This window comes from Equus caballus, chromosome 9 (assembly GCF_041296265.1).
Source record: "Equus caballus isolate H_3958 breed thoroughbred chromosome 9, TB-T2T, whole genome shotgun sequence".
NCBI lineage: Eukaryota > Metazoa > Chordata > Mammalia > Perissodactyla > Equidae > Equus > Equus caballus.
Genome location: NC_091692.1, coordinates 90,199,482 through 90,487,839, shown reverse-complemented (window position 1 = coordinate 90,487,839; position 288,358 = coordinate 90,199,482). Strand labels below are relative to the sequence as shown.

Below are 288,358 nucleotides of genomic sequence, written 5' to 3'. Positions count from 1 at the left end.
TCAAGGAACACGTCTATTTAAAATACTTATAGATACTGCTAAGTTAATCTCCAGAGAGTCTGCCAGTTTACATTTTCTTTAACAGTGTGAGAGAGCACCTGTTTCCTCACATCTTTGCCAGGGCGTTATCCATCTTGTTCATTTTTGCTGATCTAATGGTTGCAAAGTAGTATCTCTTTTTTAATTGCATTTCCTTGTCTAAAGGAGAAGTTGTCTTTTTATATCTTTATTGGCTTTTTTCTTTCATTTTTATTTTTTTTGATTGCATATTCAAATTCTTTGCCCGTATTTCTTTTGTTAATTTGTTCTTATTGCTTTCTAGGAACTCTATATACTTTGGACATTTTTTCTTTCTATGTTATATGTGTTGCAAATATTTCCTTCTCAGATTTTTTTTAGTCTTTTTTTTTTTTAGGGTTAGCCCTGAGCTGACATCTGCCACCAATCCTCCTCGTTTTTGCTGAGGAAGACTGGCCCTGAGCTAACATCTGTGCCTATCTTCCTTTACTTTATATGTGGGACACCTGCCATGGCATGACCTGACAAGCAGTGCGTAGGTCCACACCTGGGATCCAGACCAGCGAACTCCGGGCCACCAAAGTGGAACGTGCAAACTTAACCGCTGTGCCACCGGGCCAGCCCCTGTCATGTGTTTTTTAACTATTTAAAACTGTTATGTAATCTTCTGTGGCTTCTGGGTCTTGTTGTCTTTCTTAGGAAGGCCCCTTCCACAAACCTCAATATTATACATTATGCTAAATATATTATCTTTTCATCTTTTAAAACTGTATTTCATCAAAACTAAGAAATGCCATTGATTATATGACACCAGGATTTGATATACTGAGAAAGAAGAAAAACAAATCTTGAGAAACGGATAGAGTGCTTTCTTTCTCATCATTTCAAATTTATTTTATAGCTACTTAAAGATCTCTTTTAGACATTTATTCAGACCAGTTTTTTTAAATTGTAAAACTTATATAAAAAGGAAAATCTGTTCTATCAATTCTTCATCTTTGTATTAACAATCCTTAATCTTTGGGTGGTGGACACCCTGAATTTGTTCCTCTGAATTTGTCACTCATTTAAACACATCTTTATTACTCTCCAAGTATTCATAAATACCGCAGTGTATATGAAACACCTGTTATGGCACAGATACTTATCTAGGTACTTTCATATATGTTCTCATCTAACCCTAGCAGCAACTCTACAGTTGAGGAAACTGGGACTCAGAAAAGTTTCAAGTTGCTTGTAATCACAGAGCAGTTAAAGTGATGGAGATCCCTCACTTCAGAGGTAGTATCAATCTAGAGTGGAACATCTTTAATTTTTTACAAGCGTGTGATTAAGCGTGTGATGCCGATTTTCATACCTTTTCAGAACCAGTGTATGCTGTGCTGCCAAATAAAAGTTCACTTTTGTCCGTATCTTATTGATAAGTTTGCAGATATTTTTTACCCTCTGTCAATTGTCATATTGTTATAGTTCTAGAATCAGTAGGATTTATAATTGGATCTTCACTTTAAAGTGGGAAATAAATGCAGTGATACCAAGAAAATTCCCTAACTGTTCTTTCCATTTATATGTTAAGCCTAAACCAGAACAAGAGATTATAGTTGCACACTACCTAGAGCAAAGTTCTCGACGTTAGAATCCTCGTCCGTCTTAATAGTTGTCCACCTTCAACCTGTAGAGGAAAGTGTGTTTTCAAAACTGCGTGAACGATAAGAATGATAGAGTTTTTATGACGACCCTAAGGAAGTCATTCAGACTTTTTTATTTTCTCACACGCATTCAGACTTTTAGCTTCAAACTGAATATTGTACTGTTTGCTTATGTATTAAAAAATGATTGAACATATCTCGAGCAACTCGGACAAGACAGAGAAGACTCCACAGGGTTGACATTAGAGAAAGCTATTCAGAGTAGGAAACTTAATGTGGCCGTGCCATATGGGGATGTTGTAACCCTAAGAGTTAGAGGAGTACTCTGGGTAGACCAGAGCACAAGTCTTTTCTAAAGTTGTGTTGGCTGTCCTGGGGTTTGAATTCATGCCTTGTATTTCTTTCTATGTGTGACAAGTTCAGTATGTAAGAAGCAGTGTTCATAAGAGTTGGCAAACCTGTTTTACTTGTTTCTCAAGCTTTTCAGATCATTGCTTATAAACCAGATATTTATAGTAAATATCTTGTTTGAAATGTAGACTAACCCTATTAAATAGTGTGTCCTTGTGCCATGCTCATTTAATGAGTTCACCCTCTGGTGCGTTGGCATGTGATTTGAAGTAGCTCTCAGTGCCAGTGGAGTGTTTGAAGGAGTTAAAGGGAAAAGCAGGAAGAGAATAACATTTTTGGGGAAAAGTGATCATACAACAGATAGGCCCTTGGGAGAATAAAGGATGTAGTCTATTATGTGACCTTTGGCTAATTCCTGAAGCATGCTGACCTCATATTCCTTGTATGTAAATGACAACATTATAGCCTTAAAAGTCTCTTTACCTCCGCGAGTCCATCCAGCGATCTCTTCTTGTGTGTTTGTGTGTGTCAGTCGAGCACAATATTTAGCAAAGTGTGTTCTAGGTTAACCCACCTGGACTTGTCTGTAAAATGGGGTTTCCCGTCTCCTAAATTGTAATGAGAATTTAATTAGGTAACACAGATAAATTACTTAGCACACTGCCTGGCACATACCAAGCACTCCGGAAATATCCCCATTCTTCAAAGCTCAGCTCAGATGTCAGGTCAGTAGTGTCTGGATCCTGGACCTTCTGGGTAAAACTGGCCTTTTCTTTGTGCCATGAATATGCTTTGTACTCACTTCTAATTTAGCACTGTCACTTGTGCTAAATTTATCACTAACTTATCTACACGTCTGCTTCCCCTCTTACATTTTGAGCCGCTTGGGGACAGAGACAGGTTTATTCATTTTCTTAAATTCAGTGTTAGGCGTGTTAAATTTTTGTTGAATAAACTTGTATTCTTGTTTTTAAATAGGATCCCCTCCCCCCCCATGGAAGATAATCCTAGAGCAAACGTGACAAGTAGGAATGTTCTCAAACCACTTTTTTTTTTTTGACAGCTGTGCAATTGCCATTGTACTCCTAAGGATTAGATCATTTTTTACTTTACTTCTTCACAGTGTTTTTCTTTTAATAAGAAAATTAAGAAAGTGACTGCCAGTTGGAGAAAATGGTCCTATAAATATAAATGAAAGTGCACTGATGAGAAAGTTTGTAAAGCCATCATAATGGCGCTATAAAAATGTTGATCTTGGAACCAAAGCCCTGGGTTCGTGTCATAGCACTGCTACTTTCTGGCCATATGACAATGATCGAACTGTTTTGTCCCTCCGACTCTACAAAGTGGGCATGACATCCATTTCATGTTACATGTTGCAACAGTAAGGAAAAATAGGCTGTTTGGGGAAGGGTTGGAGAGTGCTGTGAGGGTGCTCTGGATAGACCAGAGCACAAGTCTTCCCTAAAGTTGTGACAATGATTGATGTGAGAGATTCCTAAAGTACTAGCACGGTGCCTGCTTAACAGAAGACACTCAACTCATCTTTAATGGAATTAGTATCAGGTGATAATATACCCTTTAAAATTGAGAAAAGCCAACTTATTTTACCATACACACACTTGTTTACTGTTAGAAATATTGTTGTTTAAATTAGTTGTACCCTTGCTTAGGTGTTGAAAACAGAACTAAAATGTTAAATGATGACCACCTGATTTTACTTCCATCATGCTAATGTTGTAGGGAAGAGTAAACAGAGATCAAATGGCAAAGGCATACTCAAGAATTAAGTTGTGTAATTAAAGGTTTACTATTTTCTTAACACAAGAAGGCAGGTCTCTACTTCATCCTACTTTCCTGTAGTCAATCACTGATAGGGGCTGGCCCTGTGGCCGAGTGGTTAAGTTCACGCGCCCTGCTTTGGTGGCCCGGGGTTTGCCAGTTCAGATCCTGGGCATGGACCTAGCACCCCTAATCAAGCCATGCTGTGGTGGCATCCCACATAGAAGAACTACAAGGACTTAAAACTAGAATACACAAGTATGTACTGGGGCTTTGGGGAGAAGAAAAATCACTGATAACTGGAGATACGGACTGAAAACATTGGAGCCATCTAGGTCTTCATTGATTGCATTCTTTTATGAAAGGTGGAAGTGTAGAGAGAATTAGTCTCAATATAGTCATACGCCATCTAACAACGTTTCAGTCAATGACAAACTGTGTATAGGATGGTGGTCCCATAAGATTAGTACCATAATAGCCTAGGTGCATAGTAGCTTATACCATCTAGGTTTGTGTAAGTGCACTCTATGACATTTACCCAACAACAAAATCTCCTAATGACATATTTCTCAGAACATATCCCTGTCATTAAGCAACATATGACTGTACTGCTAATACAAATAAAATTGGTTAATTATAGATGCCTTTCCATCTAGTGGTTGTGGTATATAAACCTTCATTACCTATGGTTTTGTCCAAATCATCTCCTGGTTACCATGTTTTAAAGCAACCTCTCATAATCCGCCATTTGTAATTTCTTCTCTCCCTGTTCTTACTGGCTTTCTACTTTTATACCTTTTTACAAAATAAACATTTTCTTCCAACTCTCAGTTTGTGTTTTCTTCATTTGATCTGTTTTTCAGAGTGTGTCAGTTAGTGATTGAACCTGACTACAGTATAACAGAAAACTCCAAAACAGTAGCTTAAACAAGATGGTGGGGTTTTCCCACCCCCCTCTCACTTAGAGTTTGTTTCCAGAAATCTTGGTGGCGTGGTAGACTGAACTAACATAAATCCTCCTACCACCACTATCCCATCACTCCAAATTCATAGAGATGTCAGATAAGACATAATAGATACACACAGCTGACTGCAAAAGAAAATCCCAGCTACCAGAAATGAAGAGAAAACAAAGCCAGAGCAGTAAACTCCAGAGCTGAAAGCTGCTCTGTCCAGGGGTTGGTAATCTTGGCTGTGAGTCTCACCTGTGAACACTGGGACTGTACCAGTAAGGGATCTGACCTGACAAAATGCAGGGAAGCTGGGACTGAGACCTCTGCACGAAGCCAAGACCCTAGAAGGTGCTGCGCCTCAGGAAGGGGGAAGCAGAGCTCTACACAGCAGCCTGGGGAACTACAAAGCACCTTCTGACCCTAAGACAGCATGGAGGGAGAGGAAGAGTTCCATGAGAAAGAGGAAGTGTATGCTCCAGTCTTGCTCTCACCATGACCATGCTTCGCTTAAAAATTATTGTGAGTACCTCTTTAATGTGCCAAGCACAGTAAGGTCCTGATGGTAAAGCAATGAATGAAACACAGAAGTTTCTGACCTCTTGGGCCTCTATTCTAATGCCATTGGGAAAAAATTTACTAATGTGTATATCAGACACGGAGACAATTTTCAAAATGACGGAATAAAATAAATCAGGTTGTCTTGTTGGGTTGTACGAGTTTTTTGTATGTTTTGGATATTAACTGCTTATTGGATATATGACTTGCAAATATCTTCTTCTAATAAGCAGGTTGTCTTTTTATTGATAGTTTCTTTTGCTGTGCAGAAGCTTTTTAGTTTGATATAGTCCTATTTATTTTTTCTTTTGTTTCTCTTGCCTGAGGAGACCTATCCAAAAAGACGTTCCTGAGACCAATGTCAAAGAGCATGCTGCCCATGTTTTCTTCTAGGAGTTCTATGGTTTATGTCTTACATTCCAATCTTTAATCCATTTTGAGTTAATTTTTGTGTATGGTGTAGCACAGCGGTCCATTTTCATTCTTTTGCATGTGGTTGTCCAGTTTCCCCAACACCATTGATTGAAGAGACTGTCCTTTTTCCGTTGTATATTCATGGCTCTTTGGCATAAATTAATTGACCATATTGTGTGAATTTATGGGCTCTCTGTCTCGAAAAAATTCTTTTTCAATAGAAAAGACAACTTCATATCAGGAAAGAAATAAGCTATGAATAAACATATAGTTAAGACTTTCTTAAATGACAAAGCTATTATGAATTTATTGGATAAATTTGAAACTTTAGATAAATATTTTTAAATGTAGTTCATTGCGTGTGTGCATATATAATATCACTAAATAAATCTAAATCTATTTTTAAAAATCTGCTCCATGGAATCCACCAGATCTCGATGGTTTATAGTACGGTCTGTTAAACCTCTAAGAAAAAAGTAATCTTTATAAATACTGTTCTGGAGAATAGGAAAAAGGGAAAGCTCAATTTTGATTCTGAAGTCAAATGGGATATGTGAGAGAGAGAAGTGTAGGCCAATCTCTCTTATGAACATGGCTGAAATAGCCTAAATATTAGCATTTCAAATTCACCAATTAAAAAATGCACATTCACTATGACAAAGAAAATTTTATTGCCAGAATGGGAGGATGGTTTAACATTGGAAAACCTTTTCCTGTAATAGGCCACACTGAAAAGTTGAAGGGAAAAGTGACCAGATTATATAAAGGATTAATTAAGGGGAAAACAAAAGAGGACCAAAGGGTTAACTAACAAACATGTTTTAGGTCTCAAAAATGGAAATGCAAATGAATAACAGATACTGTTTCATACCCTGTCACATAAGACCAAGGGTTGGCAAAGAGCTTGACAAAACAGCTTACACTTTTTTTCATCACTTTAGTAAAGTTGAAATTACACATTGCTTATAACAGTTCCCCATCTAAGTCTTTTTACAGAGCTAAAGTTCTGCATCATACTTAGGTTTGGAAATTGTTGAACACTTGAAACTTGTCATAGACATTTGTAACAGGAAGATAGAAGAATGAATTGTTTTTTTCAAACACTGGAAAATCAAATTGAAGTTTTAATTGTAAAACAAAGTCTTAGCTATAGATGGAAAAACAGTCCAATATTTTATTTTAAATTCAGCTCCATTGGAAGATATTAACAGTAAGTACAGTTTGTGAACTACCACTGTCTCCTACGTTGGTCATGTTTTGACTTTCCACAATTATCTAAGGCTTATTTTATAACCATGACGTTCATTCATACGAAGGTTACAGTTCAGATTAGGAGAAAATATGTGTAATAAAACAATTTGACAAAATTTTTTTTCTGTTTATATGTAATAGCAGAAAAAACAGAGCAATTTGTTACTTATGATAAAATGCACGTGATACTCAAGTTTAATATTTCTTGAGACCTTTAATGGTATCTAACACGGATTTTATATATAGTACACCACATCACAAATGCAGTTTCCTTATTAAGAAAGGCTGAGATTTTGTAGTCTTGCATCTAAATAAATAATTTTTAAGTCCTAGTGATTAGCATTATAGATTGATTTCCTTTTAAAGAGAGTCACATTTTGCATGTTTCCAATTTCATATTTTTATTTCTAAAGGAAGTTACCTATGTCATCATTCCCACAATATATTGTGTATGTATACAATAAGATATGCACAGAGATGTTTCTCACATCAATGTTTGAGGTAATAGGAAAAAAAAGTCACATGATCCTAGCATTAGAGTCTCCAGTCAAATACAGGCATGGCCCGTGGACTAAGAATGCTTTTGACATGTGTACAGTGAAGAATTGACTTAGCAGGACTGGCTTATGCAAATCCTGCACATTCCAAAGATAAGTCTGGCCCTTGACCAGCTCCTGGGAGATAACCTCTAAGCTCTTGGAATATCCTGCTTCATGTGAGTGCCTTTGTTTACTTGGGGCCTTGAGCCATACCAGATAGCTTATGCTAACCACAATTCGTGGTGGGGGCCTTGCACCATGTGGTATCAGTTTGATCTCTGGAGGAGCTGGAAACCGAGTAGGGTCAGCCATGCGGGTGCTCTATGCCTGTGAGACCAACTCCCAATAAAAACCCTGGATGTGAAGTCTCAGGTGAGTTTCCCTGGTTGATAGTATTCCGTACGTGTTGTCCAGCATCACTTACTTAGGACAGTTGGAGGCTTGTGCCTGGTCTTGTGGACTCTTCCCGACCTACCTTTTACTTTTGCTGAGTTTAAACTCTCTTTTTGCTGTAATAAATTGTAACAGTCAGCATAATCACTTTTCTGAGTTCTATGAGTCTTGAACTAGAGGGTCGTCTTGGGGACCTCAACACAACATAATTATGGGATTATCCTTTTTTTTAAAAAAAGGAATATACAATAAAGACCGTATGTGTCCTGCAAAGCCTGAAATATTTGCTGTGTGGCCCTTCACAGAAAACTTTTGCCAACTCATGCATAAATGTACCAAATAGATAACCTATGTTATCATACATTGAAATCATAACAGTTAAAATGGATGAATACTAATATAAATAAATTTCCAACTGTTCTAAGGGAAAAAAGAAACAGAAGGATAGTACAGTATGATACTATTTATGTAACTTAAGCTGTTGTTATGAGTAAATGTAAAACATAAAAAATCCCATAGGGAGAATATCCACAAACTTCAGGATAGTGGTGAACTCTGGGGAAAACATGGAATGGCAAGTAAGACTTATTTGTCATGTTTTCGTTCTTAAAAAGAGATTCAGCGGAAAAACATCATATCTCATACAACAAATGAAAGGGAGGTTTTACTAATATTTTTCATGTATTTCCTTAAATCAACTTACCTTGAAATTATAGAATGATTGTGCCGAAGACCTCAGCTGCGTCAAACAAATTCCTCATGTTCTAAATTAAGAAACAGGCCTTAGTAGGTGAATAGCCCAAGGTCCCGCATGTCGTTTAGAGAGGCCGTTCCATAGGAAGCCTTAGTGCTGCCAGGTGCAGTTATTTTGAACTGTGGAAACGGGAAAGCTGATTCTTTAAACATAAAGACACAAGTGCTATGCTATACAATCCGGAGACATACAAGTTCCCACTCACTTTTGTGGCTCTGTAGATGGAACGCTGAGAGATTAGGTGAGGAAGAGAGAAACTTTCTGACTCTTCGCACAGCTAGCGGTTTTGCAAATAGTAAAGCACTGCCTTCTCAGGGCTTCGCTTCCTTTATGCTGGAGGCCACTAAATCCACTGCAGGCTTATGATGAAGGCAAGACACTTAATTTGTATTTTCTTTAAAAAAAAAAATGCTCTTTGTAGCAATCATAGAGATCACACCAAGTTTAGTGTCCACTGATATATAGAAGATTTTAAGAGTATTTAATTTTAAATACTATTAGGATCCTAAGTAACCAGATAAGAAAGTGGTCTTTAAAATGCTTTGTAAACTGTAAATGAACGTAAAAGTGCTGCTAGTAATATTAACCACACAGAACTCAGGTTTCTAGTAAATACAGTTCAATGACACCTTCCCTACCCCCATGCTGGGAGTTACTGAAAGAAGTAAATGAGACAATAAATGTCCAAAAAAGCTGTTCATAAATGTTAAAATACTATGTAAATGAAGCTTATAAAAAGTATTACTATCACCCTGGCTGTGATGACACACACTTGGGCTAATTATAATCGTGAAGGGAAAGAACACATACTCTCTCGTTTCCTGAGACCAGAGGTGAGCTGTGTCAGCTATAAATAAGAAAAAATAACTAACAGTCATTCAGCTGTTTCTTTGTAGCCCATACCAGGTTACATGAGAGATGAGAGAAAACTAAGACCTCGTTCCTGCCCTTTTTTTCAGTTCAACATTTATTGAGCACCTACTATGTGTTAGGTGGAGGGAAGCTAAGCACTTAATAGATTAATTGTCCTCACATTTGCCTGACAAGGTGTTATCCTCATTCGGAGAAGTTAAATAATAGGTCTGGAACTAGCATTTGAACCCACTATTTCTGGCTTCAGAACATATTCTTCACAAAACAACCAACAATACAAGGAAGCTGGAATCTGAGCGTTAAGTAGTCTGGTGAAGAGCAACACTGTTACAGGAGATAAGTGAAAGAAGACACCAGTGTGGGCTGCAGCAGTTAGGGAGGCTTTTTGAAATGGGACTTGAAGGGGCTGGTGAAGGATAGCTAGGATCTGGTAGGTGGGGAAGAAGGAATGCTGTTAGCAAGGGGGAGTGGTATCTATGGTTACCATTTACTGGCTGCCCTACCTCGTTGAGCCAAACTCTGCGTCTTGGAAATGAGAACTCTCGCTCTGGCTGTGCTGCCTCTGGCAGTCATTTGGTCCGAGGACAAGAAATAGGGGTGTGTGTATGGGGTAGTTACTGAGACAGCATGGAGAGCTGAAGAAGAAACCTGGGAATGGTGGAAGGTTCTCATTTCCAGAGCTCAAGAATAAGGCCCAACCCCAAGGTCAAGATAAAGCCTATGACGTAATCCATAATACTGTACACACACCACATCAGAGAACTCAATGTTTTGTGGATGGCACTCGATATTAAAATCCTTGAAGTAGGTATTCAGGTGGGGGGACAGGAGTTGGAGTTTTGAAACACGAGTCAAATTCAGTAGACCTGGGTGCTGTACGTTTCTCCTTAACACAGTTCACTGCTTAAATGTATTTATGTGGCTGCATTGAACCTCAGTCACAGCATTGGTCCTACCTTTTGGGTAGGGGGTATAAAACGATATAAAAATACTTTGAAAAGTAGATCAGTATAGATGACGAGTTTCATGGTCAGACAGCACTGACATTACTACTGCAAAGATTGTTATAGGGAGTTTATTTTAACATGTTCTAATATGGTTTTAAAAGTTTTTCCCCCCAACTTTAAAAGGCTTATAAAATAGGTATTTATATATTTTTCATTTGTTTTGGCAATGATTTTTAAATTGAACTAAATCATGTCCTTGTAGCCACACTTTCCAAATAAAAGGTAACTGGAGCCAAAGCAAGCCTCACCTGGACATAAGGCACTGTGAGTGTTGTAAGTGTTCAACTTTCATGTTTTTAATGACAAGATTAATAAAAGCATGGATGGTCAATTCTCCCCACTTGCTCATTTCCTGCTGGTTTCCACAGTCAGGAGGGTTTGTGAGCTACCAAATAAGTACATTTCTGCACCTTCAGTATGTTCCACACTGGGTTTACCTGTACAGTAATGTTTTGCAATATTTTAACCCATATTCCACCAGCCAGTATGATCAGATTTCGTTTCTTGTTCGTATTGTTAAAACAGTACACGGGTTTTCCATGATCTGAATGCATTCCTATTGAGACTCACTGTCTTGTGGAGAATGAGGCAGTCTTCACCACTCAACCTTTTGAACATTGATTTGAGGATAAGGATCAAACTTCTCGACTTAGCACAGACACTTATCTAGGCCAGCAGTTTTCAAATATTTTTATAGTGGAATCTGTTCTCTAAGAAGAAATCTTTCTGGGTCGGCCCGGTGGCATAGTGGTTAAGTTCACACCTTTCGCTTCGGTGGCTGGGGGTTCCCTGGTTCGGATCCTGGGTGCGGACCTATGCACCACTTATCAAGCCATGCTGTGGCAGGCGTCCCACATATAAAATAAAGGAGGATGAGCACAGATGTTAACACAGGGCCAGTCTTCCTCAGCAAAAAGAGGAGAACTGGCAGCGGATGTTAGCTCAGGGCTAATCTTCCTCAAAAAAGAAAATCTTTCACCAAAGCCCAATACGTAAGGCACATATGAGCCCACCTGCTAAGCTGCTTCTGCAGTTACCCTCCTAGCATGTGAGGGGCACGATTTGAAGGCCACTAATGTAAGCCCACCTTCTTTACTCTCATCTTTGGCCACTAGCCTCAGCGAACTCTCCAATCTAGCCATTCCTAACCAGAGCATCCTGTTTTGCATTCTCGTGCCTTTGTGTATGCTGTTCTTCTATTGGGAATGTTCCCGCATTGTCCTGACCCTTTATTTTAGTGGTACTTAATTGTCCTTGGTGTGATCTTTTCCCAAAAATCTTCCCTGATACCCTTGCCTGGGCTTCTAGACCATTAATTTTATTCCTCTATCGTAGACATTACTACACTACAATAGTTAATTTATCTGTCCAACTCTTCCAGACTGCACTTGTGTTCTTTCTGAGGGCAGAAACACATCCTTATTTAATATTCTGTTTTCAGTGTTAGGCAACAGTTAGTAATCAATAATATTTAGCAAATGGTTGAACAAACAGAAGAAGGAATTTACCAAGAGACCAAGTGAACAAAGTGTCCCAATACCTCGAATCAAGAGGGACAGTAGAAGGAACTGACAAGAGAATTCCCTGCGTCGAGCTGGCTGGTTTGGAATTTGCCTGTAGGTTAGGAGTGGACCTGACGCTGCTTCCCAGAATACAGTCATGCCTGAGTTAGCCCTCGGGAACAGGCCAGCGGCAGTCATATGCCTTCTCCCCATGTCTGCTGCCATGTATTTATAGCTAATGCTGGTGGTTTTCTACTTGTTAAACAGCAAAAGAAAAGTGGTTGCATGAAAGCCAAACAAAAGACTAATGGAAACAGTTTTAATAATTAATTTTTAAAAGGCTTACGAATGACAGCTCAGCTGGGAAGCTATAGAAACGTTCAAGCTGAAATTTCAGCTAAAGGATGCTGCTCTTTGGATTGTTGTTCTGGGGTGAAATGGGGGTGATTAGAACGCTGGCAGGAAGAAGGCCAATACGACTTTGTTTGGCTTACTTTTTTTTCTTTCTTTTAAGCAGCAAACCATATGCTTGAAAGGAAGAGTATTTTACATTTGAGTGCTACAAGATGGTGAGAGTCAATGAAACGGGGAGTGGAATGAATTGGAAGCTGTGTTGCTTAATATGTATTATTTTTGTAAACACAATTTTCAAAATCACTCTTAGTTAATATTTAAGCTCCCCTTTCCATATAGCATAATTGGCACATTACTTCTGCTAGATAATTATCACAGAGCAAATAGTTCTATGGAGGTTTTCTACTTAACCTTTTCCTTTCCATATTATAATTCCACTGATGGGTTTCAATGAACTCTCAATAAAAGGTTAACAAAATTAAATTCATAAATGCAGCAATTCCCCTATATGAAAGAAAGAATGGAACTTGCATTTACTGAGCGTCTACCATATACAAAACACCGTTAGATATCTCAGGAAATCTTCACAATTATAGTCGTCCCTCAATATCCACTGGGGATTGGTTCCAGGACCCCTGAAGATACCAAAATCCGGGGGTGCTCAAGTCCGTTATGTAAATTGGACTAGTATTTGCGTATAACCTATGCACATCCCTCTGTATACTTTAAATCACCTCTAGATTACTTATAATACCTAATGCTATGTAAATGCTATGTAAACAGTTGTTATACTGTATTGCTTTGGGAATAATAACAAGGAAAAATGTCTGTGTACATGTTCAGTGCAGGAGCAGCCATCGTAAGCTTTTTTATCCACGGTTGGTTGACTCATTGTTGCTGAACCCATGGATAAGGAGAGCCAACAGTACTCTAAAAGGCTATCCCCATTTTATAGTTAAAGAAACAGTTTTGGAAAGGTTAGGCAATTTTCCCACCCACACAGCATGTGGCACAGATAGGGGTTGGACCAGGTCATCTGACTTAAATCTCTATTTTTTCCACTGTTTTACTGTGTTCCAATGACTATGCAGTAAGGAACCTTGTTATCAGAGGTAAGTATATTAGAGGAAGCAAAGAGAAGTGTGCTGAGATTTTAATTCCCTCCCCAGCTCTTTCATTCTTTCTCCATTTAGATGAGCAAACCTGAATCCCAGCTCCCCCCTTTACTGATCTATTCAGTGCCCAGACTGATGTTATAAAAAGATGAAAATTTACATTTGAATAGTAATTTAAGAATTCACAACATCTCATTTCATCCTCATTTTACAACAGAGAAAATGAAAATCCAAATAGATTTGTGACTTACCCAAAGTCACATAGCTAATTAATAGCAGAGGAATTTTAACTAAATCCGGAATTCCTGATTCTAGATACTTTTTCCAATACATCCTCAAGTGAGAACATGTGTGATTTTTCTCTAAGAATGAGGAGGATTTCACTCTCCAGATCTCCATTTGCTTCTTCTCTTATCTTAAGGAAAGCTTATCCTTCCAAGACATAAAATTTATTAGGTGTTCACTCACAACCCTCTCCTTTGCTGCTGTAATTGTCTAGATGTGCAGATACTGCTCTCCATGGAGAACCGTCAAAACATTCCACAAACGGGCGTAAAGGAACACGTGCAAGTGGTTAAGTCATTCTTTATTCCAAATGATATGAGGGTGGTCCTCAGCACAGCAGAGAGAGGAGGCTTAGAATCCCACCCACTAAAGGAGAGCTTCCAGCCCACTTTTCTTCCTGTGACTTCTTACATAACTACTACCAAAGGCCATCAGCTAAACAGGCCCAGCTCTTCCAGAAGACGTCAGAACAGAAGGGGGAACTGTAGTGGTTGTGTCGTCTCATCTTCTCATTTTACACTAAGAAAACTTGAGCTGGAGGAGGAGGGCTGACCTTGAAATGATTACCCAAAGTGAACAAGTGAAATGATAGAACAGGAAGAACGCTGCGTTTGGATCACAGAAACTGGCAATAGAGCAGTCTGCTGCTTTAAGCCTCGCTTGCCCTATCTATAAAATGAGTATTATGAGGCCACACAGTGTTGTTGAGCATGTTGAGTCAGATGATATGTGAACAGAGGAACTTGTGTTTTTGTGTGAGAAGACTTAGGGGGAACAATTTGAAAAAGAGCTGGAAACAGCATTTCTATAAGATCAAGAAGTATCTAACCATAGCAAAGACGAGGAGTAGTGTTAACAAAGTCTGTGAGGGATTGGTTTAAAGATCCTCAACACTGCCATTTTGATTGGAAAATAGTTTTTAACCGTAATGCTTTATTCAAGTGATAGCTTTTGCTGTTTTATTATGATGGTGAAGATGACGAAACAAGGGGAGTGTAAAATCCAGCATCTCCTTTCCCCCAGCCCGTTGATCCTTTCACTTCCCTTTGTTGCCCTCAATATTGAACACGCATACGTAGACGTATACTTATACCTTTATTAGTATAGAGAATAGTTCTTTATTCTATCAAATAATTTTAACCATTATAGTCTCTGGGAGATAAAAATAATAGAGGAATTTTTCTCCTTCTGGTAATGGAAGACTCAGTAATTTGGACCAGTCTTCTCACAGAAGACAACCAAAACATCTGGACCAAAATAATTTTTTTAATCAAAAAAGAATAAGATAGGAATTGCCAACTTGAGATCTGGGGAAGGCTTCAAACTTAGAATAATAAGCCCAGCATTCACAGCCACTTTTGTTTTGAGAGTATTTGCCAAGCTAAAGAGAAAGCTAAGATTCACAGCTGCATATCCATGGCATTCTGGGGCTGCAGTTAAAAAGGCAATGTTCAGGGCTTACCAAGGTGGGTAACTTCTTGTAAACTCCCACTTCAGTCTGCAACCCAAAAGATTAATATCTATGAACAGGAGGGAACCAGAAATAAACCAGTCATCCATCTATTTAACCAGGCTGTGTGTCGGATGCATGGCCGAGACACAAAATCTTGAAATGTGTAAGCACTCTCAGGTCTCTAGCAAAAGCAAACAAAAATCCTCTTATGCTTCAAATTATTTCTACAAATAAATTTGCAATTACAATATACTGTACACAATCAGAGATAACCAGGCCTTAAGGTGACGAGATAGCGTGAGTGAGAAACAACAAAAACAGACCCACAGGGACTACATATATTAGTATTAACAACACTGAAAAACAAATGAACTATGTTCTAAATAGAATTCATTGGATGGTTTAACAGCAGGTTAGATACAGTTAAAGAGAGTTAGTGAATGAGAAGGTAGATTGGATGAAATTGTGCAGAATGGAGAGTGGAAAGATAAAAAGATGGGATGCAGGGAATAAACAGAAGAGACAGTTAAAAGTCTTAAAGAATACAGTGAGAAGATCTACTCTCTGTCTAGTTGGAGTGCCAGAGGGAGAGGAGAGAATAGGGAGGAGTCAATTTTGTGTGGGGTGATACCTGAGAATTTTCCAGAAATGGTGAAAGGAATTAGTCCACAGACTCAGGAGACCATACTAAGGTCAAGCAAGATAAAAAGAAATCCACAGGATAGTGCAGAAAACGAAAGACAGAAAATATTAAAGGCAGACCAAAAAAGGAAGGGCTTTTAAAAAGTGAGAAAAAGCCTCAATAGCAATATGAGAAGCCAAAAGACGATGATGAAATGGGCTAAGAGAAATAATGCCAAACGAATTCAACATTTAACAAAGAGATCCTTCAAGAATAAAGGAGAAATGAAGACATTTTCAGGCGATAAAAGAGTTTATCGTCAATAAACCTGCACAAAGAAAATTCTAATGATAATCTTCAAGTTGATCAAAGGTTAGTGATGCAGGAATGAATGAAGAGCAAAGACAGTGATAAATATGGAGTTAAAAATATTTAGAGAGAGCTAAAATACACTGCAACGCTAGTATATAAATGAGGAAGCAGGTAAATGAGGTTTAAGTGTTCTTAGGTCCTTAACGTTGTCTGAGAAGAGAGTAAAGGTATCAATTCACATTAGACTCTGATAAGTCAACAATGCATGTTTTACTTTGTGTGACCACTAAAAGGATAAAAATGTATTGCCAACTAACAATGAGTCTAAAATAGAATGATTAAAAGAGACAAAATCTAGAGGGTGGTGAGACGTAGGCAAGATGAATAGGAAACGTTTAATAAGAGTGGATTTAAATCTAAATATATCATTCATATCAAATGTAAAAGCTCCAGTAAAATACAAGGATTGTGAGACTGAATTTTTTAAAAATCCAATTCTATGTTATTTGTAAGAGACACATCTAAAACAGATGCATACAAATAGATTGAAAGTAAAATAATGGAATTATACCATGGTATTATGACAGAAAATAGAATTTAAGATAAAAATCATTACTAAGAATAAAGTCATTTTATAATGATACAAAGTCAAAATCAGCAAAATATACTAATTGTAGATGTGTATCTAAATAATGTGACTTCAAAACGCATGAAGCAAAAATTGATACATCTACAATGAGAAATTGTAATGAGAGATTTTAACACATTAAAATCCCATGGGCAACCCTTACCCACTAGGCGATGAGAGCCAGTAGAAAAATATTCTCTACATCCACCCTCAAGTGGCCAATTCTACATGACTCAGAGAAGCCCCAGCAAAAGAATGCCCCAATTCCTCTTGGCAGTGATCAGCTCAATAAAGCACCCTTGAATTGGATTGTCACTCTTCTCAGTCCCCATTCTTTTCCTTTGGGATCATATCCTAAAATAAATTGTTACATGCAAGTACTTCCCTCAACCCTGCTACTTTGGGAACCCAGGCTAAGACACTTGATACCACAAGCAGCCCTACAAACAGACTTTCTAGGTGGATTCTGGTATTGAACCCATCAGATCGTGATACGGATCCTATTAATGCTGGTAAGCAGGATGATGTTAACCCCTGGCATGCAGTAGCCTCACAATGCCTGAGATTTTCACCAGTGTAAATTGGAATGATGAAGGTAGAAGATCAAGCATTGGTTTATGCACTAGTGGTAACACACAAAAAGATAGGTGGTCAATGTTAATTATAAGGAATCTAGAACTGGCAGACTTTGGTTACTGGCCTTTAGAAGTCTTGGAAAAGAAAATGGCAGGCTCGGTTAGCCAGCTATCAACCTCAAGGAATGCTGTGAAAGTCAGAAGGTTTCCAGGGCCTCGTAGAGATCCCCTCTCCTTCCCACAGCTGCAGGAAGACTGCAGAATTTCAGTCCCAGGGTTTAACTGAGTGCAGCAGTTACCAAGGAGAACAAATACAGCCTAACAGCATCTGCTATCAGAGTCAGGACCTAGATAAGGAAACAGGACATTGAGACATGGAATAGGGCTATTTGAATGGACAAGCCTGAGAACCTTGAACCCCAGATTCCTCTGAACACCAGAAGAAGCAATGCCCTCCCCTTTCCTAGGGGAGAGCAGTCTCCCGTGTCTGCAGGTGCTGCAAAAACACCACCAGCAGCAGCACCCTCACAAGGTGATGTTTGTCCTAAGATGTGCCTCTACCTCCCTTATTTCCTCAGACCAATGGGGTCAGGTCAAGCACAGCCTATGCTGGGCAATCCAACTCTTTCTCTAGGAAGAAATGTTATATACACCCCAAAAATTGTAAAGTGTGGTTAATATGCACTCGCATGGAACCAGGAGACCTCATGTTTGAGTGGATCCTAACAAACAGCTGAGGAAATATGACCTCTGTGTGTTTCAGCCTGTTCATGTGTCAGATTTGACTAGTAGTGCCTGTCCAGCCTACTTCATATGGTTATTAGAGTAAATGAAGAAATTGATATTTACAATGAACTCTCTACTAGGCCCTGTATTGGACACTTCACATAAATTATTTCATTAGGATAAAATTGGGTAAGTGTAAACACCCTTTTAAAAATTATAATCTTGTTTAGAACACTTTTAAATGTTTTAATAGCAAGCCCTGGGAGAAATCTAAGATTTGTGAAATGTTGTTGAATAATAGTTAAAAGGAAAGAAGAAGAAAAGAAAGAAGGAAAGGAACCTGACATTTCAAAATTACAAGCATATTAGAATATGGCTTTGAGTAAATTGTTCTTTTGGGGGAGAGGGTGGACCACCTGAATAGCGTTTTAAGGAAAGTATCTCTTCATTGATCTTGGGGAGACAGGGCAGGAACAATTCTGATGCAGACGCTGTGGACAAGGAGTTCAGTGTTCAGCTGAGCAAGGGGAACTCCCATGCGGATCCCTTGTGGTGTAGTGGCCAAGGCCGTAGCCTCTACAGCCGGGCTGCCTGGATTCGAATCCCAGCTCTGGTGCTTAACTCACTGGGGGATGGTGGACAAGTGACTTAAGCTCTGGGCTTTTGGTTCCTTCATCCGCAAAATGGTGGCATCTACCTCCTAGGGTTGTTGGAGGATTAAATGGTTTGACTCATACAATGCATGGTGGCAAGTACTATAAAAGTGGTTGCACCGCACTGGAATGTCTGCTTGCGCTGGTGGAATCACGTATGTGGTACACAGTGTTTAGAATAGAGCAGACATTTAAGATATATCTCAATTGAATAAATGAGCTGGTATCTGGGGGGATGCATGGAACATGATTGTGAGCTGAAAATGGTTGAGCTTAATAGTAGATGCAGGGAGATGTGTTGTACTATTTTCTCTACTTTTGTGTACATTTGAAATTTTCCTAATTAAAAATGCTTTTAAAAAAATGTTGGTCTAGGAAATCCAGTATTTTCATATCTATATGTTCTCACTTCAGTTCGCCTTTGTACCTGACCATTTAGTGGTCTGGGAGGTTGAGGACTGATGTAATGATATAAAGTAATGTCCACCTCATAGTACATTTTAGAGAGCATTTGATTTTTAAAATATTTTAACTAAGTCATGTTAGAAATAATTTTGCCCAACTCTCTGGTCTCAAACTGGGCTGACTGCTGGTTCTTTTCTCGAAGTCCTTTCTTACCTTTTTCTTGGGCCTAGAGCACCCCAAACAGAGACTAAATTTCCCAGTCTCCCTTGCAGCCAGGTGTGGCCATGTAATCAATAGAACGTAAGCAGAAAGGACATCTGCAGCTTCCCACATATGAATGTGGACATTCCTGCAACCCATCTCCAACCATGCAAAGAAAGCAGCACCCTAGGGAATGTCAGAACAGCAAGACGGAAGGACCTGGGCCCTGAATGACCTCATGCAGCGGAGGCACCAAGCACACTAGATGGGCCAAGCTATTACTGGAAAGAAGTGAATTTCCATTTCTTTGAAGCTACCGTATTTTGGTGCTTCTTTCTTACAACAGCCTAGTCCTTTCTCTAACCAATACACTAGATGAAGAGTTTGAGTCCCAGACAGAAGAAATTACTTCTTGCTCGAGGTCACACAATAAGCAAGCGACAGAGTCAGAACTTGAACCAGTTTCCTCTGGTACGCATTGCATTGTATTTCTTCCCTTGCTTAATGGATAATTAGTGTCATCTCTGCCAGAATAGTCCCATTCAAGCTACATGCTTCCACACTCGTTTCTTTGGTACAGGGCCCAAGTTACCATTTCTTTGGCCGGAGACCCAACACTGACCTGAGGTTCAGTTTAAAAGTGAAATTAGTTATCCCACGCTGTGGTCTGAATGTTTGTGACCCCCCAAATTTGCATGTTGAAATCCTAACCCCCAAGGTGATAGTGCTAGGAAGTGGGGCCTTTGGGAGGTGGGTAGGTCGTGTGGGCAGAGCCCTCATGAATGGGATGAGCGCCCTTGTAGAAGAGGCCCGGAGACCTTGCCCCCTCCGCCATGTGAGGACACAGCGAGAAGTCAGCAGTCTGCAACCTGGAAGAGAGCCTTCACCAGAATGTGACCATGCTGGCACCTTGATCTTGGATCTCCCAGTCTCCAAAACTCTGAGAAATAAACTTGTGGTGTCTATAAGCAGTCTGGGTGCCCTAAAGCACCCCGCCTGTGGTACTCTCACAGCAGCCGGAACGGACTGAGGCCTTCCCATAGTCCCATGCATGCCTTTACTGTGGGCCTCCTGCAGAGCTGCGGGTGTGAAGTGTGTTTCTCATGCTGGACTATTAGCTTCTGAAGGTCAGGGACATTTTATTCCTCCTTTTTTTCCCGTTGTTCTGTCCATAGTAGGGGCTTTATAAATGCTCACTGGTGTCGAACTGAATGACTGACTGACTGAGGAAATAGATACTTGACAACGAGAAGAAAGTGTGGCTAAATTTCAAGTCACTCTCCAAGGAAAATTTAGGAAGTAACTTCTATGTGAATGCACACAGAGGTTTGTCACACAGGCAGAGACAGGGTCAAGACCTCCAGTGTGCAGATAGCGTTGTTTATTAACAAATGTTGTAAAGTTAAACAGTAGCTCAAATATCTTAGTTGTAGTGTTTAATGATTAGTTTATGTGGCCTCACAACAGCAACCTGAAAGTGGAGCTCGGTTATCTTTCCCACATACTGTCAGTAACAGCCTCTGTGTGTCAGCACCGAGCCCTCCCATGAGGAGTTAATGAAGCACAATCATAAGCAGGTGTTTCTAAAAACTGTGCTTTTCTTGATTTCACAGTGTACCCAGGTGCTGGCAGCCAATAGGCTATTTTTAAAAACAAAACGTATAAGTGCACTTGTGTTGGTAAGGTAAGGAGCATCTTATAGTCTAACTGATATAACTCACTTCTAATTGCCATCAAAGTACGAGGACTAGGACAGACGTGGCTCTGAATCCAATTTCTACTACTTGAAATTTGCTTGATTTTGGCAAGTTTCATGACCTGCCTGACCTTTATTTGTAAAGGAGAGTTAATGCTTCTCCAGTGAACTGGTAAATGTTTAATAGTTGGCTCTCGGGGCAAAAAAACCCTGGTTTATACTATTTGCTGATTTCCATGGTGTAATTATTCCCACCATGGCCTATTTTAAGCTGCCAACATGGTGTCCCTGAACTCAGGGTGGGGAAGAAATGTGCAGAAGTAGTACACCATTATACTGTATTTGCACCGTACAGTAGAGGTAATGACCTCCAGGAACTAAATAATAGTAAACATAGTGAAATCATTAGGACGTGATGAGTTTTAAGTATTCATTACTTTTTTAAAATATATGCAATATGTATAATATAACAATTTATATAATTTGACTTGAATAGTGGCTGAGTGTAGAAACGATCTCACCAAATTCCTGAAAATTTTACAATTAGCCCTCGTGAGCTGTACGTACCAGTTTCCAGCACACAGCTGCCCATCTCCAGCTCTTGGATTTCATAAACAACAGTGCCATGGATAGATTTCTCCATGATATGTACCCACATCATACGATGTATGACTGGAATGTGCCCAGGTGTACTGCCAGATTGCTCTCCAGAATGGCCATACCAACTGACCTTCCCGCCAGCAGTGCCTGAGGGTTCCCATGTCCCCCTGACAAGGTGCATCGCTGAGGGAGAAGTAAAATGGGGGTGGACACCGCAGTTTGCAGCGTTTGAAGCAACAGCTAGGCATCTATCCTGGAACATGGGGCCGATCTTATAAGCATGGTGCTTAGTAATAAAAAGTAAAAGCAGAATGAGATTTGTAGCACAATGCTATTCATTTAAATTCATACAAAACAATAGACTCTTTTTTTCAAGAACATACAAATTAAAAAAAAGCATATGAGATATATTTACATGGTTGCCCATGGAGGGCAGGAGGTCCTTGTGTCAACTGTGTTTATTGAACATTAAATGGGATAGTCTACAAGCATCTGACATGGTGCTTGCCACTTGGTCTTGTCGCTCATCCCTGGCCAGCAAAAGCTATGCTGACTTTATGAGCCACATTCAAGGTTGTATTCTCATTACCTTTAACAGTCTGTGCAAGATTGCACGTTTAAATAATTTATTTTCCAGAAAAAATACATGGATCCTGTGTTTACTATATTTCCATATTTAAGCAATATTTTCAATATAGTAGCTACATATGGCAGTCATCAAAGCTACAAACCATCATGGCCAAGTGGTCTGTCTGTTGGCGGTATACGTTATAACAATCACAGAGCAACAAGCAATTTCAACTCCGTCTTATGTGTATTAACCCACTTAACCTTCACAAAAAAGATTCGAAGCGTCGAGAAGCCAAATGTCTTGCCCAAGATGAGAGAACTAGCAAGGACAAGGGCAGCAGCTGCCTAACAAATGGAGGAGTTGCCTGTAACTCTGCCAGGGAAAAGAAAGGTCGACGTGGACTTTGCTGGGTAACTGTCAGACCATTGGGCCACACAGCTACATCGTGATTACTCTCTCCTGCATTCTTTGTTCCCAGGCAGGAACAAAGATTACCACAATGATTAACTTCCAAATGTGAATTGGTTTATATTTAAGTAAAGATGAAGCTGGTGAGAACCTTAGAGGTTTAGAAAATCCCTTGCCTTTATTTACACGATTAGAATAACAAGGCTTAGAAAACTCAAGTTTTCTAATTTGTCCAAGATCACACAAAAATTTTCCACATAGCCAGGACAGGAAGCCCAACATCCTAACTCTCAGACCAGGTGTAATTTAATAGAATCAAACGGGAGATCCTAGAAATTTACAGGGCCATTATCTGGCTATAAAGGTTAGACAAGCTGCTGGACATTCCCAGGCACTGTTTCCTCAATCAAAAAAGCATGATACCTCCTCTGGCTCATGCGATTCATGTGGCTGTTGCAAAGATTATTCATTCACATATTTATGTATTCATTCAACAAATAGTTACAGAGGCAACTTCTATGCTCCAGGCGCAGTTCTAGGCACAAGGATATAACAAGGAGTACAGCAAAATCCCCGCCCTGTGGAGTCTACATTCTAGTAAACTTATATTCAAGCAGCTAGATCAATCAGCATGTCGCTAAATCAATCAACGAGTGCTTTAAAAAGCAAATAAGGCAGAGTAAGGATATAGAGTGATGGAGGAGAATGTGTTTTAGCTAGGGAGATCAAATATAAGATTTGAGCAGAGACCTAAATGAAATGAGGGAGCAAGCCGTCCAAAACCCAGAGGAGGAAGAACATTCTAAGGAGCGAGACGAGCAAGAGAAAAGCTCGAAGGTAGTAATAAACTTGGCCTGTGCCCAGCCTCCCATGCAGCCAAGGGCGACCATGTAACCCAGTCCTGGCCGATGGGGTGTAGGAACACGTTCTCTACCGTGTCCAGGGAGAAGTCGCCTCCTAGCAAAAGGAGGGCCCCCTTTTCTGCTCAATCTCTTTCTTTTCTTCCTGTCTTGGACATGGTTATGTGAGGACACAATGGCCAGAGCTCTGAAAAGTCATTTTGCAAACATGAGGCAACAAGCCTAGGGACGAAAAGCAAGTCCTCTACTCTCCTCCAAACAGAAGCGAAGATTGGAGCCAGGGGAGTGAGATGCTTAGAGCTCACTCGGGAACCAAGCACAGCGAGGTTAAGTAACTTGCCCAACATCACATAGCTAGTATGTAGAGTGGGCATTTGAACCCATGTATTTTATTCCCAAACGGCTACTTTTATTTTTTTCATTGCATCCTTTCCCTTACCTATAGTCCTCCCCTCTTCCTGCACACTTCCTAGGCAATCATACCCAGGGCAGTGCTTTCAACCATCACTTCTAGAAGGGAAGTCAAAGTCTACTTTTCTAGCCCCAGGCTCTCTAGCAAGAGCCAATCCCGCCCCCTCCAGTTTCTGACTGGATGGTCCCATTGACTGTCTTACTAGTACTTCAAGTTCTTTGTGCCCAAATCTGAGCTCTGCTCCAACTCCTTGTTCTTCCTTGATTTAGTTCACTTTAGGTCATGGAACCTCAGTTCTCCTACTCTGCACGTGGTGTGGACAGATCATAGGTTTTGAGATCATAGACTTGGGTTGGAATTGATCAGTGTCCAGTTGCAGAATCGTTGGCAGAGCCGAAGAAATAGAGTTGGGTTGAGCTTCCAGGAAGAATAACCAAAGCCACACAGCTGACCTGACCGGCCAAGAGAGCGGCTAGAACCTCAGGACCACTGCCCCGTCGAGAGGAACCAGCATAATCAGGATCAGCCACTGTCACTGCAGCTCCAGCCCCCGACATATCTGCTACAATTCACCGCACAAAATAGAAGCCCCACTCCTCTCATCCTGAGCCTGTTTTCTCTTTCCATCGAATCAGCGGTATTCTGCAACCGCCACCAATTCCATCGTCTTTCTACTTACCATTTTCCTCATACTTCTCTAGTGCCAGAAATATACCAGAAGGATGACCCTGTCACCAGTCTCCCATCCCAGTTCACTGCCAGTGCAGGTTTTCACAGTTGCACCACCACAACACGCCAAAGTTGTCAATACTCCCCCCACCACCGGGGAGGGGGTCCTCAGTGGAAGCCGGCCATCGAGTTGTCCATTTCTAAAATCCTATCGTAGAGTCTGCTTGCTAGAACCTCTTCCAGTACCAACTGCCCTAGACAGATCCCTGCAAACGGACTCTGAGACGGAGAGTTGCATGCAGAAAGTTTGTCAGGAGTGTTTTCAGGAGATCCACCTGTAGGGCGTAAGGCAGGCAGGAATGGGCAGAGGGAGAAGCTGACCTGTGATGTGGCTGTAACTGAGGCCTCAGCCAACCCAGAAGCTCCATCTACGTGGCACCTCTATCTGCCATAGGTGCTTTAAGCGTCAGTTGGCTTATATGGCCCAAGTGGAAGAGGAGCTTGCACAGCAGCTGGCCCCTTACTCTGGCCCTCTCAAACCTGGCAGCTCTTCAGGATCCTACAGAGAGCTCTGGAGCTGTCATGGCCTTTCACTTGTTCCAAATTGAAGCGGGGAGGCCTATCCTGAGCCATGGGCTGCCCACTTTGATGGAGTGTAACCTTGAGTGGGGCTGTCCCTGCTACTGATGGCAATTCCCAGTGAGGAACACGGCTGTGAAAATCTGCAGCCAACGTGCCCAGGATCTGGGAGGTGGTGTGTAGGCCATGAAGAGGGGCTCTGGGTGGAGCGCCACAGGATCCACACACGTGAACATTTTACCTTAAATAAAGGAAACAGCACTGTGTTGGAGAGTGAAAGGACAGCGGGTTTGGCACTGGGATCCGTGTTCATGTCCCAGTTCCTGTGCTTACTCACCGTGTGGTTGTGTTCAAGTTATTTCATCTTTCTGAACTTCTGATTCCATTTGAGAAATGGGTGTGATCGTAAGAACACCTTACCCTGCCACTGCGCACAGCTACGTTAAATGAGAATCTGGACATGAGAGCCCTTGATAAACTATTGCACAAATGTGAGGGGTATTATTAATGTGATGTGACTTTAAAGAAGTGCACAACAGGCCCGATGAGTTCTAGAAACAGCTCATTGAAGTTTCTGCTGGAGTTTTAGGTGGCTGAGTTTTGCAAGGATGGGGAGAGATCTCTTGGTCCCTGTGCTTCCAGCCGAAGAGGACCTGTAGGCATAGGCCCTAAAGGAAGGAGGAAACTTGGTGAAGAAGGGAAAGAAGGAAAAGAAAGAAGAGATGAAATCCCAATGAAGGAAAAAGAGAATCGAGTGAAGCCAACATTTGTTAAACAGCTACCCAGTGCCTGGTGCTACGCTTGGCACTTACATCTATGTTCTCTCTCTATCAGAGAGGTTGTTCTGTTAAGAGACTAGTTGCAAGTGAAAGAAAATCCATGTCAAACTATCTTAAGCAAAGCAGAACTTAAACTAGCTTAAACAAAACAAATAAACACAAACCTAAACAAAAGGAGTATTGGCTCAACAACCAAAAGGAAGGGCTAGCTGCAGGGACAATTTGATTCTGGGGCTTAAATGGTGTCTCCAAGACCCAATTTCTGTTTTCCGTCTCACAGCTCTTCCCACACTGCACTGGCTTTGCTTTCAGTGCCTGTGTATTGATGAAGATGGCAGCATCCTTTCCCTCCAGCTTCATTCAGATCCAATGGGGAAGAGGACCTGCTCCACTTCATCCTCCATTCCTGCCCAAACTTAACCCCCAGCACCTCACCTTTTGTCACACATCCTCCCTGACGCAGTGCCCAGTGTCTGGGAGAATATGATGTGTTCATGGACCCAAGGCCTATGCAGAGCACGTGGACTGAGAGTTGGGAAACAGATGGCTCTCCAGGGGGGTGCAGTTACGAAGAAGGGTGAAGCGAGCAGATGCTGAGGAGCAAGACCACAGATGACCACCTCAGAGTGCAGGGGCCTTCACTCCATTGTAAAGGTGAGAAAACTGGCATCGGGCGAGATTAAGTGACTTACTCAAGGGCACACGCTCTCCTCTTAATAGTTGTTTGAAGGAATGCATGACTGAGAAATAGCTAGAAAGTGAGAGTTCTGGAGTTGAAACTCAGTCCGTATGACTGTGAAGCCCGTGTTTCTATTGCAGTGCTATGCACCAACTGTGTGACCTTGGCTGATTCACCTAACCCCTTTTAACCTTTGTCCTTCCTCCGGCTCTGACGGTCTGCAACTCTGCCTTGAGGAAACATATTACCAGCTGAACTGTAATGGCAAAATCCAGTAATGTAACTATTGCCAAGTATCTGGTTCTCTTTCTCTCCAGTATTTATTTCCAGTGAGAAGAAGCTCAGTGCTGCTCAGCCATCATCATTCTGTTTAGGTTCCCTTTGGCTTATTTATACACAAAGGCCCTATTTCTCATCCTGCACATGCGAGATAATGGCTGCTTTGGCCTGGAGCGTGTAGTTCATTTAACAGTTCAAATCCTCTTCCTCCTTTTCCCTGCTTCCCCAGTTACCATTGTTCTGCGCTTCATTAGAAGACAAATACTTCTTTCCACTGTATTGACCCCAAATATTTCATCAATTCACTTGTGTCACTGAAAGAAAAGTGTTTATTCAGTCTGGCGACAAACAAAGGCGACTTTGTGAGGCTGTGACTGCAGACAAGGGAGCCACATTACCTTTTGCAGGGCTGGTTATTTTTGATTTGTAAGATGACAGTGTCTTTTGTGAACATGGTACATCGGTGGCACATAATTGCACCAACCTAACCAAATAGTCTGTTATCATTTTTATCTGTATTTCCTTCTAGTTTTGTCCTCTTTTGTCACTGTATTTATAGAGTTGTAGTATTGTGTAGTTATAATTTTCTATTTTGTTGATTTTACTTCAAGGATTTTCCCATGCTGCTGACCTCGACTTCACGGTTTTAATTGCCGCTTTATATTCAGCAAGCATTTGTTGGTTCATTCAGCAAACATTTATTTAATAACTCCTGACGTATTCCCCTGTGGGTTTCCCTCAGTTTTTATTATTGTAAATAATGTAATAAATGCCTTTGTGCACATCCTTCTCTTGACCTTTTGGATTATTTTGTTAGGATAAATTCCCCAAAGCAGGATCATTAGGATGAGCATTTTTATAGCTCTGAAAGCTAACAGCCAACCATGTGTGAAGGTATCACTGAATCTGTTTTCTCATGATCCTAGTCATTCATAAATGAGATAAAAATCCTACTTTTTTGTAAATCCAGGACCTTCCATGATCCGGCTTTTGCCTGTCCTTCTTCCTCATTTGTCAACACTCCCCGACTTTCCATTTCCCCCTCTTCCACCCAAACAAAATGTAGATTGTTTTTGATGTGCAGGATTCTTGTTTTGAACGTGAAATTCCTGTCACCATAGGTGCTGTACTGGAGCAGAGTGCTGGACAAATGGCCAAGTGGTCACTATAAGCCATTATCTTCTTTGCTCGGTGGTATGGACTAAACTGTATCCCTCCGAAATTCACATGTTGCAACCCTGACCCCCAGTGTGATGGTATTTGGAGACGGGCCTTTGGGAGGTGATTAGCTTTAGATGAGGTCATGAGGGTGGGCTCTTCATGATGGGATTAGTGTCCTTATAAGAAGAGAGCTGAGAGCTCTGTCTGTCTCTCTCTGATGTGAGGACACAGCAGGAAGATGGCTATCAGCAAGCCAGGAAGAGGGCCCTCATGGGAAGCTAAGTGATGGCACCTTGATCTTGGCCTTGATCACAGCCTCCAGAACTGTGAGAAGTGTCTGTTGCTTAAGCCCCCAGTCTATGGTATTTTGTTATAGCAGCCCAAGCAGACTGACACATGCAGGATCCAGCAATCTTAACATTTTTAATGTTAATAGATAATTCAATAGATATCTAAATAGATCATTTAGAATTGATTATATTTCCACATCTTATTTTATTGACTTGTCCTGGCAGCCCTGTAAATATGCCTATTTTATAAAAAATAAAAGTCAACAGGGACATTTGGGGAACTGTCAGTGGTTCAAGGAGACTTCAGGGTGAAGGGTGCTCTGTGAGGGAAGTCCCGGGATGAGAGGACCCCAGGGGTGGAAAGGGGCCAGAGCATGCGTGGACTTCCCTGGCATGTTCAGGAGTTTGTCATTCGGCCAACAGAGGGTGGTATTTGGGAGGTTTCAGCAGGGGACAGATTAACACGTTAGTATGAGCTCTCACGGCAGTTGGGGATGGGGGAGGTGGCCAGGCTAGTAGGATCCCAGTGAGGAGACTTGCGCGAAGTGAGGGGTGACGAAGCCTGCAAGAGCGTGAAGCTCTAAGAACGAAGGATGACAACGTTAGGGAGAACTTAGAGATAATTTAGCCTAACTCCTTCATTTTATAGATGAAGAAACTGAGGACCAGAGAGAAAACCTTGTCCAGGGCTCTCCAGCTAGTTCAACAACGTATTCAGCAAATATTTATTGAGTCCATCAGGAGCCAGGCACTGTGCTAGGCGCTAGTGTGCAATAGACGCATTCTCAGTTCCTCCATTGAGGGAGACGGATATTTACAAACTAAATCTTTACAGCCGTGGAAATGCTACAGAGTTGATGCATAGAGGACCAAGGCTCTCGAGTGGTGAGGGGTGGTCCTGACCCACAGACAAGTGCTCCCTGCATCCACCTGGGCTGCCTCAGGTGCCTCCCTTCACAGGTATGTCGGTGATCACCTGGGTTTGCAAATTTGTCTCTCAGAGTGGAAACTCCCAAGGGGCAAGCCAGCCATCTGCAAGTCTTGTGAGCACAGTCTGACAATTAGCGTTTGGGGATAATATTAGCAATAATAATGTTCTCATTTAGATAGCTGAATAGTATACCAATAAATACTCATTTCTCTTACCAAAATATTTTACCACCATAGCTAGTGTAATTAATTACAATATTTTTGAAGGTATAAAGGTGAATTACTTTATCCCAGTATACTTTCCTGGTGAAAATAAAGGCCAGAGTATGTATGTCATGACCAGTTGTCCTTCTTTTCAGCTGGATTTTTTCCTTCATCTTTTAGTTGAGGGAATTTATTACTCCACACATCCCCCATTTTTCTGTCTCTAGTCAAGCGTTCTATCGCGGAAAAGAGGGAGAAGGAAAGAAGAATTTATTGTGATCCTGCAAAGATTGGGCAAAACACTTGCATTTGTGTTATTTAATTTTTATAAAAACCTTATGGGTGTGTGTTTTGGTTCCAGAAAAGAAGGCGACAGTCACCCAGGTATTACAAGGTGGAGCTGAGGTTTGAATTTGAGAGCCTAATTCTGGATACTCAGCATGTACCAAGTGCCAGCGGTTTACCTGGTATTGTGTGATGTAGCATGTCACCTCGGAAGAGACAAAGCCAACATCAAAGGACAATCGAAAGCATTTTAAATCAAAGGGGCAGAGACTCCTAAGAGAGATCATCCCTCTGACCTCCTTTCTCCATTTCTCTCTCATTTTTTGACACAGTATGGCAGGTGCCACCAAAGATCTCTTTCTGTCTTGTCCCTCCAAACTCTCCGCTCAAACCCATCCCATGGGCTCTGGTCTTTCTGCCCTGCTCACTCCACCTTTTGCTTCTGTTCATTTCTCTTCCGGTAGCAAATGTCAGCCCCTTCCAAAGTAAGCTGGTCTAGTTTTCTGGACCTCGTCAGTTCTGCTGCTCTCCCAGTCCAGCACAAAAACCGGGACCCAGGAGGCCACAAGAGAATTCTCCTTAGAGTGAGCAGAGGCTAAGATGCAGCCATTTGTTTTCACTTCTAGTCTCTATTATCTCATGTATTTCCCCAAGAACCTCTTGAGTTAAGGAGTGCTAGTCCAATTTATAGCTATGGGAATGGAATGCCTGGAGAATGCAAGAAACTTGCCTGGGTTACAGCCTGCTGGTGGCAGGGCTAATGTTCTTTCCGTTGTACCACAGTGCCCCTCTGGGAGTCAGATTTGCACAGCCCTCGGAATCCTCCATCTTGGTGAACTTTCTGTTATTATTTCCCACTGTGTTTTGTAACCCAAGGAAACCTCTGTTAACATTGGCTACTATAAGACAGTAGTGTCCCTTCACTGCCCTCTACCAGGCCCAACTATCTAAATCAATCCTGCATACATTTCATACACCACAGACTCTGGCGCAGGAAAAGAGAGAAGGCGAGCCGCATGAGTTCTGTGGTTTGGGGGCTAAGAGAGGTAGAGAGGCAGAAAAGAACTATTGCAACTTTGCATTGAGGACCCAGAATAATCCATAAACTCGACATCCCATTATAAGAGAATTGTGTGGACTTCAGACGGCAGAAGGTTGGTGGGAAAGGGGCAGTGGGAAATAGCAAATAAGCCGAGCACGTGAATCTGGACTCAGGAGAGGAGCCTCGACTGGACAGGTGCTGATGGGAGAGGTGAACTCGAAGTTCCGTCTGTAAGAGCCCTTCCAGGGATCAGGGCAGACATGGGACTACAGCAGATCGTGAGGTGCAGGAAGGCCGAGGAAGGATGGAGGAGTGTGGCTGTCAACTACCCTTGCAAAACAATTGTCCATAGAGGAAAGGAGAGAGGGAGAGGACAGTCCCTGGAGGAAGTAGGACGAGGCTTTCTAAGGACGTCAGGTTTGGCTTTGTAGCAACAATGGCTGACACTGCAGTAGGCATTCAATACCTTCTTAAAATTACTTAATTGAAGAAACTGGGAAAGTAGAGGTGGGATGAGGTTATGTAGATGCCAGAGAAGAAGGGATGTAAGGCAAAGTTTTATTATTGGACACGTTTGTAAAACTAACCAACTCCAAGTTTGTGGGTGTATCCATGTGGGTCACTGTCTACTCTAGTGCCAGGCTTTGAATGAATGCAGCTTCCTCTGGAAGGAGCTGGGGCAGGCTCATGGGACCAAACTCAACCCACTTCTCAGGGGTTTTTTCCAGATCTGAGTTCAAAACCAAGCTCAGGCCTCTTGTAAGGATTTTAGGTTTTCCTGGTCTAATTTGATAAAACATACCAACACGTAATCTGCAGCAAACCTTTTACTAAGTGGTAAAACATTAAAAGACCCCTTTGAGAGGAGGAGGAAATCTGTGTGTCTAGGCAGCATTGAACTCGAGGTCCCAGCCAGGGCGATAACGGAAAATAAGGCACATGGATTGGAAGGAAAAAAAAACTGTTGTTTTTCTCAGATGCTATTAGGTGTACATAAAAAATCCTAAAGAATCTATAGCTAAACTATTACTGATAACAAAAAAATACATAAAAATTATTATACTTCTCTATTCTAGCAAAAAACAATTACAAATAGAATTTAAAGAGATGTCAATCACAGTATAATTTTAAAAGCATCAATTACTTAGGGATAAATCTATGAAAGATGTATAAGTCTTCTAAAAGTAAAAATTTTAAACCTTCTGAGAGATATTAAAGAATATCTACAGGACAGCTCTACTATGTTCATGAATTAGAAAAATCAACATTTTAAAAATGTCAGTTCCACCCAAACTGACCTATGGGTTCTGTGCAATCCCAACCAAAATCTTCATGTTTATTTTGTAGAATTCGACAAGCTGCTTTTTGAAGAAAAAGAAAAACGTAGGAGGATTTTTTTTAATCAGATATCAAGACATTACAGTATTTTAGTTATCAAGATGGTATGGTATGGTATTCATACAAACATTCAAAAAACAGAGCAGTAAAACAGAATAGAGACCTTAGAAACAGACCTCACGCGTATGGGCTTGATCTATGACAGAGGTGGCATAGATAAAGAGCGGTATTTTCAGTTAACAGTGTCGGGACAAGAAGACATCAATTTTGGAAAAACTTGAGATTGTACCCCTTCCTCACACTGTATGTAAAATCAGTTCCAGGTGGATTAAAAACCAAATATTAAAGGCCAAATACTAAGCTTGTAGAAGATACTATAGGTAAATATATTAGTAACTTTGATATAGATATCTTAAATAGGTGGAAAAAAACACTAAACATAAAAGAAAAGTGATAAATTGGGTTATACTAAAAATTAAAAGTTCTATTCATCAAAAGATACTGTAAAAAGAATTAAAATACAAGCTACAGTGTGGAAGAACATATTTATAATATACATAATATTTTTAAAAGCGAGGGGAGGGTGTAAAGGATCTTAAAAATAAATGAGAAAAGGCAGATAACCTGACAGGGAAAAAATGGGCAAAAATGTGAACATGTACCTCCCAGGAAAAGATATCTAAATAGCGAATAAACATGAAAAATGCTCAACCTCATTGTTAATCGGGGCAATACATGTTAAAAGCACAATGAGATACATCTGTGTCATTGGAAAAAATTAAAAAGACTAACAAAACTAAGTGTTGGCTATGACATGAAGGTTCAGAAACTCACACTCCTGATGACAAGAATGTGACTCGGTACACTTGCTTTGGAAAACCAGGTTGCATTATCCAGGAAAGTTGAATATTCTGTGTGCCTTAGAGATAGCATAGTTATATGCACTAAGATAAATGTAAAAGAATGTTCATAGCAACGTTTTTTATAATTACCAAAAACCAGAAGAAAACTAAAAGTCTGCTACACAGCATATTCACACAGTGCACTGCCACACAGCAAGAAAATGACTATTTTAGATATATGCAACAACGTGATAAATCTTGCAATGCTGAGCAAAAAAGGCAAGTCACAAAGAATAATACAATACAGTTTAGAAACAGATAAAACTAGTATATATGGTTTACGGATGCATCTATGGGCAATAAAACTACAAAGAAAGTAAAAAAAATTACTACTATACCAGGAAAGTGGTTGGTCTGCAGAACAGGGAGGCTGTGGTACTGGTGACGAACGTTGTGGGGACTTCTGGGATGCTGTTGATGGGCTGTGTCTTGGCCCAGGGAGTGATTGCGTGGGTTTTCATTTTACAAGCATTTGTTCAACCCTACACATATATTTTATGCTCTTGTCTACATAATGTATTTTAAATTTAAAAATGCTTTTAAAAGAATTACCCAAAACCCCAGATATTTCTAAGATGCAATGAATATTTGATATTATAATGAAATGGACAGATCTAACTATCCAAACATACTGTGCACATTTATTACCAGAAATAAGCTTTGATTCTTGTAATTCCCATTTCATTAATTCTGGACTTCATGGAGACCAAAGCCCAGAGGGCTTTCAACAAGCACCAGAGATGCTTCAGATTAATTTACATCTCCTTTGGGCTACTCAGACCTTAATATAAGGGTGATGCACTCATTATAATATAAAAGGAATTAGAAACACAAAATTCCAGGGTCTCAGAAAAAGTGAGGAAAAGATTATCTCAAAATAAGAACAAAGACAAACAAGTGGCCTAGATTCCATCACTGGGGACCTGAAGGTCCTGATTTACCTGAATTTCTTCACAGTTACAGGTTCCAAGAATGTATTTCACAAGCTTAGTATATTTAGCTATCTTTTGGAGGTATGTGAGTTATAAATAGGAGCATATCGAAACATTGTGAGGACCTTGCTGATTTGGTGTTTTGGAGAAGTGTTGAATTTTTTAGAAAACCTATTAGGAAAAACATTCATATGAGCCAATTATTTACATAAATGAGATTTCAGAAAGGATGCTTAAGCAAGGTTTTCAAACACTCTAAAGATGTTTAGGAAGGGGGAAAATGTATATTTCAAGGACAAATCATAATACCATCAATCCCCAAAGCACACTAGGCTATGAATTTTAGCAGATAGTTTGTGACCATTAGTAATGACTAAGAATCCGTGTAATTTTTCTGGGGAAAGATTATTTCTCTTTAACGTCATTTCCATTTTTAAGAGAATTACTAGGTTCATGGATAAAGAGAATGTCACAGACATACCATATCTCAATTTTCATAAGGCATGGGTGCTAGTTCAATTAAGAAGTTGTTTTTTAAAAACTGTCAGGTTACTGAAACTGTCATGCCAACTTCAAAGAACTCAGTTCTTCTGGCTGTCCATTCTAACACTAGATTAATATCTGGATGAAGAGGAAGAAAACGTACTTATCAACTGTACAGATGACCCAGAACTCAGAGAAGAGCTAATACTTTGAATTGCAGGTTCGCACATAAAAGAGTTTAAACATGTTCAAAAAGAGGACTGAAATAAGATGAAAAACAGCAGATTAAAAAAAGTTCAGCAACACCAATTCAGGATTGAGAGGCTCTGGCTTGACATCAGTACAGTTGAAGAAGACCCAAAGTTTTAGCCAAGCACAATCTAAATCGGAGCCAACAATGTGATTGACCATTTAAAAAGCTAATGTGACTTTAGGGTTTGTTAATACAAGCATAGTGTCCATATCAAGTGGGTGATGGTCTCACAGTGTTCTGTGCTCGTTAGAACAGAAACGCTCTTCAATTTGGGGTATCTTATTTTGAAAGGGAAATGATAAACCAAGGAATGACCAGAGAGCAAGTGGGATCATGAACGATCTGGAAATCAAGCCATGTGAGAAGACCTGGGAAGATTTCATCTTAGAGGGAACAGGAGAGCTGTCTCTAAATATCTGAATGGCTGTCAGAGGAGGAGGTTCTTGTCATCGATTGGTTGGTTGGTTGCTTTTCCAACGTGCTGTGAAGGGTAGGATTCAGATGAAATTCACAGAATGGTAGGTTTCAAATTAAGAAAGAATTGCTGGGGCTGGCCCTGTGGCCGAGTGGTTAAGTTCGCGCGCTCCGCTGCAGGCGGCCCAGTGTTTCGTTAGTTCGGATCCTGGGCGCGGACATGGCACTGCTCATCAGACCACGCTGAGGCAGCGTCCCACATGCCACAACTAGAAGAACCCACAACGAAGAATACACATTATGTACCGGGGGGGCTTTGGGGAGAAAAAGGAAAAAATAAAATCTTTAAAAGAAAAAATAAGAAAAAAAAAGAAAGAATTGCTACAATCTGGGCTAATGCAAGACAGAGGGGGTTTTCTTGCAAAGTATTAAGCAGAAGAGTCCCACAGAGAAGGAGGCGCACATGCAAAGGGCTGAGGTGAGAAAGAGGGTAATACCTCATGAACATAACCTGCGAGGGCTTCAAAGTCTGACAGGCTTGCTATCAATCCTACCTCTCTGCATGTAATAACTCTGTGTGTCTTTGAGCAAGTTACCTAACCTCTCTGAGCTTTGGTTTCCTCATTTATAAAATGAGGATAATAATGGTAATACGCTCATCTCACCAGACTTTTCTGATAATTAAAGAAACCGATGTTATTATTGCTAACCCTTGAGGAAATCCCTTCAGTGGCATCTTAGCTCTCCAACCTGAAAGGCAGAAAGAGAGGGGTACCTTGGCTTTTTATCCCCTGATAAAACTTCCTTTGCTTAGAAATCACTTTTGCCTTTGTGGAGTATTTCTATAAAAGTTGGGGAGTACATGGCACTTTGATTAACCAAATTAGACAAAAGAAAGTTGTCATTTCATGTCATCATCAGCCCCCATTTTCCCCATTTCTGTCACAGAGAAAGTAATAGGTTCGAAGCCATCTCTCACACTTACATCTCCCCTCTGCTTGCTGGAATATTTCCCCAGCTGTAGACTCAGGGCAGAACCTTTCTATATCCATCTCCATCGCCAAGCCAGCCAAGCAGATTGCACAGTCCCGCCCAGCAGAGGGCAAGAGCAATGCAGGTGACACCTGGATACAACTGGTCTTGCACGTCATAAGGAATTACAATAGGGAGATGCCGTACGCAGAATTCCAATATGGCCACTGAGACTCTTGGCCCCTGGTGTACACCCTTGCACAGTTTCCTTCCCTTGAGTGTGGGAGGGACCGTGATTGTGGTGGATTTCATTCCACCAGTATTTAAGTAAAAGTATGAAGGGATTTTGCAGATATAATGAAGGTCCCAAATCAGTTGACTTTGAGTTAATCAAAAGGGAGATTATCTTGGGTGGCCCTGAGCAAATCAGGTGAGCCCTTAAAAAGGATAGGGCTCTTCTTGACGGAAGAGGTGAACTGCAACAGATTCTCCTGCTGGCTTTGAAGAAGTAAGCTGCCACATGCCTACAGAACATGCCTATAGAGGGAGCAACGTGATAAGGAACTGCAGGCCTCTAGCAGCTGAGAGTGGCCCCTGGCCAACAGCCAGTAAGGAAATGGGAAGCTCAGTTGTACAATCACAGGGAAATGAATTCTACCAGCAACCAGTGATCTTACCATAAGACCCTGAGCCTCAGGAAGAAACCCAGCCTGGCCGACACCTTGATTTTAGCCTTGATTTATTCTCCCCTGACCAGAGAACCCAGTTAACCCATGCCCAGACTTCTGACCCACGGAGAGCGTGAAATAATGAATTTACGTTGCTTTAAGTCACTAAGTTAGTGCTGATGTGTTATGCAGCGAAACTAACAGAGGAGCGAGAAACCCTTTGGGCCCACCCCTGTCGCTGTCTCTTGATAGTCTGCATTTTCTATCATATTGCAGTGAAAAAAAAAACAACAATGTCCCCACTTTGCCCAGAGAGGAAAGGCAGTCTAAATTTCGGCAGGCCCTGGGTGGAGATAGACCTCCCCAGACGCCTGGCAAGTAGAAAGAGGTGGATAGGTGGGCTCCATGATTGTCACCGTCATGTGGAGGTAGAGGAGAAGCAGGCTCTGAGGTCTAGACCTAAACTGCTTGCCTCCTAGTCTAGACCTAGAAGCTTCTGCATCCAGAGCTGAGAAGAGAGGTCCAGACTGGGTATGGCGTTAGGAGCATCAGCATATAGGTGGTCATCGAATCCACGGTGAATGTTCCATCACCCAGGAAGAATGTATAGGGAGAACAGAAGATGTAGGAAAGAATCCTGGGAAACACCTACGTTTAGGAAACAGCCTGAAAAGAGCAGACTGGCCAAGCGGACTGAGGTGGAGTGGTCCAGGGGCAGGAAGGAAATGGGGAAACTGTGGGGTCATGAGAGCCAAGGAACAGAGGAGAGGATAAGGGAGCATCCGTTAGGACTAAACACGGCAGACAAGGCAAGCGCAGCACAGCCTCTGAGAAGGGCTTGCTCCGTTTAGGGACGGGAAGGTTGTTGGGGACCTTGGCCAGAGCAGTTTCAGAGAATTGGTACGGGAGCCAGAGTGAGGTGATGTGAGCCTGAATGCAATACAATGGAAGGATGGAGCATCATTCTTTCAGGAACGTTGGTTGTCTGCGAGGGGTGGGAAACAGACTGGAGACAGAGGAGGACAGGGGGGGCTTGCATTTTTTGTGGGAAGAGAACTGAATTTGAATTCTGATAGAAAGGAGTCGCTAAAGGTGGAGAGGCTCTGGGTTCAAAATATAAACCATACCATATTTTTCATTTATCCTCTTAAAAGCTTTCTTGAGCACCTACTATGCGTAAGGCCCCGGGCTATGCTGGTTATTGTAGAGGAGGAGGGGAAGGAGAAAGGTTTGTACATCAAGTAATGACTTCCCAGCCTATTCTTAGAAATATATTCAAAGCTGTGCTAACTAGTTGGCTCTGGTAGATAAAATACCATGGCCCCTTTCATCTGATGCTGTTTGGTACTCAGTCTTCTAGACGTTGTTCCACTAATTGGCTTCCTGGAGCTTATGGGTTGGCCGTGCCAAGGGTGATTAATAAGCTGTGCCCATGTGGCTCCCCGGCCCTCCTGAGGGGCAGCACATGACCTCAAGACCTTGGGAAGCTGGAGGCCAGAGGAGGTCCTTCCAAAGGCCAGAGCATCCTGTGGCTCCGGAGGCCTGAGGCTAAATTCCATGCGAGGGGCCTTGTGCTCTACCCTACCCTGGGAAAGACCTGGGACAAAGCACAGCTTGTTTAGCTTGTGGACACAACAAACAGAAAAATCATGCTTAGGAGGGGACTAAGCATTCTAAACTTGTGCTTCTCAAACTGTCTGTAACAAAGCTTTGTTTGTTCTGTTTAATTCCTCATCTGTTGTAGACTAATGCTCACTCTCACTCTGTGTCATTAGACTGGTAACAAATTGTTTGTAGACCTGCACTCGTTCAAGGACCACGCTTTTGTCCATCCACTTCCCCTTTGAATCATGATACTAATTCAGACTCCTTACACGTGCCCAGCCGTTAGGGTTGCACAGGTGTGTTCACCTTCAGGGTACCCCAAACTCAGTTCAGATGCCTCTTCTTCCCAGATACTATCTTGCTGCTCTTTCTTGATGGGACTGGGTGCCCCCAACACAGGCCCCCAGACAAGGGTTTGAGTGCTGGGAGTTTCCTGGGAGGCAATCCCAGAAAGTACTGTTCAGGGAAAGGGGAAGTGACATAAGACAGGGAAGGAATCAAAAAAGGGAGAATGCCTAAGCAAGTCATCATGTGGGCCGCTGGCCCTGGTCCCGTTGGGGGAATTCTGGGAGACAGCGAGGATACAACCCAGAGTCAGCCCACCCAGGGCACCAGCAGGCTCCGTGTGGACGCACCACTATCATTCACAGGTTGAGAGCAGCTCAGGAAGATGTTCATTCCTCCTCACATCCTGCCTGCAGGGCGGAGTGGGCGCTGGTGGGCAGAGAAAGCCCCCAGGCAAGGAAGTGCAGGCATCTCTTGTTGGAACAGCTGGACAGGGGTGTGGGTGAGCCATAGGGGCAGGGAGTGGGCAGCCTCCGCCACACCTGTCTGCCTCCATCTGCAGTCCCATCACACCTGTGTTTGCCTTTGCTCCCTGCCCATCACATGTTTTGTGTTGTCTATTTCATAGACTGTGAGCTCTCTTAGGGCGGAGGCCGCACCCTTGATCTCTGTACCTCATTGTAGGGTGTAGTCTTTGGTACCCAGAAGATGAAGAATGCGTGACTCTGACCCGAACAACGCCCCAGGGTGCGATTGTGCTTAGCCTCATTTTACAGAGCAAGAAACCAAGGCTCAGAGAGGGGTTGCTCTTGGTTATGTAGCGAACTGGTGGCAGACTCTGGTCTCCCAATTCCAAACCCTAATTCTACTCATCTGAGTGCAGCTGCCTACAATTTTCTTCTCCATTCCTTACCCCACTCCTTACCCCTGATTCAAGAGCATTCACAGGTACATGCAGGTGCTCCCACGTATACACGTCTGTCACACCAATGACTCCCAATCTGTAGATGCTTAGTAGTTTTTTTACTGGTGGCAAGGTAAGATGATGAAAAGTTGAGAGTATTCTAACAGATACTTGTAAGTTGCAAACCCAGCCAGGGTCTATGGAGTGGTCCATTCTGAGCTGGTTCAGAACGGCCCCAGGTGGGTTTCATGATATAGAACAGGAGACTGGCTTCAGCTATATTGCCCTCAAGCTCATGGTAAACTCTGTCAGCCAGAGTCATACCCACCCTGTGTCTCCTGAAGGTGTTGCTGATTCTGATTCTGATTCTGATTCTGGGCGACTGTCAGCAGCCTCAGCTATGTTTGCCCCCTCGACAGGTTTTGTGGAAGGACTTCTGAAGCTTGCTCCTGAGTGCAGGCTGCGTGCCTCATCATACCCCTTCTCCATCATTCTCTGTTCTCCTGCCACACTGGGTTTCTGTGAATTCCTCAACCATGCCTTGCTCTCCCCATCCCAGGGCCTTTGCCCATGCTATTCTCTCTGCTTGGAATGCAGACCCTCTGCTTCTGTCTCCTCCTCCTCATTCATCAGCTCTGGTGTCTCTTCCTGAGGGAAGCCTTAACTCTCTGCACCCCCACCCCCCCACCCCCCCCCCCACAAACCTGAATGAGTTCTCTTACCCATTTATCAATGTATGCCACTTTCTTCATGGCAATTATTCCAGTTTGAGCATGGACACTATTTATTGGAGTGGTTTTTGGTCAAGACAACTTCCCGTTTAGATTCGAAATTCCCTGAGAAGGAGCAGGGTCTGGTTTTGCTCAGCACTTCATCTCTAGCACACAGTTGGCGCTTAAATACTTGGAATGCATGAGTGGATTAATGATCAAATAAAAAAACTAGTCCTCACAAGCTCTTCCCAAGATAACCAGTATTAATCTTATTTTATAGATAAGGAGACAGAAACTCAGAGGATGTGGGCTTGCCCAAGGCCAAACAGCTTTTGAGGAGGACGGCATCAGCATTCTGATTTAGAGCGGCCCAATTTCAACACCCATGCTCGGTGACATTGGGCAAGAAGGCCGGGTGAAGTCATTTAAGAGAAATTTGAGTTCTACATGTTTGTTTTCTTTGTTGATGCTCACAAATGATTTAGTTCTCTGTATTGATAAGAAACTGAGCTAAAAGCAACATTACGTTAGAAGAATGGAGATCGTGACAAGATGATTCCCAACCGTGGTGTGTCATGTAAATGAAGAAGTGGGCCACCACGTGTCTGCACTCGCTCCTAAGAGACCTGAATAGGCTCAACACGGTGTGGAGCCATCTCCTTCCACAAAAATGGTTTTTGGTCCCTATCTTTGTCCAAGTGGAACCTACGTTCTTTGCTTGAATGATTGGTGAGCTATAAAGTAAGCAGAATTGAGAACCCACTGATCTTGCAGACAATTGCCAGGCTAGGAGGCCAGAGTCAGAGTTTCCAGCTGTAGCAGCATCAGACCCCTTCTGATATCCACCACCCATCAGTCTAGGCGCATCAGCAGCCCAATCTGGGTCCCACTCTGACTTGACATTGAAATCAACAGCCTCCGCTCTTCACGATCCCACTAGGTGTCCCCCACCTCAACCCCGACCCAGCTGGGCAGTCCCGACTTACAAATGCAATACGAACCTAAAAATTGTGTCCCCCAAATCAAACGTTAGAAAGAGGGCCATATTCCTTCATTACTCACTACAGTCGGCCCCGAATCAGCATGTTCAGCATCCCAGGATTCAACCAACACAGATAGAAAGGCCTAGGATGGCTGCCTCTGTACTGAACACGTAGACTTTTTCTTGTCACTGTTCCCTAAATAATACAGTATAACAACTATTTATGTAGCATTTACATTGTATCAGGTATGATAAGTAATCTAGAGAGGATTTCAAGTATACAGGAGGACGTGCATATGTTATATGCAAACTTGCCATTTTAGGGAGAAAAGGGACTTGATGGGTGGATTTTGGTATCTGTGGGGTCCTGGAACGAATCCCCACTAGATACTAAGTATGTGGACACAACCCTTGACCCGACCCCCCCAGCTTTGTGTATCTCTTCAACTTTGTCTCCCCTGATGACCCAACACACAGCCCTGGCTTACACCTGAAGAGCATCCCTATTTGGCTTCACAAGCACTACTTTTGACCAGCTTGTTATTAGTGCCAGGACTTCCATGGCCCCGTGCCACTTATTTTCATAAAATAATAATTATGGAAAGTACAGTAGAACTATGTTTTTAAATTAAATAAAGAAGTTTGGAGTCAGCCCGTTGGTACAGCCATTAAGTGTGCACGTTCTGCTTCTTGGTGGCCCAGGGTTCGCCGGTTTGGATCCCGGGTGTGGATATGGCACTGCTTGACACGCCATGCTGTGGCAGGCGTCCTACATATAAAGTAGAGGAAGATGGGCACGGATGTTAGCTCAGGGCCAGTCTTCCGCAGCAAAAAGCAAAGGATTGGCAGCAGTTAACTCAGGGCTAATCTTCCTCAAAAAAGAAAAAAATAGGAAGAAAGAAGTTGTTCTAATAGCAAAACCTTTTCTTCAAATGAAATCTTATGGGAAACTCAGTAGAGACGCCATGAGGGCAGAACTGCCTGTGGTGGAGGGTTTCAGGGAGCTCCCTCTTCTGCAAACCCAGCTCTGGGGAGCAGTGGAAATGCCACCACTCTCAAATAGTCACCTAATTCTACGTGCAGCAAGGTTTGTTTAATGAAGATGACGACTCTTAAAACTGAGCTGTCAGATGGCAGGTGGGGCCACTGTGTCATACCCTGAAATGTTCAGTTGTAGTCCCAAACTTCTGAAATGTGAGTGTGTCTACTTTAGCACATGAAAAGCAGTTGTGAGGGTCAACGTACAACTCCTGGAGAAAGGCCCCATCAGTGGTGGAAAGAATATATGGCAGGCCCACCAACGGTCGGCTGCTGGAGTGTGGTAATTTTAAATTCCTCTCACCCCACATCCCTTCTCCTCTCCCTACCTACGGTGTTCCCATTTTAATAACGGGGGTCTGTGGCCAGGTTCTCCACCGTCACCACCCTCACCCTGTTAATGAACTTCAGTTCTAACGTCTGGGGGCAGCAGAGCCCTGGGCCCTGCTCCTCAGCCTGCTTCTGGGGCTGCCCGAGACCCCGGTTTCCTTCCAGGACAGGTGCCTGGGCCTTGACGGTGCCTCCTCGCCTCCCTGGAGCCAACGTCCTGCCTTCTGAAATGGTTATAAAGCGCATATGTTGGTGACGGACTAACAGTTGGCGTTTAATAATGTTCAACATTTAGTTGTTGTTATTTTTACTTTTTAAAAATCCTGACTAATTCTATTTTGCATAACCCTGGAACCAGTGAAAAACGTGTTTAACCTCTTGGGATCATGGGGCCAGCTTTACTTTACTGGTAGCGGCATAATAATGTCACAGTGAGGAATAAGCTCATCGTGTCCCTTTAGTCTCTATTAGAGGCCTTATAAGTGATTTATTGATTTTATTTTATACCAAACAAACCCATGGCCCAGGTGTGGTGCTGGTCTCCACGCTGGTCCTCGCTGTTTGTGCTCTTGGGAACAAGCGTTCCCGACTCTCGGGAGGTTTTGTCTGGGGGTCACTCCAGGGTAGAGGGTCTCAGAACCTTTTAAGGCTCTGGGGAGAGCTTGGGAAACTTGCCCTGGGAAAAATGCCCATACTAAAGAAGTTTGTAACTAGTTTCGGGATGTTCGTATACCCCCCCAAAGCCGTGAACCCGGATGAAAACTCCTGCTCTGAAATCTTTCCGGCACCCACACGGGAAGGTGATGACGGCGCACACATTGGACAGCCCTCCCTAATAAATCATGGAGGAGGAACAGGTGATAAGCAGACATTCGTATCCACGTGACCTCACTTCTACCAGCAGAAAACAAACGGCAGGTGTGGTTCTCACGCCCCGGATAGTGAGCTGCTGACTAACTTGAGAAGGACAGATCAGAGCAGAGGCAGGACTGGGCGATGCTGATCTGATAAGAGGATTAGGTTTCGGCTTCCCTCCCACGGTCCCTAATGCCCTCAGATGAAGCAGCTGCCGGAGCTCGCTCTTTCTCAGTTGGAAACTGTCTCTCTGTCTAGGCAGCAGTTACGTGCCAGCACCCCAGGGCCACTCGCCTTTCCCGAACAAGCGATGTCTTTCACACCTTTGCTCATGCTGTGCCCTCTCGGGATGCCCTGCCCTCTAGTCAAGTACCCACTTGCTCTTCAAAACTTGGCTCAGGTTTCAACCCTGAACTGTCGCCCTCATTCCAGGGGTGGATTTAAGCCGCTCCCTCCTGTGCTCTCCTGGCCCCACGTCCACCCCCTCTTCCTGCACTTACCACACTGTGCCATTATTTGCTCACTCTATCGTCAGTCATCTTCTCCACCAAGAGGATGAGCTTCCTGAGGACACAGACTGGCTCCCTGTGGGTCTGGCACATAACGATTACTTTGTTTATGGGTGTCTGACAGAGGCAACTTCAGAGGGACCAGGGAGACAACGCACCACCTCTGCCTCTGATCAGTCACCTGTAGCCTGTCACTGCCCTTTTGAGCCTCAGTTTCTCTATCTGTTAATGGAAGGCACTGGGCCAGCCCAGTGGTTCGCACATATATTTACCCACAGACTACTTTATTGGAGTGCATCTTATACGATATATCCAATAGGTCCATCAGATAAAGGAGAAGCAGCAGTGGGGGGCCGAGGACCCCACACAGCCCATTTCTTCCCCAGCCCCAACACTCCTGGAGACAGCAAGGGCCCTGAGGAACCCAGTCTAAAAACCACTGCGCTGAATAGCTGGTCTTACCCTAGGGGTCCCAAACTTCAATGATTCCAAAGGCCACATGGGGCAACATAAAAGAGTGACATTGGCTCATATGGCAGTGGCAGAATTGGGGTGTTCTAACAGAGGGAGCCCCAGAGGAGACTTTGTGCTTCTTCCACAGGAGCAATGATTACAAGACTCTGGCTGAGCTGGGAAGGCAGGCTCCATGCTCCCAGATCAGATTTTTCCAACGAAGCCAGAGATCCAGATTCTTTTCCATGAACTCAGCTAATCTTTTTTAGAAAAATTAATAGACTTTATTATTATTTTTGCTGAGGAAGATTGTCGCTGAGCTAACATCTGTGCCAATCTCCCTCTATTTTGTGTGTAGGAAGCCACCACAGCATGGCTTGATAAGCGTTGCATAGGTCCATGCCCAGCATCCAAACCCATGAACCCTGGGCTGCTGAAGCAGAGTGTGCTGAACTTAACCACTATGCCACCAGGCTGGCCCCTAGACTTTATTTTTTAGAGCAGTTTCAGGTTACAGAAACGTTAAATGGAAAGTACAGGGAGTTCCCATATACTCCTTCTTCCGGCCCCACAGTTTCCCCTGTTATTAACATCATGCATTACCGTGCCACATTTGTTACAATCAATGAACCCATACTGATACATTGTTGCTAACTAAAGTCCATAGTGGACTCTCACTCTTTGCGTTGTGCATGGGTGGGTTTTGACAAAGGTATGATGCTGTGTATGTATCATGACAGTATCATGCAGAGTTGTGTCGCTGCCCTGAAACTCCTCTGGTCTCTGCCTGTTCATCCCTCTCCACTTCCCCAGCAACCCCTGGCACCCTGATCTTTCTACTGTCTCTTTTCTTTTCCAGAATGTCCTATAGTTGGAACCACACAGTACGTAGCCTTTTCAGACTGGCTTCTTTCACTTAGCAACATTTAAGGTTTCTTCATGTAACTCCCAATTTTTAACCACTGAGAATAAATTGAAATTGTCGCAAAAGACTGAAAGGTAAACCATCCCCTACACCCTTCTCTTAGTTGGAAGAGGAATTATCTTTCTCTCACTTTTTACAAACAGTATTGGAGGCAGGGGGCGAGGGCATCTCAGAAGTAGAGTCCAAGTGAGGGGCAAATGGCTCTTGAAGGGCATGGCTTGTGGTTTCGAGCTTGCTCAGCTGTGACAAGCCCCTTCCCTTCGGTGTACTGCCCTCAGCCAACATCTCACCTTCTTCTCGCTCTGTACCCCACCCCCCCAACCCCGCTCCCGCCCCTGCTTGCTTCAGAGAGAGAAAGCACAGAGAAAATGCCTCGGGAGGCCAGGTCTGTGTCCTCCCAGCTGTGCCCACGGCCGGCGCTTGCCCAGGAGCGGGCAGCAGACCCGCCCCTAATGCGACTGAGCAGCCCCAGCTGCTGCCTGCTGACAGATTTCTTAGCCTGGAGCTTACAGTTTATTTTCATACTCGTGCAATGCTCATGTAAGAAGTACCATGTTCACACTTAAAGTATGTGGAACAGCTTAAGAACGTGGGATCAGGATCAGACAGGCCCGGGTTCAGGTAACATGTCTGCTGCTGCTGACTAGCTACATGATCCTGGTTAAATCCATACCCTCTGTAGGCCCCAGGTTTCTCATCTGCAAAAATAAGCCCAATCATTCCTTCTCTGAGAGCTATGGTGACGGTTCAATATTGTATGTGCCGTGAGCACAATCAATTCCTTTTCCTTACCGGGAGCTGCTGACCTGGGTTTCAGTCCTGGTTTTATTGTTATCTAACTCTGAGACCAAGGACTAGCCATAAATCAGAGACTCCCAAGCCAACAGCTGCCCTGCTCCTGTTTGTTTTTAAACTTTTTATTGAAAATCTTTTTTTTTCAAATTGGAAATGTTGTTATATACACTCAGGAAGTACACGTATTATAACTGCTCACCTTGACAAATTTTCGAAAACTGAACACACTGTGGACTCAGGGCCCATATGAGCAATGACATCCTAGAAGCTTCCTCATTGCCCCTTCCAGTCACTCACCCAGCAAAGATGCTACTACCATGCTCATTTCCAGCACCCTCGATACCGGATTGCAGCTCTGCTTGTGTTGGTACCTTATGTAAATGGAACCGTGCAGGACATACTCTTGGGTCTGGCTTCTTTTTCCTGACATTATGTTTGTGAGATTGGTCCATATCGTTGGATATGGCTGTAGATGGTCCATCCTCATCACTATATTGTAGGCGTTGGCATGCTAGGGCTGGCAAGCCAAATTCAACCTTTCATCATCTGTTTTTATACATAAAGTTTTTAAAAAAGACACAGCCATGCCCATTCATTTCTATATTTGTCTACGGCCGCATTGCACGACAGTGACAAAAGTTGAGATGGAGACCATATGGTCCACAAAGCTGAAAATACTATCTGGTCCTTTACAGAAGAAGTTTTCTGACTCCTTCTGCATAGTATTCTATTGTACATTGTGTATATACTAAAATTTACTTATTCATTCTGCTGTTCGTGAGCACTCGTGGAGTTTCCAATTTAGGGCTATTATGAATAATCTGCTATGAACGTCTCAAGTATTTATCTGGTGAAACATGCATGTATGTTTCTGTCGGGTCTATTCCTCCATGTGAATTTGTTAGATCGTAGGGTAGGTGTCAGTTTAACCGTATTAAAAACTGCCAACAGTTTTCCCAAGTGGTTGTACCGTTGCCTCCCCCATAAGCTGTGTCTGAGAGTTCCAGTTGCTCCACATCCTCTCCACACTGGTATTTTCTGTCTTTATCGTTGTAGCATTTTCCTCATCCCCATTCTGATGCTTCTCTTCTCTCTGCAAGTTATTTCTCAGTTCCTGCTTGGGCACGTCTGTCATAGAGCCCTCACTGTGTGCCCTATTGCGTCTAGAGGCAACTGTTTCATCTTTGGATACTTTCTTTCTGTTTCACATAGCCCCCCTTCAGACATTTGCAAATTAACCCTCACGTCCCCACTTAACGCTCTCTTCTCCAGGAAAAGAAAAACAAACCTTCCCAGCTTCTTTAAAGTGACTTGGCAAACATAGATCGGCATGCCCTCGTCATCCTGGTTGCCTGATGGATGTATTGAGCTTCTCTGGGCTGCAGTTTTCGCGTCTGTAAAACAAAGGGGTTTGATGAAAAGATCTTTAAAGTTGTTTTATCTCCAACATTCTGTGTTGAAGGTTCCCTTGGGAACTCGTGCAGGGATGCTCACGTACATCTCTAAACAGGGGGCCCCCCTCCCCTAAATGTTCCTGCCAACGCTATCTCCTCACAGTAGAGAATGGAGGCATTTATTCATTCAGTTTCTCCTTCTTCCAACAAATAGCTCCTGAGTGCCAGGGATGTCGCAGGTGCTGCAGAAGGAGTTCAGGACGGTCAGACTGACCTAGGCCTCTCCTGCTACCCACACAGCTCTGGCAGGAAGCAGAAAGTGGATTGTGTGCCTGGGGGACCCTCTAGCATGTGTGGGAGGTTGTGACTGTGCCAAATGCATTTTGAAAAGGCAAGAGTCACGGGAAATGTCCACACCGATGCACATGCCCCAAGGCTGGAGGGTGACGAGGGGAAGGGATGTGCTGGCGCTTGCCTATGCCCCCACCCCACCCAAGGGGAGTGTGGCTGGGGGCTGCTCTCTCTGGAGATGGGTGCGGGGGGAGCACAGGTTTCACCCTCAACATTCTCAGTACTTTCTTCGTTTGCAGCAAATAATTCCGGGGCCAAACTTCTCTTCCTGCTTTCTTCCTTCCATAAGTGCCAGTAGTGTGTAAGGACCAAAGGACAGGTCAGCAAATCTCGATGGCGGGCCCCTCTGAGATTTGAATTTTACAGAGAGCTGCCTAATTAACTGCCCCAAACACTGTCAAAATGCGAAGGCAGGGTGGAGAAAATGAAGATACTGATTAGGTTTGTGAGGTGTCAGATTCCACAGAGTCTAAGAGGACCACTCCTTTGAATATGTTAGAAGAAAACCTAGCTCTGTGTATTAATTCATCTGAGCTTCACAACAAGCCCATGCACTAGAGAGATCATCCTTGTTTTATGATGGGGAAACTGAGGCACAGAAAGTTTTAGAACTTGCCCGGGGCACCAGCTTGTAAGGTGGAGCCATGATTACAAACTCAGGTAGTGTAGCTTCCAAGGTTGCTGTTACTCACGATGCTGCTACAAGCGTGATAATAGGGCTTCATCTTTGCAAGGACACCTTCACCTGCAGGTCAGAACCGGAGGCCTGGCCGCTTGGCTAACTCTGGTATTGGGGCTAGGTGAAATCCTGGGGGGAGCTGCCTAATCTTGCCCTCCCCCAATTTTACCCAGGGGCCCAGGAATGAGTGCCTCGGGGTCACAGAGCTCACTAACGTCAATTATAGTGTCAATAATAGTGATGTAAGAAATCATTCCACCAGGGCGAGGAAGTTCCCTGAGAAGCAGCAGGATGCTGTCCCCAGAAGAAGGCAGGCCGGGAGAACAGACATTCACCCTGGAGTGAGTGTAACTTGCCCAAGGTCACACAGCCAACAAATGGCAGAATCAAACTTGAACTCAAACCCATCTCATATCGAAGCCCAAGGTACAAAGGATGTCACTTATTTACACCAAACCTGGAGTGAGAGAATCTTCTCTCTTTTCTATTCAGCCAAGCGTGTAGTTGGTCAGTTGTTTAGAAGGCAAATTTTTTGGGCACACTTTCCAAGTGTTTTTCTGTGAGTTCATGGTGGTATGAGTGGTAGATTGCATTAATGGTCCCAATTCTTCACCATACCTCTAGCCACACCCCTTGTCTTGTGACTTCATCTTCTCTCTCTGAAAAGCAGAGTATATTACTCTGTGTGTTGATTCTGAGTTTGGCTATGTAACTTGCTTTGGCCAATCGGATGGCAGGAGAGCCTTGAAAAAGCCCTTGACATTTCTACTTGCCCTTTTTTGCCTCTGCCACCACCATGAGAAGGACATACCTAGGCTAACTTGCCATCCCAGGAGGAAGATGGAAGCCACTTGAAGCAGAGCTGCCCCAGCTAAGGTGTCCCAGCCAAGCTCAGCCTGGAGCAGAGTCCCCATCCAGCCTGCACATGCACGAGCTGAGCCCAACATCCGGTCAGCCTGCCCCAGCAGCCTCCAGGCGTGGGGCTGTAACAATCAATGGCTGTGGTTTCAAGTCACCAGGTGGTGGGCATGCGGCAAAGGCTGATCGGATCAGTTGTTCTTTGGCACCGCTTTTTCAGAGTGCTAGAAACACGTCTAGTTCAATAAATTAATGCTACTGTCCTGACTATTTCATTTAGTAAAAATAAGTTGTCCACCCACCAGTTTGTGAGCTGATCCACACAGATCCTTCACTCAAACTGTTTAATGTACCTTGCATTTTCATGCAAACAAGCTTTGAAAGATGACCTACTCTTCTTTTCCTTTTTCTGATTTTTCACATGCCCTACATTCTGGTTCAGTCCATGTCCTGATTTTGCTGTGATAGAAAGATTGCAAGAGGTCAGCTCATCTCCTTCATTTGTTTGTAACTGTCTATAAATTATAGGTCATTACTGTGGCAAAAAGGGAACCCTCATACACTGCTGGTGGGAATGCAAATGGGTGCAGCCATTATGGAAAATAGTAGGGAGATTTCTCAAAAAATTGAAAATCAGCAATTCAAAGAGACTTATGCACCCTATGTTCATTGCATGTGTTATTCACCATAGCCAAGATGTGGAAAAACCCAAGTGCCCACTGACTGACGAATGGATAAAGATGTGATAGATATAGATATATATAGATATATAGATAGATAGATAGATATAGATAGATAGATATATAGAGATATATAGAGATAGATATATCGATAGATATATCTATAGATATAGGTATATACACAATGGAATACTACTCAGCCTTAAAAAAGACAAAATAGTCCCATTTGCAACAACACGGCTGGAACCTGAGGATATCACATTAAGTGAGATAAGCCAGACAGAGAAAGACAAACACAGCATGATTTCACTCATATGTGGAAGATAAACAAGTATGTGGACAAAGAGAACAGATTAGTGGTTATCAGAGGGGAAGGGGGTTGGGAGGTGGGCACAAGGTGTAAAGGGGCACATATATATGGTGACTGACAACTAATAATGTACAACTGAAATTCCACAATGTTATAAACTATTATGACCTCAATAAAAAAAATTATAGGTCATCATTCTTTATAAATATATTAGTTGAGATGGAACTATTAAATGGAATAGATATGTTTTCTTTTCTGATCATACAATTGTCCTAAGAAGAATGTTTAAGGAATGCTTTTTAACCTTTTAAATATGACAATTAGTGTATAAAAATTCATGGGTTGCCAAAGTTTCAAAATTAAAAATAAAAGTCATATATTTTATTTTACCTTCCATTAAAAAAAAAATCCCAAACAAGTAACTGGAAAAAATGGAATTAATGTTTAAAAATCACAAATGTCATAAAAGAGAAGTATGTGATATTGTGTGCAGTTTACTTGAAAATATTTCAGCATAAACACTATGATATGTGTGTGTGTGCAGGCAGATTTTAATATAGACTAAAATTTTAACATTTGAAAGCCTTGCTCAGGCATGCAAACTTCAGCGGTTCTGCTGTAAGCTTTGTCGACCTTTAATTAGACCATTGGCTCTTTTCTCACCCGTGAGAAGAGTGGTTCCAGAGCTCGGTTTGGGCAGGTGTCCCGAGCAGGCACACCTGCCTGCCTGGCACAGATAGGGTGTAGGAGCCCAGCAGGCTCAGCGCCCTCACCTTTCCAGAGAGCTGCCCTGGACTAGAGTCTGCTGTCCCTTGGAGCAGGGGACTTGGCTTCCAGTCCACCGAGAATGTTTGCTAAACCCTGCCCCTTGATCATCGGTGCACCGGCTTCACTCACCTTTTCATGATTTGTCAGAGTCTAAGGGGCATAGGGTGGGACCTCACAGACTTTTAGAAAGAGCTTGCCTGCCTGCTTCTGTGTCTGCTTGCTGCGAAGTCTTGGCACCGTGCTTGTAAATGCTTTGCACAATTCTGTTTGTGACTTGCTTTCATTGCACATGCCGCCTGGCAGCGATCGCCATGGGAGCCTTACACATGCTCACCTTCCTGCCTATGATCGTGGCAGCCTGCCCACACCCACCAAAGAGAACCAGGCAGTTGTGAAAGGCCAAACTGGCTTGGGCTTGGCCTTTGGAAAAATAGTTTATAATTAAAAGACATTTTATTACTTTCTTTTTTTTAATTAAGGTAACATCAGCTTGTAATACCATATAAATTTCAGGTGTATCTCGTTATATTTCGACTTCTGTCTCGACGACAGCATGTTCACCACTGAAAGTCTAGTTTCCGTCCGTCACCATACACATATGCCCAATCTGCCCCCACTCCCCCCTTCCCCTCTGGCAACCACCAATCTGTTCTCTGTGTCTATGTGTTTGGTTGTTTGTTTATCTTCCACATACAAGTGAAATCTTACAGTATTTGTCTTTCTCTATCTTATTTCACTTAGCATAATACCCTCAAGGTCCATCCATGTTGCAAATGGCAAGATTTCATGTTTTTTATGGCTGAGTAGTATTCCACTGTGTATATACACCACATCTTCTTTGTCCATTCATCCCTTGATGGGCACTTAGGTTGCTTCCAAGTCTTGGTTATTGTGAATAATCCTGCAATGAACATAAGGGTGCATATTATCTTTTCAAATTAATGTTTTCACATTCTTTGGATAAATACCCAGAAGTGGAATAGCTGGATCATCTGGTAGTTCTACTTTCAATTTTTTGAGAAATCTCCATACTGTTTTCCATAGTGGCTGCACCAGTTTACATTGCTACCAGCAGTGTACAAGGGTTCCCTTTTCTTTTTTTTTTTTTCTTTTCTTTTTACTGAGGAAGACTCAGCCTGAGCTAACATCTGTGCTAATCTTCCTCTATTTTGTATGTGGGTTGCTGCCACAGCATGGTCACTGATGAGTGGTGTAGGTCCAAGCCCAGGAACCAAACCCGGGCTGCTGAAGCCAAGTGCACCGAACTTAACCACTGGCCCAAGGGTTCGCTTTGCTCCACATCCTCTCCAATGCTTATCGCTTGTCTTTTTAACTGTGGCCATTCTGACAGGTGTGAGGTGATATCTCATTGTGGTTTTGATTGGCATTTCCCTAATAATTAGCGATGTTGAGCATCTTTTCACGTGCTTGTTGGCTATCTGTACACCTTCCTTGGAAAACATGTCTGCCAGATCTTCTGCCCATTTTTTAACCGAGTTGTTTGTTTTCTTGTTGTTGAGTTGTAAAAACCATCTTAATACTGGAATCTCAAAAAAACTTTAGTAGAATTGCACCACTAATAGTATACACACATGAGATGTATTTCAGGCGCTCCCCTGTTCATCACTCATGGCTGGACCTGGTACAGCAGGCCTGCTCAATACGAAGAGAAAGGAGTGCCCAAAAAGTGTCCTGGCCCATAGTCAGAGCTAAAAAAGCAAAATGTATGTTTGATAATGATCCTTATCATGAAGTCAATCAGGGGTCAGCAAACTACGGCCCAGGAGCCAAATCCCACCAGCTGCCTATTTCTGTAGATAGAGTTTCACTGGAACACGGCCACACCCGTTCACTGATGTGCAGCTGTGGCTGCACTCACAGAACGTATGGGGTGCTGGGGGCAGTCACCCTATGGCCTAAAAAGCCAAAAACAGTCACTATCTGTCCATTTACAGAAACACTGCCAACCCCTGACACAGACAGATAGCTCCAGTTTCTTGGCATGTTACTTCTCAAAAAATCCCCTTCATTTTGAAGTTATGGAACTGGCTTGGTTTACGTTTTTATAAGTTCTAAAATGAGTGGTGCTTTTAAAAGCATTTTTGTTGGCAGTATCTTTTGATTTGGTTTTATACTTCAGGGTCTGTAGAGAATCCAAAGGAAGGACACTTCAGTGAAAGGAGGGAGGAAGGGTCTTCTGATGATCAGAGGGAGAGGAAGGGAGGAGACAGGGAACAGGGTAGCAAGAGGGCCCTTTCCTCGGCCTCAGAAAGAACCTACCCCACTGCCTTTCTTTCTGCTCCTCAAACACTCCAGCTTTCTTCTGACCTCAGGACCTTTGCACTGAATAACTTTCCATTTCTCTGCCTGAATAACTTTTCCCTCAGATAACCACCAGGTTTCAGCTCAAATGTCACCTCCTTGGAGCGACCTTTCGTGACAACTCACTCCAAACAGTCATCCCCTCCCCCAACACACACACACATACACACACACACACTCACTCTAGAAAACATGACCCCTTGTTTTATTTTCTTTGTATCATCCTTAATTGAAATTATCTCGTGCTTGTGGAGTGTGAGCCACTCCAAACACCAGGAGAGGACTCGTCTGTGTCATTCGTCATTGTCCTCCTAGCATCTAGACAGTGTCTGGCATACCCTGGGTCTCAAAGCGAAAGCATGCAGAGTGAATTAATGGACAATTAACATCCACATGGTAAGTACTGAGTCCTAGGTCTCTGCTGCTCTCCCCACCCTGCCCAGCCCCACAGTGGAGACCTGAAGGCAGAATTTTTTTTTTTAAAAGATTGGCACCTGAGCTAACAACTTGCCAATTTTTTTTTTTTTTTTTGCTTTTTCTCCCCAAATCCCCCAGTAGATAGTTGTATAATTTTAGTTGTGGGTCCTTCTAGTTGTGGCATGTGGGACGCCACCTCAATATGGCCTGACAAGTGGTGCCATGTCCGCGCCCAAGATGCGAACCGGTGAAACCCTGGGCCACCAAAGCGGAGCACGCGAACCCAACCACTTGGTCACGGGGCCGGCCCCTGAAGGCAGAACTTTCATGTTTAGACAGAGAATCAGGACAAAGACCAAGGTGACAGCCATTCATAACTTAATTAGCATGTCTTTATCTCCTCTTTAAACTTACATGGAATGCCCACTCTTTGCCAGGCACTTGCACTCGTGCCCTCAGGGAGCTTACAGTTCTGCGGGAGAATGCCATAAACAAGCAACAACAACGTGTGGGGCAGTCCAGCGAGCCCAGGAACACTCTGCCTCCACCTGCCTGGTCGGGGAGCCTCCTCTGAGAAGGAGACTTCCAACCCGAGACGCGTGCGGAGGGTGAGAAGAAATGAGCCAGGCAAAGGGGAGCGGAGGGCAGACAGGTGACTGTTTCCCAAGCAGGGGAGCATGGCGGTCCTCCCAAGAACTGGCAGGAATGCAATTGCAACAGGGTTTGAGGTGGAGAGAGCTCCGGGGCGAGATGAGCAAGGGCCAGTCCTCCAAGATCTCTGTGCCAACTGCTTGGACTGCATTCGGTCAGCAAAGAGAGAATGGGGCGAATTTAACGAGGAGCGTGGGGTGAGGTCCCTCGGACCCCCCTGGCAATCTGACTCTGCTCTGACCCCCTCCACGTGGGGCGCTCTCAGCAGAGGAGGGAAGGTGGCTCCAACCCTTGGTGTAGACAGCTCTCCTTTGCGGGTTTCCAGCCTGTGTTGGGTAACCCGACTAGAAGGATGGTAACTCATACAATCATACACAGATCGGGACTAGGAGGTTCCTGGGACACTCGACTTTCCGTGGTAAAACCAGGAAGGTTCCAGACCAATGGAACCAGTTGGCCAACCTACCAGCAGGGTGCCATTCAACACCCCCACACTGGTGTATGGTCCTAGCGGTTCTTAAAAGAGTGAAGTATTTCCATACTTAGTGGTTTAGTAAATAGTGGCTCCCTGAGCCTCTGCCGTGTCCCCACAGCCCTGCCAGGCCAGCCCACTGGCCCAAGATCCCCCAGGACCTCCTCCCTTGGATCCTGGAACCAACGGGCTGACCCTTGGCACAGCAGGGGCATTTTTTCTGATTGGCCATGCCCATGCCATACCTACTGGCAAACAGCACCGTGGGGTACCCTCACTTTGCTGTCCTTCCTTCTGCTACGCCTTGACCGGGCTCGGAGCTCAATGCATCTCCCCTGCCTCTCAAGATGCCCACCCACGGATGTGTAGAGCAGCTGCCATCTCCTTCTAGGGGTGGGAAGGAGGGTGGCAGCCAAAGATGGTGAACTAGAGCACAGTCCAGAGGTTTCTTCACTTGTCCTTCTTCTGGAGCACCTCCCAAGATGGCAGCCTGAGCCCATTTATGGAAACCGGCATAAGATTCTACACCAGCAACACCCAGCAAACGCTCCCCCCACTCCTAAGGATGGAAGTGAGCATAGTCAGGTTATAAATGAGTTTGTGAGCAGCCCTATGGGTTTCATCTACTTGGACGGCTTGATGCAGCGTGATAGAAAAGCTAATCAGCCACCTCTTAAACCTGACTTTGTTCTTTAACAATTGGCAATATTCGAGATTCCCATGGCCACTCTCTTTCAAGGGTACCAGTGTTCTCTCAGCTGTGACAGCATTTCTCTCTGAGCCAGTTACTGCAGGAACTTTCCATGAGGAGTTTGGGTTGTCTGTCCTCTACTACAGGTTGAAATATGCGTTTGTTGAGCTGCTCCTTGTGCGTGAGGTTAGGGAGATGACCAATCCCAAAGGCCCCATGCCTCATGGCCCTCCCAGTACAGTGAAGGGGCAGCCAAGGCGGGTCTTCAGGTTGGGTTCAGCCAAGGGGACACTCTGACAGGAGATCAGGAGGGCAGGAGGAGAGCGAGGTGTGGGCATTTACTCCTGTCTCCTTCTCTGAGTTATAGAGGGTTGGTGGTGTGTCTTTACCAGCGGCCACAGCCCTCAGGAGGTGGACTTTCCCACACAGGTGCTCTTTCCTGGTCTGGGTTCCAACACGCACTCCCTCTCCTGCGCCTGCAGGCTGGGGGACAGGGGGCCTGAAGTGCTGCGCTCTTTTTTTACTTCCTTAAACCCTGCCCACACGTTAAACTCTCGTTAAATTGCCCACTTTGAGGGTGCTGTCTAGTTCCTGCTGCGACCCTGACTGCTAAGGAGCTGCGCTCTAGAGCACCGTGATAAGAGGGAGGTGCAGGTCTCTGTGGGGCTTTGAGGAGCGTCTATAACATGCCTGCGGAGGGCCGGCCCATTGGCTCAATCAGAATCCCGCTTACCCTGGGATCTAGTGAGCAGCGCTCACGCCTGGTTTCTTAAGGGATGTGTGTTAGTTTTCTAGAGCCGCCATCACAAAGTACCACTGACTAGGGGGTTTAAACACAAAAAGTAATTTCTTCACAGCTCTGGGGGCTCCAAGGCCAAGATCAAGGGTGGCACAGTTGGTTTCATCCTGAGGTCTCGCTCCTGGACTCGTAGCTGGCCATCTTCTCCCCGCTGTCCTTTCCATGGGCTGCATTCTGTGTGGGTCCGCGTCCCAATCTCTTCTTGTTTTAAGGACACCAGTCATACTCGATCAGCGCCCACCCATATGACATCATTTTACCTTAGTTGCCTCTTTCAAGGCCTAGCTTCAAATACAGTCACATTCTGAGGTCCTGGGGGTTAGGGCTGCAACGTGAGAATTTTGGGGATGACACAGTTCAGCCCATGAAAGGTCGTAAGCCCCTCAAGGATAGGGACAGGGTCTTTTTGCAGCCCCGTATCCCCAGGTACCTGGTTCCTGCTCTGTCACTCAATGCTTAAAGTGCATTCTTACACATGTCCCTTCCCCCTCAGCTTCCTCATCTGCAAGGTGAGAGGTCGTCTCTCAGCATGTCAGTCATCTTGGGGCGCATGAGGTGACATCGCGGCTCCTCCCCTGTTTGCCTTTGGGCCAGCTGTGCTCCATCTCAGGATGCAAGCAGCTGTTTCAACAATGCGAGCTGCTGGTCACAAGGGGGCTGGCCAGGTGAGAGCTTGTGCATGAGTCATCTTTAGTCTGTGGTTGGGGCTATGGAGGGACAACCCAAAACAGCCACCTGAATGACAGTGGCCAAGGGCAGTCACCTTTGAATGTAACAGGGTGTCCCCTGGTTTCTTATATTCTTGCCTCCACTCATGACCAAACGTCCTGTGCCCAGTGTGCTATTTCTGGCCCCTGTGCCTTTGTTCCTTCTGCCTGAAGCCTTCTCCCTGTGGAGCCCCAGCGGCCCCTGAGTTTGGCCTTGTGGCGGGCTTTGCTGACTCTGCAGGCTGGGTCGTGTCCCCCTCGCTTTTCTCTCTTGTGCATGGTGCATTTATTCCCTCTATTGGCTACGAAATCCTGGAGGACAGATCCTGTGACCACATTTGTCATCTTTAGAGAACAACTTTGGTAATTGGTGCGCGCTCCATAAATGCTTTAGGAATGAATGAATGACCTGACTCCTTTTTCATAATGCATTCCTCCCTAGTGCTATTCAGCCAACGTGCTGACAATTCTTTCACTTCCTTACACTAAATTGTCAATGCCCTACCAACTTATTCAGCCCCGTGGGCTCACATCATCTTCTGAGGCACAGGGTGCACTGGTGCTGGCCTGCAGGAGCGCCCTGTTCAACAGGGAAGACAGGCGTGCTAACAGGTGTGGCACACCATGTAAGAATCATGAAAAAGGGCTGTGGGAGTCACTAACTCTGCCTGGGAAGTAAGGAGGGCTTCACAGAGCAGGGGATATTTGGCTAGGGTGTTGAAGGATGCAAAGAAGTCCAATAGGTGGAGAAATGTAGGAAAAATATTCTGGACACAAAGGCTCACAGTCGTAAAGAGACCTGGCATAGTTACGAAATGGTGAGCTATTAGGTGAGGCGCAGCATGTCTGGTTTGACACGAAGCAGTTACTTGTACTATAAACAACCAAGTGGACTAGAACATTCACCCCCGCCAGTCAAAGTCCTCTTTTTCCACCAGCCTGTGAGCTCTCTGGTTTGGGCTGAAAAGGTATGCACAAGAATTTTATTAAAATGAGAAATCTCCTCCTTCCTCTCACTCCAGCATTGGCGGTGGAGGCAAGGCAGAAGGCCGGCTGGCCCGGCGGCTGGCCCCTGAACCAGAGTCCCCATTAGAAGGAGACCAGCTGACTATCTGCATTGGGGCCAGGATGCTCAACAGTCGGCTCACTGCAGGCTTGGCAGAAACCGTGGGGACACGGGCGACAGCCTGGGCTTGAGCAAAGGCCAACAGGGCGAGTGGACTCTGACATCGCAGAGCAAAGCTCTGGGTGGGCGGCTCAGAGCACAGCCCTCACTGACCAGGCTTCTCTCCCACCGCCCTTGCACACCATGCTTCCCACTGAACACGGTGCCCAGGGGCCCGTCTCCCCGCCAACTACCTGTCTGTACCCGCCACGGGGCTCAGACGAACACTGGCTTCCCCTTGCCATGCACTCCTGTTACCCAACCAGGTTCGTTTTTGCCCGCTGCCCAGAAAGCCAAACCCCGAGAGGACGAGATTGCAGCAGAGAGAGGGTTTACTCACAAGGCAGCCACGTGAGGAAGCGAGAGCATGAGCCTCAAATTTGCTTCCCCAAAAATAGGGGCTCAGGGATATTTATGGGATGGGGGCAAGGTGGTCTGAAACGTGGAGAGAGGTGACCGGAGGTGAGGAGAGGTGAGGTAATGATGATCGGCACAAGCGCAGTCAGACTTCATGCCTCTTCATAGGACCCATGTTCACAAAATGGTGGCATTAGCGTGATCTGAGGGTGGAGTTTTTGGCCTCTTGGTGTCAACAGGTCGCCTACCAGACTTCTCCATGGGCCCCAGTTGATGGGTTGGTGGTCTCAACTGGCCTGAAGTGGACAAGGAATTCTAATTCCTGCAAAACAGCTCACATACCCATTACCATGGTGACCCAGGCACCAGGGAGATGTTATCTACAGGAGCCTAGTGGGAGTCAGACAGCATATTGCCTAAGCAGCCAGTTAACAATGGGCGGGTTAAACAGCTAAAAGCTATAATCAGTAATTGCAAAATGGAAAAAAACTTTATTTCCTAGCTACTTAATCAGCAATGGCTAACTCTCTGCCAGTTCCACTCATCCCCGGGACAGCTCTTTAGAACTGGAAGTGGATGATGGAGGGGCCATGCAGAAAGGCCTGGGCTAATTGTCATGTGGCCCTGTTCCCAGTCCTCAGCCTACTATGGTTTATGTGACATTGGGAATGTCATTTAACTCCTTTTTGTGATGTTCTCTCATCTTTAGAATGAGGCTTCTTATTGACGCCCTCCCTACCCCACACGACGCTGGTGCAGGCTACAAGCATGAAAGGGGTTGGAAAACTCTAGAAGGCTGGGTCCACATTCTGTTGTTTGCTGTACTTGGTTTCATTTCCACTCGTTTTGGCAGCAGCAAGATTCGCTTGCACAGCAGCTACCCCTGGTGAGCGTATTTTCTGGGCCTCATATGGTGGACGTGGTCTCAGAGTTGCTCAGTGAACTAAGCTGGACAGAATGTTTGACTCTGGGGTTCTTTGGGGAAGTGCCCGCTGGCTGCCACCCCCAGGGCTTCCTGCGGGAGGTGACTCCTCCCGCGGGCAGGCCCTTCCTGGGTTGTCCTTGGTGCCCTTTGCTCCTACTGCTTCCTTCTTTCCCAGCAGCCTCCTGGCCTGTCTTTGACCCAAATTCTAATTACCCTTAAGGCCTCAGCCAACTTTCTTCTTTCTTCCTCCATAAGCCTCTGGTTGAAAGACACCTTGGAGTCCATCCAGAGGTCTGTTTATCTAATTCCTTCTGGGGAAGCAAGCTAAAGACTACCTCCCGCAAATTGACACAGGGGCTCTCAAAATCCTCCTGCAGCCAAAGTTCTAGCTTCTCACCTGGCCAGGTTGGGTGACGTATCTTGTCCATTATCTATCGCTGGCAATAAACCACCCCACACCTAGTGCTTCAAATCAACAACATTTTCTACATAATTTCCCACAGTTCTGTGGGTTGACAAGGCTCAGCTGGGTCATTCTTCTGTGCCACAGGGAGGAGCCAGTGTCACTCATGCGTCCTCATTGGTTGGGGAGTGGCTGGGACTTGAATGGCCAGGAGGGTTGCTCATCCTCTGAGTTCTCTCGCCATGTAGCCTCCTTGTGGGGTGTTCTAGCTTGAGCTTCCTTACAGCAACTGATAAATGAAAACTTAAAACCTTACGAATCAAATTTCCTTAAACATTTACACACTTAGTCAAGTTATCCCGTTTCAACATAACTATGAGTCTAATATGACTTCTTCTGAATGCTTCAAATACCTTAAATACACAAAAGTTACTGCACCTTTGCCTAAGCCTACTTGTAAAAAGCATAACTATTGATTTGACTAATTTCTTTGTTATCTCTATAAAACTTATTTTTGTACTTTTCCAGGATTGCAATACCAGACTCAAAAGAGAAAAATCATCTTCTTCCCAGGTGCACTGAGATCTTGGCCTCTGGGTCACTGATGGATGGATTCTTGGTTGGGACACAGAATCCTGCTAGGTGACTCAAAATGGCTGTAGGCATTTGCTGGTAGGGGTGCCCTTTCTTAGACCAGGTTTCACGGCAATGTCAACAGAACTTATAAGCTAGTTCTTGCAATGTTTACCTCCACGCACATGAAATCCTGGGTACACAATGTTCTGCTTCAGTTTTCAATTAACTTCATGATGCATCATTAGCATTTCATTATAATTAGCAGGGCCATATAGCAATTTAATCTGTCAGTCATTCTCCTGGGACATTTGGCTAATCCATTAACTGGCAGGACCAATTACCAAACCCTCTTTCTATCTGGTTACTTGTGACACCACTGGTCTTGACCTGCCCTTCCCGGTTTTGGTACAGTACCTACTCTTTCTGGAAATCTTTGACTTATAGTAAACTTATCTGCTCATCTCAGTTTATACAGATATACCATTTCATAAACAAACATAAAGAAGTCAAGAAAGAAACAGAACCCCACATATGCCAAACTTACCTACTCACTCAAATAACCTATTTTTACCCTTTCTTTGAATTACAACTCGCTTTGTAACTACACATAGTATTAACTTTCCTTTTTCTTTTTTTAACCATTAAGGACTCATGGTTTTTAGATTCAGCTTGTTCTTGTACATCAACAACCGTAGATTGAGTTCTTCTTTGTGATATCCAAGTTGTCACAACCTGACCACACAGGGGCCCCCTTCTCTTTTCAGCTGACTCCTTTGTCCTTTCAGCAAGGGCCCAGCATTTTTTGTAGCATCCTGGTTTCCTGGCCATAGCAAGATGTTTCAGGCCATTCTGATTTTCCCCTGCTCCCAAACAGGGACTCAGCTTCTTTGAAGGAGCCCTGGCTACTGCTAATGAAAAATACCACTGAGATCAATATTTGGGTGCTGAGGGTACGAGCAGACTGTGACGAGACGGCATGCTATGGCTTCTGGAAAGACAGAACTAGAAAAGATGTTGCTTCCTAAGGTCATAATTACGTTCATAGTGAGACGTTCTAATATTACTACATCCTTTTCTTTTATACAATTTTAAATGGATTTTTCTCTGACCACGTACCTATTTGGATTTTTAACACTTCACTCAGACTGTGATTATCCCTATTGTTGATTTTATCATTGCTGTGTGCCTTAAGGCCCATTATTCTGAGGTCACCTGTGTGTATCCTTTATCAAAATCTGCTTTCAAGAAAGCATCTTACAAAATTATGTACATAAATTATTTCATTTTCATGTAAATGCATACTTGTCATATAGCTATTAGATATAATTATGAAATTGACACAAATATGTCCAATTAGGTAAAAGAATTATATAACTAAATGCCATTTCACATCGAGACATTTATTGACACAAATTCATTCACGTGCCCGCCACGAGAGGCTGAGTGCCACCAGGAGGCCAGCTGGGAAGCTGATCTCTTTTATGAGCTATCATTGAAGCAGGATGCCATTAATTATATAACTTTGAACAATTTATATTTAATTCCACTAATGTTTCTTCATTAATTGAAGGCATTTTGAAATATTACCGGCAAATGGAAAGAATAAAAAGGTTTATTCATTGAAAATGTGCAAATCACTCAAGAAAGCGATGAAGGAGCCAGGGGTGGACTCACCTCTCCCTTTGCAAATCTGATCCCATAGAAAGGGACTATCTCTTCATCATTTCCCTGCCTGTGACCAGGCCAGTTTTCAGGAATGATAGGCACTCGGTGACTCTTCTTTGAATAGAAAAGGAAGAAAATGCCATGGGAATAATGGAGAAAATCATAGCTGTCCAAATAATTAACCCAGGACCATCACTCCTAGTCCACAATTTCTTTTTTAAATTTGATCTTGTTAATATTCTGAGGTAATGGGCTTTTGCGACAAATTTTAAATGGCTTCATTTCCAGAATTCATTTTGGCCATAACATCCAGGAGCAATCCACCTGCTAATCAATAACTAACATTTAAATGCTGCTGCAAGAAAGGCAACCCAGCACAAAACCGATACTGTCAGCAACCCGGCGCAGCTCGAACTTCCTGATGGAAATCGACTCGCAGCCAAATAGTGATTATTGTAAACACTCAGAGTTCTAAATGGAAAAGTTCATCAATGCATCTTGTTGAGCAGTTCATTTCCAAATGACGCTGCCATGAGCTCCACCTAGCCATCTATCTGGTGATGTAGGTTGTGGGGGGTGTGTAGCAATCACCCTATGATTGCCTCGGAATTGGCTTTCTTGCGGGTGTGGTGGGTAGTTTGGGCACATCCTGGATGGTGCTGTGGTAAGGTGGGAAGAACACTGGGCATGGCGAGAACAGTTCCACACCTGGCTCTTCACTGGTTTGCTGTGTGATCTTAGAAAGCCACACCACCTCTCTGAACATTCATTCTCTCATCTAGAAAAGAATGAGAATTATCTCTGTCCCATTTAAATGAGAATGAAATGAAGGGGGCGGGGGAGGAGATATCTCTGAACATACATTTAACAGACTGGGCAAATTTGGGGTCTTATAATGACTCCTTATCTCCCAAGAACAGGATTAAGGAGCAGGGTAGAAAGGCTCCCAAGAAATCAGTTGGGTCATCAGAAACCTCAGTCAGTGTCCACAGCAGTTTCATTAATGGAAAAACAAGTGACAATGGAAACGAATGTGTTCATTCAGTCATACTACTGTGCAGTAGGAGCTGGGAAAACAAGGAGGAAAAGACCTGTATGTACACACCTGCTCTGTGCTCAAGAAGCTCACGGTCTAGCTCGTGGGGAGAGAGCTGTGCAAACAGGTAAAAGCAATGGTGTGGGGAAGAGGGCAAGGCAGTAGGAGCAGAGCTGTGGGAACACACAGGCACGAGCATCAGGGCTGTCCGAAGGAGAATTTCTCAACAGAGCAGCGACAGAAGGGAGGTTATTGCAGGAAAAGACTTGCAACAGGCAAAGGTTAGCATGTCAGGGGATCCACAAAAATAAATCACTTGTTTCCCAAACTTCTCAACTGACGTTTGCTTTTGCATTTTTCAGCCTTCTCTCTGCACCATGTGCACCATTTTAAGCTAATTTTTAAAAATGTAAATAAGTTTTATTTTAAAACTTTATCATAAATAAAAACATTATCATTTGTTATAAACGGAGGATAACCTTAAAAACACAAGCAACACAAACCCATTAATTTCTTCAATAAAGAGCTGTCAGGCTCAGTTCTAGTTTCTGGGGTTCACGAAGTGACCAAGACAGAGAGAAGCGATCGAGATAAATTAATGCCCGATAGTAACTGATACCAGGTAGAAAACAGAAAGTGACTTCGGAGGGTTACTTTAAATTGGGGGGGGGGGGGCGGTCGGAAGGGCTCCCCTGGAGATGTCATTTGAGCAGAGTCGAAGGAACCGGCACAGCTAACCACCTTAACACCAAAAACGGAAACCAGGTCATTACATCTCCACCAGACACTGTTGCCTGCAGAAGGCTGTGGGGGAGCCAGAAGCAGGAAAGGAGCAAGTGTTAGAGGCGTGCTCACACCCAGCTGCGACTTTCTGCAAAACAAGGAGGACAGAGAGAAGGCCGCCGCTTTCTCGAGTGGTTCCAGGCTGTTTAATTCTCTGTACGACTAAATCAAGTCGGGTACCCGCAGCGGAAAGCATCCCACCTCTGCAAACAGGGCAACCTGAGAAGGTGGCAGGCTGTAACCACACCGATTGACAAATTGGTAAACTGAGTCCAAGAAAAGTTAAATCGCTGTCCCAGATCAGAACTGGGACACGAACCCTGAACTCTTTTTACGTCCAGCCCGGTGGCTCCGCATCACGTGGGTCCCAGGATGGGCCGACAGGTGCACGCTGGCTCCTGCAGGACACGGCAGACTCCCAATCCTGCGATCCGCATTCCAGGCCTCCCGTTAGCCCCTTCCCAGGAGCGGCTCAAAACGCGGAGCGGCGGAATCTGCGGAGCAGGATCCAAAGCACGGCCGCCGGCCCAGAGCATGCGCAGTAGCCCGGCCCAGCCGGGCCGCGCTCGGCGCTGGGGGAGGGTCATCCGAGGCTGACGTCCGCTACGCCGGCGTCAGCGCCCCGTGAAGAGGAGGGCGAAGACTCCATCCGCCATGTTGGATGCCGCAGATTCGCCATAACCTCGCCGGCTCTTTTCTTAAAAAAATAAAAATAAAAAGCGAAGCATCAGCGGGGCGCCCCGCCTTCTCGGTCGGCGCGGGAGGGGGCCCGGAAGAGCCCGAGGCTTTTTTTTCCTCCGCGGTGGGGGCGTTGCCATGGAGACGCAGGCGGCAGGTGAGCCGGGCTGGGGGTTGGGGTGGGGATGAGGTGGGGGTGGGGCGGCGCGCGGCGCGCGGGAAGCCGTTTCGAGCTTGGAGTTGGGAAGCAGCGCGCGGGCCGCCGGGCGGCGGAGGGATCCGCGGCGAGGGGCGGAGAGCGGACGTAGCGGCGTCCTTCGACGGCACGTTCAGTCGTTGGCGGTATCCCGCCGCCTTTGGTTTTTATTAAAAAAAAAAAAAGTAGCGAGGGTGCTCGCGGAAAAGCGAGCCGGGGAGGCGGTGCGCGTGCGCAGGGCCGTTTCCAGGGTAACCGTCAGGGCTGGGGCGCGCGCCGCGGACGGAGCGCAGGCGTCCTGGCGGGCGGCAGGTTCGAATCCCGGCGCTGCCAACTCTTTGGCCGCGGGCACCGTGGCTGGGTCCCCTTCTTGCCTGGCCTCGGTTTCCTCCTCCGTGAAACGGGCAGCTCCTTTAGAGCCACGTGCTTGGCCAGGATGTTTTGAAGGGACAGGGTTTGACTGAGCTGCCCAAGGAAAGTTGCCGTGTGTCCTCTAGAGGGAGCCACGAACGCGAGGGATCGGCGTTGTTGCTGCGGGTAACCGTGTAACACGCTGTGATCAATTATGCATTAAGTTCCTCTCAACGGCCGCCCAGCTCTGCGGGGCCATGTTCCCGGCCCTTTAAAGTTAAGCTCAAATGCCACCTCCTCCATGCAGCCGTCCCTGGCTTCGCGGCCCAAGCAGCCCTTCCGTTCGCTGGATGCAATAGCGTGATGGGCCCTCCACGGAACACCTGGTCCAAGACTCTTAACCTTGAGCCTGGCGTCCTTCGTCTGTGGTCAACAATAGCTTGCACGCCCGGGCACTGACCTCCCGCTTTTCGCTGTTCTCCCAACAACTCGAATTCGTGTGTCATTTGCTGATGAGGAACAAAAGTTCAGAGAGGTCAACCTCATACAGTTATAAAACGGCGGAGCTGATGCTTTACAAATCGGCTTCCTCCCACTGGGGATGACGTCCAAGCTCTTGCGTGCCTGCCTGGCTTGTCCTTTCATCCCCGAGGTCAGCGCTGGGCCCCCTGTAGGTGCTTAGGATGTGTTTCCTGAGTGGAAGAATGAGTGAGCTAGCTGGTCACCTCCTGCCCCTTCCAGTCTGGTGTCTTTGCAGAGCCCAGTGACCTTTTGGAAATACAAACTTAGGTCGCAGGGGCTCGCCCTGCACAACTGCGGCTTCCAGCCTGGTATCCTGAGCCTGCAGCTCCTGTTGGCGCCGCGTTAGTGAGTGGCTCCAGGAGAAGACACCTGGAGCTTGTTGGCTGGCTGGCTGGCTGGCGCCACGCCCCGACCCCCAGGGGCACCTGTTTGGCTTTGCATGGTGCCCCACGTGCCAGGCAGGGACAAAGGGCAGTTCACGCCTTGGTCCTGCCCTCATCCCACTGTCATGTCAGATTTGGGTGTGTGTGTGTGTGTGTGTGTGTAGTGGAGTGAGGGAGCCGACCTCAAGCCAGAGGGGTGGGTCCGGAGCCCTGAGTGACGTCTCATGCTTTCTTCAAACGATGACTTCTCCTGGATTTGGTGCCCGCGTGTCCCAGGTCATTCTGCTGGTGATAGAGTGAACGGCCTGCCTCTCCTCTTCTGGAGTTGACCCAACAGCTTTTAAAAAGAAACCTGGGCATTTGTTGTAGTTTCCTTCGATTTCCAGCTGTAATAAATGAGAAAAGATCATACTTTTAAATGTATTACTGTTAACTTGTGGGCAGCTATTTCTGGAGAGTTTTCTGTTTTGTTTGGCTCTTAGGTTAATTTAGAAGAGGCAGTGGAGTAACTAACAAGCTGGAGCTGCATGAGCTCTGTAGGGTGTAGCTTGTAGGTGGTACCCTAGCTGGATGGTCATTGCTGTAAACTGGAGATTGATTACTGCGTTGCTCCCTTCACAGCCGCCTGATAAAATGGTTCCTGTTTCTTTTCTCCCCTTACCTTATAATTTACATGACAACTTTTCAAAGATAGCTGTCCTGAAGTAGAATTAAGTTTCTGCCTGGGGCGAGGGCAGTCAAGAGTTAGATATATTGAAAAGACTCTCCTTAATTGCATTGCCTTTTGTAGGTAGTTTCATGCATGCAGCCTCTCAAAACCTCCCCCTCAAGATGGGCTGATTTAATTATGGAGAAGGATTTAGCCTGGAGTTCAGTTTTCTGTCTGTTCTCAGCTGTTTATCCTGTTAAACTTTCACTGTCATTGAAACTTCTCAAGGGCAGGTGTCAACTGTAAGAGCTGGAACAATTGGGAGAGTGGAAAGAAGTGTGCTCTGCCTGCAGCGATCTGCTCCTTCCCGGGTTCCTGACCTGAAGGAAGGCATGTGACTCTTGGAACCGCATCTGCAAAAGGAGACACAATCCTGCCCCTCCTCAGAGTGGAGTGCCCTCTGGGTGCTGGTGGCCCTGTTCCTTCTCCCTTCCCTCCCTGGGCCCGGTCTTTCTATTGTGTAGCTCGTTACTTTTTGAAAACATTTGTGGATGGAAAGGTGGGATAGACTGATTAATTTTTTAAAAGAAAAGAAGTGATCGGGGAGTGAAGCAAATAAATGTAGTAAACATGTATTACAGGCTTGAAGCGGCTTCCCTTTTGTTTTTGCAAGGAACGTATGAAATATATAGATAATTGCGTTTGCTTGTAAAAGGATTACGCTTGGCATATTAATATAAAAACGGATTTTAAATTGGGGACAGACTTTTCATTGTTCTTTTAAATCGTGTAACAAACGCAGCTGCAAACCATTGCACTCTGGAATCTGGCACCTTTGTGCCCCCAAATGAGTCTGGGCTGGGGCAGGATGGGCTGGGAAGGGACCTGGCTTCAGAGGCAGCCTCTGGCCTTGCTGGGGACCCAGGGGGATGAGGGGACCAGCCCAGCCATCGCACCTGGAGCCAAGGAACGGCAGGGTTTGGGAGCAATGTTCTGGAAAATGAGGGTCTTGGGTGTGCTGGCCTCCTGCAGTGGCGGGTAACTGCCACACCATGGCTCCTTGTGGGGCCCTCACTGGCTTCCTTCTTGGTGTCCAGTATTCTCTTCATCTCTCTGCCAGTGGGCCTCTTCCCCAGGGGCCACTGTCACTTCTCTGCCCCTTAGGACTTTTTGTTCCTTCTCCTCTTTTCTCTCTCTCTTTTCTTTTTTTTATTTTTTACTACCAAGCAGATTCCCCAGTTCACCCAAGTGTTTGTACCAAACTTTGTGCCGGGAGCTGGAGATGCAAAGTCGACTGTGACACTCTTTCCTCTTGAGGATCTCGTGCAGTCCTAGCCCTGGAAAACCACCTCCTCGAGGGAGAAGGGGCCACGAGCAGGGATGGGAGTGAGCCCCGAGAATGGAGGGCTGCAGAGCCGGTGCACTTAGCCCAGTCCAGGGATTTGGGAGGGCTTCCTGAAGGAGGTGCCTGAGCTGGACCTTGCAGGGTGAGCAGAGGCACCCCACAGAGGGGACGGTGGTGCAGAGGCACAGGTGTGACACACCCACAGGTGTGACGAGATGAGCACTGAGGCCGGGGCAGGGGTGGGGGTGTGGAGGTCTGTGGCGAAGGGTCTCTTGAGCAGTGGGAAGCTTGAGTCTTTATTATGAACACTGAGGACCGAAGGATAAGGAGGCCAGCCAGTTTGCATTTCAGCAGCCGCCTAAAGACGCTTCTTTTTGAGGTGTAATTTGCGTACAGTGAAAGGCACAGACCTTAAGTGGACAGTTTGACCACCCATGTGACCCACACCCCTAACAGTGTATAGGACTTTCTTTTATCACCCCGAAAGTTCTCTCATTCCCCTTCGCACCCAGTCCCTGCCCCTCACTCCCAGCGGCCACTAGTCTGAGTTCTGTCATCATCCATTGGTTTTGCCTTTTGTAGAACATCATATAATTCTTTCATGCCTGGCTTTTTCCGCTCAGCATCAAGTTTTTGAGATTCAGTATTTTGTTTCTTTTTATGCTAAATAGTATTCCATTGTATGGATGTGCAGGTTTGTTTATGTGATAAAAACCTGGGCTCATTTCCAGTTTTTGGTTATTGTGAATAAAGCTGCAAGGAACATTCTTGAACAAGGCTTTTTGTAGACATATATTTTCATTTCTTTTGGGTAAATAAATACCAAGTCGTGGATTTGCTGGGTTGTAGGGTAAAGGTATATTTAACTTTTCAAGAAACTTCCAAATAGCTTTCAGGAGGAGTTGTACCATTTTACACTCCTGCCAGCAGTGGAAGGGAATCCTCCTTGCTGGTGCCACATCCTCCCGACCTTTGGTGTCGTCAGTCTTTTGCCTTTTATCTATTCTAGAGGGTGTGCAGTGGCATCTCATTTAATTTGCATTTCCCTGATGACCAGTGATGTTGAGCACTTTTTCTTGTGCTTATTGGCCGATGGTTTAGCCAAGAGAAATGAAACACGTCCATGTGAAGACATGTATGCAATGAGATGTATGCATGCATGCATGCATGCATGTATTCATAGCAGCTTTCTTTGTAATAGGCCAAAACTGGAACCAAGCCAAGTGCTCCTCACCTGGTGACTAGCTGAAGGAATTGTGGTATATCCAAAAATGGGACACTACTCAGCGACAAAAATGAATGAACCAGTGCGGTAGCAACATGGATTAATCTCAAAAACATGTTAAGTGCAAGAAGCCAGGCACAAAAGACTGTTTACTGCGAGGAAGTGGAGGGATCGGAGCCTTGTACACTGTTGATCGGCGTGTGAAATGGTTGCAGCCACTGAGGAAAAGAGTACGGCACTTCCTCAAAAAGTTAAAAATAGAATTACCATATGATCCAGCAATTCTACTTCTTGGTATATTCCCACGAGAACTGAAAGCAAGGACTCAAGGAGATATTTGTATACTCATGTTCATAGCAGCATTGTTTACTATACCGTAAAGATCCTGACATATGCTACAACATGGAGGAACCTTGAAGACATTATGCTAAGTGAAATAGTCACAAAAAGACGAACACTATGATTCCACTTGTGTGAGGTACCTAGAATAGTCAGATTCGTAGAGACAGACTGGAGAATGGTGGTTGCCAAGGGCTGGGAGGAGCGGCGAGTGGGGAGTTAATGTTTGATGGGAATAGAGTTTCAATTTGGGAAGGTGAAAGTTCCGGAGGTGGATGGTGGTGATGGTGGCACAACAGTGTGAGTGCATTTAATGCCACTGAACTGTCCTCTTCAAAACGGTTAGGATGGTAACGTTTATGTTAGGTGTATTTTACTACAATAAAAAAAAAGACTACATGCTACATGATTCCAGCGATAAGAAATTTTAGAAAAGGCAGAATTCCAGGGACAGAAAGCAATCCGTGGGTACCAGGAGCTGGCCAGGAGCGAGAGCTTGACTGCAGAGTTGAGGGGGAGCTTGGAAGGTGGAAGTTCTGTGTTGTAGGAAGGTGGAAATGTTCTGTGTTTTCACTGTGGTGATGGTTATACGGCCGTGTACACGTGTTTAAACTCATTAGGTTGTACAAGGGCCCCGGGCAGTGCTGGAATATGTACAGGTTGCAGTGGGGGCACAAGCGTCGTGGTCAGTGCTGCCTGGGGTTGGGCCAGGGGCTCAGCCAAGCCTGGAGGGTGGTGGAGCCGTGACCAGGCTGGTGGGAGGGCAGCGGCCACAGCAGGGGTACGGGCAGGAGGCATGAAGGAGCCGGCACCATGAACAGACGCTGCCCGCCCAACGGGCTGGCGGGCTTCTGCGGGTGGGAGGGAGGGACGGCCCAGTTCTGCGGTGACCCCCACACCCTCCTGCCTCATTTGTCCGGGTCAGGCCCGAGCTGCAGAACCCCGACAGCCTCTCTGCCCGAATGCGGGGTCTCTACCCCGATGTATGCCCACCAGCCGGGCCTGCTGCCCTCCACCTGGGCCGCCTCTACCTTGCCCCGGTTGGGTGTTTGTGGTGCCCCCGGGAATGTAGGTTCTGGGAAATAGCACTTGCCGGGCAGTCTCAGGGACCTCGCTTTGAATTTTGGCCCCCTGGGTGACAGTTCTTATGACTTCTCTGAGCCTCCGTTTCCGTTTCTGTAAGATAGGAGCTAACCCTGTCTCATGTCGGGATTTCATTCTCTGGAGCATGGGTCAGGAGTGACCATTGGAGTGCCTGGCACGGAGGGGCCGGTGCTCAGGGAGGGGTTTTGAGGCGGTCTCCAGGGTTCACCCCAGCAAGCCCAGGCTTAACTCAGGGGCCTGAGACTTGGCCCGGGCAGCCTGCGGCTTTCAGAGTCTGTCGTGGAAATCACTGCCCGAGAGTGCATGGGTGTGCCGCTGTCCTTGGCCCAGGTGCTCCCTCGCCCCCCGGGTGCCGCCCCCCAGGTGCCACCTTCCCTGGGCCTGCTGTGCCCACCCCGAGGCATACCCTGCCCATTGCTGCAGGACCTTCGGGCACTCCTGTTCTTACAATGACAGTTTCCATCCATCCCACGCCTGCTGTGTCCCAGTGCTGTGTGGGGGCCTTACAGCATTGTTCTCTGAGTGTGACCCAGTTCTCTGACTTTGGGTCTTACTGCTTGTCTTAGGGATTTGGGTGCATCCCATACTTGGGGGCTTCACCCTTTGCCTGCCTGAGTTTGCCTTTGCCCTTGTTGGGGTTCGACCCGCGCTCCGGGCGCAGATCTGGCTCTGTTCCTTGGTTGCCTGTGAGGTGTGTGCGGGCTGGGGTGGGAGCCCTGATTCAGATCCCCGGACTTTGGGGGAAGGTCGTGGGAACGTAGGTGCAGGAGTGTGCAGAGCCCTTGGAGGGCTTCAGGTCTGCTTTTCTCATGTCTGTCTCTCCCTCTCCTCTTCATCCTTCTGCCCTTCTCAATTTTTAGAAGAAAACAAAGTCAACAGGAAAAGCACCTGTAATTTCCCTTCTGAATTTTCTTGAGTCTTTGCTCTCTGGTTGGGGGCCATGTGAGAAATGCCCATGTGAGGGGCATAGACCCGGAATAGAGTTTTGGTGGCAGGAACTGAGCAGAAGGGGGGAAAGACATCAGGTGAATGGAACCACTGATGGGATTTGGTGACTACTTCCTGGCTGGTGTCCCAGGGGCAGGGTCAGAAGTGAAAGGAGGGCACTGTGCCCTTGACCCCTGGTGGCCCCCAGGAGGCTGGTCTTGTTGGGTGGGAAAAGAGTCCTGGTTTGGAGTTCAGAGGTTTGGCGTGATGGCTCGTTGACCTTTGGAGGTTCTGGCCAGAGTTCTTGGATATAAGGGACACAGATCAGGGCATCCTTCATTCTTAACTCGCTTTATTTTAAATAAGAATTCCTTAGAGCCTCCTGCAGTGTGGAGCCCTTCACCCTGTGCTCTCTCTGGCCCTCCAGCTGTCTCTCTTGAGGTTGCTCTCTCCGTCTCTTCCACTTTCTCCCTGCCTTTTCTTCTGCTGCTGTTTGTCAGGTTGTTTTCTCTCTATGTTCCTGACCAGCTCTGGTGACTGACTTATCTCCCTGGTCCCCGAATTGTGCTCCATGTGTGCGGTCTGAGCAGGTAAGAGGGGTGATGCGACATAAGGGTTCTGTGGCTAAATTCTGGGCGTGGTAAATATTGTTGGTGAGTTTCTTGCCTGAGGATGTCTGAGAATCTCTAATATGCCCTCTCCCTCCTTTCACTCTCTTGCTCCCTAGTCCTCTCCCTCTCACCTCCCTCTCTCTCTCTCACCCATTTGAGATTAAGTTGCACACGTAATGCCCCTTTACCCACTCCTAAATATTTTCAGTGGTTTTCTAAAAACAGGGACTTTCTCCCACATTACATAACTACATAACCACATTACACTTATCAAAATCAGAAAATAACAGGGGCTGGCCCCGTGGCCGAGTGGTTAAGTTCTCGTGCTCCGCTGCAGGCGGCCCAGTGTTTCATTGGTTCGAATCCTGGGCGCGGACATGGCACTGCTCCTCAAATCACGCTGAGACAGGGTCCCACATGCCACAGCTAGAAGGACCCACAACGAAGAATATACAACTATGTACCGGGGGGCTTTGGGGAGAAAAAGGAAAAATAAAATCTTTAAAAAAAAAAAAAAGAGAAAATAACATTGATGAATGCTATTATTCAGATTTCATCAATTGAAATTCACACTTTCACCAACTGTCCCTGTAATTTTATATAAAGCGAAAGGAAATCCTGGGTCAGGCACTGTGTTCTGTTGTCATGTCTGTTCACGCTTTAGTCTGGAGTGGTTCCTCCGTCTTTGGGTTCCATGCCATTGATGACTTTGAAGAGCGTGGGCCAGTTGTTTTGTAGAATGTCCCCTCTCTGGGCTTCGTGTGGTGTTTCCTCACGACTAGATTCAGAGTCTGCAGTTTGGGCAGGGATACCCAGCAGTGGCGCTGAATTCTTCACCCTCGTGGCAGGAGGCTCACACTCTTGACTTGTCGGCTGGCAGGTGATGCAACGACAGTTGAGGAGGGCAGGTTCTTTCACGGTAAGTTGCCCATTTCCTCCTTTGTGGTTAACTATCTCGTGATGAAATGTTTGGGACTGTAGGTACTTATTCTGCTGCTCTCGCTCCTCAGACTCTCCTCACTGGCGAGCCTTAGCATCTGTTGATGATTCTTGCCCGAATCAGTTATCATTGTCCTGGTTGCTGCATGATGAGTTTCTAATTCCATCATTTCTTCTGCATTTATAATTGTCTTTCTATGTGAACAAGAACATCCCCTTTTCCTTTATCTGTTTGTGCATGTTACCATGAACTCTTCAATTCTTGTTTTTGTCAGTGGTTGTAATCCTGTATTGTTATTTAATTTGATGCTCAAGTTGCCCCATTTTTGGCCAGTTGAAGCCCCTTTGACACGCTCCCTCTTTGAGCACTTCCTTACTTTCTGTACAACAGGATGTTCCGTTTCCAGCTGTGGAATCAGTTATTTCTACAAGGAGACCTGGTTTGTCTAAGTGGAGAATGGTATTTAGAAACTGAGATCTGGGAGCGAGGTGAGCTTGCTGTCACTAGAGTGTCATTGCTTCTCAATAAACACAGCTGGGAAATAGATGCATGTGTGTGTATACACCATACAGACGTGTGCAGAAGTTCATGCATGCCCACACACAAGTGTATCTCTGTTTTTATCTTAAAAACTTTTGAGTTCATGTGGATCTTTCCAATTCTGGTCCAACAGCACAGAGCTTCTTCTGCCCTTCCCCCTTCCCGTATTTATAACTCCCTTCTCCAACGGGGAGAAACGCCTCCCAGTATCCACAGTAAGTTACTTGTTTGCTCAATCCTAGAATATCCTAAAAATAGTTTCGGAATTGCTAACCCATGTCTCTGTGAAAAAGAAGCCTAGTAACCAGAGTTCAGGATTTGATTAGATGTTCTTTTCTCTGTAGCCTGAGGTATATGGTGCAAACACCAACTTCCAGAGTCCCTCTCTTCCCATTTCAGTGCAGTATGGGTCCTCATGTAAAATGTGGTTCCGTTCACTTGTTTGTTTGTATTTCATTTTAGGGTTTTCCCCTGATACTTATTTATTTATTTTACATTCTTTAAGTATGTGATTTTTTTTCTTTCATTTTTTTTCCCCCCAGGGAAGGAGTTGCCTGAGCTAACACCTGTTGTCAATCTTCCTCTTTGTTTTCTCCCCAAAGCCCCAGTGCCTGGTTATATATCCTAGTTTGTAAGTCCTTCTAGTTCTTCTCTGTGAGCCGCCGCCACGGCATGGCAACTGACAGACCGGTGGTGTGGTTCTGCAACCAGGGAACGAACCTGGGCCAGCGAAGTGGTGAGAGCACCGAACTTTACCCACTAGGCCGTCAGGGCTGGCTCAAGTCTGTGAACTTTTGAGTTGAGTGTATTCCTTGTATTTCAGTGAAAGGACTGAATTTTGCTGCTTTTTTGTGGGGGTGTAGACACAGGGAGCGGCAGAGATGGCTGGAGGGTGTAAGTTTCCAGGAAGGAGCAGAAGCCCTGAAATTGAGGTGGGACTTCCCCGCTGTTGGGGCAGGTGCCCTGCCGGCGTCTGGACTCTCTAGCCTTCACTGAGCACCTGTCTTCCAGGCCCTTTGTCTGGGTCTGTTTCTCTTCCTTGTAACCACCATTCCGGATGCTGCATTCATTCCCATTTTATAGACAGGGGGCACTGGGCCAGGGAAGTTAAGAGCTTCGCCTCTGCTGGGGGTTGGCTGGTGGCCCACTCTGAGCCATCTGTCTTCCCCTGCACGCTGTCTTGTTTGTTTTGCTAGGAAGAGTGAGTTAAGAGTAACTCAGCTGGCGTATTTCTCAGGGCTTCTTAGGTGAACGCTCTGGAAATGTTCTGGTCCTCATGACAGAGGAAATGCAGCGTTTCTCTGTTTATAGGTAAATATCTTTATTAACCTTTCACATTGATGTTTTTAAGCTCTTAACTGTATTTTGAACTAAATGAGATTGATGTTTTTGGAGTTTACAATCTCTTAGGGGAGACAGAGGTTAAACAAACACACCATTAAATGCATAATTATGAAAATGTAGTAATTGCTACTAAGGCAAACACAGGGTGGGGAGTAAGAGAAAGTAATGGGACCAGTTTATATTGAAAGGGATTTAAGAAAAGTCTGAGACAGCGAGGTTGGAGCTGAGACTTGAAGAATGAGGTTCCTGAATTTAAAAAAAGTTGACAACCAGGAAGCAGGCACTTGCTGGTCCTCTCTACTTTGCAGAGTCTCCTGCCGGCTGCTCAGGACCAGCTCCCGCGGCCAGAGTTCTCTTTGCGCTTTATCGCCCCCTGGGGGACATGCCTGTGAAAGGACCTGCTGCAAGTCGCTTGGAGACGCCCTTGCCTGTGGAGGTGGGGTCTGTAAGGGAGCAGGGGCTGGCCTGGCTACGGCTACAGTGCAGGCACTGCTCAAGCATGTTGACCTGTCAGGCATGGCCGAGGGAAGGGGATGCTGGGCCTGCAGGGGAGAAGACGGAGGGGCCACCAGATAGCCTCTCAGATGCAGCGGGGCTTGCCAGGGTCCCCCTGCAGCTGCACTACCTGGACCTGGGTTGGGGAGAAGAGCTGGTTGCTGACCTTCTGAAGTTCCCAGCCCTGACGTAAGTGGTAGCCACCCGCACACGCACACGGCGAGGGTGGGTGTCCTTAGGGCTATCTGCCCCGCCTAGGTACTGGCTGGGACGCTGGCCTGAGGCACCTTTCTGTCCCTTCCAAGGCCAGAGTCTACAAAATTAGGCTACAAATAAAAGCTCAGTCACTTTAAATTATTCTCATGAATAAAAGGAGATTAATTGTTTATGTTCCCCAAGGGTTGGTCTTTGTCCTCCTCATTTCCGAATGTGCCTAGCATCCTATGTGACATATAACAGGCATTCATTAAATGTTGAATTATGAGACTAATGATCATAAATTAAAAATTATTTTTTTCCCCTAATAAAAACTGAATAGCCCAGGTATTTGGAGAATACACCTAATGCTTATTTCATTTCCTAGTTACCAGGAAGAATGGACCAGATGATTCTGGTAGGCTGGGGGATGGGTGGCCAGTAGGGTTTGGAGAATTCTTTCCCTAGCAGCTCTTCTTGCTTACATTTGAAGATCTCTTCTGGAATTTGAAAGGACCCTAGACACGTCTGAATATTAAAGGGCCATACTTTCTCCTAGAATTAATTTTCAAGTTCAGAACACTTTATAACTGAGATCAATCTCAGACCTTCACAATCAATAAAGTGGATGTTTAAAATTTGAAGTCGAATTTGCCTGTTTCCCGCATGTGCCTCCAGTTCCTGCCGGGCTGTTATTTTATTTCGTCTCCTTTGATTATGACCTCGGGAGTCTGGAGCAGACAGCCAGCCTCTAACCTGTGATGGTAATAAATGAAAATGTCCCTCTGTCTTCTGCCACTCCCGTAACAGTGTGGACAGGGACTCTGGTTGGCAAGGGCTAGGTTTCCTAATTCCTTGTCTCTTTTTTTTTTTTTTTGAGGAGGACTAGCCCTGAGCTAATATGTACCACCAATCCTCCTCTTTTTGCTGAGGAAGACTGGCCCTGAGCTAACATCCGTGCCCATCTTCCTCTACTTTGTATGTGGGACAGCTGCCACAGCATGGCCTGACACGTGGTATGTAGGTCCCCACCCAGGATCCGAACCCGCGAACTCTGGGCCGCCAAAGCGGAACGTGGGAACTTAACCACTGTGCCACTGGGCTGGCCCCTCCATTTTATTAACTCAGTGGGTCCCAAAGGTTTTGGGGTGACGGAGACTCTCTCCTGTCCCTCCTGGGGGTCAGGGAGTGGAACCTGCATACCACATTTCTCTGATCGGCAGTGGCAAAGTTGCTTGGTGTCCTAGAAATAATGGGAATACTGGATTTGTGTCTAGTCCAAACTGTGATGTGCTATAGTTGGAAAATACACTCTGGATTCTGAAGACTTAGTATAAAAGAAAGAAAAGAATGTGAAATTTCTCATTGACCCTTTGAAAGTGGATTACAAGTGATAGTATTTTGGAAATACTGGGTTAAATAAAACGTTGTTAAAGTAAATTTTACTTGTTTCTTTTTATTTTAATGTAAATGCTAGAAAATTTGAAATCACACCAGTGGTCCTATCTCTGTAGGTCAGCCCGGGCCTGTACGGGGCGCGGGCCTCTTGAGCCATGGGTTACTGGAGCAGCTGTCCTCCCATAGCTCCCGCAGGTGTTGCTTGGTAGGGACCTGCCTGCACCCGCAGAGACAGTGCCTAGCACGTTACAGGGACGGTGTGTGTGCTGAGCGAGTCTGCCGGCCTGATGGGCTGTGTTGACAAGCCTGTTTTACCCAGGAGACTGTCCAGCTCGAGCCTTGGAAACACCGCTCGGTTGTGTTTCTCTCCCTCGGGGCTCCTGGCACTCCACTTTACCCCAGTAAGAGCGGGTCTCATTTGTGTTGAATTGAAATATTGCCCAGGAAGGAGGAGGGGTGAGTAAGAATCAGACTTTCTAAGGACTTGGTTTTCGTCTGGTTTGAACTCTGCCCCATGTGGTGGAATGTGAATAGACCGCAGGAACTGGGGAGGAGGGCAGGCGGCATCTTCACCTCCTGTGTGCCGGGCTCGTGCTTAGAGCCTTCCTAGAGAAAACGGACTTAATTGCTAAAATAAGCCAGAAGCAGAGTGAGGAGACACGGGCTGGAGTGGGCTAATCAGTAATCGATACCCAGGTCCGACCAGTAAACGTGGCTGTGGTGACCCCAGTGTCTCTCAATTTCCAAGGCTGCGTTGGGCCCCTGGCTTCTCTTTGTGCTCTCCTTCTCCTGGTGGATCGCGGATGCCAGGAAGTAGATCCTGTGGGTAGAACTGGAGCCCCTGAGGCAGAGGGAGGAGGCTGGGCCCTGGCATCGAAGTGGGGCTGTGGGACCCTGAGCCAGTGATCCTGCAGGGCTGAATGCACTTTCCTCTTGTGTGAACTGAGGCCCCCACTCTGCTGCTGGCGCTCCCCGCCGCCCCTCCAGGCACCGACTATCTCAGACTCCTGAAACGTGAGCCCTCACCCTGGGAATTCTCCCCTTGTTTCCCACCTTCCTTCTCCCCTTCCTCGGGGTTCTCTCTCTCCTTTCAGCACCTGGGATTACAAGCCCTGATTTCTACTCGCTGTCATTACTGATGCTGGATTGTTTATATGTGCCCCTTTCACAGCTGAATTGCCCACGTGCTTTCTTTCCCTTGGGGAAATGTGTGTGTACGTTCACGTGTGTGTGTGTTTGCATTTGTGCATATACCGTGTGCATGTGTGTGCACGTGCATGTTTGCATTTGGGCGTGTATGTGCGCATGTACGTGTGTGCATGTGGGGCCCACACTGGCAGGCATCTTTACCGATGACACCAGTAGTCAGAGGACAGCAGGACCCACCAGGACCATAGTAGGGAGGTTTAGCTAGCCAGCTGGATTTTTCCGGATTGACAAAGTTCACAGTTGTAGAATTCTGCACTTGTGCCGTTTCTCGCCATCCACAGAGCCCTTTTCCCAGCACTTCCCCCACACGATGACCTCCCTCCATCTTCCTTACGAGGTAGCTGTGATCGCCTCTATTTTTGAGCTGATTCCTGCAGGATCGGGAAGGGAAAGGTTGCTCCCGCTGCGCTGATGTGGCTTTTAACCTAGTTTTTACCCTGGGTCAGGTGCTGAGAGCTGGTTTGAGGCAGCTGTTTTCCTTCAGAAGTAAGAAGAAAGGTGCGTCAGCCACACAAAGGAACCAAAATAAAGTTAAGCAACAAAAACTCAAAACTGGAAACTCAGAGGCCCGGTGGTGGTGGCTGCGGGCATTGCTGTTCCTTGCAAATACACTATAAAGTGGGAGGGGATTTTGCACATTTTATTTTTCTATTTATTTTATTTTATCTTATTTTTTTTGGTGAGGAAGATTGGCCCTGAACTAACATCTGTTGCCAATCTTCCTCACCAAAAAGAGGTGACATCCCTGAGCTAATATCCCTGCCAGTCTTCCTCTATTTTGGATGTGGGATGCCGCCTCAGCATGGCTTGATGAGTGGTGTGTAGGTCTGCGCCTGGGATCTGAACCTGTGAACCCTGGGCTGCCAAAGCAGAGTGCGTGAACTTAACCATGACACCAGTGGGCCAGCCCCCACATTTTATTTTTAACTTGGAAATGATCCCTGAGACCTGGCCACTATTTAGAGGCATGGTGTGGGAGTTCTGGGGCCACCTCGGTAATTTGCACATGGGGAGCTGTGATGTCAGAGGTCTGCACAGGGGGCTCCCCACATTCTCATCTGCTTTGGGGGATAGTGCTGCTACTTAAAGAACTGGGTCGCTGGGGGGCTCCTGTTTATATAAAATTACTTGTGGTGCTTTCCTAAGGAAAGGGCCCTGCCTCGGCCGTGCTTCTGTTAAACGTGAATGTACTCCATAGCCCAGGGCTCTCACTTTGAGGGTGCTTAAAAATAACTTTAAAAAAATTATGCCAACTTTCAACATGGAAAAAATGTGTATGCATAAAATTATAATGCAACTGTTGTCCCAGCCTTAATTATAGCTGATACGGAGCATTTCTCATTTTATTTTGTTAATCCAGTTTCAGCAAGGGAACACCCATGGGGTTTCTCCCTTGCATTTAATAAAAACATTAACTTTGTGAGCTATAGAAGTTGGCGTGCTCATCAGCATTTTATGAGGTGCATGATAATAATACTGCAAATTAGGGTGTGCATTTATCAGAACTTGAGCGCGCCGAACCTCAGAGCTGGGAGGGCAAAGTGGAGAATATTTATGGGTGGGGGTTGGGAGCCGGGAGGGCAGGTGCATGATGGGCCTCTCCGGGCTGCAGGGGAGGTGGGCGCTGGGTGGCGCTGTCCCTGCACCCTTGTCCAGGTGGCTCAGTCTCCTTACGCATTCGCCTCTGGATGAGGCTTGAAGACCAGGTTCCACTTTAAAACATTCCAAGGCCACTTCTGATTTGGGCCTAGAGAGGTTCAGAGACTTAGGCAGAATCTGTCACAGTGGAGGTGGAGAGCCACTTAGGGTCTGGGGGACCTGGGCCCTGACTCAGGCGGGTGCCCTTCCTACTGCTTCATGAGGGACGGGGCCTTGGAGGTGTGGATCACCTAGCTGGCATGTCACGTTCACAGTGTCCTGCGGTCCTCCCACAGCCGTGTGCACACTAGGAAGCAGGGGCTCAAGAGGCCCAGTACACGAGCCGGGTTGCAGGGCTGCTGGGCACCTGGGTTCATGTCCAGGTCTGGGCTTCAAGGCTGCCCCTCTCTCTGGCCACACTATCTCGTTTTAAATATGAGATTCACTTGTGAGTCAGAATCTACTTTTTACCTATATCCGTTCGTTTAAAATTTGCTGTTTAAGTTTTTTTAGATCGATATATAACATACATGCAGAAAAGTGTTTATAGAAGAGATGAACGGCTCGGTGAATGTTCACAAAGTGAACTCACCGCGTAACCAAGCAGAACTCCGCCACACCCCGAAGCCCCCGGCCCCAGCCCCCCATCCAGGGGTGACCCCGTCCTGATGCAGACAGGGCAGCGAAGCTGTGCCTTTCTTGTACTTTGCGTGGATGGAAGCACACCCTGGCCTCTGAGCCAGGCTTCTTCAGCTCAGCATCTTTTCCATCGCACACACAGAAATGTGCATGTAAATGGGACAGTACATAAGATTTGAAGATAACTTTTCTGCAGATGGAGAATCGGCCGGGTTGTTACTGATTGTGATGAGGACAGACTCTGGTTGGAGTTGGGTCTGGTCCGTGTGCTGGGTTGGTCAGGACTGGGCTGCCATGACAAACCCAGCTCCTGCTTGGAAGCAGCAATGTCATGCAGTGACCCCTCATTTAGGACGGGTGCTAGGTCTGGGCAGTGGGGGCTGGGGCTGTGTTCCTGCTGCGTGCTCACTGGCTGTGTGACTCTGCAGTCCCCTCCCTGGGCCCGGTTTACTCATCTTAAAATGGGGATAGCAGCCCCTCCCTCACTGGATTAATTTGAAAGTTTATTAGGTCGTGAGCCAAGCTTGGCGTCGGGCAGAGAGTTGGGAATCAGTGAATGTTGGCCATCTTTCCACTGTGGTCCACTCAGCCTTGGTGATGGCTCCGTCCGTGAATGGAGGGTGTAGTGCAGGGATCAGCCACCAGAGGGTGCTGCTAGCACATGTATGGTGCCCACTGTGGGTGAGTGAAGGCCCTGGGTTTGCTGTGTGTTGGTCACAACTGATATTTTTGTTTTTTGCTAAAAAAGCTGTCTGCCCATATGTGGCGGTCCGCTGTTGTCTTGCTCTGGACCTATTGCCAAGCCACGCAGTGGTCATGCTTGTTCAGGCGTGGTCCTGTGAGTCGGGAGCACCCACCTCTGGGGCCCTCATTTCCAGCTTCCTGCGCCCTGGGATGAATTGCTGCAGTAAATGATGACAGACACACAGGGAACAAAGTCCCCTTTTGGTATAGCTACCCTCCTTTGTTGTAATGAGTGACCCTCTAACTGTGACACTGGCTGTGGGGTGGGGTTCACGGCTTGTGTTCCTCACAGAGACCGCTGTCGTCTTACAGGACGTAAGTGTCTCCCGGCACCGTGCTGGCCTCCAGGTGGGCGGGCAGGTGTGGTGGTCGGCTTGGAAGGGCTTGGTTAAGTTTTGACTTTATCTAGCTGTGGGCTCCTTGGCCACTCACAACTTCTCTGAGCCCCAGCTTTGTCCTCTGTAAGACGATGGTGATGGTGATGCTGGCTGCTTCTCAGGACGGGGGAGGGTCAGGTGCGACAGGAAGGTCTGTGAGGACAAAGGACGCAGTGTAAATATTCGTCTGCAGCTGGGGGTGGGGTGGGGGAGGTTGCGGTGCCACTCCAGGCCATGAAGTCTTGATGCCTCTCCTTCCCGTGGCTGGCACCTGGGAACTCTCCTAGAGCATCCAGCTCCGCGGGCTCCTGTGCCTTTCCCTGCCTGGCCTCCCTAATCCTGGACCGTCTGCGCACCTGGGCCGCACCCTGTGGCTCTGGAATCTGGCTCTTGAAGGCTTGGCTGTCCACACACCCTGGGTATCTTGTTGCAGCGCATGTAACTTTCCGTCAAGAATGCCTTTTCCACATTGATTCTAAATCTAAATCTATCTTATAGTTAAAGCAAAATGGTTAAAGCAATTTTCTCTTTTCTTTCTCTCTCTCTCTCTCTCCCTCCCTCCCTCTGTCATCTGAATACTATGCACTTTTATTTACCAACCTAACATGTCATGAGAGGCTGACAGGGAGAGCATAAGACATAAGGTCCTCACCCCTCCAGTCATCAAATATCTAATAAGCCTGAAAGAGACATACAGGAAGTCATCAGCTGTGAGAAGCCGTTTGACCCCCGTGCAGAGTGTGCGCCTCCGAGAACTGTCGTGGCCGTGGCCCCGCTCGGCCCTCAGTCAGTGTTTGGCTCAGAGCACTGCAGACTGCCCAAGGCCCAGGCTGGCTGGGGGTCAGCATCTTCCTCCCCCAAAGAGGGAGGCCTTATTTCGTCGCTTACTATCCTTATATTTCTAATATCAACTTGTGTTTTTTTTAACTTTAATTTTTCCTTGGATCATACCTATTGTGGAAGACCTGAAAAATGCAGAGTCTGTAGAATGCAGAGTAACTGGCGTTCATAATCCGCCTCCCCAGAGCCGGGCACGGAGTGGGTGTCGGGCGCCAGATGGTGGGAAAGTAGATCCTCATGCTGTCTCTGTCTCTGTCTCTCTCTGTTTCTCTGTCTCTCTCACTGTCTCTGTCTCTCTGTGTGTCTCTGTCTCTTTCTCACTGTCTCTGTCTCTTTCTGTCTCTCTCTGTTTCTCTCTCTCTCACTGTCTCTGTCTCTCTCTCTGTCTCTCTCACTGTCTCTCTCTTTCTGTCTTTCTCTGTGTCTCTGTCTCTCTCACTGTCTCTGTCTCTCACTGTCTCTCTGTGTCTCTGTCTCTCTCATTATCACTGTCTCCGTCTCTTCAGACCGGTCCGGTTTCCCTGCCTTTTCCCCTGTGAGTTCACTGCGGTCCCCACGTCACCTGGGTGGAAACCCTTTCCTCAGAAGTAGCCAATCGGCCCTCAGGACAGATCTCACCCACAGACTGGACTTGTCGGTCTGCACTGTGTTTTCTTTTCAGGAAAATCTCATTTAGTTGCCACATTTAAGAACCCAAAGATTCCACATGTGGTTGCAGCTTTTGGCCCCATCAGTGGACCTGGGGGCAGCTGCCTCTCCCCAGGGGCTGGCTTTCTGAGGGCCTCCCTGGCCCCACTGCTCCCGGGTGGGCCTCCTGCTGGGGAGGCTCCCTCGCCACTCCTGGGCCAGCTTCCCCCGTGGGCTCTCCGAAGACAAGAGCCGCTGCCAATCTCCTTGGCTGCTGCCTGCCTCCTGGAGGCACCCCACTGAGCCGCCCTGCCTCGAGTTTGTCCTCCTCTCTGCACCTAAGGCCCTTCAGGGGTCTGGGCGCTCCTCTGTTTCTGCCTCCCTGGCTGGGCTGCTTCTGCTCCCCGCCTGCAGCGAGCGCCGTTCTCCCATCCTCCTCGAGCCGTCTGCCAGCTCCTGGACCAGTTCAGCTTTTTCTCCCCTGAGAAGCCCTGCCTGAGGCCTTAGGCAGAGGAGTTTCTGCCTTCTCTGCATGCTCTCCTGTGGCGTGTGGTTAGTGTGTTCTTGTATAGACACACATGCCCACGCACTCATGCACGACGTGCTTCCTGCCTGATTTTTAAGCCCCTTTATAGCTGACCAAGTAACTTTGGAACCATACAGGCGTGAATTTGATCCTCTTAGGCAAGGTAGAGCTTTCTCATCTCTAACAGGATAATATCTTCATGGCTGACTTACTAGCAGGGCCACTGTGTATGGCTATGCAGGTTGCACACTGCACAGGGGCACCACATCTAAGGGGATTCATTTCACATCATAGATTTGTATACTCATTATGACTGTTTTCTGTGAATGGTACTGAAGTTTTTTATTCCAACAAAATCAGTATATTATGACCACTTTCTGACAGGGGGAGCTAGCGTCTTAAGGAAGGGGTCTATTTTTCCATTTCTCACAGCAGTGCCTTCTGGGCCAGCAGCAGCCGTGGTGTCAGGAGTGAAGGTGAAGGCATGTGGAGGGGCCTGGCACTCAGGAAACATTTGTCTCCTTCCCTCTTTTGAGAGCAGGGTTGTTGTCATGGAGGTGAGCCCAGAAGCAGGGCTCCTAGCCCGAGTGTGTGTTGGGGGTGCCCAGTGGGGAAATGGGGACTTCTGAGCAAAGAGCAGAGGTTGGGAGCCAGGCTTCCCCATGTCCACGTCCAGCCTTCTGGCACTCAGACGCTGCTGCACCTCCATCGGAATCTGGGCGTGTTACTGAACTTCCTTGATTCAGAGACTCACATTCTTTCTGGATGAGGAAGATTGGCTCTGAGCCAACATCTGTGCCATCTTCCTCTACTTTGTATGTGGGGCACTGCCACAGCATGGCTTGGTGAGTTTTCTGTAGGTCTGCATGGGGGATCCGAACCTGAGAACCTTGGGCCGCCGGAGTGCAGTGCACGATTAAGCACTGTGCTACCGGGGCTGGCCCCTTGAGAGTCAGATTTTCACATCTCTAAAATTGAAAGGTGTCTTAGAATCATGTGATGAGAAACCAGTGTGTCTTAGATTATTTGGCAGTGCTTTTATTTTTTTTAGTGGTGTGTGAAATATCAGTGCCTCTTAAAATAGATGTTGTCTTAGATTTGAGGAATTGTGATGGGCAAATCTATTTCACAGGGTCGTTGTGGAGATTACATACGCCTGGCAGGGCCTTGCGTGGTGCTGGCTCGTGGAGGGTTTAGTTGATTTAAGCTTCCTCTCTTCTCCTTCTTCCTCTTTGAATCCTTTTGTTTCGGCTGCAGCAAGTTCTCAGTGCATGTGGTGACGGGGATACATACGGTGTATCCACAGCTGGTTAAAAGTTCTGTAAAATGGAAGGAAAATATTTTGTCTTGGTCCAAGCCTCTTTTCCTCAAGATAAAGGAAAAAGGTTTCTTAAATTGAACTAAACTGCACACTCTGAGACTTTATTCATTACGTTGGATGTGACCACAGTCTGGCTTTATGTTGTTAAAATATTTCCTCTCCTATTGGGAAGCTGCCAGCTCTTATGAATTTAATATCCTGAGGGCTAGTGAAAAACAAGAAAACAAAAACACAAGTCTGGAGGAATTTGCCACCCTCCTCTTCTCATATGATAGATAATTTCGTAGGCTCTTAGCTCTGGCTGTGAACTCTCTCTCGAGTTAATCAATCCAAGAGCAAGGTAGTTACAGAGCCGAGAGGATGATTTATACAAATCAAGAGGGGAAAGAAGAGATTTTTTTAAACTGCAGCTTTTAAATAGAGTAATTCAATAGGCTAGCATTGCAGCCTCTTGTTTTCTAGTGGTTATGGATAAATGGTGAAGCGTATTTGTAGTCATCTGTCCACCTAACATTAATTGAGTGCCTACTGTGTCCGTAGCAGCACCGTTGTGAAGGGAAGACGGCGTTGGGCTGGGTGGAGCTCTGGCTGCAGGTAATGTGTGCAAGTGGGGTGCAGGGTGCTTGACAAAGATGTGGGTACACAGCCAGCCCCTCAGAGCCCGCGTCACCCCGCCATCCATGGAGGTGGGTACATGGGCTGGACTGAACCCTGGCTGTCTGCCCTGAGCCGCCTCACGCCACCTCTCTGAGCCTTACATACCTCGTAGTTTGGGATCAGATGGGGTCACAGATATGCCGAGCAGTATACACGCTTCTTCTCAAATTTAGGGCCGTTCCGGAGGATCCAATCTGGCAGTCAGAGGTATATGTTGTTTGCAAGAGGTTTTTTTTTTTTTTTGAGGAAGACTGGCCCTGGGCTAACACCCATGCCTGTCTTCCTCTATTTTATATGTGGGATGCTGCCACAGCATAGCTTGATAAGGGGTGCATACGTCCATGCCCAGGATTCAAACCGGCAAACCCCTTGGGCCCCCAAAGCGGAGTATGGGAATTTAACTGCTTTGCTACCGTGTGAGCCCCCAGAGTATTTTGTTTTAACTTCGTGTTTTGAAATAATTAAAGATTCACAGGAAGTTTCAAAGCCAGTACAGAGAAGTCTCATGTACCTTTACTTGGTTTACTCCAATGGTTACATCTTTTTTTGATCAATATACATAACATAAAATTCAGCATTTTAACCATTTTCGGGTGTACCGTTTAGCGGTGTTAAGGACATTCACCTTATTGCACAACCGTCACCACCATACATCTCCTGAACTTTTTCATCACCCCGACCCTGTGGTGACATCTTCCATAACTCTTGTGCAGTATCAAAACCAAGACATTGACGTTGGCGCAATGTGTGTATGTAGTTTTCATCCGTTTTTGTCCCACGCGTAGGTTTGTGTCGTCATCCCCGCAGTCAAGATGCAGAACTGTTTGTTGACATCTTACCAGTTTGTGTGAAGTACAGAAGCCTCACATCCCTTTACCCTCCCCCATTTATAATAGAATTATTGTAACTATTTCTTCTACATACACTGAGGACCACATCAGACAGAGCTATATGTGTTGCTTAACAGTCATACGTCATTTACAAAACTAAATGGAGAAAGAAAATCTGAAATATTTGCTCATATTTTTACACTTCCCTTTGCTGTTTCCTTTTTGATGCCCTAAGATTTGTTGTCTTATCATTTCCCTTCTGTCTAGAGAACTTCCTTTAGCTACTGTTTTAGGTTGTGTCTGCTGGCGACAACTTCTCTGTTTTCCTTCATCTGGGAGTGCCTTGGTTTCCCCTTCTTTCCTGAAGGGTGTTTTTGCAGGATGAGGGTTGACAGTTCTTTCCTTTCTGCACTTGAAAATGTTGTCTCCCCCTTCCTCCTGGCCTCCATTGTGTCTGGTGAGAGATCGGCTGTCACTCGAATCGTTTTTCCATACAGGAAATTGTTTTTCTTGCTACTTTCAGGTTTTCTCTTTTCCCTCAGTTTTCAGAAGTTTGATGATGTGTCTCAGCATGGATGTCTTTGAGTTTATACTATTTGAGTTTCTTGAACATGTGGCTTTTCGTCTTTTGCCAAATTTGGGAAAATTTTCAGCCATTATTTCCTTGAATACTTTTTAATGCCCACTGTCTTTCTTCTCTGTTGGCATTCTGATGACACAAGTGTTGGAATTTTTGTTATAGTCCCACAGCCCCTGAAGCTCTGCTCATTTTTTTCAGCCCGTTTTCCCTCTTATTCAGTTTGTGTGCTTTTTATTATTCTGTCTTCAAGTTCACTGATCCTTTCTTCTACTGTCCTTTCCATTCTGTTTTGAGCCCATCTATTGAATTTTTATTTTTTGTTATTGTATTTTTCTGTTCTAAAATTTCCACTTTTTTTCTTTCTGTCTTCTATTCCTTTGCTGAGACATTCTGTTTTTTCATTTATTACAAACATGTTTGTACTTGCTCATTAAAGCATTCTTGTGATGGCTGCTTTAGAATCTTCGTCAGATAATTCTAATATCTGTGTCCTGTCATGTTAGTGTGTGTTGATTGTCTTTTCCTGATTCTTGGAAAATCATGAGGGATGATTTTTGATTGAATCCTGGACATTTTCGATATCATGTTATGAGGTTCTGGATCTTATTTAAATCTTCTGTGTTAGCAGACCCCCTCTGACGCTGCTCTGGTGGGAGAAAGGGGGTACTGCCTTGTTATAGCCAGTGGGGCTCCCCACTCGGTCTCTGCTGACACCAGCCCTGTCTAGGAGGGGAAGAGGTGCCTCAGTACTGCTCCCCTGGTGCCTCCAGTGACGTGGAGGTGAGGATGTGAAGAAAGGCCTCCCCTGATACCAGCCCATCAGAGTGGGAGGTGGGGGTTCCTTAACTGCCGAGTGGGGTGGAAGTCCTGGCTTCCCACTTGGCCTCTGCTGGCAGAGATGGGAAAGGGCCACAGTGCTGTCTATGGGATTTGGCTGTTGTAGGGCAAATAACTGTCTAAAAGATTTCCATCTTGGGAGGCTGCCCTCTCCCTGTTCTGTTGGCCAGAGAGAGCAGACTCTTGTTGGAGCTGTTTCTGCCTGCGCCTGTTGGTGTTTCTTCCTGTGGGTTCTAGGAGGCAAAGAGAAAACCCCAGGCACTTACCATCTTGTTCCTCAGGTCCCAAGGGTCTTAGCTGTTCTGCCACCTTCTCTCCAACCTTCACAGTCTTCTGTTTGTTTGATCTGTAATGTCCAGGTTTTTCAGTTGTGCTTAGTGGGAGGAATAGGGATAAGTACAGTTATTCCATCTTTCTGGAACTTTTTGCCACTCTTACAAAAAATTTTTTTCAACTTCTCTTTTAGAGAAGCTTTATGTTTTCAACAAAATTGAGAGGAAGTTAGAGAGATTTCCCATATACTCCTTGCCCCCCACATGCACAGCCCCCTCCATTATCAACATCCCCATCAGAGTGGTGCATTTGTTGCAATTGATGAACCTACATTGGCACATCATCGTCATCCAAAGTCCTTGGTTTACCTTAGCATTCACTCTTGGTGTACTTTCTGTGGGTTTGGGCAAATGTGTAATGACATGTGTCCACCATTGTGGTATTATACAGGGTATTTTCACTGCCCTAAACACCCTCTGTGCTCTGTCTGTTCCTCCGTCCATCCTCCCTAACCCCTGGCAACCACTGATCTTTTTGCTCTCTCCATAGTTTTGCCTTTTCCAGAATGTGATATAGTTGGAATCATACAGTAGAGAGCCTTTTCAGATTGGCGTCTTTCACTTAGTAATATGTATTTAAAGTTCTTCCGTGTCTTTTCATGGTTTGATAACTCATTTCTTTTTAGTGCTGAATAATATTCCATTGTCTGGATGTACCAGAGTTTATTTATCCCTTCACTTCCTGAAGGATGTCTTGGTTGCTTCCAAATTTTGGCAGTTATGAATAAAGCTGCTATAAACATCCGTGTGCAGGTTTTTGTGTGGACACAAGTTTTTAACTCCTTTAGGTAAATACCAAAGGTATGTGACTGCTGGATTGTGTGGTAAGAGTACGTCTAGTTTTGTAAGAAACCACCAGGCTGTCTTCGAAAGTGGCTGTACCGTTTTGCCTTCTTACCAGCAATGTCTGAGAGCTGCCGCAACATTTCAACAATGTGCGTGTACACTGGGGTGCCTCAGGCCGTGAGTGAACTCTGTGCAGCTGCCCCATCCCTGCCATTCCCTTTGCCTGGCCTCTGACAGCTTCTGCCATCTCTGCCAGTCGCCTTCCCACCTGTGGAGCTGCCTTCCTGCTGCTCTGTTCTTCTTTCTGGCCTGCCCTTAACGTTCAGTTTTCACTTTAGTAGCTTTCCTGTGGATAAAGCATGTTTCAGGGGGTGGGTGGGAGTCGTGGCTCTGGGTGGGTCCCCACAGCTCTGCCTTCCTCATCCTGGCCCTGATCCTGTGTGGACGTAGCCTCTCATCCAGGAAAGCCTCGCTCTCTCAGTGCTTCGTTGGAGGAAGTGGGGGCTGTGGAAAGCAGATTCCTGTGGCATTACCTTTCCCCAGGACCCCTCTAACATGGGTCCATCCGAACTCCGTGCATCTGTACTTACTCCTGGATCCTTAAACCCAGACTGGGATGCACCGCGGGGGCTTTTCTCCGAGGCACCCCGCTCCGGCCCTTTATACTGAGAGAAGGAGTCAGTGACGTGCCGGTATGTGTGCAGCCAGTCAGAGGCTGCAATCCAGGACTGCTGACACCCAGGCCTGGGCAGTTTTTGTGAGACCTCCCAGGTGTCCATGCCATTTCTAATGTTTTTATTAGAAAATGTATTTTAAGTTTTCACTTGGAGCTCCCGAGACCCTCCATGTCAGTGACACCAGGTACCTCCTCTCCCTCCTCCAAGCGGAGCCCAGTGCGGGGAGCAGGACCCTGGGATGGGTGGAGGGTTTGGGGGGGCGCCTGGACACCGGGGATCCAGAGGAGAGTGGGGGGTGTGCCTGAGGTTTCTCTGTCTCTCTCTCCCTGTGATACGCAGCAAAAGATCTGGAAGGACACACACCACGCTGCGCTCCGTGATGCTCTCGTTCTCAGAGAGGATGATAAGGGGCTGTCTCTATTTTAAAGGCTTCTGTCTTATTTGATGACTTTACAGTGAGCATGTATTCATACTGTAACTTCTGTAATCAATAATAATAAGATAATAAGATCTGGTGTAAGGGCTGGGGGACCCGGAATGCCTGAATTCTGTCTTGCTCTGGTCTTCCCACCCTTGCACCTCCACAGCAGATGGACTTACAAAGGGAAGGACGCTGGGCCGGAGTGTCCGTGAGCTGGCCAGTGTGACTTCGGTTCAAGGACGAACTGACGCTCTTTGTCCTTTTGCTCTAGGGCCTGAGATTTGGGAGGGGTCCCTGAGGAGCGGGCCAGCTCCGGATGACAGGTGGGCTGTCTGTGGCCAAAGGATGGGACAGGAGCCCCAGCCACCCCACAGCTGTGACCTGTGGCTCCCAGTGACCCTCCCTAGACTCCAAGGGGTCCAACCAAACTCCTGGGACCTATGAACCCACTGCAGTTCATGACCTTCTTCTGAGCGGAATGGGGTCAGAGGCCGTCATTTGTCCCTGGGTCTCCAGGCAGGGTGATGGTGAGCAGGTGGGAGGTCAGAGGTCACAGGACCTGGCCATTCCTGGTCAGGAGTGTTTGAAAATCAGACTTCAGAAATGAGGACTTATTTATACAGTTATTTTAAGATTTTCCTTTTTAATAGTACACAGTAGCTGGTTAAAAACTGGCCGATAATTCGTAGAAATTGAATGCTCAAACCCCAAACTTGTGTGATTTTCCTTGTGTTGAAGACATCATTTTCCCTTTGAGTTCTTTTGTTAAGGATGAGTGCACAGTAATTGGACCTAAAAATGCATCCAAATTATAGCATCTTCATCAGAAATAGCTGACAACATAATTATGATTGTATTTCAGGGTGTAAGATACATTTTTTTCATATTCGTCCACTATAAAAAACGAAAATAGCTGCTTTGTGGTTATTTTGGCAGAGTAACAGTTCTTAGTATTGGGGGCTGCAGCCTGATCCGACGCTTTCTCTGCGTGTGTTGGCATTTGCTGTTTATACGCTGCTTTATGAATGTCCTAAAGAGTGCACAGTTTCCTGCCAAGTTGGAGGCCTGGGGGCATTCACAGATTATGTTCAAGAGGAAACCTCACGCCTCTGCCCCGGCTTCTGGAAAGCAGGCTGCTCTCCCATACAAGATTGCGTTGTTGGTAGCAAAAGTGAGCCCACCCCCTGGCATGGCTCAGGGGCCTCCTGTGGTCCTGTGGCTGTTGTGTGGCTGCGTTCCTTACCAGTGCCGACCCTGGAAGTGACACGTGGCGCTGTGGAGACCCTGGACCTGGGTTTGGTAAAGCCGGGTTCTGCCTTGACCCTGCGCTTCCTTGGCTGTGTGGCTGAGGGGAGGTCAGCCTCTCTGAACCTCAGTCCTGCCCTGGTAGGATTCGGGTGATGAGCCCTGGCTGGCCGGAGGTGGGGACTGCATGGGATATCGTGGAGGGTGGCCTGGAGCCCACATGTGGTGCACTCTGGAGTCTGAGTGCCCTTCCCAGGACCGCCCGCCAGCTCCTGGCTGCCTTTCCAGATCTGTTCAAGTTCCTCCTCCCGGAAGCCTTGCAAGCACCGGAGCTGGAGCTTTCTGCCTGCCCCTCGCACAGTGCCGCTCTGCAGCACACGTTTCGACTCCCACGTCTGTTCAATGCCCGTCACGTGCCAGGCTGGGGGGCAGCCTTGAACCAGACGCCGTCCACGCCTGAGCAGCACGGAGCTCGTCATTCAGAGCTGTGTCCCACTGCTCTGTTTTTCTGTTCCCTTGCTTTGTAGAAGGCCTACCAATCTTTCTGATCATTAAAAGTTATATAGGCTTATTGTAGGAAATACATAAGTGGTAAAAAAGAGTTTAACAGTCAGAATTTTAGTGTCTGTGCTTTCCACCTGGCTGGCTGTTCTCTATCCATCTGCTCATAAATAATGCCTGTCCATTAGTAACAAAATTATGTATATACTGACGAGTGGTGTATCCCACTTTTTGGAACTTAATGTTCACCATGGGCATTTTCCCTTGTCAGTCAGGATTCTTTGAAGGTACAATTTTCAGTGGCTGCGTCCGGTTTCTCTGTGGGGATGTGTTGTGACCTGCCCACTGCAGAGCTCGTCTCTGGAACTTGCTGCATAAATGGCTCCGTGTGGAGTATCTTTGCACAATCCCGTTTGCATTTTGGGTGATTCTGAAGGTGAGGTCTCGAGCAGTAGAACCACTGGGTGGAAGTTACGAGCCAGCGTCTTGGAGGCTCTTGGCCCCTTTGCTGGCGGTGGTCAGTGTGTGTTCATGGGAGCGCCAGGTCCTGCCACCCGCGTGCACGTCCACATTGCAGGACTTTGTAGGAGAAGTGCTCTCGGGCCCAGGGCTGTGCTGAGAGCCAGGCTCTCTGGAACGTGGTAGCAGGTCTCTGCGCGAGTCAGCGGAGGGGGGCTGCCCCCAGGCCCGGAGAAGTGGAGGCCCAGGACATGCTTCTCCGTCTCCTCGGTGACTTTTGACCTCCTCCTACAGTGTGTGTTGCCTTGCTGACTAGGCCTCTGATGGTTTTTGTGATTTCAGTACAGATGCTGAAATCACAGCCTGCATCGCATGGCTGAGCCCTCAGTGATGTGACTGTCGTCCTGGGTCATGTGTGCTTGTCTCCGCCTGCACCCCAGGAACTCTGGGTCCAGCTCCCCCCTGACTAACAGCTGGACGCCGAGTGACACTCGGGAAACACGTGCTGACTGATAGCAGAAGGCCGAGGCCCGGTTCCCGCCCATCCTTCAGGTTGTGTGGAAGAGCTGGGTACTAGTTTACTTAGAGCAGCCTCCAACACTTTGTCACACTGAGATGCAAAAGTAGGTTTGTTTATTTAGCCTCCAGACTGTGCTTGGTGTGCCTATGAACTAGGAGACCCCTCTCAGGATCTCCTGTGGCTCCCAGAAGGCCTGCTCTGTTAAATGTCACAGGATTCCCTTCCTCCTGAAAGCATACCAGGATCAAGAATGCTTGCAGGTCTGTTGGGAACTAGTTCCAGTAAAACCCTGAGATGCGGTTGTTCTGGGACATGTTTGTCTCCTGATGAAGCGGTGGCCTCCTGTGTGGCAGAGCCTTGTGCCTGATTCCCGTCTTGTCCCCAGCACCTGTGGTGAGGCCCACCCCTTGGCTGCCACTCAGTAGGTGTGGAAATGAGCAGGTATGAAATGGGTAAGTGATTTGGGGTCACGCTCTTCTCTGTGGTGATTTTCATCTCAGACGTCGTTGGCTGTAGTGGGAAGTATTTTAGCTTTGACTTGGAGAAGCTCAGCTCGTGGTCCGTAGCCAAATAGCTCATGTCAGAAGCAGATGGCAGTGAGTCTGGTCTCTGCTTCCTGCAACTATGACCTGGGCAAGTTGCCTGCCCTCTCTCTGTCTCAGTTTCCTCACCTGTGGGATGGCGGTTACAAACCCCCTTTTGCTTAAATCATAGGTTTGTTGTAGGAGCAGCAGGAAGCACGTTGAGAAACAACATGGCTTCATATAAGGAAAAGAAGTATTACTGTAATCTCTTCTTGTTTGGGGAGCATTTTGGGTTCCTTAGGAATAAAACATTTCTTGGAAAAAAATAAAGTATTGATTGATGGTATTCATGAGAGATTTCCATTGACGAAGCAATGTTCTGCTTTGTTAAATTTCTATTTCGTGTGTTGTTTGGTAGAAAAGAATTCTCTTAGGTCATTACTTCGCCTGCTTGTTCGTGGAGAAACCCTTTCTCTGAATCCAGAAAGGGACTTGTTTCTGTGACTCCAGTGCCTTGCGGGGTTCTGTCCTCACTGTCGCCAAGTCCTGTTGGCTTACTGCCTTTTTTTAATCTCCTCTTTCTGGTAGGGGAGTTTTGCTGTAAAGAGAAGGAGAAAAATGGGGTAGGGGAGAGTGGAGGTCAAGAGAAATTTTTGTCTTGAAATAATAGAATATAGAATACATTCTATTATTTATATATATTTATATTTATTTTATTATGTTATATAATATATAATAATATAAACATAATATTCTATTCTATTTACATTTATAAATATATATTTTTATATATATATTATATAATAGAATATAGGAGAAATAATAGAATGTGGAGAGCAATGGAGAGGGAAGAGCCGATGATCTGGAGAAAGAAGCACAAGTTACTTGACGTCGTTGGGGGGTGGGGTTGCCCTTGGTCCAGTGGCCTTCCAGGGTGAGGGCTGCAGGAGCAGGCGCTAAGGGTGCGTTGTCTTTAGAGAATTGAAAAGCAATAACAGTGATTAAATGTTGGTCTGTTTTTTTATTATCTCCATGAGCTGCCAATTCTAGACAATATCAGTGGTAAAAATACTGCACCGGGGTGGACCGCTTCTGCTGAAGCCCCCCTCCCACCGTCCGTGTCACCGCTCTGCCCACCTTCCTGCCGACCGGAGCGAGGCTGGCGGGTGGGCGAGGGTGCAGGCGGGTCGGCGGGTGTGATGGAGGAAGCCGGTGCAGGCCGTCTTCTGGCTGCTTCAAATGAAAGAGGAAGCAAGGTCAGCAGCTGAGAGTGAGCATGGGGGTGCGGAGAGAGGAAGAGGTCTGAAATATTTGTTCCCCGTCCCTGCGAGAGAGTCGGTGGCCTCAAGACCTTGTGTGATTGCTAGGCAGCGTTGCGTGCCTGTGAGGCTGTGATGGTGAGTGTTGGGGACCAGGCAGCGTGGCTGCAGGTCTTCAGCTGTCCAGCTGGTGGGTGATGAGGGTGCATGGTCGGCGGAGAGCTGGAGTGAGTCGGTGCCTGCTGGGTTCCCACTGCAGCATGGGCGTCACCTGCGTCTCCTATTTCATTCCAGCTTCTCCAAGGCCACTCAGCTTCACAGCACTTAGGGACTGGGGTTGGCAGTTTAACCTGGGTTTGTCTGGCTTCAAAGCCATTGTCCTTTCCGTCATACCAGGGTTTCTTCCAGTGTAAATTAAAACAAAACAAAAACAAAAAAACTAGCTTTTAATCATTATTGGTTCCTAAATTTAATGTTCCTATATGTGCCTATAGTTATTTTATCAGACTCCAAAATGAGGGTTTTTGCTTCCATTCTGTCTTCCTGCCTCATGTAATGGGATGAACGTAATGGACTACTGGTAAATATTTGGGAACAGTGATAATGCTTTAAGTGGAAATTAAGTGGCTAAACAAGCAGCAGATTCCCATCCTTCCTGTTCTTAGTTCCTGTGCCAGCCAGTGAAAGGTGTTTTGGCTTTTGAGAAATGCTGTTTTGATCAATGTTCCCTTGCGCCTAATTGGAGGGCGTCCAGCTGGAATACCTAATTGCTGCCAGCGCAGTTCGTCCTTTGAAGGTTGGATTTAACTTTTCAAATTGCGTATTTGCTTTTCGCTTTGCCGTGTTGATGTTGGAATCTGGGCTGTTGTGTTGATCTCGGTAACCGGGAGGTCCATATTAGAGGCTGTTCGGGAGGACTGAGGTTTTAAAATAGTGAAGAAAGAATTTTCTGGCAACTAGGGCCACTCGAAGATAGAAGGGAGCTGCCTGGCCATGGAAGTGTCCACGAAAGGGACACAGTCTGTTGGAGGCTGGTGATTGCTCAGAAGGGCAGCCTTCAATGGGTCTGGCCCTGTGGTGTAGCGATTAAATTCAGCATGCTCCACTTTGGCAGCCCGGGTGCTGAACCTACACCATTTGCCAGCCATGCTGTGGCAGCAACCCACATATAAAGTGGAGGAAGATTGGCACAGATGTTGGCTCAGGGCTAACCTTCCTCAGCAAAAAAAAAAAAAAAAGAAGGCAGCCTTCAATATTTTTCTTTGGCAGTTGCAAGTAATCATTGTTTTGTGAACATGACATAACATTTTGCCTTTTTTTTTTTTTTTTTACAGAAAACACAGCCATCTTCATGTGTAAATGTTGCAACCTTTTCTCACCAAATCAGTCAGAACTCCTCTCCCATGTTTCTGAGAAGCACACAGAAGAAGGGGTTAATGTTGATGAGATCATCATCCCCCTTAGGCCTCTAAGTACTCCTGAACCCACCAACCCAAGCAAAACCGGAGATGGTAAGTGGACTGGAGTGCTGGATGAGGGGTGCCATGCCCACAGATGTGCCTGTTGGTGATGCTGCTGCTGCTGATTTGCTCTCAAATACTTTGATGCTTGGCTTCTATTTGGTGGGCATAGAAACCTAGAAAATCCAAATTTCCAACCCAGAAGTCACGATAGTTGTCCAATTGTAGGTCTGCTCACATAAGATCGTTCTTTGAATTTCTTGTACCTGGTCCCTGAAGGTGCTTCTTCAGTGCTTGGTTAGTAGATGGATGGATGGATCGATGGATGGCTGAAAGAAAGGAGGTGCAGCATCCACCAGTGTGAAAAGCCTGAGCTCGTTGTCAGACACGTGTGGGTTTAGCCCAGCTCTAGCACCTGCTGGCTGCATTTCCTGAATCAAATGATGTTAATTCTGGAAGCCTCACTTTGCTTACCTGCGAAATGAAGGCTAATAAGCCTGTTGCAAGGGGGGCTGTGAGGGTTAAGTCAAAGAATACATATACCTGCACACCTAGGGTGACCCCTGGCACAGAGAAGACAGTAAAGGGAAGCTGTTGTTATATCATACATGATTAATAAATAAGTATATATAATCTTAGAAACGGCATTTCTGAACTGATCACATAAGCCAGGAACAAGGACTCAAATTGCAAAGCTTTGATTTGCACCAAATCCTTCAGGTTCACAGTCAGTGTGTGAAGTAAGATACATCTTGTCTCCGCATCCAGGCGTCTCCCACTGAACAGTATCAGATGCAGCAGGTGGATGGATTAGAGAAGCTGGCCGAGCACTGTAATTAGGTCCCCACAGACGAAGAAAATACATAGTGCAGCAGGAACAGCTGCAGACAAGAGTTAGAAAAAGCCCCCACAAAACTATTTTTATATGATGAGGAACAATGGCCAGTCTCCTGGGCGGAAGCACAATCTATGGCAGTCAGTGTCCTGTCGCAGGATTCATTAGCCACACTAATAATCCAATTGTTCTTTCCTGGGAATATTCAGACTGGCATTTCTAAACAGGCTGGCTTATTGATCATCTGTCTGACACCGTTAACAAGGAGAGACTCCAGACAAAAAATGTTTTGGTTAATGAGTCCCTCTGGCCATTCCCAGGGTGCTCAGAGAAATGTGGAGGATTAAGTCGTTGAGAAGTTAGGAGAATCTGCTAGCTGCTGCCAGTGGTATAAGGTGAAAGCTGAGAAAACCCAGCACCTGGAACTAGTAATGCAAATGAGGAGGAGCAAGAAGTATTTGTATCACCGTCAGCATGGACTGCTGTTGGCGCTGTGTCTGTGGTGTTCCCGCCCCAGCCCAGGCCTTGTGCACAGATCTGTCCTCTCCCCACTCAGAGGAAGGCGGAGGTACATGAGAAGGTGCTCAGCATCACTAATCATCATGGAAATGCAAATCAAAACCACAGTGAGCTGTCACCTCACACCTGTTAGAATGTGTCAGTCACAGAGACAAGAGATAACAAGTGTTGGTGAGGATGTGGAGAAAAGGGAACCCTTGTGTGCTGTTGTGGGAATGTAAATAGGTACAGCCACAATGGAAAACAGTACGGAGGTTCCCCCCAAGATTAAAAATAGAACTATAATGTGATCTAGCAATCCCGCTTCTGGGCATGTGTCTGAAGGAAATGAGATCATTATCTCGAAGAGATATCTGCACTTCCATGTTAATTGCAGCATTATTCACAACAGACAAGATAAGTGTTCATTGACAGATGAATGGATACAGAAAATATGGTATACACACACACATGCACAATGGAACATAATTCAGGCATAAAAAAGAAGGAATTCTTGCCATTTGTGACATGGATGAACCTTGGAGACATTATGCTAAGTGAGATAAGCCAGACACAGAAAGACAAATACTGTTTGATCTTACTTATATGTGGAATCTAAAATAGCCAAATTCGTAGAACCAGAGAGTAAAACGGTGGTTGCCGGGGAGTGGGGTTCTAATGTACAGCGTGGTGATTATGGTTAATAATACAGTATTTTATACTTGAAATTTGCTACGAGTACGTCTGAAGTGTTCTTACCACTCACAAAAAGTGGTTATTATGTAAGGTAATGGATGTGTTAATTAACTTGATTGGGGTAAGCATTTCACATTGTACGTGTATATTAAATCATTGTATACTTTGTAAAACCATGTTGTACAATCTAAATATGTACAAATTTTATTTGTCAATCATGCCTCAATAAAGCTGGAAAAAAAAGAATCTGCCTAGTGCCAGGGGCCTCGAAGTTCAGCCATCTGTCCGTGTGCTGCCCAGTCCCGGGAGTGAGTAGGGCTCATCCTCCATGACCCGATTGGATGAGCATTGGTGACATCCACATTCCCCACGTCAACCTCCCTGCTGGACGGTTAAGATACCCGGGCTTGCCAAAGAGTGTAGCTTGACAGACAGATGGAACCAGAGCTATGTCAAAAAGTTTGCGTACCTGCTTCTGCATTGAACGTCTATAAACTCAGAAAAATGGCTAATCTCTTCTGTAAAATTCATATGGAGATGGAAGTCAAATGATTTAAACCTGTAAAGAACTTTGAGAAGGGCTATTAGAAAGCTTTTGATTCTATTTTTATTCAGCTTTGCTTATTAAGATTATTTTCCTACTAAAATGAAATGTAAATAAGATAAAATAATTTGGAGTTTCCAATTCATTTATAAATGATAAATGAGTGAATGATAAAGCAGATAAAATTTCACATGGAATTGTGTGTGTCCTTGTTTTATAAGGTACACATGTTCTGACTTCTACTCTTTCCTCCTCACTGACGTTAGTGAGGGACATCACTATCCGCTCAGGAAGTCATCCTGAACTGCTCTGTCTTCCTAGAGGTCCACTCTCCTTTTCCTCCCCCACGAAGAACCAGCCCACCCTGCCTGTCTCCTCCCTCTTTTCCCCAGTCTAGTAGCTCTGCCCAGGAAGCCCCTTGTAGGCGTTTTTGCCTGGCTCCCCCTCGCATGCTCCTAAGGCTCCTTCGGCTTGGGGTCGCTTCTAGGAACTCATCCCTCAGCCAGGTGGTTAGAGGCCCTTCTCTGGGCTCCTACAACCCCAGGAACATGTTTCAGTTCTGTCCTTCCTGGTTGCGCTTTGGTCTCTGTCCCTTTCACTTGCTTCTCAGGGAATACCCGAGGAACGGGTTTGGGCTATGTCAGCTCATGTGTCCCAGGTCCTGGCACAGGGCCCAGCACGTGGTATGTCCCTTCGTGTGTGTCGACTGAACCAATCACCTTTTGTTGTTGTTTGTTTTCTTGCTGCTGGCCTTGCTACCGCTCTGTCTTCCAGAGGATGTGTTCCATCCCACCTGTCACTCCTCATTCAGGAAGCTTCAGGGGTCCTCCTCATCCAAACCAGAGCTCCCAGAACTCACTTGACCTGGGAACCGTTCTGACCAGCATAAGCCCTCTTACTTTCCCTGCCGTGGCTTTGGCATCACGAATTCACAGGTGGGGCCTGTTCTTCCTCCTCTCGTCCTGCAGGCCCCATTAATAGCCCAGGGGCTTCAGGCTTGCTGAGCAGGTTCTCTAGACCCCAGACCTTTCTTTCTCCTTCTTGCTGTTGCAGGTGAACTCATAGTTACAAAGCTCTCCTTTGCTCGTTCGTCTTTTGGTACTTCTCCTGGGCCAGGCACTGTGTGGGCAAACCCATCAAAGCAATTACTTTATTCCTTTGTACTTTCTCTTTTTTTTTCAATTATGAAAGTAATAACAGCTTGCTATAAAAAAGTTAAAACAATATTAAATGAGGAAGGCACATCTCCATAACTGTTTACCCAAGTTCCTCATTGGATGATCTTTACACCCTTGTAAAAAATCAGTTAACCATAGGGGCTGGCCCCGTGGCCGAGGGGTTAGGTTTGCGCTCTCTGCTGCAGGCGGCCCAGTGTTTTGTTGGTTCGAATCCTGGGCGCGGACATGGCACTGCTCATCAAACCAAGCTGAGGCAGCATCCCACATGCCACAACTAGAAGGACCCACAAAGAAGAATATACGACTATGTACCGGGGGGCTTTGGGGAGAAAAAGGAAAAAAATAAAATTTTTTTAAAAAAAATCAGTTAACCATAAATGTATAGGTAAAATTCTGGATTCTCAATTCTGTTCCATTAATCCATGTATATAATTAATCTATATATGACTGAGTGTCCTCAGTCATACCAGTAGAATACCGTATAGGTGACTGTAGCTTTGTAGTAAGTTTTGAAATCAGGAAATGTGACTCCTCTAACTTTGTTCTTCTTTTTCGAGATTGCTTTGGCTATTCAGGGTCTCTTGCAATTCTTTATGAGTTTTAGGATCAGCTTGTCTGTTTCTTCAAAAAAGTCTGTTGGACTTTTGATAAAGGCTGTGTTGAATCTATAGATCAGTTTGGGGACTATTGCCATCTTAATATTAGTAAGCCTTCCAATCCATGAACATGGGATGTCCTTCCATTTGTTTATGTCTTTAATTTCATTCAGCACTGTTTTATAGTTTTCAGTGTACAAGTCTTATACTTCCTTGGTTATTTTTATTCCTCAGTATTTTATTCTTTTGGATTCTACTGTAAATGGAAATAATTTTCTCAATTTCGTTTTCAGATTGTTCATTGCTAGTTTATAAGTACAACTGCTATTCATATATTGATCGTGTATCCTGCAACCTTGCTGAACTTGCTTATTAGATCTAATGTTTTTAGTGGATTCTTTAGGAGTCTGTCTCTATAAGATCTTGTCATCTGTAAATAGAGATAGTTTTACTTCTTCCTTTCCAATCCACTTCTTATTTAATTTTCTTACCTGATTGCCCTGGCTAGAAGCTCTGGCACAATGATGAATAGAAGTGATAAGAGTGGACATTCTGGTCTTGTTCCTGATCTTAGGGAGAAAGCATCCAGTCTTACACTGTTAAGTATGATGTTAGCTGTGGTGTTTTTTTGTAGATGCTCTTTTATCAGGTTAAGGAAGCTCCCTTCTCTTCTTAGTTTATTGGGTGTATTTATCATAAAAAGGTGTTGGATTTTGTCATATTTTTTGTGTGTCTGTTGAGATGACCATGTGTTTTTTTCTCCCCTTGATTCTATTAATATGATATATTACATGGATGGGTTTTCATATGTTGGGTCACCCTTCCATTCCTGGAATAAATCCTACTTGGTTGTTTTGTATAATCCTTTTAAAGTGGCGCTGGATTTGGCTTGCTAGTATTTTGATGAAGATATTTGTATTTATATTCAGAGATATTGGTCTAGGGTCTTTTCTCTGATGTTTTTGTCTGGTTTTGGAAGCAGGGTAATAATAGTGGCCTCGTAGAATAAGGCGGGAAGTGTCCCCTCCTCTTCTGTTTTTTGGAAGATTTTTAAAGTGTTGGTGTTTATTCTTAAATGTTTGATAGAATTTACCAGTGAAGCCATTTAGTCCTGGGCTTTTTATTTTTGGTGGGAAGTGTTTTGATTACGTATTCAGTCTATTTGCTTGTTATAGATGTATTCACATTTCTCTATTTCTTCTTGAATTAGTTTCAGTAGTTTGTTTCTTTCTAGGACATTTTCCGTTTCATCAGAGTTATCTAATTTGTTGGCATACCATTCCATTCCCTTAGAATCTTTTGATTTTTGTAAGGTCAATGGTAATGGCCCCTCTTTTATTCTTGATTTTAGCAGTTGAGTCTTCTCTCTGTTTTTCTTGGTGAGTTTAGCTAAAAGTTTGTCTGTTTTGTTGAGTTCTCTTATGTTTTTCTGTATTTCATCTCTTTCCACTCTGATCTTTATACTATCTGTCCTTCTACTTGCTTTGCGCTTACTTTGCTTCTGTTTTTCAAGTTTCTTAAGTGGGAAGGGCTGGCTGTTGATTTGAGATCTTTCTTTTTTACTTAACATAGGTGTTTATAGCTGTAAATTACCCTCTAAGCACTGCTTTCACTGCACCCCGTAAATTTTGGTATGTTATGCATTTGTTTTGTTCATCTCAGTGTATTTTTAAATTTTCCTTATGACTTTTTCCTTGACTTATTAGTTATTTAGGAGTGCCATTTAATTTCTATACATTTGTGAATTTTCCAAATTTCTTTTTGTTCCTTCTAATTTTGATCCACATACTTTGTATGATTTCCATCCTTTTAAGTTCACTGAGTGCTGATTTGTGGCGTAACATGTTGTCCGTCTTGGAGAATACTCCACGTGCACTTTGAAGAATTGGTGCTCTGCTGTTCTTGGGTGGTGTGTTCTGTATATGTGTCTTAGGGCTTCTTGGTTTATAGCGTTATTCAGGTCTTCTATTTCCTTGCCAATACTCAGGTTTTATAAGTGAGGAATATGTGGCTCAGAGACCAGAGGAGTTCAGACAACATACTCAAGGCTACCTAATTAGTAAGCGGAAAAGTGGAATTTGGGCCCAGCTGGTCTGATGGTATTTGCATGTTTTTGTGATACTCTGAGTATAATCAGACTCTTACCGTGGAGCTACTTTATAAATTATTTTCCTTTATTAACTAATTTACTTTTGACTTAAGCTCTTCTTGAATACATTTTCTCTTTTTTATTTGTTGTATATACTGGAAGATTACTTACCTGTGTCGTTTAATTTTAAAAAGTGTTTCTTAAGACTTTAATTAAACTCACACTCTTAATATGAGAAAATTTCTTCAAAAATCTTTCATTAAGAACACTTAAGTCCCTTTTTTCTTTGTGCAAGCCCATAAAATTAGAGACTTGTAGAGGCTTAGTTTCTCTCTAATGATTTCCATTCAGGTTTAGCCTTCACAATTCCTTTTAAGTTGAGAGATACTTGAAATGGTTTAATTAAACCTTTAACTGAGTAGTAATTGATTTATTGTTTTGGTCTCCCTTTATAACATGAAGGTTCCTAAATCCTCTCGTTTATTTTATAGCCTTTTAATCTTTTTTGCTCACTTAGGAAGTGGTCTATAGAAGAACCTTTCATTTTTCTTCCTTCTTCCTAATCAACTCTTGGGCTGTGGTCCAAGAAAAAATTGCCAAATGGGCCCAGCTCATTCTCCCTCTCGTTTGTGTGTGTGAGTGTATGTATGAGAATGTGTGTGTGAGAGAGATTGTGTATGTGGGTGAGTGTGTGTGTGTGTGGTGGGGGAGTGTGTGTGTGTGTTCATGCTGCGCATTTGTTCATCCTGCTGGAGGTGGGGAGGTTGGCCTTGCTTGAGGAGGAATTTCCCTGGGGCTCCTGAGAGCCTTCTTTCGGCCTGTCATCTTCTTCCGCCTTTCAGACCTTCATTAGGAGCTCTTCTTTTCTTTTCATCTTTTCTCTCTTCCCCTCCCCTTCCCTCCTTCCATTTCTTTATTCAATAACTGTGCACCTGCTGTATGCCTGGGTGCTGTGCTGGGTGCTGAGAGTACAGGGCAGAGCCAGGCACTGTCCTGTTGCTTCTGCCCCCTGACTGCTGGGTGGCAGTCAGGCAAAGAGGCTATTTCAGTGCAGCAGGGAAGTGCTTCTCCAGGACTCAGTATGGGCTGCTAAAGATGGGGGACGCATCGTCTGGTTTGAGAGTCAAAGGAGGCTGCCCAGGGGAGGTTGGCATCCAAGTTTCAATATCTGTGTTGTCTCTTATGGGCCCTTATCATGAATAAAGTCATTTGGAGTGTATGTAAGTGTGTTGTGCTCACTGTTCTGGTAACCAGTGAAACCTCAGCCCCCTAATTGACTCTGGTAGGCAGCGTGTGGGTAGTGGAAAGAGCAGCCATCTTGGACTCAATATATTGACTCAGGTTTCAATCCTGGAGCTTTTATGTGATTGCCAGGGCTGCGGGTGGCACGTAGGGGGCTTTTGTGTAGATTATGAAAAGGTACCCCCATTCTGGGCTGATGAGTTAGGACCAGGCTTTCTGGGTGAATGTGCATGAAAGGCACTCAGAGCTGATGCCACCAGCACCAGAGAGCTCAGCGTGGCTCATGGGGCATGGTCCAGTGATTGGTGACCACCGCCATCTGTGGTCCCTCCTACGGGGCTCAGCCTGCACCACAGCTGCAGACGCCCTCCTGGTGGCTTAGGCAAGCAGCTTTTGTCATCTGTCAAAGGGAGATAAGTGGCTTTTTTTTTTTAAACAGATTCTGAGACAAGTGCATGTTAATACATAATGCCTTAGTACACGGTAAGCGCGCGAGGCAGTTAGTGGCCATCACAATTCCCGTCTGTCGTTCAGTTCAGGAGTCAGATCACGCTGAGGCTTGTAGTTGGGTGACACTAGCATCGTTTTCCTGCAGAACTTAGAGTAGCAGTTGAAATGTGTCATTTCTGTGCTCTGATAACTGACCTGACAGATGTGGCGTTCACTGACCCTGAGGCAAACAGATCTGGGTTCAGGTCCTGGCTCTGCCACTTATCAGTTCCGTGTCTTGGGGCAAATTGATTAATCTTCTTAAGGCTCAGTGTCCTCCTCTGTAGGATGGGAATATACTACTGCTTCCCTCCCTGAGATGTCCGTGCTCAGTGTTTATTAGTTGTTGCTGTTATTTATGTGGCGTTTCCACATTATTGCTGATAAAGCCGCAGGGAGGAGGCTGGGTGCCTGGCACTACAGGACTGGCTGTAGTCTGTCCTGCAAAGGGCATGCTGTGTTCCCGGAAACCTAAGAGGCTCCCGCTCCCTCATTTCTGGTAAATAATTCATTGCTTCCCCATTGCTTCCTGCGCTGGATGGATATAAATGTCAGGGAGATTGACAGGGCCCAACAATGTTAGTGTTTCCGGATGCTCCTAAATTCTCAAGTTGGTGTGACTAGAGATTGAGCTGCAGTCGAGCGCTGGAAGCCTGGTTCCATCTCTGGTCTTGAGCATAATGAAATTTGTGTGTCCCTGATTCCATACTGGCTTTCTTGCTGTGTGAAATATTTCCTAATGAAGATATCAGGGAAGAAGTGCAGTAATGAACAAGAATGTGTGTATGTTAAGGAATCGCATGATCTAACAGTGGATTGGCTGGGAAGCTAATAGTTCTGCAGAGAGGTGGTCCAAGTCAGAGTATTAGTGACTATGGCCATCGTAGTCAGCAGTTGCCTTTTATCCATCAACTCCACAGTACGGTGCTCAGCATTTGAATGGATTGCTTTTATTAATAGTGACTCTATAAAATAGAGTCAGTTTTGTGTTTATTTTTCATGTTAGGAACTGTGGCTCGGGGGAATTTGAACTCAGATTGGCCTAACTCCTAGCCGGTATTCTCTGCACTGCTCATGTTGACTCCATTAACGTTGTCGAGCGCCTGACCTGAGGGCTGCGTGACTCGGCAGAAAGATCTGGGCTGGGAAGAAGGAAACCTGGACCCTAGCTCAGCAAGCTCTGGGAAATGTGCAAGTCCCCAGACCTCTGGGACTTTCATTTCTTTTGCTCTTGAGGAAATTACGTTTGCTACATCCATCTCTTAAGGTTTTTACGAAGATAAAATGAGGTGATAGCTGGAAACGTGCTTCACAGCCTCCAGTGAAGTACAAATGAAGGGCTTATGCTATTAGATTTTTGATAATGTTGAGCTATTTTTTCCATAATGCTCATGTTATCTTTTGACTGAATTTAAAAACCCTTTGGCTGATTCTTTCTGTCCCTTGCTAGTTTTCGGCCCTGAATCTGCAAAGGCTGGTTCTCTGGCTGTGAGGAAATTGTCCCCAGACTGCGGTCTTGGGATGGAGTTGAGATGCCCTGTGGCTCACCCTGTTCTTCCTGTGGGAAAGCTTAGGACACAGGGAATGACGTGTTTTCCAAATGCTTCTTTTCCTATTTAAAAAAAAAAACGAGTAAAGAAGACTATTTAGGTGATATAAACAAACGCTAACACGTCATGAAGTGGACAGTCTCCATTCGGAGAACTGCGGAATGGGGCAGAAGGCAAGGAGCTTTTATAAGATAAAGAATAAGGAACACGGAAGGAAGTGAATTGGTGGACTGGTAGACTACATTTCTGGTCAAACAGCATTTACAGGGATGCAAGTCACCTGAGTGTCAGTTTGCTGACATGGCATGCCAGGCAGGAGCGGCTCCATCTTGGGCCTAGAAATTTATTTCAACACTATCAGTAAGCAACTGATCAACATGTGTTTATTTATTAAGTATCTACTACATATCAGCTCTGCTCGAGACCCTGTGGGACCCGGGGATTAAAAGGCAGCTGAAACCTCAGTGTGCTTACTGTACGGTGGGGAAAAAGAGAAACACACAGTCAGGAAATGGGTCTGCGAGCCTGCACGCCACGTGTGTGCCTCACACTGTGAATGCCAGACAAGCTGAGCAGGCGGCTGAGCTTCTCAACAGCTGGGATGGCCTCACAGAGGAGGTACCGACATTTGAACTGGGCCTGAAGTGTTAGGATTCGAGTTGGGGTTTGGGGTCTGACTGGGGATGCAGGAGGTAGTCACAGGCAGGAGGAGGAGTACAGATAAGAAAATGGAGACAGGGAGGATCTGTGCGTGTTTAGGGAAGTCTAGAACATCATACACAGCAGTTGAGAAAGTGGGGGTGGGCTCTGTGTGTGAGAATAAACGTGTGTATGTGTGTGTTCGTGTGCACTCAGGGTTGAACCACATGATCAAGGCCTAGAAAGCCAGGTCTGAGAGTTGTGGGACAAAGTCATCCAGAATAATGGAAGGTTCTAGAGGTAGGGAATGTCCCGTGAGACAAGAGATGGAGGCAGAGAAGCACTGGAGCAGAAGACTGGAATCTGGAGACTGTGTGGGGGATCTAGGTGACAAAGGTGCCACGAGAATGGAGAGGGAATTCACTGGGCAGACGTCTTTGGAACAAACACCATCGAGTTCAGCGACAGGCTGAATAGAGGAATTTAGGGAGGAGCAAGAGGAATTGGAGGTAGCTCCGCTAAAATGTTTGGATTTAGAGGGTGCAAGGTTTTCCCTGCCCAGTTCCAAGATTCTTTGCTTTTCTATAAAATGTGGGTAGTTGACAGCAGCAACTCGTTTTCAGTGCTTAAATTATTCCAAGTTCATTTATGAATATTTCATTTTTAGCTAACTAATTGGTCTTGAGGATCTGAATTATGGATGGAGCAGGATGTAAGATTAGTTTTGTCACCGTTGTGTTAGAGGCTTTCCAGAGCTTTCAGGGCCCATTTTCTGTTTCTTCCTCGATGGTTAGGTTGCACACTGCTTGTCAGTTTAATTCACCAAGATTTATTGGGTGCCCGCTGTGCAGGATACCAGGTCAGGTGCTGGGGGTGGATAAAAGATAATCAGGGCAAGGACTGTGCTCCAGGGATCCCCAGTCTCTGGGAAGAGAGACACCCAGATAACTCCCGTGTCTGGCTGACTGTGCTGTGCTCTTACTGTGCAGCAAGTGCTGTATCTCCTGCACCGTGGACACTGTGGGTGCTGTCGTATGCTCTGTGCAGAAAGTGCTGGGTTCCCTGATGCAATGAGTTTGCTTCAGCAACTTAAGTGCCCAGTTCTCCACAACACTGCTATGCCTGCCCAAGGTTGCTGACACCAGCCACAAATTTGGGGGTTTCCAGGGCCACCCCCACTTCTGACCATCTAGCTACAACTTTGGGGGTCCCATGGACTCCATCAGGTTTGATCATTTGCTGGAGTGACTCACAGAACTCAGGAAAGTGCTGTACTCATGATTACAATCCTGTTATACGAAAAGGGTACAAACGAAGGGAGAGATGCCTGGGTGAGGTCTGGGACTGGGAAGGTTCCGGACTTGGAGCTCTCGGTCCTCCCGCTAACCCTGAGGAGGCGTGGGCAGTGTTGCCTCCTTCCAGCTGTGTCCTATGATGGGACTCCAGCATTTCCAACCAGGGACGCTCACCCCAGCCTTTGGTGTCCAGAGTTCTAATGGGGGCTCGATGACATCCTGCCCACGTGGCTGGCCTTCCGTCTCCACACCTGCTGGAGGATCGGGCTAACACCTCCAGTCTCCATTCCCTCGGGAGGTCAGAACTGATGTGACGTGTTCCAGAGCCCCCGTCATAAATCCCACTGTTAGACTGTGCAGCGGCCAGAGTCCCCACACAAACAGATGCTCCCATAATTCAGGGGACCTAGAGGTCACCCCCAGGCTCCGAGGGCAGAGGTCAGGCCTCTCCCTGGGTAAAGTTCCTTCTCCTCATGGAGCATTTCGGAGGAGCAGCTTGTCCTCTCGGCCAGGGTGCCACAGGCTTCCATAAACTGTTATGCAACACACAGCTCAGCTGGCGTGACATGCGGTGGGCGTTTTATAGCCTCTCCACTAATTCTGTTTCTCTGACTATTAATTGCTGCTTCAGGAGGTTGTACAAGTACATGCTGTTGTAAAGAATAATAAGGAGAGAAGTTTTAATGACTTTGAGGTAAACCATTTGTCCTTACTCTGTATGTTCCATTCCTTACCTCCCCCTCCAGCCTCCCATACACATCGGCTGGGCCTTGTGTCAGCACAGCTTTTGTTCTCTTTGGTGACATCCAGTGCAGGAAAAGGGCTTGAAGGGCCTCGTGCCTCTTGTTCGTTTTAGCTGACGTCTCTCCGTTTGCCTTCCTGTTGTTAAGTACTTTTTCCTCTCCTGTCCCCCCACCGTCCCCACCAAACCCGGGGAGGTGGAGGAAAGGCAGTGGCTGTGTTGGCCGCCCTGGCTGAGGAAGGCTCCGGTTTGGATCTCTCAGTCAAGGGTGACCCACCCTTGGCACTGGAGCTCAGCAGAAGCTCTGCTCCCACGAGGGCCCCTCTTTCCCAGCTCCTCCCCCATTTTGGTGCCCCATCTCCCTGAGTTCTTGGGGGCCCCTGTGCCGAAACAGACTCCTTTGTCCAGGACCCACGTTGTCATGCTGCTCTTTCCCTATAGACCTCTGCTCCAGAACCGTCTTGCCTCCTCTGCCCCTGTGGCCTGCTTGACCGACTGGGGAGCACAAGTGACCTACCCAGAGCTTCGTCACAGTGGTCGCAGTGGGCGTTGTGGCTGATGCTTTCCTGTGCAGGGCTGTAGCCTTAGAGAGCAGGGAGGGACCTTAAGACATCATAAGTCTGCAGATGACCGTTCCCCCCAGATGGGGCTGGACCCAGGACCCCTCCTCTACCCTATCTGATGTTCAGATTCCGAGGACTGCCGAAATGCCATCCCTCAGCCAGACGAGCCACTGGTGTTGGGGATGGTGGCCAGGCTGTGCCGGCTCCCTCCCTGGCCTCTCTTGGGGTTCCTCTCAAGTCACGTCACCTGAGGCCATGCCACTCCACCTTCACACGACAGCGCCATGCTCCTGACCCCGCTCACCCCTTTTAATTCCCACCTTCATTCTGGAGATGAGTGCCTTAAAAATGAAGGCTAATTAAGCAGAAACTTGCTCGCAAGGCTCTGATCGTGACATTTAAAATCACGAGGTCGCTAGGAAACTTGAAAAATATTGTTATCGTCTTCAGTCCTATAATTTGCGGCTTTAGATTGTAATTATTTTTCTCTTTTTCATCAGAACAATTTGCCTCTAATAATTATGATGCCTTGAAATAATCTGAATAGTTGTGTAACTCATTAAGAGCATGAAAAGCTAAGCAGCCTTTGAGCAGCCTTTGTAAAGACGTCCGTAAGCGGTTCCTGCGAACTGGATTTAAGCAGAGATGCTGGTTAACGAGAAGCATGATTTGCGAACTGGAGGCCAACGGTCACAACTTAAAATTCTCTCCACTTTACAAAAGAAGAATCTGCAAAGGTTCTGATAAAATGATACTTTAAAATCAGATATTACAAAATCGATTGTACGTTAGCATATAGACGCAGAGATATTAGCACTCAAGATATTGTTTGCAGCTGTTAATTTCTGGAACTGCTTCAAGCTTTTTGTTTTTAATAAAACACGAAACCAAACATATTCCCACACTTGGGAGTTGCCCCACATTGTCACCTCGTGTGACCACACCGTGTCTTCCTGTTTCCTTGACAGAGTTTTCCGTCATGAAGAGGAAGAGAGGCAGGCCTAAGGGGTCCACGAAGAAGTCCAGCGCCGAAGAGGAGCTGGCGGAAAGCCTCGTCAGCCCGGGCGAGGACAGCCCGCTGGCCCCCGAGGAGGGGAGCAGCCCGGCTCCCAGCAGCCTGGAGTGCAGCAAGTGCTGCCGGAAGTTCTCCAACATGCGGCAGCTGAGGAAGCACATCTGCATCATCGTGCTGAATCTGGGCGAGGAGGACGGGGAAGCAGGTAAAGGCTGCCGAGGGCCCAGCGTGTGCGTTTCCCATACGGAGACGCAGCTGCTCCTCTCGGTTTCTAGTGGTTCCGTTCTTTCTTGGAAATACACATATTTATACAGGTCTCACCCATCTGGAAAGGTGTATGTTTTTGTAATGATTTCTGACTATTTCTGTAAGTAAGCTTTGAGTCGAATGTGTCCTCTGGTAGTTGATGGCCGTGGAGTGCAAGTTGCCGGGTACTTTAGTAGATGCTCTGGGGGTTGGTTCCAGAGAGGAGAAAACACAGTCTCTGCCTTTGGGGAGCTTACATTCTGGGTGGGATGATGAGATTTTAAAACGTGAAATGTTAAAGGATAGTAAACGGTCAGCAGGAGACAGCGTTCTGCTGGAAGTCAGGAGTGAGCCCGGTGTCACCCTTTAGGTGGCATTTGGTTTATTGATTTGTTTATTTTTTCCTGAGGAAGGTTCACTCTGAGGTAACATCTATGTCCAATCTTCCCCTCCTTTTTTTCCCCTGAGGAAGATTCGCTCTGAGCTAACGTCTGTGCAAGTCTTCCTCTACTTTTCATGTGGCTCACTGCCACAGCATGGCTGATGAGTGGTGTAGGTCCATGCCTGGGATCCAAACCCATGAACCTGGGCTGCTGAAGCAGAGCATGCTGGACTTAACTACTATGCCATAGGGCCAACCCCGGTATTTGTTTTAAGGGAAACAGGATGTCTTAATGTGGATGGGTGGGGCTGTGTGAGCAGAAGTGTGGACCTTAGGATGCTCATGGCACCTGTGAGGGACCTTGATGAGCTAGCAGTGGCTGAGGACTAGATTGTGGCAGGTTTTCTTGAAGAAAATAAAGAATATTGAGTGTTCCCTCCACATAAGTTCTTGGCTGAGCTTCGCCTCTGAAGCAGCTTCTGAAAGAGATAGAAGGGCTGTGACTGTGAGCCAGGATGAAGTCGCTGTGGTTAGTGTATCTCATAGATGACCTCCTAGGAGGACTCAAACAGCCAAACTGTACTGGAGAGGTGAGGACCTCTCCTGTGGGTTCTGTTCTTGCACCACTTTTTTTTTTTTTTTTTTTTGTGCTGAGGAAGATTCACCCTGAACTAACATCTGTGCCAGTCTTCCTCTGTTATGCATGTGGGTTGCCGCCACAGCATGGCCACCAACAAGTGGTATAGGTCCACGTCCGGGAACTGAACCTGAGCTGCTGAAGCGGAACGTGCTGAACTTAACCATTTGGCCATGGGGCTGGCCCCTCTTGCACCATTTTTGAAATCTTCAAACTATACCTAAGAATTTAAGAAGCTTTGTACCGTGCTAAGCATGTTATGTGGGAGACAGTTCTGGTTAAGGACATAGGCTCTGGAGTATGGCTGCCTGGGTTTGAATCCCACCAGCTCCAGCACTTACTGACTTCTTTCTCCCTCAGTTTCCTCATCTGTAAAGTGGGAATAAGAAAGAGTACTATCTCATATGGTTGCTTTGAGGATTAAATGAGGCAGGACTTGACAAGTGCCTAGAATAGTACCTACCGTATCAAAAGCGCCCAGTAAATGTTAGCTGTTCCTGTTATTCATAGCGATATGGAAACAGGACTGTTGCCATCCTTCCTTTTTCATGGATAAGGGCATGCAGACACTGAGAAATTAAGCAGTTTGTCCAGGGTCCTTTAATGAGCAAGGGAACCTGGCCTTTGAACCCCGGTTCTGAAGTCCTTTCTATATCATCTCCCAGCAGTGAAACAAGATCCTTGGGGCGCAAAATCCCAGCACAGATTGGGTGAATTATTGAGTAATCTGTCACCCAGTATTTACCAGGCATCTAGGTTGGTGGCCAAGGCTCAGTGTCAACATCTGTGCAAATTGAAGAGAGTATAAACTGCAGTTCTTGCCCTGGAAGAACTCCTCGCCAGGTGACTGTGTGAACCCTTACTAGACTGCACGGGCTAGTGCAGAGAGTGGGCGAGGGTTCACACAAGCCAAGTCAGCGGGAGGGCAGCCGTCTCCATCCCGAGCGGGAGCAATCGTGGTGAGAGTCAGGGAGGCAGGGGGGATGTGACTTCAGAGGAGCCGACATCTGATTTCAGAGCCTAATGGCCTTTTGGCAAATAAAGTTCATTTTGGAAATGAAATGGTTGGGGGAGGAAGAATTAGAACATACGTCCCCTGCAGCCCTAAGTTCCAGTGGGTTTGTTAACCACGGGACCCGGAATGGAGTCGTTTTCCCTCACTCTCTTGCTTCTTCTCTCTCTCTCACACACAAACACACACATGCACACACCCCGTTACTCTCGTTTTCTTGCACAGATAGTTGAGGGTGGTTGCGTTTTGATCAGAGAGCCCGGCTCCAGCCATCAGGGCGGCTGTTTGTCCCTCCCTGAGTCCTGAGCATCTGAGTCTCTGATCACGCAGCGCTGTCTTCGTGAGTATCTGTGTGGTTTTTGTGCCTTCACAGGATTCCTGCCAGGCTCCTTCTGAGAGACTCCTGGGCTTTCTGCACGATTTTGGTTAGACGTTAGGGATTTGGCTGTTTTGCAAAACGTTCCTGCTGCTTCTTCCTCCAGACCTCAGGCCTGGATCTCACGTGGCAGCCGCCTGAGAAGTTCAGTCATGCTGGTGGAGGTTCCCCAGTCTGCACTGCCCGCAGGGTTTTCTTCCTGAAACACAGTTCTTCAGTGTCTCCCCCTGGTAGGGAAGTGCCAGCGCCTCACCTGGGTATCCAGGCCCCTACCCAAAGGATCTTTCCGTGGAGCTCTGTGGCATCATTTTTCCATGCTGAATAATATTCCGTTGTTCGTATCAACCATGGTACAACTGATGAAATTTAGGTTATTTCCAATTTTTGCTGTTATAAATATTGCTTTAATAAATATTCCTGTGTGTGTACATATGTGGGTACATATGTGTATGTGTTATGTGTGTGTATATATGTGTGTGTATGTGGGTATACATATATATATATATGTGTGTGTGTAGACTTGTATTATTTTTATAAGATAAATTTCTGAAGTGAAACTCTTGGGTCAGAAGTATCTTACATATTGCAAAATTCTCCCCAGGAAGCTAACACTACTTTCGGTTCCAGAAGTGTCTGAGAGTGCCTATTGGATATTATCATTTTTGTTTGTTTTCTTTTCTTTCTTTCTTTTCTTTTGAGGAAGATTGGGCCTGAGCTAACATCTGTGCCCATCTTCCCCTACTTTATACATGGGATGCCTGCCACAGCATGGCTTGATAAGCAGTGCATAGGTCCACACCCAGGATCCAAACCAGCGAACCCTGGGCTGCCGAAGCAGAGAGCACGAACTGAACCGCTGCACCACCAGGCTGGCCCCAGTTTATTTTCTTTTTTAATACCTGTAATGATATAGAAAATACTAAGAAAAAAGTAAAAATAATCCAGAATTTCACTGCCAGGGTATAATGACTATTATACTGTAGAAAAGAGAGAAGAGAGATCCTGCTTCCTTCTGTGTGCACACACAAACGGTTTTCAGAAATGGGGTCCTCTGCAATGTTCCATGATCTTTGTTCACTCACAAATGTAGCAGATACATTTCTCATGTCCATCTTTTTTATTTAACAAGCTGTTTTGTAACACTTTCTATGTTGCAGATACTCTTCTCAGCATTTTGCAACTATTAGCTCATTTAATTTTTGTAGCAGCCTTAAGAAGTAGGCACTGTGATTAGTCCCATTTTGCAGAAGAGGAAACTAAGGCACGGAGAGGCTGAGGAGTTTGCTTAGATCACACAGCCTGTAGGTGGTGGAGCTGGACTCTGAACCAACCACTGTCTGGCTGTAGAGTCTGTGATTTTGACTGCTGTGCTATGCTTCCTGACCAAGAAGAATCAGTAAATGTAGACTTTTGTCATTTTTAAAGGCCACACGACATTTCATTCTATGTATGGGCCATAAATTTTCCTTCATTGGTTTCCTGTTGATTGAAGTCGAGGATTGTTTTTAATGATTCTCCCTGATTTAAAAAAACCCAAACAGGTAAACGGTATTGAGTGTGCATTTTAGTTTTATTATTATTATATTTGCGCTTATGCCATTATGACCTTAGGTAAGTACCTAGTAGTGTCATTGCTGGGTTAATAGGTGTATTTTATATTTTGAGACATGCTCGTGTTGTCAGACTACCCCGTCGTTGCTATCTGTCAATTATTTTTCTGATACTGGCTGTGTCCTCATATCTCCCTTTATCCTGGGATGTGTCAGGTTGCCAAGCTCTTACATGAATGGTGTTCTTTAATTATTTTAATTTGCATCTCCTTGCTCACTAGGGGTTCGTCTTGTTACAGATTTCTAGGGATTTTTCTGTGTGTGGTTTGGAGTGTTCTTCATTCATCCCCTTTACTCCTTGTGCTGTCAGATTGCCACATATGCTGAAAATATTTTCCACAGTTGATCATTTGTCTTTTAATTTAATTTGTAGATTTGCTTTTTTTTTTCTTTTGTATTTTACTAGAGTTTTAAATATCTGTATTGCCACTGCTGTCAAATGTTCCTTTTAAGTTTCCTTCCCTTTTTATCTTAGCTTAGCACACTTACCTCTACCCCAAAATAATAAAAAACATGCTTCTATGTATTTTTCTATTATTTATATGGTTTCATTTTTTACCTATATCTTTGATCCATCTGGAAATTGTATCTTTGTGAAAGTTGTAAAGTAAGACAGTTCTATACATTTGATCAATAAATGTGGGCAAAGGAGTTATCTTAGTACTTGCAATTTGGTAGATAAAATATTTCAAATCATAATGTCCACAGAGAAAATAGTAAGGGTCTGGTTCAAAGTCTAAGAAACCCTTTAAAAAGTAAAACTTCGTATTTTGAAAATAGTTATGGATTCACAGGAAGTTGCAAAGATCATGTAGGGAGGTCTCGTGCCCTTTGCCCCTTTTCCCCCAATGGATGCATCTTACGTAACAGTAGCAGGATATGGAAATCAGGATGTCGACAGTGAGAGGGCATGTGTGGGCATGTGTGTGTAGTGCTGTCCTTTATCTCACGTGTAGATTTGTGCAGCCGCCACCACAGTCCGGAGACTGAAATGTTCCATCGCCACAGAGATCTCCCCGCTGCTCCCGCTTCCTAGTCACCCCCAACCCACCCCCGGCAACCACGGGTCTGTTCTCCCATTCTGTAATTTTGTCATTTCCAGAATGTTGTATCAACAATCACACAGTATGTGATCTTTTAAGATTGACTTGGAGAACCCCATTTTTAGCCCCAAGTTCATAATTTTATAGTTGAGGAAGTCGAGATCCAGAAATGATGATTATCCAGGGTCACACAACTTGTCTGAGGTGGGGTCGGGGTACCATTCCATGTCTCCCTACCCCTGCCCTGTGGCCCAGCCCGCTCTACCACGTTTGTGTCTTAAAACCGGTCTGATTTCTATTTTGTGGAAGTCAATTTTGTTCATTTCAGTGTCCCCCGTCAGCTTTTTCTCTAATCTATAAGAAATGAAAGTGCCACCCCGTGTGGTCCCAATGTTTGTTTTCTCCTCTGTAATTAATTAGGCTCTTCTGCAGTGGCAGACAGGCACAGTCATTTCTAATAAGATTATCAGCTTCCGCCAGTAATGAGCTGTATAGAAAAGGGCCTCGTGTTCCATTGATTTGAATGACTTAAATGGACTTTAATTTAACAAATACCAAATGGAAAGGTAGAAGCTTTGGGTGTTTTTTCCTTCCTGGCTACTGTAGGAGCCTCTAAAATATGCAGAAATGACCTTCTACCCAGCTGCCTTGTGGCTGACGTCCGTGTGGTTGCTCCACGTTCCCTGGTTTGCCAAGCACAGTATTACAGTTTGGAAAATTCCAGCATAATTGTTGTAATACACGCTCTGTGAAGAGCAGTTTAGTGACATTTCAAGTAATTGACCTTGACTTTTTAGCTTGTTAAAGCAATTAGAAGAAAACAAAATAAGCTTTTTCCCCATACCAAACCATGGCAAGTTAAAATAACACTTTTGATATGTGTTCAACATTTATTTATTGTATTCTGAATAGTAAAAGAATAGTAAAAGAAACCAGGGAAAGAGATTTTTTTTTTTAATGCCATTCTGCGGAACAGCTGGTGTTTTTGAAAGACATTTTGCAGCCTACAAAAATCAGTATGTCAACTTTAAAAAAGTGACTTATGAACCTTTCAAAGCTTGTTATTTCTGGGGTCATTTTATATAAGGGGAGTGGCAAAAATTTGATCTCATTCTTGTTAAATCCTTCCTAAGGAAGACACGGCATTTCTTTTAAGATCTTACTTAAGATGCACCTATAATCTTCATGAAGATTTTTTTCAACAACAGTTAAGTGCCATCTCGCAGATTCGTGTTAGCAAAACAGCTGACTTGATAGCTGCCGTGATTGAAAACTGTTTTGAGTGAGTCGTGCTTGAAAATTTCCAGGTGGAAGGGTAGAGCCGGGTTGGTCTCTGGATATAACTCTTTTCTCTGTGGCAAGATGGATAATGGTAACATCTGTTTCTTTCTGCTGCCTTGTCAACCCTCCTTTTCCCTCTGCACTAGTCCAGTGAGTGGAAACCTGGCGGTCAACTCATGCAGTGGTCTCCGAGGACTCAGTCTTCCTCGTGCTCAGAAACGTGGGGATTCGTCCTGACACAGTGAATACTCCGTTTCTATGACCTCACTCTTGCCCCGCCTCTCTCCTACCCGTCCCGCTCCTGCCCCGCCTGCTCTGTGAGCTCCTCCTCTTCTGCTTGTCACCTACCTGTTGCTGATTCTCTCAGTCAGTGTAGCCAGGTTACACCCTGATAGCAAGCCACCCCAATCGCAGTGCCTAACGTTTCCAAGCTTCCCTTCTTGTTCCTACCGCACGTCCACTGCAGGTGCTCAGGCAGCTCTGCTCACTCAGGAGCCCACGGGAGAGCAGCCGCTGTCCTGGATATAGCTGGTCACCGTGCAAGGGGGGAGAGAGCCCTGGATGTTTCACCTTGGCCCAGAATGACATCTTTCATTTCTGCCCTTGCCGTTTGTTGGCCAGAACTGATGTCATGGCCCCATCCTACTTTACGGGGCCAAGAAGTGCGACCCTGCTGTGTGCCCAGGGTTGGGGAGACCTGGAGATGTTTGGTGACTCACCGGTGACTACTGGTGGATCCGTTTCCATGGATTCCCCCACCAGCTGTGTTCTGGTGGTCTGTGGATACCCTCCTTGCCCGACCCTCTCTGGAGCCCGAGACCTGCATTTCAGTCGGGGTGCCCCATGAGCAGTTTAAGCGCCATGCCACACTCAGTACTGAACTCACTGTCTAGCTCCTTATAAACCGTATTCCCATGTTCCATTTTGGGAGCTGGCCCCACCATCCAGATGGCTCAGTCAGAGACTTGTCCCTCACTTGTCACATTTGGTCACTTACTGCAGTCACTGACTTCTGCTAAATATCTCTCCGATGCTTGTCTCCATCCCTGCTGTCATTCTTCTGGGTCAGGCCCCATCATCTCTTACGTGCCCTCTTGTAACACCTCCAGTCTGCTCTTACACTCCAGTCCACACTCTATCCACACCAGTGATTTGCAGACATATCCCAATAAATATTCATTTATTTACTAACGAGTTGCATTTTCTAAATTTAATAAGCATCTATAGAGTTCTTACCATGGGCCTGCCACTATTCTGAGTGTCTTGCAAATATTAATTCATTTCTTCTCCATAAAAACCCTTGTAGGTAGTTACTGTTTTTATTCCCACTTCACAGAGGAGGACACCGAGGCAGGCATCCTCTCCAGTGTCTCACAGCAGCAGGTGCTGGACCTGGGATGGGACGCAGGCATTCTGACTCAGATACATATACTGCTATATTAATATGTTATAGACGTTATAAAACATACATAAAATACAAGTTTCAGAAGGATAAGGTAAGAAAGGAAAGAGGAATTCTGTTTTCTTCTCGAATTTCGGTGGATTGTGTTAGGCATCCCCTGGCTGTGTGCCCTCTGTTTTGGAAACCTCTGCCGTCCCTGCCATTAGGACCATCTTTCTGAAGTGCAAACTGGTCCCGTCCCGCCCCTGAAGACGGCCACCATGACACCCACCGCTGTGCAGAGACAGTCCCTGCTAGGTCGTTTATGTGTGACCTGGCTGCTGCCCCCCAGCCCTGTACCCTGATTTCTTACCCCCTCCCACATTGCCCACCTACGACTCTGTAATGAACTTCCGGAGACCCCAATACCCAGTGCTCTCTTGGTCTCTTGTACGTTGTTCTTTTGTTTGGAACGCCCTCTGAATCACTCCACCCACCTGCAGCCCCTGAGCCCAGCTGTGGGCCCCTCAGTCTCTCTTCCTTTGCACACGTGCTGTGGGATGCCTGAACCCTCTCCTGTGCCAGCAGACTCCTGCCCATCTTCACATGCCGGCCTCATTCCCGTATCTCAGGCTCGGCTCAGTGTGCCCTTCTGTGTTCTCAGCCTCCACCCACTGCAGCCCGGGCTCTCTCACTGCGCCGTGCGTCTCCTTGTGTGGGAATGGTCAGTTTGTGTGTTTGTCTCCCCCCAAGCTGATAGCTCAGCAGGTAGGACCCCAGACTTTCACCAGGGCCTGGCACCCTGCAGATGGCATAGAATCGTTTATCTCTCCCTTTTCTGTGCCAAAATCCAGGGCCAAATTCTAATCCCTGGTGGATTTGGAGCAAGGTAAACGTGCCAGGTCACTTACTTTGTGTGGGATATCATCTCACTGCTCCATCTCTGCTGTCTGGAGCAGTGCCTGGCACGCGGACCTGCTCAGGGAGTGTCTGCTGAGGGACCCATGGACCCTCAGAGAGCGGAAGCTAGGGCTGCACAGCGTCTCGTGGACAGGAACCCTGAAGTCAGTGAGTTTATAACTTCCATTTACATTTCTGTGTGGAGCGGGTCAGGTGACATGGATGAGGCCCCACGTCTGTGTTGCTGACTGTCCGTCTGGCCATCTGTACTGGCTTCCGTTCATTTTTTGACTCAGTAGTTGCTTTGCTTCTCTTCTTCTCCCCTGTCCTCACATTTGGAGTTTCGGCCATCATTTTGTTCACCTGTATTTGAGCATTACTTGTGAAAGGTACCTACTCAGTCATCTGAACTAGAAACCTGAGTTGTCTTTAATTCCTCCTTTTGCCTCACTTCCAAACCTCACAGTGACCTGGTCCTGCTGAAGTCCTCCCAGTCTCCTCCCCGACCTTCCCCACTGCCCCAGGCCTGGCCTTCTCACCTCTCACGGAACTGTCTGCAGCAGCCTTTGGACTGGTCGCTGCTGTTCTAGACTTGCTCCTAAGCCCTCGCTTAACAGAGCAGTGTCAAATGCAAAGATGACCTGTCACTTTCCTGCTGATGGTCCTCCCATGGCCTCCCCTCCCTGGGGTGGAGGGAATCTCACCTTGTCCCGAATCTTTCCCGTTCTTCAAGGCCAGCACTGCACTGTAGGCAGCCCTGGGAAACGTCTGCTGAGTGACAACACCTGCGTGTGACCTTATTATTCCAATGGCTTCTGATACTTTCAGTGAACTTCAGATAAGTGATAATCTGAATATCAGAGTTGTTTAGGGAGTTGATATCAGAGTTGTTTAGGGAGGGAAGAAAGCGCCTTGAGCCCATGGTGAGTTCCAGCGGGCCCCAGAGATGGGCACTGGATGAGCAAGCTCTCGGTGTGAGCCAGGCTGCTAAGTTTTACACGTGTGTGTGCACATGCTTCCAAAATCTCCAGAGGTGAGCCGGTCCAGAACTTGCCATAGGTCTATAGAATCCCAGACAGGGTCAGTGGGACTGTAATGTTCAGTGGCCCCGGGTGGGCTCCACAGTGATGAGGATGCGCCCACCTGTGCCAGCTGCTGTCAGGGCACTGAGCGTCCGTTCTGACCCTCCTGCTGGACACCAGGGTAGGGCTGCCATCTCGTCCCTTAGAGGGAAAAGCAGAGGCTCTGCTAGGTGAAGGAAGTTGCCCAAGGGGAGCTAGTGATTGCATGAATCTAGGTCCCTTAGACTTCTGAGCTCAAGCTCATGTCACGTGGATCCAGCCCTCTTCTGGATGCTCGTCCTCCGAATCTCCACCCTAGCCCAGCCGAGCGTCACCTGAAGGAAAACCTCCAGTTCTCTTGGTGGTTGTCTTCCAACGTGGGACGTGTGATATAAGTCAGAAACGGAGCTGGCCCTGTGTGCCTTGCTCTCCCCACTGCTGGCTTGCTGTGACTCTGAGGTAACCAGGGGCACTCCATGCCTTTTTCCCTGCTGGGAGAGGGCGGGAGGGGAGAGGAGGAACTAACAGAATCCCACCCCGGCAGGCCTTTCGCCAGGGCTTTTGGAGCAAGACGTCCTTGTTCAGCACCCTGGAGGCCAGCGTGGGCCATGCTGTGGAAGCCTGCTCTGCAGGTGCGGGAGGCAGAGGGAGCAGCCCCAGTGCATTTTCCATCTGGAGTTACTGGGCTGCCTGCTGGGTCCTGTGTGAGGGGCCGGATGGGGTCTGATGGAGCCGTGACGCAGTGGGCCGTTCCCCAAGACAAGTAGCTGCTGTGCGTTACGACCCCTGTTTTGAGAGGAGTGCCCTCTCTCACCGTGACAACGTGTGATTGCTGAGCGCTGGAATGGACGGCCCATGGCCCATGGTCTGGCAGCCTTTAAAGCCAGACTTACTGCCGTGCCTGGCGTTCCCAGGTAGCCCAGGGGCTGGCTAAAACAGAGAGCTGAGTGAGGTCCCTGCAGTGGGCAGACTCTCTTCCCCTTTTCCTCCTGCTTACTGGGTTTGTGCTGTTGTTGGGCCCCAAGCCAGACTTTGGGGATCAAAGTGGAGTAAGATGAGTCTCTTCTCCTGAGCAGCTGAGTGTCTGGGGAGGAGGACAGAGAGGTGAATAAATAAAAGGTGTTGAAGGGGTGAACTCAGTGCAGAGGAGGCAGGGCAGGACCACACGTCCCAGGGGTACATCCTGGAGGGCTTCCTGAAGAGGGGGCTGTGAACGCCATCTCTGAGGATGACTTGGCATTGTGGAGGCAGGGAGAACACTGGGTAGGCGTTTCCCTCATAATGGTTCACGCGAAAGCCTGCAGGTGCCAGGACGCGGGTGCATTTGAGGAATGCTGGGTAGTTCACTGCAGTTAGTGTGTGGCGAGAATGAGAGTCCTGTCTGTCATGTGCTTATGAAAATCATAGCTGTCTCTCTGTGGGGACACAGTGCTGGAAGCAGATGCTCTCCTGGTCTTTCCTCAAAGCAGGAGAGACAGGAAGATGTGAGAAAGCCTGAGGGAAGAGGGAATCAAGAGTGAGGCATATTCAGCAGGTTAGATAGAATTATCGCAGGCTAATAAGTTTCTTAAACTGCTGTATTAGCAGTGTGGAATGAATTGGTGGCAAAGTCCCAGAACATAATCCCTTATCAGTCTGCTGTTCTGACAACCGTTCTGGGCCTTTTATTCATGCGGCTGATAACACTTGACTCTCTGGGGTGTTCTGAGATTTAATTAGTTCTTGGGCAATTTGGAATAGGTACTTTAGAATATTAGTGCAGTGTTAATTATAGATGAACGCGTATGAACTAATTTCTACAAATGTGTGATTGCATGTACGGTTAACTCTTCCTCTGCTCGTTGCGAGTCAACCTGCCTTGTTCGAATGTTATTACGTGAAGGGGCTCTGTGAAGTCCTGTGGGGAATTCAAGGGTAAAAACACAGACAGATCCCACTGGCTAGGAGTGTGGGGTTGGGGCATGGAGCAACGTCCCTCCCGAAGGAGCTCCTCTAGGAGAGGAGGGGACGGTGAGCAAGGAGCCGGAAGATTTTGAGGTAAAAGGAACCTTCTTGAGAGATTTTGTATCAGACAGCCTTTATTTTTCTTAACAAGGTCAGAGAAGCTCCTCAGTGTTAAGGGTGTGTGTGTGAGTGTGCACGCACATGCATGTGTGTGCACGTGTGGTTAGGGGCTGAGAAAAATGGGGATATTTTTGAACCCCTGCTGCAGGGCATTCATTAGCCAGGCATGTGGTGGTTGCTGGCTCGTGATCTCGAGCAGACAGAGGTGCACGCAGTAAAGTCACTCAGAGCTCAGTGGGCTGGGCAGAATGTGACGCTGACACTTCAGGGTATGCGTGATGAGCACCTGTAGAGCTTACACAGGATGTTAAGGGAGCTCAGAGAAGGTGCTTCGGAAGCAGCCTGGCAGAGCAGGGCGGCTGTCAGGGAGGTTTGAAGGCCATGAGGGCTTGTATTCTGAAGAGTGGGGGTGGGAGTGGAGGTGAGGACAGGGAGAAGAGGGGAAGAGATGCAGAATGCCGGCACTGGCAGAGGGAATAGCATGTGTTAAGTCCCAGAGGAGCCCCCTGGCCACACGTGGTCAGTGTGGAGATGGTGTCAGAGGCTGGCGCGGTGGTCCAGTTGAGGGTCTACGGAATCTGAATTCAGCAGTGGCAGTGGGGGTGGAAGGATGGAGCTGTTCTAGAGCTGCTGAGGAAGTATGATTCCCAGGACCTGGGCAGAGGTTGGAGTGGGCAGGAAGCTAGAAGGAGCAAGCGGGGGGCGGCCTAGGCTTTGGCTTGGGTGCTAGACTGGAGGATGGCCCCTGCTAATCTTAAGATCCCAAGGGAGAAGCAGGTTCTAGGGGAAAGAGAATGAGTTAGTTCTGGTCACATGTTGAGTTTGGTGGGCTGTGGTTGTCCAAGGGGATGTTATCCACCTGGGCATGGAGCTGGCAGGAGGACTGGGCTCGAGCCCTCGGTAGATGAGGGCATGAGTGGATGGTCTTCAGGGGACTGGATGGAAGAGGAAGAACAAAACAGCAAGGGCGGCCTCCTGAGCACCCTGCTGCTGAGCATGCAGAGGGCTGGGGAAGCAGGAAGGCTGCCTGTCCGGGGGAGGAGGATGGGGTCAGCAACGGTAAGTGATGCGGAGAATTAAGTGAGACTAAGCTGGGATAAAGAGTCCATTGGTCTTGAGAATGTGCTTTGTGCTGACCTGAGCAGGAGCCATGTCAGTGGGAGATGCTTGAAATGGGAGGAAACCCAGTGAGATTGGGGATGGGAAGAGGAGTCATCTAGAGAAGCCTGGAAGGATGGCTGCATGGCGCTGGCAGCGTGCAGATGGCACACTCAAATTGGCAGCTTCAGAGTTTACTAAAGGGATTATTTGTAAAGGTGTGGGCAAGTTTAGGTCCTGGAGGAATGGGAGTGGCAGGTGTTATCACCCTAGGTATAGAGGCAGGAGGGGAGAGTGGTCACCTGCACTCCAAGGGAGAGCACTGTGGTTAGGAGAGGATGAAGTCAACCTGAGGTGACTGGGCAAGGAGGGAGCCCAACCCAGAGAATGAACACCCGCCCCTACTCTGCTCCTTCCCATCTCCTGTTGGTGCCTCCAGTGGCCAGACCCAGTGGAAACCCAGGGGCCAGTGGAGCTCGTATGTGACCCTGGGAGCCTCTGGGAGCTGGTCGGACAGGGATGGAAGGTGGACATGGAGGGGCAGACGGACCTTCCTAGAACACTGGGGACACTGGATTTTTACTCATTACCCTTAAAATGGGACATGTGCTTGGTCTCTGCCTCTTAAGCAACGCTGCCCCCAGTTTTGCAGTCAGAGCACCTCCCCGAGTGTGAGGGCTCCCAGCACTGCTGGAGGAGTGGGGGAACCATACTGCAGGGCCTGTGCACCCACCCGTGACTATCTGCTTCCACATTGCACAGGTCTTTTTTTTTTTTTTTTTGCATTCCACATTGCACGGTCTCTAGGCTTTTTTAAATGCTATCTTTTCAAAGGAAATAAAATATAAAGCATTATGTTAATGTGCTGGGGTTCAAGAGCAATATTGCACAGATATCAAGAAATTAAAAGTTATAGTTCCCAGAACGGCAGTGACTCGGCAAAACAGGCATGCACTCAGCTGCCTCGCTCCTTTATCAGCACAAACCAAAAGGAACTGTCAGGAAGTGGTGGTTCCAGCCCCAGACCTGAGCTGCACATGCAGATGCATCTTTAGGCGTGAAGTCATCAGCCCCACGTTCAGCAAACTCGTCCCAGGGCGACTGTGTGCGCTTCACCGTGTGAGGGGACTCTGCGATGCCCTCAGTTGAACCTCACAGTGGCTCGTTCTGTGGATGCGGACCATACATTTATTTAGAGTTCCCAGTTGATCCAGCGGGAAGGCAGAGGCTGGGTTTTAGCTCACACGCCCTCCCCGCTACCAAGGCCATTCAAGGTAGTTAAAGTGGTATCTGACACAGCCCCTCGGGCATCCTCGTCCAGTAGTCCTCCAGCTGTTTCCAGGACTCTTCAGAGGCGCCTACAGCCGAAGATGGAGGGGTAGGGAGGTCAGTGAGGGGGGCGGAGAGGAAGAGGCTGGCACGGACCCACCCACTTTAACCAGAGAAGTCACGCCCTTTATTGATGGTTTATATTGAAATTGCTTAAAGACTTCATTTGAAAAAGGTCCTGCTGCTAAAAAAAGTTTGAAAACTGCCATCCCAATGCAGTGACGATCAGATCAGATTCAGACCACCGGAGACGCAGCGTGATGTGCAATTTGATGGACAAGGGCCATTCAGCTGAGGGCCTTGTATTCTGGAAGAGTACATTTGTAAGAGCCTTGGAGAAAAAAATGAAAAGATTGGTAAAAAAGGCACACTGTGCATATGATAGTAGAGTCACAGGTGCTAGTTAATGCTCACGAACGTGCTTTGCAAACCGTACTGTACCGCTCAGAGGATAAGGTAGTGTTATTACGGTGGTATAGTTTATCTTCCTCTCATGATTATCGACTAAAGGAAAATACTGGACAGGTGTAGACCACTGTCAAATGTTTCAGTCTGAAACCCAGCGTTGCTGATGAGATAACACTGGTCCTTCCTGTGACCTGGCTGGCCCCCCAGGGTAGGGCCATGAAGACCTTGTTGGGTTTGATGGCATCCAGTCTATTCTCCCTTCTGAGCATCTCAGACAGATTTCAGCTATTGATCTCACTAAAATTACACCCTGTTTTCTGTTGGATAAAGAGCCTTTTCGAGAGCTCAGTGAAGATATTTTAGATATTTAATACAACTTGAGGACAAAATACTACCTTGCAATTAATTGTGTAATTAGCACATGTATATACACGAAGCAGGATATTTGGAAGATGGTTCATCCTGAAGATAGGATCTAGAAGACTTGGGGGTGACCCAGGTACTCCCTTCCTTCAGCTCCCATCAGTGTCTTTATTTTCCACACTGGATGCATTTATTAAAAGACATTGAATTGCCAGCCATTCCTTGTCAGGCTCTTGGCATAGGCCCACTGGGCATTCTCTGAACCGAGGGTGAATAAATTATCCCCGATTCCCCTTTGGCATCAGCCTGGGGGCCTGGGCGTCAGCTGGGGTTCTCTGACTGTCTGTATTCTGCCATCACAGAAGGCCCGCTTTTAGCCAGCCGTGTTTATTGCCAGAGAGTGTAGTCTGTCTCACTTCAGGGAAGAGAGACATTTACCCGTCTTTGCTTTCCAAGAATTGCCTCTTCATAGCAAGGAGTGTGGCTGCAGAGCGGAAGACCTGGGCTTGCCGTTGATAAGCTGTAACGGGATTTTAAACGCCTGGCCTGGATGCAGAGGGCTGGAGCGGCAGTCTGTTGCACAGGACTGCCAGCTGTGCGAGTGACTGTCAGTGTGCTTTAGTGCGGGCAGGCGGGCACTGAAGTGGGGCTGTTCATCTGCGTAAAGTGATTAGAAGCAAATGGCCTTTAGCTGCTTATGGGGACTCGACTGAGGGTGCACGGAGCAGGTGCCAGCCTTTATTTCCTCCACTCAGCCTTCAGCACAGATGGACCAGGGCCCTGTCAGAGGGAGATGGGTAGGAGAAAGTGGTTGTTTAGAGGCCATGTTCAGGTGCTGTGATGTACGAGCTGCTTTTAAGCCGAGCACCTTTCCCCATGGAGAAAGCGGAAAGATCGTTGTGGAAATCACTTCTCGGCCGACCAGCCAGGCCCATCTGTCCTCTCGGCCCCTTAAGACAATATTAGGCTTTGCTGCTTGACCATCACCTCCCACCGTGGGGCCCGGCTGTTCACTTGGTTCCTCTGCATGTACTTAGTCTCAGCTTCTGCTCCTGCGCCCATCAGAGGCAGGAGCGGGCAGTGGGAAGCACTTGCTTTGCAGTCAGATGGACTCAGGTGTGTAGCTAATAAAGAACAAATTCTGTAGTGCTTGGATAATTTCTAAGTTCATAGCTTTTTCTTTTGTGCAGAAATGATATTTTCTTTAAAGATGGACCCTGAGAAAGTTTGGAAATTGGAGGAGAGCAAGAAAAGAAAGTCAGTTACAAAGAGAATGTTTTAGTAAGCAGTAAAGGATTATTGTTGAACTTGGTATTAGACATAGAAATTCTGTTCTCAGAAGAGCAGTACTTGACATGAATGCTTAACCAGATTGAGGAGAGGGTAACTAGTCAGCAGGCTGAGAAACTGAAGAGAAAGTCAGACCCCTTTTTGACTTGCCTCCAGAGTCACAGCCAGGCCGAGTTCTGCACATGTAAGTGAGCGTGTCCACAGAGGCTGCTGGTTTAATTTGCCTTGCCTTCCAGCGCTGTCAGGTCTGGAGTGAGTGAGTGTCCCCACGGTGTGCCTGAAGAGCAGACATGTCCTGGCCCAGTTTGGGTGGGGAGTGTGGGCTGAGAGCCAGGGCTTGGCAGAGGAGATTCCTTATGAGGTCTTGGGATTCTCTTCTCTCCTGACTCCCAAAGCACCAGGGATGCTGACAGTGGGACCCTCGCTGATTAAATCACTGTTACGTCTAAACTGGGAACCAGAGGTGTAGCTCTCTCCCTCTTTCTGCAGCAAATGCCACACGTGTCACGTCTAAAGACACCAGGGCAGGAGGTTGGACTGGAGGGAGAGGCTAGGGGAGAGGACAGTCTGGGTATGAAGTGGGGAGGGACTCAGTCGTGCCTAAAACTACGCTTCTCTTCTGTTGCTGCCTTTGCCCAAGGTGAAGAGTGGCTGGTCTGGTCACCCAGGAGCGTGGCCATCTGCAAAATGCTCTTCACTCCATGTGTTTCTTGTAAAGCTCACCATGATGGCTTTGCTCATGGTCACCATGGTTGAGACTGTCTACAATTTATGAATCAAGCCAACTCAGTCAAAGCTCAGAGGGCCTTCCTGTATGTTCAGGATGGGTTGGGCAGGACTGCTTGTTTCTAAGCAGGTCACCCTGCAAACTATGGATGTGTTGTAGTGGTGGGGTCCCTGTCCTTGGAGTGGTTGACAGGTAGTATAGACAGCTTTCCTTTGAGGTGGTTGGGTAATAACTGCCTGATGACAGGCAGGTCTACAAAGTGACTCCCCAACATCCCATCTGCTCCCAGTCTTTAGGGTCACTGATCTAGATTAGCACCCAGACTTTTTACTGTTGTTGTTAGTATGTTGCTATATTATTGCCTAAGACATTTTAAATTTTAATTGTTGTTAATACCAGCTAGTACATTATGCTATATATTTATTTAATTTGCGTGGCAGGGATGTTAAAAGAATTCAGACACTGCCAACAGAGGGGGAAGCTTTTGTTCATTGTGAGATTGTGTGGGTGGGGCTTTCTCACATTTCTCTCCATGGAGAGCGATGCTCTTGCTCCAGACAGAGTCTGTTCGGAGAGGTTTGTATGGAATCATGAACCACCAGATGCCAAGGAGCAGAGGTGGGGAAGCTTCTGCTTAACGACTGCCTCTGGCTACTAACTTCATTTCATCTGGTCCTTATGGTTTCTAAATAAAGCCTGCTATGGTCTGCATGTTTATGTCCCCCTCCGATTCATCTGTTGAAATTCTAACCCCCAAAGGTGGTAGTGTTAGGAGGCGGGGCCTTTGGGAGGTGATTAGGTCATGACGGTAGAGCCCTCATAAGTGGGATTAGTGCCCTTATAATAGACCCCGGAGGGCTCCCTTGCCCCTTCCACCATGTGAGAACACAGCAAGAAGGCGCTCGCTGTGAACCAGGAAGCGGACTCTCACCAGACGTCTGGCGTGCAGCACCTCAATCCTGGATTGCCAGCCTCCGGACTGTGAGAAATAAATTCCTGCTGTTTAAGCCACCCCGTCTCTGGGATCTATTATAGCAGCCCGAATGGACTCAGTGCTGTCGGGGTTGACCGCTAAGTCAGATGGATGAGCGTAGCCACGAAGATGTGGTGTGGTTTGACGAGTCTTCAGGGCAGTGTCCCAAAAATGTTTCCAGAAGATGGAGAAAATGAACATCGATGGGATGTTTAATATGTGTCAAGGGCTTTCACATAAATGCTGTTATATAATTCTCACAGCAATCCTTTGAGGTCCATTTCGTTACTTTATTTTCTATGAGGGATTTTATGATGATTAATCAGTTTTCCAAATTCCCACTCTAAGTGCACCAGTGGATCAGCACTGGCCTAGCTAACTCTGAATCGCAGCGTGTCCCCCTCTGCTTCCTTCCTGGCCTCCCACCCCCAGGCCCCCCTGCATGTCGGCCAGCCCCTCTGTAGCATGCACAGAGCACCGCTGCACCAGCAACCAGGCACAAGGCGAACACCGAAACGCATCGCACAGCTATTGAATTTCCAAAAGGAAAGGAAACTGGAGGAAATGTAGGCATTTGCTGGGGGAAAAAGTGGAAAAGTTTAAAAAGGAAATAACTTAGAGGAAGCAGGAGGCTATTGGAAGTCAACGTATAGAGGACCACGATGCAGGTGAGCTGAGGCACTCAGGAAAGCGCACCCCGGCGGGACTTCCAGGCTGAGCACAGGAGGCCTTGCAGTGGAGAAAGGCAGCTTTGGAAAGTGCAAAGATGGGTCCAGTGAGGATGCAGGGAAATAAGCAGGATTCGAGAACAAGTAGGTCAAGTGGAAATGAGGACTTCAGTCTCCAAAGGGCGTGAGCACAAAATTACCAATAGGACTTTTATTCAGATGTCCTTCTCTTTTTCCCTCCACTCTCCCTGCTTTTCACAAGTATTGAGCACCTACTATGTGCTAGACTTGCTGCTGGGAATGAAAACTAGGTAGTAGTGCCAGCTGTGATAGGGCTGGGCGCGGGGCTGGCGAAGAGCGCGGGTGCAGGAACGCGGTGGAGGACCTGTTATTTCTCCCCACATGACGCTTGCATTTGTCATCCGGTGTCTTCTTGCCCTGTCCTTGCCTGCCTTCTGCTCTCGTCTCTCCCTTCTCATGCTCCGTGTTTTACCGAATTATTTGCTGTTCCTTGAATGCGCACGTTTTTTGTGTAGGGGCCTTGTTCTTTGCATAGAGCTTCAGTCCTCAGGGAATTGATTCAGATCATCTCCAAGAATCATTTCCAAGGCTGCTCAGAACAGTGCCTCCGTGTCGTGCCTGAATCAGTGGGAAAACTCAATGTGCAAACTTTGGAAGCTCTCGAGAATGGAATGTCGCTAGCATGAGCTGAAGATCCATGTTGCATGAGGCCACAGGGAACTGTTGAAGGACATGGGGGCTTGGAGGTGTGCATTTGGTACAGTCTTGAATGGGAAGCATGTTAGCTTACGTTCCCCTGGAAATAGGCTTGGCAGCAGGCAGTTGAAAGGATGGTGATCCCAGGAAGCAGGAGTAAGGTGGTGGGGAAGGTGGGGACAGGGAAGGAGGAGAGCCAAGAATTTGTTACTAGACTCATTGCTGTAGTCAGTGGGAGTTTGACTCTTCCAGGATCTCTCCCGGAATTGTTCACCCAAGTCAGGAGCCCAGAGCCGTTCTGTGCAGACTCCGTCGCTCATTGGTTGAGGGTTGTCCCCCTACCCATATTGATCCATCTTCACTTCTGGGCTGTAGGAACTGAGCTAGAATGACAACCTGTGCAAGCTGGAGGTGGGATGTGCAAGGTGAGTCTAAGCTGTCCACTGTAGCTGCTGCCAAAGTTGGGTGTGGGCCACCGGGACACAGTGAGACCCCCACTCTCAACGTAGGTGTTCGTTCCAGGGAGAATCAGAGTCCACGCAAAGCGCAGACCAGACGCTGGTGGCGGTCCAGGAGGGTAGAAGGTGCATATTGTTCTATCACACTCTGTCGTACTCGCTTTCTCTTTCACTGTCTCATATTGCTCACTCCTCCGCCTTCTTTTCTCCCTGCTGTCCTCCTTAAGTAGCAGCTCCATCTGCCTGTAGCTGAGGGTCTCAGGATTTAGAGATGTAGAGGTTATCTAGTCTGACTTCCCATGTGGTTTAGAGCCTTTCCCACAGCATCACAAATGGTATTTGAAGCTTCCTTGAAAACCTTCCTCAGAAACACATCTCTAAAAGCCACTCCTTCCCTTGTTGGACAGTTCTAACTCTTGGAAATTTCTTTCTCCCAGCTGAAATCTGTTGCTGATTTCTACCCATTGGTCCTAGATTCACTTTTTCGAGCACAACAGAGCAGGTCCCCTTTGTTGTCTAAGTTAGGCCCTTTAACTGCTATAGGTCTATGTTAGGCTCAATAAAATAACGAGAAGACAAGGACCCAGCCTCCAGGATGTCACAGTACAGATGAGGCATCTGAACAGATGATTGCAAAGCAGTGTGGGAAGTCCAACCACTGATGTGGTGATATGTTGATGTGTGTGTATGTGTGTGTGTGTGTATGTGTCTAAATCTGAGCTGTCTTTTGGTTTTTCATTTGGACAAACAGGTCTGTGTGTGGATTGGGGTGTGTTGCACATTACATGGACCTGTGTGCAAGATCCAGAGGCTGTAAACAGCCTGGGGTAGGTTGGTCAACTTGTAACTCAGTATCATTGGAGCCCAAAGGGGTGAGCGCGTGAGTTCATGTGGGCGTGTGCTTGGGAGTCATGGCCTTGAGGGTTCAGGGGTTGTGGGAGAGGTGATTTATGGTAAATCTTGGAGGACTTTACCTGGCACTTTCTCCTAATGGAGATGAGAGGGAAGCCATTAAAGGGATTTAAGGATGGGAGTGGCAGGGTCAGATCTGGATTTTAAAATGTTCACTGTAGGGTCAAGATGGAGAATGGTTTGGAGAGTGTATTAGTCAAGATACTGTCAGCAGAGGCACCAGTTGGAAAATGAGAATGTCCATTCTCGCATGTAACCAGATGTCTGGGGATCAGTAGTTCCGGGGTTGGTTCAGTGGAGAGCTCTGCTATCACAGTCCCGGGATCCATCTTTCCCTTCGCGACCCTCAAGGTGTTGACCTGGTCTTTCGCTTGATCCCTCGTAGATGTTGGTGGTGGTCTGAGTTCCAGGCAGTGGACGTAGCAATGCCCAGCTGAAGAAGAGGGACATTTCTTTCCTTCTTAGGGAAGAAAACAGTTCCCAGAAGCCCCCTGGTGGCTTCTGCCCAGACCACTTTGGCCGCACTGAGGTCCTGTAGCCCCAGCTGTGAGGATGGCTGGAGCAGCGTTCTTAGTGCCTGTAGTGGGAGCGGGCATTGCCCTGACGGAGGGTGGGCATGGGGAATGGGTGGGGTGGCTGAAGCAAGGACACTAATAGGAGCTGTTGTAATGGTTAGGGTGAGAGCGGAGATTCTCATACAGTCTTCTCTTCCCAGTGAGGCCAGCTCAGGTCTCTTTATTGGTTTTTAATCTTCTAAACCTCATCCACTCCTGTCCACCATCATCATATACGTAGTTCTGCAGTGTGTTCTTAACACGTGATGCCTAAAGCAGAGTCTAGATATAGTTTATCCGGTGCAGAGTTGTGCCAGAGAATTGTACCTATGATCTCTTCAGCTGCTTATTAATGCAACCTCACGTGGCATGTGTGCTTTTGATTTTTTTAGTTGATTCATACTGTTAACCTGAGTTCAGCTTATGGCAAGCTCTAATTCTCAGGTCTTTTTTTTTATGTGAACATATCTATTCCTGCCGTGTCTCCCACATATTGAATTTTATCCTGTAGTGAATTCTTTTATAAAGTGAATTGCCATTTTAAAAGGAAAAAATCCTGTAATGTGTTGTTTCTACCTCTTTATAGCATTGAATACATTCTGCTATAGTTATTTATGTACATCTGTCACCCAGTATGTAGGTCACATAGAGAACTTCTGTGACACAGGCAATTTGTAGAATTTTGCAAATGTTTTTACCATAGCCAAATGTTTTTACTATAGCCACTGAAAAATAAAATACTGTTAAAACAGAAACTGCCATCAGGCATGATGCCCATCAAACATCTAGAATATAAGCTCTGGCAGGACTTTGGAGATGTCCATTCTTTTTTTTTTAAAGGTGTGCTTTTTTTGGTCAGGAAGATTGGCTCTAAGCTAACATCTCTTGCCAATCTTTCTCTTTTTGTCTTCCTTCCCAAAGCCCCGATACATAGTTGTATATCCTAGTTGTAAATCCTTCTAGTTCTTCTATGTGGGATGCTGCCAAAGCATGGCCTGATGTGGGTAGGTTGGTCTGCGCCCAGGATCCAAACCCACGAACCCCGGGCCTCTGAAGCAGAGCGCCTGAACTTAACCACTGTGCCATGGGGATGGCTGCCGGAGATCTCCATTCTTTAACTTTTTAGGAGTCATCATGTTCTTCAAGGGATGGCCTTGGAGAGTAATATGAAGTTCTGTCTGATTCATCATCTCATCTCATATTTCTTGTCAGCTTGATGTTAACATGTTTAGTGCTGACACCAATTATATGACTAAGGACCTTTTCCAGTCAATTAAAAAAATTCCTTGAGACTGTTTTCACCAGATCTAAAAATGTCCCAAGCCCCTGCATTATGGGGACAATCACCGAAGGACTGATTTATGAAACATAGAAAATCAGTGTTTATTTTGATCAGTCTGCCCCATTAGCCAAGTTTTTTCCTTGCCCCATCTTGAGAGAGCGTTCCTTCAAGCAGCATGCCTTCCTGAGAATTTGCTCTTCTCCATTTCTCTCTTCCCTTCAGGCGTTGGTTGGCCCACTTATGGGCAGGTCTGGCTGTAGGCAGACTTGTATCATTGGAAACACAGACTTACTGAGTTGCCTCAGGCTGTCTCCCTTTGGTTTCTCCCATTTCTCCGGCTTCTGCCTTATTACTGCGTGGTTGGACTTCACCTCCCTGATGACCTCACATTCTAGCGCTTTCCAAGCCCCCACCTTCGGCTCGCCTGTGTGCCTGCCCTGCAACCATCCACCCCCTGCAACCCCATCTCTGATAAAGGGCTGTGTGGGAATGTTCCTGTCTGCTCATCATAACTTCTGAAGAAGGGCTTCTTGAGCAGATTATTTCAGGTTTGGGCTGTGATTCTCAGAAAGAGAAAGCTCCTGTCCCTTCCTTCTCACATGGGACTCGGGAAGAGCATGCATTCAAGAGATTGCTGGCTTCTTTATGCTTCGCTTTGATATTGAAGCTTTTCTGACCCCTTGGGCTAGTGCCAAGCTTAGCCATATGAAGTTAGCTGTTGTTCTGTCCGTGGCGGACATGGTCATTCTTTAGTGTGTCTGAATGTCTTTGAACCCATTCGGTTCATCCTCTGCAGTGGTGGCACAGATTGAAAGCATAGATTTAGTCTGGCCTTTCCCCTGCGTAATGCTTCAGTGGCTCACCATTGCCTTCCAGAGTGGCGGGTGAGAGGTTGTGGGTCAGATGTGTCCTCACATATGTTTTGCTTGGCTACCCCATTGTTTTAAGAAATTTTAGATTAGAGTCAGTATTGAAAAATCAGAAGATTTCATGTAAAAATCTGGAATTCCAGTCTCCCTTTGAACAGTCAAAAGATTTGGTGACTGTGTCCCATGACCTGGCAGGAAGGACATCCCTGGCTAGAGCTGGGGCCTGTGTCTGTCACTCAAGCCCCAGTCAACCAGCTTCACTCACTCAAGCTCCTTGACTGGTCTCCTTGAGGTTGGAGTTTCCTTCCCCGGAACTCACTGGAGAAGATTCCAGACTTCTCCTGGGCATTCAAGGCCCTGTAGGACCCAGCTTTTACTATCCACTGGTTTTGTTTCTACCTCCCTGCTTCTTTGTGAAGTTGTAGCCACACGGGATGCTGGGCTAGCGGTTTACTCCTTGTCTTTCTGTCCTTTCTCAGAATGGAATACTGCTGTTTTTATCACCCCACACCTTTGCCCCATATAGCCCCCAACCAGAGCTTCACAAATGCTTATTTCTTATATTTAACTGAAGGGTCACCTCTCCAGAAAGTGTCCTCTGACCTCTCAGGTAGGATCTGCCATCCCTTCCCGTAATCGTCCTGAACCGCTTCTCTTTTCAATCGGCGCACGGTGCACTGTCGTCGACTGCATCTGTTTGCGTGTCTGCCTCTCCCACCACACCGCAGGGCTCTCCAGGGCGGGGCCTGGGCCTTATCAGTCTTTATATCCGCCATGCCTGGTGTGTAGATGGTGCCTAATAAATGTGAGTCAAGTAAGTGAAAGATTTCCTGTACACTTGGGGACTCTATCTTCTCCGCAGTGTTGTTTACTAATGACTGAAATCTGCTAGGTTTCCTGAAAACAAGAGGAGGGGCTATGCCTGCGTTATCAATAGTGTATCCCCAGGGCCTAGATGGTGGCCTGTGGCAAGGGGCCAGTGAGTGTTTCTTGAATCAGATGGAAGATGGAAGAACCAAAGATGACGCCCGAGGTGATACAGCGGCTGCATAGCACTGCGGATCTATCTGTCTATCTATATCACATTCCTGTGTTCCTTTACTATCCTGTAAAAGGGTTATGTTGACTCTCCAACTCCATCACTGATATAAAAAGATATTTCATACATCTTGGTATTTGTTCCTTAGGTAACGAATCTGACCTTGAACTGGAAAAGAAGTATAAGGAAGATGACCGAGAAAAGGCTCCGAAGAGACCTCGGACACAGAGAACAGAGAAGGTGCAGAAGATCTCAGGAAAGGAGGCGGGGCAGACTGCCGGAGCCAAGAAGCCCATCATAAGCGTAGTTTTAACTGCACACGAAGCTATTCCAGGTGACCATGGCCAGTGGGAAGTGACAGAATGAGAATCTTGTGGCAAGTCTGTCCCAGGGGCAGCCTGACAGTTTGGGCCCTGGGATCCTGAGCAGCTCACTCGCTGATGGGCTCTCCTTTAATTACCTGTTAATCTGGGGTGATGGCAGACTGGTTCCTGCCAGGGCTGGGTGGTTAATGCATAGAGGAAAGGTGGTGAGGGCTGCTCCCGGCTCTATCGCCACGACCTCTACGGCCTTGACCTGTCCTTGTCATTCCAGTAGCCACTCAGGGGAGCAGCACCAAGGAGAGCTCCCTGACCCCAGCCCCTCCCCTGGATGTGCCCTCCCCCTTATGCCCTCAACGGGGCTGTCCTAAGCGTAAGACAGACCCATTCAGGCCGGACTGACACAGGATGCCTCTCCAAAACCCCTGCTGGTCATGGTGTTCCCTCTGCCTAACTTCTTTTTTGCATTTTCATTGGGGTTCATCAGATATTTTATAATCCTGAAAATTTCCGTCTCCCTTTCCTTTCACCTAAAATAGCCAGTGGATATATTATACTATCTTTTTTAAAAAAGGTCTCTTCCAGGAAGGGACACTTTAGACAAAAAGCAGTTTATGACAGTAGATTCCTAAGTATAGTAATGGATTTTTCCCTATCTATTGGGGTGATAGCTGTCAAATAAAAAAAAAATCAAGTTTAGGGTTTTAAGAACAGCTATAGCCTTTTAAGTATCTATTTTTTCAATGCTAACAGTAACTCATACTATTTAAAATGAAACACTGAATAAATGCTTCTTTATTCTTCAGTGCTATGTCGTAATGTAATCAGTAAAGAATAAGCCACATAAAATTATGTGACTAGAAGAACTTTCTGGAAAGTCACTTTGTCTGCCCCACCCTCCTTCTGAACAGTCTTATTCTGGGAAATAAAAATCCCAGGAGAGCAGTTCTTGTTCTCAGCCATCTCTAGAGAAAGTTTCTACAATAATTTCTTAAAAATTGATTGTAGTATTTTGAGATTCCTATAAGTGGGGGTTAAAAGTGTAATTAATTTCCTTTGCTATTCCTGAAGACAAAGGGTAGGTTGGCGCCTTTTCTTTAATGTCCCTGGTCCATACACGTGCATGGGTGTACATGTACACACATATGTGCGCACACACAGATAGCGTCCCCTGCTGTCAGAGGTCTTGGATCGCTTCACATTGTAGAAGTGCACAAGTAAAGATGACCTCTGAGTTTTTCCACTTCGAACCCTTCATTTCATAGGGTGGAAACAGAGGCCCAGAGACGGCGAGGTAATGTCATATTTGGGACTGGACTCCAGGCAGCTTAAATTCCTGTTCACAGCCGATGCCACTGTTCCATACTGTCTTGATGCAGTTTTACCCTTATGTGAAGTTTAACACACATGGTCCTATGTAAAATCTTGCCAGTAAAAATATATATGTATGTATGTATCTGCCTATATGTTTTTGTGTTTTTAGTAAATAGATCAAGTGGAAATGTAGCTCAGAAGGATGTTTCGTTAGACTCTTACTTGCCCCTTCTCCCCAAACACATACACACACACGCACACACACGTTAAACGTGTGAACCAAAGGAAGGCTCATACCTTGCACAGGTTTTCTACAATAAAGAAATATACTTGCCAGGTGCTGCTCCCTGCACTGGGGTGGGGTGAGGGCCCTCCGAGGTGCCTCTTTAATACGCAGTGCGTTGTGCCTCCATCTCAGGTGCTACTAAGATTGTTCCGGTGGAGGCTGGGCCCCCGGACACAGCAGCTGCAAACCCTGAGACCACCACGGCTGACCTGGCGCCTCGGAGAGGGTACCAGGAGTATGCCATCCAGCAGACACCGTACGAGCAACCCATGAAGTCAAGCAGGTAAAGGGTCTGTTCTACGTGACTCCAGCCGCAGCTGGCGAGAGGATCGGCCTGTTGGTTTATCAGGACTCTGTTTGCAGACTGATTTGTAAAGGATATTGGTTTCTTGATTTAACCTAAGAATCAGCCCCTCCATTATAGCACTAGTATGTTGGCTGAGCCCAAGATGCTTCTGTGAACACATGCATGGCAGATCAACACACTTTTGGAACCGAGCACCAGTTGGCTTAATAAAAGTGGAGAATTTTACTTAAGGCAAATGTATGTTTAACTTTAATAAAAAGAAGTGTAAACAAGGCTTTACTTAGTAGATATGCTGATTTTCATAGCTGCACATATTATTAAAAAAAAATCGATTTCCTCTGCTTTCAAAAGTAACACAAGCATCTTGTCGAAAGTTTGAACATCCCATATGACGTAGAGTTAAATAACCCATGGTTCCTCTTCTGGAGGTGACTACTGTTGACAGTTTGGTTCATATGCTACCATAATGTTTTCATGACATACTAAAATATAGCACTTTAATTTTATTTTTTTAACGTGAAATACCAAATGCAGTTTTCAACTTATTTTTTTAAACTTACCATGCCTTGAAAATCTTTCCTTTCAATACATATTGTTTAAAAGCGTTGTGTTTGCTATTGTATGGATAGACTATAGTTTATGTAGCCAGTTTTTGCTTGGTGGACAATGCTGTGCTCAAGGTTTTGGTACCTTCATCTTTCTGTACTTCTTCAAGACTTCCTGTAGGGTAAATTGCTAGAATTGAAATTGCTGTATCAAGAATATGAGTGCTAGGGCCAGCCCCGATGGCCTAGTGGTTAAAGTTCAGTGCGCTCTGCTTCAGTGGCCTGGGTTCGGTTCCTGGGTGTGGAACCACACCACTCATCTGTTAGTGGCCATGCTGTGGGGGCGGCTCACATAAAAACAAGCAGAAGATTGGTAACAGATGTTAGGGCAAATCTACCTCAGGGGTAAAAAAAAAAGAATATGAGTGCTTAAGACTTTAATTAACATTAAAAACTGTCTTCCAAATACATTGGGTCAGTTGACTACCCATAGTGAATGAGTCTGTGTATTCTCCACACCCTCCCACGGTCCCTGTCTCAGTCTGATCTATACCTGCTGAGGTAAACTAGCAAAATGTTCTTCTGGCCTCTGTAAACATTTTTCCAAGCTGGAAGGAAAGACAAAATGCCAAATTGCCAGTGGTTTCCCTGTGTTTCTGGAAGAGAGGAAATGAGGTGTTCTTGGCAACAGCATAAGGTTTAGTGCCAAACAGACCTGGGTTGGCTCTAGACTGTTCTACTCCTTGAGTTCAGCTCAACAGATTGAACACCTTTTATGTCCCAGGCCCCAGGGAGATGAGAGAGAATAGGCCAGACACAGCTGCTGCCCGGAGGAAGCTCTCAGTCTACTGCCACTTGACTCAGGTGATTTGGCCTCCGAGCCTCTGTTACACCAGCCATAAGATTGTCTAATTGAATCTGACTTAGTTTAGTGGTGAGAATAAATGGTAAAATATATGGAAAGTGCCTCATACATGTGCTCTTATTAAATTATAGTGTAATGTCACGTGAGATGCTTCATTAGTTTTTAGCCTCAGTCCTCTCTTCTTGCAAATGTGAGCAACTGAATTTATTGATGAAGTTGTAGAAATACTCATTCCTTTGGCAAAACTATAATGGAATTAACTTTGAAGATCGTCCTGGTCTTAATTCAGGTTGATTTGTAGATCTTAGCTACTTCACAGTATTTCAAGACCGTTGGGGAGAGATTCAACTATATACTAATCTAGTTATTGGTAAGTATACTCAATGTTTAATCAGTAGATCTAGGCTGTATTCTTATTGTCATACATTCTATTAATATTTTATAGTATAAATTATAAAATAGTTATAAAAGAGACTTTTTTGCGTGAGATTTTTCTTTGTAAAATATAACTATGAACTTTTCGGTTATCCATTATATATGGATATATTGGATCCATTATGATGAATATATCCATTAGGTTATATCAGTTAGGTTCTCACACAAATATGATACACACTTATTATATAGAAAATTTTGGAAGTCCAGAAAATAATAAGAAAAAAATCATTTGTAATCTCAGTATCCTAAGCCAATGAGATCTTTGTAAAATGCCCATTTGATTGTACCCTTTAAGGCCACACATTGCTCTTGGGAGAACTTAACTGACAGTGCCTTTGATGGCTGCCACCTCTCCACCCTCGTCCCCCTCCCATGCTCCCTCTGGTTCTCTGGGCTCCAGTGGCTGCTGCAGCCATCTGGGCCTTTTTGCTTCCTTGATCTCTCCTTGCAGAGCCTTCTCCTCTTCCTAGATGCCTCTCCTTTCTGTGGCTTGGTTATCTCCTGTTCATCCTTCAGCTGTCTGCTCAAATGTCCTGTCCTCAGGGCAGCCTTCCCTGCCTCCTAGACAGATTCCTCTGCCCTGCCCTGGGCTCTTAGAGCAGCCTGCCTTTTTCCATCACAGGCCCGAGGTGGTGGTCCTTATCTGCTCATTGTCTGGTTATTAGGCTGGCCCATCACTTCCTCTAGAAGGTGAACTCCAAGAGACCATGAGTCGTGTTTGTTTCTGTCCCTATTATGTCCCTAGTTCCTGGAATACTTTTTTGAATGAATCACTGAGTGAAAAAAATAAATATGCAAATAAACTAGTTCCATATGTTGAGATCTTCAAGCAGCTTCCCACTCTAAACTATTGTGGGAAGTAGTGCATGAGCACCTTCATTCAAATTTTGTATTCTTTCTTTCGGATAGATTCCCAGAAGTGGAATAACTGGATCAAGAGGTCAGACCTTTTAAAGCTCTGCCTGCTTGCTTTCTAAAATGTGATGGATGAGAGTGCCTCTCTCCCTGAATAGGGAGCATTCGGAGTGAAATAATTTAATAGGAATCATATGCACGTCGCAGCTCTGTGCATCAGTGCACAATCATAGTTAGAAAGGCGTATGCTTGAGAGTCAAATGGAGGCTGCTTAGCATCTTCGTCAGATTCGTTACCTTTGGTGGGAAACAGGGCACTGAGGGTTTTACCAGGTATTTGTGTAATAATACTCAAAAAATCAGAGCAAAAGATTCTCCTAAGACTGTTTAGATCTTGCATTAGAGGAGGAAATACTGTGATTTGTTTATTTAATTAACGTTATGAATCCAGAGTGTCTTCTTCCAGTGTTCTTTATATCAACAAAATGTACCACCTCCTGGATATCTTTGTCATTTGAGAAAGATCCAAATTCATTTCCTTAAATTAGCCTCGGGTTTAGTATGTAAGCATACTAGTAACTTTCAAATTTGAGAGTATTTTAATTACATCATGTGAATTGTACCCTTTGGTGTTTATGGGCTGCAATCCATTTAAGTATTTTTAATTTAGAGACAAGGCAACTTATGTTGATCAAGCATAGTTGTATGGATAGTTCCATACATATGGACATTGCAGTTACAGTGGGTACAGCTTCATGGGATCTGATTAACAGCACTAAATGATTACAGTCACGTGCTGCATAACACTGTTTCGGTCAATGATGGACCACATATAAGACGGTGGTCCTGTAAAATTAGTACCATAGAACCTGGGTGTGTAGTAGGCTTTACTATCCAGGTTTGTGTATATACCATCGAGAGGGATAAATTTTCCTCTGCCCTTCTAAGATCTTTTGGTTGGTCTAAGAGTTAAATTGACATGGGGCAAATTAACAGGAGAAAAAACAAAAAAAAGTTTAATAATGAGTATACATGGGAGAAACCCAGGAAAACTGAATAACTCACCAAAATGGCTGAAGCCCTCGTCTTAAATGCCATCCTTTGCCTGGTGGCGCAGGGGTTAAGTTCGCACGTTCCACTTCTCGGTGTCCCGGCGTTCGCCGGTTCAGATCCTGGGTGCGGACATGGCACTGCTTGGCATGCCATGTTATGGTAGGCATCCCACATATAAAGTAGAGGAAGATGGGCATGGATGTTAGCTCAGGGCCAGGCTTCCTCAGCAAAAAGAGGAGGACTGGCAGTAGTTAGCTCAGGGCTAATCTTCCTCAAAAAAAAAAAAACTACCATCCTCAACTAAAAGAGGGTGTTGGGGGTGGGGAGAGTCAGGGAAGGAAGGCAATTTATAGGTGGGTGAAAAGGAGCAAACATTTGGAAAAGAGCTGTTTGTTTGGCTGCATAGAAACAGAAGAACACAGAGGGGAGCCCAGCAAACAGGCTTTTCCAGCTTCCTCCCTGTCCACCACCTGGTTCATGTGATGCTAAGGTGATAGCTCACTTCTGAGACAGGTATTTTTGTCTGAATTCTTTAAGGCATTAAGGGGAAAGTAACAAGAAAAACTTTCTGAGACTTTCGTTTCTTAAAAACAGTCAGCCTAAAATAATCCTCGTGCTAAAGAGACACGTTTTGGGGCAGCAGATTTTGTTCCCCTTCAGCATGCCGTGTGATGTTCGCACAATGATGAAATCACCTACCGATGCGTTTCTCAGAGCGCATCCCCGCTGTTAAGTGATGCATAACTGTATTAGTGTTTCCGAGGACCTTCCTGGACAAACGGGACAAATCGAGCAGTTAGGGAGGAGAGGAAGTGTCATCTGCCTCTTTGGCTCATCTGCCAGTTCCTGTCCTGGGTGCATGTTGTACTTTGGTGACTGTCGTTTGTTGATTTTAGAAACAAGGCATGGCTGTTCCAACAGCAACGGAAGCCCCATGCAGGGGGCCTTCTCCGTGTGTACAGTCACAGCGGGGAGGCGGTTGGTGCACGTGGTGTCTTCAGCAGTATGGAGCATGAGGGGGAATGTGCAGGCTCTAGAGGCAGACAGTCTGCTTGGGTTCAAATCCTGGCTTCTCCACTTACCAGTTATATGATCTTGAGCACAGACTCAGTTTTGTCATCTATAAAATGGGTATAATGATAGGATTGAGATTAAAGGGTTTGGCATATTGTAAGTACTTAATAATTCTTGGCTATTATTATTATCATTACCATCTCATTCAGCATACACATTGCCACATTGAGAAAGGATCCATGGGGCAGTATAGCTTTTATTCTCCATGACACTCACAAAATCTAACACGGTGCCTGAAACACATTGGCAAGTATTAATAAATGACAGTCATTTATTAATAAATGATTTATGAGGTTAATCAGTGACAATTGAACAGCAGTCCTGTTTTCCCCATCTGAGTTCTAAACCAGCCATGTTAGAGGAGGAGGAAAATAGAGATTCAAACATCAGCTCCATTACTGATAGAATTGTGGGAAAAAATGGTGCGGTGCAGGTCGCTGAGCTTCCTGTGACTGGACTGCAGGACTAGACAGCCTGCCTGCGCTCTCACCTGCAGTTCCTGACTGCTGCTGGCCAGGCTCATGGGTGCCGACTTAGCTAAGCGTCTACCATATTACATGCTGTCCACAGGCAGACATGTCCTTGCCAGAAAGGGAGAGCTGGATCTCAGGCTAGGCTGAGTTCCAAACTCACCAATGAGATATAACACTTCAGTTTTCCTGGGAGGAAGTGAGGATGTGGAGAAAGGCCAGGGGTCTTTCACTAAAGGGAGGCCATCACGTGGAAAATGGCAGAAAAAGGACAAGGTGTGACCCCCGACAGTTGGTTAAATGAAGAGGCAAGTCTAGATTATTGAAGCTCTTGAATAAACCCAAGCAGATTTTATCTAGTCTCACAGAGCAGACTGAGTTCATTCCATTAAGACTGGTCCTGTTGAAATACCCTGGGCTGTGTACAGGTCAGCCTTGGAACACAGCTGGTTGTTGTGGACATGGTGAAAGACACAACCTCCTCCCTCTCTTGCCTCTCTGTTCCTTGTTCTTCAAACCTCAGCTCTTCAGCAAGGTTACCCAACCCCCTTCATCCAGGTTAGAGGTCTCTTTCTCTTTGTGACCTGCACACATTCCTGTCAACACTTACCACAGTGTCGTGCAACCCTGAGTCAACCTGTCTTTTCTCCCTTTAGACTGTGACCTCCTGAGGAACAGGGACCCACTCTGCCATCTTTGTATGTGCTTGATCCATCTAGGTCCTCCTAGTTTGGTTTTGTTGGTGAATGAATGCATCTATCCATCCTCAGTCCCAGCTAGTTCACCCTTGAGGCTGTGGTGTTTGGTTCATGAGAAGGAGTTAGAAGTCATTAGGAAGGTGCAGAGTCGCCATCTGTAACAGTGCTATCATCTGTTTCTAGGCTAGGTCCCACCCAGCTCAAGATCTTCACTTGTGAATACTGCAACAAGGTCTTCAAGTTCAAGCACTCGCTGCAGGCCCACCTGAGGATCCACACCAACGAGAAGCCCTACAAGTGCTCCCAGTGCAGCTACGCCAGTGCCATCAAGGCCAACCTCAACGTGCACCTGCGCAAGCACACCGGCGAGAAGTTCGCCTGCGACTACTGCTCTTTCACCTGCTTGAGCAAAGGCCACCTCAAGGTGCACATCGAGCGGGTGCACAAGAAGATCAAGCAGCACTGCCGCTTCTGCAAGAAGAAGTACTCCGACGTCAAGAACCTCATCAAGCACATCCGGGACGCGCACGACCCGCAGGACAAGAAGGTCAAGGAGGCCTTGGACGAGCTCTGTCTGATGACGAGGGAGGGCAAGCGGCAGCTCCTCTACGACTGCCACATCTGTGAGCGCAAGTTCAAGAATGAGCTGGACCGCGACCGCCACATGCTGGTCCACGGTGACAAGTGGCCCTTTGCCTGCGAGCTCTGTGGCCACGGGGCCACCAAGTACCAGGCACTGGAGCTGCACGTCAGGAAGCACCCCTTCGTATACGTCTGCGCCATATGCCTCAAGAAGTTCGTCAGCTCTATCAGGCTGCGTTCCCACATCAAAGAGGCGCACGAGGCTGCCCAGGAGACCTTGGTCTTCACCAGCTCCATCAACCAGAGCTTCTGCCTCCTGGAGCCTGGTGGGGACATCCAGCAAGAAGCCTTGGGGGGCCAGCTGCAGATGGCGGAAGAGGAGTTTGTGTTTCAGGGGGTGAATGCACCCAAGGACGTGGCCTGTCCTGGGGACGTTCAACCTGAGGAGGCACGAAAGGAGCCGGAGCACCCTGTGGAAGTACCTGCCCGCCCTGTGCACTTAGCCACCCCCCAGGCGGAAAGTGCTGCCCTGTCGCCCTGTGAGCTGGAAGCCACTGTGGTCTCCTCTGACCTTCATTCACACGCGGTGGTTTCGGATGAGTTTTTGTTGAAAAACGATGCCTCCTCTGCTGAGCCTCATGCTGCTCCTGAGAAGACCTTGGACACCCAGCATGGAGGCCCTTCCCAGGCTCAGGGTGAAGAGGACACGCCACTGTTGCCCAAGGCCAAAAGCACTGAAGCAGACCAGGAGACCCAGGGTGCCAAGAGCCCTCCAGGAGGTGGGCAGAAAATGGCTGCCCTCCCATCCGATGGCCCAGATCCCAGTCGGTGTCTCAGGTCAAACCCAGCTGAGGCCTCAGACCTTCCTCCGGGAGCCGGTGGGAGGGACATGGCCCTGTGCCAGCCTGACTCGTGCCCGCCTGCCTCCGAGCACCGGGCTGGCATCACTGCGTTCATGAAGATCCTGGACAGTTTACAGAAGAGGCGAATGAACACTGGCCTGTGCGAGAGGATCCGGAAGGTGTATGGAGACCTGGAGTGTGAATACTGTGGTAAGGAGAGGCAGCGCTGGGCGAGCAGCCCGTTGGAGCTCTCATTCCCAGCAGCCCCGTCCACCCCCACCTTGCTTCGGGTCACCTCGTGTCTGATTTGAGCTCATGTCTCCTTGCAAAGAACGGCTTCTAAATGAGCTATCCTTCTTCATTTGTAGATAGGAAGGGTGGCCTGCCCGTGTTGCACTTTAGCACGGATGTCTAGCACTGGAGGCAGCCGGGATGACGGGACAGTTAACCGTGTTGGCTTGGTCAGGCGTGCATGCAGAGGTTTATCCCACGGCCTCTGCCAGAACTTTAACCAAGAAGAATCTTTCTTCTGGCACATACCAAGTTTAGAGTAGAGCTTTAAGTTGCGGCCACGTTCTAGATGAGCAGAGAGGGGCTACAGAAGTGGCTGTAGCTCTTTGTAGGGAGGCCCTGAATAGGACCCCTCCAGCTCACAGTGAAAGCATGGCCTCTGGGTCTCCTGGAGAGCTGGCAGCTCAGGAAGCAGGAGATCCAGCTCTGGACCTGGTGTCCCAGGGATCAGTAAAGTTTAGAGACTCTTTGATTTATGCATGTGCATAATAGTATTTGGCACCATAATTGGTCCTCAATAAACATTCATTTCCTCCTCTCCTAGCTCTGACATCATGCAAAAATAGTAGCACCCTTAATATTTGCAGCCTCGGTCCTTTGAACAGTAATTTCCTACAGAAATGTGGTGGAAAGTGTGAAGGGTGACCCGGACAAGCACGAGAGGGAGAGAAATATAGTAGTTAAAAAATAAGAATAATTAAAAAAGAATCAAACTCAGTATAAAAGAAACTTCCTTGTTCTCATGTGAAAATATTTTTTTAGGCAAACTTTTTTGGTACCAAGTGCATTTTGATATGCATGTCCGCACCCACACCCGGGATCACCTGTATTATTGCTCCCAGTGTCATTATTCTTCCATCACCAAAAACTGCCTTAAACGCCATGTAATTCAGAAACACAGTAACATCTTGCTGAAGTGTCCCACTGACGGCTGTGACTACTCGACTCCAGATAAATATAAGCTGCAGGCACATCTTAAAGTTCACACAGAGCTGGTAAGTAGCGAGCCTGAGCGGCGGCCCCGTCTCCCCCGTGCTCATTGCTTTCTCACGTTTATGCAGATGGAGGGGGTCCCTGCGCCATGTCCTTTTCATGGAAACAGCCTCTTCACTTTACCAGAGGCTTCCTTTGCCCCAGGGTTCCTTTCACAGGGAGTCTCAAATACGCTGGAAAAAAGATTAGATAGAACAAATTCGCTTTCTATGCAAATTTTTCAGCATCAGAGAAAGTCCACGAAGAAAGATGTACAGAGTAGGAATAAAGCAAGGATTTCTTAAATGACATTTTAAAGAATTATTAACAACAGGGATAATAATAATAATAGCTGCCCCTACAGGCTGTTGAAAGGTTAAATTAGATAAGGCCTGGAGGGTGGGGGGCACGGCGTCTGGTACACAGGAGGAGCACAGCAAATGTTGGTGGTGATATTGTCATATTACTGTGTAATTCGTTGGAAACTGTGAGAGAATGTTCACTTTGTTTAAAAAAAAGTGATATGTTAACTCAAGGTGCTGTTAATATTCTTGTTTGAGTCTTTGGTGGGCGATCACATAACACAATGAATGAATGCTTATTTTTGCAAATTCTAATCTAACTCAAGAGGCTGACGCCTGAGAGTGATTTGAGACTTCTGCAAGTTGTAAAGGAGGCACACCTGGCCCCAGGTGTGGCTCTGCTTTAATTGCCTTCCTTGTTATGCCACCGACAGCATAAAATGAGGCATCAGAAACTTGATGCGCTACCCGTTTTCCAGCATGTAAATCACTGATATGGTAGCATCAGTCGCTGCGGGTGGCAGGGTGTTGTAGGTTTCGTGGGTAGGGAAGAGCACATGCTTTGGGGGTAGACACCTGGATTCAAATGCTGTCTCCAGCACTCACACAGCCTGTGTGGTACTGGACAAGTCTCTTGTCTTTTCTGAGGCTTGGTAGCCTTTTGTATAAAATATATATTAAAGAGTTTATCTCTATTTTATATGCATACACATACACACATGCATGTGTACACATCTATACACAGACACATGTATTACACACAACGCACTCTTGTACACACACATCTACACCTATAAACACACATACACGTATGTACACACGTACACATGCATGCGTCTGTATTTGTGTATGTATATAGATGTCCTAGGGTTACTGGGAGGTTAAAATGGAATGCTCTAGATAAAGAACTTGGTGCAGCACTGGAAGAGTTGACTGTACCAGCTATTGCGTGTCGCCTCGTTCCTCCTAGTACATGTTTCTCTCTCTCTGAGTAGGGCATGAAGATGTGTTGTTCCTGTTTCCTTAAGAATGGCTGTTGGGTTGGTGTTACTCCAATATTCTCTTAGGGCAGGGAAAACTGAGGCGGCAGAAATCATTACTCTGACTTCTCCAGAAACTCTTATGCAGTCAGGAGGGAGTGAGGCCGACACGAGAACTGGGTTCTCGGGGGCAGCCTTGGCGTGTAGCTGTTAAGACCAGAAACCTGACTGCTGGGTCGTAACCCTGGCTCCCCCGTTTACCACAAGTTTGGCCTCAAGATGAGTCGTAGAACTGCCATGTGCCTCGGCTGACCATCCTCAGGTGGGGATGAAATGAGGGCATATGTGTAAATGTCTCAGAACAGTGCCTGCCACAGAGTAAGTACTATATGCCATCGACTATTATTATTATTTATTCCACTTATCGTTTTGGAACTTGTTTCTCTGGATTTAGAGATTTTGCAACACAGACTAGACTGACAAGAATGAGGAAGTTCTAACAGAGCTGTAGAATCTGGGACTGCCTGTTTTTTCCATACCAATTTCCTTGCTCATCGTGTATGTCAGAGGGACCCGTGGTCCTGCCCAAGTGTTTTCTTGCCTGAGATGCTGATGCTCAGCCTTCTGGCCACATCCCTGTGCCTCATGGTCAAGGTGGAGTGTCAGGGACATGCTCTAAGACCTTCAGCCCCAATTTCACATGCTTTCATTTTTCTTGATAAACTGGTGTTTTAAGAAGCTTCTCTTTTCATCTTTCTATAGCTATGAATCTTTTTTCAAAGAGGCTTATCTCTTCGATATCGACACTTGAGAGGATACCCAGGGGAATGTGTGTTGGGGGAAAGGGAAGTAACGGTTGCTGTTTCCTTCCCGTGGTCCAGGCCTTGTACAACCTTGCTTGGTTTTCCTGCCACCTCCGGAGGTGGGATTGTTTCCTCCACTGGGCAGATTAGGAGCCTTCTGTCGCTGAGTCGTTCGGTAACTTGCCCACAGTCAGTCTCTGCGTAAGAGTTGTCCTGGTACAGTCATTCCCTCTGTGTCAGGCATTGGGATTTCGAATAAGAGTAAGACCCAGTCCTGCCTTCAGGGTGCTCTTTGTTTTGTGGGGGGATAAACAACTGGACAGTAATGGCCGTATGGCAATGAGAGAGGGTAAGCGAGGCCAACACAATGTGCCCTCCCTGTCCCAAACTGCCCTGGAGAAGGCCAGGTCACGGTAGAGGAGAGCTGCCTGGAGGAGGCATTCTGAGCTTGTTGAGTAGGAGTGTGCCAAGAGAAGAGGCAGGTAGGACATTCCCAAGGAGAGCAGGCAGCGCAAACCAGGGGGGAACCTTTCATATTTACACCAAGGTATTGAACAACTGAGCATTTTCCATGGAGCAGGTGGACTGTATTGCCGATGTAGGAAGACAGCATCATTTATGAAACCAGGTTCCACTATTTTGAGTTTAGACAGCATTTGTCTTTTGAACCTGTAAATTATTTCTGTAATGAAGCCACAGTTGCCAAGGAAATGTTGACTCGGTGGGAAAGTCTGCCGTTAGCTATCATCGCTTACTTTTCCCTCCCTGAGCCCTAGACAACCACTAATCTCCTTTCTGTCCCTATGGATTTGCCTGTTGTGGACATTTCATATACAAGGAATCCTGAAATATATATATATATATATATATATATATATGATAGTGGAGTGAATACTATGCCCTACTCTCTTAGGGTGGTGGTGAGGCTCCAGTGGGATAGCATGAATGAGCTTTGTGATATAAAGGGGCCGTATGGATGTCCCTGTCGAGCTGAGGACTCTGGTCAGGGAACGGTCTAGCTAGGTTGGGAGGGCGGTCCTGTTCTAACCTGGCGCAAGTCCTTGCATCAGCGTGGGGCTCAGTTTTCTTGCCTGTGACCCAGGGAGATGGGGCCACGTGTGTTGAAAGTCTGGTTGGCTCTCACGTTTGATCCAGCACCTATTTGTTTCCAACACAGATCCCATGCAGTGCAAAACGGAGGCCATTTAAAGTAGAACTCCAGCCCCCACCCCAAATGGATCTGTGTCCAGGTCCATTCCAGTTATATTAGGCCTCTGGGATCACTTGGCTAAATTTCTGTTTCTGTGACTCTTAACAACCATTTCATAGCTAAGGACATACCTAATGATTGGAAGGCATGCGTGCATTTAATATAGTTTCTTCCCACCGCCTCTGTTCTCCCATTGGTAACTAGATGCATTGGAATCAAGGGAATGTGGGGACCTAGTCAAGGGAGTTAGTCAATGATATTTCTGGAGCAAACCCACTTTTTACAGCGCTGTGCAAACTGTGAAGGGGAGACTCGAGAAAACATGATTTTTGTACAGTGATGGGGGCTTAGGGTTCTGATATGCTAGAGTTCCGATCTCATATCTACCTCTGTGACCTTGGGCAAGTTGCTTAGCTTCCTTCAGCCTTAGTTTTCTCTTCTGTGAAATGGAGATAAGGTGCTTTCTCCTACCTCTCAGGGTTGTGAAGATTCATTTAGAAAATACGTATAGAACACCCCGGTCAGTGATTTTTCAGTCCCCGGGGCATGACCCATTAGAGGGTTGTGAAATCAGTTTAGTGGGTCACAGCTAGTATATCTCAAAAATGAGACGGAATAGAATGAAATAGGAATTATCAGCATCATTCACCCATACCAGGGTAAGTACCGTTTTCTGAGACTTCATTTCAGTGTTTCACTGTGTTTATATGTCAGTGTGTGTGCATGTATGTGCCAGGTGGCGATGTCATATGGGTGCCAACCTGTGAGCCCCATTAAATAAGTTAAGTCACTGACCCCCATGATGTAATTCGTGGTGTCCTGAATCAGAATCATGTCAGGGGAGTTGTTACGAATGAGGTTCCTGGGCTCATACCTTCATCCTAGTTTGAGGGGGATCCCAGGAATCTGTGATTTTTAAAGAAGTTCCTTGTGACACAGACGTTTGAAATAGCAGGAAGTGGGGCACATGGTGGATGTTCATGATATGTCAGTCTGTTCCCTTTATCTCTGGCTTGTGTTCCTTCTCGGAAGACCTCACAGGTCACCGCAGCTAAAGGCGTTGCAGCAGTTAGGAGCCCAAGCCGGGAAGTGGGGCCCACTTCCTTCTTGCATTCTGACTCCCCCACCCGTAAGCAGTGTGGCTTCACTACCGAACCTGTCTGAACCCTCGTCTGTAAAACGGGATAAGAGTCCCCGCCTCCAGGGTTGTTGTGAGGATTTAGTGAGAGACGTTTGTAAGGGATGCAGCACAAGTCCAGGCATGTAGGGAGAGCCCGGCCCGTGGTAGCTCGTCTTTGTTCTTCTTAGTGAGAAAAAGGAGGAGTAGTAACAGTGGTGGTGGGGTGCATTCATACAGGGTGTGATGGTGTCTCAACAGATGTTTAACTTTCATGCTTGGCCCCTGTCTTTGCGAAGTGCATCGTCTGTTTTTGGCTATAAAGTGACACATATTTAAAAAATCTTACATGTATTTGCTAGAAGTAAGCTAAGATCATATATTTCCAGCAAAGCACAGAGAAAGCAGAGCCAGCCACCTCCAATATCTTTCTGGAAATAAAGGGGTCTGTCTGTATTTTTTTTTTTCATTTTTTATTTTTTTTAAAGATTTTATTTTTTTCCTTTTTCTCCCCAAAGCCTCCCGGTACATAGTTGTATATTCTTCGTTGTGGGTCCTTCTAGTTGTGGCATGTGGGATGCCGCCTCAGCGTGGTCTGATGAGCAGTGCCATGTCCGCGCCCAGGATTCGAACCAACGAAACACTGGACCGCCTGCAGCGGAGCGCATGAACTTAACCACTCGGCCACGGGGCCAGCCCCTGTATTTTTTTTTTTAATTGAGGAAAATGTTGTTGGACTACAGTATTTGGACGCAAGGATTTTCCTTTCCAAGAGCTGCAAGAATATGGTCTTTTCTTCCGTGATCATAGCCCAGTTTGTTTCTCTGTTGCCCTGTTCGGGCGTTTATCCACAGGGCCGGAGACCTTGGCCACAGGGTGTTCTGTGTCTGAAACAGCATCATGTTAGCAAGACCGAGGTTCTGAATGGCGGCGGCAACGGCCTGGCAAAACCGAACTGCTTTCAGTGGAAAGGGAAATCCTTGAGTTGAAATCCCAAATGGAGCGCAATTCTGGCTCTTTTCTAACTTGTTCAAATCTGTCACAATCTAAGCGTCACCTTCCCTGTCTTCACCGCGCTTTCTGCATGTCCCATGATGATTATTGGGCTCTGTGCGTTGGCACTTCTCTTTCTTGCCTAACTTGTGAGCAGGGCCAGTGTCTTTCTCACACCTTTGTCCTCAGTGCAATGCCCAGCACGTAACAGGGCCCTGGAAAGTTTGAGGAATGAATGAGTGAGTCCACAGAGGGCAGCAGACCATAACCGTCACGTTTTATTCCTGAGATATTGTTCAGAGTGGGATCTCCCACCTTATTTATTTTTGACTTGATATCAAACGTTTTATAGGTGCACTTACTTATGCAACAGTTAATACACCTGGTGACACAGAGGTGTAGACCAAGGCAATGTTTGCCCAGAGAGAGCTAGTCGGAGCATCAGCCCTGGGGCTGCTCCGGCACCGCAGCCCCCAGCCCCCAGCCGCCGCCGCCTCCTGCTGCCTCTCTTCTTTCAAGGACTCCTGTGCAGCTTTGAAGGTCATTTGCCTGGGAGCGAACACACCCGCGGGCCAGGCCCGGCTCTTACTGGCATTACAGCGTGGGGCTCTCACTCCCCGCCTCTGCCAGGAACTCTTTCAACCACCGCTCTTTTTAAGTCTGCTGTGTCAGTTTGGGTTTTCATCTCCGGTACAGAACTGAGGTTTTGAAAAAGGAGTAAATGAGTCCTAGGAGTGTACCCTTCGCCCAGCACCCTTTCCCACCGCCTCTGTCCTTCTGACAATCTTCAAAGGCATCAAGAAATGAGGGGCCCTCATAAGCTCTAAGATAAATTGCTTTCAGACTATCAGAGATAAAAAGAAAAAAATCAAATAGCAAGGGCTCAGGGGAGATCACTGTAAACTCCTTCAAAGTCCTTTCGAACACCTCCATCAGTTCTGATGGTGAGGACACTGGGGGCAGCCGGGGGTGGCGACAGGCCTCCTGCAGGGCCCAGGGTGTCTTTCAAAATGGCTTTGTGAGCACGAGTTCCTGTGTGTGGACTCTGGGCATGTTGGAGTGACCTGGAAGGGTCAAGGGCAGAGGAGGACTGTGACAGGAGTATGCTGGGAAGCCTTGAGCCCATGATGTAGCCCGGGTAGAAGTCTGGGCATTGGCTGGGCAGTTTCGCAAGCGTCGCCTGAACCCAAGCATTGCTGGGAACCCACCTGTTTGGGGGAAGCGCATCCGGGCTGTTCAGAGGGACTTTTGTTTTGTATCGTTTTTGCTTTTCAATATAAAGTATCCTTTTCAGAAGTGTACTCTGGGGAACGCCAGCCTCCGGAGACATTCTGCAACAGCAGCAGTAACTAATCCACAAAGGGTCTGGAGGGCTGCTCGCTCAGACCCCCATCTTGGAGCTTCCCAGAGCGCATGAGCCCAGGAGAAGGCCTGCTCTCTGAGGCTGAGGTGCGTTAATAACAACCCTAAAACGAGGGCAGACAAGTCTTTAGATGTATTGAGCGCTTACTATGGGCCAGGCTCTGTTCTAAGCACTTTATGTGTTTGTTTTCTTTTAAGAAGTTTTATTTTTTAGAGCAGTTTTAGGTTCACTGCAAAATTGAGCAGAGAGTGCAGAGATTTCTCCATATATCCCGTCCTTACACACGCACAACCTCCCACACTATTGACATCCTTTGTTACAATCAGTGAACCTGCATTGACGCAGTAGTTAACACCCGGAGTCTCCAGTTTACATTAGAGTTCACTCTAGGTGTGCATTCTATGAGTTTGGACAAATGTATGATGACATGTATCCGTCATTGTAGTATCAGAGAGAGTCGTTTCACTGCCCTAAAAATCCTTACTCTGCCTGTTCATCCCTGTCTCCCCACAAACCTTGGCCACCACGGATCCTTTTACTGTCTCCATTGTTCTGCCTTGTTCAGAATGTCATATAGTTGGACTCATATAGTATGTAGTCTTTTCAAATTGGCTTCTTTTACTTAGTAATATTCATTTAACTTTTTTCCACATCTTTTCGTGGCTTGATAGCTCATTTCTTTTTAGCACTAATATTCCGTTGTTTGAATGGACCACAGTTTATCCACTCGCTTACTGAAGGACGTCTTGGTTGCTTCCAAGTTTTGGCAGTTTGAATAAAGCTGCTCTAAACACCTGTGTGCAGGTTTTTGCGTGGACATAGGTTTTCAGTTGACTTGGGTAAATACAAAGGAGTACGATTGCTGGATTGTATGTCAGAATATGTTTAGTTTTATGAGAAACTGCCAAACTGTCTTCCAAAGTGGCTGTACCGTTCTGCATCCCCACCAGCAATGAATGGGAGTTCCTGTTGCTCCACGTCCTCTCCAGCATTGGTGTTGTCAGTGTTCTGCATTTGGACCATTCTAATAGGTGTGTAGTGGCATCTCATTGCTCTTTTAGTTTGCAGTTCCCTGGTGACATATGATGTGGAGCATCTTTTCATATGCTTACTTACCATCTGTATCTCCTCTTTGGTGAGGTGTCTCTTCAGGTCTTTGGCCTATGTTTTAATCAGGTTGTTTTCTTATTGTTGAGTTTTATTTTTTTTATTTGAGTTCCTAATAGTTCACATCATTGTGAAATTTCACTTGTACATTATTTCTTGTCTGTCCCCACATAGGTGCTCCCCTTTGACCCCTGTGCCTACCCACCCCTCCTTCCCCCGGTAACCACTGAACTGTTTTCTTTGTCCGTGTGCTTGTTTATATTCCACATGTGAGTGAAATCATCTGGTGTTTGTCTTTCTCAGCCTGGCTTACTTCGCTTAATTCCCTCTAGGTCCTTCCATGTTGTTACAAATGGGATGATTTTATCTTTTTTCTGGCTGAGTAGTATTCCAGTGTGTGTGTGTGTGTGTGTGTGTGTGTGTGTGTGTGTGTACACACCACATTGGTGGATGGGCACTTGGATTGTTTCCATGTCTTGGTATTGTGAATAGCTCTGCAATGAACATAGGGGTACATATGTTACTTTGGATTGTTGATTTCAAGTTGTTTGGGTAGATACCCAGTAGTGGGATAGCTGGGTCATATGGTATTTCTATTTTTAGTTTTTTTAAGAATCTCCTTACTGTTTTCCATAGTGGCTGCACCAGTTTGCATTCCTACCAGCAGTGTATGAGGGTTTCCTTCTCTCCACACCCTCTCCAACATTTGTTACTTTTAGTCTTAGTGATTATAGCCATTTTAACAGGCATAAGGTGGTATGTTAGTGTTGTTTTTATTTGCATTTCCCTGATGATTAGTGATGTTGAACATCTTTTCATGTGTTTATTGGCCATCTGTATCTCTTCTTTGTAAAAATGTCTGTTCATATCCTCTGTGCATTTTTTGATCGGGCTGTTTTGTTTTTTTATTGTTTAGTTATGTGAGTTCCTTCTATATTATGGAGATTAACCCCTTGTCAGATACATGATTTGCAAATATTTTCTCCCAGTTGGTGAGTTGTCTTTTTGTTTGGATCCTAGTTTCTTTTGCCTTGCAGAAGCTTTTTAGTCTAATGAATTCCCACTTATTTAATTTTTCTTTTGTTTCCCTTGTCTGACAAAACATGGTATTCCAAAAGATCCTTTTAAGTCTGATGTCAAAGAGTGTGCTACCTATGTTATCTTCCAGGAGTTTTATGGTTTCAGGGCTTATCTTCAAGTCTTTGATCCATTTTGAGTTTATTTTTGTGTATGGTGTGAGAAAATGGTCTATTTTCATTCTTTTGCATGTGGCTGTCTAGTTTTTTCAGCACCATTTATTGAAGAGATTGTTTTTTCTCCATTGTATGTTCTTGGCACCTTTGTTGAAGATAAGCTGTCCATCAATGTGCGGTTTTATTTCTGGGCTTTCAGTTCTGTTCCATTAATCTGTGTGCCTGGTTTTGTCCCAGTACCATGCTGTTTTGATCACTGTGGCTTTGCTAGTACATTTTGAAGTCAGGGATTGTGATGCCTCCAGCTTTGTTTTTTTTTCTCAGTATTTCTTTAACAATTCAGGGTCTTTGGTTGCCCCATATGGATTTTAGGATTCTTTGCTCTATTTCCATGAAGAGTGTCATTGGGATTCTGATTGGGATTGCACTGAATCTGTAGATTGCTTTGGGAAATATAGACATTTTAACTATGTTTATTCTTCTGATCCATGTACATGGAATCTCTTTCCATCTCTTTATGTCCTTATCTATTTCTTTCAATAATGTCTTATAGTTTTTATTGTATCAGTACGTCACCTCCTGAGTTAAATTTATTCTTAGGTACTTTATTCTTTTTGTTGAGATTGTAAATGGAATTGTATTCTTGAGTTCTCGTTCTGTAAGTTCGTTATTGGAGTATAGAAAAGCAACAGATTTTTGTAAGTTGAGTTTTGTACCCCACAACTTTACTGTAGTTGTTAATTATTTTTAATAGTTTTCTGATGGATTCTTTAGGGTTTTCTATATATAAGATCATGTCGTCTACAAACAGTGAGAGTTTCACTTCTTCACTCCCTATTTGGATTCCTCTTATCCCTTTTTCTTGCCTTATTGCTCTGGCCAAAACCTCCAGTACTATGTTGAATAAGAGAGGTGATAGTGGGCACCCTTGTCTTGTTCCTCTTCTCAGAGGGATGGCATTCAGTTTTTCCCCATTGAGTATGATGTTGGCTCTGGGTTTGTCATATATGGCCTTTATTATGTTGATGTATATTCCTTCTATCCCCATTTTGTTAAGAGTTTTTATCGTAAATGGCTGATCTTGTCAAATGCTTTCTCTCAGTCTATTGAGATGATCATATGGTTTTTATTCCTCATTTTGTTAATGTGGTGTATCACATTGATTTGCGGATGTTGAACCATCATTGGGTCCCTGGTATAAATCCTACTTGATCCTGAGGTATGATCTTTTTGATGTATTTCTGTATTCGGGTTGCCAGTATTTTCTTTAGGATTTTTGCGTCTATGTTCATCAGCGATATTGGCCTGTACTTTTCCTTTTTTGTGTTGTCCTTATCAGGCTTTGTTATCAGAGTGATGTTGGCCTCATACAATGTGTTAGGAAACATTCCATTTTCCCTAATTTTTTGGAATAGCTTGTAAATCCTCTCTGAAACTTTGGTAGAATTCCCTAGGGAAGCCGTCTGGTCCTGGGCTTTTATTCTTTGGGATGCTTTTGATTACTGTTTCAATCTCTACTTGTGATTGGTCTATTCATATTCTCTATTTCTACTTGCTTCAGCCTTGGGATGTTGTAAGAGTCTGAGAATTTATCCATTTTCCGTAGATTGTCCATTTTTTTGGCATATAGCTTTTTGTAGTATTCTCTTAGAATCCATTGTATTTCTGTGGTATCTGTTGTTATTTCTCCTCTTTCATTCCTAATTTTATTTATCTGAGCTTTCTCTCTTTTTTTCTTTGTAAGTCTGGCTAGAGGTTTGCCAATTTTATTTATCTTTTCAAAGAACCAGCTCTGTGTCTCTTCGATCCTTTCTACTGCCTTTTATTTTTCAATAGCATTTATTTCTGCTCTGATTTTTATTTCTCTCCTTCTGCTGACTTTGGGCTTTGTTTGTTCTTTTTCTAATTCAACTAGGTGTAGTTTGAGATTGCTTATTTTGGCTTTTTCTTACTTGTTAAGGTGAGCCTGTATTGTGATGACTTTCCCTCTTAATATGGATTTTGCTGCATCCCATATGAGTAGGTATGGTATGTTTTCATTTTCAATTGTCTCCAGTTAATTTTTTTCTTTTAAAGATTTTATTTTTCCTTTATCTCCCCAAAGCCCAGTGGTACATAGTAGCATATTTTTTTTTAGCTGTGGGTCCTTGTAGTTGTGGCATGTGGGACACTACCTCAGCATGGCCCAATGAGTTGTGCCATGTCCACACCCAGGATCCGAACCGGCAAAACCCAAGGCCGCCGAAGCGGAGTGCGCAAACTCAACTACTCGGCCACAGGGCTGGCCCCTGTCTCCAGGTATTTTTTAATTTCTCCTTTAATTTCTTCAATGATCCATTGCTTGTTCAATAGCTTGTTGTTTTGTTTCCACATCTTTGTCCTTTTCTCAGCTTTTTGCCTGTAATTAATTTCTTGCTTTATAGCATTGTGATTAGAAAAGATGCTTGTTATTATTTCAATATTAAATTTATTGAAGCTTGCCTTGTTTCCCAACATATGGTCTGTTCTTGAAAATGTTCTGTGCGCAATTGGGAAGAATGTGTTTTCTGCTGTTTTTGGATGGAGTGTTCTATTTATGTCTGTTAAGTCCAACTGGTCTAGCTTTTCATTTAAGTCCACCGTTTCCTTGTTGATTTTCTGTCTGGATGATCTATCCATTGATGTGAGTGGAGTGTTGAGGTCCCCTACTATTATTGTGTTATTATTAATGTCTTATTTTAGGTTTGTTCATAGTTTCTTTATCTACTTCGGTGGTCCTGTGTTGTGTGCATAGTTATTTGTAAGTGTTATTTCTTCTTGATGGAGTGTCCCTTTGATCATTATATACTACCCCCCTTTGTCTCTCTTTACCTGTCTTATCTTGAAGTCTACTTGGTCTGATATAAGTATTCTAACACCTGCTTTCTTTTGTTTGCCCTTAGCTTGAAGTACTGTCTTCCATCCCTTCACTCTCAGCCTGTGTCTGTCATTGGAGCTGAGATGTGTTTGCTGGAAGCAGCATATTGTTGGGTCTTGTTCTTTAATACATCTCACCACTCTGTGTCTTCTTATTGGAGAATTCAATCCATTTATGTTTAGGGTGAATATCAATATATGAGGGCTTAATGCTGCCATTTTATCACTCGTTTACTGGTTCTCCTGCATTTCCTTTGTTTCTTGTCCTGTGTATTTTGGTCTACCAATCGAGTTAATGTAGTTTTTTTATGTTGTGTTTCTTTGTTTTCTCCTTATTTATTATTTGTGTCTCTGTTCTGCTTTTTTGTTTAGTGGTTACTCTGAGGTTTGTATTCAAAATCTCATAGATAACATAGTCCTTTTTCTGATGGCCTCTAATTTTCTTATACCAAATCGATTCAGTTCCTTTCCTCTTCCCCTCCTAAGTTGTTTTTCTCACATCTTATTCCATCTTGTGTTATGAGTTTGTGGTTAAAATGACAAGATTATTTTTGTTTTTGGTGTTTTCCTTCCCTTTGTCTTTAATGCTATACTTGAGTATTTGCTATCCTGCTCTGATTCTGTCTACCTGTTTATCTCCTTACTCCACGCTTTGTAACTCCTTTCTCCCCCCTTTTTTCCCCCAGGTATGATGGTCTTTTTGAGGAATTCTTGGAGGGGGTGGGTCTTGTGGCTACAAACTCCTTTAGCTTATGTTTGTCTTGGAAAGATTTTATTTCTCCATCATATCTGAAGGATATTTCCTCTGGATAGAGTATTCTTGGCTGAAACGTTTTGTCCTTCAAAGATTTGAATGTGTCATTCTAGTCTTTTCTAGCCTGTGAGGTTTCTGCAGAGAAATCTGCTGAAAGACTGATGGGGTTTCCTTTGTAGGTTATTTTCTTCTGCCTTGCTGCCCTGAGTATTCTGTCTTGTCATTCACTTTTGCCAGTTTCACTACTATATGCCTTTTTACATTGACATATATAGGGGTTCTGGCAGCCTCTTCCCACATGGATTTCCATCTCCTTCCCTAGGTTTGGGAAGTTCTCTGCTATTATTTCTTTGAACAAGCTTTCTACTCCATTCTTCTTCTCTTCTCCTTCTTGAATACCTATAATTCTTATGTCACATTTCCTAATTGAGTTGGATATTTCTGGGAGACTCTTAATTTCTTTTTAGTTTTAGTTATCTCTCCTCCTCTATCTGTAGCATTTCAACATGTCTATCTTTAATTATGCTGATACGCTCCTCTATGTTGTCTGCTTGAGCATTCAGGGAATCCGTATTTCGTTTTATTTCTTCCATTGTGTCTTTCACCTCTAATATTTCTGATTGATTCTTCTTTATAGTTTCAATCTCTTTTGTGAAGTAGTTCCTAAAGTCATTGAATTGTTTCTCTACATTCTCTTTAACCTTGTTGAGTTTTTTGATGATAACTGTTCTGAATTCTTTGTGATTTAGGTTACATACTTCTGTGTCCTCCGGACTGATTTCTGGGTACTTGGCATTTTCTCTCTGGTCTGGAGATCTAATATAATGTTTGATATTGCTAGAGGGAATGGCTCCGTTTTTTCACATCCTGGTGTTATTTGGTCACAGTTACCACCTATCACCACTGGGTGGGGGTCAAGAGCCACATATTCTGAGCCCTCTGCCTTGAGCTGAAATCCCAGAGACTGGAACTGTGCTGAGCAGTTGGGGGAGGGATGCTTTCTCCTGCACGCTCTCAGGGTTTTCTCCCTCTGCTCTTGCTATCTGCTCTCCTGGGGTGTTGGCTTGATAAGGTCACCCCCTGCAAAAGCTCTCACCCTGCTAGAGGTCTTCCCTCTAGGCTGCATGGGCCCTCCAGGATCTTTGATGTGCCCGTGAATGAATGTCCCCTCCCTGTTACTTCCCTCTGGGAGGTCTCCCACGGTCCTGGATTGTAGTCTTTAGAGGAGGGAATGAAGTTTTCTCTTACCCCATTCCGCCTCCTTCAAGGGGGCTCCAGCCTCTCTGCCCTCCATTGTATGGCTGCGTGGGTCTCTCTGACATTTTCATGTTGTGTTTGGATGTCCTGTGGTGGAGTATGAATGTCCTTTTCATTGTATATTGGAGAGGCAAGATTACTGGCAAGGCTTACTCTGCCATGATGCTGACATCTCTCTCTCTCTTATTGTTGAGTTTTAAGAGTTCTTTGTATATTTTGGATAAGTCCTTTATCAGATATATATTTTGTAAATATTTTCTTTCAGTCTGTGGCTTGTTTTTTGTTCTCTTGACAGTGGCTTTCACTGAGCAGAAAATTTTAATTTTAATGATGTCCAGCTTATCGATTCTTTCTTTCATGGATAATGCCTTTGGTGTTATATCTAAAAAGTAATTACCATATTTAACATCATCTAGGTTTTCTACTACGTGTTCTGGGAGTTTCATAGTTTTGCATTTTGCATTTAGGTCTGTGATCCATGATGAGTTAGTATTTGTGGAGGGCACAGGGTCTCTGTCTAGATTCATGTTTTTTGCACGTGGCTGACCAGTTTCAGCATCGTTTTTTGATAAAACTCTCTTTTCTCCATTGTATAGCATTTATTCCTGTGTCAGAGATCATTTGACTATGTCTAAGTGGGTCTATTTCTGAACTCTATTCCGTTCCATTGATCTATTGGTCTGTTCTTTCACCAATTCCACACTCTTCATCACTATAGTTTTATAGTAAGTCTTGAAGTTGCATCATGTCCTCCAACTTTATCCCTCTCCTCCAGTTCTGTGTTGCTATTCTTGGTCTTTTGCCTATCCATATACATTTTATAATCACTTTGTCAAGACTTACAAAATAACTTGGTGGGATTTTGATTGAGATAGCATTGAGTCTGTGTATCACTTGTGAAGAACTGACCTCTTGACACTATTGTCTTCCTATCCATGAACAAAGATAGCTCTCCATTTGTTTAGTTCTTTGATTCCTTTCATCAGAGTTTTGTAGTTTTCCTCATCTAGATCTTGTATGTATTCTTTTAGATTTATGCCTAAGCATTTCATTTCGTGAGGTGCTAATGTAAATGGCATTGTACTTTTAGTTTCAAATTCCTCACTCAGTATATAGGAAAGCAATTGACTTGTGTATATTAGTATCTTATATCCTGTAAGCTTACTATAATTGCTTAGTAGTTCCAGGAATTTTTTTTCTGTTCTTTCAAAATTTCTACATGGAGGATAATGCCATCTGCAAATGAGAGAGTTTTGTTGCTTTCTTCCTGGTCTGTATATTTTTTATATTCTTTTCTTGTCTTATTGCATTAGCTAGGCTTCTAGTACGATGTTCAAAAGAAGTACTGGGAGGGGACATCTTTGCCTTGATTTTTTTTAATATAAACTTGTTCTTCAGGGTTAACTCATCTTGTGCGGATCTTTTTTTTTTTTTTTTTAAATTTTTTTTAAAGATTGGCCCCTGAGCTAACAACTGTTGCCAATCTTCTCTCTTTTTTTTTTTTTTTTCTTCTTCTTCTCCCCAAAGTCCCCCAGTCCATAGTTGTATCTTATAGTTGTAATTCCTTCTGGTTGTGCTATGTGGGATGCCACCTCAGCATGGCTTGATGAGTGGTGCCATGTCCACACCCAGGATTTGAACCTGCAAAACCCTGGGCCACCGAAGTGGAGTGTGTGAACTTAACCACAAGTGGGGCTGACCCCCCTTGCCTTGTTTTTTTTTTTTTTAAAGATTTTATTTTTTTTCCTTTTTCTTCCCAAAGCCTCCCAGTACATAGTTGTATATTCTTTGTTGTGGGTCCTTCTAGTTGTGGCATGTGGGACGCTGCCTCAGAGTGGTTTGATGAGCAATGCCATGTCCTTCCCCAGGATTTGAACCAACGAAACACTGGGCCGCCTGCAGTGGAGCACACGAACTTAACCACTTGGCCACGGGGCCAGCCCCTGCCTTGCCTTGTTTTTGATGTTAGTAGGAAAGCTTCTAGTTTCTCACCATCAAGTATGTTAGCTGTAGGTTTTTTTGTAGGTATTCTTTATAAAGTTGAGGAAGTTTCCCTCTATTCCCAGTTTATTGAGATTGTTTATCATGAATGGGTACTGGATTTTGCCAAATGCTTTTTCTGCTTCTATTGATATGATTGTGTGATTTTTATATCTTAGCCTATTGATGTGATGGATTACAGTAATTGATCTTAGAATGTTGAGTCAGCCTGGCATACCTGGGATAAATCTCACTTGGTTGTGGTACATAGTTCTTTTTACACATTGTTGGGTTTGATGTGCTAATATTTTATTGAGGATTTTTGCATCTATGTTCATGATAGATAATGGCCTGCAATTTTCTTTTCTTGCAATGTCTTAGTTTTTGGTATTAGTCTAATGCTGGCCTCATAGAATAAATTAGGAAGTATTCCCTCTGCTTCTGTCTTCTGAAAGAAATTGTAGAGAATTCATATAATTTCTTCCTTAAATGTTTGGTAGAATCCCCCAGTGAACCCATCTTGGCCTGGTGCTTTTTGTTTTGGAAAGTTATTAATTATTGATTCAATTTCTTTAATAGATAATGGACCTATTCAGATTGTCTGTTTCTTCTTGTGTGAGTTTTGGAAGATTGTGTCTTTTAAGAAATTGGTCTGTTTCATGTAGGTTGTCAAATTTGAGGGCATAGAGTTGTTCATAGTATTCCTTTACTATCCTTTTAGTGTCCATGGGATCTGTGGTATGCATCCACTCTCATTTCTGATATTAGTAATTTGTGTTGTCTCTTTTTTTCTTAGTTAGCCTGGCTAGAGGCTTAATGATTTTATTGATCTTTTCAAAGAACTAGCTTTTGGTTTCATTGATTTTTCTTTATTGATTTTCTGTTTTCAATTTCATTGAGTTTTGCTCTAATTTTTATTATATCTTCTGCTTAGTTTGAATTTAATTTATTCTTCTTTTTCTGCTTTCCTAAGGTGGAGGCTTAGATGATTGATTTTATATCTTTTTTCTTCATTCAATGCTTATACATTCAATGCTATAAATTTCCCTCTAACCACAACTTTCATTGCTTTCCACTGATTTTGGATAAATTGTGTTTTCATTTTTATTTAGTTCGGAATATTTAAAAATTTTTTTTTGAGATTTCTATTTTGGCTCATTTGTTATTTGAAAGTGTGCTGTTTAATCTGTACTTATTTTGGGATATTCCAGCCATCTTTCTGTTATTGATTTATAGTTTAATCCATTTGGTCTATGAGCAGACATTTTATGATTTCTATTCTTTTCAATTTGTCAAGGGATGTTTTATGGCCCAGAATGTGGTTTATTTCGTGAATGTTCCATGTGAGCTTGAGAAGAATATGTATTCTGTTATTGTTGGATGAAGTGATCTATAGATGTCAGTTATACCCACCTGATTGGTGGTGGTGTTGAGTTCAACTGTGTCCTTACTGATTTTCTGCCTGCTGGATCTCTCATTTATGGTAGAGGGGTGTTGAAGTCTCCAACTATAATAGTGGATTCATCTCTTTTTCTTTGCTGTTCTATCAGTTTTTATCTCATGTATTTTGACTCTCTGATGTTAGACACATACGTGTTAAGGATTATGATGTCTTCTTGGAGAGTCGATCCTTTCCTCATCATGTAATGCCCATTTTTATCACTGATAACTATCTCTCTTTTGAAATCTGTGTGAAATTAATAAAACTACTCCCACTTTCCTTTGATTATTGTTAGCATGTTATATCTTTCTCCATCCATTTCCTTTTAATCTATATCTGTCTTTATATTTAAAGTGGGTTTCTTGTAGCCAAGATACATTGAATCTTATTTCTTGATCCATTCTGACAATCTCCGTCTTTCAATTGGTGCATTTAGATTATTGATGTTGAAAGTGCTTTTGATTTAATTGGATTAACATTTATCATATTTGTTACTGTTTTCTATTTGTTGCACTGTTCTTTGTTCCTTTTTTGTCTTCCACTCTTTTTCTGCCTTTGGTAATTTTAATTGAGCATTTTCTATGATTCCATTCTCTTTCCTTTCTTAGCATATCACTTATACTTATTTTTTTACTTTTTTTAGTGGTTACCCTAGAATTTGCAATACACGTTTACAGCTAATCCATGTCCACTATCAAATAGCACTATTTTTCTTTATGGATTGAGTAACTTATAATAACAAAATGATTCTAATTCCTTCTTCATACCCCTTGTATCAGTGCTGACATTCATTTCAGTTATACATAAGCGTACATACATAAGCATACATTATTGAATACATTGTGGCTGTTATTATTTTGAACAAACTGTTTCTGTTAGATCAATTAAGACAAAGAAAAGCTTTTATTTTACCTTCATTTATTCCTTCTCCAGTGCTCTCCTTTTCTTTAAGTAGATTCAGTTTCTGACTTTATCATTTTCCTTCTCTCTTGTTTTAACATTTCTGGTAAGGCAGGTCTACTGGTAACAAATACCCTCAATTTTTGTGTGTCTGAGAAAGTATTTTTCCTTCACTTTTGAAGGATAATTTTGCAGGGTGCAGAAATCTAGTTTGGTGATTTCTCTTTCCCCACTTTAAATATTTCATTCCGGTCTCTTCTTGCTTGTATGGTTTCTGAGAAGATGGATGCAATTCTTATCTTTGCTCCTCTATAGGTAAGGTGCTTTTCCTCTGGTTTCTTTCAGTATTTTTTCTTTATCTTTTATTTTCTGTACTTTGAAAATGGTAGATGTACTTTATTTGATATCTATCCTACTTGGTGTTCTCTGAGCTTTCTGAATCTGCGATTTGGTGTTTGACATTAATTTGGGGAAATCCTCAGTCATTATTGTGTCAAATATTTCTTCTGTTCCTATGTCTCTTTTTTTCTTTTTCTGGTGTTCTCATTTCATGTATGTTATACTGTTTGTAGTTGTCCACAGTCCTTGGATGTTCTATTCTATTTTTGTCAGTCTTTTATTTCTGATTGCTTTTCAGTTTTGGAGATTTCTGTTGAGACAGAGCTCAGAGATTCTTTCGTCAGTTGGGTCCAGTCTCCCAGTCAGCCCATCAAAGGCATTCTTTGTTTCTGTTGCAGTGTTTTTGATCTCTGGCATTTCTTTATTGGTTCTTTCCTGGAATTTTCCTCTCTCTGCTTACTTTGCCCATCTGTTCTTACGTGATGTCTACTTTATCCGTTGGTACCCTTAGCATATTCATCATAGTTGTTTCAAATTTCTGGCCTGATAATCCCAACATCCCTGCCATATTTGAGTCATGTTCTGGTGCTTCCTCTGTCTCTTCAAACTGTTTTTTGCCTTTTAGTAAGTCTTGTAATTTTTTCTTTCTAGCTGGACAAGATGTACTGAGTAAAAGGACCTACTGTAAATAGGCCTTTGGTAATGTGTTGGTAAGGTGTGGGGAGGGAGGCATCAGTCTTTTGGTGAGCCTGTGCCTCTGGACGTGAACTTCACCAGTGTTTCTCAGTTTTTTTCCCTCCCTGCTTAGGTGAGAAAGGATGGCTAAACTGGTCTGGGTTTGGGTATTTCCTTTCTCCCTTGTGGAATGCTGTAGGGGACTGGAATTGGGAATTTCCCCTTCCCTAGGTAGCTTGTGCTCTGCTAATACCCAGCAGGCTAGGCTCTGGTTAGCTAGTTTCCCCTGAGAGCAGACCGTGTTAACAAGAACAGAATGCTCTTGCATATTTCAAAGTGGTTCCTTTTCCCCTCTCCTTGCTGGGAGCATGAGACAGTTTTTCTCTGATATTCACTATGAGAACCAGGTCAAGCTCCTAGGGGTAAAGCTCAGAAATGTTTGGAGGTCCCCATGCGACTGGTTCCCTCTGGAATTTTTAACTCTAACAGCTGTCCACAGTGAGCTTCCAGCAATTCGTCAATTACAGTTCTGGGTTCCCTACTTCAGTCCTGGTTTTCAGGAAGGTCTCTGCTGGCGGGTTTGCTCCTGTAAGTTGTGATTTTCTGTATCCACCTGTCTGTCTGCAGTTCTGAGGGCGGCGGTTTGCCCTGTGACCTCATGTCTCTTACGGACTTAGGACGAGTTGTTGCTTTTTCAGTTTGTTTGGCTTTTCATTTGTTGTTAGGATGGAGTGAAGACCTCCAAGCTCCTTACATGCACGACCAGAAATTGGAAGACCACTTTATGTGTTTTTAATCTCCCTTTTCCTCATAGCAATCATATAAGGAGGCAGTTTTTGTTTGCCATTTTACAGATGGAGAAACTAAGGTGCTGACAGGTTAATTCACTTGCCCAAAGTTCCCCGGCTAATAAGTGCTGAAACCAGGATTTGAACTCAGGGCCTCTGAGCCCTGAGTCTGTGTCCTAGTCACTGTCTTATAGGAGCAAGAGCTCTGGAGTCCAGAGGTCTGCCTTGGGTGTCCAGCTCTGCTCTCTGTGGTGGTGTGACCTTGGGCAGGTTCTTAAATGCCTTGTCCGTTGTCTGTAAGGTACCTTACACAGCACTCTGCATGCAGTAAATTCTTAAGAAATGGTAACTATTGTTATTGTTATTATCTATTGGTATGGACAGACTGCATTTTGGGGTGGCTGTGGGGATTGTATTCATTCACTAAGATATGGAAAGGACTTGGTGCAATGCCGAGCTCATAGTAGCTGCTCCATCAACGGTGGGAGTTAGTCCTCCTGCCAGTCTAAGTGAGCATGGACTATGTTTACATTTTCTGGAAAACACAGGGCCCAAAACACCTCCTCACAGTCATGGCTCCTGCATGTCTTGGTTTTGTTTTGGTTCATCTGGACATGCAGAACCCTCCCACCCAGGTTTTGGCTCTTTGCAAGATGTGGGCTGGTAAAACTCGTCAATCCTGGTCACGCTTTCAAAGCCTGTTGTGGGTTTGTCAGGTGTTTCTCAGCTTGACAGTTCACACTGATCCTATATGCCTTGATTGTCCTCCTTGATGAGGATGTTGAGCATGACAGCAAGAATGAAACTTACATGCGCAGCCCTCTGTCATCCGGGTCACTTGCTGTGGCCTCCCCCGCCGGCCGTCTGAAGCACCTTAGTACATGTGGAGTCTGGCCGCTGCCCTTTTTCTTCCTTCTGCTCGCCCACTGCGTTAGCTTCCTGGGGCTGCCGTAACAAAGTTCCGCATGCTGAGGGGCTTAAGCTGTGTTTATTGTCTCACAGCTCTGGAGGCTGGGAGTCCAAGAGCAAGGTGCTGGCAGTTTCTTCCTTCTGAGGGCTGTGAGCGAGAATCCATTCCAGGCCCCTACCCCAGCTTTTGGTGGTTGCTGCCAATCTTTGGTGTTCTTTGGTTTGTAGACACGTTATCCAGATCTCTGCCTTCATTTTCACATGGCATTCCCTCTGTGTGCGTGTCTGTGTCCAAATTTCCCCTGTTTATAAGGACACCAGTTATTTTGGGTTAGGGCCCTCCCTAATGACCTCATCTTAACTAATTAGATCTGCAATGACCCTATTTCCCAGTATGGTCACGTTCTGAAGTACTGGGGCTTAAGACTTCAACGTGAATTTTAGAGGGGACACAGTTAACCCATGACACTCACCCTCTAGGAAAAATTATGTGAATCAGCCCTAAAGTGAGCTCTGAGAGAAAAGGCGAATGAGCCAAAGCCACAGCATGCTCCTTCACAGAATCCTCTCCCTCACTGAGAATGTCGCACCGCAGTTAGCCGGGTGGATGGAGGGAGCCGCCGTGCAGGATGAACTTGCCTGCAGCCTCGGTGGGACATGTCATTGGGGTGGTAGGAGGAGCCGAGGTGGGCATCTGTACACTGGGGTTCCGACGCTGGCTCTTCCTCTCAGATCCGGGCTTGTTGCCTTGGCCTTGGTTTCTTAATCTGTAATGTGAGCATGATGATACCTGTCCTTCAACAGTGGTTTTGAGTCTTAATGAAATAACTTATGTGAAACCCCGTGCACACCATGCGTTGGGCGTTGGGTCGTGGAGCAGTGCTGGTCTGCGTGGTAGACCTCAAGGTGGAGCCCTGCCCTCTACTGGCCCAGGCCCTCCATGGATTGTCATCTCTGAGCCCCGTCCCTCCCTTCTGAAATGTCGCTGATGCCATCCCCTACTGCTCTTGAGTCCCCCAGGCTGTGTGGGGCCAGGTGCAGGCATGTGCTTCGAAAGGCGCCCCATGCATCTAGTTTTGGTGAATTGGTGGTGGTGATGGTGGTGTTGATTTTTCCACAGAGCCCAGCTTTAAACAAGACAGTCAAGTGATTATGCTCTCTTTTTGTTAAGGACAAAAGGAGTTATTCTTGTCCTGTGTGTGAAAAGTCTTTTTCAGAAGATCGATTGATAAAGTCACATATCAAGACCAACCATCCCGGTAAGGCTGTGCATTTTAGAGTGGGCGATTAATTTTTAAAATGCTTATGTTTATTTTAAAACAGCACTGTATGTCAACTGCACTAAATGGAAATAAAGAGGGTGAGGATATGAGTATTCACAGGAAACGTTCACCTTTATTTAAAGCTGGGGAGGTTATGTAATTATTTCCTTCCTTTTATTCTTCTGTCTGGTCTTCAGATCTGTCTCCCCACGGTCTCAGTGCATCCCTCCCGCTTTATTGTAATCTTAAATGCCTTACCTGGGTCACGTACAGTGCAGGTGCCCTCCTCCTGGGAGCCTCCGTGAGTTGGAGTGACTGTCACCCTCGGTGTCCTCACACCCTGCACCACTCAGGTGCGTGAGGCACAAGCTCCCGGGGCCTTCATGCCTCGTCACTTCTGTTCTTGCTGCCTGTGACACGTTTCCTTTCTGCCTGGTTAATTCCCGTTTATTCTCTTCGTTCCCCCTCAGAGCCTCACCTTTGGGGAGGCTTTGGTGGCCCCCAGTCTCGGGGGAGGGCCCCTCCTCCATCACAGCACGCTGGCTCCTTGTGTTCTAGTCATTGGTCCTCTCCCCCGGCCTGTGAGAGCCGTGCGTTGGGGCCGCCATCGTTAGTGCCTTCTCCCTGGTCCCTGGAGCCACCTCCAGCAGGACCCGGGAGCGCGGACATGGCGCTGTGTGTTGTATAAATGGAGCAGATAAGCTCAATGCACCTTCCCTCCATCCTGCCCCTCTCTTTCTCTATTTTGTATCTGCTCCTGATATTAGGAACCTGACTCACTGATTATAAATGATAATGGATAAAAATAAATAAGAAAGTGCACTGACACTCCTGTTTTATGTGGGAATGGATGGAGCTTGAGGCCCTCATCTGTGTGGAACACGTGGGTTATATGATTCTCTGAATCCCAATCCTGTCCTTCCCATGTTACTCGGTGTCCTGTGTAACCCGTGTCCAGTGTGACCTGAGGAGACTCATTTAAACCAGCCAAACTTTGCTCATGAACATACGTACAAAACACCTTTTGTCATTATTTTAAACATTTTATTATGGACAGTTCCAAATGTGTACAAAATATACAGAATAATAGAAGGCACCCGCATAACTCACCCTCCCTAGTTATCTACATTTTGCCAAACTTATTTCATGTATCAATCTCTCTAAACTTTTTTTCTAGAATATTTTAAAGTATGTCCCAGACATAATTTCCCATAAAAAACCTTCAGAATGCATCTCCGATTAATAAGGATGTTTTTCAACATAACAACTATGTCACCATTAAAACAAACAGCAGTAGCAGTCATTTCCTATTACCGTCTAGTATTAGTCCATTTACAATTTCCCCAGTTGACACAAGATTTTCTTTTTACAGTTGGTTTGTTTGGATCGAGACTCACGCCTTTTGCTTTTAGTTCTGTCACTTCAGTTTCTTGTATTCTATGGGACACTCTCAACCCCTGCCTTTTTCCCCCTGACGTTGATTTTTTGGAGAAACTCGGTCGGTTTTCCTGTAGATGATTTCACAATCTGCATTTGTGTGATTGTTGCCTCATGATACTGTTTCTCCATCCCTCACATTTTATGTTAAAAGATATTTAGATCTGAGACTTGATTAGATTCCAGTTTAACTTTTTAGGCGAAAACCCTCTCACGTGATCCCGTGAGGCACACCTCGATTTGCTACCTTAGTGCTGCCAGGATGGACCAGTGGGGTCCCGTGCCGTCACGAGGTTCATTTACATCTAACTTGAACCGACATTCTTTGGCTGCTTCTGATCACCGTCCTGCTTTTCTTCTAGAGGTCTCCATGAGCACCATTTCCGAGGTCCTGGGGAGGAGGGTTCAGCTGAAAGGGCTGATTGGAAAGAGAGCCATGAAGTGCCCGTATTGTGATTTCTATTTCATGAAGAATGGCTCAGACCTTCAGCGTCACATTTGGGCTCATGAAGGTGAGTATTCATCTGTCAGAATAGAGCACCCTTTTAATTTTGTGCTTCCGTGTGCTTCCTTCTGGGAGTGCATTAGGAGGGAGCCAGAGCTCCGTGTCCCCTGCAGTTAGAATTTCTTTGACACACGGAGAAGTATGTCCATCACCGAGCTAAGATCAGTGATTTGAATCATTACTTATTTAGTTGCAATTGCAATGAGCATAGGTGTGCAATTCTTTATGCTCTTGTTGTAGTTGTAGTTAAATAAGTCGGCATGTCTCCTGTGCCAGAAAGCATGAGGTTCAGGAGAATGAGAGCAGCTCTGCCTTAGCCACGTGGTAGCTCTGCACCCACCATGGTGCGCTGTGCATGGTGGGTGTTGAGGAAGTGCTGCTGTTGTGATTGAAGGAAGGCGAGGAGGGCAGCAGAGATCCTCAGATTCCGGCAGTGTGGGGAGCTGTTGTTCACGCTGCAGAGAAAGAATTCAGAACGTGGAAGAGTTGAGTGGCGATTGAGTGATGGAGAGGAGGAACGTAGGCTGTGCTTTTGGGGTGCATGCCTGTGAAGGGAAGTGTCGGGGAGCGCCCTCCGGGACTTTGGGAAGTTGGAGGTCAGGATACTGTTAGAGACAGCAGGTCGCCAACTTTGTTTTCTCCCCCTGGGTAGGGATGTGGCTGTCCTGTGGATGAGGCTCGGAGCCAGGAGGCCCCGGAAAGCCCTTGCAGACGTCTGCAATAGGTCCCTTCTGAGTTAGGAACCTGGAATGCAGCAGGCAGAAGAGCAAGACGGCTCCTAGAGGGGATGAAGAACTAAATAAGAATTTTCTACAATATGGCATAAAAATGGCCTGTTGTCGGCCACAGAGAAGGAACCGTTAGGAAGGGAGAGACTAACAGTTCAGTAAAGAGAACAGCAACTGATGCATAGGAACCCAGACAAGGCAGAGGAGCTGAGAGCACAGCCAAGGTTGGGAGAGACTTTTTCTCTGACCAGCATGCGTGCCCCTTAGCTCTGCGCCCCTGGGTACATCCCGCAGCCTTGGTAAAGCCTCGGTTTCCTCAGCTGCAGTCTTAGGTCATACAGATGAGGGTTGAAAATGCTGGGCTCAGTAATATTTATCCATTCATTATAGCTCTGTGTCCGGATGTGGGCACAGCTCCCCTCACCCCACAGCATGTCACCTCGCTTGTGACAGCCTTTCTGCTTGTCTCCATTTCCCTCTGGAGCATGCAGGCGGGGGCCAAGGTTTCTCAGCTTCAGTATCAACTCTCAGTGTTCACCGTGAAGTAGGTCCTCAGCAGAGGTTTGTTGAACGCAGGAGGAGGAGTGGAGTGCCCGGATGCCCCGAGTCTGAACCATCAGCCCCAAAACAACAACCAGCGTTGTAAAGCTCCGCTTATTTGTGAAGCAAAAGGGGCTTTTACATCTGATCCTGGGTGCCTGCTCCCACTGATTTTTGCCAAGACCCTTGGTTGCTTTAATTTTGTTCACTTTAACTCAGTTCAGTTGAATCTAATGAACGTCTGCTACATGAACCGCTCGGGGGGTGTGCCCTCGGCGTCCCCAGACTGTGGGGAGAGAGGTGTGAACCGCTCCCTGGGAAGCACGTAAGCAGCCCAGCTAGGAGAGAGTTACTGGGTTTGGGAACATTGATAGGGAAGCAGGGAAATCTCCTGGCAGCCCCAGGAGGAGGGAGTAGCCCGGGTGAGAGGGTCGGGGAGGTCCCGCGTGCTTGGGACAAGCGAGTGCACTGCCTTATTCAAAGTGGATGTGGATGTGGGTGTGTATCTATGTGTGTGCATGTGTAGATGTATATATGTATCTTTTTTCTCCTCTGGTAGGGGTGAAACCCTTCAAATGTTCTTTGTGTGAATATGCAACTCGTAGCAAGAGCAACCTCAAGGCCCATATGAATCGTCACAGCACTGAGAAAACCCACCTATGTGACATGTGTGGCAAGAAATTCAAATCAAAAGGGACGTTGAAAAGTCACAAGCTCCTTCACACTGCTGACGGTGAGTAAGTGACTCCACACGAGTGTTCTTCCCTCTAAGGTGTGGTTTGAAGCTGACATTCCCGGGGCAGCAGAAACTGTGGGTGTGTCCGCAGGCAGGAAGGAGCGTGTGTGGTAGAATTTCTGTTCTGAGAGAGAGCAGAGGGGCCTCGCCTGCATCCTTGCTGCCCCGTGCTCAGTACTGGAGCTGCGCCCAACCTCCACCAGTGCTTGGAAACGTGTACTCTGTGTGTGTCTGTGTGCACACATGTGTGTGTACGTGAGGGGTGGACATGGAGGGGACACTGCGGCAGGGAATAAGGCATCCTCAGGAAGCCTTGATCTGGATGTTTCCATCCTCTTCAGCCCTCTGTCCCCGCCTGAGCCCGAGGGTCGTGAGGGGCACCCGGGATCACACCTGGACTGATGTTTCCATTGGATGCTCTCATCATCCGAGCCTCCTCAGGGTTTCTGTATTCAGTCCAAAATAGGGCTCAGTTCAAAATACAAACAGTAGTTGGGCAGATTTGACCTTGATAAAGTACACTAGAGTGGATTTCTAATTTCATTCATTCGTTAAGAGCCACTGATTGAGTTCTTACTATATGCCAGCCATGCCTGGGGATCCAGGGTCAGTAAGGGACAGCTCCTGCCTTCAAGGAGTTTATAGTCCAGTGGGGAGAGAGAGAAGCATGCAGGGCCTGGTAAAGTAAGTGCCGTGATGGAAGGAGCTTGGGATGGCTGGGGAGGAGGGTGTGAGTCATGGTGGGTGGTGGGCGGTGGGCACAGTGGCTAGGACAGTCTGCCTGAGGGGGCTGAATAGAGGGAAAGAAGGCAGAATTATCTTAGGAAGACAGGCAGCTAAACCAAAAGACCTTTAACACTTTCATTTTTCTTTAAAACCCCCATTGTGAGAGGGTCTTGTGACTACTCCATACTATGAGATTAAAAAACTATATTTATAAATATATTGTTACTTTAGCACAATTGTATACAAAAATTGGAGTTCGCTATAAAAAAAACAAAGTGATTTGAGCAGTGATTTTTGATTTCAGAGCTTAGAGGACAATACAGCTCTTAAGTCCTACCTTTATTTTAAGAATATTCTGGGGAATCCGTCCATCGTGTCTGCATTTGGTTGAGCTTGAGGGACTCAGAGGAGAGGCTGAATGCCTAGCTGGGATTCTCAGAATTAAAGATCAAGGGCTTGCCTAAGGCTGAACAAAAGCCAGAGCCATAACTATTCACACTTAAGCAGTGCACTGTAAATAAAAAAGTCCATAATCAAAATAATTAAAAAGACAATGACAGTAAAGCAGTCGTATCCTGAGTAATGAAAGCATTAAGTCATGTAATCGTTCATGAATTCTACACCTCTGAAAACAGTAAGTCTTACCAATATTCCTTGACATGGTAGCACATTATTCCCTGAAATTTCTAATAAAACAGTGCCAGTAATGAAAAGAGGCTGTCCCCAGAGCCAGGGAGGTCTGGAGCACTGGGCTGGGTGGCAGGGTCTGGAGGGCGCTCACGGGGCCTGGGAAGGGTGCTGAGGCTGCATGCCTGGCTCCGAGCTGGGGCCCCTGTCTAATCAGGGACCACGGACCAACCGTTGTCTGATGTGGAGGGATGGGGTCCGTGTGAGTCGTAGTATCACAGAGGGATAACACTCATCCTGTCTCGCCTGTCGCTTCACCTGCTTCCCTGTGCTCCTCAGCAGGCAAGGGAATTCAGATGAGCAAAGATGTGCATGCAGTCAAAGCGCTAATACACCCTTCCCAAGAAGGAGAGGTCTTGCAGGCATTATGAAATATTTTCTAACAAAACAGGAAATTGGCATTGTTTTTCTTCATTTTTTCTTTTTCCTGACATTTTTGAGAGTGTGAGGTATTTGTAAAGTCATGTCTCATTTTCAAGCACTCACCCATCTGGGAAGAAGGGCATCAGTCACCAGGTGTGACGAGAAGGCCACTGGAACAGGGGGCCTGCCTTGGTGGGCCAACTTTTTTCCCTCCGTGGGCCCCGATTTTGTTATGCTGCAAAAGAAGGACATGGGACCTTAACATTTCTTGGGTCTGTTTTACCCCGCATGCTCTGTGACTGTAGGAGCCCAGTGTCACAGAGGACTATAGATGTGGAACTAGGAGGTACAGTATGTTTTATCTGGTCTCACCTGGGTGATGGCTTCTTCCCCAGGCCTGCCAGCACTCGTGTGTGTTTCTCTCTTTCCATAGTCTCGTGTTTTCTCAAAGGCCAGCGAGGTAAGTGGAGTCCTGGATCATAGACCAGTTCCAGCTCCACTGATGATCTGTTCTATAACTTTAATCAAACTATAGGCTGTTCTTTTCCTTTTTATTGTATAAAAGCTTTGAAAAAAGTTTAGTTACTTCTCTTACCCATTTTCTTATAATACTCTTATCTTGTAGATTTCTAAAAGCTGTTTGTATCTCAGGGGTTTGTCATATTCTGCACATTTCCCCCCCAAGTTATCATTACATTTTGTTTACCATATCTTTTTATGTATAGAAGTTGAATTATTTTGCATATTTAAATTTATCAATCTTTTCCTTTATGTTTTTTTCCTCCACGATTTCTCTATGTTAAAAGAAACCTTTCTTAAGGGAAAATTCTTTTGTATTTTCTTCAAGTTTTATTTTAGGGGTTTATAACATTTATGAGATTTAATATTCTTGAAATCTATTTTGGTGTTAAGTGTGTGGTAGGAGTCTTTGTTTCTAAACAGTTATCAATTGACTCAGCATATTTATAGAGAAATCAGTCCTTTCCATTTTATTTTGAAGTGCCAGAATTTCTTAAGATTTTGGGTCTATTTTGAGGTTTTGGTCTGTTTCAGTGATCTTTACTCTAGCACATTTTTTTGTAATATACTGTCTTAATAACTATAATTTTATGATTATGCACACAAATATTCTTTCTTCTTCTTTTTATTTTTTTATGGACATCTCTTAGTTTTTCTCATTTAATTGTTATTCCTTTGGATAAACTTTGGAACTGTTTGGTCAAGTTAAGAAAAATATCTTCCTTTCCACAAAAGAAGAACACGACCTCCCTCCCTGAGATGGCGTGTGGCCCATTTGACATCGTCTGAAACAGCTTTGAATTCCTCGGGGGGTGTGCTGGTACTGGGGGCTTGCTTGCCATGATGCACCTCTCAGCCTGTGACCACTGAATTGGCTCTTTATTTTGAGCAGACGTTGCTGTAAAGCCTGCCTGCGATGATTTGGTTTTCAGTGTATTTCCTGTATCAGTCATGGTTTAGTAGGTTGTTGCACAGAGAGCTAAGTGGAGAGAGCTCAGGAGGCCTAGGTTTGAGTCTTGCCTGCCACTGCCTAGTAGGGTGACTTTGCTCAGATTACTTCTCTGAACCTCAGTTTCCTCATCAGTAAAATGGGGATAATTATACCCCCTTGGCCTAATGGGTTTGAGGATCAAATGATGGAAGATGCACCCCTACTTGCCTAGGTTTCTCCTGTTCTTCTGGCTGTTCCTCACTCTCCTTTTCTGGATCCTTCTTAGCTCTGATCTCTACATCTTGCAAGGCTGCAGGATTTAATCTGTGGGCTCTTCTTTCTGTACTCACAGCCGAGATGAGCTCTCCAGTCTTAGGGCTTCCCACACCATTTACATGGAGGGTTTCCAAACTTCTACTTCCAGCCCTGGCCTCTCGCCCGAGCTTCGGCCCTGCACTTACAAGTGCCGGCTCAGAATCTGCACCTGGATGTCTCGAAGGCACCTCAAACTTGGCCTGTGCACCACTGAGCTCCTCATCTTGCCCAACCTGTGTCTCCTGTGGTCCAGGGGTCACCACACCCTGTAAAGAAAGAGTAAACAGTTTAGCTTTTGAGTGCCACATATGGTTTCTGCTACATATTCTTCTCTGTTGTTTTTCGTTGTGTTTTCTTTTTACAAATGGAAAAATGTAAAAGCTGTTCTTAACTCCCAGTTGTACGAAAACTGGAAGCAGGCTGCATTCGGCCCCCAGCCCGGAGTCTGCTGGCCACTGCTGTACTCCATCTCCATAAATGCAACTCCTTTTCAGCGTTTGGGTCAAAACCCTCGGGTCTTTCTTGACTGTCTTGTTCACACTCCTCAAATGATCCATTTGCAAATCCTGTGTGTTCTCCCTTCAAGACGATCCAGAAATCTACTACTTCTCAGTACCCTTATGGCGAGTATTTTGTACAAGCCTCTCTGGTCATCTCTTGCCTCCATTCTCACAGTAGCCTCCTCCTGCTTTCCCTGCTCCTGCCCTTGACCCCCACCGCCACTTCTCAAACAGCAACCAGAGCCATCCTGTTGGACCAAATGTCAGCCTAACAGCCAGAATCCTGACTATGACCTGTCTGACCCTCCCGCTGCACCCCTCCATCTCTGACCTCGTCTCCTCTACTTTCTTCTGACCTTCACCTCTCTAGACATGTCGGTCTCCTTCCTGATCCTCAGACCTGGCAGGTACATGCCCTTCCCAGGCACTGGCCCTCCCTCTGCCTGGCAGCTTCCTCCTCCAGATGCCTTACTGGATGCTTCACTCCTGGCCTTCAGGTCTGTACTCGAGTCCTTTCCTCAGGAAGGCCCTTCCCTAACTACTGTGTGTGTAAAATTCACACTCCCACCAAATCGTACAAACTCCCTTGTGTTTCTTAGATTTTCCTTCTTGGCTTATCTTTTTCTCATATACTATATAGTTCCCTTGTTTATCACTTTTTGTATCTGCCTCTGGCACTCTCCCAGCAGTTACTTCATAGTCTCTTCCCTGTTTCTTGCTGTTTCCCCTTAGGCCAATCTTTCTCTAATGTGCAATATAATTTCCTTATTTATGATTCTCTGTGTCTTCCGCTAGACTAAGTTCCAGGAGCAGGGATTTTTGACTTACTCTATTTGTTTTGTATTCCCAGCCCCTAAAACAGTGCCTGAATTATAGTAGGTGCTCAATAAATTTTTGTTGATTTAGTGGAAAAAAAAATGTAAAGTGCCTTGCATAAAGTGGTTGGGAAAGAGTAGCACTCAAAAAGTGCCGAGTACTTTCTCCATCTCACCTGTCAGATATAGTAAATCAGATGCTTGTGAATTGGATGTTTTAAAATATGGTAGAGGAACTCACTATTAAATGAATCTTCTTGGCCATCTTTTAATGCAGTAAAAAGGATCTGAGTAATTGCTCTCTCCTTTAGCCTCTTGTGAATCTAATTTCTCACATTCATTGGCCTCTTTAAAGTGATGTGTCCTTGTTTATTCATTCCTGTTTCCCAAAGGAGCTCATTACTGTGCCTTGGAAGGGATAGGCCAGTCTGGGTGAAGGTTTCGGTTAAACAGCTGTGCCAGTCAATATGTACAAAGAGAGACACTGATGTATAAAGGGCCGGATCAAACCCTTTGCATGTATGTGAACCGTATGCGAGAATTGAATGCAAAGATTGTGCTGGCACACACTTGCCCTTTTCGACTTTAAAGAGAGCCTAGACGTGACGTGCGGTCCCGAGGTTTATGCGTGATCCTGCCCATGCACAGCAGATGGGGAAGGTTAAACGCTGTAGCGCCTTTGTGTTATGTAATCAAACAAGAGTTCTCTAATCAGGAAATAAAAAGCTCTTTGAATTTCAGTGCTAATTTGTTTGGGTCCCCCTCCTCCCACTGCAACCTGCCTCATACGCTTGAGTTAAGAAGACTTCTGGTAAAATTTACCGAGAGGAGTTATGCGAGCTTCAAGCACTCTTGTCTGCGTAATAATTAGACAAGTGGAGAGTTGAGTGTGGGAATTAGGTCTGAGTGGAGGAAGTAGTTTTTTTTCCTGCTTCTTCAGTTTATAATAAGAGATCCCATGGCTACATGTTGAAATAGTCTGGGAGAGTAAGTATTGAGTTCTTTTTCCTCCTCTTCCCTCTAAAAAGCAAAATCACTGTAGGATAAAGTAGCCCCACTAGCCCATGGGCTCTACTTCTAGAACAATCTAGAACCAGGAAGTGAATAGAAAATGGTACCTGAGCAACTGGCTGGTTGATCTTACCAAGTTCATTATCTAGGCTTCAGGCAGCCTGCTCTCTCCACAGCATCCTCGTCCATCTCATCCTCCCTCCAGCTCACCCCTGGAGAGAAGGTCAAGGGACAGGGTTGGGACTGGGGGCTGCACAGTCACGGTAGGTTCCTGTGGCTTAGCCTTACGTGCTGGATCTGGCGATGGGCAGGAGAGGGAGGCCTGATTTCAGGGCCCAGGCGTGCCTCTTCCTATGTGCTCCTCTCTGGGTCCACCTGAAGCTCTTTTTCTCAGGTTTTTATAAACTCTGGGCTCCAGTGGAGATAACTGAGTAGAGTCAACTGTACAGCTTACTGAACAGCTAGCTTAGACTGATACACAGCTCTAACGATTAGGTGAGGCTTGCTTACCTAAAACCTCACCAGGGTAGTGGGGGCTCAGCTGCAGAGACCTGGCACAGTGTGTGTAACTTTAATCTAGTTCTGGCATCTGGCTCTTTCTTGGTCTTTTGTCTGGCTCTGTGTCACCGTCTGTTTCTTTCCATGTCTCGTGCTGATCCATTCCTCCTCGTCTCAAAGCTGATGTTCTAATTACAGAGAATCATCAGTCTCTGAGTCTGCATTTGCTTGAAGTTCAGCCTTTAAAGTACAGAGGCTTCTTAAGCTGTATTTTATTGCTGCAGCTATTTCTGTTCTCCTTTGCCATTGCACAAATTACCGCAGATGCCAGAACCGTGAGTACGGGTGCTCTGTAAAACGCCTGCACAGATGCCTGTCGTACTTCCTGCAGGGTGCTTTGCTCCCCTGAGATGGCAAACCTCGGTGTGCCCAGCTACGTGGAGAGCAGTAAGGCAGGATGGGTAAAACTGGGCTCAGGAGGGGAGGCCTAGGCTGGAACACTTCCTCCCTGTGTGACCTTGAACAGGTACTTCATCATTCCCATTTGTAACATGGAGGTGTTAGTTTCCTTTGGCTGCTGTAACAAACAACCACAGGTTTAGTGGGTGAAAACAACACAGATTTATGATGGGACAGCTCTGGAGGTCAGAAGTCTAAAATCACGGTGTCAGCAGGGTGGCTACTCCTGCTCGAGCTGGAGGGGAGAATCTGCTTCTCTAACCTCTCTAGCTTCCAGAGGCTGCCTACGTCCTTTAGCTTATCAGCCCTTTCAAAGCCAGCAGCGTAGCCTCCTCCAGTCTCTTTCTGTCTCCTGCTTCCGTCAGCCCATCTCCTCTCTGAGCCTGACCCTTCTGTCCCTCTCTTATAAAGCCCTTTGCATTTTCATTGGGTCCACCTGGATAGTCCACAATACTCTCCCATCTCAAGATCCTTAATTTGATCATGTCTGCGAAATCCGTTTGGCCACATACGGTAACATTTACAGGTGCTGGAGATTAGGACCTGGATGTCTTTTGGGGAGGGCATTATCACCCTACCACAGTGGGGTCGTGCGACGGTTAACTAGGTTCCTATTAAGTGGATCAGTTCATTCTAGGTCTTGGGCAGATGTACCCATTTCTCCAGTGGTCAGTGTTCTCATATTCCCCCCAGATCTCAACAACACCGTGTAAGAATGGATATTTGTAGTGGTTAACCTATGTCCTCTATGTCATTTGGGAAAAATCAAATTACTCTTCTCCTAAATATTCTCTCATTAGGATGGCATAGTGCAATAGTTAATATTTAGAGAGTATCAGTGTTGAAAAGGGTAAAGTCAGTTTTCTGAAAGATTTACTTATGCAAAATACCACCTTTTTCAGTAAGACTGGATAAATAGTCATAAGACAGCATTTTCACTTTTATGCCTCTGGATATTATTGCTAGTAACAGCTTAGATTTACGCAAATTTCTTTCTCTAAGAATTTTAATGCCCCTTCAGGTTTGAGGTACACATGAAGTTAGATTTGGCAGGAATGGTCTAACAGGTATTTCAAAGAAGTTGCTCTAAATGAGAAGGAATTTTCCATCACTGTCTTTCTCTGTGTTTTGATGGAATCCAAATGCTGGAAGATGAAGGGGATGGTTTTATTTTCATATGATGGTTTAAGATTTTTCTACGGTTCCATCACTCCCTAGTTTTATGTAGAACCCTATTTAAAGTAACTCAGCAGCTGGACCCGTCCTCAGGGAAACTCATCAAGCAGAGGACGGTGTAGTAAGAAAAAAGGAAGCCGACAGGTGCTGTGTGTTTTCTTTTTTTTAAGGGTTTTTTCCAGTTTTATTGAGATATAATTGACATATAACGGTGTATTAGTTGAAGGTATACAGCATGATGATTTGATATATGAATATATTATGAAGTTATTACCTAATAAGTTTAGTTAACATCCCTCACCACACATAGTTAAAAATTCTTGTTTTGTGATGGTTAATTTTTAAAAAAATTTTATTGAATAAATTTGACGTATAACAGTGGTAAATTTAAGGTGTGCAAAGTGTTACTTTGATATATTTACATATGTAATATGATTGTCATGTAGCGATATTTATCTTGTCACATAATTATAGTACACTATTGTTGTCCGTATTCATTATACTATGCATTAGATCACTATGGCTTATTTACTACTCATTGCAAGCTTGTACCTTTAAACACCATCAACTTTTATTCTCCCTCCACTCCCCATCCCCTGGTAGCCACCATTTTACTGTCTTTTTCGAGTTTGACTTTCTTGGATTCCATGTATAAATGACATCCTGCTTGTCTTTCTCTGTCTGACTTATCTCATTGAGCATAATGTGTTCAGGACCCATCCATGTTGTTGCAAATGGCAGGATGTCCTCCCTTCTCATGATGGAATAATGTTCCATTGTGTATATATATGCCACCTCTTTTTTATCCATTCATCCGTTGATGGGCATTTATGTCATTTCTGTATCTTGCCTATTGTGAATAATGCTGCAGTAAACACGGGGTTGCATATATCTCATTGAAATTCTGTTTTCATTTCCTTTGGGTATATATGCAGTAGTAGAATTGTTGGATCAGATGGTAAATCTATATTTAATTTTTTGAGGAACCTCCATATTGTTTTCCATAGTGGTTGGACCAATTTACATTCCCACCAACAGTGTATAAGGATTCCCACATCCTCGCCAAGGGGCTGTGCATTTTCTAAATGGTGGTCACCAGCCTGGGGGCTTCATACATCCCGGACTGAGCCCTCCCACAGCTTCCAGCGAGGGGTGATTGCCGTTATTTTTGGTAGAGGGGTCCCTCCTCCCTGTGGGGGTAGCCTCCTGCTTGAGCACAGGGGCCTCAGCAGGCAGGTGCTCCGCTGGCTCCCTCACCCGCCCTCCTGCACAGTCACCTTTCCTTCCGTAGCAGAAAGAAATGCAACAGGAAGGGAGTCCAGCCCCCTCAGGGTTGGGTGCCCCTGTTGTAGTCTAACCCAAGGCAAAATAACAAGGATTTGTGTTCTTTCCCTCCCCCTTCCTACATCCAAATCCTGTCCCCTCTATCTTAACAGGTCAAGCTGAATGACTTTCTCCCTAAAACCTGAGTAAAGGGCAGAGCTCCACCTTGCCTGACTCCACACTCTGTGCTTCCCTTTACTGTCTGGTGGCACTGGCATTTAGCTGGCAACCCATCACCAGGTCCAGCCAGTGCTCCACAGATCAGAGATCAGCTTTGTTCCATCAGCCCCTTAGCCACAAAATGCTGGCTGGAGAGCTCACGTTAGACAGAGAAACAGACTCCTTCCAAGAAAACTTAAAAACGCAGAAAGATTCTCAAAGATGGCATCACACCTTTTGAGGGATGAACAGAAACAGTGGAGATGACATTTCCAACTCCCACCTTCCCATCTTTGGAGGGAGTTGTATCAGATCACACATTTTGAGGTAAATAGGAGCTGGTGGTGAAGCATTGTGTTTCCAGAATGAGCCGCAGTATCTGCAGTGGAACTTTCCAGCAAGCCTGGCACTCCGAAAGATGCCTCACTGATAATCACTGGGGCAAATAATGCTGACAGTGTCTTTTTTCTTACCACCTGAAGCAGCAGCCAGCATAAGCCACAAACTGTCATGCAGTCCTCAAACTTTATCTTTGAACTGCCTGGTACATACACATCTCTTCTTTCTTGAACTAATTTGATGCTGGTTCCTGAGTCCCTTCTGGGGAAGGCAGCCTGACTGTTTTGTTCTGTGCGTGTGTTTCCTTTTTCTTACCTTTTACAATTACGGTATCATACATATACAAAAAGTGCATGATTGGTGAGTGTACAGCCCAGTGGGTTGTCACAGAGGAAGCACACCTTGTAACCACAGCCTGGGGCAGGACACTGACCATGCCAGCCCCTCAGACGCCCTCCTCACCCCGTCCCCCATCATTCCCTTCTCTGCTCCTGAAGGTAGCTGCTACCCAGACTTCTCATGCCTCGCTTGATCTTGCCTGTCTTTGAACTTCATGTAAATTGATTCATAGAATACCGCTCTTTTGTGCCTGCCTTCTTCCTTTTAAGATTATGTTTGTGAGATTCATCTAGGTTGTTATGATTTTGACTTTTAACATCTGGGCCTCTGGGTCAAATAAGAAGAATTTCGTAAGTAACTGAGATTCTCAATTCTGTGCTTTGTAACCAGGAAGACTTTGTTCCTGCAATTAGCTTTTTTTCTTTGTACTGTGGCTATGTTTTTGCAGTAAGCTTGGGGTGCTTTCCTCAAAAGAATGTTTCTCCAGAAAGTGGAATGACTCAGCTTTCTTTTGTCCTCCTTATTGACAACACTTGGCTCAGAATGACTTTTGACTGTTTGCAAAAGTTAAATTCTGCCTCAGAAGATAAGAAATGACCACCCCTGAGATTATTCACAAGATTAGGCCACTGTTTCTCCTTGTGAAGGAGAGGGGCAAAGATGCCTGGCCAGAAGGAGCAGCCGTGCATCAGCCTGCAGCTGGTCCAAGCTGGGGCCGTGTTCTGAAGACAACGAGATCTTTTGAACTTCAGGTCCAGGAACTGCTGATACCATTTTATGGCTCCGTGTTGAAAGACCTGTCTCCTGGACTGTGTGCATTAGTGAATGGGATGAAACATCCCAGCCTTTCAGAGATGGATGCTAGGTTATCTGAAATGCTTTTCTGTTGCACAGAAAACATTGAAACAACAGTCACAAAAATCTAAGCCTGTCCTACAAATGTGCTCACAGTTCTATCACCTAACAAATTATTCTTTTTAAAATTCTTTTTCAGTCTTTATTCATGTTCATATGGAATGACTACATAGTTGTGTTGAAAGTATAAATATCATTTTTATAGCCTTAAAATTAATATTATAATTATTTTTGTTGTTATAGAGTCCATGAATAATACATTTAAGAGTCGTGTAATGTTCCATTAAGGTGGTGATCCATGAGTTACACAACCATTCCCTTACTTTTTGGACAATGTATTATTTTCATTTTTCCTCCTGTTATTACACTTTATGTTGCAGGGGACGCTTTCGTGAATATAAACTTTTCCTCTTTTGGGTAAGTTCCTTAGGACACATTGCCAGGAGCAGGCTGGCTCTTTCGTTTTGGTGCTTTTAATCGTGTGTCACACCGCCAACTTACTTTTCAAAAAATTATACCAGAAACATGCAGTGTTCCAGCTTAACTCTTTCATTTTTAGCAACTTCATTTTATTTAAAATGTTCAGTTTCTTAGTTTAATGAGGATCAAATCTTGCCATGTTACAAATTTTTAGTTATTTGATAACTATAAACTGGAACAGGCAAATTAGAGGGTTAAATGGATTGAGTTAATGTGTGTGAAGCATTGGTAACAGTGACTGTTTCACAGTGCTCTATATAAGTGTTTGCTGTCATTGGACTTCTTTTGATTAATTAAATCTGATTTAATCCTCTCTTGAGTGAGTTGTTTGTTCCTGTCGTTTTTTATCTGTTTGCTTTCTGGGGTCTTCGCGTTTGATATTCATGTGTTCGCTGTTCATTCAGCAGCTGTATTTGTTGGGACTCTTTTGGTTGCAGTTGACGTGAAACTCATTTGAGGTCGCTAAAGCAGAAAAGGGGCGTTTATTATAACGGCACCAGAAGATCTTATAGAGACTCGTGGTCTGTGTGTTTTCGGTTACTTCCTCCCAGAGCTGTCTTCACCTCCTCTCCGTGTGGCTGAGTCCTTCTCATCCTTCCATCTTAGCTTGACTGTCGCTTCCCCACAGAGCCCTTCCCTCACAACCCAGTCCCTTGGCCACACCCCATCTTCTCCCGAGTCACCCTGTTTCCTTTGTAGCTCCTTATAATCTGGAATTGCATATTTGCATACCTGCTTCTTGTCTGCCTAGGCGATGAGCTCCATGAGGCAGGGGCTCTGTTGTCTTCTGTGCTCTGGGTCCAGTGTGGTCCTGGCACACATTGGCCCCCTCATGCTTGTCAACTGAGTGACTCCAGCCAGCCGGGGACTGTCTTCATCATTCACCTTGGCTCCTCTCCTTCCTTCATTCTGATGTCATGTCTCTGTCTCTCTGTGCTGTTGTCCCCTAACCCCTCCTGCAGATTGGCTGGTTGACTTATTTACTCCACAGGGTGGAAGTATAATTACCAGCAGCTCCCGAGTTACCTGCCTCGGATCCAGGCAATTCAAATCCCTGACTGAGCTAGGGTCTGTTGTCCACCATGGTCTAATCACCTGTATCTGGGGTGGGGGCTGGCGAGGAGAGCCACTTAGCAGGCTCCAGGAGTGTGCTGTGTGATCTTGGTGATTGTGGCAGGGACAGCCAGTGTGTCTGAGCAGACATCCTGTTGGGGCGCTCCTGTAACTTACTGCTAGTCTTACAGCCACATGTGCTCACTGCCAAGCACAAGGACGTGGAATGAGAAGTGTGCTGTCCCTGTCCTTGCAGCCCCGCGAGGGTGCCTGATGGACCAACCAAAGGTGAATCCACAAGCGATTGTGTGCGTAGGCGCTTTGGACACAGCAGTAGACAATAAAACAGCAACGAAAGCAAAACCCACTGTCATGGAGCTAAACAATAAATGAGATAAACCAGTAAAATATATGGTCTGCTACAATGGAGCTATGAAGAGATCTCAAGTATGGAGAAAGTTGAGATATGAAAATATTAGTATGAAATGATTCAATTTCAATATGAAAATATTACAGGGTGAGGAATGCTGAAAATGGATCAGTACAGGGACTGTCATTTTAAATGGGAGGATCCAAGGAGAAGATGACATTCGAATGAAGACTTGAGGGGAATGAGCCAGCAGAGCCTGGGGGCATCTGGGCAGGGCAACCCAGGCCTTGGGGACAGACATACAAAGGCCTGGACATGGGGTGGGCATACTGTGTGCGTGGAGTGTAGGGGGAAGGCAGAGCATGAGCTCAGAGGGTCCCGCAGCCATTGTAAGGCGTTCCAGGTTTGCTCTGAGTAGAGACAAGGCCAGAGAGTTGCTGGGGACAGGAGAAGGGAGGCTTTCTATAAACTCTTTGAATATATATTATAGCTGCTTATACCTTATTGTAGTTTTACACTTTCCCTTGCTCTCTTGTTATTCTTTCTGTTTCAGGTGTGTTATCTTAGGCTGGCTTAATTAGACCTGTCCTTGGATCATCTCAGATTGCATCAGGGAGGTCAAAGCAATAGGACTTGGGAGATGCTGCCTCAGCTCTCCCGAGTGGCCGTGGTGGGACAGGATCTGCTGCTGGGTCACCTGCACGTACCTCAGCCTCGTCGCTCAGGGCTGCTGTTCAGGTGCTTGCCGGCCCCGTGTCCGAGTGCGTCTTTGTAGCAGACAGTGGTTACCACCTCATTTTTCTAGCGGTGCTGCTAAGTAGCAGAGAAGAAGGAGCCCAGTGTCACACAGATGTGTGGACAGAGCCAGAAAGAGAATGCACTGCCCCCACTGCTGCTCCTCTTGGGCAGCCCTGTCTTTCTTTTTCTTTTTTGCTGAGGAAGATTCATCCTGAGCTAACATTAGTTAGCAGACTTTCTCTATTTTGTATGTGAGCCACCGCTATAGCCTGGCCATTGATCCATGAGTGGTGTGTAGGTCCACACCCAGGAACCAAACCTCACCCACCGAAGCAGAAAGTGCCAAACTTAACCACTAGGCCACCGGGGTTGGGCAGCCCTTTCTAATGGCTGCCATGCCATGTGATAGTATGGTGTGTGTGTGTGCAGATAAGCCCACGGCTGTTATAAATCCTTTGTTCCCTTTGGGGAAATTGTGTCTTGCCCTTATTAGCTGAAAGGATTCTTACGCGGCTGTGAATGGGGGCTTTGGGGTCTAAATCCGAGCTCTGCCACTGACCACTTCATAACCTGACAGGTTGCTCAGATTCTTGATCCTAGTTCCTCATCCATGAGAGGGGTGACACTGCCTGCCTCCGCAGTCTTTGGGGTCCATGGGTGAGATGGTAGGCATCAAGTCACAGCACAGCTGCAGGTGGCCAGAAGCTCAGTAGGTAGAGCTAGGCAGCTATGTTGTGTGAACAATGAATTACATTGTAAAAAATCAACCTCTTTTTTTCTTTATAATCATTCTTTTCTTTTCCTGGGATGCTGTGTGATTCGCATCTACATGCAGCCATTTGATGTTCATCTGGCAGCCCTTTGAGGTCATTCTAAGCTCGAGTAAATGCTGGGCTTTTCAGTCGGCTCTCAGAGTTATTCTCAGGGGAATCTTGGTACAAAACAATCTGGTAGTCTCAAAGCATTGCTCTTTTATGATTAGTCGTGCATCTGCATTGCATTATTTTAATTAGGCAGCAAAAGATTATGTCGAGTGCTCTCCCAGGCCTGTTTGATAGGGGCTGTCAGTGGTTGCTGAAAACATTCGTAGTATTTATTGCCAGAGCTCTGGTGCCTCGGTAAGGGAAGGCTGTTCGGAGCTGCCTTCCTTCCTTGTCTCTTGCAGAGCCTTGGGAGTACGTCCATGAAAGGCTGACTCTTGATCTCAGATAAGGCAACTACATTTATTCGTTTCAGCTCTCTTTCTCAACACTTAATCTTTTACTCTTTGATTCAAGTGTACTGGTAATGAGTGACAAAATATTTACCAACTCTGGTGGTGAAGACCCAGACACCATTTTGCTCAGGCTACCTGACACAGTAATGATGTATTTATGTGAGCCACACATCACTAGAGAAGTGTGGATGGCCGAGATTATATGAAAGATGTATAGAAATGTGTGGCCTTACGTTTGAAAGAAGGTGATGCTGTATTTAAGAAAAAGTGTTAATTCCTCTCTAATGATGATTTGTCTGCCTTACACTTGAAAAAGTTTCCCCCACACTTTAGACTGGCAGATTTAGTAGAATCTAGAATTTGGGGTTCATTCACCTGGAATAACAGGTACAATTGTAGTGTGAATATGTTTATACTATTGTTTCCCTTTTGCTGCTCCTATTAAAAGTGTGATTCATGTAAGATGTAAAAAATTTCCTTTTGGTTTCTTGCCCAGTTCACTTTAGTAAAATGCATGGAATGTGTTCAATATATGCCACACACTCAGGCACTGAAGATACTAAGAGGGGCAAGACATGGTCCCTGCCTGTGGGCAGTCAGTGGCAGCCCCAGGATTGTGAACAGGTGGTGACAGTGCTGCAGAGTTGGGGCACGGAGAGAAAGAGTGTGCAGAGGGGCAGGCTCTTAGCCCAGGTACCAGAGATGTTGTTTAACTTGAGTTTTGCGCTAAAGTGAAGAAAGACTAGATGCTGAGAGGCGGTGCATCCCAGGCATGGTCCTTGTTAGCAAGGACTTGGGGTTCTGAGACTGCAAAGGCAACGCAGAACGTTCTGAGAACTGAAGGAGTTCTGTGTTATGGAGCCTAACGTACAGAGGGGAAGGCAAAACAGGAAGTCAGAAAGAGGGGTCAGGCAGGGAGAGTTAGTTCTGGTTCTGGAGGGCCTTCTATGCCACGCTCTGCAACTTCAGCTTTGTTCTGTAGTTGGAGTCATCAGCGTGTCATGCAGGAAGAGCTGTGGGAGCGTTTATGTGTTAGATCATCTGGATGGAGGATGGGGCATCAGTATGTATGTTATGTATTGATGATGGATGGATGATAGATGGATGGGTGATTGATGGATGGATGAATGGAGGGATGGATGGGAGGGTTACCTGAAGGCACTTGCCATTGTCCAGGAAAGAAATGAGGAGGCCCTAAACTAGTGTGGAGGTGTTAGAAACAGAGAAATATTTAGGAGATGAAATCAGGTGCTGAAACAATGAGATGAGTGTAGTTAGGGTCTTGGAGATGTTGAGGAAGGCTACCCGGTCTCTGCCTCGGGAGATCAGGCGGGTGATAAACTGGGAAGACTGGAGGTGGAATCCATTTGATGGGTAAAATAATGAGTGCTATTAAGGGACAGCTGTGGACAGCTAAGCAGTAGTTCAGCAGACATTGGATACTCAAATCTGAGGTTCAAAAAAGGATTTACAAAAGCCTGTTGGGACCTGTTATATGCAAGGATGCTTGTAGAAGGAGAAGAGTAGGAATGCAGGCTGGAACACTGTGGCACATCAGTGTATAAAAGACGTAGATGGGGGAGAATGCCTTGAGGGTAGTCAGAGAGGCTCAGGGAGGCAGGAGTGTTGGAGATTCAGAGGAGCAGAGATTTCCAGAGCTTGGCCCCTTAGCAGAGCCACATGCAGTCGAGTCCAGTAAAATAAGGAGTGGAATCTGCCATTGGCTTGGCATCATGGAGTTCGTTGGGTACCTTGGGGAGAACAGGTTTTGGGGTGAACTCGTGCCATCAGCCGGCTTTTGCTGGATTCAAGAGTGCATAGAAAGGGAGAATGGAGGCCGCAGAGATCAACAACCTTTTCACTTGGCCTGTCCGAGAGGGAAAGGTGTGAGGTCCCCAGAAGGAGCCAGTGTTTCTGTGGTACCCCATGTGCAGTGGCTGTGGTCGTGGTTCCCCGAGGAGGCTTGCCGCATTAGAAGCTGTTGGTGAACCATTTACTGCTGTGAGAGGTAGGTCATATTTATGTTTGGGTCACGGGTTTGTATTATTACAAGTCGATGTTTTACTTATGCTAATCAGAGGGTTAAAAATGTAGTGTGCCCTGTGTATTCATGAATTTATTTAACATGTGTGCCTGTTCATCCCATTATTGAATTTTTATATATTGCTAAAACATTAATCCTCTTGAAAGAGCAATGTTTTGCATTCTTTGTAGTTTTCTTTCTATCATCCCCTCCAATCTGCCTTTGACCCTCCTGCCAGAGTTGGGAATTCCAAACGCAGCCCTTTCTCCTTGGCTGAATGGCCTTCTGCAGATTCTCCTGGCTCTCAAGATAATGCCCATGCTCCTGGTGAGATGCTGCAGGCCCTTGACGTTCTGGCCCCACAGCCTCTCTTGGGTCAGCTCTTGACACTCTCCAGACCTCCCTTTAGGTCCTGGAAGGAAGATCCAGCTGCTCCACTGTTCTGACCACCCTGGAGGCCACACCTCTGTGCCGTCCCCCATGCGCACCCATCTTCCTCCATGCTTCTTTCCTCTAGTCAGCTGGACACAGCCTTACTCTTTCTTTAGGAGCTTGCCCACATGTCTTTCCCCAGGAGGAACTGTCTATTCTCCTCCCCCTGCGACAAGCTCCCTTCCATTCCCACCTTTGGGAAACTGAGCAGGCTGCCTCGTGGCTGGGCACTTACTTCCCGGTTCCCCTCTGAGACTCTGGATTCCCAGATGGCAAGGGGCATCCTTGTGTATCTGGCTTGAGGCCTGGCCCTGCCTTCACTGCGGGAGCTCTTAGCCTGGCGGCGCTCACCTTGTCCTCCCTTCTTTCTAGGGAAGCAGTTTAAGTGCACGGTGTGTGACTACACGGCGGCCCAGAAGCCTCAGCTGCTGCGGCACATGGAGCAGCATGCCTCCTTCAAGGTGAGAGGGCTCGGGAGGCGGAGTGCGTGTTCTGGCTGGAAATGCATCACTCTTCAAGAAGGAGATGGAGAGAGCATCCTTGCATTCTTTTTGGTGTTCCCCTCACTTTGGGCCCCTTGGCCATCGCACGTGGAGTCTGAGGCATGGCTCAGTTTACTCCGTGCTGTCTCCTTGCAGAAGTGTTGCATTTCTCTGTACTTTGGAAACCAAGTTCAGAAACAGTGTGTAAGACGATGTGGGCTAGAGCAAAGGGACGCTCTTACCATACGAACCTGAAGTGACTGAGAGGAAAGAGTGTGGGTTTTAGGGACGATATGTGTGCTCTGAAATCCTGGCTTGCCTTGAGGAAATCACCTGATACGACAGGTGTGGTGATGCCACCTGGCAGGCTGTTGTAAGAGCTGGAGAGGGTGGTCACAGAGTGCCCACCACAGTGCCCAGCATGTAGCTGGTACGTGGGAGACCGTGGCGCTCCATATTCTTTTTTTTTAAAGATTGACACCTGCTAACATCTGTTGCCAGTCTTCTTTTCTTCTTCTTCTTTTTCTCCTCAAAGCCCTCTAGTACATAGTTGTATATTCTGGTTGTAAGTCCCTCTAGTTGTGGCATGTGGGACGCCGCCTCAGCATGGCCTGATGAGCAGTGCCGTGTCTGCACCCAGGATCCGAACCGGTGAAACCCTGGGCTGCTGAAGTGGAGTGCGTGAACTTAACCACTCAGCCACGGGGTCACTCTCCATATTCTTTCAATACCTCTGATTGATGTTTCTTTAGTGTGGGTGGTCATATCCACTTGGCCACTGCTAGTGGGGCAGTTACTGACAACAGCAACTGTGCTCCAGTGAATTTGTTTAATAAAAAGTTCTGCTCGGCACATGGCAACTTGACCCTCAAAATTGGTGATTCTGCCACATACTCACGGAAATGGGAAACACGATGTTGTAAAATGTTTGTTGAAATTCTGTCCACCGCTAACTCCCAGAGAATGGCGGAATGTGGAAGGGACCATTGGTCACCACACTCAGAGGCTGCATTTACTGAGCATCTGCTGTATGCCCACAGTGTGCCAGGAACTTCACAGTCCTCAACTCGAAGTCCAAATCTCCCCCACTGTAGACATTATTGTCCCTATTTGACAAGTGAAGAACCTGAACCTCAGAGAAGTTAGCTGATCACCTGTTAGTCTTTTCTGCCATGCCCATATCTACAGATTTCAGTCACTGTTAGAATATTGACCAACTTGTGTTATCACCGCCTCTGAGGTGACGAGGACCCTCCCCATGTGATGCTCAGAACAGCCCTGTGAGAGAGAAATTCTCGTGATCTCTCTTCTTATAGTGAAGAAACCAAGTGGCTCAGAGGGGTTATTAAGGGCACATGTGCTTTAAACACCCAGGAAGGGAAGGAGCGAGATCTTGGTCTTCGTCTCCGAGTCCTTGGCCTGAACATTTCTCAGTTACTTGTTGTGGGCAGAAAGGGGGAATTGGAAAGCCGGAGGATGTTGTTCCTGTTGCTTATGTAGCCGCTTTAACGTCAGTGTTGAATGTGAGTTTCTTAGGGAAGACCCACACGTCACCAGGTGGGAGGGTCGCAGTGCCTCAGCCGGGGAGGTTCTTCAGTGCTCTGCACATTTTGTACTTAATTGAAGTTAAGAGCTTTATTTCACATTTCACAGCTCGTGCATGTGTTTCTTTGGGGGGACTCTAGGTTTTCTTAGACGAGTGCAGTTAAAGTACAAGAGGACAGAGGGCTAAGGCAGCGCTCACTTTATAGCTGAGAAACTTAAACCCAGCGAGGTTAATTATTTTCCTTGCTATTCCAGAATTGGCACTAGACTTCTCATTTATTTCTTGGTTTTCAGTGTGGAACGTTTCCTTTCTAACCAGACACAACTGAGCAGTCTGTCTGCCCTGAAATCCTCAGTGTTTTCATTCCAAGATTTGTTGAATCTTAGGTTTGTGCGCAGAGGAAATGGCTTTGGGAGGGTTTATCTAAGGTGTCACTCTCGCGTGTAGACGTCAGCTTTTCCCTGCAGTCACACCGTTGCTGTCCGCTGCTGGGCCTCAGGAGCTGCTCAGCTAAGCTGGACTTGGGTCAAGGCCGGTTTCCCAGGGGCTCCCTGTGGGTTCAGACATCCTCCTCCGAGCGGCACCTCCGCTGGGAAGAGAGACAGGCCTGAGTGAGAACCACCAAGTCGAACCTGGGCTTCTCTCCTCCCACAGCTTGGGCTACTCTTCTAGTACAAGTGAGTGTACGTAGTGTTTCTCCACTCACTGGGACTGACAAGGCAAAATGAAATGGGTGCCTGCCGACCACTCAGTAGTAAATAACAACTGTTCCCCCTTCCTCTCTGCCTGCCCCTGTCCTAGTTTTCTATTACTGCTGTGACAAACTACGCCCAACTTAGTAGCTTAAAACAACACGAGTTTATCATCTCGTACTTCTGTGGTTCAGAATTCCAAGCCGGCTGCCCTGAACCACAGTCAAGGTGACGGCAGGGCTGTGCTCTTCCTGGAGGCTCCGGGAGAAAATCCATTGCCTCAGCTTTTCTGGCTTCTAGAGGCCACCTGCATTCTTTGGCTCATGGCCGCTTCCTCCATCTTCCAAGCCAGCAACATAGCATCCCTCATCCTATCTCCATCTCTGACTGTCTGCCGCCTCCCACTTCCACCTGTAAGGACCCTTGTGATTACAGAGGGCCCCCTTGATACCCCAGGATATTGTTCTATCTTATGGGCAGATGATCAACCGCCTTCATTCCACTTGTGGTCTTCATTCCTTTTTGCCATGTAAGGCTCCAGGGATCAGGACATGGACATCTTGGCAGGGCAGCGGGGGCATTATTCTGCCTACGCCTGCACTCTTTTTTCTTCCTTTTATCTCTGCTCTGTGGTAGAAAATTTTCATCCAAATCAGAAAATACATGGTATGCCTGCCCCCACACTCTCTTTTTCTACCAACAGCAGACGTTATCAAGAAATTGATCCTCTCTGTTTCACTGATCCTGGATGAGCCCTCAGAATCTTCGGGCAGACACCACTAATCTGTTGCAGTTTGCTTGCAAGATGAAACCAGTTTACTTTTCCAGATCTAGATCTGTAATTTACAGCATATAATTTGTGTCAGTTAACACGGCAATAAGGGCGGATGCCTGCATTGCCTTTTTAAATTACATGTTTTTATTTATATATTTATTTTAAAAATAAAGTTAATATGAGTTCACTAAAGATTTGGAAAATGCTTTTCGGTCCCTTTTCTCGTACAATTTTTGGATATATTGTTTTTTTAGACATGATCCAGGTCATACTGTAAAAGAGCATTTTTTGATGGTGATTAAAACATCAGCTTCACCACTGATAGAGCTCTGTTGGAGCATGTGGTTCGACGAGTGGCTAAATGGTTTACTAAGAATACTTCACTTCTGAGTGAGAGTAACCTCCCAGTCTAAGGCAGGGCTGGGGAGCCTGCATGCTTTAGGCATTATAAGTGTTGTCTTTTTTATTTATCATCATTTCATAGTCATTTTCCCATTTTGTGAAAATATATTTATTAACTACTCTCTCTCTCTTTTTTTTTTTTTTTTTTTTGGTGAGGAAGATGGTCCCTGAGCTAACATCTGTGCCAATCTTCCTCTATTTTGTATATGAGACACAACCACAGCATGGCTTGATGAGCAGTGTGTAGGTCCATGCCCGGGATCCAAACCCACTAACCCTGGACCCCTGAATCAGAGCGTGCAAACTTACCTACTACACCACCAGGCCAGCCCCAATTTCTTAACTACTCTTAATGGCTGCTTAAGGATGAGCATCATAGTTTAGTTAACCAATCCCCTCAAAATTGAGTAGTTTGATCATTCTGAGTTTTTGCTGTTAAAAGTAACCCTACAATGGACATCTTCAGGCCAAAAGCTTTTTTGTGTCATCCTTAAAATCTAAGAGATTATAAACCGCTAGGTAAAGCCCATCAAGCCACTGAGAATTCAGAAAAATGAATGTCTTGTATGCACTTCTTGCAGCTGAAATTAAAACACATTCCCTAGGGTGGAACTGACACTGTCAGTCTTAAAGACGTACCCGAGGAGGTGCTTGGACAAGGGGAACTGCTGCCGAGCAGGAGTCTCTAAACAAAAAGAGGCTTGTTCCCTCAGTCTAGCTGTTCAACTCTTTGCTTTCTTACAAATAAACCAGCCCACACGCCGTTCTGTAAGGCAGTGTAATCAATAGGCAGAATCGCCTCGTGGAGTCTTGTCTGTTAGGCTCATACGGCCCCATCACTCTGTCGATAGAAATGTTCTCAATTTTAGGGCTCGTTGATTCAGTGGCAATCTCCTTGCCTGTTAATAAAAAGTGGCTGTATTTTATTTTTTTAAATTTTTGTTCTGAAATAATTTTAGACTTACAAAAGTCTCGCTGAGTTCCTGTGTACCTATCACCACTGTCCCCCCGTGATAGTCTTCTTTAACCATAGAATGTTTTCAAAACTAGGAAATTGACTTTGGTACATTATTAACCAAACTGCAGACCTTATTTGGATTTTACCAGTCTTCTCTCTCTTTATTTTGAATTAATAAGCTTTCTTAAAGTAGTTTTAGTTTCGTAGTAATATTGAGAGGAAAGTGCAGAGAGTTCCCATATACCTCCTGGCCCAGCCCCCGCGTATACAGCCTGCCCCATTTTGAGCATCCCCACCAGCATGGTACATTTGTTACAATTAATGAACCCAAGTTGAACATCATAATCACCCAAAGCCCAGAGTTTACATTAGGGTTCACTTCTGGTGGTGAACATTCTGTGGGCTTTGACAAACCTATAATGACGTGTTTCCATCATTAGAGCATCGTCCAGAGTGGTTTCACTGCCCTAAAAATGTTCTGTGTTCCACCTGTTTATCCCTCCCTCCCCTCAACCCCTGGCAACCACTTATCTCTTTCCTGTCTCCATAGTTGTGCCTTTCTCAGAATGTTATATAGTTGGAATCATGCAGTATGTGGCCTTTTTAGGTTGGCTTCTTCCACTTAATGATGTGCATCTAAGCTTCCTCCATGTCTTTTTATGGCCTGATGGCCCATTTCTTTTTAACACTGAATAATATTCCAGTGTCTGGATGAACCATGGTTTATTTATCCATCACCTACTGAAGGACATCTTAGTTGCTTCCAAGTTTTGGCAATTATGAATAAAGCTGTTATGAACATCTGTGTGCAGGTTTTTGTGGGAACATATTTTCAACTCCTTTATGTAAATACTAAGGAGCACAATTGCTGATCCTATGATAAAAGTATGTTTAGTTTTGTGAGAAGCTGCAAACCTGTCTTCCAAAGTGGCTGTACCGTTCTGCATCCCCACCAGCAATGAATGGGAGTTCCTGTTGCTCCATGTCCTCTCCAGCTTTTGGTGTCATCAGTGTTCTGGATTTGGGCCACTCTAATAGGTGTGTAGCGGCATCTCGTTGCTTTAACTTGCATTTCCCTACTGACATATGCTGTGGAGCATCTTTTCATATGCTTGCTTGTCGTCTATGTATCGTCTTTGGTTAGATGTCTGCTCACATCTTTTGCTCATTTTTCACTTGAGTTGTTCATTTTCTTATTGTTGAGTTTTAAGAGTTCCTTGTGTATTTTGGATAACAGTCCTTTGTCAGATAATGTCTTTTGCAAATGTTTTCTCCTCATCTCTGTAGCTTGTCTCTTCATTCTCTTGAGTAACTTTATTTATTTATTTATTTTTTTAAAGATTTTATTTTTTTCCTTTTTCTCCCCAAAGCCCTCTGGTACATAGTTGTATATTCTTCGTTGTGGGTCCTTCTAGTTGTGGCATATGGGACACTGCCTCAGCGTGGTTTGATGAGCAGTGCCATGTCCGCGCCCAGGATTCGAACCAACGAAATACTGGGCCGCCTGCAGCGGAGCGCGCGAACTTAACCACTCGGCCACGGGGCCAGCCCCTTGAGTAACTTTATTTTTAAATAAACTTTTATCTTTTCATTTGAAATGGACGTTTATTTAAAGAGGGCACTTCTTTTTGCTAGCCTTATGTATATCATTACATACTGTTTGAAAGTCGTATGTTCATTTCACTGGGATTCGTACAACCTGTGAAACAAGATTGTAATTCCTGATTCTGAAAAATGGAGTTGTGCTATTTTCTTTCCCGTCATGAGGAGGGTAGGGGAGGAGAGGAGAGAGAAATAGATAAGAGTCAGAGCTTGCATCATGACCCCATATAAAAATGGTTCTACAGATCTACCATTTTGGTGATTTGGGGCCATTCTGCCTCCCTCCCCAGGTTGCTTGCTAACGTGACTGATTCACTCATTCATTCTAGGAAACTTTTCTAGATTTCTCTTAGAGTGCTTGTTAGATATCAAAGCCTGAGAATGGTACTTTAAGATAGTATTTTTCAAAATCCAAGGAAAAAAACATGGATTGAATAGCCAGAATTCATATGATGTTGGCTTTTTATTTGTCTTATTTTTAGAAACGATGATCTCATATTAAAAATAAGTTGCTACCAGTAGCCCAATTGAAAAACAGGCAAAGGATATAAAGAGAACAGGTCACAGGGAAGAGAATAGCTCTTGGGTATATGATAGGATGCCTAACCTCAATAATAATAAAAATCAAGTAAGACCACAATAAAATGCCATTTTTTGTTTATCAGATTAGTAAACACTCAGAAGTTTGATAGCGCATTCCATTGGTGAAGCTGTGGTGAAGAGCCAGTCTCAAACATCGTCACTGGGAGCGTAAATGGTTAACACCCCTGTGGAGGTCAGGTTGGCAGGATCTCTCATAAATGCAAATGCATGTTGTTTGCCTCAGCAATGCCTCTTGTAAGAATTTATCCTACAGATACACTTGCATATGTACTAAATGGTGACTGTGCAGGGTTATTCATTGGAAACAACCGAAATGTTCATGGATAGAGAAGGGGTTAAATAAACAACGGGGCATCCAAACCACAGAATGCTGTGTGGCTGAAAAGAGTAAGGGAGTTCTCTGTTTACTTGTTTGGAAGGACATCTAAGATGCGTAATGAAGTGCAAACATAAGATTCAGAACAGAATGCACCACGCTGCCTTCGGTATGTGAAAGGGCAGAGATATATTTGCATTTACTTGTGTTTGCTTTGAAGCCTCTGGAAGCATATACGCCAAATACACAAAGCAACATTACTGGTGAGTGGCAGGGTTGGAACGGGGTAGGTGGGAGGTCAGGGCTGTGAGTGAAACTTTTCCCTCTAAGTAAATTTTGAACGGGGTGAACTGAACATTTTACCTGTTCAGTAAATTTAAGTCAAAAGCAAAACTGTGAATAAAAATGATATTTTATTAGAAACTACCCACTGTCAAAGCAGGTGTGAACATGTTTGTGATCTGTCACATCGCCCCGTGAAGGTGGCGACAAATTGCCTTTTGAAGGTTCATTGAGATTCTGTGAATCTCACTTGAAAATCCCTGAGAACGATGAGGTCTCGTGGAAAAGCACAGGATTTAGAAGCAGACAGACTCAGGCTCAAATTCTGGCTGTGCCCCTTGCAGGCTGTGCTATTTGACTTCTTTGTATGATTTTATTGTCTGTAAAATGCTGGGGGTAATATCTGCCTTCTGGTGTCGAACATATTCAGAGAAATACTAGTGTATGAGTCGTGAGTATGGAACAAGGTAGATGATCAAAAAATGTTGGTTCTTTGTTCCTCCTGCCTCTTAAAAATGACTCCACTTCCTAAAAGAACCAAAGGAAGGATTATAAATCAGCTGGTCATGGTTTATTTTCTTTTTAATGAGATTAAATTTATGTTCACAAGTCACTCATTCTAAGTATTTTCCAGGCGTTTTGTTTTCTTTTATATATCTTTAGATGTTGATGTTATTTTGCTTTGTTGTTGTTGTTTATGGCATTGGAGTTAGGAAGATAAGGGACAAAATCTTGATGCCTCTCGTTACTAAGTAACCGCTGGGGATTTTGATCCTTGGCCTTTTGAGCTGTCTCCTTATTTGGAAAATGAGAACAATGATATCATTATTTCAAGGGCTACTTTTAGAAGGAGGGGTTGATTTGAGGGAGCAGACCAGAAGGAATGTGTCCCCATAGCTTGGGGCAGACTTGGACCGTCAGCCCTGTGCAGGCCAGCCCCAGGGAGGAGGTTCTGGGAGGAGCTCAGGCTTGGTCTCTCATTAAAGAGAGCTAGGAGGCTTTCTTCTTGTTCTTCTTTTTTTTCACTTGAGGAAGATTGTCCCTGAGCTAACTTCTGTGCCAATCTTCCTCTATTTTTATGTGGGATGACTCCACGGCATAGCTGATGAGTGGAGTAGGTCCACACCCGGGATCTGAACCCGTGAACCCAGGCCACCAAAGTGGAGTGTGCTGAACAATAACCACTTGGCCGTGGAGCCAGCCCCAGTGAGGCCTTCTTCTTAATGGGAGAACTTCTGACCTCTTACCACCCTTACCACCAGATTAGTTCTTCTCCAACTTTAGTCAATCTCAGAACCTCCTTGAGAGCTTGATAAATGTGCAGATAATGGGTTCCTAAACCCAGGAGATGCTTTCAGTAAGCCTGGAGACAGGCCTAGCATTCTTGACTCCAACACACTTCCATGTGGTTCTGATGCTCCATGGACCATAATCTGCTAGCCACTGCAGTGGGTTTTGAACTCAGTGAAGGAAAGGTCCTGAGTCTTTATATTTAAAATGTGTTCCTGTAAATAGCGTATAGCTGGATGTTGTTTGTGCCTGTGCATGTGTGTGTAACAGGTCTCATGATCACTGTCCTTTAATTGGAATGCTTAGTCCATTTACATTTAATGTAATCTTGACATGTCTCATTTGAAAAGTACCATCTTTGTATTTATTTCCTATCTGTCACGTCAGTTCTTTGCTCCTCTTATTTTTTGACTTCTTTTGAGTCAATCCAATATTTTTTAGTATTCCATTTTATCTCCTCTATTGACTTTTTCCCTTCTGAGTAGAAATTTTGTTTTTCAGATAAATTTTTTTTCATTTTAGAACATTCGTAGAGTTACAGAAAAATTGTGATGGTAATACGGAGAGTTTCCATACACCCCACACCCAGTTTTTCCCGTTGTTACCATCTAACATTTGTGTGGTACATTTGCTACAACTAATGAACCAATACTAATACATTATTATTAACCAAAGTTCATATTTTATTAGGATTTCCTTAGATTTTACCTAATATCCTTTTTCTGTTCCAGGACCTCATTAGGATGCCACGTTACGTTTAGTCATGATGTCTTTTTAGTGTCCTGTTGGATATGACAGTTTCTCAGACATTCTCTATTTTTGATGACCTTGGCAGTTATGAGGAGTTCTGCTCAGGTATTTTATAGCATATCCCTCAACTGGGATTTGTTGATTTTTTAACTATACCTTTTTTTTTCTTTTTAGTGGTTGCTGTAGACATTACATTATATATTTGTGTTTTAACACATTCTGGCTAGCATCAAATGTACTTTTTCATCAACAATGTAAGAACCGTGAAACACTGTAATTCACATTATTCTCCTCCTCCCCTTTGTTCTCATTGTTATATATATTTCTTCCACTTACGTTGTAAACTCCTCAATACAGTGTTATTATTTCTTGCTTTAAATAGTCAATATTTTAAAGATGTTTAAAATATAGTTTTAAAGAAGTGTTTTCTATTAACTTGTATATTTAACCTTTCTGGTATTCTTTATTTTTTTCTTGCAGGCCTGGGTTTCCCTCTGATAAATTTTCCTTTAGTTTGGAGAACTTTTTAGCATTTTTTTATATGCCAGTTTGCTAGAATGGAATTATCTCAGCTTTTGCCTGTTGGGAAATTCTTTACTTTGTCTTCACTTTTGAAGAATATTTTGATGACTGTAGATTACTACGGTGGCATCACTCTGAAGATGTTGTTCCATTACTTTTTGTGCTTCATTATTTTTTATCCTTACCATTTCCCCCTACATAAAATGGTTCTTTTCTGTCTGTCTGGTTTTATGATTTTTCTCTCTTTCTTTGGTTTTCATCGTATTAATATAAATAAGTCTAGGTGTGGTTTCCTAGTGTTACCTTGCTTGGGGCTTGCTCAGCTTTTGGATCTGTGGGTTGATATCTGTCATCAGTTCTGGACCATTTTCAGCCTTTATCTCTTTAAATATTACTTCTCTATTTTTTCTCTCCTTTTCGTCTAGAACTATAATACCTATATATTAAGCTGTTTGATATCTCACAGCATTCTGGTGATCTCTTTCTCTCTAATTCTCTTTGCATTTCAGTTTATATGATTTCTATTGGTCTTTCTTCAGGTTTGCTTATCTTTTTTCTGATATGTCAGATCTTCTATTTAAATACTCAAATGAATTATTCATTTCTGATTTTTTATTTCTAGCATTTCCATTTGATTCTTTTTTATAGTTTTTATTTCTCTGCTAAAATTTATCGTCTGTTCACACATGTTTTCCATGAGAGGCTTTAACGTATTTATCACCGTTATTTAAATGTTGCTGTCCCATAATTTCAACATCTGAGCTACCTAGGCATCAGTTTCTGTTGACTTCTTTTTTTTGATTTAGGGTCACATTTTCTTCTTTGCATGTCTCATAATTTTCAGTTGAATGCTTGATGATATGTGTGAAAGAATAGTAGAGAGGTGAATAATAATTGGCCATGGGAAAGTGAATGCCTCTTTTTGTATCAGGCGGTTAGTGTGGGGGACTGTACAGAAAATAGCTAACATGGCAGGCCTGACTGCTGACCTTTCAAAGGCATGCTTGCAAGCTTGGCCCTTGGCTGACATCTGGGAACCTGGGCATCAGAAGACTTCTCACCGCCCTCATTGATAAGCGGAGTTTACTGTGCCTAAACAAACAGTGTGGTTAATGCTGAACATGTGCTTCCCTCTGGGAGTCTGGAGTGTTGATATGTGCTAGGCAGGCAGTGCCTTTGTGATTAGCTCCCAGTAAAAGCCCTGGGCACAGAGCCTCTAATGAGACTGGTACCATTTGACACCTGTTGTCACAGTTTGTCACTGGGGGAATTCAGCATGTCCTGTGTGACTCCACTGGGGGAGGACCCTTGGAGGCTTGTCCCTGGTTTCCCCTGGACTTTACCCCATGTGGCTTTTCCCTTGGCTGATTTTGCTTTGTGTTCTTTTGCTCTAGGAAATTATAGCCATGAGTATGACTGCATCCTGAGTCCTGTGAGCCCTCCCAGAAAATCATTGAGCCTGGGCTGGGCTTGTGTTCCCCCAACACATCAATGGATAAATCTAAGCTGTAGTCGAGGTGGATCTGGGCTCTGTTGTGGCTCTAGAGTCGGTTCTCCACTGTCTTTAAATGTTTTGAGGACACGGTAAGGACTTCCCTTTCAGCAAGGCTGGACATCTGAGCACAGGGAGACTCCAGAAATTGCTTTGTGTTTCACAGCCCAGCCGCTGGCTTTCTAAACCACGCAGGCTCTCTGTTGGATTTACAGGCTAGCCGTCAGCTTTTCAGGTTGCTGAACGGTCCTGTTTCCCTCCAGATTTCTGCTCGTTGGGAGGGCTCTCTTCTCTCTCTGCCCTGGCCAGCCCAGCCTCAGGAGAGCCCACAGCACATGGTGAAGGCTCTGTGCACTTCATAAGGGTAGTAGAGGACTTCCTCTCCCCTCTTCTGCTCTGGCCTGGGGGTCTTTGCTATCTCGGGTGCCATGAAGACCCAGTGCCGGGGTGCTGGGGTGGAATTTCTCTCTCCTCTCCTGTCCTGGCCCCCCAGCCTTCAGCCCTGCCCTCTTGCACTTGGTGAAGTCCCCATTTCACAGGGCAAGGTTGATAGGTCATTCTGCCAGGGACGAAGGCAGCCACTGGTCTCTTTTCTCCTAGGCATTGCTTGTCTCTTTCTGGAATTTGCTTCACCTAAGTTTCTTTGTGCCCTTGGCAGTCTGATGGATTTAAGAAAACAATGTGTCATGTTGTTGGTGTGGGACCAATGGCCCCTTGTGGTTTTCCACATCCTAAGTGGAAGCAGAAATGCCCCACCCATGTGATTCTGCCAGTGCCTAACACAGCGCCTGCACAAAGTGGTGCCCTGTGATGCTCACTGTTGTCTCCCTCTCCCACTTGCTCTGGACAGCAGAAATTTTGGCTGGAAGTAAAGAGCACGGAGGGTGACTGAGGCAGAAGATGGCTGCTATCATGAGTAATCTAAGTGTATTCAGAGTCACCAGGAACTCTGCCAGCTCTTGTGTGGGGGTTTTCACCATGCAGAATTACTCCCGGGTCGGGGGAGGACCTTGGAGATTCACCCCTCGGGAGTGTGTTGGTGGGAGCAAGAGCAGCGTGCAGCTCTGGTGAAGCCCTTTATCTTACGGTGCCAGCCCTTCCTCTTTTGACATTATATATCGTGGCTCTGTGATCAGACTATCTTAGAATCCAGCCTTGCCACTTACCACCTGTGTGGCCTTGGGCAAGGCACCCAGGCTCTGCAGCTTCTCTGTGACATGGGCGTAAAGCAGCACCTCTCGTTACTATGAAGATGGGGAGTAGTAAGTGTGTGCTTGCAAGAGTGTTCGGCGCGTTGCTCTCAAATGTTAGTTCTGTACAAAATCCATCCCGGTTTCTTCCATTCTGTTTTCATCTCCAGATTGTGACATCCTCTCTATCACGCCTTTGTTTAAGATTTCTAGTGCCTGAGACACGTTCTGTTTGCTCACAGAGTCCTAGTGACCTAATTCCACTGATTTGGTGCATTCCTTTAAAATGTGCTGACCATATAAATACGTCACTTAACACACAGGACCTTTTACTGGATATGTTTCCATAGAGTTCTTCATAAATTCGCCTTCTTCTAACAGAGGGACTGTGTCTCCTGAGCAGTGCCGCCAGCATGCTGGGCCTGCCCTGCGTCACAGTCCGATCCCCCTGCACTTCCCGGGTCATTCTCCTCGTCACACTTCTCCCCTGTTCTTTGCATTGCACTGAAACTTGTCACAAGGCCCTGATGCTATTGGGAGTTGGCACTTTGGGGCTTTGCTCTGTGAGGCTCCAAGTGCACCAAGAGGTTCCTGACTTTTGGAAAGCAAGCCAAAAATTTGGTATATGAATGTGCAAGTCTGCAAAAAAAAATAAAAATCAGTCTGAAGTCAGCAGTTTTCAATATCTGTGCATTTTGGAGCTGTTCAGTGTGACTTAAGGCTGACCCTTCCTTCTCGCTTTAGCTTTCTTCATTTCTGAAACAAGGCCGGGGCTTGTTTGACAGATGGCTCTGATCATTTCTCTGCCCTGGCTTCCAGCAGGTGAGGGCTGGCCTTCTCTCTTGCAGCCACAAACCTTTTAGATGTAGATGAGTATGTTCTTTCCAAAGGGACACCAGCCAGTGTGTCATATTGAAAAGACATTGTTAAATTTATGTTTCATATGTATCTAGAACCAATCAAATCTCAGAAATTTGTATCATGAAGCCCGAAGAATGTATGGCCTGTTGTCAAATTAAAATGTGCATAACTAAAGTATTTTCACAAAACTATTGAGAAGTAAGGGAGATTTCCATCATTGACGAACTTTTCCTAAGTATTCCATATGGAGTAGGTGGTACTACAATTTAACATTTAGAATTTTAAGAAACAGCATAAGTATAAATAAAGAACTAAATTTTCATCTGAACTTTTGATGCAAAACACGCAATGTTTACTCATTCCTTCAGCGTATCTTTTCTGTGCACCCACTGTGTGCCAGGCACTGTGCTGGGGCAGGAGATGCTGGGAGAAAGCCAGGGCTCTGTCTGCCAAGTCCACGAGTCTGGGGAGAGCCTTATGAGCATAAAAAGTAAGGGCAAGTGTGTTAACTGTTACAGGAAAGTTATGTACTAAGTGCTGTGGGTACCCAGAAGACTAGCTAGCTAATCATTCCAACTCTGTCATTTTTTCAAAGCCATGTTTTAATTGGGTTAATATAATAATAACCTATCATGTAAAACCTATGGCTTTTAAAACCTATAGCAACCAGAAATTTCTCTGGTTGACTGATATCCACAAATCAAGGGGAGTTAGTGTGATCCCTCATCGCATTCCTGGTAATGAAATGGGTCCCACAGGCGTTCGTAATGTGTCCACGTGAAGCTGAAAGGAGTGACAAACGCAGAAGGCTCCAGGCAGCTGAGCTCACAGGATGCCTAAGGGGCTTAGATGCTAAACTGGATGTGTTTGGATGAGGTCAGCCAGGATGTGGCTGTGTAAGTAATTTACTCTTAATTGTCGGTCTAAACATAGTGAGCAAGGGAGTGAAAGTACGGAAATGATCTCAGAGAAGCAGAATGTTTGGAACCACATGTTTGCAAACGGCTGAAGTGAATCCTCAGCCTGAGATTCTCAGGAGCTCTCAGAATGCTGAGCCACCTGGCATCGCTCACGGCCCTGTAGCTTTCTTTCTGCTCTAACTTCACCTCCTAGCCAGGAGATGCTTCCATCTTTCCATCAGAAACTCCCTCCACAAGAGCGAATGTTTTGTTAAATATTTAGCATTGGAATAAAGAAGACAAGTGGACAGGTCCCTTTTATAACAGTCATGTGTTAGGCATTACAGCAGATGTTTTACAGATGTTACCTTATTTTTGCCCTCAAAAACCCTATAATTAGTCATTGATATTCCCATTTTACAGATGAGGAGACTGAGGCCCAAAGTCCATGTAAGTAACATACTCAAGAGGAACGCAGTTAGTTAATGGTGGAGCTGGGCCTTTGATCCTTGTCTCTTTGTAGACAAAGCTACTCTCTGTCTATGACACTTTCTCAAGCCAAGCAGAGGGACGTTTTTGCCCTTTGTCCTTTTGGCTCCTCACTGTCTTGGTTAAATAAGGCTGCAGTTATATGTTTAGCTATCAAAACTCAAGCAAAATCTTTAAGCAACATGCTGACTGAGTGTAAACTTAGCAGCCGGAACATTTTCCAAGTTCAGTGGAAATTACCAAACTGCGGGGCCAAGAGGGTAAGAGAAGTATAGGGTTTCAGTTGTGGTGTTTGTTTTGTTTTTCAGTTCTGACTTTGTGTAGAAGTGAAGAACCTGAGATTGTACACATTTTCATTTTTCCTGTGAGCACGTGTGTGAGGAGGAATAAGGGCCGTGATGGGGTGGGGAAGGTGGGGGTCAGAGGGGGTCAGCTGTGAAATTGTTTTGAACTGAAATGTCTCTGCTGAAAACCTCTCATGCCATCTTCAGCTTCCTCATATTTTAGATGTTTAAAGCACTTTGGAAAAAAAGAGGAAATTGGATTGTCTTATGTTAAATTAAAATCCTGTCTGTCTAATAGTGTGTGGTATATTCTCTGGGAATATTCCATCTTTGACAGCACAAGCGATTACAAAAAGTCAATAATCAGAGAACACTGAGGAGCCTTCTAAGCTCTTGCCTGAAAAGCAATTAGTGAGGATTGATTTACTGTTATTTATGGTGATGAGATAATTGCCTCAACGCAAGCCATTTTTGAACTTGTGGTACCCCACGGTTTTAAAACATTTTTCCCTTTAAATTGTTTAATTTATCTCTGGCCTTATTTCACAACAGAGATGACTTTGTGCTTGTTGAATGATATGAAGACCTGGCTTTTTCTCTCTGGATCCTTAGCCCTAGGCTTGGTTTCGTCCCTGTCATGGCAGACCTTGGAACGACGTCCCACCCTTGTGCTCTCAGGCTTGTAAATCCTGAAGAGATACAGCCCCCAAAATCACAAGATTCTTCTCTCCTGCACAGATGGTGCACTTTGACTGCAGGTTCAGGTTGGAGACCACAGTATGGAGTACGTAATCGGCCTGGATTATATGTGGCCACTGGGACAAGAGAAGGGGGTGATAGTTTCATTCATGCCAGTAGCATTATTTTGGAATCATTGGTACAAGCCTCTTTAAAGGCTGGCCATCAGGAGCACGAGGCCATGGAAGTCTGCTCGCCCCTGGTGCTCCTTGGGATGCAAGGCTTCTCCTTTCTGGCATGTGTCTCTTTGCTTCTGCCTCTGTGTCTCTTTTTCCCCTTGCCTGTCCCCTGTGACTGTCTGTGCTTCTTTGGGCTCTTTGTGTGTATGTCAGTGTGGGGCAGTTCCCCCCATGTGCTTCTGTGTGTTCATATTTGCCACTGAGCTCAGGCTGGAGACAGAGGTGAGGAAGCCGGTATTCCAGATGCAAACGCTCTTTAGCAGTTTCCCTAATAAGCATTGCCGTGTGTCTCATAATTTACAGCCTCGGTCCTTTTTCTTATGAGCGTGCATATTTTTCTTTTGGAGGAGCTCGCTTCCCAGTCCAGGGCGGCAGATAGTCTTCGGTGATTGACACGACCAGCGTTCTCTTGCTGCAGGTGGCTTTGCTGAACTGAGTCTCAGGGCAGACTGTGGGGATGTACTCTGCTTATCTATGAGACATTTCAGTCTACCAGCCCATGTCAGCATCCAGAACATTCCAAAAGGGTCGGAGTTTTGCTGGATGACCCTGTGTGGGTAAAGGGACTTGGCAGTTGAGAATTTCAGTCTGATGAAATTTCTCTGAGTGGAAAAAAGTTTCTCATGGGCACACTTACCACTGAGTAGTGAGGTTAAGCCAGCAGCCGACCAATCAGGGTTTTTGGTTTTGCATGTTTGGTTTTGTGAGTCCCTACAGTGGGCAACTCAACAGAAGTGCCGGGCATGGTGTCTGAACTCAGGGAGCTCACGGTCTACCTGGGGAGACGAGATAGACTCCCAGCTGGAGGATGGAGGGTGGCATAAGGCAGAATTCTGCAGTGTGTTCCTTAGACACAGCATGTCACCTGCTGTCTCCTTGCTTGGCTTCACACCTGCTCCTCCCTCTCCTTGTGCTGCGCTGCTGTCAGGAGGCCATGCGGCTCCCTCACCTCCTTCAGGTCTTGGTTCAGATGCTTCACTTTTTTCATGATGTTTGACGACATCTGGCAGATTATGTACTTACTTGTTTATTATACTGGAATATAAGCTCTGGGAGGCATTGTTTGGGTTTTTGTTCTATTCTCAGCATATAGTATTTGTTGAGAATGAATGAATAAGTGAATAGATTCTAGAGAACTTCAGTGTAATAGGTTCATCACGGAAGCCATCCAGGTGGAGGTGGGACTCTGAGCTCCTTCGAAGGCTTGTAGCCACCAGGGCAGGAGGTTCAGCAGCTCTTCCATTGCTGGGCCCTGCTTGGTTCTTCACTCCATTCTCAGTCCGCTGTGCTGTGTGGCCCTGAGCTCTCAGCGCTTCCCTGCCCTCGTGGTAGCCAGGGCAGTGAGGTTAACAGGAGACAGAGCACATGGAATTGCTTTAGAAGTGTGATGCTCGGTCCTAGGGTAACCCAGCATGGTCCCAAGGTTGTAGGATTCTTTAGATCCATCCAATGCTGTTGACCCACTGCCATGGGTCGGGCCCTGTGTGATGGGGATGCTCAGTGTAGCCCGTCACGAGCTGTTCTCTTAGCAAAGATCGGGTTTAATATCTGAAAGTGTGTTTTTTTCTTTTGTTGGGTGCAGAAAGACTTGCTTCATTGTCGTATTATGTTCAAGAAACCTCTTGGTAGAGATTCCTGTCAGTGGGAGCGTGGATAATCTTTTCCTGGTGTGCGCTTTGGAAATCTATGGAAATGCAGGCCTGTTGGATCTTCAGGACGGTGGCATTGTGCACTCAGTCTGACCTGTGGTTTTGGAGGTGGCGGTGGTAGCAGGCAATTCCGTGGGCCGTCCAGATGGGAGGCAGCACAGAGCCAGGTTCCCAAGGCAGGAAAAGGGAAGCCAAGGGAAAAAAAGGGAGTGGTTTGTGCCACCAGAACTTTATGTGCTGGAAATACTACCGTGAAAACTGTACCATCTTGTTGATCTTGTGATTGGAAGCACAAAGGCATTTGAAAAACTGAAAACATAGTAGGGAAAGTTGTAGAAATCATCCCATGTCATTCATCAGCAGGGAAAGTTGTTGCTGAAGCTGTGCTTGTTTGCAGTGGGCCCTCGGTCAGTGTACCCAGCAGCCCAGGAGAGTGGTGCATGGGCTCTGGAGTCAGACAGGCCTTAGCTCACACCCTGGTTTGGCTGCTGACTGACTGTCTGACCTTCAGCAAGTCACTTAACCTGCCAGGGCCTCTGCACCCCCATCTATAAGTTGAGAACTGCTATATCCTCCCAAGGTGGGTGTGAGGCATGTAGCAGAGACTCAGGGCTCGCCCGCGTCATCACCAGTGCATTCCGGTTCCCTCCTTGATCTGGTCTTCCTCTGTTGCTCCAAATGTCATCACTGAAATTCTCAAAGCCCAAAGCGTTCAGGCAAAAGGAATACATTCTTTTCCTTTAAACGAGGCAGTTGGCCCTGAGTTTCTATGCCCAAACTGTCAGTGATCATACTCTGATGAGCACCTCCATGCAGGCCGCTCTGTTTATATTATCACTGCTCCTTGCTGTAAAATGAGGAAACTTGCACACAGTCGCACAGCCGTTAAGCAGCAGAACCCTGATAGAGCCCTGGTCTCTCTGACTCCAGAAAACTCCGCTGCTCAAAGGTTGTGAGAAACGTCCTGGGCTGCATTGCTCTCCACGGCAAACGGTGGGGAAGACGCTGTCCTGATTGTTTTTCTCCAGAAATAAAACCCAGGTAGGAGCTCAGCCAGCCCTGGTGGTCTAGTGGTGAAGATTCACGCTGTCGGCACCTGGGCCTGGGTTTGCGTCCTGGTCAGGGAACCACACCACCCATCTGTCAGTTGTCAGACTGTGGCGGCTGCATGTTGCTGTGATGCTGAAAGCTGTGCCACTGGGATTTCAAATTCCAGCAGGGTCACCCATGGTGGACGGGTTTCAGCGGAGCTTCCAGACTAAGACAGACCAGGAAGAAGGACCTGGCCACCCGCTTCTGAAAAAATGGGCCATGAAAACCCTCTGAAGAGCAGCGGAGCATGTCTGATGCCGCGCTGGAAGGTGAGAGGATGGCGCAGAAAGACCGGGCACAGTTCCGCTCTGCTGTCCACAGGGTCCTAGGAGTCAGAATCAACTCGACAGCACTAACAACAAAAGACCTCAGTTAGAAGCAGCTCTCACTTCATGCTGTTCTTTCCAGGCTCTGATGAGATGAAATTCCCTCCTGTCTCAGATGTAACTGCATGAAGTCTGTGAGGGAGGAGCTCCCTGAACTGAAAGTTCTCAAGCCTTCAGGACCTGCCCTCCCCCTAGTCCAGCTGCGCACTTCTCGGGGTGACTTGGTGCTGGCTTGCATTTTAGGGAATTGATAGCCGCCTCAGACATTAATGAAAAATCTCCATCTTCCTGTCGAGTTTTCTCAGCGGCAGAGGCCCTGTCGTAAATCGTATAGGTGGGCCACCACCGAAGCCCCAGGGAAGCACTTGCATAGTCCGAGACTGTCTCTCCCCCCGTATAACTTGATTTAGGTCTGGCGATGCCAGAGTTATGGTTAATATTTCCTCCAGCTGTCACCGGGTCTGTAGAGAGACAGTCCTACTGCAGTCTTCCTTTTGGGCATTTTGGATTATGGCAGATATATTAGAGCATCGTTCTAGTATCAAACGTAATTCTCATTACACAGATGAAAGAAAATGAACCTAAAAATCGCTTTACATGTCAGGGCGTGAGTGTTTTTGTTGTTAGAGTTATTAATATTAATAATGGGTACCACTTGTTGCATCCTGTGTGTCATCCTAGGCGTTTTATGTAAGTTATCTGTAATCCTCAAAAACCTTGTGAAGGGGCTGCCCCGTGGCTGAGTGGTTAAGTTCACGCACTCCGCTGCAGGCGGCCCAGTGTTTTGTTGGTTTGAATCCTGGGTGCGGACACGGCACTGCTCATCAAGCCACGCTGAGGCGGCGTCCCATATGCCACAACTAGAAGGACCCACAACAAAGAATATACAACTATGTACCAGAGGGCTTTGGAGAGAAAAAGGAAAAAAATAAAATCTTTAAAAAAAAAAAAAAAACCTTGTGAAGAGGGTTTTTTATGTCACATATTTACCCATTTGATCATCCATTTCTTTTTTTACTTTTCTTATTGTGAAATAGAATATGCATCCAGAATATTGCATATGCACATGAATGTGTGGTATGAGGAATAATTGTGACACAAACACTCATGTAGGCACCGCTCAGAAGTGCACTATTAACAGAAATCAGATGCCCCTGTGGGGCCTTCCTGCGATCATCCCCTTCTCTATCCCAGAGGTGACACTATCCTGACTTCTCTGAGAACTGCTTTTTTGTATTTGTAGTTTTACCATCCATGTATGCATCCTTAAACGAAGTAATTTAATGTTTCATGTTTTTGAACTTTGTGTTAGTTATATCTATATAGAGATTTATAGATGGAATTTATATTGTTTCATATGTTTGTTTGTTTTGAACTTGGGTTCTTGCTCAGCGTTACGTTGGGAAGTCTGCTGAGTGTTCTCGCGCACAGCTCTCCTTCATCCGTTCCTTGTGGTCCAGTATTCCGCTGTGCACAGCAGGACCCTGCTGTGGGGCCCTGGCAGGATGTATTCATCCATTCAATTTCAGGTGGACGATTGGGTTGTTTCTGTTTTCTTGCCACGGTGAGCTCTGCTGCCTATGCACTGTCTACACGTGTCCTGGTGTGCTTGTTCCTGAGATCCTCCAGTGTAGACACATCTAGAGGGGACTTGCAGGGCTGTGGGACATGCACATCTTCAGCTTCACTAGGTGATGGCCAGCTGTTTCCCAGCCTTGTTGCACGTGGTCACAGCAGCAGCAGCACGGGAGCCTGTGGTCCAGATCCTGGTGTGGACGTTCAGAATCGCCAGCCTAGTGGGCAGGCTCTGGCCTCTCTGTGTGGTTTCATTTTTGTTTTCATGATTGTTAATGAGGTTGAGCTCCTTTTCGTAAACTTTTAGGCCATTTGGATTTCTTTTTTTCTCCCCCTCACCCCCTTTTTCTCAGTACACCGTCTGTTCAAATATTTTCCCACTTTTCTGTTGGATGGTTTTGTTGTTTTCTTACTTGTTTTCAGGAATTCTTTATGTAATTTGGGTGTGGGTGATGTTTTGGTTACATGTTGTGAATGCAGTCTCTCATTCTGTGACTTTTTCTCACACTCTTTATAATGGCTTTTTAAGTTCTTAAATTTAATGTCCTTAAAAAATCCCATCTTATCCAGATTTTTAGTTTTTCTTGTTGTTGAGAGGGTTGCTGGACTAACCTCCTGCAGGTCACTCACCCAGAGAGGAAGGTGGTTCTCCCTTTGTCGTTTCGCCACACGGTGGAGAAGGGTGTCCACCTGTGGTGGTGCCGTGCTGGCTGCCAAGGAAGTGTGCTCAGATGAGCAAGCTCTGGTGTGGACTGTGCTCTCCCAGGACTTGCAGCTGGGGGGATGGACGTGCAGATGACAGCTGCACTGCAACAGGATTAGTGCCACCAGGTTTTTCAAGGTGCTCGGGGGAGGTGGGAAGGAGATCTCACATCTGCCTGGAGTTAGAAAATGTTTCGGAGGTGAAGGTGGGGGTAGCCTGTGAGCTAACACTGTGGAAGAATGAATAGCTTGTCTGGTGGACGTTTGTATGCTTAGGAACTACAAGACAATGCATAGGCATTGTTCGTACCTTGGGGATGAAGGAGATGTTGAACTCATCAAGTTTGGCTCAAATCTGTGAGGCGTGTTAGTGTTGTCTTCTTTCAAAGCAAAGAGGAGGAGTTGTTTTAAGTGCAGAGGGTAAGTGTGTTCAGACAGGATAATCCTGTGATTCATGCTTTGGGAATCTAGAGCTTGAGGCGTTGCTTCCAATGAATGGGTCAGTGTTGAATCCAACTGGATCAGCCCGCTTGTTCAGACAAGTTTGAATGATTGACACTGTCGCATGACGTTTCACTAAGACAGCCACATCCTCCTCTTGTTTGGGTTTGTGCAGTATTAGAATCAAGAGGTTCTTTGTTGAGATTATTGAGAGGAGGAGATACAGAGCCTGACCCAAGGAGCTTGAGTAGAAGGGAGCAGCCATGTCAGAGGGCAGAAACAGACCCTCGCAAAACACTGTAGGGGACCCGCAGAGGGACAGGAGCATGAGATGTCCTGGAGGTTAGCCAAGGAGAGGAGGGTGGGGTGGGAGTGTTCTTATGGGAAAAGGAGCAGCCTGACAGCGCGAGCAGAAACCAGAGGCATGAAATGGTGTGGAGGAGCCCCTGTGTGTGCGACCTTGTCACAGGGAGGTGGCAGGGAGGTCGTGCAGGGTTCTGTACACATCTGTCTCTCCCGTAGGTTCTCAGGAGACCTGGAGACCTATGGATGGGAGTGATGTAGACACTTGTCCTGGTGAGAAGCCCAGTAAGGGGGCTTGACTTTGGTCCAGGGCAGAGCTGCCCGTGAAGATCTGCTGACGAGGTGGTCTGGGCAGAGAGGAGTGAGAAGGGGTCCATTGTGGTTGGAACTGGTGAATGAGGGTGAACGTGGAGAGGGACATGATCAGAGAGGTGGGCAGGCGCATGCCAGGCAGGCCTTAGAGGCCACGCAAGGTGGCTGCAAGTTCTTTTTTAAGTTCAAGAGGAAACCACCAGACAATTCAAGCAAAGACGTGACATGATCAAATTTACATTCTTAAAAGATCATTCTTGGGAAAGTACTGTAGAAGGGTCAGCGAGGAGGCGGGAGAACAGAGTGGGCCATCTGGCGCTCCAGGTAGGAGCAGGATTCTGCAGGACACACGGCCCCAGGCTCAGGCCTCGAGCCACAGACATTCCATGGGACCCTCTGTGCCAGACTGTCTTCTTCCTAATGAATGCTCTAGGGTAAAAGGCAAGCTCAGGGCCTGAGGCCAGTTCTTGCTTTTGTTTTTTTAAATCTATTTCACTTAACATTTACATGTTTCTAATTAGTACTTAAAACATACATTCTGTTGTAGAAATCCTGGAAAACATGGGAATTTATGAAGAAAAATGAAGCATGAGTAACTCTAGTAGTGCCTTCTGCTCACCTGGTGTATTTACTTCCCATCTCCCCCGGAGCCTACAGGAATCTTGGACTTGACAGCCTTCAATGTAAAGAACTGGTCTGGAGGGTGTGTGCGCAGGGGAACTAAATTGAGTTAGTACTGAGCCCACTGCCCACAGGCACTGTTCTCGGTGCTGTGGTACACAGTGATCAAAACACAACAAGGAGAAATTTATATTCTCGTAGAAGGAGTTAGACAATAAGCAGAATAAAGAGGTAAATCATATGTGACGTTAGAAGGTAATAAATGCCGTAGAAAAAAGTGAATCAATTGAAAGATAGAAGGAGTGCTGGGGGAGGGGGAGGGAAGAGCTCACTGAGACAGGGGACCTGACCATGATCTCTGACTTCGTGATGCACAGAGTCCAGCAAGGGAGTGTGCACCTGGGAGAGCCTGGGGTATAGGCAGGCCATCCTGGTTTCTTTTCCGAGAAGTTTGTTGGGTGGGAAGAGACCACAGAAAGTCAGGAACTCTTAATACTGTAGTGTTACTGCACGATGATCATGACAAATATTTTTGAACACTTAGTAGCACTTTCATCTGTATAATCTGTTTTGCCGCTCCCAATAATTGCGTGCTGTCTCTGTCTTCTTATCCCCTGATTTCTGAGGAGGAAACTGAGACACCAGAAGTTCAAGACCGGGCCCGAGGCTCCATAGCTAGTAGATGCTGGTGCCTGGGGACCCGCTAGCCCAGCCATCATTCTGTGAGTAGGTGGCTTACAGCAGTCCCAGTGCCAGCTCTTGCCTGCGATTGGTACTCGCTCAGCCTCAGTCAGTGTTGGAGACACTGGTGGTTTCACTTCCGGCCAAGGGCCAGTGTCAGGAGCCCCTCCCACCTCTCAGAAGGTTTTCTGTGGCCTCATCATTTTCCTCCTGCAGTTTGTCCGCTGTTGGTTTTACGGCCCCATCATTATTTTCACGGGGCTTCCATTTTGCCTGCTTTGGACCTGGGTCTCTGGCTGTGTGATCACAGTTAAGGAAAGCAGTGATTTCAGTGCACTTGCCCATGCGCCCTTGCCTTAACAGATAAAAGTGCAGCCTCTCCTCAGCATTTCTTCTTTGTCTGTTTATCTAAAACTTTATTGTTCTTTGTAAATCCCTTGGAGATTGTTTTCTCCTGCTGCTACTGTTTGCTTTTTATGGTTAATTTTCTGATTTTTTTTTCCTGCTATTTTATACTATAACATTTTGACTCTGAAAATGATCATAGTGATAATAACAGTTAACATTTACAAAAAGCTTATGGTGTGGGGACCTGCAGGCCGGATGCCTCCCTCTGTGACCAGGCTCCTTGGGAGGGTCACAGGCTACACACAGGGAGGCTTCTCCAGGAGGGAAGGGGGAAATCGGGATGGCACCCTCCGGGAGATGCCTCAGGTGACGACGTTAACAAATGTGAATGTACTAATTATCTGCATAAGGGCAACAGCCCCGAGGCATGATGGATCTTATACTTCTCAAAGCGCCCTCATAATCTGTGTTTTTGGTGCCTCATTTGAACTGTACCAGCTAGGCAGAGAAGGTTTGTTTCTCTATTTCATGGATATGGAATCAGAAGGAATGGAGTTTTGCTGACTTGGCCAGGGTGGCTCAGCTGATTAGTGGTGCACCCAACACCTGGACACCGTCTGCCGGCTTCTGGTTCATTCATGGTTTTCGACTCCACTCTTTCACCTGTGCTGGATGTAAAAATGCTATCATGTCATCATGAAGGTCTCTCTATCCTGTAAATGTGTCCACATTCTAATAGCCCGGCTTCTGTCAAGCTGTGTCTAAGTCATTTCGTACCAGTCCACTTAATATAGGTTGTAACAATTATATAACCTATTCCTGCATTTTGGATCCGAATTCACCTGGTACCAGTTAGCCTTGTGGTCTCTCTCCTACTTTATCTGTCTCTGTCTCTAGCTCTACAACAACTGGGTTGTTAAACCAAGGTTATGAATTGTGACTTGTGGCCATAGTTTTTAGCTCTCTAGTCGTCCAGAACCATCTCTCTTGCCATTACCCCTTCCCATCTGCAGAGAGTGGAGGACCCATGGCAAAGGGGCGGGCTCACCTTTGGTCTCTGAGCCTTTGGAGGTAGTTGCGTGGCCGTAATGCTGTATTTGGTTAGACAAACTAGACTGCAGACACTTGCCTGTGAGAGCGTCCTGCCTGCTGTGAGTGGAAGCCAGCAGAGCACCCTCTCCTTTTACCGGAGAGCCATCCTGTGCTTTGTGTTGGGTACCAATGTCATGACCTTGGGTATTACCTCATCACCGGCTTCTCTCTGTTTTAAACCATTCCTCTAAGTCCCTTTCTTGATGCCGATGGGAAATTGGATTAGCCTGTCTTTAATGTGATTAGATGTCTTCTAATCAAGTTTTCCGACCCCAATTTCGCATATGAGACAGGACTTCCTGTCCTCTTCTATTTTCTTCCTTTCTGTTTGAAGAAGCAGAACAGTGAATCCTCAAGTTGTGAAAAGGTTTGTTTTACCTGCTTTCTTGACATAAGTCTGAGAATTTAAGGAGTTTCAGCCTCAACAAATTCGATTGCAATTTTTCTTTCAACTCAAATCGATGATCTTCAATGTACCTTTTCAGAAAGATCCTTTGATGCCCCTTTTCAAAAAGGTTCATGATTTGCATCATTGAAACGTGACCCAGAATTCAGCCCCTGCCCCTTGTCTTCTCTCCTTGACCCAGCTTTTGTTGTTAGTGTGTTACTGAAACTCTTCTCAGTAAGGCCACTGGTGCCCACCTCCCCAAAGGCCAGGTCCAGTGGACACTTGTTAGGCCTTATCTTACTGGATTTCTTAGTGCACTCAACTCTGTCATCCTCCCTCCATGAAGCACATTTTTCCCTAGATTCTGTGCCTCCAGAGAGCCCTGATTCTTCTACCTGCTGTCATTCTTTCTTGTCCTTCTTCATTGGCTCATCTTCTTCTGCCTGTCTTCAGGGTGCTGTTCAAATGCTGCTTCTCTTCCCACTTCACACGTTCTCATACAATGGTGTGTTCTGTCTTAGAGCATCTGCTAGTTGCCTGTGCTCACATCTGTATCTATAGCCCAGAATTTTCCTCTGAGTTTTCGACTCATGTCTCCACTCACTTTTCTGGACGTTCCCTCTTAGATGAGCAGAGTTGTGTACTCTCACCCTCTCTCTCATTGTCCATAGAAGTTCCTTCACAGCTGGCGGAATGCCTTCCCCCTGTGTCACCCATGCTGGAGACTTGGTAGTCCTCCTTAAGGCTCTCCATCTCTGTCTTCTCACACAGCATCTCTGTCTTCAGGTCTGGCTGATTTTGCCTCCTCCATCTCTCTTTAACCCTCTCTTCCTTTTCCACTTTTTTTGTTCTGCTCTCTCATTTTAGGCCCTCTATGTTTCTTGTCTACACCCCTGAAACAACTGGACACTTGGTTCCCTGCCTCCCGTCTTGTTCTTTTCAAGTCCACCTGCGTTAATTTGCAGAGTGATAAATGTAAACGTGAAGTTGCTCTGTCACCCCCCTGTTTGACACCTGCCAGAGACTTGCCGAAAGTTACTTTCCTGATAGAGCGCACATCCCACTGTGATCTGGCTGCATCATCTTCTCAACTTCCATCAATCCCTGTCTCATTGCCATACTCCAGGAACTGCCTACATTTCTACCAGCCTGCCATGATGTTTCCCACTTTGTGAAGTCAAAGGTTAGATCTGGGCTGCCCTTTATCCAAGAAATACAATAATACCCGACTGTGCCCCTTCCGATGGAGCTCCCAGGGGAGATAGATGCTTGGGGAATAATGGTGACTGGGAAATGCCATCATGTCTTTATTGCTGGCCAGGCCCAGGGCCCCAAATCCAGTGCAGGCCAAGTGGTCAGGCTGGGAGACTGTGAAACTTTGGGCAAATTCCTTTAGCCATTCTGCACCTCAGTTTCCTTATCTGTAAAATGGGGATAATAATTGTATCTACCATGTGAGGTTGTTGTGAGACTTAGTGGAATTAATCCATGCAAAGCACTTAGACCTATCTGGCGTAGGGTAGCCATGAGTAAATGTTAGCTAAAGTAGTAATAGTTATTGTTAGATCACTTTACTTAATAACTCCCGTGCAACACTGGCTAGTAGGCATGGCAGGGGTCCCCTGCCTTGTTTTGAGTCACTTTCTGTTTTGACCACAGGAAGAACTTGATGTCTTGTTTCACAGGAGCTATGCTACCGCAGCCTGCTTCCATCTTCCTCTAAGTCTCGGACAGACTCTGGCACGAAAGCTCGCAATGAATAACTTCCCTTTTGAGATCGAGCGCCATTTGGTCTCTGCAAGTATCTGACTTAGAAACCAAGTTTTATGATTGAGTTTGCCTAGATAGCATTTAATCTTTGCAGCGATATCTAAGTCCAAAAACTTGTGTGTATTGAGAGAATCACAGATCTCTCCCATTCTTCATCATATCTGTAGGGGGAGAGGACAGTGCCTGATTCACAGTAGGAGGTCAGTAGATAATCTGTTTCGTACATGAAATCTCCAGACTTGCAATGTTCATGGTGCATTCAGACTTCCTGTCTGCAGTGAGCGTGGGGCTGTCGCCCACCCTCTCCTTTGCCTCTGTCTCCTGCCCTGTGACAGCCCCAGCAGAATTCCCTGCTACAATGTGGCAACGCCTCACAGGTCTGAACTTCCTTGGTTTGAAGGGCCCTGATGCGGCTCAGGTACCACAGTTACAGAGAGAAGATCCCGAGTAGAAGTTAGGTGGTGACAGATTTCATGTGAAGGTTAGGATGGGTGTCAGGGAGTAGAAGACTAAGAAGGAAAGAGACATGGAGGTTTATCTTCCCAGCCCCCAGGCTGTGGAGCAGTGCACGGGTTGGGGGGGAGGGGGGGCGCTGCGGTTTTGACTTCCCTGCATGTAGCAGAGGCCGAAGTCACAGCCTGTCAGGCTGCAGAAGAACGTCTCCTCGTGGAGGGAAGGTGGGGCGAAGTCAGTCTTGGAAAGTGTCCCATCCAACTTCAAGAATTGAAGATTTTGATAGAAATTAGTAGCTCAGACACTGACTTCTCATTTGGGCTCACTGGCACATTTTTCGCCTATCTGCTCACATTTTGGCCATTTTTCTCCTCGTTACCAGTTCTACCGAGGAGTGGGCTTGGGGAATAAAAGGAGCTGAAACTCTCATGAGGCATTTATCTGCTTTGCCACAAGAAGGATGAGGCTGGCTTTCTGGCCTGAAGTTCTGTCTGCAGGACCGTTTCTCTCTTTCATTGCCCTTTCCTGCCTCTTAGGCCCACTGACCCCCCACTGTGGGCAGTGAACATTTCGGTTGTTCTTTTTGATTTCTGCGTAAATGTTAACGTTCCAAAAATAATTTCATCTTATTTGTTTATTTAGAGATGAAAGAACTTGAAAATGTTTTAGCTTTTATTTTAACTTTGCAAATAATCATATTTTGGCATTTTAGATGTCTCAGATGCTGGTCGGTAGACAGATGAGAGAGTCTGACTAATTTTTGCCTTTGTTCCAGGTCCTTTTGTTTAATAAACCTTTGTGGGCCAAACCACAGGGTTCTCTCATGTGAAGGACCGAACATAGCACGTGCCACGTAGCACAAATCATCTGGGACCAGAGTGTGGCCTTGATATAGGGTGGAGTCCCTGGGGAACGGTTCCAGGCAGGTTGGCTCCTTAGATTAACTTCCCTGTGTCTTCTCTGAGGACAGCCCTCCTAGGAGTGACAGCATCTCCTTTATAGGCCAGGACGGCACCTTTCTCTGTGCTGGAGTGACAGATGGAGAAGGGGCAGGGGCACTTTCTGCAGAGGTTTCCAAGGAAGCCCAGCCAAGGCTCAGTCATTAGTTGAATAGTAAGAGAGAAGGAAAAGTCTAAGATGACACTCTGGTTTCTGTCTTTGGGTAATTAGTTGATTTTGCAGAAAGATAGTGAGTCTGGAATTGTGTATGTTTATTTTGGGGTGCCTACAGAGCTTCCCTGTGGAGTTACCTGAGAGACAGTTGAAAATTCTTTTCTGTGGTTTGGGAGAGATCCCAGCTAGAGATATAGCAACATGTGGAAAAGACCCTTGGAACCATGGCAGAACACAACTGGCCCAAGGACCGAACCTGGGAGAAAACCAGCATTTCACGTTGGGCCTGGGAAGCAGATCTAGTAAAATAAACTGAGAAAGTTCAGAGCCCGAGAAGGAGAACCTGGTGATAGTGATGTCGTGGTGTCACAAATGTCACAGTGGGAGGGTGGCAGCCAGCTAAAGGAGCTGGGGGGGGAGTGGGTTTGAGGTCTGAGAAGAGAGCACTGACTGCACCTGCAGGAGCACCTCCTAGGAGGTCTGGAGGCCTAAGGAGGGAGGTGTGAGCAGGAAGGGCCTGGACGTGGGCAGGAGCTGCTCTTCAGGAGGGCGGGGTGGGCAAGGGCCTCAGAGCCAGGAGTGCAGTGACTTAAACAAGGACCAAGTAGACGGCTTTCTTTTCATTTTCTTCCCTCCCTCCTTTCTTTCTCTCTCTCTCAATGGGAAGACTTCAGCACATTTGTAGACGTGAGAGGGAGAAACCATCAAAACGGGGCTGATTAAAGCATCGAAGAAGAGAGGATGTTTCCCCCCATTTGATGGCGCATTCACCTTCAGAGACCCACGTAGCTCCTCTGGGTGACAGTGGTGAAAGACTGATGCACTGGGCAGTTGAGGAGTCGAGGGCGTTTTGGGGTCTTAATAGACACGATATTACATCAGCTCCCACAGGCACAGCAAGTGTTGTGAACAGTTGCTAATAAAAACAATAAGAAATGTTTTCTATGGCATCTTAAATATTAGTTTACGTTCTATCATTTAATTCTCACGACAGCCTTACAAGGTAGTAGGATTATCCCCATTTTATTGATGAGAAGTTCAGTCCCAGAGAAGTTTCACCCCTTGTCTGAGGTTCCATTGCTGGTCAGTGCCAGAGGTTGGTTGGACTTGCTCCGTCTGAATCCCCTGTGCCCTGAGTGTGGCTGCCATTGTGGGCTGCCCCATGCTCTTCCATTCCTGCTGGACCAGGAAGCTGCTTGTGTTAGCAAATGGGCCCTGAGTGCAAAACTGGGATTCGTATAGCTGTCTAGTTGTACAGTACATGGTCCAGAAGGACGTTTTGATATTGTCCCGACCAGGACTAAGGGTGTGGGATATGACAGTGCTCTGGATGCACATTCCTTGCCCAGCTGATAGCCAGGCCTTATTGGGCTCCTCAAGAGGCCTGAGCAGGCACCCCACCCCCTTAGCACTCTTTTTTTTTTTTTGGTGAGGAAGATTGGTCTTGAGCTAACATCTGTTGCCAATCTTCCTCTTTTTGCTTGAGGAAGATTGTTGCTGAGCTACCATCTGTGCCAGCCTTCCTCTATTTTGTCTGTGGGAGGCCTGCCTCAGCATGGCTTGATGAGTGGTGTGTAGGTCCGCACCTGGGATCCAAACCGGTGAACCTGGGCAGCTGAAGTGGAGTGCGTGAACTTAACCACCATGCCACTGGGCTGGCCCCCCTCACTACTCTTTATGAGTCTTCAAAGCAGTATGCAAGATGGCAGACAAAGCTGCACAACCCATTTATGTCCTTATCCTGGAAGTGCCTTGTCTTGCCCAGATAGGAGTTGGAAATAGATTTTACCAGGCGGATTTTCCTAACATTGGACAGTGAGAAGTTGACACTTGTGTATATGTAGGTGCTTGCAGGTAAATATGATTGACGAAATCATTTAGCAAAGAAGCAAATGCATCAGGGAGTTAATTGTAAGGGGAGCAACTTTGAAAGACGTTCACTTAAAAAAAAGAAAAATGATAGATTAATGTGTTGCTTTTTTAAAAATATTCTTCTTGAATAAGAACTATAAATTCTGGGGTGGACAAAAAAGAAAAGAAATGAAAGCAACCTCATTTAGCAGAGACTCCTCCTCCTCTGGGGACACCTTGCCCGGCTACTTGGTTGGTCCCCGCAGAGGCAGGACTCAATGTCCGGAGGTCGTGTTTTCCTTTAGAGCGTGTCCCAAGGGGATGGCCTTGGGCTCATCCCAGGCTTTCAGGGTATTAGATACCACAGATGGGAGAGCAGTGAAGGAGGAGTTGTGGGGAGAGTTGTGTCTCTTCCTTTTCCCTGGGGGCTGGATCTTATCTGGGGCTCCCCGTCCCTAATCCCTCCTCCTCGTCCCCACAGCCTTTCCGCTGCGCCCATTGCCATTACTCATGCAACATATCCGGCTCTCTGAAGCGACACTACAACAGGAAGCACCCCAACGAGGAATACGCCAACGTGGGCACTGGGGAGCTAGCGGCTGATGCACTCATCCAGCAAGGTAGGTGGGCTGCCGCCCTTCGGGGGTCTGCTCATTTCCTGCCAGCCCGAGTCCCCATTGAGAAGAGCTGTGACATCCTACAGTACAATCCTAATCTCTGAATGTTTAGTGTTTTAATTCTTCATCGTCATTATTGTTGTCGTCATCTTCCTCCTCATCGTTATGTATCAGCATCACTTATTGCCAGGATTATATCATAGCAACCTTAATGGAAATCTAAGATGAGAAGGGTAGTAATTTACCCACAGTTTTACCAGCCTCCCCATAATGTTCATTTATCAGTGCTGCCTTCTATTCTGTCCATGCGTACATTTTGCGTAAATGAAAGTTTGTGGCTTACTTTCTTTACTTAACATTGATTAATATGAACATTTTGTTTCCTTTGGTACACTGTCTTCCTAATTACAGTTTCTAAGGGCTTTTTGTAATACATCATCAAACGGAGGCACCTCATTTTGTTTAAACATGCTCCTATTGTTGAACATTGTGGGGGTTCCAGATTTTTCTTTTATTGCAATGAAAAATAATGTGATGGTAAACATATTTTAGGTGAGCTTGTTTAGATTATCCAAAAATATTTATTGAGTGCTCAGATTACATACTCATCTTGAAAAGGAGAGACTATTTAGAACATTTAAACTAAGGAGAATGGATGAAAACTTCTAATATTATAGGAAAGTTTGAGGGTTTTTTTCTTTTTTGCTTTTTTCAATAAATAATCACATATTCCCACTTGAGAGGGTTTAGCTCATGCGCTCTTGCCATATGGAGAAATGCAGTTGTATTTATACCTGCACTTCAGTAATTCAACTGAAAAATGGTTACTGCGTGCAGTATGTCAATTCCTACTCTCTCTCAAGTCCTGTGACTATTTGAAGCTGAAGACAGTTTTGGGAACCTGCCCCCAGAAGGCAAGGCTGTGGGATTGTAAACTCGGCTGCAGCTGAGGACGTTCCGAGTTTTCCTGTGCAGTGTGAAGCTCTGCTTGCTGTAATTGCCGTGAAATGCATCTTCATGTAAAACGAGGAATTGACCGTATCCTTCAGCCCTTTCGGTGACAGGGCTGCTGCACGCAAATAGATGAACAGCATAAAGAACTCAGGGTTGTTTTAAAGCGTCCATCCGGTGTAGCAGGGAGCGTGTGTCTGGTGTTTTCTTTATCGGCGGTTTCGTAGTTTCATGGAACTGGAGAGCAGGATGTGCAGTGGCGCGGCCCTGGCTCAAATCTGCATCCTCCTTCTGTAGCTGTGCCACTTGGGCAGGTTCTCGAACCTCTCCACCTTGGGCTGTTCACCTAAGAGCGGAGTTCATAGCAGCCATCTCACAGGATGGGAGAACACTGGAGTCTCTGGCACTCAATATATTTTCATTCCTTTCTCTTGTATTTTTTTTTTCTGAAAATATCTAAGACCTCTAGAGCCACTGCATTGTTTTTAATGCCCGCCCTGTCCAGGAATCACAGAGGGGAGAATGGATTGCCTTGGAGTCACAGTAAATAACTGGAGTAGCGGGCTAAAATTTGTTTTAGCATCCTTCACACTCTTGGGTTGGGTTGGCAGGAAATAGATGTTTACTGTGGCTGTTGGGACAGGCGTGGGGATCTGATTGATGATGCTATCATTGCTCTGTGCTTCCAAACTTTCATCATTGCCTTGCAAAGAATGTGCTGAGGTCGAACTGTTTCATGCCCTAAATTTTCAGTTAACTTTCTAAGACTCTCCATAATCAGTTGGCGTTCCCTGGCAGGGTCTGGGTTCCAGCTTTAATCTTTGCCAGGGGTATTTTTGATCTTATATATATATTTCCTATGCCCCCTTCAAGGGACATATTGAAGAAGGAAACAACTAAATATCTCCTGGCTCTTAAGAGATATTGTGCCATTGTGTTTTGGCCAGAGAACAGTCTCTGAAATCAGATAGCTGGTTGAGTATGAGCATAGCTTAGAAATCTTGGGAGCACAAAGCTCACACTGTTCTTATATCTGGGACGGGGAAGGGGAATGGAGGGAGAGGGCGGGACTATATAAACTTGCTGTGTTTGGAAATGCTGAGTCATTTGTCATTTGATACCATTGGAATTTTTCATTTTCTTTTGATTAATTTTAAGTAATTCTCCCCATTCCCACTTGGTTTTATTTTCCTCTTCTGCTCACTCATCAAAAAATATCTTCATGGGACTTTATAATTCCTTGTTTTGATATAGAGGGATGTGTGTTAAAATGATAACATAATAAAAGAACAAGAATAAAATGTAGTTTTCTCAAAAGGATGGTACGGTCTCCTTAATCCAGGTGCAGGGACTCCTTGTCCATCACCTCTGTTCCAATGATGTCGTAATGTGACACAGGCAGAGCTGTGCACTGTTGAGGAGGATCCTCCTGCCCACCATGCTCGGGCTTTGGGGAGAGTGGCAATGCACAGCGCTGTAGAGGATGGAGGGAAGACGGCCAGAAAGGCTGAGACGTTCCCAGGTCAGAGGTTTCTCTTCCTGGGAGCCTTGTGAGGGAAGGGACCGTGGTGTTTTCCATGGCGTCTGGGATCTTGTCAGCGTGCTCCGGAAGCCCCCTGGAATGAGGGCGGCTCAGGCATCCACTGCGTGTTCTGTGAGTGTTTAACTGCTGGCTCTCCCAGGGGCTGGGAGGGAGGTGTTGGTCTGTTGCACGTGCAACCTCTGTGATGTAAGCATTTCCGCCATGGCCAATTTTAAGCTACCAATGTGCTGTCACTGAACTGGGAAGAAATGTGAGCCAGTTCCAGCACAACCATGGTCGAGAGGGCACAGGGGTGACAGTGCCAGCAGCGTGCTAGCGGGGCCCCTTCAGGATGCACCAGTTCCCTCAGAACTCCAGCTTTTGGTAGTTAGACTTGTACTGAATGCTTTGTAAATGTTTTATCCCCTGTTTATATTTTATGTCCCTCTGATATTTTGATGGCAGATCGGACAACCTCTTATTGACTCCTCTCAGCCCATCGCTTGTTCATTAATACAGATTTGAGGCATTTTCATGCACAAATACACATCTTCACGTTGTGTTTGTCACTGGGCCCGCCCCTTTCCTCCCCTTAAAATACAGCTGGTGAAGCTAGCTCGAGAGCTGGTCCACTAAATCACAGGTTGTGAGAGGCTTAAGAGGCTTTGGTGCTAAGCTTCACAAGTTATTCGCTCACTCCTGGAGCTCACAGCGAGGTGAAGATGGGACCTAGCAGGCTGGTCATTTTCCGGTGACCTCCAGGCACTCCTTCAAGTCACTCCAGGTTATTGGCACAAGCACAGGGTTGGGAGTCTGATGGACCTGAGGCTGGGGTCTCTGATCACTGGCCCTTGAACCAGTTACTTAACTCCTCTGAATGTCAGGTTATACATCTTCCAAAGAGGAGGGGCTGAAACCTGCCCACCGGGTTGCCAAGATCAGATGTTACTCCCTCAGATTCCAGACCATGCCTGCTGTGTAATGAAGGCTTGATGAATGGTTCAAATGTGCTGTCATGTTTGTCCCGGAGCCCTTCTTCACCACCTATCTCCTAAGCTCCTTGTGTGTCCGACACTGTGCTAGGCACTGGGGTATGGTGGCATTTATTGTTCCTACTGCCTGGATTGGGGACAAAGGCGGGACAGCTTGTCCATGGCTCCGGGTTCTGACTCTGCAACAGAAACTGTGCATTCCTTTCAACAGTGCCCCTGTTGCTCACAGGAGGAGAATTAGCTGCTTCTCCCGGGTGCTGGCTCTTCTCTCAGGCCCCCGATCTTAGAGGTCACTGAGGTGGGGGTAGGTATTGAGATAAGAGAAGCAATGCGAGGAGGAGAGTCAAGGAGAAGGCTTGGTTTGTGGCATCTGCTAAAATCTTTGCATTATTTTGAACTATATTAACAGACTGTCACTATGTGTACATGTGTACCCTGGATATATATTCATATCTTAGTTTTTCACACAAGATTCAGGGAAAATAGTATAGAAGAAAATCAGAAGCTATCAGGTAAGAGAAAACTCATTTGTCTGAATTTTGACATTTTTATTTTAAAATTGTTTTTGTTAGGGCCCAGATTCCATACGTTATTGGTAGATGCTTCCCGTGATGTGGTGTTATGCTGCGTTATTGGTTGTTATTTCGTATGTTAACTTCTCTCTCACAAAGGCCCTGTGAGGTTAGCATCATCATTCTTGGTTTAAAATGGGGAAATGCAGGGAAGGAAAAATGACCAGCCCAGGCCACAATGTGAGCAGCTGGCTGAGCCAAACCTGGCTCCAGATTCAGAGTCTGGTTCCTTAGCACAGATGGACTGATGTCCCCTGATGTTGGTCTCCAGTTTGCACTCATTAAAAAGGGAGAGGAGAAGGAGGAGGCATGGTCCCATTCTAGGATGCTGATTGGTTCACCTTTGCTCGTGGTCCCATGATCACATGTTGCGAGGTTACACACACGGGTGCTGTGGACTTGCTCTCATTTCTCCGTCTCCAGGTCTAGTTGTTGAGCTGACTGGACGCTGACTCTGGGACCTCGCTCTCTTTCATCCACTTCCCTGTGGTTGTCCAGAGGATCTCAGGTCTCAAGATTTGGGGGAGTGCGTGAGGGGGCCAAGAGGGATGGTGGAGACCTTGTTTAGGCTCCATTTACCAAGTGATCCTCACAGGGGTTCGGGACTCCGGCCTGGCTGATAATAAAATGCACCGTATTTTCCCCTTGCTATATTTTCTTTTGTGCTATTTTTCTTGGGGATCTCACGGGAAAGGGGTTGAGATTGAGACAGGATTCAGATATCCCTGGGTCCATGGCCAGATAATTATCTAACAGCATGCGTGTCACCAGGAGCCCTCTCCCTCAGTGCTTATTACGTGTGATCCCACTTGATTACTACCCTGAGCGCATTTCCTGGTTCCGTGCTGGGGCTCTGGCTGGGCCCCAGGGCAGGCACTGAATTAAGAGACAGCAACAAGTGAGAATGTCAGCAAAGTCCAATTCCCTATTTTGCTTGTTAATATCGTAAAATCAAACTGCTCTGTACCCGCTTTCCTTTGGTAGTTGAGCTGCGTTTGTGCCAGTTACCCGGTAGCCCCTGTGAGTTTCCTTTCACCATTGTAACAAAGGACCAGAAACTTGGTGGTGGTTTAAAACAACACAAATTTATCATCTTTCAGTTCTGAAGGTCACACGTCCAAGATGAGTCTCACAGGCCAAAGTCAAGTTTGCTAACAAATCTGTACTCCCCCTGGAGGCTCTGGGAAGAATTTGTCTTCTTGCCTTTTTCCAATTCTGGAGGCCCCAGCATTCCTTGACTTGTGCCCCCTCTTCCATCTTCAAAGCCAGCAGTGGCTAATAGAGTCTTTCTCGTGTTGCATTGCTATGATCTTCTCTCTGCCCCCTTCTTCAAAGGACTCTGGTGATTACATTAGGTCCACCCAGATAATCCAGAATAATCTCCCCATCTCAGGATCCTCAACTGAGTCACATCTTTGAAGTCCCTTTTGCCCTGTAAGGTAACATGTTCACAGTTTCCAGGATTAGGGTGTGAATACTTTTGGGGGCCCATTATTCTGCCTACTGCAGGGATTTTTTTAAGGATATGAGCTTTGGCATTTTTAACCTTAAAGAAAACCAGGACCCTGAGAGTTTAAGGAAGTGGTTCCGGGTCACATGAGCAAGTGCCCAATTAGGTCTTCTGACCGCCCCACCCAGTGTTCCATGCCACTCCAGGAGTTATATTACTAGAAATGAAATTGAATTTTCAATAACATTGGCCACTACAAAGGAGCGCAAATATTTTAATGCCTGAAACCCCTCCAGAATATATTGCATTCCAGAAAGAGCAAAGGATGCCAAGATCGATTTTTAAATTCCTCCTGAAATTCTCTCCTTTGCCTGGTGCATCATTCCTTATGAGGAAGTCATGACTTGGAGCTTCGCAGCTCTTACACTGTGCACTTAATCTCACTGCTGTGAGTGAATCCACCAGGTCTTCCGGCGACCTTTACTGTGCACTGCCTAAGAGTTTAATGAATTGAAATAGAAATTAATTTCTCTCGGCTTTGATGTCAATTAACTGGCAGAGTTATACATTTGGTCTAGATTACATATTTTCATTTGTTGTTCTTTAATTAAAGTCACCGTGGCAAAGGTTGAAGTTTTAATTAACACGGGGGTATTATCATATTAATTTTAATTTAAACATAATATAAGAATGTTTTCCTCCCTAAATTACTTTCCATTAAAGAGTACCCCAGAAGGAGTCTTTCATTTCACTTTAAATACAGCCGAAGTTTAACCTTAAGATAGTTTGCTTTTGTTCATTGCCTCATATTAAGTCTTTATAGAAGCAGCATCAGTTTAACCAAAAGAAAAGGCGGAAGTGCTCACACCTTGGAGGGTTTTAAAAGGAAAAGACACTATTTTAGATGATTAATAAGTGATAACTAAGGAGACTTTAAACTAAGTTTAATCTGGCCAAGAAAGAATAAGCCCATTTGGTTCTGCCTAAATAAAAGAAAAAAGTGCAGAGTGTTTGAGTTTCAGAAAATAGCATCTATTTGAGCTGCCTTTTCTGTAGAATATTCTAGAAGTTTAGAATTTGGAGCCTATTGCTTGTCTTCTGCTGAGTCTGCCCCCTGTCTCTGTCAGACCCTTTGTCCTGTGCCCTCCTAGTGTCGGGAGGCTGTAACGCAGTGAGCTGAAGGTGCGAGGAGATGTGCTGTTGGTCATCTGGGTTGCCTTGCGTTTCTGCTAATGGCTATTTGGGGGGCTCACCCACCACCATGCTGATAGACAAGAAACCTCAATCGTAGAACAATGCTCTGTTAGACTCCACTGACATGGAATTGATGCAAGAGATCGAGCACATCGTAACTGGATCTGGGAGATGCTTAAAGTGTGCAATGCATCTGCATGAGATTTGTCTGGTTCTTATATACTTTGTCAAGACAAGCTTGTCATCAGGACAGAATTCCTCTACTCACTTCTTAGTGCCCCAGTGAGAAAGAAATAAACATGGCAGCCTGAGATACACTCAGTGTTCAGTTCAGCTCTTCCACTGCCTAAGTATAAGCTCCTTAGTAATGCCAGAGAAAATGTTGGACATCACTGGATGTGCACATCAGGGATGCAGAAGGGCCTGAGCATTTGAGAGGCTTTGGCGCTCCAGGCAGAGGACAAGGAGCCTGTACAGGAATTTGAGTCAGAAGGATGCTTGGTGGAAGAACCAGGAATAAGTGGTGTCACAGAAGCCCGGGAAGAAGAGATCTGGCTGGAGAATGTGGTCGGTATTGTTATATAATGCACAGAAGTCACACTGGACAGCAGCACAGCCCGGGGTCAAGCCTGTGGGTCCTAGAGTTAGCCTGACTTGGATTGAGTTCTTGGCTTTGCAGAGTGATCTCAGAACTATTGCTTGACCATCTTAACCTCCATATAAACAGCTGGTCATGCTTGTATCACAGGGCTATTGTGAAGAATGTGTGACTTAATGTATGAGGTGTCGGACACAGTACACTGCCCGATAAAGGGAAGATGTGCTTGTTGTTGTTGTTAATGGTGGTCAGGGTACTAGTAGTAAAATAAAGAGTGCAAAGTGTTTGTTGGATTAACCAATGAAGGAGTGAGTTGATCTTGACATATGCAGGAGAGCGACAGGGAGCGGAAAGCAGCTGGCTGTGGCGTAAGCTCGCAGGGCTTCTCAGCCCTAAAAAGGGCCAGATCGTTCTTTGCTGTGGGGCTACCCTGTGGAATGTAGGATGTTTGGCAGCCTCCCTGGTCTCTACTCACCAGGTGCCAGTAGCACTCCCCAGTGGTGATACCCTAAACTTTCTCCAGACACTGCCCAACGTGCGCTGTCTGAGAGGCACAATTGCCCCTGGTTCAGAGCCACCTGCCTCAGTAGTGAAGAGAGGCAAGGACGTGATGACTGCTTAGTATTTTTGTGGTTTGGATTTATAATCTTAATTTGACTGTTTCTTTTGAATAGGCAGTTTTGCTCACATGGAATAAAATTTAAAAGATTCACGAGGCTATTTAGTGAAGACTGGCCCTCCTCCCTTTGCCGTCCAGCCTGTTCTCCGTCTCCGCAGTAGCGAGTTGTACCAGTTTCTTGTGAGTTCTTGGACCCAGAGACTCTTCCCAGAATCCTGGCTGTGAAGGGAAGAGGAAAGGGGGCGCTGTACCTAGGCAGGAGAATGGGTTTTTGTCCCCTTGGATAAGACTGAACATATTTGTTTGCTGAGGGGACACATGAGCGCAGAGGGAAGGGGCAAAGATGCAGAGGAGACTTGGGGGCTGGTTGGAGAAAGACCTGAAGAAAGAAGATTTGCTGAGACCCAGAGTCAGTGAGTCAAGATATGTTGATTGGAGACCTGCTGGATGCCAGGAGCTGGGACCTGAGCAGTTTAAAAGCTTCACGAAGTCCCTGCCCTCATGAAGGTGCCATGTTAGAAGGGAAGATGGACAGGAAACATGTATAGGAAGGATAAATAGTGCAATTTTAGGCGCTGATCATTGTGACAACAAATATACAATGGGGAAATCCCATAGAGAGATTTAGGGGCTCTGTGTTTGAGGGGTTGCCTTAGCTAGGGGTGTCAGAGGAGGCCTTGCTGAAGAGGTGATGCTTGAGTTGAGAGCCTAGTGAGGAGGAGGAGAGGGGCAAATGGAAATATTGGAGGAAGAGGTTCCAAGCAGGTGTCCTGAGAAGGGAAGGAGCTTGGTCAATGCAGAAGACAGAGAAAGGAGAGATCGGGAGAGAGGAGGAGAAAAGGTCAGAGAGGGAGGCAGGGACGAGGTCACGTAGGGGTCACAGGCCACATTAAGGAGCTGGAATTTTATTCTGGGTTGATAGAAAGCCGGTGGAGAGCTTTATACCTATGAGAGATGTGATTTATGTTTATGCAAGACCATTCTGTGTGCTGGGTGGAGAGCAGACCAACAGTGGCTGCAGGGAGACCAGCTAGGAGCCATTTGCTCCCATCTGTGCAAATGACCATGACGATGGGCGCCTGGGCTTGGAGGGCCTGGGGGACACTGGGATGCACAGTGAGTGGTGTTTGGGCTGTGTGAGGGTGTGGTACCTACTGGACAGACGTCTCAGGGTGGAGTGCAGAGGTCTGGACTAGAGGTACAAACAGCACAGTCACCCGCTTGTGGATAATATGTGAAGTGTGACTTGTCTCCTAGGAATCAGGACCAGGGCACACTCTCACGTCGAGGGGCAGGAGGAGGAACCTGGAGCAGAATGTCTGAGCCCTCAGTGGGGGCTCATGGCCTGGGGGGGGGGGGGGGCCTGAACAGGAACCAGCAAAGGGACAGAGTAAGAGGGCCCAGTGAGGCTGGAGAGAAAACAGGTGGTGGGAGGGTCTTGGAGGCCTGAGGACCAGGGTGCTCAGTGGAATGGTACCTGCACCCACAGGGAGCTTGGAAACTTGAGGGGCTTTTTACAAATGTCCTCTGTAATTGTGTCTGAGCAGTCTCAGTTTAAAATATCTGTTAGCTTATTATACAGCACATTCCTTTTATTTCTCTTTTATATTAGTGTATTATGTTGGTTTTCAGAAACTATATATTGTAGTAAGTTACATCATCTACACATTTCATTTCAGAATAATAAAGTGTGAAAATATTTGTCATAGAAAGGGGCATTGAGTCTGATAGGTTTTAGAACAGTGCTATGGAAGGTGAAGAGCCTGGTCTCTGAAGGAGGACGAGAACCTCGTCCAGGGATGGGGTCAGCACAGGCATCGACGGGTGCAGAGGAACAGAACTCTGTAGTACAAGAAAGTTGAGAAACTTCATTGTGAAGTAGGAGGTAAGAACATATGTTGTGATTGAAAGAGGGAGTTGACGATCATGTAGGGGACTTAGTGAGATTGACGGATAATTGGTTACTCTTCCGGATAAGTGGAAAGAGAGGACTAGGGAAACAATGCTTGAGGTTGGAAACGTGGCAATAGAAATAAGGATGGTTTTGGGATTCGCCTCGGCCTCCTAGGATAAGAGCAGAGAAGCCTAGTAGTTGGGTTGGTTCTGGGTCGTGGATTTGCCGTGCAGGTTTGAGAGAAAAAGTGGCCGAGGATGTTGAGGGTTTTGTCAATGAAAGTTTGAAGGTATGGGCTCTGGAGTGGAAGCTCTTCAGAGAGGGAAGCAGTGATAGGAGGGGCCTGGAGGATGGGGAGAAAATGGAAGAGGGTGCAAACTGGAGGGCCTCAAGAGGTAAAAGACTAATGGTGCTGAGAGAGAGCAAGCTGGCTGACTGGCTCAGCGCGGGATGTTTGGTTTAGCCCCATGCCTGGTGCTAACTAATCACAGGAACGAGATTTCGTAATTAGTGAAGTGGTCAGAAAGTTTCTTGGGATAGAAGAAGTCAAAGAACTGTGAGATTAGTGCCTTAAGGTCACCTAGTATTATAGACTTTATGTGGAGACGCACTGGGATGGAGAGGGCCTGGATCCCAAAGTTTCTGATGGGGACAGCACTGTGGGTAGAAGGAAGACAACTAGGAGATGTACCTACTCTAGGATGGCAGTGGCATTGCTGCCCGGCCCTGTCCCTGGCCTCTTCCTTACCTGGGGCTTCTGGGCAGGAATAGTCTCCACCTGAGAGGACTTATCAGAGAGCCTCAAGATGGAAGGAGGGAGCCAGCTCTCTGTGATGAGGCCAGTGTGATGAAGTCAAGGTAGGGAATTTTGTGTCCGGGGTTCTGAGACCAGGGTGCAGTGAAAGTCTTGGCCTGGAGAGGAGAAGCTGTGGGCCATGGGCTTCTCGTGGGTGGAGAAACGTGGACCAGAACTGGGTGCGTGGCAGGAATGGATGAGAGGCCTGAGGAGCCTGCCCTGGGGTGACCTGCTGGAACTGGCTGGCCCCCAAGTTCCAGACAACTGTAGGGATGGAGACTTTGGTGAGGATGCTCGCTGCCCCAGCCCAGCTCCGGGGACAGGCCTGACGGTGCCAGCGGGACCCTGGCTGCTCCGCGTCCCTGTAGATTTGGACACCTGACTCCAGGACTGCACTTAGCAATTAGCCTCCAGAGACTGAGTTTGCTTCTGAAAACACCCTGTTCAAAGTGATTTTTGTCCAGTCTCTAATTGTTGCTGCTCCTGTTCTAATTTTAGGAAGATAGTCTTTTGTGTGACTCTAAGCATGTTTTTTTTTTAACCTAGAGTTTTACATACTCTTAATTAAAGCATCCAGACACTTCCCAGAACATGTGCAAAATTTAATCAGTTCAATAAATAGTGGCATTTCAGGATATGACCAGCTCTTTAACTTGTCCTTTATTGGGAAATTCACATGGGAATTTATACTGATGGCTCAGCTTCTGTTGTGAAGAAGACTGAGACTCTGCTCTTGGTCTCAGTGTTTTGGGTCAAAGGAGATTGAAAAAGCAGCCATTGTTCTTCCCTTATTTCTGTTTTCTAAATTACGTGTTATTTACAAGTGAAAAAAATGAAAGAATGATTTAAGCCACTCACCCACTCGGCCAAGGGAATTGTGTGACTCATCTTCTTTCTCTCTGGCACCTGAAATATTAAGTATAGATGAGGCTCTCTACAAATGCTCATTCAATAAATGAAAAAGAGTACATTAAGTTGTAAAATCTCTGCCCTGAAAAACATATGTGCTGTTGCTGTTCTGTTCCAACACTAAGGTAAGTTTGGATTGAGTATAAGAAAACGTACTCCTTAGACTTGAGGCATTGGGATGACAGGCGGAACTGTGCTGTTTTCTGTGCTGGGAACACTTTGTCCTCTGTCTGTGCTTCCAGGTGGTTTGAAGTGTCCTGTCTGCAGCTTTGTTTATGGCACCAAATGGGAGTTCAACCGGCACTTGAAGAACAAGCACGGCCTGAAGCTGGTGGAAAATGAAGGCGATCCCAAGTGGGAGGTAACTTTGTCAAGTATGGTTTGGATCCCTGACATTTCTAAAGCCAAGTGGCCGACTGGATAAGCCCAGGTGCTGGGCACAGACAGCTGGTCCTCAGAGCACTGGATTTTCTGGTTGGGAAACTTGGAAATCTTTTCAAATCGTGTCTCATATTGGAGGGGTTGAATGGGGTGTGATCTGAGTCATGCTGCGACTTCTTACTCTAGGTTGTATTTAGGCTGTTTTGTGAAGGTCTGTATCAGTCTCCTTGACATTTTCACTTCTTTTATTCACAAATCCTGAGTTTCAGATATTGCATCTGAAAGCAGAATGCAAGGCCAGGAGACTCTTGCCAGTGCTCACAGGAGGCAGGAAGGGCCCACTGCCTGGCTGTAGCCCTGCTCTCCCTCCACCGAAGGCGTGGCTCCTACTTGCCATCTTTGTTTCTCCCTCAGGGATTGGAAGCAGTCACCTAGCTGAAAAAAGATCTGTATTACAAAGCCAGTAGCCATTTCTCTTTTCGGATACAGGGGTCACTACATGGCCTAATTGCAGTTTACCTAAGGCAGGTTTTCTCAAACTCAGCACTATTGAAATTGTGACCTGGATAATTCTTTGTTGTAGGGGGCTGTCCTGTGCCTTTGAGGACATTTAGTAGCACCATTCACCTCTACCCACTAGATACCACTAGCATCCCCAGTTGTGAAAACCAGAAATATCACAGACACTGCCAGTGTTCCCCAGGAGTCAAAATCATCCCCAGCTGAGAGCCACTTCCCTAAGGACTTTTAGAGGCATCAGCGCATCTGGTGGTTAATAGTAAGGGCTTTGAAACAAATTCAACAACAGATAAAAAAAATAACACATCATGACAGTGTGGGGGTTATTCCAGAATGCAAAGGAAGGGTGGTTCAGTAGGAGGGAATATGTTAATATAATCCATCTTAATAATAGAACTGGGAGAAAAATGAGATGATCGTCTTCAGAGATGTGGGAAAGGTATTTGACAACATTTAGCATCCACTGATAAATACATTCAGTAAAGTAGAATTTGATGAATATATGTTAATGTGAAAAACAAAATATGTGTCTCTCTGCCCCAAAGCCAGCCTCTTCCTTCATGGGGAGGGAACCACTGGAGGGTTTCTCGCTGAAGTCGGGAACAAGACAAGAATGGTACTCCTTAACAGCACAGAGGAGACCTCAGCTAGTGCATTAGACAGGGCAAAGTAGATAGAGACAGAAGAATTAGAAGAGAAGAAAGGAAGCATCTGTATCTGCAGAGGACAGGATTATATATTTGGAAAATCCAAAAGAATGAATGAAAAATTACTACACACAATAAGCAGATTAAAGAATCAATATATAATAATCAATAGCTTATATAGAGAGAGAGGGGCTAGAGGAAAAGGATCAGAGATTTAAGTGTAAAAACAGTGATATTTCACAAATATCAGAAGAAAACATAATCTAGTTCATTTCTAAATTGAGAGTGTGGAGAACTTTCCTAATTTTAACTCAAAATCTAGATTCAATAAGGCAAAAGATTGAAAAAAACTGATTACATGAAAAAAAGTCTTAAGTCTTATGGAAAAAACTCAAACAAAGTAAAGAGACAAATGACAAAAAAATATTTTCAAGGGCTGGGCAGGTGGCGCAGCGGATAAGTTCACACGTTCTGCTTTGGTGGTACAGAGTTCACTGGTTCAGACCCCAGGTGCAGACCTACGCACTGCTTATCAAGTCATGCTGTGGCAGGCATCTCACATATAAAGTAGAGGAAGATGGGCACTGATGTTAGCTCAGGGCCAGTCTTCCTCAGCAAAAAAGAGGATTGGCGGCAGATGTTAGCTCAGGGCTAATCTTCTTTAAAAAAAGAATAATATTTTCAGTCATATCATAGAAAAAGGATCAATATCTTTACATTATAAAAGGCTTCTAAAATAGTGATGAAAAAGATCAACAACCCAAGAGAAAAATGGGCAAGAGTAAAGAAAGGTTCGTAGAAAAAGAAATGCAAATGACCTTGAACATCTGAAAACATGATCAACCTCACACATAATAAATGTTAATTAAAACTAGACAGAGAATTTCTTATCTATTAGATTGGCAAGAATCCAAAAGTTTGACGTCATTTGTGTTGGAGAGGCTGAGGGGAAAATGCACTTTCATACATTGCTGTTGGGAATGCAAAATGTGCCACCTCTGTGAAGGGGAATTTAGCAATATCTAGTAAAATTACATGTGCATTTCTTTATAAATTAACTAAACAAGCCAACCATTAGAAAACTATCCCAAAGTTATACTGACAAAAAGGAGAAAAGGTGCCTGCACGGGCTGTATGCTGCAGCACTGTGTGTGTATAGGTAGATACAGCGTGTGTGTAAATACCAGTAGATGGCTGGTTCTTGGTTTTCGTTATTGTACCACAGTTATGTCAGATAGAAACTTTGGGGGAAGCTGGGTGGAGGGTATGTGGGAACTCTCTGCACTGTCTTTGTACTCCTCTGTAAACCTAAAAATATTTCACAATAAAATAGTTATAAAAAGGGGGAATTATCTGTGGAAAACGGAGTAGACCACGAGATGGAAGAGAGAAAGAGAGAAGCTAAACTTCTCTTAGTATACCTGGCTGTGCAGATTGGACTGTGCAACCATGGAAATATATCATATAATAATAAAGAAGGTTAAGCTTTAAAAAAAGCAAGCCCTCAAAATTGAGAGTAAAATGAAATAAATGACCCTAACCGTATATCAAAACGATGGCATAACTGCGCAGAGAGGGACTATCTTAAGAGCCTTAAGATAGGAATTTGATTGTTCCTCCTACTGGGACATAACCGATGGCCAAAAAGAACTGGAAAAAATTGCAGTGTTTTCGGTTATTCTGTGATGTGATAGGGTTGGTGTTGTTACTCTGAGGCTGTTAGCGTTAATAACTACAGTGAAGACATCAAGTGTGTTTAAGTCCATAAGTTTATGATGCCAGGAAAAAGCTCATTGGTCACCTTTGTAGGATGTTAGGGAAGCAACTCTATTTTGATAAATAAAACTCTATTTTGGTAAATAAGGGCCAAGAATCAGTTGTTCTACCTTTTCTAAACAAACTATACCTCAGTGTAACCAGAGGGTTGATGAGGACAAGTTTCTCTTTATAGAAATATTCCAGCTAACAAATGAAGATTTGGAATGTCACCATTTTGCAACCCTGGAATGATGTGATGGACCTAGCAGTGGCTATCAGTTACCTGCTAACATCACAAAAACAAAAACAAGAGAGAGACAATCTGGACATCACATATCTCCTCATGGAAGTACACATGTAACCCATGAAGTGTTCTTGCCAGAAGGGGAACCAGTGTCTGATTAAGCTTCCACGTCTGACTACCCCTTTATAGGAAATGCGGTAGACAAAGGACACGCTCAGTGATTCCATGGTGATGGAACCAGCAAAATCCAGACTGTTGGAGACTTTAATGGCAAAAACCCACCTTCCCCAACAAAACTCTAAGTGGGGAGAAAAAAGTCAGAATGGAGGGAGAACCTATCAATAAGTGTCTTATGTGACATATCAGTCAGTTCGAATGTGTGGAATTCAATAACTTCCTTAAATTTGATTTGAAGAACAAGTTGTGAAAAATGAGACAATTGGAGAAATTAGAACATCGCGTAGATATGTGATGATAATAAGGACTTACTCTTTAGCGTTTGAGTGGTGGTGTAGCTATGTTTTAAAAGAGTTTTATCTTCTAGAGATATGTTCTAAAATATTTATAGCTGAAATGATATGATTTCTGCATTTGCTTTAAATTATCCAAGGGCAGGGTGTGGAGTGTTTGGGGACACAGGAAAAACAAGACTGGCCATGACTTGATAATTGTTGAAATTGGGTGACATGTACACAGAGGTTCCTTGTACTCATCTCTCTGCTTTTGCGTATGTTTGCAGTTTTTTGTTTGTTTGGGTTTTTTTTTTTGAGGAAGATTAGTCCTGACCTAACTGCTGCCAATCCTCCTCCTTTTTGCTGAAAAAGGCTGGTCCTGAGCTAACATCTATGCCCATCTTCCTCTACTTTATATGTGGGACGCCTACTACAGCATGGCTTGCTGAACGGTGCCATATCCGCACCCGGGATCCCAACTGGGGAACCCTGGGCTGCCCAAGTGGAACGTGCGCACTTAACCACTGTGGCACCTGGCCGGCCCCTGTTTGCAGTTTTTTATAAGAAAATTTAACGAGTACGTGCTTTGGACTTTGACAGTCGTTGTTTTGAATCCTGGCACTGTCCCCTATAAATGATTTGACCTTGAGCCATTATTTATTTAACTTCTGTGTCCTTAGTGTTCTCATCCATAGAGTGAGACTAATAATACCCCAGAGGTCAAAGGATTGAGAAACAGGATATATAAAATCAATATCTAGTCAATATCTAGTCCCTGGTTAGGTCCTCAGTAAATGGCAGCTGCTATGATTATTGGTGATGGTGATGTCATCAACATCACATCCTCGTCTATGATGAAATAAGTAATCCTCTGGGGTTTCAAGTTCATACTGCAGGGGTTTGCTCTCTGTTAACAAACAGACATTGAGTGCCAATTCCTGATGTAAAACCCCGTCTCTCTCGGCCAGTTGGTGCTGTTATACATGCACGCAGTAATGCCCCTCTCCTCTGAAGGCCTTGCTTCTTGCAGATGCCAACACCTTAACCAGAGCTGTGACCCCAACAAAAATAGTTGATACAAAGCCATGCATTCGACTCCAGAAGTGAGACAGCAGAGCAGCCAAGAAGCTGCACCTGGGGCGGTCACCTGTGAGTGACAAGCTGCCTGTTCCAGCAGCTGGGGCTGTGGCCTGGCTCCCAGCAATGCCTCGCAAAGAGCACATCCTTCCCACAAGTGGTTGTTGCCCAGAGTTCCCCGCAATGAGAAGGAGAAGACATTCCCTGTGCATCTTGTTCTTTCACAGGCTAAGGCATTAGGCTTAGATGCCGTCAGTGTCACTTAATGGTTCTTTAAAGGAAATACGCTGCTTCTCATTCATTTATGCATTCACCAAATATTTATTGGATGTCTACCACCTGTCAGGCTGGAAACACCTAAATGAACTTGGCCACTTGGCTGTAAAAGCATAACCGCATCCTCTTCTGAACCCGTGTCAGCTGCTGATCAGTGCTACAGAGCAGGGCCGCCTTGGCCCCTGTAAATTTTGTGTGAAGTCCTCCGTTTTGTTCTTTGTTGATGGCATTCGTGCTTCCTGCCTTAGAGTTTTGCTTGCACTCCCCATCTCTTCCAGAAAGTGGTCGCTGTCAATATGTAGTGCTGTGAAAATTCTCTTCCTCCTCTTCTCTCCCTGAGGAACAAGGTACCTGGGAATGTAGCACTAGCTCCTCCTTTCCTTCAGGGTCCTGATTTTGCCCAGATGTATTTTCTGTGTCCAGCTTTGTTTATCATATCCTTCATAGAAAAATAAGAATGGCATGAATAATTCGGATTTATCGAGCTCTTACTATGTGCCAGGACCTGTGCTACAAGCTTTATGTATAGGTAGATTCCTTTCACCATCTCCACTGCTGTGCCCGTCCTCGGTAGGCCACCCGGCATGAGGCCCTGGGCTTGGGGAAGATTAGAGGCAGTGCTGAGAGCAGTGGGAGGAGATGGAGGAGCCATTAGAAGAGCACATACAAGGATTTCTGAGGGTGCTAATCTCCCACTGTGAACAGCATACTCTGTTTCCTAAGGTAAGATGTGTAGCAGGAAGCTTTCCACCAAAGCTGGTTTAAAAGAGTCGAGATACTTGCAAAAAGAAGTTTTCTCTTTGGGAAGTATGTTTTTATTGAAGCAACTGATTTCTCAGGGGTGCCAGGTAAATGAGATGTTTGCAAAGCATTGCTCATGTGCATTTGTTTTGTCTTAACACGTTGTCCTGGGACTTCTGGGTAACAGGTGATCTTCTGGAAGGCCACTTAGGTGACCATACGTTTCTATTTAGCCAGCAGCAGAAACTCCCGAGGAGCCCTCCACCCAGTATCTGCACATCACGGAAGCCGAAGAGGACGTTCAGGGCACGCAGGCAGCCGTGGCCGCACTCCAGGACCTGAGATACACCTCTGAGAGTGGTGAGAGGGCACACCCTGTCTCCCCGTGACATCTCAGAACTGGTCTTTAGTGGACGTGCCGAATGAATGAATCTGTGGATGAATGATGTCCATCAGTTGATCTCCCTCAGGATCACTGACCCCGTATTCTAACTGCAGAAGCGGTTCCCTTGCCAAGCTTGAAGAGCTCTGCCTCTTGAAATGTTCTAGAACAGAGCCACAGCACAGGGAGTGCTTTATGACAGTGGTGCCAGCTCTCCATCCATACTGTCCATCTAATGCTCAGAACAGTCTGTGAGAAGCAGGGCTTCCCATTCTGGCTTCGCAGACAGAGGAGGGGGCTTCATTGTAAGTGGTTGGCTGAGAGTCCCCCACTTTGGGGTGTTGGAGCCGGTCCTGGAGTCTAGGCTTCCTGACTTCTCCTTGGGCACTGTCCTCATTCCAGGTTCCTCGTGGGTGTCTGTTCTAGGAGGCTCGTTCCTGGATCTGCAGGGACCAGGCAGGCAGTGCAGTGGGTAGTGTGGCTGAGACCGAGGGCTCAACTGCTCGCCTTGCCACTGGCCACCTTGCGGAGGTGCAGGCACAGGACTGCCTGCTTCCCAGTCCTTCTGAAAAGCCCCAAATCAGGATTTTTATGTCAAATGGCATCATTTTCAAATGTTAGGTCAATTTTGAAAAACAAACCACTGTGCCTGCCTAGTGGTGGTTGAGGCATTATGCTTAGAAAACATTTTTTCTTAATGCTCTTTTTAGAGTGTGAACAGAACCCAAGTTACTGTAATAGACCACGGCCCTGTTTGTATGTGGGGGACTGAGGACAGGCAAGTGGAATTAAGAGGACAGCATTAAATGGTGACAAGATGTAGAAGTTAGGAAATGCCATTTTCCCCAATTCTTAAACCCCTAAACCCCAGGTTGTAAGAAAGCAGTGCAGAAACCTCCATTGGGCTGGTCGCTTTAGGGAAGATTAATTGCCAGGGCTGTACTCCCTGCCTGCCAGCTTGAGGGGCCTCAGGAGACAGCACCTCCGCTTTGTGGCCTGTTAGAATGGTGCGTTGTACAGATGGGAGAGTCGAGGCCCCGGCTATTAAACGCAGTTCCCAGAGCTGAGGCCTGGTCTGAATTTGTCTTTCCTTCCTTCATGTTCATGTCCATGACTTCAGTGATTGCTCAGGCCCTGCAAAGGCAGCCTGTCTGTCTTTATTCCATGCAGGCACATGTGCATGCACGTGCACACACACACACACACTCACTTCCTCCCTCCCTTCCTCCCTCCCTCCTTGCAAAGCCTCTGGTGTCTCTTCCTAGCTCTTGGAATATGATTCAAACTTTGCAGCTCAGCAAGCCGGGCCCGCCTGTGCTGGGTCCTGGCCTTCTGCACTGCATCTCTTCCGCCCTACCTCTGAGCTGTGCTCCCCTCGGCCAGACCCTGCAGTTCTCAGCACGGGCTGCATTCCTCAGCCACACACTCCAGTGCTCTCTGGGACATGGTGGTCTGTGCCCTTCCCCCACACAGCGTTTGTTCTGGCAATCTTGTCTTCATCTTCAGCATTCAGATTGTATGTCATCTGCCAGCAACCGACCTGACTGTTCTACAGCGTTCCCCTAATTGCCCTCCTGATACAGAACCAACCAGGTGCTGTAATAATTTGCTTACAAATCTGTCACAGTAGCCTGTGAGCCCCAGAAGGAGAAGGGGAGAGAGAGTGTGAGATCTGCGTCTGGATGCTCACTGTGAACCAGGTTCCTGGCTGACAGCCTTGGCAAATGGTCACTGTGGGGGTAAATGGATGAGGAAGTGAACCTCATCTCAGTAAGTTTTTAAAATAAATGTTTTATTTAGCCCTTGGATATTCAGAGTTGTTGGCTGGAGGGCACAGTTGAAACAACTCCCTTAAGAGGAGAGAGTGAGAGTGTGTGTGTGTGTGTGGGTAGGGGGAATGCTGGAGTGGTGCATGGTGAATATATGCAAGTCACTAATGTCATCATTGCCTCAGTCATATGCCAGGTCCTACCCTCTCCGTAGAACATGGAGAGTGCCGCTTCTCCCATCTTGTATTGATTGATTCACATTGGAACGTGGCCTGCAGAACGCCCGTCCATGGGGATGCAAACATTGGCAGAGACTTCATAATATTATGCTAATATGGAGAGCAGGCAGCAATTTCCTTTTTAGTGAATAAATGGTCAGGGTCAGCGTGCCGTGTTCAGGAGAGTCGCAGATGGCCGAGCAGATGGCGAGAGCGGGCAGGGCATACTCAGTAGCTGCCCTGATGATTTGGATTCCAGTCTTTTGAGATGATTAAAATAGAACCCCAAACTTAAATTGGTTTGGGATTCTAAAGCCCGCTGGTTTGATAATTGAGACATCCTTGGATGTTTTGCCCATAACTTGTGTCATTTGTCTGGCACGCTCTCATTGACCACCTACCATGTACGTGCTCAAGGGAAGCCAACTCTGCAGTTTAACGTGTTAGCTGGGGCTTCTCGGGGCTTCTGTTTGGAGAGATGGTCTTGTGTTACCAGGTTTGGACTCAGAATGTCTGGGCCGGAGCTCTGGCTCTGTGATGTAACTGACCCAACGGCCCACGGCAAGCCTCTTGGCTTTTTTGTGTGGAAGTAACTAACCTATGAAATAGGTATAATATCATCACAGTGTCATGGTCTCACAGGGTTGTTTTGGGTTTTGAGATGCCCGTATAGAAAGTGCTTTGTAAGCTATAAAGTAGCATATAGATTATTTCTGTGGTCAAAATGAGTGCTTACTGAGAACCTGTGCTCCCCTGGAGAAGGCACTACTGGAGAGTGGCCTCTATAAAGGGCTGGTCTTGCATTCAGTGACCTTCAGGGCTAGCAGCCTCAGTGGGCCCCTGTTTGCTTCTTCCTCCTAAGGTGACCGTCTTGACCCCACAGCTGTAAACATCCTCCAGCAGATCATCGAGCTGGGCACCGAGACCCACGATACCACTGCCGTTGCCTCAGTGGTTGCCATGGCGCCAGGGACGGTGACTGTCGTGAAACAGGTAAAGACCCTTCCCTCCCCCTTAAATATTGTCTCCTCACGCTGCGCACGCCCTCTCTCTCTCTCTCCTGCCCCCTTGGGTCTTCAAGGCTTTAACTTACCAAACATGGAATTTGGAGTGAAATGGGGCTAGTCTTATGCATTTTCTTGTTCTCCCTCTGATTATCATGGAATTGTATCTTCAGTAGCTCACTATGTGGAGGGGAGAGATGTATTGTATCTTTAAAAATTCTGGAAACTTTTCATTCATTTCCTTTCAAAGAATGCCAGAGTGAAAGTGAGCATGACGTGGACACGTCTAGATGAAGAGCAGCCCTCGGTGCCTGAGGCACCAGTGAGTAGAACGGAAGGGGTGGGGTTGGGGGGCACAGCCAGAGGAGCCAGGAGGGTCTCCCATTGGACAGGCCTCTTAAATATCACACATCACCTGATTGAATCAACATGGGATGACTGAACTGATAGGAAGGAAATGATCAGCTTCTGAATAAAGGTTACTCTACTTAATTAATAGTTATAGTGTTTGGCTCATTTCCTCTCCTATCCTCAGTAGAGATATCACCATCTGTTAAAATGCGGTGTTTGATAATTAGATCATCCTTTTTTTCTGTCTGTACCTATCTCTCTACTATCTCTGGCTGCATTTTACAAAAGATTTGAGCAGCCTTACACACATACTTTAAAAAACAACAGTAAACCCATCATCCCAGGGCAGACTCAGGGTATATAATTTAGAATCAAAGTTCAAGTTCATGGTGAAAATTGAAAGGGAGTTTCACAGTTATCCATTCTTTTAGTCATTCACTCAGTAAGTATTTAGTAAGTGCCTGGTCTTGTCCGGCACTTTCTAGTTGCTGGGGTTCCAGGAGAGTCAGTGTCTGCCTTCAAGGTGGTGACTCTCTAATGAGAAAAAGATAAAACACAAATCAGCAGGACATAAAGGATGTTCATAAAGGTGAACGAGTGCAGTGGGGAAACAGAGCGAGAGGAAGCGGAGAGCGTGGGTGGTGGGTGGCGGCTGTTTTACAAAGGGTTGTTGGGTAGATCTCTGATGACTGGCAGAGACCTGGGTGATGTGTGTGTTACTAGAGATGTCCAAGGTCGACTAAATTTGGTACTGAATTTTATAACAGAAAGCAAGAAGGAAACATGCACAGTTAACAGTGAAGGGTGTAAGATTTTCTTGGCACTGACAAATCAAGATACTTCTTAATGTGGCTCTCGCGTGGGGACCCCTGAGTGGTGTGTACCCACGACCTGCCCTTGATGAATCGGAAGTAGACTTTGCAGTGCTCACTCCGTGACTGTCCCCTGAGGTGTGCCCAGGGCACAACAAAAGCATGAAATTCAGGCTACGTAATTCTCTGGGGAATTAGTGTGTTCCTGTTCAGCTCGGCATTTCTTGATCCACAGACAAGACTTAGCACATCTAGGTGAATGTTTGGACTGCGTGTTCTAGAAACCCTCCTCCATTACCGTGGTTTCTCTCAGGAGGATCCTGGACAGGAGTCCGACAGTAGCAATCTGATGTTTCAGTCTGCAGTGGCCTGGTGTTCTGCGGTGGCTGGGAACGGAGTCGTACACTTCCAGGCTAACCACTCTTGTAGCTTTTCTTTGTATTTACTAGATTGCAATCTTCAGATTGTCTTATAAATCTCTTTGAAACTCCCGCTTTGCATAGTGACATGTGGATTCCTGAGCTAGACCTGACGCTTCAGGAGGGGTTTATTTGGGATGGTGTCAGGAGAACTTTGGATGTTTCATACATGCTAAATCCTTGAAGAGTCATAGGAGGGTGCTACCGATTGTGATTTGCATCTTTGACCTGGGAACTGGATTGATTTGCTGCTACTCAGGGACATGATTGATTGAGCATCGTGGGCAGTGAGGTGATACATGAGGCTGCGGGGTTAGGATACAGCCTAGACGTTCTTCAAGGCGTTAGACTGACAGCGTGACGAGGGATAAAGCAGATAAGCATCCGGTACAACCCGTGTGAACATGTCCGATGTGTTTGCAGTAGCAGAAGACAGTGGCACCCTTCAGAGAATCTTTTGGCTTATTGAAGACACAGGGCTAAGAGGAGTGTCACTGTTTGACGCAGTCTTGAGTAACTGTGTTTGGAAATGTTCCCCGAGAATGCGTGTCCCAGTCGTTATCCTGTCTCCCTGACCTGTCCCCTAGCTCACAGAGGCTGTTGGTAAATGATGGATGGGAGAACAGATGGACCAATGGGCAGGTGGATGTCCAACGCCCCCTCCTATGGCAAAGGATTGCAGTGTGTCAGCCTCTCCTAGGTGAAGGAATGCTGTCTGAATTCACTTATCATTTACATTTAAATATAGCTGTTTTTATTAGAAAAATAAAGTAGTTTCCATTTTTTTCTTTTAAGCAATTTCTAGTTTAGGAATTTTTAGTAGAGAAACTCTGTCTGCTTAATGAGTGTTCTTAAGCCACTTACATGTGAACTCTAGTGTGCCTGTTGGTAAGCAGTAATGCTCTCCCTCACCGCGCTGGAAGGCCCTGGATGCTGCAGACTTTGTCTTTCTCCAGCTCAAGATATCACACGTAGTAGTGGCTCCATAAATGTTTATTAAGTAGGATTGAGTACACTGTAGGTTTCATGTTTTGATTCGCCAGTTATTTCCTGTAGAGAAAAAAGCTGGAACACCTTGTTATCAAGTACATGCTGTATGTTTCAGGAAAAATGTTTTAGAAGCACTATTGGATAGCATATTTGAGATCTTTGTAAAGTTTTCTCTCCTCTGTATGTATCTTCCACAGAGCCAAACCAAATTCTAGGTCATACGTGAATTGATTCTGGATGTTTAAAAATTTCAAGATTTCTTTCCCATATAAAAAAAAAGGTTATATGCTCTGTTTTTAATTTTATTTTTTCTTGATTTATTAATGTAAATTGAAAAGAATCTTCCATATCATGGTTTATCAGTGATAATTGAAAGTGATTAATCTGCAGTCTTTTTGGGTTTTTGGTTTCTGGCATGAAAATTATGGCAGGCCTGGTGGGTAGGCTGAGGGGCCTGGAAAGCAAAGAGCTGAGAAAAAACTGTTTCTTAGATTGTTTTCTTCTTCCTTTTTAATGAGCCATGGAAAAGATTTGGCCCATAATTCAGATCATTTAAATTTTCAGTTGGACCCGGGAATCTGTCCTCAAAGATTTCCTGTCACTTCTGTCTTTTCTCAAGTGTCAGCATTAAAAATAGATTCATGGAGAACGGAGCATTTCAAATGTTCAGAGAGAGGAATCTTTGTGTTACCTCACCAGCCCCGCCCGGGGAAAACACATGAGAATTTTGAATGCCACCGATTGTGCGTTTGTTAAGACCAAATGCTTTTCATTAAATAAATTGGTTTCTTTATTTTTCTCTCTGTTAAATCTTGCTTTAGGGTTTTATGAGGAAGAAATTCATATTGATTAATAAAAATGCCTAAGTAGGTTAAATGTAAGACCTACCAGCATAGGAAATATCAGAAGCATCTCTGAGTCAAAATTAGTTATTTAAAGGAAAAGACAGACATGAAAATAACAGCCACCGTCACCATTGGCTCATGACTTAATCACTCTTTGCTTTTCTTAGGGATTAAAATTTAGAGACTAAGAATAACATCTTATTTAGTAATTTACAGCGTTCATTTGGCAGACGTTTACTGCGTACCACTGTGTGTTCAGTCTCTGGGTGTGTGAGTTCCTAGTGCAGCTGCAACAAATTACCACCAATTTAGTGGCTTAAAACAGTACAAATTTATTATCTTACGATTCTGGAGGTCAGAAGTCTGAAATGGGTGTCACTGGGCTAAAATCAAGGTGTTGACAGCTGCCTGCCTTCTGGGAAGGATTCCTTTCTTGCCATTTCCAGCTTCCGGAGGCCCCCCGCTTCCTTGACTCCTGGTCCCTCCATCTTCAGAGCCCGCCACGGCAGGCCCAGCTCTTCTCACTTCCCCTCACTCTGACCTCTGCTTCTGTTGTCACATCGCCTTCTCTGAGTCTGACCCTCCGGCCTCCCTCTTGTATGGACCCTTGTGCTTACATTAGGCTCATCTGGATAATCCAGGGTCATCTCCCCATCGCAAGACTCTTTTCTTGATCACTTCTGCAGAGTCCACGTGACGTCCCTGTAAGGTAACAATCTCACATCCGGTGATTGGGACACGCCCATGTTTGGGGTGGGGGGCATTAACCTGTCTACCACACAGGGTTACAGGGTTGAGACAGGTCCTACTCTCAAGAGCCAAAGAGTCTGTTGAGGGAAATGATTTATCCTTTCATTCAACCAACACCCCCTGGGCTGCTTCTACAGCCAGGTGCTGTTCTCGGTGCATGGGATATTTCAGTGAACAAGACAGGTGAGTGATAGTGTTGAGAAGCTTACCATCTAATTGAGAGAGATAGCTAACCCACATTTGTATAATAAATCAGCAAATAATGTAGTCTGTTAGAGGTGAAATGGAAAAAAAATAAAACAGCAGAACTGGTCAAGAGATCTGGAAAATGCAGACCTTAAACAGGCAGTTCCAGCTGAGAGTAATGAGTGCTCCCAGAGCTCTATGGGAGCACTGGGGCGTTGTCCACCTGGAACATGGGTCTGGGGTGGGCACAGGTGCCGGGCAGGAAGGGCTTTGTGGACACTCTGGTGCCTGAATAGAGTCTTGGAGGGTAGCTGGGAGTTGGGTGGGAGCAGGAGCTGATGATCAGTGCGGGCTGACTGGAGGCAGGGGGAGGTGGCAGATGAGGCCCCCCCTTAGGTTAGGTGGTGGACCCTGTTGTAACCACGGGTGGGAGGGGTTGAGGGGAGGCCCAGTTCAGGACGTGCCGCAGCCTGGTCTCTCCCTTCAACCCACTCCTCCCCACTGCTCAAAGGCCAGGGGAGAAAGGATGAGTCCAGATGGCCCATAGCTTCATGTCACTTCGCAGAGCCTGATGTCCTTCTGGCTTCCTGACCTGTGTTGGCCCCTTGAAGGTGTGTTGGCATTTTTAACAAACCACAGTTTCCAAGCTCTTCCATTTAGTCACAGAACCCAAGTCGTGAATCAGCACTGAGCATTCCTCCTGTGTGATCTTCAGCAGAACAACTTGCACCTCTCCAAGGCTGTCGTTGACACTGGTCACAGCCTTTGGTGTCTGGGTCCACCCGGCCAGCAGCTGCACTGGGTTGCTTTCTTCTCTTCCTCAGGGCGTGTGTCTGTGAATAGTAAGGAGACCTTATAATCACACAGCATCTTCCTTTTAAGAACGTCAGGATGATTTAACAGGTTGCCTTTATGATAATCCAGGGTCTTTTTGAGTTAGAAAAATTTTTACTGTTTATTACTGCCAAGGCTTTACCCCTGAAAAGCAGATGGGGGAGTGGGGTGCATCGTGGGATGTCAGCCTTTGGGGTCTCGGGGGTGCCTGTCTGAGAGAAGATCCCTGCGCTGCATGTGAAGTGGCACAGTTCATTCGTTCATTGGTGTTGCTTTTAAAAAGCAAAATAGCCTTTCAGTGTATGTGCCATGTGGGAACCGGCTAGGACATTGCCCTGTGTACAAGGGCCCACCTGTTGTAGGTTTGGTCCAGATGAGCTGTCCAATAACATGCACTTCGTCAAGCCCTCTTCTCTGTGACTCAGTTACCGTTCCTACTCTGCTGAGACCCAATACATTGTGTCAGTCAGCACTGTCCAGAGAAACAGAACCAGTGGAATGTGCGTGTGTGTGTTTGTGTGTGTGTATACACATACCACAAAGAGATTGACTATAAGGAATTGGCTCACCGATTCTGGAGGCTGACAAGCTAAGTCCTAGGATGTGCAGTCTGCAAGTCGGAGGCTCAAGAGCCAGTAGTGTAAGTTCCAGCCTGTGGCTGAAGGTCTGAGAACCAGGAGAGCTGCTGGTGTGGTGGTGTCATTCCAGTCTGAAAGCCAGCAGGCTGAAGACCCGGGAAGAGCTGATGTTTCAATTAGAATCCGAAGGCTGGAAAAAACCAGAGTCCCGGCTGGAAGGCAGTCAGGCAGGAGGAATTCCCTCATCCAGGGGAGAGTCAGCGTTTTGGTTCTACTCATGCCTTCGACAGATTTGATGAGGCCCACCCACATTAGGGAGAACAATTTGCTTTACTCAGTCTATTAATTTCAATGTTAGACTCATCCAGAAACACCCTCACAGAAACACCCAGAATAATGTTTGACCAAATACCTGGGCACCCTGTGGCTCAGTCAAGTTGACACAGAAAATTAATCATCATACCCATCCACGTGCATTTCAGAGTGTGAAGGCCACTTTGTCAGGGAAAGGTTCTTGTTTATTCCAGGTTATTGTTTACTGAAATATTCAGTTGTCACAGAGATGATTTTGATTTATAGATTTCCGGGTGATTTGGCAGCTTTTGGAAAGCATGCGTACTTTAGTAGATCCGTGTTTCTATCACAGTTGATATCTCACTTCAAGGTTCAGGAATGAGCTCCGTCTGGCAGGTCCTTGAGGGAACCACCATTGAGGAGAGGCCAACAGAGGCACAACGACCCCCAAGGGTCCTCCCCTGAGCACCAACACTCCGCTTTAATCCCAGGAGAAGAGCAACCACATTGTTTTTACTGTACCGCCTCCCAAGGAATGAATCTTTCAGTAGTTACTACGATTAGCACTACTCTGTTGGCAGGCCTGTATCTCTGTCCTTGTGCCTGGTTCCCTGCGTGGCCCCCTAGGATTGCCTCTCTTCCCTTCATTGTTGTCCCTCCATGTGCTGGATGCTTCCAAGCCGTCACCAAGTGCCCCAGTGGCAGGGAACACCAGGAACGAGCAATTAAGACTGCCTCAGACCTGCCGGCACCCTGCCCACTTCCCGCACACAGATCCTCAGCCTGGCAGGGCACAGAATTATGCTGCCATAATCTTGTGCAAAATCCCAAGTACTCTTCCCACATGCTTGAACTGCTGATTAAAAAATACAGACATTCCAGTTTTGCCAAAAGCAACCCACCTCTGCCAGCTGCCTCCTCAGGCCCTTTGTCATCCCCAGCATGTACCCTGTGGTGGTTGGCCCTAAAGGGTGGAGCTGAGGACGAGTCAGTCGGGAGGGGAGGAGCTGGCAGAGCCTCCTTCATGGGCTCCGCGTGTGGCACTCAGACTGAGAGGCAGTTTCGGTCACGGTTCTCGCTGGAAGACGTGTTGGTTGCCAGCCAGCATTGGAATTGCTGTTTGTTATTTGTAGTTTGATGTTTTTGCAAGGAGATGCAATCCACCTCTGTGGCCGACCACGTACACCTGTTGCCTGTTTGCAGGGAAGCGTGGGTCCAGCCTGTCCTGGTTTTAATTTAAGGCCCTGAGTGATCTGGTCCCTGAAACCCTTTCGCACTGTCCATCTCTACAGGGGCGTCTGGTGGGGAGAAGCTGCTCTGCAGAAGGGACTTGTCAGGTGCAGCCTCTGCTTGGGAGAAGCCTTGCCCTGTGACCCGCCCAGGAGGGGAGCCCAGAATCGGCTCCTCCCCTCGGGGCCGCATGCTGAACATTTCATGAGCCTCGCGGCAAAAGCACAGGGAGAGGGCTCTGGAAAGTGAAGTATGTGAGGCTTCAAGATCCACTTTCATTATTCTTTTCAAACAATCACTCCATTCTATTAAGCTGATCGTTTAACTGCACAGCCAGAGGCCTGACAGAAGAATCCCTTTGGTGCAAGATGCTCTTGCGGTCCTTTAAAGATTGCGGTGGAGGAGGTATTGGCTGTCTGCATCGTGAAACGAGACTGCGTTGAGATCTTTCCCCTTTTCCTGCCCACAGAAAGGACTGAGCGAAGCTCTTCCTGTTTGCTACCCCTTTAAGCTCAAATAACCGGTGAGTCTGTGGGATCGTCTGTCCTTTCCTCGTTCCCACAGAGGCACTTTTGGACTCAGGCTGTAAACAAACCTCTCCCCGACCGCAGCGCTGTCCAGGTGGTGGAGACAGTGGGAGGGTCACTGTCACTTCTCTCTGTCACCTTCCCCTTCAAAACCTCATTTGTCTTCAGACCATTTGCCTGTGAGTGCACGAGACATTAGAATAGCAGATTTTTATTCTTTTACACCATAATGAAACCCCAGCATCTTCAGCGTGTCATTTATCCAACTTTCCCATTATGGTTCTTTTGCCATTGCTGGGGTTCATCTAAGGCATCTTCCCTATTAGACTATATATCATCTTACAAGAACTGATGGTAACTGCAGTCTTGTCTGTAACTGCTTCTGTTTTCTGTTATTCCTCATCGTGTGCTGGGAATGCCACGTCTGTTCTGTGCTTCCTGACTCGAGGGTGCAGTTACAGTTGTGATGGGTTCAAATGCCTTTGGAAGGCCCGTGCAGGGGAATCTTACATCTTTCATAGGTGATCATGTCCATCGCGTGCTGCAGGGCCCCCGAGCAGAGGCCTGCACAGAGCTTCCTGACCCTTGGATGGCCGCCACCAGACTCTCCGTTAGCAGACGAATAGGTACTGCAGTCAGACAGACATCTCTTACCTTTTAATTCCCAGTCCTTTGGATCTCTGTGTCAAGACTGAAGTTTCCCTGACTGCTTGCTTTGTTTCCCTGCCATACAGCCTTGACTGCAGGAACCGGTTTTCAACTGCATGTCTCGGTTAGTGAGGTTTGGCTCCTGCCTAAGGACTGTTGTGGTGCAATTTATTTGATCCTGGGGCTCTGCCGACTTTAATTATATCCAGCACCTCATTACACAAACAGAGAGCCTTGTCAGATATTTTCATACTTCCCATTCCTTACAGAACCTCTGTTCTGTCGTCGCTGAATGGTGACCTTCAGCACATAGATCCAGAGACAAAAAACCATTCAGGGTCTTGGCAGTGGGTCACCCTCCCATGTCACTTAATGCCATTCTCTCGTCCTTTGTGAGCCTGCCATAGTTCTCCCTTAGCCGTTGGATCTTTCTTGGTCTTTGTCTTAAATAAAACTTCTCGCAGAGATTCCTGTTGCTGGTATGGTTTCTGATATTAAAAGTCGCATCCTCTGTCATAGCCCTTTCATTACTTGCTGAGCCCTCTTATCCCACAGTAGTAACGGAAAATTCCATTTCTTTGTGAAGTTTTAATAGTAAAAATAAGTTCCATGATATGTCTGTGGCCATATGGGAAATTGTCTGAAAAAACAGAGAATAAACCTTTTTTTCGTATTCCATTCTGGCACTTTTATTCATATAGGATATCTTTAGCAACCCCAAGGGTGTTGGTCTGTTGAACTTTGCTTCTCTTTTCTCTTCCTTTTCCTAAGCTCCAGTTTTTCTACTGTCACACCCCAGAGGCTGCAGCTCAGTTGGTGCCGTTTGCAGAATCCCGCTTGATTGGACTTTGTTGCTCTTGAGTGTCTTACTGTTTGCTGGGTGCCCGTTTCCTGACCCACGTCCTTGGCCAGGGCAGCGGGTTGTGTTTGACTCCTCCCCTCTCCGCAGCTTCACCTTGCCGGCTGAGCTCACTCAGGCAGGCTGTGACAGGAGGGAGCCGGAGCTCTAATTACCACTGGAGGAGATGTGGTCCCTGCCTTCCTTGCAACTGTCCCAGGGCGGGGCTGCTGCAGGCTGGTTCTTGCTTTTCGTTCAGCTGGAACAGTCGCCTGCATCATGCCCCGAGGAATTCACACCCCTTCCCTCGTCTGCAGCCAGTTTCCCTGTCTAGTAAGTGCACGCTCGCCACTCCAGTGCTCTAGCAGGCCCTGGGAGTCCGTCTTTCCGCCTGCGACTCCCCCACCCTCACATCCGATCTGTCAGCGCGTTGTTCTCTCCTTGCTGTGGGCTCTCCCTTACCTCAAATAATCCTTCTGTCCCATGGCTGCTGCCTCCATCTGAGCCATTGTTAACTCAAAATGTGGTTCTGGGACCAGCAGTGTCAGCCTCAGGGAGCTGGTTAGAAATGCAGCATGTCTGGCTCCACCCCAGACCCCTGGAGTCAGACTCTGGTCCCTGGTGGTTCATGTGTGGAGTAGAGCCCGAGAAGCTCCCTCTGAGCTGTCAGTCTCCCTCGCTGGTTCTCAGACCTTGCTCTTCACTGGTCTCATCATCTCCCTCCTGCTGCTCTATGATCCTGTTTTCACAAAACAGACAAAGTGGTTTTTCCAAAATGTAAATCGGATCCCAGCATCCCTCAGTTAAAACACTCCGATAACTTAGATAGTGTCCAGTAAACTGGGAATAGGCCCTCACAGTGGCCTCCCCCACCCCATAGCAGTCTGACCACCCCCCCCCCCCCCCCCACCGATCTCCTTGCTCGTTATGCACCTACGCACTGGCTGCTTGCTGCTCCTCTGTTCTACGCTTGTTCCCACCTTCAGGCCTCCGCACCAGCTGTACCCTCTGCTGGAATGCTCATCAGCAGCCTCTGCAAGGCTGCCCTTGTCGCTCAGGGCTCAGCTGCAGTGGCACTCTCTCGGGAAGCCCTCTTTTGACTCTCAGGTCCACATCAGACCTCTTCTCTGGAACCTGTAAACGACGTGAGCCATCACTCCCCTGACTGTGTTGTTAGACGGCACAGTTGACCTTGAGACAGGAAGAGTAGCCAGGAGGGCCTGATCTGGTCCCATGAGCCCCGGCAAGCCGAGAACTCCCTCGCCTGCTGGCAGAGGTCAGCGTGATTAGAAGGGTTTGTGTTTTAAGCCACTGCCTTTGTGGTAATTTGTTGGGCAGTAATAGGACACAAACAGTCACTAAATGCATAGTCAGATGAGAAGCCGAGTGCCCCTCTGTCAGTATCAGGGTGCCTGCAGCACCCCACAATGGAGGCCTCCGGTCTAAGTTAGGGCCCTGAGGCATTCATGGGCTTCCTGCTGTCTCAGGAGCAGCCCTACGTCCACTCCCACCCCCGGCATTGTCACTGGAGAGAAGATGCTGCATGGCCGTCCGCTGTGAGAAGACCCGGCTGCCCACGGTGGCTGTGGGAAGGGGGAGATCCGCAGAAAAGCTAACGCTCAAGGAGGGAGCCCCACCTGTGGGCTTGTCACAGACAGTCACCTGAGTCTGGAGCCTCTGGGCCAGACCCCATGGTAGATTGTGGCCCTTCCTCCCCAGTCGGCAAAATTAGGAAGGGGATGTGGCCAGAGGCTGAACCTGGCAGGGGTGGAAGCTCTCCCCTCTCTAGGCAGTGGAGAAAATGGAGGTGCGCAGGAGTACGCGTCCCCATTACAGTTCTAAGGGACGTCATCACAAACTTATCTCGCTGTGCCTGTCTGTACACATCTTTTCTCCCCATTGGACAGGAGGCTCATGGGAGAGGAGGTTTGGTCTTATTTGTCTCTGGGATCTCCCACACTTAGCACAGGGCCTGGTGCATTTTAGAGGCTTCGTGGGTGCTCAAGAACACAAATAGAGCATCAGATGCTGGGGAGCTCAGCTGGGTGGGCTCAGGGTGCCTTCAACATGCTCATACTCAGCGGCCTCATGAGCTCCTGCTGGTGTGGGCCCTGCCAGGGCACCACAGGCCTCTGAGACAGGGGCCCTCCCTGGATGAACAGTGCACAGTGTGTCTCCCAGGAAGCCCGTTTCCTGAGAGTCCCCCAGGCCCGGTCACAGTGGGGGAGAAGGAGCCCTTGGCATAGCCGGGAGTGTAGGAAGTAGCTGAGAGGGAGCCAGCCTGCCTGGGTTTGAACCCTGCGCCTGTTGCTTCATAGTGTGTGACCTACGACAAAGCACTTCTCCTCTTTGAACTTCTGTTTTCTCATCTGTGAAATGGGAAAATAATAGAACCTACCCCATGGGGCTAATGTATGGATTATGCATGATTATGCAAATGAAGCAGTTGGCATGTGCTGGGCATGTGGTTAAGTCTTCAGTAAATCTTAGCTCCTGTCATAGGAGTGACATAGCTCCTCAAGCTCTTCTGTGCTTGTAGAATTCAGCCAGAGCTGTTTCTGCTTCTGGAAGCTTCCCTTCAGCAAGCAGGTATCTATGCAGCCATCCAGGCCCTGTGCTCGGCTTTAGAAGTCCCGGGATTGATGAAACAGTGTGTTTCATAGGACAGTTTGTTGCTTGGTCCAGACTGGTAAACATGTAGTTTTGTGTAAATTGTGTTGTGTAAATTGACATGTTTGTGGCCGGAAATAATTTGACCCCTCACAAGCTCCAGTTGTTGAGGCATTCTGAGTAATTTCCCTCGAGATGGCCTTGGGGAGGCTGATTTGGGAGAACTAATGCCGAGGGACATCGTGTGGCCACTTGCCCACGGTAAAGGGCAGTTGGGAGAGGGGTTCTGAGCAAGACGGGTCACAGAGACTTGAGATCAGGCAAGGAGAGAGTCACGGTCAGCAGATGTTCCTGCTCTCTCTGAGAGAGAAGCACAAATAGAGACACAAGAGCACGTGGATTCGACGGGCAGGACTTGCTGATGAACACGAGACCTGGGACCGTCACATCAGCCCAGTAGGGTGATTGTCAGAGCTGCATTGGTGCTCAAAATCAGACGGATTGGCGATTCCTTTTTCCTTTCTGAGACCTACTTTGCTGCCAGTGAACCTACCTGGGTAAGTTTGATGAGTGGTTGAAATGGTGTGTGTTTCGTCTCGATGAACATTCTTTAAACAGAACCTGGAGATGCTGTGTCCTCGGAGTTTAGCCTTCCTTCCTTGGCGACAACTGTGGCTCTGGAGGTCCAGGGAGGAACACGGTACGGCCGCTGTCAGCTGCATTTTCCTTGTCTGCTCGGTCTCGTGGAGGCTGCTCGTCACTTGCGTAGGAGGACGGGGGAGAAACTGCTAGAAGAGACAGCTTGTTGAGTCAGGGGGAGGAGTCTGCATCAGCTGAGGGAAGAAGCCGAGTGCTTCCCCAGCGCACACAGAGGGAGTCCTCGGGATGGCAAAGACAGGCAGGGAATCAGTCACGTCCCCACGTCTTTATCGAGTGCCCGCCTGCCAGGTTGACAAAGTGGTCAGCCATGAGAAAGGCCGGAGCCTGCAATGGTGGTGGCTTGGGGTGATTTTGTGAAAATCCGGAGGACGGAGGACTTTCTTCCTGAGCAACACGCAGGGGGAGATCCTCAAACTGCAGTGGGGGAATTTCAGTGAGAAGAAGATAGGAATGCCTGCCTGAGCTGAGGGTGTGTGGAGGGGCTCCCAGGCAGGGGTGAGGCTCGAAGGAGAAGCATGTGCCCACCCAGGGCGAGGTGCCTGACGGGGATGCAGAGCCCCCGTGTGATGCCTGGCACTAGATAGAAATTTAATATCTGTGTGCTTAAAGGTCATTGAAGCAAAGCTTTATGCACAATAAACTTGTCTAAATATCAAAGGATATTCCTGGGCAGTCAGAAGCTCTTGCCCACCTCCTTCCCTGTCACTGTGAATGTGCTCTGATTCCGTTTGAGTTCAGTTTTAAAATCTCTCCGGGGTACACATGAAAATAATTCAATCCAGATATTTTTTGAGCGCCTCCTATAAGCCAGGCGCTCCGTGGACGTGATCTGGAGGAGGGTGTGCAAGCCAGGAACCCGGTGGACAAGTCCAGGGTGTAGGAGGGCTCCCCATCCGTCCCTGGGGCTGGAGAACAGGGTTGCCGCGTGTTGGCCACCTGGAGCCTGCAGCATCTCGGGGAGCCGGGACGTACACCTGGGCTGGCAGTGACTGTTTTTAGTGACCGATCTTTACCGCTTGGGTTCTGGACTGTTTATGTCTGTTTTCAGAAAAGAAAAAGTATCTGCTGTCTCCTTACAGGCAAGAGAAGCAGAGGGTGCAGGGGAGGCATCAGGCCAGGTCTCCAGGGAATACGGCTCGCCTGCCTCGGCAGGAGTCACGGCCCTCCTCGCTCCCCATGCGTTCTTTCCTTTTTAAAAGGCTTTAAATCTTCATTGATGTATGGAATGGTTTCTTCCTGCCTCTGAATATCTTTTGCTATTTCTGCAGGTTTCTCGCACATAATGTATACCCCCCTTTTTTTGGTCCTGTATATACATATATATTTTTAGAGTTTGTAATTCATGATGCTCTTTTACAAACCACATTTATTTATACCTTTTCTTTCTTCTATAAATTCAGGACAGGATTTACCATTTCCCTTTGTTTCTGATGTATACAAGGCCATCATCTAACCTAGCTGTGAAGTGAATGGGCTTGCCTAGGAACCTGGTGAAGTGGGTCTGCCTGTCCCCCTTCTAGAACACTGGAGGAAGCTCCTGCGTGGTATAATTTAAGCAGTGAGTGAAACCCTCGTTGCTGGAAGAAATAAGGCTCCTTCCCCAGAGCCTGAACACACACACGGTGAGGGGGAGTATTTCCCCTAAAACAATCGACTGCAGTGTTCTTTTTGGTCCTTGCAGTTTGGTCGTATTTGGGTTTTTGTGTGCAGCCCTCTAATTCTTAGCAGATTGTGGAGTCTGAGTTTCTGCAGTGGAAGGAACCTTGGCAGATGTTTGCCTTCTTCTGACTCCTGGCACTCCTACAGTGTTCAACACCAGGGTCTCCTCGTTCAGGAGACCATCCCTGACCACGGCCTGCACCCCACCCTACCCTAGGCATCCGGGATAAGTGCCCATGCGCCGCCTCCGCTAGACTACAAACCCCTCAGGACCGGGAGCGTGTGTGGGGCTCACGGTTCTGTTTCCCCTCCCCTTGAGTGTCTGACACATGTTAAATTCTCAGTGGAACAGAGGAGAGCAGAGAAGTCATCTGAAGTACGTGAGAATGGAGCGTATGAGAAATGCAGGGGTGGCTGATCAGAGATGGCTGATTCAGTAAATGGCTCGCCACTTCGAGGTGTCCAAACACAGAGGCCACTGTCTGCCTTGCAATGCACGTGCTGATTTTATGTCACATTCCTGCTCCAGCCGAGGACTGGACACCTTTCCTGTCGACAGCCAGAGCAAGCACCAGCCCTTCAGCGCTGTTCCCGATGTTAGAGCTTGTTTTCTGTCCGTCTTCTGGTTTCCTGGTCACTTTTGGCCTCAGTAAACCTTCGCCACCTGCCCATTTCCTATCCATTAGGATGATGGCTGAGGAGATGCTGGGCTGAGCCTGTTTATCACACGAGCACCCTGTCAGACAGCCTGTTATGCTGTGAGGTGCCTTCAGAAATCAGGCCTCAAGTTTTCCTTGGAAAACCGGCCTTGATCCAGTGTCTGCAGCTGCGCCCCGTGGGGTTTGTTGGTTTCACTCTCTAGCTTCCTCTTACTCCCACCAGTGCTAAATACAGAAGGAGGATCCTGGTTTGGGACCTCTCCCCGCGTCTCCTGCCGAGGTTTAGGCTGAGTGCCAGCCTAATCTATCTCCCCACCCACGGGCTGCTTCTGGAGAGCCGTTTCCCACGGCACTTTTAGAGCACGTGCTCTATGCCCAGCACAGTGCTAGTGACTGTCCTGTGCTCTTGAAGGAAAACGTTTTCTCACCCAAAACATCCTCTCCATACCTGTGGCCTTCAGCAGGCCAGCTGCGGCATCTCAGAACATCTGGAATGATCATGTGCTTCCTCCCCACCCACCCCTCCGGTCACACCCTGTCTGTAACTCTGCCCTTTCCTAACTCTTCACTTTTCTTTTTTCTTATCTTACTTTTGCTTCATTTTCCCCAATTATTAAAGGACTATATTATCTTAAAAATTTAGAAAACGCAGAAAAAGTAGAAAGAAGAAAATAGTGATCCCCTGTTACATGCTATGTAGGCAGACACAGACAATGCTGACCCCTCCCTTCCAGTGCAATGACGGTTTCCAAACTTCATTTGCTCAGCAGGTAGTTGCTGGACACCCCACTCAGGCCAGGCCACATCGTAGGTGCTGGCAATAAAGTGGCAGAAAACGCCATTCAGGTCCCTGTCTCCATGAAGCTCACAGTGACAGAGAGAGAAGTAGGTGATGTAATTTCAGCTGGTGACCGTGCAGCGAAGAGAACAGAGAGCAGGAGAGGGCCAGAGCATGCCCAGGCTGCTATTCCTGCTGGGGGGGTCTGAGAAGTCCTGGTGGACCAGGTGACATGGAGCAGGAGCCTGAGGGAGTGAGGGAGAGCAGAGTGACAGAACTGGGAGGGCACTCGAAGCAGGGAAGTCACCTGGAGAGCCCTGAGGTGGGACTAGCTCCGTGGGGGACAGGAACAAGGAGGCTGGGAGGGCGCCAGGTGTGGGGAGCCAGCAGGGGCCGTGGACACAGCGTCAGGGCGACCACGGACACCAGAGGGGGGTTTGTGCTAAGTGTGGCGGATGCACAGGATGGCTTGTGCGCTTGTGTGCTGCCTTCTTTTCAATTATTTAAACGTGAGCATTTTTCTCAGTTATCACAGAATTTATAGGGCATGTGGTAGATGCTCAGCATCTATGTCTCTTTATATGTCTGAGAGGCCATGTAGCCGGAGTACGCAGGCTGAGATTCAGGCCGACCCCACTCACACCCCGACTGCCCTTCAGCTGCCTTCACTGGGGAGTGCCCGTGACATCTGGCAGCATCTGCATCTGTGAGCACAGCAGGACTTGAACGAGGATGAGTGCAGTGGCCCTGCTTCTGTACTGGGACGTCTCCTTTAGTGCCATGAGAGGTGCACAGAGGCAGCAGTGACTGCCCTCGGTGACCTCATGCATTTGGAGAGACACAGACCTCTAAGGGTCCTCTCCCCATGCCACTGGCCATGGCTCCTCCCTGTGACTGATGCCATCTAACTGTGGCACCTGGGCAGTCTGCTATGTTTTATTTGAAGGTTTTGGAGCAAGTTGAGCACGTTTCCTAAGAGCCTTCCACTCTGCAGTCTATATGGCAGTGACTCATTCAAGAAGCAGGATTCACTCTTTTCTGTCTGCCATGTGTGGCCAGGCTCCATATGATGGGGGTCGACACAGGGTTCTCTGGGCACGCTAGCTCAAGGAGCCTAGGGGCTCCCTGGATGAGAGGGCACAGACCTGAGTCTCAAGAGGAAGATGGTGGGGTGGGGGCTTCAGCAGGCGGAGCAGTGAGGGCAGAGGTTCTGGGCAAAAGCGAGCACGTGCATGTTCAAGAAGCAAAGATGACTGTGGAGGGAGGGGCTGGGCAGTGGCCAGGGCAGGAAGATCCTTGTCCCTCCAACTAGGGAGCTTGGGCTCCATCCTGATGGTGACAGGAGGCCACCAAATGTTAAACAGAGGTGGTTAGGAAGACTGTAGGCCTTGGTTGGGGGGGGTCTTACTTGCTTCCAGAATCATGTGTTACTAGCTGTGGGATCTCATACACTCTGAACCACCACTTCTCAAAAAGATGCAGCTGCACTCCCCGCCCCTCCCTCCCCTTCTCCCCCCGGCCTTCTTCACAGGGCTGCAGGAGAGTTCAGTAGGGGGGCTGAGAACAGTCCACAGCCTGTGAAGGGCCTGCCTGTTAAGGTCGTTATGATGGTAATATAAGGGGGGAAGTCGTGTCAAAAGATGCTGACAAAGGAATTGTAAAAGGGAGTGTGAGGAAGGAGAGACAGAGATGATGATACAGGTACTAGCTTAGGTACCTCCATATAGCCATGCCATACCCATACCCACACACACACGCACGCACACCTGTGCCCATATCCCTGCACACATGCACACATATAGACACCTACACATGCACTCCTCTGCCCACATCCCTGCACATATGCATACACATATACACCTGCGCATGCACACGCACACCTGTGCCCATATCCCTGCACATATGCAAACACATTTACACCTGCACATGCACGCACAACACACCCATGCCCATATCCCTGCACATATGCACACGCATATACACCTGCACACACACACCCGTGCCTGTATCCCTGCACATATGCACACACATTTACACCTGCACACATAACACACCCATGCCCATATCCCTGCACATGCACACACAACAGACCCATGCAGATATCCTTGCACATATGCACACATACATACACCTGCACACACACACCCCTATGCTCATATCCCTGCACATATGCACACTCATCTACACCTGCACACACACACACCCATGCTCATATCCCTGTACATATGCATACTCATAGATACCTGCACATGCACTCACATGCCCGTGCTCTTATACCTGCACACGCACATACATCACAAGCATATACATGTGCACACCCATACTCTGACACACACACATATCCTGCCACACACACATATACCCACACTCACATGCATATACACATATGCACACTGCATGCATCTAACCTGTCTCCTGGTGGGAGTCGGGCTCCTGTCTGAGATTCTTTGTGTTCCCCATGCGTGCTCTCATTAAGCCCTGCCCATCATGGGTGCTCACCTTTCATGAGTTGATGATCTTGACAATGGCCCTCTGAATCCTGTCTGCCCCCACAAACCACAGAGGGTCTCCTAGGGCGGGCTCACAGCAGTAAGTTCTGGGAAGTAATCCTGAGAACAATAGGAGTGCCATCAACGGGAGAATAAATCTGTGTGTTTCCTGGCCTGTGGCCCCAGGGACTTTCCCTTTCAAGAATGATAATGACATTGGAGAGAGGGCTGTTCCCCAAGACATGGTTTAATAAATAGGAACCTGGTTCAACTTACTTAAAAATGGATTTGAGATGTGAAGTGAAGTGATCTGCCTGTGGTGGCAGTGTTGACAGTGGGGTTTCCTCTCCCTGAAAATTTGAAGGATGATCCCCGTGCTGGAGGCCCTCAAGCTAGAATCTCCCAAGGGAAGGCGTTCAGCATCTTCCCATCACCCCACGAGGGGGACAGGCTTGAGGGAGGGCACTGGACATGTGGGCAGCATCTTAATGGAGGCAGTCTGCAGCGATTTTCATTCCCAAGGGTTATAAAGCGAATCGACGTTAAATGGATGCCATCCCAACAGGTGTCATTCTGGGTTCTTTTCATTTTAGGGCCAACAGAGGTTTTATTTATCTTTCTTTATTCATCATTTATTTATGTGCCGGGAGCCAAGTTTGAATAATGTGCTATGTTCCACCGAACCTGTTGGAAATTCTGATGCCCCATGGGGGCTGCAATGGCAAATGCCTGCTCAGGTGACTGAGCCTACAAGGACGAGGACGAGGCCTCGGTAGTGGAGCAGAGCCCCTCCCACACAGCAGGCGAGGAACTCAGCAGGGAGCTTGTTGGCAGAGTTTTGACAGCTCTGGGGGAGGGTGGGATCAAACGTGTGTTGTTTGTTCCAGTCCACCAACAGTTCTTAAAACGTTGTTTTAAATACCCAGCTGTCCTCTCTTTTCACTGCCGCCTCTGTGGGACTCAGCTGCGTGATACAGCCCTTTCTTCCCTTAATTAGTGTTTGTCTGTTGTGTTACAATGTCCTTGAATGTCTCTGGGCCTCTTGATGTCCTGGGAGGGATCATAGTTCGTGCGGTTTACGTCACAGAGAAGCGTGTTGGGGATCGAGTCAGAGGGTGTGGAAGGCTGTGCTGGGAGGTGAACAGCTGTTCCACGCTGGACGGTCGGCTGTGTTCTTCCTGTAGCGAACCTGCTCTGCAGCTTGGTGGGAAGTCACCTGGTGTAGGCTGGAAACTGTCAGGTGAAAGGTCAGAGATTCTGGGCCCTGGTTGTGTCAGTGTGGGCCTGGGAAGTTTGTTTTCTCTCTGAGCTGCTCAGCATCTCTCCCCTAAAATGAAGGGATGGACCTTCAGGACTTTGGGAGCCAAAGAGGGTTTCTTTGTGGACAGCGTGCCTCTTCCCAGCCTCACGTCGTCTGGGTGAGCTCCTGTGACCAGAGACAAGGGCCGGCCTGGCTACCCCAGGCTGTCCTCTTTAACATCACTTCCCGGTTCTACCCGAGGATAGTTCCAGGGGTACCACAACCGGCTCCTACGTGCCTGCTGAGCCTGTGGCGCTGGGCTGGGCGGAGGAGCCTCTACTTGCCCTCAAGATGCTGCCGGCTTAGCGGGGAGATCTGTACAGAGCGGCATTGTCCCACAGAGCAGGAGTGTCACCCAGAGCGGGGCTGACTGTCCCACAGAGCGGGTCTGTCACCCAGAGCAGGGCTGACTATCCCACAGAGCAGTCGTCCAGAGTGAGGCTGACTGTCCCACAGACGGGGGCTAACTGTCCCACTGAGCAGGACTGTCATCTGGGGTGGGGCTGACTGTCCCACTGAGCGGGGCTGTCGTCTGGAGCGGGGCTGACTGTCCAACAGAGCGGGGCTGTTGTCTGGAGCGAGGATGACTGTCCCATAGAACGGGGCTAACTGTCCTACAGAGTGGGGCTGTCCCCTAGAGCAAGGCTGACTATCCCACAGAGCGGGGCTGTTGCCTGGAGTGAGGCTGACCGTCCCATAGAGCGGGGCTGACTGTTATACAGAGTGGGGCTGACTGTCCCACAGAGCGGGGCTGTTGCCTGGAGTGAGGCTGACCGTCCCATAGAGCGGGGCTGACTGTTATACAGAGTGGGGCTGACTGTCCCACAGAGCGGGGCTGTTGCCTGGAGTGAGGCTGACCGTCCCACAGAGTGGGGCTGACTGTCCCACAGAGCGGGGCTGACTGTCATCCAGAGTGGGGCTGACTGTCCCACAGAATGGGGCTGACTGTCATCCAGAGTGGGGCTGACTGTCCCACAGAGCTGGGCTGACTGTCCCATAGAATGGGGCAAACTGTCCCACAGAGTGGGGCTGTCACCCAGAGCGGGGCTGATTGTCCCACAGAGTGGGGCTGTCCCCTAGAGCAAGGCTGACTATCCCACAGAGCAGGCCTGTTGCCTGAAGTGAGGCTGACCGTCCCACAGAGCAGGGCTGACTGTTATACAGAGTGGGGCTGACTGTCCCACAGAGCGGGGCTGTCATCCACAGTGGGGCTGACTGTCCCACAGAATGGGGCTGATTGTCCCACAGAGCGGGGCTGACTGTCATCCAGAGTGGGGCTGACTGTCCCACAGAATGGGGCTGATTGTCCCACAGAGCGGGGCTGACTGTCCCCCAGAGTGGGGCTGTCCCCTAGAGCAAGGCTGACTATCCTACAGAGCAGGGCTGTTGCCTGGAGTGAGGCTGACCATCCCACAGAGCAGGGCTGACTGTCATCCAGAGTGGGACTGACTGTCCCACAGAGCGGGGCTTACTGTTATACAGAGTGGGGCTGACTGTCCCACAGAGTGGGGCTGATTGTCCCACAGAGCAGGGCTGACTGTCCCACAGAGTGTGGCTGTTGCCCGGAGCGAGGCTGACTGTCCCACAGAGCTGGGCTGTCCCCCAGAGCGGGGCTGGTGTACAGAGTGAGACTGTCACACACAGCAGGACTGTTGGACAGGGCAGTGCTGTCACCCGGAGCCCTGTGAAGGGGCTCTGCAGGGGCTCCACACAGCGCATGTGAGCACAGGGAGCCCTCGTCCCCAAGGAGGGCTCCCCAGCCAGGGGCACTTCTGGGAATTTCTTGAATGTTGGAAGGGGGACAGCATAACCTGCTAGGAATGGTTTGTACAAGGAAAGAGGAGAAGGAAACTGGAAGAGGGGGAGAAGGCAGGACAGGCAGTAGGGACAAAGCAGGACAAGTGAGGCAGCCTGGGGTCCAGGGCCAGCAGGGTCTCCCTCAGCATTTGCCCCACTAGCAGAGGATGCGGCTCACGGCCACAGAGGAGACGGGGTGTCCGCAGGCAGCCGCGCTGCAGCACGAATGGAGCCCCACAATGTGTCTGGGCTTGACAGTGGTCTGGTCTAGATTCCAGAAGAACACTTGAGGCGGGCAGGGCTGCAGAGCACAGAGCCTGATTTAGTGAATAATTGGTGCAGTCCGTGGGTTAAAGTTTTCTCTTAAGCTAACTGTGCTGCTGCTGATCGTTTAGCTGGAAGATGTGTTAGATATTGCATGTGGGGTAAATGGAGTCCCCGTCTCAGGGGATAATGACACAGTGAAGCCATACCATTTCTACTGTGCAGAGCAATGTGAAGCCTGTGCTAATAGATTAAGCTACTGGAGTGATCATTTTGAACAAAGAAAATGGTCGAGAGCTATACAGCCAGCCACAAACTGAGTGGGATGAGTAAAGAGCAATAATGTAACCCTATTGGTCTGTGACATGTAGTCCCTTTATTCGCTGTCACACTGCACCAGCTGAGGAAGGTCTCTGGGCTTGGGCTCACACCAAGGTCCAGTTTTTGATACTTTGCAGCTGTTTGACCTTAGATGAGTCAGTGGACCACTCGAGGTTTCATTCAGAAGTGCCCGAGCCACAGGACATTGGAGTAAATGATGGGGATGAGGCGTGGCAGAGTGTCCAATAAACTGCAAGGGGCTGGGTGGGCGCTGGTTCCACGGGGACAGGGAAGAAAGGGTGTGGTTTGCAGAAACATGAAACATAAAAACAAACAGAGTGTGAATCATACAAGCCTTGGAGTGTGTGAAGGCGGGGAGGGGCTCACTCTGCAGAAAGCCTCATAAACGGCTCTGTAAAGCCACCCACCGCCCCTCGTTGTTCCTTGCTACAGTGTTGCCATGTCAGCTGTGTGTAAAGTGGGGCTTCTGTAGGGCCGGCACCTGAAGGGCTGGCAGAGCTGCCCGCGAAAGCTCATGAGAATGTCTTCTTGGCCCAACAGCAGGCAGCAGGCGGACTTTGGGACCCCTGGTTGTTGTTAGTTACATTTTGGATGCTCAGTAAAATGACGGAGCAACAGCCTGCACCCCCCATTACGCCCGAGCTGACTGAGAAAGATGCCGTTTGCAGGACTTCTGTGAAATGCACATTCGCGTTGCCTCCATCTCTCTTTCTGTTGAACTAAGCCCAGAGGACCATGTGTGGAAAGTTTACTTTTCTCTCATAATTAGCAGTGGATGAATTTAATGGTGATTCTGGCAGAAAAAATGCTGGAGCTGAAAACTGAAAAAACAAAACGGAGGAGGGATTATCTTTAAATAGACTCAGTAGTTAGGAAGGGTAATATGGGCAAAGAAACATAGATATTTAGATGGATAGTGAGAGAAGTGTAATGCTCAGTAAGCTGTAGCTTCTCATGGTAGGTGAGTTTCGATTCACGGAGCACCACAGGTGGGACGGGCAGGGCCCTTTGGGAAGCTTCAGTGTGTTCCTTTGTAATATCGAGTTTCGGTCTCTCAGCTGGTGGTCAGGCTCCTCCAGATCTCACAGGGAACTTCTGTTCAGGCCTCACCCGCCCCTTCCCTCCCAACACTCCCTCTCCTGTGACTTATGCACTTTTGACAGACATCCCCCAAGACCTCCCATGTGCAGACGGACTTGTGGTCTGCAGCCCAGGCGTGGGGGCTGGTGTCTTGGGTTCAGCCAGGAGCAGAAGCCTCGACGCAGATGAGGGGTCCAGAGAAGGAGTCAAGGGTGGGGACCAGGAATCCTCCAGCCTTTGTAGGCGGGCAGAGTAAGCGCTGTGGGGAATTCTGGAATTTACAAGAAGGCTCGGAACAAAGCCTGCTAGAGGGTTGTGGAAGCAGCCAAGAGGCACCTCAGTGAGTCAAGCTGAGGTGGGCTCGGCAGTGTCAGATAGCACAGAGCCTTCTGGAAAGGTGAAGACGGAGCTCTGCCTGGGGGGTTGGCGACTGCGAGGAGGCCAGCTGCCTTGGCGGGGCTGTGGGGACATGCCTGCCATGTGCTCACTGTCTTCTCTCTGCCTGCAGTGCCTTTTCCCGCCGTCTGTGGACAATGCCACCTTCCATGAAGTGTCCCCGGGCCCTGATGCGACAGAGTTCACACACTGTCTACCCTTGTTTCAAGCACGGTGGCCTCCTCTTGGTCATTGCCCTCTCTTCTTCCCTGCATCAGTGGACAGTGGCCATGTCTCGGTCATCTTGGGACCTCCCCCTTCCTGCTGGGCTGGCACCGAGGATTCTGCTGTCACAGGAACAGGAGGCTGTAGCCTCTGTTCCTCAACGGCCTGGGCCAGGGCAGGGTTCTCCTTTCAGCCTTTGTCAGTCCTCAGGCATCGTGGTCTTAGAGTTGTTCAAAGGGACAAGGATTGTTCGCAGTGGAAATTTTCTGTTGGTGACTACTTGCTCATTTTAGGCTTCAGCTCTGATGGCAAATGGCGATATCCAGGTTATGACGTCATGCCCAAGAGCATGTCTCAGAGCTCGTGTATCGCTTGATCTCACTGTTTTTATCACTTCGTCTGTTTACCTGAAGTGCAGTGGGCTCGTTTTGCATGTGTGAAGTCCCTGGGACCCCAGCAGACATCATCCCTGTTGCCTCACTTTTTCCTTGTGTAGGATTGACTGACAGTTAAGAGGAGAAAAGCATTTGCTGTGTATTCCCTCCCCTTCTGCTGGGTGCTCTCTTTCAAAGTGAAATAAATCAATATTTACTTCTAAAGTCTTGGTTCCCAATACGTTTTCCCATTTAAATGAAATTGAAACAAACAGTAAAAGAAGGAAAAAAAGGTCTCGATTTACTGTGGAAAAACAAACCTGGCTAAATGTATTAATAGTTTCCACTGAGGATAGCTCTCGAGCTTCTGGTGAATTCTATCAGTCCAAATTAAAAGTTCCTTCCAGTGCATCATTTTATGTGGAGCCCACCGCAGAGGTGCCTTTTCTGTTCTCTCTGAATTAAATGTGATCCCCCAGGTGACATAGCCTTTCCTGCTCCCAGGGAGTGGTACAGTCACAGGGCCCAGGGAGACCCCTCGAAGCCGGGTGGGCCATTCCCAGAGAGAGAGTGGAGTCCTGGCGTGTTACAGAGGGCCGGGCAGGGAACAGGAGACCGCCCCATGCGAGGCCCCAGCTGGGAGAGGAGTCAGGAGCAGGCCAGGCATTCAGCTTGCCTCTGGGAAAACAGCTGTGGCGAGAGAGCGTGGGCCCTGCCCTCATGGAGCTTAGTCTAGCAGAACCTGATAACATGACAGAGGTTTGGTTTAACGAATGAATGAAGGCTTCAAAAGGGCAGCGATGTTATTAAGCATGCACTTTGCATACAAAATCTCCTTTAATTCTGCCAGCATCTTTGGAAGTGGGCATGTTAGTCCCTCTTTTACAGGTGAGAAAACTGAGAGTTGTAGGTGAAAGTGGCCCAAACCTTGCAGCTAAGAGTGGTCTGTAGGACAAAGCTTCTTATAGGTCCACTTGGACCCCCTGGAAGAGCCAGGTCTCCCTGGCTTCCCTCCATATCCCTGAGGACTCTCACTCCCCAGCTGAGCAGTCCCAGGCCCCTTTTCTTTCCTCCCGGGCTTGTTTCTAACTCTTCAGCCATTTTTGCAGCTCTCGGGTCTCAACTCTTTCTAAATCTTTCCCATATTCTTTCTATGATTTCTCTGCTTAAGATCAAAGACAGTTGTTATTTAAAACAGACTAGAGCATGGAGTCAGTGACGTGGGGCGTCCACACCAGCTGGAATTTGCCCTTGTCTGGAATCTGCCTGCTGGGAGCTTCAGAGAGGCCTGGCCATAGGATTCAGCAGGCCCCTCCACGGACAGATGCTCCCAGCCCTCCTGCCCAGCCCTGTGGCAGCGAGTTCCCATCAGCAGGCTGCCTTCCTGCCTCATTCAGGCATTAGCGTTGGTGGACGACACCTGGGAAAACCAGGCTTCCGAGGGTGTCTCCTCCTTCCCACTGTGATGATGATTTTGATACAGAGTTGAGCTCCCAGAGTGGGTGGAAAGACAGACAACCCAGGATAAAACTAGTCCCTTTCCCATCACCAAAGGACCAGCTGTGGATTTCCCAGAGCACCCCACCCACCCCTAAGCGTGGTTGCAGGAAATAACTTGTATGATGCCCTCCAACCCTCATACCCTTGGCAGCCCCTACACCTCGGGGAGGCGGCTTGGCACCCAGAGAAGAGCTTGGACTTTGGGTTTGAACTTGGGTTCCACCATTCGCCACAGCTGGGATCCCTGGGCGTGTTGCTCTGCAGCATTGAGCTTCGCTGTCTTCATCTGTAAACCGGGGGTGAGAGCAAGCACAGAGCATTTCTGAGAGGGTTATGTGCACCAGGGACAGGCTCCTGGAACATACTAGATGCTCCATAAGCACTAGCTGTGATTCTGTTGTCATGACTGGACCCAGAAGCAGGACCTTAGGACCCTTCTCTTGCCCTCCCACAGGTCACCGACGAGGAGCCCAGCGCCAACCACACGGTCATGATCCAGGAGACCCTCCAGCAGGCCTCCGTGGAGCTGGCCGAGCAGCATCACCTGGTGGTGTCCTCGGACGAGGTGGAGGGCATCGAGACGGTGACCGTCTACACGCAGGGCGGGGAAGCCTCGGAGTTCATCGTGTACGTGCAGGAGGCCATGCAGCCTGTAGAGGAGCCGGCCGTGGGGCAGCCAGCCCAGGAGCTCTAGAGGACACGCAGCGTCGGACGGACCCCCAGCGCAGGGCTGCCAGGCTCTGCGGGACACTCGGGGCGCCCAGGGCGGGGAAGCCATAGAACAGCGCTCTCCATGGAGGCCAGATGGGGCTCTCCTTGTCCTACTTAGGGTGGGCAAGGCGATCAGCATCACCAGCAGTACAGGACCCTGCCCCCAGCACAGACACACCTCCCTTACCCTGTATCCTCTGCTTCCGGAAGGACTTTTGCATCAACTTCCCAAACATGGCCCACACCGCTTTGCCCGTTTACTTCAAGATTCACGCAGGGACCCCCAGTCCCTGTCAGCATCTTCCCTGAAGCACATCCCCGACTCCTTGATCCCATCTAGGTGCTGAGTCTTCATCTGGGACCGCTGTGCAGCCTGGTGGAAGGGAGACAGCCATCACAGAGGAAGTGACCTCATGGTTTCTGAGTCACCTCTCCGGGGGAAGTGGGGAGGGGGCCTGGCTTTGTCTGTGAGGTTCTACCCACCTCGAGTATCAAGGGCGCGAGTTATCCTGTGAAGTAACCACAATTTGATCACCCCCCCACCCCATCCCTCCGCCACTGCCATCCCAGGTGGGGTCTCAGCTTACAGTCTTGGAATTCTTTTGCTTTTAAAAAAATGCACTTTTTTCTCGTCACGCCCCATTCTAAGGAGGTGAGGTGGGTGGAATAAAAACAGTCTTGGCCTGAGTACGTGGTTCCTCCCTTAGGTTGAATGGTTTTCATTTCCCTTTCCTGAATCAGATCTTGGATTTGGGCCCCACCCAGAACCACCCCGTCTGAGACACAGACCCCTAAGTTGCGGACAATGATGCTCTCTCCCCCTCTGAAGCTCTTGGCTTTGCTTTGGGGCCCACTGGGTGAGGTTAAGGATCTTAGCTTCCATTTCCTGGCCTCCAGCCTCGGGTTTGCTGTGAGCCCAGGCTGGGGAGTGTTCCTCCTTTCCACTCTGCACGTGGGAGGAGCAGTCAACCGGCCATCGGAAGCCTGCGTGACAACTGTTGTTTGACTAAAGGTTCAGTCCAGGTGCTCATGGTAAGTCCCATATAAGTCCCTTTTTGAGCCTCTTCTCTGTGCACAGCGTTGTGGGGACATCAAAGTGAGTCCTGCTGTGCCCTGCCCAGCACTGGGGTCTCTTGTCACCATCACCCACCGTCTCACTCACTCAGGTCACGATTTGTTCCATCTGAGAGTCCTGTCTTCAGATGGAATCTCATGCAGATATATCAGCAGATGTACAAGCAGGTGAAGTGGTAGTTGCTCTGGTTGAAGAGGGTGGAGTCCGCAGCCTGGTGCACTTGGCCTTCTCTGTTACTGCCTCTCTCCCTCTCCCAGCAGGGCCTGAAGGCATCTCTTGGGGAAAGCTTAAAAGCTGCTGTTCTAGGGCCGGCCCGGTGGCATATTGGTTAAGTTGGCGTGCTTCACTCCAGTGGCCCAGGGTTTCCAGGTTTGGATCCCGGGCTCAGACCTACACACCACTCATTGAGCCACGCTGTGTGGCGTCCCACATATGAAGTGGAGGAAGATTGGCACACATGTTAGCTCAGGGACAATCTTCCTCACCAAAAAAAAAAAAGCTACTGCTCTAATACAAGGAGGAAAAGGCCTGCTTGCCCTAAGCCAGGAAGGGAAGAAGTGCCTCTGGCCTCCAGAGGAAGGAAGGTCACTTTCCACTTGGGACAAGGTAGGGAAAGCTTCATGGTGGAAGTGGCCTGTGATCAGGGCTTTTAAGCTAGAGAGGCTTTGCACGTGCAGGGATGGGGTGGGAGGGAGAGGGAAGGGAATTCTAAGGGGGAGTAACTGTGGACCTAACCCCTGGGGGCGGGACAGCCTGGGGGTGGACTCGAGCCCTGAACCTTCCATTGGGCTGGTGGGGAGCTCTAAGGGGAAAGGCAGAAAGATCAACCAGAAGCAGAACCTAGGAGAAAAAGGGATGGGAGGTGATGAGTATTGATTTATTCCGTGAACCAGGGTGTGAGGGGCAGGGCGACACTCTGGATGGAGCACCCTTGTCCATGTCTCAGGGCGGGCTATGTTAAGATGGTCGAGTGTCCACATTGGAGGCCGAGAACCCAGGCTCCAGCCCCGCTCTGTCACCTCTTACCTGGGTCACGTTGTCGTGTCACGTGGCCTTCGCTGTAGGTTACTGTCTCTGAAATGGGTCTGATAATAATTACTAACTCCTAAGGTTACCGAGAGGATTAAGTGAGCAGAGCCCGGGAAGCCAGCAGCAGAGGAGCGGGCCTGCTCTGTGAGCGTCAGTTATTATTTGTATTCCTTGGCGTGGAGGACGCAGACACAAATAAACCTCCAACTCCGCCCTCGAAGAGGTCACGGTCTAGTGGGAGAGACGGAGTGACACAGAACAGGAAGAGTTGTTGAATGTGCTTAGTGCTCTGAGCCAGCGAGGCTGGAGGGAGGAGCCTGCCCTTCCTAGGTCCCCTGACATGGGGCCTCGGGCCGGAGCTGGAGGGGCCCCGTGACGCTGAGGAGCAGGTGCGTAGCTGCTCAGCGGGAGCTCTCGACTGTGCTCAGCTGTCCACACAGCTCCGTGTCTGGGTGACTTCAGGGCCCAGTCAGTCCTGTGTGCTGATCGCCTCGAACGCCGGACGTGATTTGTTCTGAGATGCTTGTGTCCTCAATGACCCTGAGATAGTAAAGATCTCGTTCTTCTGATTTGTAGAACCCTCGTGGAGATTGATAACTGCCCTGGGCCGTGTTCACTGGAATGTGCTGGGTGTGTCTGCTGGCTTATCTGAAGTCCTCGTGCGCTCTTAAACGTGAACATAGATGGTGAGCGAGAAGTGGCTTTAAATGTGTTCAGAATTGAGGCTGTAAGGGCCCTGTGCTTGAGGGGTGAGGCGGGCTCCGATTTGAATCCTGATTCCACATTTATGATTCTGTGATGATGGTTAACCTTTATGGATTTCGGTTTCATTCGCTATGAAATGGGTCAGTAACTCCACCCCATCGGCCTAGTTTGTTTTAGGGATTAGCCACAACAGCAGATGTCAACGCACCCGGCACGTTGCATTGCACATCGTGGGAACACAATGAATGGTTATGTTCCTTCCTGTCGTTCACAGTGGGTTCCTGGGAGAGTCCCATGGCAAGTGACAAATGGCAGCTTGAACAGGGATGGATCATTTGCTCGCCTGTGAGCAGAGTGAGGCTCACTTGTAGTCCAGTTGTCATCTAACCCTGCGGTTACATCGTCCTCGTCCCTCTTCCCCGTCCTGGGCCTGTCACTGGCCTCGTGTGCATTCATTTTCACTCACGGATTCAGCAAAGACTATTAACTACCCCTAGGGGCCAGGCACGGGCCTGCGAACTGGGAACACGACTTACCAATGACACGTATTCCTGGGGCCTCAAAGAATCCACCACCAGCTCAGAGGGTGGAGGAGGGAACAGGTGATGGGAAGGCCGCGTAGGAGCGGCTGCGGAGCAGAACAGGGGCACTGTCGCATCTCAGAGTGGGTACCACGGAAGGCATCACTGCTGCCTCAGCCGAGCCCCGGGTCCAGGCAGAGAAGGGGCAGCATGACACGAGGCTTGAACTGACATGACCTGCCTGGGAAATGGCAAGTGATAGAGGCCAAGAGCGCCTGCGGACCAGCCCAGCACTGAGGGAGACACTCCACCGGCCTCCTGTCGCCAACTTCCACACCAAGCCTGCAGTAGGTTCCGGTTTATCCTCACTGACTGACGGGAACAGGTCAGGAGGCTAAGAAACTTGCCCAAAGTCTACAGCTAGTAAGAGGCGAAGCCAGAACTGAGAAATGGCCTGTCTGACTTCAGAACTCAGGCTCTTAACCATCGCTCTGCGTTTCAGCAGGAACCTGGGGAGCCTGGGGAATCTGGCCAGGAGAGAAGGCCCCAGAGAAGGGAGGCAGGGCACCTGACGGCGAGACCGGTGCCCATGCCAGGTGTGGAGGGAGGGGGGGAAGGCAGGGAAGAGTTTTGCCATTTAATGCCATCCACAGTATTCTCTTGTACCTACTGACTGTTTCTCTCCATCTGAGTCACTGAGTCGTCCAGCCCTTGGCACACCGGCTTGTTCCTGGAGCATTTGCTCGCAGCCAGCACTGTGCTGCAGACTATTTATTTTTGCGACCCTCCCCCTTACTCCTCGAGTTGTTGGAAACACAGAAAGTTGAAGAATTGTCCCAGAGCCCTGTGGTTGGGTGGGGCAGGGCAGAGGGTCCGGTTCTCTGAGGTCCTTTCTTGGGGAGCTGGTACTGAGCTGGGGGGGTGGGGGCGGGGGACCTTTCTGAGCCACCTGGCACGTTGGAGTCCTCGGTTCTCCCTCGGCTGTTTCACTCAGACTCTTTTTGATCCACCCTGTGTCTTGTGCCAGGAGAAGTGGGCGTTTGTGCTCGAAGGCTGAATGGGCTCCTGCTGTCCTGTTTTATAATGTGGGACTAGCACCTACTGTGTGGCAGGTACCATACTAGGCTCTTTAAGGTGCACCATCGAATTCAGTCTCCCCATCCACCTGTGCTTTAGTAAGATTGAACTGTCGGCACTTGTATAGTGTTTACTCTATGCCGGGGGTATGGATGTTCTCATTTAATCCTCAGAGCAACCCGACAAGTTAGGTGCTATCTTTAGCGTTTTATTGATGGAGAATGTTAGCACAGAGAGGTTAAGAAACTTGCTCAAGGTCACACAGGAAGTAGCAGAGGCAGATCTGCACTCATAACCAGAGTGCACCTCTCCCTCTTATAGCCGAGGAGACAAGCTTGGTCAGTAACCTGCCTCAGGTGACACTTGAGGCCAGAGGGTGATGTGTCTGGAGCTTGAATCCAGTCTGAGGGTCCCATTTCATCAGCTGCTTTTTTGTACTCCCAGTGCCACACTGCCTCGCCTGGTATCTTCCAGCTCTGACACCAGAAGGCAGAGCAAGGACAGGGTGTGGGGGCAAGGTCAAATATAGGGGGCAGGGTTTAGAGCCAAGAAACCAAGCTCTGCTACCTGGAGCGAAAGCCTGGCAGCCGCGTAGATGCAAGCCAAGAGCAAGCGTGAACAGGAGGCTGTGGAAGATGGGAGACCCCGGGCAGCCCAGGGCTAGAGACAGAGTGGCCGAGGGGGACGGGGGCCAGCCTCTTGGGCTTTCGATGCGTGGGGCTGAGGTGGAAGACTAGGACAGCGCTTGAAGCCCCGCAGCTCTGTCCCCCGGTCCCCCTAGGGCCAGCCTTACCTGCCGGCAGCCCTGATACCACCCTGCCTCTGACGGGCCCTCCTGCTGCTGCAGGGGGTCTCCCCGCCCAGGCTGCCATCTGTGCACGACACGGGAGAAGGCCAGAGTTTGAAGAAGGAGTAGAGGCCTGAGTGAGACAGCCCTGGGCCTGACTCCACCTCTCAGAAGGCCTGTGACTTTGGGAAGTGAGTTATGTCACCCCACCACTGCACAGTGGGGACGAGAGACTCATTGCTGCGAGGTGTTAACAGCATCCTGTGTTGGGGGTTCTGTCTCCAACCCTCGGACAGCACTGGGAGGGGGGGGCCTTCCCCCGCCGGCGTGGTGCAGATGAAGATAAAATAGCCCGGGGGCCATGAGATTCACGGAGATAACGTCAGTGAGATGCTCAGACATCTGGGGTGAAGGGACGGCTCTGTCCCCTCGAGACAGCGCCTAGTAAGGGGGCCGTGACCTCTCCTGTCGTGGCCACACCGCACAGCAGCAGGTCTGAGCTGCGTTTGTCGCTCTGAGTTCTGCGTCTTTGAGGAGATGGTGACTCATGTTACAACCTGTAACTGCAGGGCCAATTTAGCAAATTAATTTCTCTTGTAATAAGTATTTAAAATTCATTAGCTATTGTCACTGATGATTTTTCCTGTGTTCTTCGCTTCCATCTTTCAAGGCTGGAGAAAACAGACTGATTCCAAATCTATCTCCCCACCACCCCCCACCCCCTTTAAAATATCCAAATGAACTGTCCATCCTGCCCTTGGGTGAAATCCAGGTTCGCATCAGTCTCGTCCCAGTGGAGATGCTTTTTAGTCGTAGCAGGAAGTCTTCGGGAATCAATTAAGTAGTCTAATACTTTGCTGGAGTAAAACAAGAGGAAGTGTGCTGAAGGGGGACTTCATTTACCACGCATCACAAAATTTTCTAAGTAAATTATTTTCAAGTCAACTCAGCCCTTCTCTTAGCCATGACGGGGACACGTTTGGGTTTGATTCCAAAAATTATAATCTGTCACTGTCACCGTTCCTGCCGCAATGTAAGGCTTCGGTGGTTTGTGGTAGGTAACAGTTGTCACACCTCCTGCAGGCTAAGAAGGCAGTGGGTTTGGGATATTAACTCACAAAGTGGACAAAAGGGAGCGGGGAGGTCTGTGTGGACAGAAGGCTGTATCAGGGTCGCCCGTGGTGTTCTCTGCCTCTCCGGGCCTTGGTCCTTCCAGGCTAGACAGCTTTTCCGAGCATCCCAGGAGCAGACCTGTGGGTGATGGAGAGATGTCCCAGACAACAGCCCCGCCCTCGGGGGCTCCTGATGGACCAGAGAAACCACGGGGGAGCCACTAATGGCAGAAGTAGCTGGGCTGGGTACTTAGGTCACACGCACCCTACCCACGTACCTACACAGAAATTAGCCTTGAGAAACAGACTCTGCAGGGCCTGGAGGGAGATATCTGAGCCTTGTAGGTCATAGCCGTTGACTGTAATAATCAGTAGCATCTGCCCAGTCCAGGGGTTTCTATGCACCCATCAGCTGGCTCTCTGTAAGGAAGATGCATGGCTGTGTTGTGAGGAACGGAACCTTTGCTGTGTGTGAGGTCAGAATCCTGGGTTGGAGTCACGGGCTCCCCACTTACCAGCTTCTATCACACGCTCCATCTGAGCCTCCGTTTTTCCATCTGTAAAATGGAGATCATAGCAGCACCTTCTTTATCGGGTTGTCCTGGGGCTTCGATGAGCTGATTGATGCGTGTCCATTTCCCTGGCAGAACACAAGCGTCCAACCAGCTTAGTTATCACAATCCTTCCAATTATTGTCCTCATTTTTGTCCTATAATAACCGTGTTGAACGCGTGAATGGCAGGATAGCTGGAGGCTGGATTACTACGGGGCGCCAGAGGCTGGAGGTGACTCCTCAGTTTGCAGTGATCAAAAAGGACAGTGAGAGAGTGACGTGAGTGCAGAGCAGAGATGACAAAACGAGGCACAGGATGCCAGAGCTGAAGCAACTGGAGGGAGACAGTCCAGCAGCCTCATTTTACAAAGCAAACTGAGGCCCAGAGATGGAAAGGGACTCATCCAATGCACCGAGCACAGGAGACTGAGGAACACCACTGCTGTGCCCTGTTGGTGAGGGGCGTGGCTGCAGGAGGCTGAGGCTCCCACCACATCCTGGGGAAGGCTCGTGCCTGCTTCTCCGCCCTCTCATCGCAGCCTTCATCCTTCTCTCAGGATGCTGACCTCACCGCCCAGACCCTTCATCAGAAGAGGGCAGGAGAGACACCTAGGGTGGGCCATTGCCAACCCACCCCACTGCAGAGACAAGCTCCTCCCACTGTTAGGGTGCAGCCATCAGTGAGAAGGGAGCAGTGGTCCCTTCTGTGCCAGGCTGTTGGCTCAATCCTGTCTCCAGAGAGATTCAGACATCAGGTGCCCCCAGCGTTGGGAGACCTGACAGCCTATAGAAGAGAGGAGCCTGTAGCTTTGGATGCTGCAGAGCAGAAGTCTCTTCCTGGCCCACCCCAGACCTTGAAATTCATCCTCAAGTGCCTTGTTCTTCACGGTAAACAATGATTTTCTTGGAAGATTTGCAAACCAAGAGCCGTTTGTTCCCTGAGTTCTTCCCCGTGCCCTTGCCTGTCCTGCCTTGGTTAGTGTCTAATGTAGGGAGGTTAATGCTGACGTCTCAGGGTAGGGGGAGGATGAAATGAGATATACACATAAACACGCTGGCAGAGGGTGAGAGTCGGACACAGGACAGCTGCCAGCATCACAGTCTTGGTACAAGAGCCATTTCTTGGGAGTGCTGTAAGTGAGATGGTGGAATAAGAGGGCTCCAGCCTTTGTCCTTCAACAAAAACGATGATGTGGCAGCTATCGATGGGCAAAAGTGCCTTTGTGGGAGTCTTGGGACTCAGGTAGGAGGCTGTGAAACCCTGGCGGGGCCCGAGACCAAGGAATGCCGCTTTGAGAAGGCAGACCAGTGCCATGGGGGCAGGCCCACTGATGGTGGTGTGGTTCCGGCTGCAGATCCTGGCCGCCTGTGAACTCGGCTCCAGCCCCACTTCTCCGTGGTCTTCCAACAGTCTCATCTACCAAGGGACCTGGGAGGAGCCACACCATCAGTGCTCCTGGTAACAGGCCCACTGGCCGTGGACCAGACTTGGGACCTGGAAGCAGCCCCATGGCCTGGCTCCAGCTCTCTCAGCTGCAGTCTCAGAGTCTTGTCATCCCAGGGACCAGCAGGAACCATGCCTGCCCATGCCTTCAGTAACAGGCCCACTAACAGGACCTGACTGCAAACCAGACAGCAGCCGTGGGTCCCAGCTCCAGCCCCACTGAACTGCCATCCTGGAGGAGGTGTCCAGGGAGCACGCAGAACAAGATCTCTGCCTGCTGAAACCAGTCTGTAAAGAGGGGAAGAGATGTCTGTTCCTGCAAATGCCCAGATGTGAACACAGGGCTGCAAGGCTGATGAAGAATCAGACAAAGATGACGTCACCAAAGGAACTGATAAAGCTCCAGGAACTGACCTCAGAGAAATGGAGATCCATTCACTGCTTGACAACGAGTTGAAAATAATCCTCTTGAAGCAGCTCAGTGAGCTACAAAAGAAGGACGACTGAATGAACCCCGGAAAATAGCACGTGGACAACACGAGAGAAAGAGCCATTTCTCAAATCAGGGGCCGATCTCATGGAGGGCCGAGGTGGCTGCAATCTCAGGGGACTTCCTTTTCATGGTGTGTCCACGCTCCAAACTGCTCATCTCTGTAGGTGATATAGCGCGTTCAGCATCTCTAAAATTTAACACATCTGCTGGGCCTATTTCCATGTGGTTGCAAGTGTGTGGGTGGAGTGCACTGTAACTGGGGAGTTCCTGTAACCGAGTGCCATGCAGACGGTCAGGGGCCTTGAACATGTGAAGGGGGATTCTGTGTGGCTACAGGTCCTTCTACTAGCACTTACTGGGCACCAGAGGGCGGGACAGAAAGATGCAAAGGACAAAACGTGCACACTCACCTCTCCCTGTTCAGTTCCGTTCAGGTGAACAATATTTATCTCCCCTCGTGAAGCTTGGGTTCTGGAGGAGCAAAAGATAAAGCTTGTGCAAGCCACAGGCCTCCCCCGAAATCCCGGAGGTTGGGGAGGGCGGGACTTAAGGATACTGTGGCTCAGAGAGGGGTATGAGCTGAGGAGAGAAAGGAGGACAGGAGACCCCACATGGTGGAAGCCAGCATTCTGGACACACCAGCTGAGGACCCTGGATCCGAATAGTGGGGCTCAACCTCTGTGGGCCACTGAGCCTTCTGGGGGTCCTGATGAAAGCCACAGACCTCCTCCCCAGGAAAACACACAGACAACTTCAGTGGAGTTGCAGAAGGTTAGGGTCCAAAGTTAAGAGTGTTTGATCCAATTTAACCTTGATTTTCAGAATAAAATATGCAAGACACAGAGGTTAGGTCTGGCCAGCATCTCATGATGAAGCAGTAGCAGGGCCAGGCTGGGAGCCAGATCTGAACCCCGGAAGGCCAATGCCATTTCTTCCTCACCTCCTTCCCTCATGTGATTGCTGGTGGGCAAAGTAACAGTCAAGAAGTATCTGATGAATAGCACCAGGCATCTAGAAAATGTGCGAGACACAGCTGCTGCCCCTGGTCGGGGTGGAGGTCTTCACCAGTCCATCTCCCCATCTCTCCACCTCCCGGCTGCCTCCGCCATCCTGGCTCTATCTAGATGCATCATCGGGCAGATGGCTATATGAAGAAATAGGGGAGGACCTGGCCAGAGAGGCTCGACTGAGCTACATATGAACAGCTGGGAGAGGAGGTGGGAGGGGCCCCGACGAGGAGAGGAAGAGCAGGGCTGGGTGTTTGGTTCTGGGACACACAGAGGCGCCAGGAGAGGAGAGAGGTGGGGTCGTGGGAAGCGTGTCTGTACAGGAATAGTTCTTGAAAGGCGTGTGAAGACTTGGGAACATTTGACTCATGCTTGGTTGGAACGCAGCTGGAATGAGCTGCTTTCCTGTATCTCTTTGCAGGGGTTGACCATGGGGCCCCTGCTGGCATTAGGGTCACAAACACATGAATGACCTGACAGGATCAGTGGAGGGGACTGGAGATGACTGCAGGTCTTTAACGTTGGGCACAGGGCTGTGGACTCACTTGCTAAAACATTTTTTCCCCCGAGTTTGGTTTTCCTTTTGGGAGGACGTTGAGAATGAGCAGGAGGGGACCTTTGCTTTGAAGCGGGCCACACTGGGCTGATTCCTGGCTGCGTGGACTTCATGCAGGTCCACTGGGGTAGCTGGTGCTCCTCAGCAGATGACAGGTGAGAATGACAGTGGCTGTTCTCAAGGACCTGCTCGTCTGGCTGAGAGGGGTCTGGGTGTGTTTGCGGGCAAGTCACTGTACTAGGAGACAAAGAGAGCCAAGGCCAGGCCAGGCCAGCTCCTCCATGTTGGCCGTCAGGCCTATCGAGGAACATCTGGGTACAGCCCTGAGCACCCCTTTCCAAAACTTGCCCAAGATGGAGGGACCCTTCGTGCCTCACCCTCCGCTCCTCAGAACCCCTCTGGGATCCCCACGTGCCTCTGGCTCTCTTCCACATGAACAGAACCTGGTGTGAGCACATAAAGTCCTTTTCTCATGATGAGGAAAGGACTTTGGGCAAGTTGAGCTGTCGGTGCCTCAGTTTCCTTCCTATGCAATAAAGGATGACAGTGACAGCAAGCGTTTGCTGAGTGCCGACCACATCAGCCCTCCTTAGGTACTCTGCATACATTATCTCCTAATCTTTGAGGATAATCTGTGGCCACCCATTTCATAGACTTGGAATCGTGGTTCCGAGAGGTCACATTATTCTGAGAGGAGCACATACGTTTGCTAGAGCTCAGAGCCGGTGGTGGCCGGGCAGGGATTTGAATTCATGCATGCCCAGCTCCAGAGCCCTCCTTTTTCAGCTCTCCCCTCACTGTATGCTCTGTGTGCATCTCAGATGTGCTGAAGCCTGTGGCATCTCTTTGTAACCTGTGAGTGCAGGACCAGGGTGGAGGAAACGCGGGTCCAGAGGTTTTTAACTAGAGGAACTGAGAAATGGAGCTGTGGCAATCACACACCAGCAGGGGGAGCTCCTGGATGACCCAAGCCAACCGACCCGGGGTTGGCACAGGTGGGCAGTAGCTGTGGAGGACACATGACTGCCCTGAAGAGCCGAGATACTGGTCCTTCTCTGCCTCTATAACAGCTCCAGTTCACCCTGCAGCCCGGGGTGGTGGGAAAAAACAGACTTCGGACTCAGGGGGACCTGTGTCCATGCTTAAGCTCTACTAGCCATGTGCTCTGGGACATGTCCCTTTCTATTTCTGAGCCTCAGTCATCTATCTGATAAATGGGGATGATGAGACTCACGTCCATGGGTATTGTGAGATGGAGATAGTGTCTCTTACCTGCCTAGTGCCTCACCTGACTCGGAGCAGGTGCTCAATCAAGCTCACCTGTGTGTTAGTGATGCTCCACCTGAGGGGATGGATGGAGTTGCGTGGGGAGCCAGGAGCCTTGGACCCTTTCCCCATCTCTGCCACAGACTCTGAGTGACCTTTGAGGTCTCTTCGGCTGTCTGGGCCTCAATTTCCCTACCATAGGGTGAGGGGGCTGGGAATGGAGGACCTCTGAGGTCCCACCCAGCTCTCATGCGCTATGGCCCACGCCTGGGGAGGGAAGACATTCAGCTCACTGTGGAGGAGCCTGGCATCTGGACGACCAAGTAGAGTGAGGCTCTGTCCATAGCTCACGGCTCCGAGGCCTCGGGCAGTTCCTTAGCCTCCTTGAGCTCCAGGGAGCTCCTCCATAAGTGGGGATGTTCTCGCTCATCTGTAGGGCTCATGCAAGGATTGAGTGTAGTAATATTGCAACAGTCGTCATCTGGTATCCTTGGCACACAGTGCGCACTCAATGCTTGATAGCTGGTCTTACTCTAGGATACTGTCATTACTCTAGGACAGTATTTTGGTTCATGTGGCCCTTGGAGGATTCTTGATGGAATCACGGGCTTCTGCAGCTCTGTAGGAGTTGGCAAATGTTTCTTGTGAAGAACAGACAGATGTCAGGCCTTGTGGGCCGTATGGTCTCTGTCACAACTAATCAACTCTTCCATTGTAACATGAAAGCAGCCATAGATAGTGTGTAAAGAAGTAAGTGTGGTTGTGTTCCAATAAAACTTTATTTACAAAAATAAGTGGTGGGCCGGATTTGGCCCATGCACCATAGTTTACTGAATCCTGTCTTGGATGCCTGGGTCTACAGGGCCAGGTTCATAGAAACTGCAAAGGCATTTGTGTTTTATTTAGATTTCCAGCAACCAAGTACTTTTACGCTCATAATCATATTTAATTTTAACAAATACCATGCCGTTTTGAAGAGGAATAAACTAATAAACTAATAAAGATTAAAGATTACAGCCCTTCATGGAGTGGGTGGAGTGGAGGTGGAAGGGGGTGGGTTTGTCATGATCTGATTCTGCCATTAATTCCTGTGTGACTCTGAAGATACCCTTCTTCTCCGGGGGCTTTGCTTTCCTGCTCTGTGTAAGGGGGTTTGGATGGGGACTGTCTGAGTCATCCCATTGATTTCTTTGTGTTCTGATAGGAAACAATCACACCCAGACCAGCTTTAGTGGCTCCCAATTCTTTTCATACTGCTCGGAGGAAAGTGAGACATTATTGTAAGGGGGAAGATCCTTTAATTAAATTGCTGGGAAATTAGAAGGATTGAGTGATTGAAAGCCGAGGGTGATGCCGGGGCCAGGGCGCTCTCTGTGGATTCATTAAGACACTGCTCTGCTCCTTGCTCTCCATAATCATGGACACCGGAGGCCTGACCCCCAGGAAGATTTAGCAAACCCTTTGGTAGGGGGTTCTTGCTCTGCACAGCAGCCACTTTCCCTCTGCGTCTCCTTCCTCACCTCCCACTCCAAGCCGCCCTCTTGTTACTACGGTACCCAGAGCTGATGGATGTTCCCAGGATGGGCCAATCTTAATTAAGTTGGATGATCTTACTCAAGCTTGCAAAAGCAATGCATGCTTTCTGCCTCAGCCAGGGGTGGAGGTTCAGTTTGGTTCAGCCGCCCCTCCTGGAGAGACTGGGAAATGTCTTTCTAAAATACAGGCTCCATGTTGCTAATCCTGAGCTCCATCAGTCTGACCCCCCACCCCCCGCCACCACACCCCAATAGATCCACCCACCCGCAGCTCCCATCAGAGAGGAATGTGAATTTTGATCAGCTTTGGGATTCCATTAAGACCAGAAGTGTGCTCCCTGTGGCCCTGCATCTTCCCCTCCCTCCAAGGCCTTTCTCTGCCTGGAGGCTTTTCCTGATTCTGGTCGCATGACAGCATCTCAACATGGAGCACCTTGCTCTTGTCCTCTGCTGGATGTGCAGTGATTGCTTTCTGCAGGTGAGACACACTGTCAGCTTCCCCAGGATGTGAGTGAAATAGTCTACTTATCATTTCCCCCATGGAGATGGAGTCCAGCACATTCAATCTCATTTTCTTTTCATTTTTTTTTTAATGTACCTAGTGTTTACTGAGGACTCATTCTGTCCTGGGACCTGGGCATGTGGAGGTGAACAGACTCCACCCAAGCCCTCACCAGTCTCCCAGTCTGGTAAGGAAGATCGCTGGGCAATGACAAAATCAAGTGATAAATAAGGTGTTTCTGAGGGCTGTGGGACACCGAGGAAGAGCCCCAATCTGGCTTGGAGAGCCCAGCTTCCTCGGGATGCTGGGCGTTCCAAAGCCAAATCCTCGAAGTTGTCCAGGCTTGAGCCAGATGAAGGACATGACATTTACCAAAGCCTAGAGCCAGTAAGAGCATGGCCCAGGGGACACAGAGGGAAGGAAGGAGTCAAAACACGCCTGAAGGTGCAGGAAAGAAGTCAGACAAGGACGGCAGGTAGCGACGATGAGAGGACATGGGGGAACATCTGAAAATCTGCAGACTGTGGTGTCTCCCCCAAGGTTCAAGAAGCAGTTGGGTGGCCTTAATCCCTGCCCCTTCCCTCCCCTCAACCCTCTAAACATCACCCACACACGACTCCCCTTCCTCAACCACAACTCAAGATGGACCTTTGAGAGAAACCACAGAGCAGGACGACTCAACGTGGGGTCTGAGGACTAGTCCTAGTTCGGAAACCACTGGGTACCATCCATGTGAGGGAAAGAGCTTGCTCTGGGCCACAATGGAAGTTGACTTCATCACTAAGCGTGATATTCACTCCGATTATAGAACTTCCATTCTGTTTGTTTTGTTTTAAGACTTTCTCAATGAAGGAAGCAGGGAAGCAGAGCATCAATTTCTGCATTTATATGTTAGCACTAGCTCCTTGTGTCTTCACGGACTGGGACTGGCGTTTCAGATTCAGGCTGCATAGCCAAAGAGGGCAAGTCATATATTTCCACTCAACCTGACTTTCTGCATGGCCGTGCCACAGCCCTCTAGGGGATGGTGATGGGCTCATCTTGCCCCTGCGCCTTTACTCCCACCACTGGAACACTCTCACTACTGTCCTCTCCTCTGCCCGGTCTGCAGTTCCTAGTTATTCCAATTTAGACTCTGAGCCCAGAGAAGCACCACTCCTCCTACACAGGACTCGTTCACAATGGGTTATAAGGACCTTTTTCTAGATGTTCATTAATGTTTAATTTCATAAGCAATGCATGAAAGCATTCTCACTGTAGACAATTTAGACCTTACAGATAAAGCTAGAGTTCCCCTTGACCAGCTTCCAGAACAGTCCCTGTCTCCTCCCAAGAGGCAACTACTAGGCGTGGTTTGCTGTATATTGTTATTCATCCATTTAATAAATGATTTTGGAGGACCTCCTCAGTGCCCGGCATTATTCTATGTCCTGGGGATATGACGTTGTATAAAACTCAAAGAGCTTATATTCTAGTCATGGCAGTGAAACTGTAAGCAAGCATGCAAATGAGATTACAATCCATCAGATGAAGATGAGTGCTCTTTAGAAAGGTAAAGTGGGGTGAGGGGAGAGAAACTGCTGGGGAAGCGGTGTTGTTTTAGGCAAAGTGGTCAGAGCCCCCTCCCCAGGAGACATTTCAGCAGACTCTTGCATGAAGAGAGGATGTGAGCTGGGCGGACACCTGGGGAGGGGTGCCGGCTAGGAGAAGGGCAGGTGCAGGCTCTGAGGCAGGACTTGCACTCCTGTCTAAGGGGCAGCAGGAGGCAGTGTGGCCGCAAACACTGAGTGGGGAGAGAACAGTGGGCGTCAGGGTTGGAGAGTAGCTGGCAAGAACACGGAGGGCCTCGCAGACCACAGACAAGACTTTGTGTCTTGTTCTTCGTGAGCTGGGAAGATGCTGGCGCATTGGGAATGAGGAATGGCATGAGCTGACTTATGTTTTAAAAGGCCTTCTTGGCAGCTATGTGCAAAATGGACCCCTTTTAAATGAATTTTTATGCCTATGTGTTATATATCTACATGTATCACATATAAAAAACATATATATGTGATATATATTTCTTCTTTTTCAAACATAAATATTGTCACTTTATGTATGTTGTTTTGCAACCTGCTTTTTCACATCCATGTGTCTTGAAGAACTTTCTACATCTCACATTTGTATCTACGTCATTCTTAAACTGTTGCATGGTCTTCCATGGTATGGCTCCTTGGAGTTTAACTGTTCCCCTGTCGATGGATATTAGATTGTTCCCCTTTTTTCTGCTATAAGCAATGGGTCTCTCCCCTGGGCAGGGCCTTGCCTATGGAGCTAAGTGGGAACCGGCCTTGAATTGACTTGTTGCATTGCATCCATTCTGCAGTGGAACCTAGGACCAGTGATGATTTTCCTGAGCAGATGCAGGATATCACGGCAGCTGTATGCACTCAGCTCGGTCATTCTCCACCAAAAGGATCACTGAAATCAAACCCAACCCAAGAATAGATTGTTGTTCAGTGTCAATGACTTGAAGAACATCACAGTGGATGGGAAGGACCTTTGGAAGTCTCCTAGACCGAGCCCGAATTTCCCGTATGAGGAAACAGAGGCCACGGAGGTAGTGTCTTGCCCAGGGTCACCAATGAGTTAGGGCAGAACCAGACCAGGAAACCAAGTCTCTGCTGCATCCTGGTCCAGCTCTGCTGGCAGCTCCACCCTGAGTCAGTGCACGAGGCAGGACCCAGTGCATTCACTGGGATCTGTTCCCTTTCATCCTCTCCGATGGTTCTTTCCTGCTCTTCAGGAGTTTTCTCACATGCGTGCGCTGATCAGTACTCTGCAGAATACTCAAGGGGGTTGTTTTCATTTTCTGTTGCTACTGTAACAAATTACCACAAGCTTGGCAGCTTACACAACACAAACTTATTAGCTTCCTGTTCTGTAAATCGGTCTCCGTGGGCTAAGATCATGGTGTCGGCAGGCTATGTTCCCCGCAGAGTCTCCATTCTGTCTCTGTTCCAGAATCCCATGGATCTTCGAGGGGAGAACCCATTTCCTGCTCATTTGGGTTGTTGGCAGAGTTCGTTTCCTTCCAAGATCCCTATTTCCTTGTTAGTTGTAAACTGTTGGCCATTTCCATCTTCTGGAGGCTGCACACATCCCTTCTTGTGGCCCCTGCCTCCATCTTCAAAGCTGGCAGTGGTGGGTTGAGACCCTTTGACGCCTCAAGTCTCTTCTTCCATCTCCTCTCTCTGACCCAGTTGGGGTCAGATAATCCAGGCTAATCTCCCTATTTTAAGGTCAGCTGATTAGCAACCTTAATTCCTTTTTGCCATGTAAAGTTACATATTCACAAGTTCCAGGCATGAGGATGTGGACATCTTTGGGGGCCCATCACAGGGGCTTTCTGCAGATCTCCGGGGTTCTCTCTCTGTGTGGCTTTCTCCTCTCTGGTACTCTGTCCTGTGAACTCTGTCCTCTCAGCTCCATCTCCTCAACTCAGGATCTGCTGGGTTCTGCTCGGGTTCCCGCTCTCCGCCTTCCTGTGGCCTGGAAACACCCTTAAGGCAGCAAACTTGAGCAATCAAAGGTTCCCTCTGTTTCCTGCCTTCCAGGGGTCATCATTTTTATTGCCTGAAGCAGTGTCTTGAGAACTCTTGTTTCATACATTTTTTTGACAAGTTTTTACTTTTATAACTTCTGTGTTTGAATTTTCTTAGCATGTACACTTGATACTTTCTCTCTATTAAAAAGAAGAAGAAGAAAGAACCTTATTTTGAAAAACAAACAATCCTTTCTTCACCACTAGCTGCTGCCCTCTCTTCTCCTCACGGTAAGGTTTCTGAAGAGCAGTCAGTCTGTTCCTGTTTGTGTGTATTTGTCCACCTGCTGCTCATTCCTCCAACTTCTCCAGCCTGGCCTCCAGCCTCACTTCACCCAAACAGCTTTTGTTGAGGTCTTTAATATGTTCTTTTTCTTTTTCTTCTTCTTCTTTTTCTATTGTGGTCATAATAGCTTATAACATAGTGTGATTTCAGTTGTACCTTACTGTTTGTCATACACCATATAAGTACACCCCTTCACCCCTTGTGCCCACCCTCCACCCCCCTTCCCCCAGTAAACACTAGTTTATTCTCTTTGTCCCTAAGTTTGTTTATATTTCACATATGGATGAAATCATATGGTGTTTGTCAATCTCTGTCTGGCTTATTTTGCTTAACATGATGCCCTCAAGGTTCATCCATGTGGTTGCAAACGGGACGATTTTGTCTTTTTTATGGCTGAGTAATATTCCGTTGTATATATATGCCACATCTTCTTTATCCAATCATCCATCACTGGGCACTTGGGTTGCTTCCATGTCTTGGCCATTGTGAATAATGCTGCAATGAACATAGGGGTGCACAAATCTCTTTGAATTGTTGATTTCATGTTCTTTGGGTAAATATACAGTAGTGAGATAGCAGGGTCATGTGGTATTTCTTTTTTTAATTTTTTGAGAAACCTCCATATGGTTTTCCATTGTGACTGCACCAGTTTACATTCCCACCAGCAGCGGATGAGTGTTCCCTTTTCTTCACAACCTCTCCAACATTTGTTGTTTTCTGTCTTGGTGATTATAGCCATTCTAACTGGTGTAAGATGGTATCTAAGTGTAGTTTTGGTTTGCATTTCCCTGATGATTAGTGATGTTGAGCATCTTTTCATGTGCCTATTGGCCATCTGTATATCTTCTTTGGAAAAATGTCTGTTCATATTTTCTGCCCACTTTTTGATTGAGTTGTTTGTTTTCTTGTAGTTCATTTGTGTGAGCTCTTTATATATTATGGAGATTAACTCCTTATTGGATATATGATTGGCAAATATTTTCTCCCAGTTGGTGGGTTGTTTTTTCATTTTAATCTTGCTTTCCTTTTCCTTCCAGAAGCTCTTGAGTCTGATGAAGTCCCACTTGTTTATTTTTTCTTTTGTTTCCCTTGTCTGAGTGGACATGGTATTCAAAAAGATCTTTTTAAGTCTGATGTCAAAGAGTGTACCACCTATAGTCTCTTCCAGAAGTTTTATGGTTTCAGGTCTTACCTTTGAGTCTTTAGTCCATTTTGAGTCTGTTTTTGTGCATGGGGAAAGATAATAGTCCACTTTCATTCTTTTGCATGTGGCTGTCCAGTTTTTCCAGCATCATTTATTGAAGAGGTTTTCTTTTTTCCAGTATATGTTCTTGGCTCCTTTGTTGAAGATTAGCTGTCCATAGATGTGTGGTTTTATTTCTGAGCTTTCAATTCTGTTCCATTGATCTGTGTGTCTATTCTTGTACCAGTACCATGCTGTTTTGATCACTATAGCTTTGTAATATATTTTGAAGTCAGGAATTGCTATGCCACCAGCTTTGTTCTTGTTTTTCAGGATTGCTTTGGCTGTTTGGGGTCTTTTGTTGCCCCAGATGAATTTTAAGATTCTTTGTTCTATTTCTGTGAAGAATGTCATTGGGATTCTGATTGGGATTGCATTGAATCTGTAGATTGCTTTGGGTAGTATGGACATTTTAACTATGTTTAGTCTTCTAATCCATGTGCATGGAATATCTTTCCATATCTTTATGTCATTATCCATTTCTTTCAGTAATATCTTATAGTTTTCTTCGTATAGTTCTTTCACCTCCTTGGTTAAATTTATTCCTAGATATTTTATTCTTTTTGTCACAATTGTACAAGGAATTGTATTCTTGAGTTCTTGTTCTGTTAGTTCGTTATTTGAGTATAGAAATGCTGCTGATTTTTGTAAGTTGACTTTGTACCTTGAAACTTTGCTCTAGTTGTTGATTATTTCTAGTAGTTTTCTGATGGATTCTGTAGGGTTTTCTAGATATAAAATCATGTCATCTGCAAACAGTGAGAGTTTCACTTCTTCAGTGCCTATTTGGATTCCTTTTATTTCTTTCTCTTGCCTAATTGCTCTGGCCAAAACATCCAGTACTATGTTGAATAAGAGTGGTGAGAGTGGGCACCTTTGTCTTGTTCCTGTTCTCAGAGGGATGGTGTTTAGTTTTTCCCCATTGAGTTTGATGTTAGCTGTGGGTTTGTCATATATGGCCTTTATTATGTTGAGGTACTTTCCTTCTATACCCATTTTATTGAGAGTTTTTATCATGAATGGATGTTGGATCTTGTCAAATGCTTTCTCTGCATCTGTGGAGATTATCACGTGGGTTTTGTTCCTCACTTTGTTAATGTGGTGTATCATGTTGATTGATTTGTGGATGTTGAACCATCCCTGTGTCCCTGGTATGAATCTCACTTCATCATGGTGTATGATCTTTTTAAAGTTTTGCTGTATTTGGTTTGCCAATATTTTGTTCAGGGTTTTTGCATCTATGTTCATCAGAAATATTGGCCTGTAATTTTCTTT

The 288,358-nt window shown here is 46.4% G+C and overlaps 1 protein-coding gene and 1 long non-coding RNA gene across 10 annotated transcripts; one reads left to right on the top strand and one right to left on the bottom strand.

The window, feature by feature from the left end:
• The first annotated feature begins 64,541 nt into the window (after nt 1-64,541).
• On the top strand, nt 64,542-268,996 carry ZFAT (zinc finger and AT-hook domain containing). 9 transcript variants are annotated; one of them, XR_011421457.1, is made up of 17 exons: nt 64,542-65,014; nt 96,305-96,481; nt 110,355-110,606; nt 135,230-135,415; nt 137,134-137,284; nt 143,489-144,939; nt 145,783-146,015; nt 168,170-168,257; nt 170,060-170,209; nt 172,030-172,203; nt 189,906-189,994; nt 212,833-212,968; nt 221,084-221,222; nt 232,959-233,077; nt 239,045-239,171; nt 242,043-242,173; nt 268,053-268,996. XR_011421457.1 is itself a non-coding variant. In XM_070221857.1 (16 exons), the coding sequence occupies exons 1-16, from the start codon at nt 64,996-64,998 to the stop codon at nt 268,290-268,292; spliced, it is 3,705 nt and encodes a 1,234-aa protein (XP_070077958.1). In that variant the 5' UTR covers nt 64,542-64,995; the 3' UTR covers nt 268,293-268,996. The 9 variants fall into 9 exon arrangements, 6 of the variants coding, with proteins under 6 accessions (XP_070077958.1, XP_023504765.1, XP_070077959.1 ...); XM_070221857.1 differs by lacking the exon at nt 212,833-212,968 and having other exon boundaries at nt 242,064-242,173; XM_023648997.2 differs by lacking the exon at nt 212,833-212,968.
• Nucleotides 244,745-252,334, bottom strand: LOC138915474 (uncharacterized). Its single transcript, XR_011421460.1, has 2 exons — nt 247,941-252,334; nt 244,745-247,370 (listed from the first exon to the last, which is right to left on the bottom strand). It is a non-coding gene; the product is annotated as an uncharacterized lncRNA (long non-coding RNA).
• Nucleotides 268,997-288,358: the final 19,362 nt, after the last annotated feature.

Excerpts from the sequence above, each read along its gene's own strand:
- ZFAT (XM_023648997.2), top strand. Across the intron at positions 170,210-172,029 it reads TCACATTTGGGCTCATGAAG|GGGTGAAACCCTTCAAATGT; the intron begins GTGAGTATTCAT and ends CTCCTCTGGTAG. Across the intron at positions 242,174-268,052 it reads CGGTGACTGTCGTGAAACAG|GTCACCGACGAGGAGCCCAG; the intron begins GTAAAGACCCTT and ends GCCCTCCCACAG.